The 215,408-nt window shown below is 29.5% G+C and overlaps 4 protein-coding genes across 5 annotated transcripts; all 4 read right to left on the bottom strand.

Moving 5' to 3' along the window:
* Window positions 1-2,761: 2,761 nt before the first annotated feature.
* LOC136980610 (protein ZNRD2-like) lies at window positions 2,762-11,586 on the bottom strand. The gene is made up of 4 exons (XM_067276749.1): window positions 11,481-11,586; window positions 8,405-8,592; window positions 6,308-6,395; window positions 2,762-3,227 (listed from the first exon to the last, which is right to left on the bottom strand). Exons 2-4 carry the CDS (start codon window positions 8,567-8,569, stop codon window positions 2,788-2,790), a joined length of 693 nt encoding a protein of 230 aa, XP_067132850.1. The 5' UTR covers window positions 8,570-8,592; window positions 11,481-11,586; the 3' UTR covers window positions 2,762-2,787.
* A 5,263-nt stretch (window positions 11,587-16,849) lies between these two features.
* Window positions 16,850-18,991, bottom strand: LOC136980608 (uncharacterized). The gene is made up of 3 exons (XM_067276748.1): window positions 18,837-18,991; window positions 17,700-17,953; window positions 16,850-17,621 (listed from the first exon to the last, which is right to left on the bottom strand). Exons 1-3 carry the CDS (start codon window positions 18,936-18,938, stop codon window positions 16,967-16,969), a joined length of 1,011 nt encoding a protein of 336 aa, XP_067132849.1. The 5' UTR covers window positions 18,939-18,991; the 3' UTR covers window positions 16,850-16,966.
* A 15,957-nt stretch (window positions 18,992-34,948) lies between these two features.
* LOC136980699 (heterogeneous nuclear ribonucleoprotein L-like) lies at window positions 34,949-114,267 on the bottom strand. Its single transcript, XM_067276886.1, has 14 exons — window positions 114,108-114,267; window positions 101,971-102,029; window positions 93,089-93,158; window positions 89,798-89,884; window positions 85,150-85,245; window positions 84,237-84,300; window positions 60,239-60,301; window positions 52,176-52,335; window positions 47,323-47,524; window positions 46,301-46,422; window positions 45,010-45,214; window positions 38,935-38,992; window positions 38,608-38,709; window positions 34,949-36,061 (listed from the first exon to the last, which is right to left on the bottom strand). Exons 1-14 carry the CDS (start codon window positions 114,162-114,164, stop codon window positions 36,003-36,005), a joined length of 1,404 nt encoding a protein of 467 aa, XP_067132987.1. The 5' UTR covers window positions 114,165-114,267; the 3' UTR covers window positions 34,949-36,002.
* An 8,126-nt stretch (window positions 114,268-122,393) lies between these two features.
* On the bottom strand, window positions 122,394-188,618 carry LOC136980698 (heterogeneous nuclear ribonucleoprotein L-like). Of its 2 annotated transcripts, XM_067276884.1 has the most exons (14): window positions 188,469-188,618; window positions 184,197-184,261; window positions 175,636-175,705; window positions 172,289-172,374; window positions 170,476-170,572; window positions 166,813-166,876; window positions 146,372-146,434; window positions 143,292-143,445; window positions 138,054-138,264; window positions 137,631-137,752; window positions 136,691-136,895; window positions 132,558-132,615; window positions 128,359-128,454; window positions 122,394-122,737 (listed from the first exon to the last, which is right to left on the bottom strand). In XM_067276884.1, the coding sequence occupies exons 1-14, from the start codon at window positions 188,523-188,525 to the stop codon at window positions 122,679-122,681; spliced, it is 1,407 nt and encodes a 468-aa protein (XP_067132985.1). In that variant the 5' UTR covers window positions 188,526-188,618; the 3' UTR covers window positions 122,394-122,678. The 2 variants fall into 2 exon arrangements, with proteins under 2 accessions (XP_067132985.1, XP_067132986.1); XM_067276885.1 differs by lacking the exon at window positions 146,372-146,434.
* Between the last annotated feature and the right edge of the window lie 26,790 nt (window positions 188,619-215,408).

Genomic DNA, 215,408 nt, shown 5'->3' with positions numbered 1-215,408 from the left:
GAAGATACAGAAAACATGTGACGACGTAGCAAACATATTCAAATAAGCCTCGTAAATTCAGCATTCCAAACCATGGCGGAGAAAAAAGATGAATTCATTGTTCAAAAGTCATTATTATAAAATCAACGTATCTGTTTATTATAAATATTTGTATTGTTGGATTTTTAAAAGTTTTCCTTATTTTGATTGATATAAGAGAAATTAAATCTATAAAACTAACGTAAAACGAGTCACATATATTAGAATGAATTCAGCTTAAAACAAATTATTGGTAGACTTAGCGACAGACAAATGATTGATCACTTTCGGTTTGCTGGAGTGCAGAGTTAAGACTTGTATGATTGGCGGAATATAATTCATGTGTCATATGTAAAAATTTGATTGTAATTGCTTAAGAATTACTCACACTTCCGTACCACACTTTCGTAGTGCAAACGTTCTCAAAATGTTTAAACAAAATTCGCGCAAGTGATATTTTTAATGATGAATAATGATGTAAAAACTGTTATAAAAAGTGATATTTATTACTTTTTAAATGACTTTGTAAATCGTATTACGTCGCCTCACCCTTTGAGGTAGAAGAAGTGTCGAAATTTACGTGTGTTTGCATCCGTTCTACTTCTTTTGTAATTTGCATACACACATTCGATTATCGAGACTCACGACAGAAACTCCCAACCGAGTAAGTTTCAAACATGGTGAACAAAGTCGTGCCCCCACACACCTATACACGTTTAACTCCCTCCGTTATAACAGCCAGGAAAGTAAAATATATAGATTTGTATTTGCTGAGTAATTTATGTTTTAGTAATGTTCCTATTGGTCACAATTCGTTAAAGCTGACAATTTTATTTCAAATCATTAAAATGTAATTTTGTGTGTATTTATTGACTTGTATTTCAAATTCCTGCTAATTTCACTTATCGGGATTTTCGTTAACCTGGATCGCTTCGATCTTACGATTGGATAAAGGCGATTGAGTGTATATGTTACTGTAAATGCTCGAACTATGGTAAATCCTAAGATTTTCCAACTCTTTGTGGTAAAAGTCCGAAATGTTCTGCGAGCATCGTTAATTTCGAACTTTTACCAGCATTCACTCGGTATATCTTAGGTTTTACCTCAGAGACATGGTAAATATTGAAAAAATAGTCCCCACTACCCGCACCGCCGCCTTCTATCGTTTGACACATTAATTCTAATCCTGTTTGAGATTTCGCTCTCTAAAAGTTATTTATGAATCAAGATGAGTGTGAAACGGAGATTTTATGAAATAATGAATGAGCTCGTGGCAAGCAAGAAAGATAACAACATTTATCTCAATAGGGACAAATAGTTGGTTTATGTTGTACTATAATACTGGTAAAGTAAATACAATTTATTCCTTTCCTTTGAAATTCTCTATTTATTAATGCCTTTCTTCCAAGTGTCACATGTTTGATGCATAGTTTGTCAGGGAATTAGCTAAAAAACGTAACTGTGAAAACATTGTCTAACAAGTTTCAAACACAAATTTCTGTAAAATAATGAAATTGAAAATAAATATCTTTTAAATTGATATTCACATACTGCATATAATCCGTTATATTTTCCATTGATCAGGGATATTTAAGAATAGGAAGAATATAAAATATTTGTCCATTTTTCACAGAAGGTACTATCCACTTAATAAAAGTAAAGAAATATATATAAATAGAACAGTTTGGTTCCAGCAGTGATAGGACTTTCTACTAGACCCAGTTTTCACTGTAATTCAATCTCAAAGTCTTGTTTGTCTGCTATCAACTTTAAAAGCTGCTAGCTGGCTATTTAAATTACTGTACTGAAAATAAATAATGATTGAAATGATTAACATTTCAAGTACTGGTTAAGACTGATATAAATAACTGTTATCAATTGCAAGTTATCAACCATATCACAATTGGTGGAGTGAAAAGAGCTTAAACATGCCTACTTTTCTGAAGATGACAACAATAATTTTAATTACAAAATTTTATAATATATTTTAACTTGTACATTTTAGATTTTCTAATTTTATTATTATTAACCAACTAATTATAAGTGGAGTTGACTTGAATTGTTATATCTCAAAGTGTAGATCTACTTCTTTCAATTTGATAACATTTAGGCAAAAATGACAGCTGCTAACATTATAACTGACCTTTTGATTTTAAGTTTGACTGTCTTAAAATCAAAAGGTCATTTGCAAATATTTTTATATAATGAAGAAACTGTGGTCATAATGAGTTTTTTGAAAATAAGTTTCTTAAATAACAAAATTACAGATTTTGTAAAAGGTTCCCCTCTACTATTGTTTACAATTTGTAAAATGTATTTATAGCATATTGTTCTCACCAAAAACAGTTCTGCATTCTATTTTAATTTGTACAAGTTTCTTTGATTTGGAATAAGTTTATTAAATACAATATTTATCACAAATTCTTAATTTACATTATGTTGCAATATATTTATTTTAAAAGAAATAAAACTGTGTATCATAATAAAATTCTTAACAAAATAAAAAAATAATACATATAAACTGTTATTTGCTAATTACAAATTGATTTAATTCCAAAGTTATAACTTTTATTAATAAAATAGTAGATAGTTTCAATAAAAATGATAATACATATGCATATATATGTATTGATTAATAACCAAATTAACAATATTACGGACTAATATAACCACTTTAAAGATTCAAATTATCTTAAAATAAACACATTTTATATAAAGATATAACAATTTACTTTTTAAGGTAGTAAATTTTCTTATATAATTTGTAAATCAAAGACTCTCTTTATTTATAGAATTTTGATTAATTGTATGATTTGTAATAACACATTTTTCAGCTTGCTTTAGAGACAACATAACTTCAGCACATCCCTTTAGTAATGTACAAAGCTGTATACTCCTATTAATATTTTGGCAAGTCTTTAATTGTTCAGTTGCCCACTTCATTTTTTCTCTAACTACCATCAATGAGTCAGCAAAACAAACTTGCAAACTATTGTCACTCAGTTCTGGTAATTTGTCTCCTAGTAAACTTGATATAACATGAGATGATTTTGAAGTAGTTAACAATGGAGAATGTTTAGCTTTAACAGATCTAGTGGACATATTTAAATACGACGACTCACTCGAAGTACTTGGAACTGGATCGTCATTAATTATTAAAGAATAATGTACTTCTTCAGCTTTTTTCCGTGCAGCTTCGTTGCTTAATGCTAAAGAAAAATATACATGTATTATGTTGTATAAATTCTTAGATTTACACACACACACACACAAAAGAATTCTCATTAGATAGTCTGGTATAATTACTGTTCAATGAAAAATTCATAAATATTTCTAAAACACATTGAAAACGTTAAAAGACAAAGTTTCTATTGATTTTTCTTAAATCTAAAAGGAATAACAGAATTAAATCCAACTGTAAGAATTCCAGTTATAATCAAATATATCAATAATGCTGATATGAAGTATAGAGAATGTTAAACAGAGCAAGAAATTGTAAGACCAGTAACTCTTTGTGAAAAAATTTATTTTCATAAAACAAAATTTTATTTAATTAAATATGATATTTTGTTGAATATAATTTTTTTTATATAGTTATGTAATTAAATATTATCCAAACAATACTGAACTTTGAATGTGCCAATTGTTAGTGTTAAAATATTAATTTATTTGTCTTATGCAATTTAATAGTTTCTACAAGAAAACTAAAAAGAGCTTTGATATTACTATTTTAATTACAAAGCAAATTTAACCAGATTAATTTGTTATACGATTCTGTAAATCCCATATACATTATTACATTCATTAGAGGACATAAAAGAAATATGGACAAAGTATAAAACTACAATTTCTTAAAGCAATAATAATACTTTTATCTGAAAATATAAACAAACCAAAAATTAGAATATTTTTGATCTTAAAATTTAAACTTAATAATTGTTTTAACAATAGTTTTTTAAAATTCTAATTAAATTATAAATGAGTTTAGTTAAGTAAAATGCAACATAAAATTTCATTGAAACGTTGCCAATAGAAATTCCAAAACTACAAAGATTGTCCAGAAAGAAATATCCATTTGCTCACAGATGGCATTATGAGCAACAGATGTCAAGCAGTGTTTGTGCAAATTCTGAGGTTCCACTGCTGCTTATGAGATGGTTTGAAGTTATTAACATAGGAATAATGGCATTTTCCACTACTGTTAACAATTTTTATAAACTTTCACAGTTAATGCTTTAAAAATCCATCCAAAACATAATAGTAAACCTAGCAGTGGAGGTAGATGCAAGTATTGCTCTATTACTGTGGAAACTAAACTGGACATTTTAAAAGTAAGTACATTAGATGAAAAAAAACTATGTTTGAAACAACAGCTACTAAACAGCAGCAAGCAGGTAAACAAGCATAATGTATTCTATTGCATACATTGAAGGATAAAACACTAACAATAAGTGGTTATTATGTGTACAAATGTACTTTCCAGGTTAGTTTTTGACTTGCAAACATTTTGACTTATGACAAAACCTTGGGAACCTAACCTGTTCATAAGGGGAGTACAGTCAAACCTGTTTTTATGCGCTCTTTTTATGTGCGATTTTTATTTGTGCGATTTTTTTAATGCGAATTTTTAATTTGTGCGGTATAGTTGGCGACTAGTCTCGTGCGATTCGTCATGTCTTACGTTGACTTATTATAGCTAAATAAACTTATTATAGCATAAATGCACTTATTATAGTAATATTATTGCATGAATATGCGAAAAATGAAATAATTTACTTTTTAAGTCAACAAAACACCACCTGGACAAAAATATGTAAAACAGACGATAGACCAGACGATGCAGTCAAGTGCTGACATCTGTTGTCAATAAATTCTATTTCGTACGGTTTTGAGTTATTTTTTATGTGAGACTTTTTTTATGCGGTCCCTGTTGACCGCATAAAAAAAATATTTTCTAATTGTGTCGCGAAAACTATTATTTACAGCCATTCGTGAAGTTTCGTGAGATTTTTTTTAATGCGTTTTTTTTAATGCGGTCCCTATCCCCTGCATAAAAACAGGTTTGACTGTACTTGTGAAAGAAATCTACATTTTATGTTTATTGACTAAATATAAATTTCAGCTTATGAAACTTTGAACTCAAACTTGCATTGCATTGTAACAGAGTTGAGCTGTACAGTACATATATAATGCAGTTCATTTAAAATTTCTGAATAGTTTTTTATAATCTACACGGCTATTTTGGATTATCCAGGTTTTCTGCTTTTCCATTCACACCTGTTTACTAATTAGCAAGATAATTAGGAGTTTGGTGTAGTTGGTGTAGGTTGGATTTTAGTGTAGTTTGGTGTAATTATTGAATTAGTGTTCAGGTATAACTATACCTGAACACTAATTCAATAATTTCAGCAGTTACGTGAATAATTTTTATGTAATACAAGTTGACCACTAAATTTTCCAACATCTGATAGCCCACCACGTCTTAATCTGACAGAATTATGAGGACACTAAAAATTCTGACAACCACTAGTTTAGTTCAATGAATAAACCCTTATATAGCATTCTGTTTAGCACATGTTCAATTATATCGTAGTCACAGCAATTTATGGTTCCTCTACTTTGTATGACTTCTAGCTCATTCTCTTTAGAAGTCATAGCTACATTAAACGTAAGAAATATTCAAGTATCATACATATGTCCATAATGTTTTAGAAACATGGATGACATAATTAGTGATCAAGGATATACTGTCAAAAATTATTATATGAGCTAAACTCTAGAAATCTGGCAAGGATTTGGGATCTAGTATACTGAGTCATCCTGTTTATCAAATAAAGATTAAAAATGCTTCTTATAGAATATGTGTGAACAAATTAATCACAGAAACCGTTTAATATCTTAACTCAACATGTAAAACACAAGTTTGATTTCTGACATTGCAATACTGGAAAAAAAATTCTAGAGAAATTACAAAAATATAAATTTATTTTTATATAAAAAAAATTAATTTATATTTCTGAATTTGAAAGAATTGTGAATCTAAAAAAATAAATAAATATTGTAGTCAGTTTAACAGCTTTTCATCATATTAAATTTCCATGGATTCAAAAATATTTTTATCCCATAAAACAACTCTAGAAAAAAGTTATTATTTCAATTAGTGTTTTACATTTGTAAAAATATCCGTAATGAAAATTACCATACATTAAATCATCCTATTCTTTACAAGCCTTTTCTTTGCATTAAAATAAAAAATTTAATATATTCAAATAAAAATTGAACAGATTACCTGGATCATCTTTTGTATGCTCTTCTGTATCTACTTCAGAACAAGCCACACAATAATTTGCACCTTGTTTATTTTGCAATAAAATTGTCTAAATTAAATATATATACATTTATTATTAAAGCTTTTAAAATTTTAATTTTTGTAATATTTAAATTTCAGAGCATTTTAAATTAAAAAAAAATTAAAAACAAAATTCTTATTTAACAATTATTTGTGAAAACTGTCTTCAAAGAAAAGAAATAATTTGATTTTTAAATTATATTTGCAAATAAGAAAGAAAATACATTAAAAGTTATTTTACTTACAAATTTATAAATATAATTATATGCATTGTATTTAGTGACCAATATTATTCTCATTTTCAAATTAATCTTTTAATCTTTTTATCTCTAAAAGTTCAAGTAAAATATATTGTAAATAATTTTAGCTTTATCCTAAATGCAATCAACATTAATATTAAATAAAAAAAATAAGAGAACTTTGTTAATTTATCCTACATAGCAAACTAATTGATATTCCAAAAACACTGTAAATAAACAATTTCATTTAAGTATATATGTGATAAAATAAATTTGCTCTGAAATCTTTAGACACAGATCTAATACATAATTATGATTCTCCTGCATTATATTTAAACTTACACTTTAAATGGGTTTAAATGTATACTTTAAATAAATAACATAAATATTCATCAGCAGATTTTCATCAATATGGATTAATAAAACATCAAAGCACTACCAAGAGATAAAGTGGAACAAATTTATATTGTAAAAATCCAGAAAGTTACAATACAATAAATCATCCTACAAAATATGTAATTTTTTCAATATTTTTAGTTTTCTTATTCAAAATAGTCGAGTTTAAATAATTCATATCAATCATACTGCTTAGAAAGATCAAAATCTAGCACATAATAAATAAATTATTGTACTCAAGTTTCAAACATTGTTTAAAACAGAATGCTAACTCCTTTTGCCAATATTATTCAGAATGTCAGATGCAATTCATTTCCAAATTCTCTCTCTTTATTTTTAATTGATTTTCATTTTAAAGAAAACTGTTTTAGTATTAACTTTAAATTTAAACAAAATGAAAACACCACTACACCAATAAAACAATCTGGTATATACAAATTATTAATGACAGACAAATCATAGGAAACAGTAAAAAAGTACAAATAGTAGGCAACATATATTGAATATTAAAAACCCAACTCTGAGCATCAAGCAGGTATGCATATTTACATATAAAAAGCAAAAAAAGAAAAAGTTTCTCATAGACCAAACATACTAACTGTTACTGAATGGATAAAACCACAGAATATTGGTAGTTTTAGTGAAATTCATACCTGACCAACAGGTTGGCCAAGTGGAGTTTTCTGGATTGTCATCATATGTCTAACACCCAAATAGCATCCAGTTTACATAGAAAGACATCCTGAAATTTGACTCCCAGGATAACATCCTTGGTAGATCCTCCTTATTTCATCAATCCAATCCAGAGACCAAGCCATAAAGATATCAAAATTACACGGGAAAAGAAAAAAATAACTGCATCCTTGATAAAAATGCTGCCATTCAGAATGGCCAAAGAGCATTCTATGCACATGGGTGCTGGGCAATATCAAATCAAAAATTCATTAAATTTAATCCATGATGCTTCTAACAAACTCAAACTTTAGGTATTTGAATATTAACATCTTATGATATTTTCACAAGAAAATGACATATATTGAAATGTTACAAATCATATTCCAATCTTCCAGTTTGAACTTGTGTTCCAATTTACATTTAGAGGAATGTTATTTTTGAAAGAATTCTGGACTAGTAGTAGTAGTGTTTGAAACATCAATCAATATGTAATTCTTAATCACTTTAAGTAAATTTGATGCTTAATAAGTTAGACAATTATAAGAAGTCAATAAAATAAACAACTTGCCTACATTTAAGATAAATAGTTATTGTTTGAGATACTTCAGTTTAATGGCATATACAATTTATTGCCAAATTTAAAGGTGAAATTGATAGCACTAAATTAAAGTTTAATTGTATATGTAAATTATATAAACATATAAATATATATATAAAATGATCTTACACCACATATCTCACATAAAGTACTGAGCATTTTATATCCTTTCAGAAGATATTCTCCAGTAATAGAACTTATTTTATCTTGTCTATCTCGTCTTGCCTGAATAATTTTCATTTCTGATTCTGAAGGTGGTTCCCAGGGGCTTTCTAAATCTTCAACAACATCCATATTAATTTCTTCAATGTTTAATTCTGAAATAAAGTATAAAGTTCAATATAAAAAACTTTGTTATTTTTTATATGAGAATAATTATGAAATTAAATTAATTAATTGTAATTAACTATAATTAAAACAAACTGTTTATATAGAAATAATTTATATTTAGTTAGTGTTTAGACTAATTACCTCCATGCTATTTTACTCAAATGTATAAAATTTGATTCTTATTTAACTGATACATAATTCAAGTTAATTCTCCAAATGTTTTAAATCTCCTCTCAACTTTTCTCGAAGATTTCATTTTTGTTTTGAATTATATAAATTATATGTTACTAAACAAAACAATTTATTGATTCAAGTATCAAATACAGACAAGCAGTTGTTTAAAACTAAAAAACATTCAGTGAAGGAAAATCATAATATTGCTTATGATTTCATGATAATATCAGTTTACAGTAGGGTGGTCCATAAAATTTTTTTTTTGATTTTCAGTTTGGCCACTCCGTAAATTTGTACATATTTTGTAAAATATGTACAAAATATGTAATTTTTTCAAAAATTACATATTTTGTAGGATGATTTATTGTATTGTAACTTTCTGGATTTTTACAATATAAATTTGTTCCACTTTATCTCTTGGTAGTGCTTTGATGTATAACATTGTATACTTTTAGTTGGCTAGCTTTAGTGGAAGAGGGCGCTCAATCGAGTGCTGTTTTTGAAATTTTTGTGAAAAATGCTTGATCTTGATTTTTTGTTACAGGTCAGTTTCGTGTGTTAAATTAATCGAATCTACTTTTAAATACAACTGTTAAAGGGTTTTATAGATGAATGTAAAAAACTTTGATAGGCCGCGTTTCTTTATGCAGCGAGAGTGTAGCGAAATGACGTCACGAGCAGTGTTGACCAATTAGAAATCAGTTTCAGTGTGTTCGCTGTAAAGCACTTCTGGAGTGCTGCATAAAGAAACACGGCCATACTTAGAACTGTAATTAATACTATTTTAAGTATTGCTTTATTTATAACATTTTGTGTGTGTTTAAATACTATATTTGAATAAAAAAAACTTACTTTTGATACATACCATATTTTACAGACTATAAGACGCACCTTAATTTTTAAACAATTTAAAAAAAAAAAAAATACCTATAAGACGCTACGAACTATAAGACATAAGACGCACCTGAATTTTGGAGGCAATTTTTCGAAGAAAAAAGTGTCTCTTATAGTCTGTAAAATATGGTAGTTTACATTTTTTACTTAATATCCTGACATTCTTTTTTATGGATTTTTTCATAAAATTCAGATATTTCAAAGTCAATGAGCACCCCCTTGTATATAAGATAGAGGGCTGAAATTTTGAACACATAATAGGAATGGTAGGGGTAATAAAACAAGGGAGTAGCATGACTTCCTCTTGAAAATTTTTTTTTTCACTATTTAAGCATGGACCACCCTGATTTAGTTATCAATTTGTCATAAGTTGAGGAATTAGAGAAAGTTTAATAACACATAATATTCAATGACAAGATGAACATAAAATTTTATTGAAAGTAATTATCATTAAAATTAAGAGAAATCAATATTTTCATATACTATATTAGTACTAGTTATATTTCTACATATAGGAATTCAAAATAACATAAATATCTATACCAATAACATCATATTTTGCAAAATACCTAAATATTTTATACTAAATTTAACTACAATTATTGAGGTAATGAGTTCTCTACTTTTTGTAGCAGCTTGTACTTGAATCCTATTATATCTTTCACTTTCATACATATATATCAAAACAGATATGGACAACTTAGTTTGCTATCAAAAATAGTGAATTCTAATGACAGTAACAAATTTTCAATTGAAAACCATCTGTATGTAGACTAACAAAACAGTTTTTTCCACCAATTTGCACAAGTTGCTTGGAAACATTCATTTTAATAACACTTGCTGCATTAAATTGCATTATCTTCGCCTCTTGCCAGACAATGTGCTGGTGTGTACAGCTGCCATTGCCAAGGCTGCCGTAAAGGTGTGTGGGTTGGAGGAGCTTGACCATCCACCTTACAGCCTGGACCTGGCTTCTAGTGATTATTATCTGTTTCCAAAACTCGAGAAATACCTTTGAAAAGTGACGAAGAGTTGCAGGAGGCAGTTTGAGCATTTTGCAGACAAAACTGCAGACTATTTTTATCAAGGATATTAAAATGCTTATTTCAAGATGTAATATGTGTGTTGAACTGCAAGGAGACTATATTAAAAAGTGGCATCATGGTTTTGTACCTATAACATAGGCCAGAAACTTCTGGCACCTACCCATACGTTAAAGACAGCCGGTAAAGCTACATTAATTAAAACTTCTGCCACACACGTAAAGTGATTGCGGCAATTAATTTCATACATTAATCAACTCCGCATTAAGCAAGGGATACCTTCTTTGTGTTTTATCATTCAAAGAGAGGAACATAAAACTTCCGTCAGGTGTCGAAGAAAATCACGAAATTATGATCAACCTATTATAAATTTTCTTGGGCACGAGGAAAGTTTCATGTTCATGTCTTAAACTTTTTTTGTGCTTTATCATTCATTCTTGAAAATTTCAACTTTTTTGAGTAAAATTTTATTTGTTAATAACTACGTTGTACAATGCAAAATTTTATTTGAGAAAGACGCCATGCACGCACCCAAAATATTGAATCAAAGGATTCTAATTATTTTTCTTGTTCTGATCAAGACGTAATAGGACTTCTTTAATTCATTCATTTTGAACAAATTCATAACTTATATCTCAACATGTACAGTACGCAAACTACGTAAGGAAAACTTGATGTAAGAGAGCGAAGACTTAGAAAATCACTTTAAAAATATTAACCAATACTTAAAATAAACTTGTCGTTTTTTCCGATTTATTACTTACCACAGATTCAAAATTATCAATGACTGAATACTACATAAATTTATTTCTAAAAGCAGAAGACCACATTTCAAACGCGTGGTTCTGATATTTTCCTTCGTACCCGTAGAAAACCAACGCGAGATGGCGCTTTATTAAAACAGAATTAAATAAAAATAATATAAATATGTTTATTTTCGTAAATAATTAAATTTTTAAAACTTAAATATTAATATTTTGTAGAAATTAACCCATTATCGCATACTATTTTCTTAAAATTCTAGAGAATGTGCCATTTCAAGAATCACATGATAAAGTTTTTCAGTAGAGTTCAAAAAGTAGTTTTTTTTATTTTTTTTTTGTTACTCTTTCTGTTTTTCGGGCACTAAGAGCGCCTCTTTTTGCAAGCCCATTATGGGTTCGGCCAGGCCCACAATGGGGCGGCCGGGTGGTGAGGGACGGGGCCCGACATATCCGGTCGGATCACCCCCGAAAAATTCCTGGAGATTTTTCGATCCGTCCGTATTCTATCCCGGGCCCTCCAGAGCGGTAGGTTGCCACCTTGACCGCTCGGCCATCCGGCCGTAGACGGCGGTTAGGTGGTATGGGTCAGGGCCCGACGTATCCAAAATGGACCAACCCGGAAAAATTTCTGTAATTTTTGATTCGTCCGGATTTGTTCCCGGATCCCCGAGAGCGTTGGAAGCGCTTGATACTTCTACAATTGCGACAGATGTTCTACGTCCTACATGAAAGCTTAATTGTCCCACTTTACATTTGTAAACAAAAAAAAACTTTTATGTTCTAAAATTAAGTCATTTTTGTCCGTAATCTTTCGCTTTTCGTAAAATTTACGAAAATCAAAGTAGAACTAATTGTCGCGTGCATATTTTGCATAATTCGTTTAGACACGCTTTAGAAGAATTGTCCATAGATGTTAAAAACGTTTTAAAAATCAATTTTTATTATAGTATGGGATGTCACAGGAAGATCGCCCGTCGAAAGGGTTAAAGTAAGTTATAGGGTGCGTTCTTTTATTCCTGCGCGTGACTCCGCGCGAGCGACATCCGTTTAAAAATTTCTGTGGAACGCGTTCCTAAATTCCGGTCGGAGTGCGCGCCGTCGAACGGCAAAAACGGCCGCTCGTAGCAGTAGTTTACGGTGGAAAGAAACATGGCGTCCTCCATGGCTCAGATAGTTTCGTTTCAGGGTCCATTATATGGTTTTATGTATGAAAATTTATAAGTTGTGAAAGGGCGCAAGTTGGTGTACACGGTGATGTAAGTGTCTTTTCGAATAGTAACAGGAATTCTAATTTTTTTCGTGACTATTTTGAATGCTCTTTCAACAAATAATCCATTTTATGGTTAAATTTTACAATTGGGATCCCTCTTTTGCCTTTAAAAGCTCATATTTTAGAATTATAGATTCCTCCATCACGATACTATCGATAGTGCAGGCGCCGCCATCTTTTTTTCTTTCACTGTCGTTCCTAAATGCCTACAAACAGCAGCACACTCCCGTAGTAGCGGAGACGCAGAGCGACCGCTACTACGAACGCACGCATAACGTCACCACTCGGCCAAGCAACATGGGCATGGCACACTACGGAGCAACTTTACGATCGCATTGTATAGAGTATTTAAGAGTAAATATAATTTTCGTTTTCATTTTCGTCCGATGAATAAATATTTTTTTTTTTTTTTAAACAATTAAAAGACAGTCGTTCCAAAAATTAGACGATCACCATTTTCATTTTCCTTTAGTGTTCCAGAACCAAGAATCAGACAGCCAGACCTTTCTTTGTAGGCTACGTAGCTGCCCCTTCTAAAAAGAGTTCCTTAAAAATACACAGAAAACCAATTAAAATCAAGTAAATTTCTTAAAATCGGAATGGTAGATCTTACGACATCTTGTGATGATTCATCCGTATCTATTCGGGATTTCGACTCCTTTTATCTTATACAATATTTTCGTTTTCATTTTCGTCCGATGAATATATATATATTTTTACAAAGTAAATATAATATTAAATACAGGTACTCCTCACTTTACGACCGAGTTCCGTTCCGACGAGACTACGTCGTTAAGCGAATTCGTCGATAAGCGAGGAGCTTGCGCCGGGAATATAGGATCGTTGTAAAATTATACAAATTATGCAACAAACTTCAAATTTATTCATAAAAAGACTATTATAGTACGCTATTAGCCTATTATAGTACTATAAGATTAATTATAGTACGCTTAGTGCGCATGTCACCATCCGCCACTGACTGACACTCAAGCTGAGAAAGGGGATTCCCCGAATTTCAGGCCGAAACTCGATTGGTCGTAAGTGCGAGTGGTCGTTAGGCAGATAGGTCGTAAAGTGAGGAGTACCTGTACGCAATGGGAGATCACAACCAAAATCAATTTTGTCAATCTTAAATTTTTTATTGAACGAACAATTTATGATTTTATTATCAGTGTAACTTTTTTGTTATTAGTCAATATGAATGTATGTTAAGATTAGTATGGATGTTAATGATATAGTATACTATAGTTACTGACAAGGACGACGCCAGCCAATGGGTAAGGGGGGGCAAGATGATGTAAATTGATAGAGGATATGAATTGTATGTAGGTAAAATAGAAACGATTCATAAAGTTTTAATCATTTACTATGTACCGAAAAAGAAATATTTCAAATAAAACATTTTCTTTAACTTACAAGAAGCCTAAGAAGATTATTTTAATTAAAACTTAGCATTTAAATAACTTTTTCGAATTTCTAGCGGAGGGCAACTGCCCCTCTGCCCCCCCCCCTGGCGACGCTCTTGGTTACTGACACATATTATTGACAGTAATGAAAGACTAGTTTCATAAAAAAAGGGAATTAATAATCGTCAAAATAGTATGCGTTGACGGCATGATGGTCGAGCGGTTAAGGCCCCGGCCTATCGCTAGACTGGAATCAGCATAAACCTGATTTCACTCGAGATATCTATCTTTATCTCCCTTCTCACTTGATTTATAATCTCTAAAATGTATTAGCATTAAGCCCTATGTATAGAAGTATTTCTTCAAAATTTCAAAACTTTTAGTCCCTGATATCTTGAGATATAATGCAAAATAAATGCAGAGACACTAACACATAGACACACGCCAATAGAATTTTTATAAGTTTTTTTTTTTCTTTACATTTTTAGCTCGTCCAGAAATGCAAAATAAAAATAAAAAATAATTGAGGGAGGTCAAAATTTGTCCGATCGTCATCTTTCCCTCTGTTAGGCTTCAAAGACCCTTTCGGTGTGCATGGCTTTGAATACCGTATTTTACGGACTATAAGACGCACTTTTTTCTTCGAAAAATTGCCTCCAAAATTCAGGTGCGTCTTATAGTCCGTAAAATACGGTAAATGTCGCTTTACAGCTGTGCACAAATTTGAAATAAAAAGTATTGAGAGAATATTTACAGCATCTGTTATATTTTGTTGAGTCATTTTTTTTCATTTCCTTTTTTTTTAATCTTTACGCTGTGTCATAGGGAATTTTTTCGTACTTATCACGGATTCGGTTGGGTTTATGCGACCAGACGGCGAGACTGAATCCAACGATATCAGAATCATTTCTGCATCAGTCATCCATTAAACTTTCCGAGATAATGTGGACTCCACTGTGGATTTCCAGAGAAACAGTTTGGTACCTTTACAGTCTTTGTCATCTGTCTATCTTCTCACGATATTGAATAAATGATTTAGTCTTAAAAATAAATATTATGATATTTGTATCAATCTTCCTACACAGTTTACCTGACGCATCATTACATAATATTGCTATTTTTTTTTGTAAGTATATTAATATAAATAAAAATAGAAACAATAGAAAAACAAACAAACAAAAAAAAAGATAACAGAGTTTTACAATAATATGATACAGTAATAGAAATATCACAAAAAATAAATAAATACAAATGATAATTAAAAAGTTTATTCTGCATTTGTTTTCGTAAAGTAACGACCGAATGAATGCCTTTTAACATTTCTAATTTAACACTTAAAAATTAAACTGTTAATTTAATTCGTTCAATTTATTCTCTCCTAAAATGGACTGTACAGTCAAGACTAGCGTTCTCTTATCGCAGAACAGTTAATTTACAGCTATATCTTATCAAAATTGTGCTAGTTGATGCCGGTTTGTTTATTTATAAACTGAAAATTAGTTTTGCTTCCATTTTAGGACAATAGCATAACTACAATTTTGAGGCCTTTGCAAAAATATTTCTGTAGTTCTCATCACTCTAAGAAAAACGAAAACAGTAATTTTTCAATAGTATTTTTACTGTAAATTAGATAATAAAAAAAAACTTTATTTGATAATTATATATGCACTTTTTAAAATATTAAAAATATAAGTTTTTAGTTTCCAAGTATTGTGGAGTCAGCCAAGTCTGTGGAGGTTCTGCCGAGCCTCTATTGCTTTCTAATATTCCCTCAGAGGATACAAATTTATTGCTTCGTTAATCGGGCCTGACAGAAAGGTTTATTCAAGAGAACAGTGTTACAATATGTAAGAATGTGATTAATGAAAAATCAGTATCAAGTATTTTATGAATTTCGGCGTCTATCGTGGTCCCCACATTCATCGATGTAACGCACATCCAGAATTTGTAGGATCATATCAAATCTCGGATTCGTCATCGACACGGCTCTTAATGAATCTAATAAAGCTGAAGGCAAATCTTATCCTCAATGATATTAAATATTTATATTTACTGTATGTTAGGATAAATTGTCGCTGTAATTGCAGCTACTGTATTTTAAAGTGTAGGCCTATATAGTGTTTTATTATATATATTGCATATATAATGATGGTACATCCTCTATAAACATATTAGATATGAAACTTTACCATTAATTTGGTATAGTTAGACATTTTTGAATTTATTTTAATGTACAGGATAGTTTCTAGTATAGCGATTTCATGTTCCAGAGGTTGATGATAGTAGTAGTAGTATGGGGATTGAATCTGCATATTACTATCATTGCAATACGTTCTCTTAGATCTTTATCAATTATTGTTTACGGAAAAAATTTTGGGACTTATATTAATGTTTTTGGTCCAGTTTTGAATCTAAATAAATTAATTTTTTAATCGCATTTCTATTGTTTAAATTTTCAGACAACAGTTAAATATATTAGCTTATGGGCAGATCCAACGAAGAATTACAAGGTCTTAACACTCCCCGTTGACACGAACAGTTAAAATTTATTTGTTCGAACTTCAAAACATTGTTTTTAAAAACATTTACGATAACAAATTATCGGACCATCCGCAATACAACCGTCGTGCACGTGTTAATAAAAGTTACTTATTATAATAATTCAAATATAAGTCTAAAAACTTTTATTCCACAAAATAAAAATAAATCAAATATTTACAGAACACATATAATATTGTATTTTACAAAATACACAGCATATTAAGAATGTTAATACAGTTAAACGTTACAGAGTATAAAACATTAACAAGTTAATCGAATATTTTAATAATATTCCAGAAAATATCACCGAAATTTCTTTTTAACTTTGACTTATTAAGTTTTTTAACAGGATTAGTACCTGGTGAGACCCTTCCGAAATTTCCACGACTAGTAATTGCTCGAGAATTCCGATCAGTCTGAGCGAAACAATTATTATTATTATTATTTACAGTTTCTATCGCATCACGAACGACTATGCTATGAAAACATCTGGCATTTTCACCTAACAAAGAACAATGATTTAACAATAAGCAACATTTACAATCTCGATTAGCCCAAGTCTTTAACGCTTCAATTATAACGGCTCTGGAAGGAATCTGTAGAGTTGATCTGCAAATGATGTCTTTTATTACTTCAACTTCTAAATTGATAAAGTCTTTTCCTTTGATGATGTTTTCGGCATGAATATCGATGATATTCAAGCATTTATTAATGAGTTCGTTTTTAAAATTGTCTGTATTATGGGATCCGTTGGAAAATTTTAATTGGCGATATACGCACAACACGTTGCTTTCGTTTATATTCTGTAGAAGGAACGACAGACATCTTCTGACCACGTCCTGCATAATTAGCTTTTCCGCAGCTTTCAGCATATTTAGAGCGACTGGTACCGACTGAATACGGAGTTCTCGAGTGTCCATGTAGCTAAATTAATTAGAATTGAAAGTTAAAAATAGTTTAATTTGAGTTTTATATGAAAACAACATGCAGCAAATTTACAACCTGAATAAATTCTCGGCGGCATCAACGCTGATATCCGGAATCTGGAAAATGTCGACATTTTTTCCATTTGCCAATTTTAAATCGCGATCCGAAACTTCGGTTAACTTTTCCGCTGTTTCAAGTTTAGATTCTTTCTCAACTGATGTTACAGGTAAATTAGTGGAAGAAATTTCTCCATTCTGGACAGCTTTTTTATCGTTGTTTGGTTTTGATTCCTTTCGTGTCTTGATTTGAATCCTTAATAACATCTCCGTCTATAAAAAGTAGATTAAATTAAAAAAAATAAAGATTTATAAATAGTTCGAGTTTAATATTGCGTCTAAATATTGCAACTTAAGAGATAACCACAAATGATCTAAGAAATATTTAAGTAAACTTAAACAAACAGATAATTGAATTTATCAATCTATTTAGATTTCGAAATTCGTTGAAATATAACCCGCAATAGAATCTGTGAGAAGTGCAAAATGCGGTGAAGCATAAAAGACCCGACCTAATTGAAACGTTTAATTCATTCGATCTTTATCCCATTCATTCTTTTGTTTATTAACAGTTATTATTTTGAACGATAAGAAGTATTCATGAATCTAAAATAGTAATAGATAATAATTCGAAAACAACTAAATTCTATGAATCTCTTATATCGTCTTTAGACTTATTAAGCAATTTCTTTTAATTAATGCTCTATTAAATAAATTCAATTAGGTTTAATTGCTTAACTTCTCGAAAAAAATCTTCCTAGTGGCGACAATTACTTAATATCTAAGTTTTGCACGAAGTTTAGACAATGATTATATAATAACGAACTAAAATAAAGAGCATTAATTATGCAATTTCCGACCCGCAAAATTTAGTTAAGATAATTTTTTCCGTTAAATTTCAAAATTTAGTAAATTTATCTAAAAATAACTTATAAAATTCCTTAAATGGTATTTTCTTCGTTTAACAAACAATTATTTGTCTGTAAATGATATTTTCTACGTCCATAGAAGTATAAATTCAACGCGATGAATCAACGATCAATGAATCAATTATAAAACTAAATTCGGTTTCGAAGGAGATAAACTGTAGTAAATTATATCGTAATGGGAGAAATACTCAAACAGTTCTATTTACATTAATACAAAAATAATTTACCTGTTGTGTGTCGTTTTCTGTAGAAGGTGTGGGAGGAATAACGAACTTTTTCGAGAAGCGAACAATGGTGCCATTTTCCTCCATCTCGTTTTCCATCCGCATTATCGCTACGACAGTCCCAGAATAAACAGAAAATATTCAATTCTACTTTATTTAAGGCGCCAGAAACTACTTAATGGTTTGATAGGGTTGCGAGTACTCGACTAACAACCAATCGCATACAAGTAGGTTATTCTCGTTTTTTTAATCGAAGATGACCTTCGCCGGACGAAGGATAACACTTCCGCAAATTCAAATTGGTCGTTAAAAATATTGTTAGAAAATTTAAATGAGTCCGTTGTAGACATTATTTGTAAATTTAAGTACTATAAACACAATATCATTTTTTCATTTTCTATTTTTACAAGTAAGATGCGATTAGCGAAAGTGTATAGAAATTTAACATCAGTCTGTAAATAACTTTAACGAATATAAATCCGCACAGGCTACATATATAATCTTTTTTTTTATTTAGGAAACTTCTTAACGTTCAAATTGAAACATGTTCTTAATAATTAATGAATTAAAACTTTTCTCAATAATGAGAGTATTGTATAAAAATGTCAAAGTATATTTTGTAGTAGGATGCTTTTAATTAATAATGTTTATGGTGTGAAAATGATATAACTCCTACCGGTTGTCGAGAGACAGATGTTTTATAACGGATTATAAAAGATAAAAAAAAAAAAGAAAGGAAAAACCGGACGTTAAAAGTTTTTCGTTTATGCTTTGTTTAGTCAGTTAACTGATAGCCAAACCTGATAAAAACTTGTTTTAAAAACCGTCGATGATAATATTTTCGTGTGAGGTATCTTTTGTTGTAACGGCTTTTGTCAGTCAAATTGAGTGTTTTCTTATTTATACTTAATTTATATTGCATTTGACTGCAATTAAACAAAAATTGTATTCTTTATTATGAAATTTTCTCTAATTATCTCGTACGAGTGTCTATTATCGGCAATTTGGAGACAGTAATTGATCAAAATGCTGTTATTAATTGACGGACGTAATTATCGTCTGATTTTAATGATAATTGACTTTATGTTCCATTCCCGTACATATTGTTTTAAAGCATTTCGATAAAATCATCCATCAAAAGTAAGCGTAAATTATGAAACGATAAATAATTCACGAGATAAAAAAAACACGTTATAATAATTAAATCAAATGCTGTTTTTGTATATATTCTTATCATTGAAACGGTCAAGAGATGAAGGAAGTTATGATTCATTTCTACACTTATGAAACAAGTTAAATCTTGACGAATATAATTTTACTGTATTTTTTTAATTTAATAGTTTTAAATATGTGATAAACGTGCGGCTGAAGTAAAAATTTTAAACATGCAAGAACAAAACAATTGTTCTGTGTAATGAATTTCAGAATAGTTTATTTTGTAGTGAACTATAATTTGTTACAAATTTATATAAGTATCCCATAGACTATAGTAAAAAGATAAAAGTTTATATTTAGAGTTTCGTACACCGATTGTAAATTTTAAAAAATGCATAAAAATCTCCTTTTAATAGGTCAACGCCTGTATATTGTTTCCGCTCTACGTTCATTAATTAATGAAGCCCCCTTCGCTTTACTACTATAGAATAAATCCAAATTTTAATGTTTAAATCCTATAATTTTTTAAATGGAATTGTCAAAGAATTCCAGCTCTTTCGAGATTAACACGTGTAGATTACCAAAATATTCGTTATATCAAAGTACAGGCGTACGATAGAGAGACTAAATCTCTCTTGCAAGGTCAAAGGTAATTTTGAAAATACGGGCTCTTATTTTGCATAGCAAAACGTGTGAAAGTTTTTGAAAATAAAAGAAATTAGAATATCTAAGAAATATTTAATCACGCTTTTCTAGGGACAGATAGATAGGGCATGTGTCTTATCTCGAGTGGGGTCGGACTTAATGACGATTTTACTCGTTATTAGCATTTACAGTTTTGGTTTTATTAGCATTTACAGGATAGAGATGATTTTATAAAACCTCTATCCTCAAAATTAAACTTTTTTACATTTTACAATAATTAATAATATAAAAAGTTTTTAAAATAAAATGCCATAACACCGGGAAAGTTAACTCGTTTCTGGATTGTTGTCCATCTCGCAATTAAAAAAGCAATAAGCTCAAAGCTAAAAACAATCCAAATTAAAGCAACCGAAATTATATTTCATCTGATCAATTATTTTTATATGACGCGTTTCATAGTATCTGGGATTGCGTTGCTCTCTCTTTCACTATAAAATCTTTTATCACAATTAAATCTCTTAAACCCTACGATATGGGAAAGTCTCGTTAATTCGAACTCGGATAGTTCGAAATTCCGTTAGTTCGTAACTGTACTTTTGTCTCGGCCGGGGAAATTTACACGTTAAGGAATTCGGTTAGTTCGAAATTCGAAGTGTTTTTCTGTCCGTACAGTTAACTTGTTCGTTTAGAGCAGCGTTTTTAAACTTTTCTATTATCTCACGGTACACTCGAACCTATAATTAAATTTCCGCAGAAAAATCATGTGATTTAAAGTTGTGTTTGTAAACATTTATCGCCATGTTACTTGCCACTTCACTTAATTCTTTTTGTCTATGTACTTTGCGAATTAATAAAACATTATTGTCGTTCCTCAAATTAAACAATAGTTACTTAAATTAATCATATTCATTTGCATAAGAAAAGCAATTAGGCTAACATTAAGTCTTAATTTGCATTTAAAAGTGTCACGATAACTGCCTTTAGAAACTTGCCCGATGTTCCGCTATTCCTAAGTTAAATTAATTTGAACTAAACGTGAACAATTGCACATACACTTTCGATTTAAAGAAAATTTCATTTTAAATGAAATAACCCGGTGTTTGGCGCACGTAATTTTGCTTGTGAATAAAAATTTTTACTACATTGTTTATACGTTTATTTTTTTTATAACAATGAAAAACTCGAATAATCAATTTAAAGAGGTTTTAATTTTGACATGTACACTTATTGTTCTTGGGCTTCTTTCGAAAATAAATTATTTAATCATCTTCAAAACTTAGCACCCCTACAATCCTCTCGAGGCACACCAGTTGAAAACCATTGGTTTAAGATCGAAGTGCCTCCATACTATAAGAGAACAAAAGACCAAGAACAGCTCTAATCTTTGTTTTTGCTTTTACAGTCGCTTTGCCCATGGGCTAACCTTTTTTTCACTTATGTAGTAAAATACGGCTGGTTTCGGGATTGCAAGATTGAGCTACGAGTAGCAGATTGAGATATTTGTAGGGCTCTAGGCTAGTATATTTATGCGAATTACTAATTTTTTGGCCAATTTAAAAAGGAATTTAGGCTACATTTAGAAGAATTATGCTTTAATTTTTATTGAGGCGGAGCGTTAGCGAAACCTCTTTTATGTGGCTTACAGAATTGGGTTCGTTCTCAAAATCTGTTCGATCGACTTTGATTAAATTTTGCTGTTTTCCATTAATTGCGACGAGGAATCTAAAAATGTAACGAAAGTCCATTTAAATGTAAAAAATCGGAGTCCCCGACTTCGTTTTCGCTATACAAAGGTGTTAAGTTGACAATGTCCGTGCTCTCTGATGCCTCGGTGCGTGCCTAACGGAATGCATTGCAAAAACACAAAATCAGCATTGCGTGCGCCCAGCGAATATAGGTACGAAAACAAACAAAACACAAGATTTGTTCTTTGATCGCCTTTCCGTGGTGGCATGTGCAAGGATCGCCTCTTCTGTGCTTGAAAAGTGCAGGGATTGTTTCTTTCTTTCCAGCTCTGCCTCAATTCTATCGCGATATGACAAGCCACGCGATGCCCTACTAAACCTTATCTGGTATCTGTGTCTATCTCACAGGGAACCTGCTACTTATCTTCACATTTAAATTATTATTATTTTATTATTTTTATTTAACGAAAATTGTCTTCTGTATGCGTAAACGTATTCCGTTTGCTTAATAAATTACGTCAATTACCTGGTATTTGGCATATTGTACAGAAATACGTAGGTAAATCTCGGATAATTCGAAGTAGAAATTATTTCGTCCTATCAATTTCCAACTAACGAAGATTTCCTGTATAAAGAAAATATCATGTCAATAAGACATTAATGTATTAATCTTTTACAATGGAATTAAACAAACTACAGTAGACTCCGGTATAACGCGCTCCCATAAAACGCGAATTCGTACAACGCGACGAAAAAATTGCGACTAGTTCTCATACAGCGCGATAAACAGTCCCGTATAACGCGTAAGATAAATTTAACATTTTTACATAGTTTCTAATTTTTTGTTTATAAAAGCGAATATATGCACTTACCTGTTGTTTATATATGAATAGTGAAGCTGATAGTTTAAAGAAGTAGCAGTTTATAAAAAAAATAATAATACATACTCATTTAAAGATATAAAAGGAAAATAATTTTATTCAACTTAAAATAAAATTATGCACTTCACTGTTTAACATTTATTCACTATCGGAAGTATCAAAAATAAGTTCCAACGATGCCGTTTTGTTAATATTGGTTGTACAGTACAGATTTATTGACAACCGTTACAATTTACAGACTCCTGAATTTGCATAAATTGATCTGTCTCGTATAACGCGATTTCCTACGACGTGGAACACACCCGCGTTATACGAGAGTCTACTGTATAGTAATAAAAAGTACAGAAAAAAATTAAATAGAAAAATGAATAAATCGATCCAATTTGTTTATAAAGTACCGGATATTCATTCATTTATTTAGTAAGGTACAGTACATTTGTACATATGCTTATGGCATTACCAAGTTAAAGCAGACACAATAGGTTTATAGGAGTTCCCGAGTTTGTAGATTATAAATAAAAGTAAATATGAGAGTAAACATACAAATTTAACTGGAATGATATAATTACTATAAACAAGAAAAAAAAAACACGACAATAAATTCTGCATGAAGATGCAGTGTCTTGCTGCAAACTTGAGCAGAGGCATAACTCAAGCCTCTTTGGTCGGAATATGTTACTAAAATATGTGGCCAGGATATATTCAAAAATTCAATTAGATGTTTTAATTCTATCTCTTGAGGCTTGAGTTATGCCTCTGCTCAAGTTTGCAGCAAGACACTGCATCTTCATGCAGAATTTATTGTCGTGTTTTTTTTTTCTTGTTTATAGTAATTATATCATTCCAGTTAAATTTGTATGTTTACTCTCATATTTACTTTTATTTATAATCTACAAACTCGGGAACTCCTATAAACCTATTGTGTCTGCTTTAACTTGGTAATGCCATAAGCATATGTACAAATGTACTGTACCTTACTAAATAAATGAATGAATATCCGGTACTTTATAAACAAATTGGATCGATTTATTCATTTTTCTATTTAATTTTTTTCTGTACTTTTTATTACTATACAGTAGACTCTCGTATAACGCGGGTGTGTTCCACGTCGTAGGAAATCGCGTTATACGAGACAGATCAATTTATGCAAATTCAGGAGTCTGTAAATTGTAACGGTTGTCAATAAATCTGTACTGTACAACCAATATTAACAAAACGGCATCGTTGGAACTTATTTTTGATACTTCCGATAGTGAATAAATGTTAAACAGTGAAGTGCATAATTTTATTTTAAGTTGAATAAAATTATTTTCCTTTTATATCTTTAAATGAGTATGTATTATTATTTTTTTTATAAACTGCTACTTCTTTAAACTATCAGCTTCACTATTCATATATAAACAACAGGTAAGTGCATATATTCGCTTTTATAAACAAAAAATTAGAAACTATGTAAAAATGTTAAATTTATCTTACGCGTTATACGGGACTGTTTATCGCGCTGTATGAGAACTAGTCGCAATTTTTTCGTCGCGTTGTACGAATTCGCGTTTTATGGGAGCGCGTTATACCGGAGTCTACTGTAGTTTGTTTAATTCCATTGTAAAAGATTAATACATTAATGTCTTATTGACATGATATTTTCTTTATACAGGAAATCTTCGTTAGTTGGAAATTGATAGGACGAAATAATTTCTACTTCGAATTATCCGAGATTTACCTACGTATTTCTGTACAATATGCCAAATACCAGGTAATTGACGTAATTTATTAAGCAAACGGAATACGTTTACGCATACAGAAGACAATTTTCGTTAAATAAAAATAATAAAATAATAATAATTTAAATGTGAAGATAAGTAGCAGGTTCCCTGTGAGATAGACACAGATACCAGATAAGGTTTAGTAGGGCATCGCGTGGCTTGTCATATCGCGATAGAATTGAGGCAGAGCTGGAAAGAAAGAAACAATCCCTGCACTTTTCAAGCACAGAAGAGGCGATCCTTGCACATGCCACCACGGAAAGGCGATCAAAGAACAAATCTTGTGTTTTGTTTGTTTTCGTACCTATATTCGCTGGGCGCACGCAATGCTGATTTTGTGTTTTTGCAATGCATTCCGTTAGGCACGCACCGAGGCATCAGAGAGCACGGACATTGTCAACTTAACACCTTTGTATAGCGAAAACGAAGTCGGGGACTCCGATTTTTTACATTTAAATGGACTTTCGTTACATTTTTAGATTCCTCGTCGCAATTAATGGAAAACAGCAAAATTTAATCAAAGTCGATCGAACAGATTTTGAGAACGAACCCAATTCTGTAAGCCACATAAAAGAGGTTTCGCTAACGCTCCGCCTCAATAAAAATTAAAGCATAATTCTTCTAAATGTAGCCTAAATTCCTTTTTAAATTGGCCAAAAAATTAGTAATTCGCATAAATATACTAGCCTAGAGCCCTACAAATATCTCAATCTGCTACTCGTAGCTCAATCTTGCAATCCCGAAACCAGCCGTATTTTACTACATAAGTGAAAAAAAGGTTAGCCCATGGGCAAAGCGACTGTAAAAGCAAAAACAAAGATTAGAGCTGTTCTTGGTCTTTTGTTCTCTTATAGTATGGAGGCACTTCGATCTTAAACCAATGGTTTTCAACTGGTGTGCCTCGAGAGGATTGTAGGGGTGCTAAGTTTTGAAGATGATTAAATAATTTATTTTCGAAAGAAGCCCAAGAACAATAAGTGTACATGTCAAAATTAAAACCTCTTTAAATTGATTATTCGAGTTTTTCATTGTTATAAAAAAAATAAACGTATAAACAATGTAGTAAAAATTTTTATTCACAAGCAAAATTACGTGCGCCAAACACCGGGTTATTTCATTTAAAATGAAATTTTCTTTAAATCGAAAGTGTATGTGCAATTGTTCACGTTTAGTTCAAATTAATTTAACTTAGGAATAGCGGAACATCGGGCAAGTTTCTAAAGGCAGTTATCGTGACACTTTTAAATGCAAATTAAGACTTAATGTTAGCCTAATTGCTTTTCTTATGCAAATGAATATGATTAATTTAAGTAACTATTGTTTAATTTGAGGAACGACAATAATGTTTTATTAATTCGCAAAGTACATAGACAAAAAGAATTAAGTGAAGTGGCAAGTAACATGGCGATAAATGTTTACAAACACAACTTTAAATCACATGATTTTTCTGCGGAAATTTAATTATAGGTTCGAGTGTACCGTGAGATAATAGAAAAGTTTAAAAACGCTGCTCTAAACGAACAAGTTAACTGTACGGACAGAAAAACACTTCGAATTTCGAACTAACCGAATTCCTTAACGTGTAAATTTCCCCGGCCGAGACAAAAGTACAGTTACGAACTAACGGAATTTCGAACTATCCGAGTTCGAATTAACGAGACTTTCCCATATCGTAGGGTTTAAGAGATTTAATTGTGATAAAAGATTTTATAGTGAAAGAGAGAGCAACGCAATCCCAGATACTATGAAACGCGTCATATAAAAATAATTGATCAGATGAAATATAATTTCGGTTGCTTTAATTTGGATTGTTTTTAGCTTTGAGCTTATTGCTTTTTTAATTGCGAGATGGACAACAATCCAGAAACGAGTTAACTTTCCCGGTGTTATGGCATTTTATTTTAAAAACTTTTTATATTATTAATTATTGTAAAATGTAAAAAAGTTTAATTTTGAGGATAGAGGTTTTATAAAATCATCTCTATCCTGTAAATGCTAATAAAACCAAAACTGTAAATGCTAATAACGAGTAAAATCGTCATTAAGTCCGACCCCACTCGAGATAAGACACATGCCCTATCTATCTGTCCCTAGAAAAGCGTGATTAAATATTTCTTAGATATTCTAATTTCTTTTATTTTCAAAAACTTTCACACGTTTTGCTATGCAAAATAAGAGCCCGTATTTTCAAAATTACCTTTGACCTTGCAAGAGAGATTTAGTCTCTCTATCGTACGCCTGTACTTTGATATAACGAATATTTTGGTAATCTACACGTGTTAATCTCGAAAGAGCTGGAATTCTTTGACAATTCCATTTAAAAAATTATAGGATTTAAACATTAAAATTTGGATTTATTCTATAGTAGTAAAGCGAAGGGGGCTTCATTAATTAATGAACGTAGAGCGGAAACAATATACAGGCGTTGACCTATTAAAAGGAGATTTTTATGCATTTTTTAAAATTTACAATCGGTGTACGAAACTCTAAATATAAACTTTTATCTTTTTACTATAGTCTATGGGATACTTATATAAATTTGTAACAAATTATAGTTCACTACAAAATAAACTATTCTGAAATTCATTACACAGAACAATTGTTTTGTTCTTGCATGTTTAAAATTTTTACTTCAGCCGCACGTTTATCACATATTTAAAACTATTAAATTAAAAAAATACAGTAAAATTATATTCGTCAAGATTTAACTTGTTTCATAAGTGTAGAAATGAATCATAACTTCCTTCATCTCTTGACCGTTTCAATGATAAGAATATACTCGTATATGTTACAGTAAAAACCCGTTTTTAGTGAAAACGCGTTTTAACTAGTTGAAACTAGTTTTTACTGGATGTCATTGTTAAAACTAGAATTTACTGCTAGTCAAAAATGAATTTGAGTTAAAACTAGTTTTAACTAGACAAAACAGGTTTTAACAAAATGGCTTAGTAAAAATTGTTTCGACCAAGGTCATTCAGCTAACACGTTCCTATAGTGCAGGCATGTCAAACACGCGGCCCGTGGGCCGCATGCGGCCCTCCGACACATGGGTTGCGGCCCGCCGAGACTTTTTAAAAATTTTTAAATATCAAGCTTTGACGCTTGAAGTTGGAAAGTTTGAACTTTTTTGAACTGTACGATTCCCGCCCTTTTTGTGTTTGTTCGTTCCGTATTTCGTCCAACCAATTCAAATTGGTCGACGCTACGAAAGACGGTTGGATAACGGCCGCGGCTTTGAATCTACGAACGATGATTGGCCGGCGAACATCGTACGAGAGCGGACGTCGTAAAAGACTGCTACGCGCTGATTGGTCCATCAGCGATTGCTACAATCCGTATAAAAGAAAAGGTTTTGGCGCAAAAGTCAAGTTTTTGCTGGAACTTCAAGGCGGATGTTTGTGTTTCGTCTACTTTTGCCGTGACGAGTGACGGGAGGAGTGTTCCGAGTAACTGTATCCGAACTATACGTCGCAAGGTGTCTTTTCGACGGATCTGTTCAGGAATAGTGACTTTTGGAACTTTGACTGTTTGTGTGAATCTACTTTGTAAACGTTGTAATTTTTGTGATTTGTAAATCTCGTAAACCTTGTAAGTTCATGTAACGTCAAATAGTTGTCATAAACGTTTTGTTTAATTTGAAAAGAGGTATTTTAAATTTGATTAACTTCAAGAACAATGAGTAAGAAAAGGTCAATTGAAGAGGAACATCGTAATTTTCAAGAAAAATGGGAATTGCAATATTTTTGTGTCCAAAACAAGAATAAAATATTGTGCTTGATACGTAAAAACGCTATTTCAGTTCCTAAGGAATATAATCTTAAAAGGCACTATGACAGAAATCATAAAAGAAACTGACCAATACGTTGCAAAACTTCGTGAAGACAAATTGTCGGAATTGAAATCACTCCTTCAAAAACAACAAAGTGTATTCGTTTCGCGGATGCGATGTTAATTTAAAAATAAATGAAGAACTTTTGGAAATCATTCCTACGCATAATACAACCACTGGAGCTGATATTTTTGATGCACTTATGGAAGTTTTGAAGAAGTATAAGTTACCATTGGAAAAGTTGGTTTGTCTCGAAACTGATGGTGCACCTTTTTTTTTTTTTTTTTTTTTTTTAACTCTTTCCGCCCTGTGGGCACTAAGAGGGCCTCTTTTTTTTTAGTAGGCCCATTATGGGTTCGGCCAGGCCCACAATGGGGCGACCGGGTGGTGAGGGACGGGGCCCGACATATCCGAACGGACCACCCCCCGAAAAATTCCTGGGGATTATTCGACCCGTTCGGATTCGATCCCGGGTCCCCCAGAGCGGTAGGCTGCCACCTTTACCGCTCGGCCATCCGGCCGTCACTGATGGTGCACCTACCACGACCGGTATTACTAAAGGAGTTGTTGCAAGATTAAAGGAAACGTGCAAACAGCATGGTAATAATAATTTTGAACATTTTCATTGTATTATTCACCAGCAAGTACTGCGCTCCAAAGTTTTAAATATCGGACATGTTTTAAAAATAGTCACCAAAATTGTAAATTGTATTCAAGCACGTGGACTTAATAATCGTCAATTTGCTTCATTTCTGGAAGATATTGAATGTGAATACACCGATCTACCATATTATACGGAAGTTCGTTGGCTTTCGAGTCATAAAGTGCTAAAACGATTCTTCACATTGCTGGACGAAATCATAATTTTCTTGGAAACAAAAAATTATGAGTGTGCTGAATTAAAAGATGGACAATGGATAAAGGATCTGGCTTTCTCGGTTGATATTACGAGTCATCTTAATCAACTTAATCTTAAGCTTCGAGGCAAAAATCATGTTGTTACAACGCTATTTGATAATATTAACGCCTTCAAACAAAAATGATCACTTTCGCGAAAACAAATAGTAAAAGAAAACTTGTCTCACTTTGAAAGCTGTCAATATCTATTGCCTAAATCACCTAAATTAAAATTTACAGAATATGCTCACCAAATTAAATTGTTAGAAACGGAATTCGATCGAAGATTTTCTGATTTTAAAAGCTGTGAATTACAATTTAGTCTTTTTACTTCGCCTCTATCTATCGATATTGAAACTGTTGATGAAAACTTACAAATGGAATTAATTGAAATCCAATGTGATAATTTGCTGAAGCAAAAATACATGGATGTTGGAATTCCAGATTTTTATACATATTTATCTGTAGATCGGTTTCCTAAAATGTTATCGTTTGTTACCCGTATACTGGCTATGTTCGGAAGCACTTATTTATGCGAGTAACTATTTTCTTTAATGAAAAATAAAAATTCAGAAAGGTCGAGGTTAACCGATCAACATTTATCATCAGTTTTAAAAATTGCATCAGCTCAATATATTCAACCAAATTTTTATGACTCGCTTTGTGGAAAACGTTGTCAAATATCTTCTAAAAAGTAATATTAAACTGTAATTTTGTTTATTTTTTATTATAACTTTTATTTTTGTTTTTTATAAAAAATATAAAATATTTATAGTTTAAGTTTAAAAAATAATATGAAATATAAAATGTCTATGTACAGTACGTATAATATACAATACATTGAGTCTAATAAATACATAATATAATCATTCTAAAAACCGTATTTTATTAATTTTTTGAACATTGAAAACGTGCGGCCCCCGACTTATACAAAATAGATCATGTGGCCCGCAATATCATATGAGTTTGACATGCCTGCTATAGTGTATGATGAATTTCGTATCACTTTAACCCTTTTCCCCCGACATCTTGTTTACGTTTATTTTGCGATCCTCCTAAGACAATATAGGTCAGTCAGGCGATATTATTTTAAAAGTTCACCAAAAATCAAATTATCATTATATGAAAAAAAATCACTTACATTTACTAATATCTTTAGTTTTAAATACGATATTTTTCAACGCATTTTATTAGAAAAATTTATAAGAAAAAAAATAATAATATATATCAGAACTGACACAAACTTGATAATTTGTAACATTTTGTGAAAATTAACATTATCCAGTTACATAGTTGTTTGCTAGCACTGAGCCAGAAAGACGTAGAATATTGTTTTGTACAATTCGATGTAACACTTATGCATGTATGTTTATTCGCTGTGAAATTATCGCACGTTATATCAAACATTTGTTTGAAATCAAAATTTTAGATTGCTATCAACTAATATAATGAATTATTATACTTTATTCGCTTCATATCGAACGAGATTATATCTGTTGTTAATAAATTTTACAAAAATCGATATTTACCAAAGTAACGATGAATCGATACTCTCGAAGTTTTGCTTAAAAAGTCAGGGTACCAATCGATCGGTGCCTTCGGGGACAAAGGGTTAATTAATGTTAATAACACAGATGTGTGACCAATATTTTCAATAAATATCGTATTAAATAATACAAATGTTTTAATCCCAATCATCACTTTATTTATTTCCCCCAAACATATTTCTGTAGCTAAAATTAGTTTTAACTAGACAATACGGGTTATAACAATGACATTCAGTAAAAACTAGTTTCAACTAGTTAAAACGCGTTTTCACTAAAAAACTGGTTTTTACTGTAACATATACAAAAACAGCGTTTGATTTAATTATTATATCGTGTTTTTTTATCTGGTGAACTATTTATGTACAGGAATGGAACATAAAGTCAATTATCATTAAATTCGACGTAATCTCTGTGAAGATTACTTCAAAATACAAGGTTGTTAAAATGAAGTTGTACTTAGAGGTCTCTAGAGCGCGTTCTAAGACACCAAATAAATAGGGTGAAGTTTGAACAGGAAATTCAAACCATGAGAGCTCGGAGTTTATTGAAAAAATAGTATAAAAATTGTCAATAGACGACGCTATAACAATACATATTACAGAACAACGTTACAAATATTCATTGTGTCCTCCATTGTAAACGTTTTGCAAATGGAAAACATTATTGACAATGGAGGACACATTGAACATCGGTACAAATATTGCAATTTGTGGCACTGTAGGCAATTTTTGTACTTTTTCCAATGAACGGCAAGCGCATTGTTTGAAATACCTGTTCAAATTTCATTATACGAGATTTGAAGCCTTAGAACGCGTTCCAGAGCCTTTAAGTAGAGCAACTTTAACTATTCTGATCATCATGACAGCAGTTTACATCAGAATAGTGATCGAACACGTTATTCTACTGTTCACGAATAAATATTTAGGGAAGTCTGTTTCAACAGGATTACGCTATTCCCATACGAACATGCTCTTTAAGTTGTAAATGTGTTATCCTCGCCGGCATGATCAGATCTTTCGCCAATATAGTACGGTACGGATATGCCTGGGACATGTTTGGATGACGGATACAGGCTGATCCACAACCAGCAAGCATTGTCAATCTGACACTTCAAGTGCAGCGGCGTGGAATGCCATCCGAGACTTCAACAATCGAATACATGCACGTGGTATCCAGCGTTCAACATGGTAATGACTACAGCGGGTATTGAAATGGATGACATTCAACTTTCATGCGGTGCTGATTGCGCATTTTGTGTTATACTCGAAACTCTCATCAAAGCAATCAATCATGTAGATTAGGGGTCCCCAACTTGTGTTCCGCGAAACTGTAGGGTTCCGCCAATAAAAACTTGGGGTTCCACAATAAAATTCGTTGAGTCCAATGACGTATGAATATGCAATGCAGATTTGGGATGAGATGTAATTACTCTAGTCACGGATTGAGTCCTTGTATAATGATACGAGGACTCGATCCGAGACTATACACGTGCTCAAGCTATTTAGCTTTATAAACAATATTTTAATAATATCTACGGGATTCCAACATTTTTTTATTAAGGTGAAAAGGGTTCCGTGATAAAAATGTTGGGAATCTCTGAGGAAGATAATTATTATGTGTAATTTTCGTCCATCTAGTATAATTTCTTCTTGGTGTCGTGATTTCTATTTACGGCAGTATACTGTATATTATTAATATATACATATAATTTTATACAATTCCCGCAGCATGCTCGATAATTTTCGTCAAGTGATTTAATTACTGCCATTCGTATCAAATTTCTTCTTCATTCCTAATAAAATGTAGTTTATTGTAACTTCTGATAAACATTTTTCTATTAATTACACATTTTATATCAAAAGTACTAATATATAAAGTTAAAACTTAGCTTACCTTTAAATTCCTATTATTTTATCATAATTAGGATTTCCTTATAACCTTAGGTATGTTTAGGCCAGGCGTTTCCAACCTTTATCATGTATCGATACATCTCTTTTAAGAAAATTTTTCCCCATTAACCTCCTTCATTATTGTATATAAATATATATGCAAGTCTCCTACATAATTTTTAAAAGGCATTTTCCCTGTACCTATTTGAGAGCAAAAAATGTATTATTTTTTATATTTACAGTTTTATCAACCCGTAAGGGATCAAATAGACTCTGTTGAGAAACTCTGGTTTAGACTCTTGCATTTAAAACAATTTTCTCAGTTCGTTCAATTTTTGTCAAGCTTCTTAGTCTCGTGATGGAAAGAGTACGGTTTCCTGGCGGTAATAATAGTGGCCGAATGTAATACTCTAACGAATCGTGACAATTGTCTTCATATTTTCAAGGTTATTCTCTGAATGACACTTAACTTACAGGAAAAGATTTTTCAGAATTGTTTAAAACTTAGGTTCCCAACCTTTTTGACTCGCGGAGCCCTTTTTAGAATCAATTTCTTTGATGGAGCCCCTTACGCCTACGCTGTCTTACAAGTTAATGGTGTTTAGTAGTAGTGTTATGTAGGTCTAGAAGTAGGCCTAAATTGAGACAACATAAGACAACGTATAAACGTTTAATGAGACACTTGTGGTTGCATTTTTTAGTTTTGTTACTTTAGGTTCAACTGATGATAATTGCAGGCGAATGTCTGCTTCTGCATTTAAACGGTTTCTGTAGTTTTTCGGCCAGTTCGAGAAAGGCAGCTAATTTTGCTTTCCCAGACAAGATTTTGAATTCGTCTTGTAAATGCAGTCAAAACTCCGTAGACTCTGGTTTTGAACCGAGATTTTTTCGTTCGCTGACATTACAAATCTACGAGAACCTCGTATTCATATAAGCCCCTATGGGATCAAACGAACTTTTCAGGCGCATGTCAAAGTTTTAAAAGACTTACTTGAACGTTATTTTCCTACAATTAAAGAGAAGATGCTTGATGATTTTAAATGGGTACTGAATGTATTCAGTACCCATTTAAAATCATCAAGCATCTGCGCCTGAAAAGTTCGTTGCATTTCCTCTTGAAAAAAATCAGACGATTTACCTTTCAGTTCGGAATGGTTTCTCTCGAAAGTCGATTAAAATTTAAAGTTTAAACCGATCTTCCACTCGCCATTCTAGACGAAGCGAACGCCATTATCGACCGTATAGAATTGCCAGATGGTGGCGCTCGCCGTCGTTCACGTTTTGAGCTGAATACATGCGCCTCAACCTCTCTAATAATCCACAATGTTATAACTATTGGGAATTCACTATAAAGTGACTCCAAATCGACTAGCAGGCCTCTATTTATATGGAATTAAGTTTCGAGTGGATCCAGGAATTCTCGAAGGGTCGAGAATGAGCGAGTAACTTCTCGAATATGTAGTTCCAAGAAATCACTCGAATATTCAGTTCCAGGGCCATTAAAATGCGGCACGCGAAAGCCCAGCGCTTCCCTCAGTTACAATAATTTTGGAGCTAGTGGGTGGCATCAGAATGACCAAGAGTCATTTGTTAGAGAAGGCGCGAAATTCAACTTGGCAAATTTCCGTTCAAAATGTAATTTATAGTTTTATTTTGATTCTTATTCTTTACTTTCATTCAATTTTCATTTATTTTATTTTCCTTGAGTGGCCGTGAAGCACAGGTTGGGAACCTCCAATTTAAAACATTTGTTGAATAAAATCTTTATAAAGAACAGAAATGATGTTTTTAAAATCTAATGTGTAAATATAGTGAAAGACTAGATAAAGAATGACATTTTATTTAACAATGATCATACATTCCATTTCACTACTGTACAGAGAATAGTCGATGGCTTAAAACAACATAATGTCGAATGGATGAAAATGTAAATAGAAATTGACAGTAAAACAAGATACAAAAGACAGACTGGTTGGCTGTAAGAATGTAGCTTAAATAAAATTAAATGTAAAACTTTAAAAAGTTCCCAATAGAAATATTAGTAATTTGAGTTTATTGGAAAATTTCCTAACAATGAAATTCAATTGATAAACTTTTTAAAAAATGTCCAGTTTATACTTTAATAATAGAAAAACTCTTTGAAATTATGTATTAATGAAATTTAACTGAGAAAGAGCAGCTCCTAATTTGTCTTTGGAGCATCTCACATAATAATTCTCAGTTACATATAAACAAATTTGTAATAAATCAAAAATCCACACAGAAAACAACAATTAATGCTGATCTGATTAAAATAAGTTTTCATCAGTTTTAGATTCGAAATAATGCATGCGTTTTAGTCACAAATGAAAAATTGGCATATTTAAATCAAAATGAATTTTTTTACAATTAAAATTTGTCAACTTCATACAGAATGACTATTCGTTTAATATTTTATATGATTTTATTATACTATGTAATGTGATTAAGTGAAAATTTTCAGAATGACATAAAAATTTCTCTATTGTTAGAGATCTTTATATAAATTCAAGAACCCATTTTTATATAAATTTTTTTTAATTTCTTTATATTAATTTATATTAAAAACTACACTAATACAAAGGTATGTGTTGTCTTAAACATGTTCACAATGCATTTAATGTATCTACAGATCCTGGAAATGTAGATAAATGGTAAATCTTCAAAACTGATCTCATGTAGAAAACACAAATAATTTTCTACAAGTTAAAAGATGAAGACACATTGATAGACATAAAATATTAATATGCACAATAGTGATATATGAAGATCTGAAAATACTTCCTAATTTCTTTAGATCTTTAAAGAAAACACTGGATTCATTTCGTGAACAAAATATTTTAAAATATCTTCCAAATCTTCAAAAACGAGGAGTTGAGAATGAAAAGCATAGCTTCAAAATATATGGGAATTTTCCACCTGAAAGTTACACATTAAGTGAATAACACAATACACCTATATTATCAACAATAAATTAAAATATTAATAAAACTATCTTGCATTACTTCAACAGCTACACTGTTTTCTGAAAATTAAATTTTCCACTCATTGATTTAGCATTTAAAATAAAATTTTATGTTAATCTTTGAACAAAAGTGCTTTTCTGGCAGACAATTTCTTTTAGAATGATATATTTACATTTTAAGATTTATATATGGTATGTTAAATCACAGTTACATATAAATTCAATAAATATTAAATCAATTATGCTCTAATAAAATGGCAATTTTGCTTATTGTGCAAACTAAAGAAAAGCTGTATTCAAAATGTGTTTTGGCAACTCTAACAAATTGTTGAATACAAAATGCATAGCCATGTATTTGTATTCAACAATTTATTAGATTTGTTTATTAGATTTCTTTAGTTTGCACAATAAACAAAATTGCCATTTTATTAGAGCATAATTGATTTAACATTTATTGCATTTATATGTAAGTCCTATTTTTTATAGTTTCTTCTGCATCATTTTTTCTAATTGTCTTTTATAAATAATCAATTTATTTAAATCTCAATATTCTCAAGAATTTAAAATCTCTCCCAATTCTCAAGAAAATTTTTGTTTTACTGATTTCAGAATTTAATTCTTGTGAATTCAAAAGTTCAAGACACAATCTGCAGTAACAATTTATAACTCAAGTGTATACAATACATATTTTATAGTAAAATGCTAATAAATGATGTTAAGATAATTTTACTAAAACTTTTATTTTTAATAATTAAACTATCATATTTAGATAAAAGCAAAAATTTTGCTAACATTACCTCACATGATGGCATGTACAATGCAAAGTTTGAAAAAAGTAATAGTAGTAAAATGAGACTGAATAGGGAAACACATTTAATTGAATAGTAGTAACAGATTAACAAGAAAAAGTGTAAAAATGCTTTCTTTCCCTATTATGTATCCACAATGTGATTTTTAATTTTAATAAAATATTTTAAATCAAAATGGTTTTTGTATTTTTGATAACCAGTACTGAAGAATCTGACAAACATTTCAGGTTAAAGTGACACCCTTCACAAACAGTTGCTGAAAGATTTTGTGAAGCCAAATTTTGCTATGTGATTCTTTATGGGATTATAGTTTAAGAAGCCCTGATTTAGACTCAAATCTTAAAAAGTGGTTTAATAGACATTTTTAATGTAGCTGAAAAATGCTTTTGTACATACAGAGACTTTGAAATTTTTTTAATCTACTGTTTCTCATTGTAGAATGGGAAACATCAAATTTCTAGGTATGGAAAATTTTAAACTTCCCAGAAACAGCAAATCTATAAATACAGATATCCGTTGGACAACACAGTACTTTTACAACATGGTTTGAAAATTGGGATATCCCTGAACATGACTTCCAGTTTCAATCTAACAGAGTTTGGGCAATCCTCCATACAAAATTTCACAATTTTTAAGTGTAAATTCTGTTGTTCAATTTTCTTTTTATTCAAGCAAACATGTGTGTTGTCTCAAATTTGCCCACAAATTTTAGTTTATTAAAATTTTCAATTTGTTTTGCACCTTTCATCAGATTTTCTTTAGTGAAAACTGATAGGACAAGGAAGAAAAAAATTGTACTAACTTTCCTATCAACCAAGTGTTGTCACCATTTCTTTCAGATTTTAGCCTTTAACACCCATTGTGTTTTGTTATTGGGCTGCAATTTGAAAAAATTTTAGATCTATAAATTCCCACTGTTGTCCATCCACTTAATCTCAAGAACAGAGTTAAAAATGAGACTAGATATGGAAACCTTAGGAGCAGGAGGCCCTAATTAACTATATAAGAACTTCTGGTATAGACCAGAAGTAATGTTATTTCAATTAAAAAATTTTTCCCTAAAAGTTTAGATAGGTGATTGATTTTATTGTTCAAAGAAAAGTATGATGTACAGGGGCAAGCCACTACTAATTTGAGGTGGAGAACATATATTTTAAATTAAATAAATTAAAAATATGATTAAAAATTGCAGCCTGGCACTGTGACAATGTTACAATAAATAATTGCTTGTTGTAGATTAATATTTGTATTTAGTAAAGTTTATTTAAACATTTTTAGATATCTGCTATTAAACTTTTTTTTTAACTGTAGGAAAGCAAGCATTCATAAAATGATGAACAAAATATAATGGTATCTTTTAATTTTGATTGTTAGTTAATTATTGATCGAAAATAAATTATCAACTGCTTTAATAAACATATTTCTCTTAGTAACAAAAAAGAATAGTATACTTTTGCTAACTTCTGGAACATAACCCTATGTTTTGTGTTACTCCTTTGTTTCAAATAGCATGGATTCACAAAACACAGCATTTTTTTGAAACACAACTACCATGTTATATGAGAGATACCTGTACTTGAAAATCTTACAACTACATTATTAATTATAAATAATGCATAGTTAAAATAATTTTACAGAAAATTATATAAATGTTTATTTTCAGTGTAGTATACTAATAATATAATGCTTACCCTTACCCTGGTTCGAAATTGGTGTGTGATTACACATCACTAAAGCCTCCAGAGCTTCAGACAGTTTTTCAAATTCAAGTAATCCAGAAGAACTTCTTTCAGCTATAATTTAAATAAGAAATTAAAAAATTAAGAACTTCAGTTTTATTTATAGAAACTTTTTTTATCACAAAATTCCAACAATTAAAAATCCTCTAATATTCTAAAGATTACAAGTTTAACATAAATAAATTTTAAATTAAAAAATACCTTAATGTATTTTCAAAATTTTGAATTTATTAATAAATCATAAGTAACAACTATTATTTCAATTTAATTAAAACTTACTTTTTGATGGAAACATTTTAATTGATACAGGTGGCTTCACTTCAGCCTCTTCAAAAACCTAGAAAAAATTAATGCATTTGGTTAAATATTAACTATATTGATGTTACAAATTCAATAATAAAATTTCAAGATAAAAACCGAATTTTTTTACACCCATCAATATAAATTCTGCTTGAATTTCAAAAAAATTATGATAATACACCACAGGTAGTCCTCAACTTATGATGGAGTTCCATTCTGGGACTTCCATCCTAAGTCAAACATAAAAATAATGGAGATAATGAAGAGTTCCCAATGGTAATATACAATCCTACATAATATTATATATGTATATATATTCTAATCAGTTATTGTGCATATAAGTACATACCATAAAACAATATAAGAATACTTTTTAGGCATATTGCACCTCAAACCAATGTTTTATTTTAACTACCATAATTTATGGCATGTAAGATGCACCATCAATTCAGTACAAAATAATTTTGAAAACAGTATTTGGTGTATTTAAGCTGTCCCATATCTTTGCTAATTGACCCCAAATTGTTGTATGAACTCTAGTTATAAAAAACAATAAAATTAGAGCATGCTTTTATTTATTAGGAAAAAAGAGTTTAAAAAAATCATTTACGTTAAAATATTCTGCACAAATACATGCAGAAGCTGTTAGCCATAGCAAAAATAACATCATGTTTTGAATAGAGATGTTATTGTTAGAGTTGAATCAGGCACACATTACCTGTAGCCTATGTAACTGAAGGTCATTTGGAAAATTCATTAGTCTATGAGAGATTGCAACTTCACATATAAGATAGGAAAATTTTTTTGAGCCTTTTTCAGACAAAAGTTGCATTGTAAATGCACAACTAATAATAATATTTTATTAGCAAACATTCATGGACACATTCAGGTAGTAACCATATTCTACAATAAGAAAAATTTAGAGTATTGAAATTTCATATAAAATTGATTTTAATCTTACTATTAATTTTATTTACTTATTAATTCACATTAGCATTATTAATGAATTGAAATTAAAATAATAATTCAGACTGAAAGTTACATTCATTCATTGAGGTACTAATAATGAAAATCTGAATTATAGTTAAACATAAATTAACCAGTTGTTATTATATAGACTGTTTACATTCCCCTTACAGTATTACATTTACCAATTAATAGTATCATGCCATTAGCATGTGTAACTAATTGTTTGGACTCAATTTTTTTTAATATATTGGTTTTGTTCATTGTACAGGGCTTAAAGCAGTTATGGCAATGAAAAAAGTAAGAAAAGAGAGTTCACACTGAAAAAAAGCTAATAGTGTTAAAGTGAACTAAAACAGGCGTTATTGAAAAAAACAGACACATTTTGTATCAATAACATTGCATATGATATTAGATTGATTATTAAGTGGACTGATAAGATTAAATATGAAAATGGTTAGGCCAAGTTTATACTCCAGAAAAGTGACCAGTAAGACTGCATTAAGCCAGAACAAGTCTGCATTAAGTTTTCATGTGCCCCGTACGGAATTCCCACTGTTACACAGCAAAGCAAATGGAATAGTAACATAACTACCAGAATGTGTTTCCATATAATATGCCAAATTTCAAATGCCATTTATTTCAAGGTACATTTTTTGATTTCTTTATAAAAAAAATGTAATTAAAGAAGAAAAAATAACTTCTGGCAGAATCAGTGGGTTGCATGTTCATTATGTAGCAATACCACTAGTAATTGTGACTCAAACATTTATTTGGTAATTTTATCAATATTTTTTAAATGATTAAAAATAAAATTACAGAATTCATTACTGGTAATACTAGTCTCCAAATCTATTCCCCTGAATACAATAAAACAATTTGTTAGTCATTTGACCCACAACTGACAGAGAAGAGAGTTTACGAAAACAATGTAATTAAATGTTTAGCAGTTTGTTGTCCTTCATAGTAGGGAACTGGCAGAATCTGTTACTTTCATGGGAGAAAATATATAAAGCTTTCTACTACCCTGAAGTTGAAAAATAATACAATCCCAAGAAATTTAACAAATCTGATGTCAATAAGTAAATGATGAAATTATTTATAGAGAGTTGATATTTGATAAGTTTAGTTTTTTGCATTTATAGATCAAATTACAGAAATTATAAATAAAAATCTCATTTTTAAAAAATTAAAACTCATAAAATTTCGCTTACAAATGATTGAGACGCAACGCACACTTTTTATTTTTATAATCGCTTTGTTTTATTATTCCTATATAGATTTATTAATCATAATAAACATACATTATGTATAAAATTACATTAAAATAACACTGTAATTAACGTCTAAAATGAAAAAGTAATTGAATTGAGTCTTGCCTCCATATTAATTAACGTGCCACAGTAATTGATCATGTTGCATAAAATTAAATAATTTATAAAAATTAAAATAATAAATATGTTTATAAAATAATTGGCTATATCTGTTCGCAATGATATTGTAAAACACACAGTTTAGCATTTCTGATAATATTTAATTTATTTTTGAATTTTAAAATATAAGAAAAACAATTTTTTAAATAAAGTTTTACGCATTTATATCTGCAACTTCAGATAATACAAATATATAAGAATCCGCCAAAAGAAGTTAATTAATAATAATTAAAATTGAGAAAAAATATAAAACTTTCGAGGTAAAGATACTTGTAAAAAGTCTGGTATGCGATCACGTGTTGCCCATCTCCCCACTTTTCATAACTAAGTGGTTGAGGTTGAAATAAAAGCCTAAACTCCAGTAGAAGTAAAAACATGAGTTTCTACTGTTAGTATTAAATAAAATCTATTTCTTTCTTTTGTCCACTGCACTTAAATAAATACAAATGCTAAAAATAATGCCGCATAAAAATCATTTTTAACGCCAAAGTAAAAGTGTACTTATGTCTTAATGCAGTGTGATTGTATTGAAGTGCCGCGGAGATCGATATTTCAGAAGAATACAAGCAAGGAGAACCCACATGCAAATTCCTACAGCATGTGCAGAATATCAAGCTTTGGGAAGCTCTTCGTTTTGTTAGTCTATATACATGCACACTACATGTGTATACGACAGTGCCTTATCATGTCATGCACAGTCCATAAGGTGTATGGGTGCGTGCTGGTCACTATTTCTCTCCTGAATGCATTTATGGGAAAAAAAATTCACACGGGAAGTGAAAAAAGCTAAAAAAAGTGAGTTTTTCTCAGAAAAAGCTAAAAAAGAGAGGAGCTATGAAAAAAAAGCTAAAAAAGTGAGTCACTTTAAGCCCTGACTGTATGTACAGATGTTTACTAGTTGGAAACTGAGTATTTATTTTATATATATGTTATAAACAGCCTTTTGTTTTAAACAAAAAGATTTGATATTGGATTGATTGTTTTAATTTAGTGTAATTATTATTGATTTCATTTCTAACAGAATGAAATGTTGCATAGTTTAACACTAGAATAGACATCGTTTCCTCATATCTAGACTAGCTTCAGATAGTCTAAATAGCTTTTAAATTACAGAAAAAGAAAATGGTTAAAATATATAAGAATGATAAAAACAGACCAAATTTAATACAGAGATAAAATATATTTTATTATTTATACTTTAACTTTCATATTTTAACTTTTTTTGGAAGAATATTTATAATAATTAAAACATCATGCAAGTTTTAATGATTTTTTCCATTCTTATAATCTACTAAGATTTTGAACACTATTGTCAAATAAAAAATAAGTATTCTTCTATAATTCTTCATGGAAATGACTAAATGAAATGTTAAAGTTTTTGACAAAAGGTAAATGCAAGTAATTACCTTATATGAATGTTAGTACATGCTATCTTGTAAAGAAAAGAAATATTTGTTTTGATAGTATTCATGATTTGAACATTATCTTCTCTTAGTTCTGCTTTGAAATTGAGATTCTCATTTTGACTGAAGATTTTCTTTCTGTTCAACAGTGGCACAATTTCAAGTAATCTTTAGTCCCTTGTAGGATCTCCTTTGCCCACATACATGCAGTGATATGGTCAAGTACAGGTACCATACACTACAATATTCGAAGTTGACACAGTAGAAGTTCATGTTTCTCCATCACGACATAACTGAAGTTGATTATGCTAGGATGTTAATTAATGGCAGGATAGCTAATTGTTGTGTATGCAAATTTGCCTGGGCTAGTCACCTGCCAGTGAAACAGGAAATGACAGGATTTTGTAGCAAGGCTTCCATCTGTCTCTGAACTGTGGACAATGATGACATTAGTTGTTTAATTTATGCTAGTCTCATGATCAGACAATCATTTCTTCTGGTGGCCTGTCTGAAATGGACAGACATTTATGTCCATGTATCCATAATCCTCAAAACTTCTTAAAATCAGATGAAAATGGCCAGATCACAAGCAAAGCAGTAAAACAAACATCCTGCTTCCTTCTCAAATTCTGTCAGCTGTGCATAATATGAATGCCAGGATTGCATGTATGACACAATCAATGACCTTCAAACAGGTACATTGAACACTAAACATGGTGAGACTCTGCAAGTCCTTTTATAAGATACTGGAGTAGCAATTTTAAAGCACTCTGGTAGCATTGTCTGTCATATAACTGGACTACAACTTATATTCTTGTCTGAGACATACTACAGGCTGAGTTTTGCACATTAATCACATGACACTATCTTGGTGTGTAACCTTAAAATTTAATTTTAATCACACTCTAAATGGTAGTGTTAAAAAATAATTTATATCAAATTTAACTCAGTTTTAGCTGTGTTTGTTTTTAAAAACAAAATAACATTTAGATTGTGATTAAAATGATTGTGGTTATATTTAAGTAATTTAGCTTGCCACTAATCAATTTGAAAGAAAACAATGAACTAATTTATATCACTAACAAAATTATAATACTAAATCCTCCAAAAACTCAAAAACATTATCAGTAAAATTTGACATTATACCTCATAGGCAATATCATGTCCTGAATTTAAAACATAATTTATATATTGGGTTCAATGCAAGAGATCTCGGAGTTAGCCAGGTGGTCCTCCAGTGCCACAACCTAAAGCTGGTTTGATTCCAGAAAAGTAATGATTTCAGTCAGTTTGGTGGGACTGGGAAGGGGTTCTTTATTACAAGCTTTTACCCAACAACCAAACAATTAATTCCAATAAATATTGTCTCCAACTGGATGAACTAAAGGCTGCAGTGCGTCAAAAACATCCAGAACTTGAAGCAAGACCGCACATATCATTAAACAAGTGCCAAAAACTTCTAGACTTTAACTGGAATGTTTTGAGTCACCCTGCATATTTTCTCCAGATATTGCTCCCTCAGACTATCATCTTTTTTGTTCATTGCAGAATAATTTAAATGGCATAAAATTTCAATCTTTAGAAGGTATCAGAAATCACATTGATAATTTGAAGAAATTATTCAGAAACCCACCCAAATTCTACAATGGAATTATGAAACTACCCACCAGGTGGCATAAAGTTATCAAACAGAATGATAAATACATTGTGGATTAAAGGTTATTTATTTCAAAATAGTATATTTTATTTCTTTCTAGAAACCGAACAAACTTTCGATTCAACCCAATAATTCATAATTCAAAATAAACATTCAATAATATGATTTTCAATTAAAGCCAAATAATCTTCCAGATTATATTGGACCAGAATAGGGCTATTATTTTAATATGTAAATCTCAAGTAGTTTTGCCTAGAAGCAAGCATTAGGCACCACTTCTTGATAAATTTAATAAATACACACAAATTAAATAGTTCTAGAGACAAAGATTGGACAGAGATGTGGACAGCAAACTGGCAACACATCTGCACAATAAGCAGGAGATGCAGACTTGTGTCTTGCTCTGGACCAATTTTTTCCCCCCAAGACTTTCTAAATTAAATATTTTATTTATTTATAGTTATAAAATTTATCAGGAGATAGTGCCTAATGTCTACCTTCTAGACAAAATTACTTATGATTTAATTATTAATATATTTATTTATTTATTTATATTTTTTAAGAACTCTTAATAAATATATTTCTGTATATTTACTTTTTTTAGCTCATCTTCTTTTATTCCGTAAGGGGCATTGAAAAAGTGAAGAATTTTTGATGGTGGTTGGATTCTATTCTTGCCAGCTGATTCTGGATTGGTGAAACGATTGTTACGATTTCCCATAAAATCTTTAAAGGATGGAGTTCCATCAGGAAGACTAAATGGTTGCTGAACATCATTCAAGAAAGCTTGCTTAGAATAACTAAAAATATATAAATATTTTATTATAATAAAAACCTGGAAAAATACCATAATTCTTAACCAATTTGAGTTATGATTTTCATTTATTAAAAATTAATAAAATTGCTTTAAAAGGATAGTATGGTAGTCGACAAATCTTAAATATTGGCTTTTTGTCCATTTCTCATCATACATTGATAAAAACAAACATATTTAGTTAAAAATGTTTCTATCTTTGACAAGTACAAGATGACAAGTTGGTAACTGTTTCTGTAGACACAATTCATTTCTACTTCATAAGCAAAAAAACCAAGTTGAAAATCAATATTTACCCACACAAAAATGCTTGAGAGACTATTCTGACTGCCTTTGAAGGACCATCCTAGTCCTATGCAATGTTTTATATGACTTTGCTGTAATTTATAACAAATCTCTATAAAAACAAGTAGAAGTATCCAGTATTGTATTGGAAATGGATATAGAATTTTAAAAGTTTTATCACTTAACAATTAAACTTTAACAGATTGTTTTAAAGAAAAAATTTGAATTTGAATGTGGTTGTCATAGAAATGCATGTTCCACCAATAAAAACTGTCAAGAATAAAGAGTGAAACTTTCAATGGGGTTAATATAAAAATTACAGTATCTAAAATCATTTTACATGTTTTCAGATTTCAAATGTTTTTAATAATATACTCAAAATCCCCTTTTCACTGCATCATTTCATTTTGTGCAAGAAATATATTCTTGGCAAAAACTAATTTGAAATTTAAAATATCATCATCATATTATAATGAATAGAAAGTTACAATAACAACTAAGTTAATGTAATATTTTGCATATTATCCGATTGAATCTGATTATTTGAATATATGACTTTTTAAATTACTAGTGTAACGATCAAGCAAACTATTGTCAAACAAATATTCTGTACAATTATATATTTCTATTTGTGTAGGGCATCATTATTAGCAAACAATAATGTGTTTGCATAAACACGTCATAAAAATGTATCTTAATATTAAAAAAAAATAAAAAAACAACAATAATAATAATTACACCATTTAAAGAACTCATAATAACAAAATAAAAGAATCATAATGCTTACCCCAACTGTATTTTGGATCCAAAAAATGTTACACTGTTCAAATTTGCAATAGTTCTTTCCACAGATAACGGGTCACCCATTTGAATCATTGCACAACCTTCTTTACTTTTCAAGAATTTTACCTATTTAAATATAATATATTGTATTTAAGATTTCTTCAATGAATTATTATATTAATTCTGATCATCATATATTGTAACATTATTTTAATTTCAAAATGTCCCTACTTTTTTAACAACTTTTATCAATAATAAATATATTCATAAAATATAATTTATTTATAAAATATTTAATTTTTGTTGTTTTAATTTTTAAGAAATGAAATATCTTTCAAAACTAAAATTATGAATATTTTAAATTTTAATATTAATCACTTAACATATAAACAAGAATAGATTGAGAAATAGGGTTAATTCAAAATTTACATACAACAAATATTTTGTGTATCTGGTATATTCAAGAAGAAAACAAATAACATTTTTTAATACATCTGCATTATGTTTGATAAAATTTTTTTTACCGATAATTATTCATTGAAATATAATTGTTTAAAAATATATTCAAGATAATATAAACCGAAAATTCCAGAAGTGAGATGCTAAAATACCACAAGCAAAATTGCAAGTGACTTTCAATTTTAACCAAAAATCATCTGTAAAAATTTATAATGACTTTTTGGGTATTAAAGATAGCCAGACAGCACCTACTTAACTGTTTTGGATATTGTGGAATTCAATAAGGATCAAGTTTGGATATCTCAAAATACAAAATATTTTACTATTTTGCAATTTCAGATTCTTCTGGTAATATACATGATATCCATTTTCAATTGTATCATTTCATTTTTCTCTTCAAATATTTCATGTCAGTGAGTGAGACCAATTCAGCTTTATTGTATTAGTAATTGAGTGTTTTTACCTGAAAACTTTACACTTTTATAGAAAAACTAGTCTGTAAAACTTTCTATTTTAAATTTATTAATTAAAATTTACATAAACAATAAATTTTCATGGAATACTTACACGAACAACATTGCCATACAAGCAAAAAAGATTAAAAAGTCTATCAGCATTCATTTTATCAGGAGCTAGACCATAAATCATGACAACAGAACCTTGCTGTGGACCACCTGGTCCTCCAGGAGAAGGACCAGGACCATATAATGGGCCTCGTGCTCCAGGTGGTGGACCTTCGTTACGACCATCATACATGTCACTTTCATATCTATAAATAAATTGTGTGAATATTTTACAAAAATTATTTCACTGAACACATTTTTCTTTTTACATCAACATTTTTGATAAATTTTATGAAATCATTTTTGTGATTCCTACTTTTTTATATTTCAATAATAACAAAATAGATTGATTGTTTGATTGTAGTTTATTTCATTTAAACAATAACTAAACATAAAATTAAATTTTTTTTAAATTTATAATTTAATGCATCTTAGTACAGTAAGAACCCGCTTAACGCTGTTTCGGTATTACGCGGTAGTATTGGAATTCCCCAAGATCGCACGCAGCGTTGGGATCAAGGCATAATATCAAACTTTAAAGCGTATTATCTGCGGCCGACATTCCGACAACTGATTGATAAAACAGATGGAGCAGATAAACAATCCATTAAAGATTTTTGGAAAAACTATAATATCATGGATGCTGTAGACAACATCAATCTTTCCTGGAATGAGGTGGCCTAGAAATGTTTGAAAGAAGGATGGAAGAATGTATGGCTGGAGCTAAGCAAGGATGTTGACACAAGAGAATCCATTGTTGATGTCGACAAAATTGTCAAGCTAGCTAATGAAACAGGGTTGGATAATATAAATGCACAGGATATTGAAGAATTATTGCAAGTTACAACTGGAGAAAGTTTTTCCAATGACGATCTTAAAGAATTAGTAGAACAACAAGTGCATGAAGATGACAAAATTAGCGTTTCTGAAAATGAGGAACAAAAGAAACTTTCAACAAATTTTCTAAAAAAAAGTTTAGCCACTATAACAGAAATAATGGATCAGTTTATACAAAATGATTTCAATTTTGATAGAAGTTCAAAGGCAAGACGAAGTGTCATGGATGCGATGTCTTGCTATCGACAACTGCTTGCTGAACAAAACAGGAAAAGGCAAACGACGTTAGATGACTTCTTCACAAAGAAACAAAAGATGTCAAATGAGGAAGAACATTCCTCATCACAAACATAACTTCTTTACTCAAACTTTTTATTTTCATGAATGTTTTATGAATAAATTACAATATTAGCAATAAATAAGTCTATAATTAATGTAATAAAAAAGTATTTAACAATAAATGTTACAAAATAAAACAAAAAAATATAAATTTTCTTATTCTCTGTTCTGTTTCACGTATCCCCTTTATTTATGTGTTAAGATGACCCCGTTTAACGCTGTTTCATTTAGCGCTCTGCCATCTAGAAACACATCTCCCTGCATTAAGGGGGGTCTTACTGTATATGAAAAATTGAAAGTTTTAAACTCAAAACTATTGTTATCTTTGAAACATTTTCATCAAATGTTTTAGAACTTATCTGTTCCATTTTCAGGTTATTACTATAAAGAACAAGACAAGGTGTAAACAAAATTTAAATAACATTACAGTGCATTCCTAGAGGACTATCCAATGACTTTTTAAAAATTTATATTGAAGATGCTCACTCAACTGTTCTTTATTACACAATATTTTGAAATAATTGACTTGAAAATATTACATAAGAAAGAACGATTGTTCCTAAAGCATAGTGTATTATAAGAAACATAGTCCTGATAAGCAATTTTTAATAATTTTAAAAATCATTTAAATATTTTGAAAGTGCTTTTTAAACAGAAAGTCTCATATGTTAAAGGCTGGACTGACTAGAGATTTTCTAACCCAATTTGATACACATCATTTTGTTGCAAAACATGTTAGAACTTCATTCTTTGAAGTCAATGCAATTATTTTTCAGATCACAATGATATTCCTTAATGCTCCACTGCCCATGAAATTTATATGACTATAAGAAAGATTTCCTAGAGTTCTTTTTCCATCATAACATATCCTAACAAAGTGAAACACACAGCTTGGGGTTGCAGTGTTTTATTCTGATGGTTTTGATAAAATTTAATCAGGTAGGATTTTAGTTATTATTCTAAAAAAAAAACCAGAAAATAGTGAACAAATAATCAAGTTCTATATTACTGACAACTGTTATCAGATTATTGACAGGTGTTAGATATCATTGTACATTTCAGCTTCAAAAGAAGTACCTGCAGTTCGTGAAATAACCAACTGACATATACAAAAGCACATTTCTCATTTTTAGTTAGCAGAATTAGGAAGCTAGAAATAACTGGAATGGTGTTCTACAATTCAACGATAATAATAAAGGATATCTATTTCCAATTTGCATACAGCTTCAAGTATGGAGTGAGCAAAAGATCTAAAAAATCTGATTAGCATTTTGAAAAAATCCTGGGTACACAACAGTTTAAGACATCAATAACCCATTCAGGAGAAAAACAATACACAACATTGCATTTTCTGCATCCATTGAACTTGCTCCCAATTTTGAATTTGCTCTATTCAATTCATATGATGTTGAATGCTCATTTTCCTTTTATAAAATTTTGTTAGACACAAGAAGTGTCAATATAACAGCTGAACATCTGCACCTGCTCAGATTAATGATTAGTAAGGTTCAGAGTTTTGTCACTTTCAACTAAGGAAAAAGGTAGACAAATAAGCTATTAAAATTGTATTTTCAAGTAATAAGATAGGTAAAATAGGTATAAATTTTTATTTAGGTTAACTTTCACAGTACATCACAATAAACTTTCAAATCTATTTTGCCTATCTTATTACTTAAAAGTAAGATTTTAACAGCTTATTTCTCTATCTCTTTCCTTGGTTTGAAAGTGACTAAAAATCTACACCTTACTAAACATTAATCTGTTCAATAATGTGAAATCTTTATAAAAACATAACTATTTACAAGAAATTTCTGCTATGAAATTTCTATTATATACATGATAATGTATACATTACTTATATTAGCTATAATTAAATAAAATTCAAAATCATGAAATTTGCTATTAAGTTGGCAAGAAAAAGCTATTTCAAATTAACACAGATTCAGATTATCAAGACTGCACTATACTTAATTCATTAGCCCGGAAAAATAAAAACTAAACATATTAAATCAAAATTTCAAGTAACAAGGATCTTCAATTAGATTACTTATAACGACAAAACAATTTCATAATTTTTAATTATTTTAAGAAAAGTTTTGTCATTCAATTATGCAAAACAGAAATACGTCAAAATTCAATAAAAGATAAAACGAAACAAATTAATCCTTAGATTATAGAACACATTTCAAGATATACAAAACCTCTATACAGATATTCTACATATTTTAAATGCATATAATACATATGTATAAAATTTAAAAATTATAAACCAAAACTAAATATACAACTGGAATTTCTAGCTGGTTTTATGCTTTCAGCAATGTAATTTAATCTGAAAACAAAGCAAATCCAGTAATGTTAAAATCTTTCATATATTATAATAATTACAATAAATTTTTAATTAATGATCTAAAAATGTCTAGAGAAAAGACTGATTCAGAATAAATTTGAATGCACAACTCCCAAAAACTAAACTTATACCAATCACCATCTGAAATTCAAACTAAATTGCATCTCTAAGCACGTAGGTCAGAAATACCACATATTCATTCAAATATTCTTGTCAAGCCAAGTAAAAAAGTATAATACCCATAGATTCATCATAGCACTTTGGTTGTAACCTCTACACTGATATAATATATTTACAGTCATCCTGTACTTAATATCAGTAATTCATCCCTGAAAATCAGATGTTCTGCAGAAAAACATTAATTGAGAATCCATTTCCCAATATTTTAAAACAGAAAAAGTTATATGATATAATATCAACTCAAAATTCTAAAATGTAACAAAACAGTAGAACATCTATATATAAACAACAAACTCATTTAAAATATATTTTTTTTTAAATCAGACAACAATGTTATCAACTACTGCTTTGTACAGTACATAGTAATATATACAGTCTGTGGTCCATATCATAAATGTTACTTTAACAAGTAGAATACAATACAGCCAATAATATAAAACAATAAAGAAATTTTTTTAAAAAAAAGCAGACAAAGGTTTATTATAACAAGCAAGTAATTTCCTTTAATAAACTGTTATTCACCAAGTAAGACAGAAATTGCATTTTTAAAAGTTTGCTTGTGATTCTATATATGAAATGTATCTTGACTTTTCCTGTATATCATTAAATACAGTACATTGAATTTTTTAAAAAAGTTTAAAATTTTTACTGTTTGAAACATCAGCCAAAAAAATTTTTATTGAGAGATAACACACATTCTTTAAAGTTTGAGTAATAAAAATACACACATTCTACTGGGAAAATGTTAACCAGGAGTACATTCTAATGGATAAGCCTGCATTTGAAATATGGAAATATAAATCAAAATGTCAGTTTTTCTGTTCACTTATTAAATTTTAAGCATAAAAAACAACAAAATATAATTTATCATTTCTAAATGTAATCTTTTCTCTAAAAATTTCTAAATTATTTGGAAATGTTTTGCATTAGGCATATAAACAACTGATGCTAATACATATTCTGAAAAAATAATCATTGTTTATCAACAAATTCTGTCAGTCTTAAATTAGATAATTCCTCCAAATATTTTAAACATTTCTGTATGCAAATCTGATATGTTCAACAGAAAGTTAGTACTGAGATTTCAATAGTAATACATGCAACATAAATTAAATTTGAAAAATTTTTTAGTTATTTATAATTAAATATACCTTCCATATCTATCTGGCAATGGGCCACCATAACGACTCTGTGGTCCAGGTGGAGGACCATAATCCCCATTTCCATATCCATGAGATGGACCACGACCACCATATCCATCATAATCACGGTCTGGGTATGCTGGTGGACCTGGTCTTGGTGCACCATCACCTAGTCAAATTAAAGAACTATTAGTATAACATTTATGCTCTAAATTGTTTATAACTAATACATAATCAAAATAATCCAGTACAATCACAATAAAATGATCAGACAATAGCCACTCATATTTAATTCTAGAATTATTTTTACTGTATGTTCTCATTAGGAGAGTAATCATTCAAAAATGTAGCACAAAAGTCCTGAGTTCAATTAATTAAAATGTTATGATCTAATTGATTTTGACACATTAAACGGTTTTCAACATCAGTTCATCCATTCCAATAATTTTAACATAATTAAGAAAAATAAAAGTGCTTACAAGTTTTCTGCTATTTACATAAAATATTTTTTAAAAACAATTTAAAAACTTTGATAGTATTTTTTTCAAAAATTCTTAAGATAGTTTCAATTTTAAATATCAGTTCTCTGTACCTATTTTTGAATTCCCTAATACAACAAGTATTAAATATTAAAGAATAAAATTACCAAATTTAACCAAAATGAATAAAAAGTCTATTAAATATGACTGTTATTACTATTTTTTCTGAGTAACTATAACTATAATTAAATAAAATAGATACTAATCTGCATGTCTTCAGTATATATGTATATATATTTATAAATGGAAATATAATTTATGTTAATCATAGCATATACATTAAAATGCATTTTATCCAAAAATTATTAATTTAATTATTGGGTTTTTCAGAAAGTAATTTCATCTTTTTACCACCAGTGAGATTAGTTCTATTTTTACCCACCAACTTCATCCTAAATCATATTGTCATTATATATTTTGATATCTGACATTTCAAGGCTTATTTGTAAAAAATTTTGTTTGATTCTTTGTAATTGCAGCATTTTTGGCACATTTTGCTTTTTAATTACTGAAAAGATAAGAATGCTATTCAAGCAAGAAAAAAAATAGTGTGACGTTTGTGTTGACAGAATAACAAAGCCAAAACTAGTTCTCAAAATCTCATTCTGGAAATTTCAATATTGAAAATGCACCACATTCTGGAAGGCCAGTTGAAGTTGAAGATAAAATAAAGGTATTGATTGAAGCAAACCATTGAACAACAACATGAGAAATCTCTAAGAGATTAAATTTGTCGAATTCAACCATTTATGATTACTTGAAACGACTTGGTTTCATTTCAAAGCTCAATAAATGGGTTCCACATGTTCTTAAAGAAACTGATTTGCTCCATAACATTGGCATGTGATTTTATTCTCGAACATCAAGAAAATTACCCATTTTTGAAGTGAACCATAAATGGAGACAAAAAATAGATTGTTTATAACAATGTTGAATGCAAACAATCGTGAAGTAGAAGATATGAGCTGGCTCAAAGCACTTCAAAAGCTGATATTCACTTTTAAAAAAGTATGCTCTCTGTTTGGTGGGATTTTAAGAGAATTGTTTTCTTGAGCTTCTACCAGACAATTTTACAACTGATTCGGAAGTGTACTGCCATTAACTGGACAAATTGAGTGATATGATCAAAACAGAAAAGGCCAGAACTAATCAACAGAAAAGGTGTAGTGTTTCACCATGATAATGCCAGACCTCACACAAGTTTGGTAATTTGGTAACTCGTCAGAAGCTGTTAGAGCTTGGATGGAATGTGTTATCATATTTGCCAGATCTGGCACTCTTGGATTATTACTTGTTCAGTTCTTTACAAAATTTTTTAAACAGTAAAACATTTACTTCAAATGAAAATGTCAAAAATTACTTGAATCAGTTTTTTGTAAGCAAAGATCAGAACTTTTGTGTGTGTGCAATCATGCTACTACAAGAAATATGGCAAAATGGTCAATATATAATTCAGTAAAATATTTATGTATTATAAAAAAAAATTGTTTTTTTTTCCATGAAAAAAATGAAATTACTTTCTGAACAACCCAATAGATTATGAAAAAAATCAAAAATTGCACTTGTTTAGTTTTCAAGTTTTATTTCATCATATCATAATTTTATAATTTTCAGACGCATTCAATGCATAAGATTAATATTGCTGAATATGAAATAATTTAAAGTTCAAAAAAATTTATAATATATATAGTGTAAATTTTATTTCATATTTAGCAATATTAATCTTATGCATTGAATGCATCTGAATATACACACATACCGTATTTACTCGCATATAAGAGGACCTCGAGATGCGACTTTAAAGATCAAAACAAAAAAAATTAGATTTATTAATACAATTCTAATTTTATTTCATTTAATCACAAGTAAAATATCAAATGAATGTAAATGCACACTGTCCTGCAAAAATTACTGGCATTTTAAATTTTAAGAAAAAATCTTGCAAAATCGACAATATAATTTGTTGATGTAAACCTGGGGCTGTATTCTGGTCTCTCGTCTCTCACAAGCCAGTCGCTGATTGGCTAATCATTCGGATTAGCCAATCAGCGACCGATCTGTGAGAGACGAGAGACCAGAGACTGTGACCAGAATACAGCCCTGGACAATCAGGAACCTTCTTTTCTTTTACAAATTCTTAACAGTCGAATCCACTCTATGTCAATTACAATTATGAGTTTCTCCAAATTCTGATTTCTGAATAATCATCTGTTTTCATGTGGGAATGAATTAAAACTTATATCGGGGTCCCGTGTGATTTTGAAATTTCAATCTGGAATTTAATTCAAAAGCTTTGCTTTTCCTATTGCTATTCATCTTTACTCCTGATTATATACAATAATGATTCAAAAAACCCAGATAAAATACTTATGTGACAATGTGCGAAGTGCTCCCTATGCTTTGGCACCACAGGACCAAAGGGTTGACATTGCGTCGGCGAAGACTGCAATGACTAATTCGTCAGGACTGACACCACTGTGTCTTATAGGTAGACACAGAAACCTAAGTGTTGCTAATTTCGTATTTTCTTCGCGCGAGTGGTTGCATTGTAGGCATTTGGATCTGATACAAGGGATGGCACAGATTGAGGAAGTGAAACCAAACACAATTCTAACAATAACAAATTTCATTTATTAAGCTAGTTCTACAAAAAGATTATTATCTCATAGTAAGGGTTACGTCTGTGATATTAACTAGTTTGCGAATTGGAGAGTTCACATATAAGGTTCATAGATACCTGGTAAGGGATCTGAGGCAAATTAAAGAATTGACGGAGTTCACCTTTGGATGGAGGTGTGCACTTTTTCAAGGAGTCACTTTAGAGGAGTTCCCTTATTCACGGTGTTCACTTTATGGAGTTTGTTTAAATGGAGTTCATTGAAAATAACTAAGGATAGAGGGAGGTCACTAAGGTACCCAATTGTTGTGGAAACTTTGACTAGGACAACTTTCGATGGTGGCGGATTCTCGGAAGAACGAACTATCCCCTTTTTCGACAGACGAACTCCTCATCAGACAGACAAACTTCTCTTGTGGACCAAACTGTTGTCATCATCAATCACTGCTTTTTATTGGGGGTCCTCCTTTTTTTCTCCATTGCCCTTTATTGGCAATGTTGCAGCACCTATGTCCATTAACGATTTCTTGTCGCCAAGTTCCTGGTGACACATTTGATGTATCATCTTGAAAGGGAAGTAACTCCACAGAGGAATAAAATAATATCTTTTACAATTTTAACAATTATGGGAAAAATTATAGCAAATTTTTAATTAAATTTTCAGCCGAAAAAATTTTTCTCTCTCTCAAGTCCGATCTCTCACACTTAGTAAGCATCCAGTAAAAAATACAAATACATGGTTCACAAAAATTATTTGCAAAACACAGAATTTTTGCTCACGCATATAGGACAATCTAGGAATTTGAAGCTGTGATAAATGAAGAAAAACCTCGTCTTATATGTTAGTAAATACGGTATATACATACATTCATTGTATTGTTAATATTTTGGAGCTTTAAATTATTTCATATTTAATAATCTTTACATTTTTCTTTTTATCTTTTAATTCACAGAATTTAACTGATATTATCAAATTACATAGTGACTTCTGATTCTGAATCTCACATATGCAATTAATGATATATAGCAGCCCTCAAAGAAAAGCAACATGATTTAATGTAACTTTAAATTTATTTATAAGTAGTGAATATGATATAAATTGATCCAAATTTTTGCTAATGTCACTATTTGATCTTGTTAAATTTTAACATTCAATAACAGACAACAAATACTGTATATAAATACTTGAATATAAAAGAGCCAGACATTATTTTATTCACTGATATATATTTTCAATGATTAATAATTAGAAAAAAAATTAGCAAATTATATGACTCTATTCTATTGGATTTTGGAAATAGTCAAAACTATTAAAAATTTACAAAGATTGGTTATGAATATGTCATCACACATGAATACTTATACAAGTAACAGATAAAACCCACACATGTTTGGAAGCACAAAGAAAGATATTTGAAAGGATTTATCATTTCAAATATTTGGGTTCCTTAAGCTTCCAAACACATGTGGCTTTATCTGTTACTTGCATAAGTATTCATGTGTGATGACATATTCATAACCAATCTTTGTAAATTTTTAATATTTTTGACTATTTCCAAAATCCAATAGAATGGAGTCATATAATTTGCTATTTTTTTTCTAATAAATGTTCAGTTATGCGTAATGAATACTCATGAATACCCATAAATGTTATTTAATTTTAACTTTGATATACACTTGAAGATTGTTCTAAGAGACTGAAAATTGTAAAAGTTTTAATCAAAATAAATCATTTCTTACTGTAAACAATTATTGTGAAATTATTGCTACAGGTAACATATATTCAATAGCAAAGAAATAGTTCAAATTACATGTCTAAGTCACAAGAAATAAGATCATGCATTTTAAGAAATTATGTGAAAATATAATTAAATTCAAAACACTAAATGTTTTTTAAAATCAAAATATATACATATTGAATCCCTTTTTATATTAATATCAAAACACACATTAATGCAATGTATCTTAGTAGTGAGAAATTGAAAGAAATGTAATATAAGCAATTAATTAGGAAAAAAAGTTAACTATTATATTTTATAATTTGTTTTATCATGGGTTCAAAAACATATATTTGAGCACTATTTTTAATACAAAACAGAAAAGTATCTAATTTATCATAAGTTTTAGTGATAACATCTAATAATTCCATTTCTTAAATGTCAAAGATTGTATTTAATATTTAAAAATTACTGTTAAAATCTAAGACTAATGCACATGGATAACAGATCTAGTAAGATACTGAGCAATAAAAATGGCATTAACTAATTTTCCCTACTGAACCCGACAAACCACAACGATGATTGAATAGATTAGTCATTGATGTTCATCTTAGTTTTGCTACTCATGAACATTAGAATTTATATGGGTAGATACTGCTATAATATTAATCATATTGCATATTTCTATTAAACTATCTAATTGCAAATGTTTATGGATAAAACTAAGTTGTAAAGTTAATTGCAAATGTTTATAAATACCAAAAAGTTGCATAATATGCTATTAAACTTTATCATAAACAGAAAAATAGATAAAGAGATAAAAATGATATCCTACTAATTTTCAATTTCATAACTGAAATGTTGATTTCTTAGTTCATAAATTTATATTTATTACATGAAATTTTAATATTTACAATGCTTATGCAATCACCTATTAATAATTTAAAGATTTTATTTAGAATTCAAATATATTTACTTCAAAATCATGACAGCATTACATTATTTTTATCTCTTCATATAAAAACAAATCATTAAAAGTATTAAAACCACTCAAAAAAAGTACTATTTGAGCTAACAGAAAATATGAAAAGAATGAAATAAATAATAGCCATTTGCAAACATATTTTAAATAATGTACTTTTATGCAATTATAAAAGAATTATTAACTGATTTTCATTTCTTTTTTTTATAATATGAATTTAAAACTATTGTATTAAAATCATTTGAAAAGAACAGTGATAAAATTTTAAATCAAAGCCTCTTGTTAGAAATGTAACATTTGTAAAGGACAATAATGAAAAGTATTGAAAGCTAAATTAAGGATTATAAATTTTTTAACTGGAATCTAGTAGGTATATTTTAAGATATATATAATCCTTTCCTTATTCATAAAATTTGAATATTTCCAAAATCATAAAATTATTATTAATAATGTCATAAATTTTAAGTTTCAAATTTATTAAATTTATTTTCAACGATTTTCCATAAATCTTTACAACATTTGATTTAACTCATTTTAATTCAAAATCAAATGTACTGTACAGAAATAAGAAAAATGCCTTTTTTATGCCTCAGAAATACAAATACAATTTGTTCCAATGATGATGACCAAAGAATCTGAATATATAGAAATAAAGATGAAGCAATTATGACAAAAAAGGTTATGAATGAAAGTTGACCATGAGATTTCCATTTCCTTATTTTTTAACCATGATAATAAAGAAAACAATCTGTTGCAGAAGGGTTTTTTCAAAAAGTAATTACATTCATTTGTTATTTAAAATTATTACATTTTATTATAGAACTTTGATAAGAACATATTTTAAAAGCTTTTTAAAAGATAATCATTGAACGTTGATAAATATTTCCAAACTCTGTTCTGATATACATTATTTAACTGTTAATTTTAGAGTAAATTAAATTTCAATTTTTCATTAAAAAAAAAAAAAAAAAAAATAGAAATTTATTAAGTACTTCCCTAATAGTTTGTATCAAACTGAGATCATATAATTACATATTTTTTGTATACTCATTTAATTTTATTAGATGTATTACTGGTTACTTTCCAACATAACAGTGAAAATTCAAGTAAAATAATTACAAGTACATCAATGTTGTCAATGTATTATTATTATTATGAATTAAAAATCTATTAAATACTAAAATAAGATTGAAACTCATTCTTTTTATTAAATATAATCTGAAATATAATAATTCAATATTCAAATATTAACAGAATTTCTTTTTAATTTTATTTGTAAGTGAATCAAAGTTTTGTATTTAGACAGTATGAATTATACACGCATTTAAAATCATAGTTCCTTTGATGAAGAAAAACTAAAAGTAAAATATATGTGAAAATATTATGTTTAATTCTTAGTAAGATAAATCTTATTAAGAACTGAATTAATTTAATTAACTCTTAATTTTTTCTGCACTTTATCTACATACTCTTAAATATATAATATTGATAATTATTTTAAGTTTCTTACACAATCATCTAAAGAAATAACCAAAACCTAATGTCTAAAAACTGAATAAGTTTTGTTTATATCTTTCATATAAAAATTTAAAACTCAAATATAACTAATGAGGTAAAAATAACATGGTGTAGTAATTCCCACTTTTATAAATATGGTAGTTTAATTATCAAATCAAAAGTTAGAAATTAAAATTATATCCTACTTGGTACTCAGTTTTATCAATAAAATGTCAGCAAAAAAAACTATAATTCATAGGTTAAAGTAAAAAAAAAACCTAAAACAAATAAGTACATCTGTTGATAAAATACTTTGCATTATTCAGAAAACTGATATTAAAAACTGTTATGAATATTTTAGTTTCTTATGACAGTATTAAGTAATAATTTACATGCAACTTGTATTTTGGATAACATAAACTTATTTTATAAAATCAGAAAAAGCTAAACAAAATGGTATGTTTGGAGGAAAAAAAATTGTTCTTAAATATAGTTTATATATATTACAGAGGATTTCCATAAACTTTAATATCTTAGGATTTCTGAAATATTAGGAATTTTATAGATATAAAAATTTTTTAATGAATGTGATTCAGATTGGAGTAGAGAGATTAGTGTATTATTTCATTATTAAACTTATATTAATTTTCCAAATTAAATGTGTAATTGTACTGGATTTAATATGAAATCACTAACTATTTTAAACACCCTGTACTTACGATAGGGTGGAGATCCATAGCCTCTTGGTTCTTGTAGCAAAGCAGGTCTGTCACTAATTTTGCCTGTTTAAAATCAATATAAGTAAGTACAACTGAAAGTTGAAGGGTTATATTTCAATACTAAAGAATGTTAATTTAAATATAGTATTTTCAGCACTTCTAGAACTTGATTAGCATAAAGTTTAAAAATAAAAATTAAAAATTTTAAATTAATTTAATATAGAGGGATATCCATAAAATATCAGCAATAGCAAAGTTTAAAAGTTACTATATAATTTAGAATGTGTGAGATAAAAAGCATTCAGAAAGTAAAATTGTTTCTTTCTTTTTTTTTCCATGAAAATTTTTAGAAATCTTTTTGAAATTCCAAAAATATACTTTATTAAAAATTCCAAACTATATAAAACTATACATTTTTATCTACTAATTTATCAAATTAAAATGCATATCTATCTATATATTTCATTCTCAATATTACTTCAAAATAATCTGAATTAAAATATTTTTTTTTTTAATTTAGGTAAAGATCATCAAATAGTTTTAAAGGGCACATTATTTTCTAAAACATTTTCTTATTTAGAGTATAATTTTTTAAAAGCTAATTTATTGAATAAATGCAAATTATTACACACAAATTTTTTTAAAATATTAGATAAAATAACAATTGCACAACACTTATTTAATATTAAATAATGATTTACAGTAAAAATATTGAAATATTTCATAGAAAATACATTAAAAAAGTAAAAATTAGAATTTAAATTATGAATAAATTTCTTTAAACTATTAAAGCATCCATTATACTAAAATATTAAATATAAACAGGAGTCTCATTTTAAAAAAATATCTCAAATCTATAAAAAGTAAGAAAAAAGCTGAGTTTAAACAACAGTTCCTTCAGTAATATAATATTGTTATATCTGACAAATGACTTTTTTCACTTGTGTTTAAACTAAATATAAAGTAGGAATGAATTACTATTGATACTATTATTTTAATTTTTATAGCAGAGGGCAGTTGTATCACAATTATGAAGAAATTTGAAATTTGAAAGAAGAAGTGTAAAAAAAAATAATAATGATTAATTTTAATAATTCCAAAAACTATTTAATAACTTTTTGAAAAGGTGCATTTAAAAATTATGTAGCAAACTATGCTTATAAATAACAACTAAACTGAAGGATGATTCTAAGTTCAATTTCTTAAATAATATTTAACATAAGAATTGTTCAATTTATAGCATTTCTATATTAAAAAATCTATAGACAAGCATTAGATTCAAAATAATTTTGAACTCTAAACACTTTAAATTTGATTCCAATTTCAAAAAAGAAATAATTTTGGAACAATTTTTCATTATATTTTTCATTTGAAGAGAAAGATTTAAAAAAGTAATATATCTAACTGTTCTCAAAAAATATATTGATTTGTTCCAACACACATTTGAATGTTTTCAACTGCTTTATCTGTCTGTTTGTTTGGTTATGGCAATCTGCCTAGGGAGATACCTTCTGGGAAATCTTTTTAAGGGAAACTGGCCCCCATTTAAGTGTTACAGATGTGGAGAAAACCCAGAAAACTCCATGTGGCCAGCCCGTCCAAGCGAGGCACAAACCCACGACCAAACTCCCAGTGTTTAGGGAACGAAGACCACTTGGCCTCCTTTACACCTGTCATGTATTGTATAGTAAAAAAAAAATAACTAATATTAATAATAGATATATAGCCTAAAATAAAGTGTTCATAGAAATCATTTCATCTAACCTAGTAATGTTTATAGAAAAAATTTTATCAAAGAATCTAAGAACTTTCAATAAAAAATAATTTATAAATATTCATAAAACTAATTTTTTAATAAAACCATAAATAATACAGAATAAAAGTGAAGTTACATAAAAGCAAAAACTTCATAACTAACTACAAACTACTACTACTAAAAATTATATTACAAGATTTTCACTAAACATTAAGGAAAAGTTGTACAACAAAAAAATTATTAGTTAAACATTTTCTTCAAATTATGTATAAAAAAATAAAATAGAAAATGATAAAAATAATAAATCTCTATTATTACAGTAGAGTCTCGCAAACTCAACTTAATGAAGACTGAGAAAGTGACAAGTTACCAATATTAAAAAGTTTTGTGGCCTAGTGATAATGCTAGTCTAAATAGCAAATTTTCATAAAGGTATTATATGTGAAAATTCATAAACATATTAATTACATACCAATTGTGACTATTTCTATTTGTAGCTAAATTTTAAGTACAAAAAATATTGGCTATTCAGTAGTTACTGTTCTGTAATTACTGTATAAATACAAGGAGTGCTCAGAAATGATTTACTATTGCAGTGTTGTGTGAATACTGTGCTATCTGTGGGTACATCCTCTCATAGGGCAATAGATTAATGCATAAGTATGATGACTAGTATGCATAAGCTAGATGTTAATTGCCACCAGAGTGCAAAGCAAGAGCACAATGTTTGCTGGTAAGTAGGAAAACAGATAAAATGAAAGGCAACTATCACAGGGAAAGATGGATTGCATGATTTTCATACAAACTGCATCAAAACTGCAGTATGTAGTCAGGAAGATCCTGTACGGAAGACCATGTACAACTGGGTCAAAGGATTTATGCAGCATAAAAACTGCATAAAAAAATGTAACTATTGGTTGTCCATCCTGCAAACTCACTGGAACAATGAAACTGTCTGAAGGGTTCCCCAGAATTGACATAACACAGAAAGATAAAGGTGGAATACTCATCGCTTCTCGAAATGCACAATGATGATCTAGATTTTTTTGAGAAGCTGGTAATTGGTGACAAATCGTGGTGTCACTACCACACATCAGAGAAGAAATTCCAATCCATTCAATAGAAACATTAGGAAATCCCAACTCTAGAAATTTCATGCTGATCTACAAGCAGATGATCTCAATCTTTTGGAACACTTCAGACATACTGCTAATTCACTGGTTCACAAGACAACCATCAACAATGATTGTGTATTGCAAGACCCTTATGTGGCTTAAGCGCAGGATTCAGCAAAAGAAAAGGGAAGTGGTCATGATGAATTTTGCTCCAACATGACAATGCACAGCACCACACCAGCAACACCATGATTGCAAAGTTGGTATCACTGGGGTTCACTGTTGTGTTGCACCAACCATATTCACCAGATCTTGCTCCATATGATTATGCTTTATTTGACAATATGAACTTGCTGCAAGGTCAAAAGTTTGCAAACAAAGAACTGCAGACAGCTGTCCATGAATGGTGCCATAGTACCTCCAAAAAATGGATCTGTAATGCCATTATGAAGTTACCAGAGAGATGACAATGATGCATTGACATTCGTGAGAAGTATACTGAGAGATCCTATATTAAATTATGTTACATAATAAATAAGGAAATAAGGTACAAAAAAAGTACTATTGTAAATTATTTCCAAACACTCCTTGTATCTTTGTAATATTGTGCACAAGTGTGTGTGTATATATATACATATATATACATACATACATATACAAACTTTACTTCAAACTATAAAACTAATACTACTGAGTTTAAAATTTTATAAGTTCTACTGATAGACTTAATCATCTGTTGTGAAAAATTAATATGTTCACTAATAAAATAGTGAAACTTGAAATATAATTTGTAACTAGTGATTTGATTCATTTCATTTGGATATTAAGTTTTATGAGTGTTAAAAATTTATTGAAAATCTTATTTCATCATTAAGACACTAAAGTTTAAAAATGCAGTATGTTTGAAAGAAAGAAAAATACAGACAAAAAAGAACTTTTACCTATCAAAAAATTTTAGATGGAATATAAATAAAAATAATTTTTTTAAATTATACATGTTTCTACATGTTTAAATCTGAGAAAAAGCATAACAAAATGTTAAGTTTCCTTTATTCTTTAGTAATATCTTAGTTCAAATAAATTTTATGAAAAAATCAGAAATCTTTGAAAACCAAAAACAAATTCTTGAAAAACTAATGAGGTAAATAAAAATAGAATTAATATTAAGTATAAATCTTCACACAGACAGGGGGAGGTAGTTCCAAATAAAAACACTTGGTTTTTCCCTTGAAGTAAAAAAACTATTAATTTTTATGAAACAGTTAAAATAGATCTGAAGACAGATCCAAAACACCTCTCTTTTTTAACCAGAAACTTTCAAAACCTCGTTTTTTTTTTTTAATGTTTAAATTAACATCTTTTGTTCAAAAGAATAAAGCTGTTCACATTATATATTTAGTATAAAAATAAAACTTATAACAAAAACTGAAAATTTGATATTTTGGAAGTTAGTCCTAATGAAACATCAGATTTTAACATGAGAATCATATCATAAATATTAATCAGAAACAAAAATCTGTACAAATCACATTCTTCATGCACAATTGCTATTCATCTCTCTGTTTTTTTTTTTTTTAATTATTTTCTAAAGATTTTGTTTTCAGCCGTTAACAGTAAATTCCACTTATTGTAATCATAGATATTAACTTCAATTATATAAAAGAATCTTTAGCCTGTCTCAAAACATGAGCCGAAATTTATTTTTAAAACTTCTCTTATTGTGATCAGAGTTCAGTAATCATCATAATCATAAATAATCGTTTTTGATTTTAAGATCTCTTTTTGGGCTATTGCCCTCAAAATATGTTTAATAACATGCAGTCACTATCAATGTTAATTAACCAGTGCTCTAAATTTAACATTATTTACTCATAGTATAATATAATAGTTTAAATTGCTGACATTTCTTACTTCAATTAAGCCTATATGCTAGCTATTGTTAAAGACTAGCAGATAAATCAATACTAAATGAATTATGCATTAATAATAACAATTAATTAACCTTTAAGTTAAACAGTTTTTTAACTATAAACATGTCCTTTTAATGTCAGAGTCAATAAAACCAGAAATTTCACTAATTGTAATCTTATTTACTTACCTTGTTTAATGTTATTAGTATAAGCAAGTCCCCAGAGTGATTACAATAAGTAAATTCTACTGTATTTTATAAATATAACTTAAAAAATAAATTGAGACATTTCTTAAAACATTAAAATTGAAAATTACATGCTAATTATATTTATATATTTAATATTTTATACATAATTATTTTAATATTACTAAGTTTATAAACTTTTCAGTGATAAGTTTATAAACTTAGTAATATTAAAATAAAGTTAATACTTTATTTTAATACACTGAAAATAAAGTTAATACTATCATTATATAGTTAATGTAATTTTGACTTTTTACAAAATGTTTCAATTTACTTTGAATATTTTCAGAGATAAGAATATTAAATTTTGATCAGTAATCAGGCCCACATTACTTAGGCAACAGTAACAGGTAGTACAGTTTAATAAATGTTTTCTTAAGACTTTTAAAAGTAAATTAGTTGCTGGCTAATAAATACCTAAGTGGATCAAAATTCTTATTTTTTTTATATTTTATATATATAAAAGAAAAGAAAGAATAAAACTTCAAAATACTTATTTACTATTATTCTATTTTAATTTTTATTATTTTAAAGTTTGAAAATATAAATTAATGTAACTAACAAACAACAAAATAATTTACTCAATAATAATGAAAAGTGAGGTTTAACATTTTTCTCTGAAAATATTTAAGACAAAATCTTCATAGAGTGAAAAATATATAATTACTACTATTGTAATTATTTCCTAAAAAGTTCTTACATTAACATTTGTCCTATAACCATACCACTATTAATTAATAAATAAATACATTAAATAAGTATTATAATAAAACAGAAAATATTTTGATAATTTTAATTTTAGAAGAAATAATCTGCTTCTACAACAAAACTCCTGTCAACAAATTTTCATTCAAAAAACTTTCTAAAAAATTCTTGATTAAATGAAATGAATAAGCAAAGTATAGCATTTTAAGTATTAAACATTATTTATCATATTATACAGGAAAAGTTTCTGCCAATAGATCCTCAATGAATACTACAAGCTACTATATGCTAAATATAGCAGCATGGTTCATATAATAATTTTTATTAGTTTATAAGGTGTTATGAAATTTTATACAGAAACTTTACTAATCAAATCAGCTATAAAAATAACTTTCTAGTGCTATGAGATAAAGCAGCAATAAAGTAACATTTCTGACATTCGTGATTATAAAATATGGCAAATAATATATTTTTTAATAATAAAATCAAGAGGAAAAATAATAAAAAATTAAATTTAAACAAAATTTTAAAATACAGTAATATATGACTCCAAGAGAAAGCATTATATCAAATGTAGCATGCAAATAAAAAGTGTAATTTCTTGAATTTATATCAACTTTTATCCAAACCAAAGAGGTTATAATTAGCATTACATAAAATAGTTTTAGAAAAAGTTAATGAAAATATATTTCAGGATCTCTCTCTCTCTCCAATAATTAATTACAATTAACATAACTATTAAAACTATTTCAACTATGCAATATCATTTATTTCAGAATAATCAAGAAAAATGCTTTTGGTTGATATTTACTTTACTTCGGCATAAGGTTCACAATATTTTAAAACTATTACCAAAACTAAAAAATTCTGATGCAAATATCTATATATATAAATCATTGTTGTGTCACGTCTGTAACGGTATCACTAACGACCCTAACCCAATATACACCCTGATTTACACACATCCTCTCCACTGAGTCGGACCCACCACATGGCAAAGGAGGGCAGAAAAAGACGCAAGAAAACTAGATTTTTGAAGTATATTATTTTTATTTATTTCAATTACTTTAAATAAAGAATATCTTCACTTTCTACTATAGAAATCCTGTTTGCTGTTTGTATATTGATTTATTAAGATTAGTTTTTAAGAGAAAGAATTGTATATATTTATGTATATTAAGTGCATCAAACTTTTAAATATTACATGCTTTAAACCTTAAAATAATATGCATCAAACTTTTAAAAATTAAGTGCATTAAACTTTCATATATTAAGTGGATCAAACATGCCTCATGGAAATTTGTAAAGAATGCCCACTAGGGGGCATCCCAGGCTACTAGTATAACATTGTTGTATGATTTGTTATTGTTATAACATTACATGTAAATACAGTAGAATCCACTTATTATATTCACTTTGGAATTCATATTTACTGATAACATTAAGCAGAGCAGATAAATAAGCTCAAAATTTCAGTGGTGACTTGTACAGTACTTCAAGTTTAATTCAGTGGTGCCATTTTGAATTCTGAATCGTTCAAAGTCCAAATCAGTTTTTCCCTTTAAAAAATAATGGAAAGTGAATTAATCCACTCCCAGATCCTAAACGAAAACCCATTTCGATAAAGTTAAATAGCAAATCCACTTAATTTAAGGTAAACATAACACAGTTAAATGCCACAATAATAATAAACTCCATATCTTCGATAGTGCTGTCACAAAATTATTCCTTTTAATTGTTATAGGGCAATACGATAGTTTAGATTTTTATCAACATTGCAGCTTTTTTTATATGGTTTTATATTAAGAACATTTTCCCCATGGTTTATAGTTATGTCCAGGTAACTAAAACATGAAAAAATCTTCCCCTCAGACTTTGTTGCTTCCACACACTTCTGAAATACCACGGTTAATAAGTAAAGCTTATATTAGTTGAACAGAAAGCTTCTGCATATTTTAAATAGCTGTTATTACTTAACATAGATGTGTGATTAATTATAACAGCTATGAAATTTAACACATTATTGCTGATGTGAGATTGTAATCTTTGTTCAGAAGCTTAATTTAAATTCTTTACTTAATATTTTGTTTGAATAAAATCAAGTCAAAATGTCTCGAGATAAAAAGCATGTCAGATGTTTTACACTTTATGAGTTTCAGAAAGGATAAAATGCTGTACAAATAGTAAAAAAAAATTCATAATGTGTATGGGGAAGATGCTCTTAATTTTGAATGTGTCAAATATGATTTAAAAATTTCTCTTCAGAAAATTTTGAACTAAAGGATACAAAACATAGAGTACTCAACAGCTGTTGACAAAGAAAACTTGCATGAAGAAATTGTCAACAATTGACAAATAGCATACAATATATATAACCAAAGACATAACACAATAAAAAGCACTGAAAACATATAAACATAATTCAACAGCAAAAGATGAGTTGGGCATACAGATTACACTTATGCTTTGAGTGCATTGATTCATTGAGTGTGCAGTTCAAACTCCCAAAGCAAATTTTTGTCAAATTTAGCATTCAAAGTATTGTACAAGGTACCACAATTAGAAAGAGAATTTCTGTTTACAAGACAAAATAATTAACAACCTATTGACATTAGTAATATTAGTATTAGTAGTTTTAGAATAAAAATGCATTTGTTTTTACAAGACATAACTCATTCGTTTTTTTAATACACCCTCTAGAGCAGTGTTTCCCAACGTGGGGCCCACGCCCCACAAGGGGGCAATTTGATTCTTAAGGGGGGCAATTCGAAACTCGTCCAGAGTTTAAGTTAACCGTATAGCCGCTGTACGCCATATTTATTGTAAATATTGATTTAAGTTAGTTTTAATTTTCTTTGTTTCCCTTTCCTTCTAGAATTTTCCTTTATAACCCTTTTCCCTTGGGGTGGGATTAACAATTCTAGGAACCACTGAGAACAAAGAGATGAACGAGCCCCTGAAACCGGTGAAAGAGAGAAGAAAGAGAACATTCTTTGCCCAGACCTCAAGGTGGGCAGACGTGAGTTGTGGTGTTCCAGGTTGCGTTTGGCAATGACTGGAAAGTGCAAGAGACTGATGAAAGGATTGGGTTTTATCGTGGTTATGATAAAACAGTGTGGCAATTAAGTGCAAGAAAAAACTTCAACGAACACGACAACGAGAGACCTTCCAAAAGAGTTCAACATATATGTTGGGGGGCATAAGAATTTTAGAAAAGCTTAGGTGGGGCATAGCACAAAAAAGGTTGGGAAACGCTGCTCTAGAGGGATGTATAACACCACTTAAACTGTCATTCTCCAGGATAAACTTGCATGCCAGTTTTTCCATATAGAAATATCTGATTACATGGTCTTTCCCAGATAAACCAGCATGCTGGTCATTCTGCAAAAATGCAGCAGTTATAAAAAAAAAAAATTATTAAAAATGATTAAATAAGCAAGATTTTATTTCTGTAACCCAATAACAACAAAAATCAAAATTGATTATAGAATATAATTAACAATAAGATTAAAATAAGTTTAGAAAAAATATTTTAAAGAAATTTTAAAACAAAATATATGAAATGGTAGTTTAAAAGTTACAAGTTATCCTGTTTTGTTATATATATATTTTAAATTCAACTGCATTGAGATTATGTTCATATAAGATGCATTCAAGTTTTAAAATTAAAATATCAATAAATGATCTTTCTTTTTTTGATTATTCTAAAATGGATGATTTTGTATCTATTGTATGATTTAAACAATATGTTAATCATAATAGATCATAGAGAAAACATGGATCCTGAAACACATCTTAATTATAAAAAAATTATAATTAAGAGTATTAAAAAATTATATTTAATTGTAAATTAAACTAGTTTACCTTCCTTTAATTTGGAAATTATATCTAGTAAAAGACATGACAATAAAGTGCATTTATACAAAATCAAACAAAGTAAATGGAATGACATCCTTGAGGAATCATTCCTACATTATGTTAATGAGTAAAAAAAATAATTTTGAATATATTTTAAAAATATCACTAAATATCATTTTATTTACTTATTATTTCTCAAAGCCACTGCAATGTGACTAAAAGTTGCATTTTCCCTAATGTTTACTACTGCCTTACTTTGAATAATTCATTACATTTTTCTATTTTATTTTCTCTCTTTAATTTAATTGTTTACCAGGTTATTATGTTAAAATATATTTCAAGTGATATTGTTATATGTTAAATTCAGCCTATGTACAGTACATTGGCTGAATTTTTACACATATATTAAAATGAATTTTTTAAATGCTATTTTAACAACAAAACTTGGAGAATTTATTATTATTATTATCCTAGGTATACAAATATGCAAGGAACTAACACAATCATTTTCTAAATTTGATAGGACATTATAAAATTAATACTTCACAAACTAAAAATCCTCAATAAAGTTTGTAATCCTATAAATACTTCACATTTTACAGTGAAGAATTAAATGCATTCAATGATTGAAAATCAATTACGGTTGCTCACTACTCAATTTCAATATTTGAAGATATGCAATTTGAACTTTCCTTCAACTTTAGTTTAATTTATATGAGATGTATTACTTAATGATATATCTTATTTTCAGATCTCTTGAATATCAATCTTCAAAACAATTTTAGCTTAAACCTCATGTCCTATTTTAACAACAAATTACACTGTGCTTGATCAATACAATAAATTATTAAAATATGAAAAGCTTTTTCAAAATTTACATTTACATCTAGAAGAAAATAAAACTAAATTTAAAATTTTAAATTCTATTATTTGATACACTCTATATAATAATAATAATAATAATAAGTTGACAAAACTGCGTCAAACAGCTGGTTAGCTCAGGGATGCCTCTTTGGAGAGACGGAAGGATTCATGATTGCCATACAGGATCAGGTCATAAATACTAAAAACTACAGAAAACACATACTCAAAAATGCAACACTCACAAATGACACATGCAGAAAATGTCATATCGTACCAGAAACTATACAACACATCACTTCTGATCGCAAGCTCTTGGCACAGACAGATTATTTACATAGACACAATCAAGTTGCAAATATAATACACCAAGAGCTTGCAAATAAGCATAAATTATCAGACATCCAGAAACCATACTACAAATACATTCCACAGACAGTATTAAAAAACAACACACTCAAAATGTCTACAACAGAGCCATAATCACAGATAAAACAATTTACCACAACAGACCAGACATTACTCTCATTGACAAACACAATAAAATCACATACATTATAAACATATCCATTCCAAACACTCACAATATATAAAATACATTCACTGGAAAAATTAGCAAGTACACAGAACTCACCCAGGAAATAAGGCATCTGTAGAGGATGGATAAGGTGCTTATTATACCTGTCATTTTCTCCTATACAGGTGTCATTCCACACACACACATGCACACCATACAAAAGCCTGGGAACATTACAACTGAATAGAAATACATACATCACACTACAGAAAGCCACTGTATTGAATACATGCCATATTGTTAGGAAATTCCTGAATACAGACACACACTGACACACTTATTTAATTTTAGTTTTGCTTTGGTTGCTATGCCTTGACTCTGGTCTGGCATAGTACACAGCCACCGATGTCAACCGAGTATAACTCACTAAACCCAACATAATAATAATAATGGGATTATATAAAGTAATTTATTATAATTTATTCCCAAATTAATTAAACTGATTTGAAATAACATAACATAATAATTTATTAACTATTAATTAATGTACAATATTCTTTATGTTTTTTTGACATTTGAGTTGTCTTCTTTGTGCCCACAAGGCAGAAAGAGCAAAACAAAAATATGTTTAACTTGCATTATCCACAGTTTCTACTTTTAAGAAAAAGTAGCTACTGTGTATGTATATATATATATATTTTTTAAAAAATGAAAAAAAAAACTATAAAATTGGAATTTCAATTTAACAATAATCCTTGCTTTATGGATATCACATATTTTCTAAAATTTCTCAAATAAAAAAGCAAAATAATATTTAATGAATAATTTATAGAATTACTTTAAAAAAATTCGTGTACTGTTCAAAATAATATTTTATGATGTTATTACACATTTTAAAAATACAACAAAAAAATTAATTTCTTATAGTATTCAATAGAAAAAGACTTCAAGGATAATTTTGATAAAATTGTTATCATGATTTTAGATGAATAAAAGCATTATGTACTATTACATTTAATCAAATTTACAAAATTTTACTAAATGCAGTTGATCTCTTATTAAATATAGAATATTCACTCAACTTCAATCTGAAGTCAGATAATAAATAAAAATATTTTGAACACATCACAATTTTTTTATTACCTATCTGCAATTACTAAACTTATATATTTTTATTTATATTAAAAATAATTTTAAATTTTTTTTTACTGTAAATATGAAATCATTTTGAATTAAGATTAATTTTTGATTTCAAGTTTTGATAAATATGCATGAAAATTTTTTTTGGTCTAACAACTACACATCTTGACTGATAACATCCAGCATTATGAAAGTAATATTGATCATCTAGTTCATATCCAGAAAATTTATGAATTCTCAAACTAAATTCAATACTTGTATATTAATCTAATTCAAAATTATCTCATTATATATCAAAATCAGATTTATTTATAAATAGTAAGCATTTTCAATTATTTATATACCTATTCATAAAGCAAAGAATTAAAGCTAAAAATATATTAGTTAAATTAAGAATTTCATTTTAAAACATCACAATAATAAATTACATTTAACTAATGAAAATAAAATTATTATTATTAAATCATTTTTATCAATAAATTATTACATTAAAATAAAATATTTAAAACTTTAAACTTAAATTACTCATTTTATTAGCTCAAAACAGACAATCATCTATATCTTAAACTATATTAGATATAATAATGTTATTTCCTCCTTTTAAGTACTTACTCAATCACTAATTAGCTCAGATTTTAGAATATATTTTGCTTTTTCAATACATTTCTTTATTATAAATTTTATAAGTCATTGCATACCAACTTCGTTTCACCAGGCCAACGGCCGCATTCAGGACAGGAATGATGCAGCAGCAAATGCACAGAAATCTTGCACCATATTCTCCGATAGAAACCAGTAGAGATGGCCAACAATATGAAGAGAGTACTTGGATGACCCCCAACGATGACACAGGTGGTCATCTATTCCTCCTAAACACAAGGGTCAGATACAATTAGAAGACAACTGCAGAGGAAAACATAACCTTTGTTGTCTTGTTTATGTATGGTGAGGTGTTTGTATTACAGTACATCTGTACATCCGTTTTCTGCTTTTAGCCATTCTGTTCTGACAGTCATGTGTGTTTCAACTTCATTCATGTTTGTTCTGTTTTTTGTACTATTGGTACAAAATGAAAATAAATTTTCCATTCTTCAATTGAGAAATGTCTTCCATTTGTAACTTCTTGTTATATAAGCCCTATTTTTCACTTTTATGTAGATTTGTTATATAACTTCTTGATAAATAATAGTTAAGAGCCATACTGGTGATGTCATGGTTTGTGAATAAAAGCACAATTCTTGAGTAATTCATCATGGGAAATCTGCTATCATAAATGTATTAGTAAGAGTTCAGTTTATAGGTAAAAATGTATTTCCAATGCATTTCCCTGAACAGAATCAAGATTAAACATTCCCATAAATGATCTGTTATATTTGTGCATGTCTTCTGAAGCTGAGTTCATTCTGAATGCATGTCTTTTCATTAGTATGCTATCCTTCACCACAAATTAATAATTCACAGAGTCTTTTGTGACTGATAATCAGTGTATTTGTACAAATAGTGATTTCTCACACAATGTATAGTTTAGTTAGTTTTCACTGAAAATATATTCTTAGAAGAAACTGTCTTCATCTATAAATATGAAGTGAATATATACAGAGAATATCCATCTTTCACTAAGACCTCATATAAACATTTGTTGATATATAATAGGAATTTCATGGATAAAATGTGCCGAGCATTTAACTTAACAAATAAATTGTTTGGTTTATCTTTAACAATCTTCTGTATATTTGCAGAGACTATTTATATTTCATAGATTATATAAATAATCTTACTGTAATTTATATTGGTATATTTATTATTTACACAATGAACATAAACGATTCTTTAGTTAATTACCATATTTACTTTTCTAATGGCTACACTGTATATATATGATAATAATACTAATATATTTCAATTTTACTTAGAAATTTACCAGACAAATTAAATATATATATATCTGAAAATAATGTAATTTATGAATAAAGTTTCATTTAATTTAATGCTGAAATATTTAAATAATTCTATATTTCTGATCATAAGTATTTATAATAATGCATTTTAAAATATGAAAATAAATAATGAGAATAAAAACAATTTATTTAAAAAGTTTTTGAATAAGTTTTTTTTTTAACTATCAAAACCCAAATATATGATGATATTGAAAATGTTTCTATAATTCATTTTGACTGTTTGATCAAATGCATTAAAATTAAAAACAGAAAAATGGAATCAGATACATACACTTTTTATTATATTAAACTAAATGCAGACAATAATGGAGAAAAATTAAATGAATGAAAATATCTGAATAAAGAGTAAAATGATTTAGATTATTTAAAACTTAAACTGATATTTAGCAAGATAAATTATATTAAAAATTATAAATAACTGAAATGAAAAACAAAAAAAAATAATAGTGTATAGATGTAATTTAAATACTTCTATATTTATAGCTAATACATAAAACTATATTAGCCTCACAGACTTGTGTAAAATGTTTAAATAAAAGCAATTTCTTATCAAAAAAGTATATAATTCAACGGAAAGATAATATCAGTATGTTACCAGAAAAATTCAGAAACTTAAGTTAAATATTTTATGTTCCATGAAGAATTAAAATTTAATATTAGAAGCGTATAAAACAAAATGGCAGCTGAATAAAACATTTTAAGATCTGCCCATTCTGTAAAATAAAATATCTCACTTATTCCTTTAATTTTACTTTCTGGTTTTCATTTCCCTAATTTTTCAATTAGTTTATAACTTTTTACTGTCCATTGGTAATTTTCTAATTCTCTATTTCTCATTTTGCAAACCTTTGCTCTACATAGATTGGTAAACTGTCTTTTCTATAGTACATATTCAACTCCCTAATACCCTGTTTGCACTGAGCATTTCAATCTAGATTGTGATAAGATCGACGACTGTGCCGTGGTGCAACCTCTCTCAACCATTTCAATCTCAGGTTAAATTGCAACCAACAAAAGTTTTAGAAACTAGATCCAGTCATAAGGGCGTTCCCACAATCCCATGCATGCAAGGAGAAACAAGATGGCTGCAGAACACATGTTGGGCTATCAACAGAAATAAAAGAGATATTTGGAGAGACGATAAAATCTGTCTATTATTAGATATATGGCAAGAAAAGGTATTTATTTCTAACCAAAACGTCTACTTTTTTTTTGTTGGTATTCATGACTTATTGGGTACTTATGTCAGTTTTATCATCACATGCATTCTTCTTAAGCAGATTGCCTGTGAGAACAGCTTGATGTTCAACTGGCAATGGTTACAATTGAGATTGTGGGTAAACTGAGATCAAAGTGAGTCATGAATTCTGTGTGAATACGGTATAAGGATATTTATTTTTACATAAGTAAAAATTAAAGATCCATGCAGCTAAGATTAACTTATTCAAGATTTAGCTAAAAAATTCAGAGTCCTTTCCTGTTTTCTATCCTCTCCAATACTGTATCAATCATGCTTATTGGAGACTTTCTAAGAATTTCACATTGAACATTATTATATTCTGTAATATTTCTTTTTTCTTCATTTTCGTTAAGATAATCAATAGAAACAATCCTCATACCGGTACATATGATGTCCATTATACCTTCTTAAGAAGCCTTTTTTCGAATTTCCAATACTAAGTACTAACATTAACGACCACTTAACTAACGTTTTCGATCGCCTCCGCGATCTTCGTCAGGTTTTATTCGACGGTTTTCGAGATAGAATGCAATAGAATTCTTTCAAAGTTCAAACGATCGAACCTCTCACCGCGTGCCATAATTGCGAACGATCCAACTTGTTTTAGATCGTTCGCAATTATGGCACGCGGTGAGAGGTTCGATCGTTTGAACTTTGAAAGAATTCTATTGCATTCTATCTCGAAAACTGTCGAATAAAACCTGACGAAGATCGCGGAGGCGATCGAAAACGTTAGTTAAGTGGTCGTTAATGTTAGTACTTAGTACCGGAAATTCGAAAAAAGGCTTAAGAAGGTATAATGAAGATAATCAATTCTTTGAAATATTAGGATTCTGAATAAAATGTCAATATACTTTATCCAGTTTCTTAGAGTATACAATTAATTGTTGAATTAAAATGTTGAGATTCACAGAGAAAATTAGCTAATTCACATGTTAACTAAGCAAGATATTACTATATCTTCTATACTAATATATAAAGAGGGTAACTAAGTTTGGTTGTAACAGGTAATCTCCGAAACTACTCATCCAATTTCAAAAATTCTTTCACCAATATTTAGAATGGACCTTCAGGGTGGACATAGGCTATATATTATTCCGTTAAACATTCATGTAAATTAAAAGATATCATCTAGGATTAAAGCTTTTATGTCCAACAGATGGCGCTAACTCCGACAACCTAAGTTTGCTTTACTGCGAGGCATTACGCTTTTCTGTGAGAATGGACTAAAGCGAATCATCTTCTATCTATCTATATAAATAAAAATGTAATGTTCGTTTGTTCCTACTGATTCCTTTGAAATTTTGACACAACGTTGCATTCAAATACGCACGTGATTTTATATAATATACGTGTCGAAATTCCCCACCCACCGGGGGAGATTGACGGGATTAAGGCTTACCGTAAAGAACTCGGCTTCTATTATGCTATTTTAGATGCGGTTTTTTTGCGTTTTAATAGGGTACGTCAACAGAATATACACTAAAAAGGTATTTTCCGATATTCCCCCGCAGGGAGAGGGACAGGAATAAGACTTACTATAAAGAACTCTGCTTCTATTTATACTATTTTAGATGCGGTTTTGATTGCGTTTTAATAGGGTTTGTCAAGAGAATGTACACTAAGAAGGGATTTTTTAAAATTCCCCCCACGGAGGAAGTTTTATACATTTATAATAAATACATTTTGAGCCACAACAACGCGTGGCCGGGTCTGCTAGTTTAAAGTAAAGAAATATGATACTTCCACAAAAAATTCCATTACATAAATGTATTTTATTAATTTTTTACAATCTCCTAACGAAAGAAAACCAATAAAAACCAATGAATTTGCATTAATTAAAAAGAAAAGTAAAAATATTTTCTTATGTAGAGTTTTAAAAAATTAGGTAAGTAGAGACATTGCATATTCTCACAAAGCAAACTATTACAATGGTTGAGTTCAATAATCAGAAAAAATTAAAACACAAGTTGATATCAAAGTTTAATTTGATAATGCATGATGCATGACATTCCTGATTACAAATACTCAATATAGCTTTTTTTTTGTTCATTAAATGAACATACCTTGCAAGAATGGTGAGAGGAACAAGCAATAAAAAGAAATAAACAATTCCTTGACAGAACAATAAAAAATGAAATGTGTTATAAATTAAATCAACTGTAAAACAAAAGAAAGTTTCAAGTTATGAAACATCAGTTTCTAAAAAATAAATACATCCATGAACTATCAACCATATACACAATTTTAAAAAGTGATGAAGAAATAAGAATCATCCACATTAATTTTATGGAAAAGCAAATCAGAATCAATTCGAAAGCATGTATACATTTTTTGTAGTTTTTACAAGCAAAAAACTTTTCAAATGTTTCAAATTAAATTTCTTCTTGAATAAAAATACTGAAATTATCTTGATGCATTTTGTTGTAAGAATTAAATAAGTTCAATATTTAATAATCAGTTTCAAACAAACAAACAGAAGTTTCAAAATTGTAAAAAACAAAAAAAAGTCAAATTAAACTTGACAACTTGAGTAAAAAACAAATGCTTTCAAGTTTAAAATCATTAAAAAATGTTTTTATGAATTTTTTTCTTAAGTGAAATTGTTTCTTCTAGAAAAATGCAATTTATAACAAAATATGCAATTTAAAATTAAGAAACTAACCCCCTCTATGTTTAATGGTTTTATTCCAGAAAAAAATAAGATTTGAATGTATCAAGTTTGATTAATTCAATTTCCAATGTTTTCCTTTTCTCAAAATCTAATGACCAGACAGTTTAATTATCATCACCACTCAAACTCTTTCTTTCAATTTGAATACAGCAAGCTCTCATTTCACCTAATTTCATTATAATATTATTGAAAAAAAAGACACATTTGTAATCATGTACAATTATTATTGTTGAATTTTCTTTATAAACAGCAAAACTGGTTCTATCAGGTAGGAAATATATGTTCAAAGTTTACAAACACAATCCAATAAAATTATTATTAACAGACTTTCTTGAAATCCAATTAATATAATTTGCATTTATTGAACTGCAATTTGAAAAAATTGAAAACCTATAAATTCCCACTGTCAGCGGTCTGTCTTTCCTTAATCTCAAGAACAGAGTTAGTTAGATGAAAGCCAAGACCAGATACGGAGATTAGGGGCAGGAAGCCCTGATTAACTATTTACAAACTTCCAGTTCAAACTGGAAGTCATGTTATTTCAATTCAAAAATTTTCCCCCAAAAGGAGTTAGATAGATGACCTGTGGCAAGACACTACTAATTTGAGATAGAGAACATATATTTTAAATTAAAAAGTTATTAAAAATTGCAGCCCAGCATTTTGACAATGTCACAATAAATAATTGCTCATTATGCTTTCACCTTTTTTCAAATAATGTAAACTATCCACATTAACATTAAGACATCGAACAAAAAACGGCCCACTTAAACTGGAACTATGTAATCAACTGACTGATACCTAAATGCAAATTTCAGCACATAATAAACAAAGAAATTTTAATGTTCAAATGTTTTCGGCTGTCTTTTAGAGACTCTCATCAGGTGGTTTTTGTTGTTTTTCTGCATTCATTCCTGAAGACTGCCTCTAAAAGACAGCCAAAAACATTCGAACATTAAAATTTCTTTGTTTATTATGTGCTGGAATTCGCATTTAAGTGTCAGTTAGTTGATGTAAGACATCATTTAGCGTCAAAGCAAACAAATGTGTCCTGTTTGCATTTGCCATTTTAAATTTATAGGTAGGAGGTCCTTACAATTTTTCCTTTGCAAACATTTAATCTTTATTACTCATGTTTACCCAACACCAATGATGAAGATTTAGCTTCCCTCCCCATACCATCTACCATCACTCACCAATACACAAAAAAATGGGGTAAATAATTACATATTAAGCATTTCTGAAGTTCACAATGGTTTTCTGTATTGCATGCATTTGTTGTACATTTGTATATATCATTACAGCTAATTTCTAATGTACAAATAATTTAAATTTTTGTACCAAATTCATAAGATACAAAATGATATACTGAAAAAATTCAATGCAAAAAGAAATCAATTATTTACAAATACTTTACTAATCTGAAAGTAACAAATAAAAAGTTAAGAATTTTATTCTCAAAATTAATTCGAAAATTTTTAAAACTACATACGCATTCTGATGTAAGAAATGAAAGTGGCCATTATTCAAGTAAATATGGTATTTTAAAATTATTTGAATTATATATTTACATTGCAAGTGATTATCAGTTTGATGCAATTAGCATACTTTCAAAATAGATTGAAGAGCACAGAAAATGTCATATATTATTATTTATCCGGAACAATCAATATTTACTGCTATATGAAAATCATGCAAATTTCAAATCATAATTTTTAATAAGAGTGGAAACTGCTTAGTAGAAAAATAAGGTTAAGTTATGATCTATAAGATAAAAGAATAATTCTATTTTTATTTTAGTGATTTTAAATTTTATTTCAATAAAAAGTAATTTAATATTCCAAAATAATATTATTTCAAAACTTTATTAATCTATATAAACAAAACAGCATTAATCCGGTAAAAAAGATTTATGATTCAAATGATTCTATTTTATATATAGGATAAGACCATTTTGAAGAATAAGAAAAACATTTTCAATGCTCTTCAAAATTTTATAAATTCTTCTGCATAGTTATTTCCTTAAAAAGACATACAAATGATGTTTATAATGTTGCAAAACTGTACATTAAAATGAAATGATTTTCTACAATCCATTCCAACGTTCTTGGCTAGTTTATGCATTTAAAAGGAAATGATGAAGAACTAAATGAGTCAAATATATTTTCTTATGGATCACTGCTATTCAGATGAGATGGATATGTGGTTCATTCATTAGTTTATATTTTTAGTGTTGTTTTGTTATTAATGTAAGTGAATAATTTTTGTAATGAAATAGTCCAGCCAAGAACTGTGGGACTGGCCTGCATAAACAGTTTAAATTGTTTTCTTTTATATTTAAAAATTTCAACAATTTAAAATTCTTGTCACTAAAAATACTTCTATTTACAAAGACATATTTGGAGACTGAAGCATTTAATAAATTCTACATAATTTCTGTCTTTGAAATTCTAACTGAATTTAGAATCCTCTCTTATAATTTAAATACAATAACAAAAAAAAATTTCTATAATGGATATACATAAACTGTGCTCAATGATTAATTTTTGAACACATTCTTACTCTTCTCTATTTAAATCATTAAAAATTTTTAAATTTATATGTTAATAAAAAAAAAAATTCAAATGCAAAAATTGTTATAAACACTTAAAATAAGTTCACTTAAATTTATATATGAAAAAATTGAATAATTTTGTATCTACTGATGAAATAATTAATTTAAAACTCATTTATTGCATTTATCTAAAACTGTGCATATTGTTATATAAAATATTCTTTCTTATAATTTTCAGACTAGTGACTTTATCATGTCTCTTTACCAACTACCTGTATTGAACAGACCTCTAATTTTTAGGAGGAGATACTAATGTATTTTTTTTTTAAATCTGTCTGTAGCCTGAAGAGGAATTGAAAAAAGTTATCTCAATCCAAAATACAACATTGCTAAATAAAAGAGTTGATTAGAGTTCTTGGATCTCTGTTCAATACAGATAGTTGAAAATGAGACATGATAAAAAAGTCACTAGTCCTGGGGTTTATAAGAAAGAATATTTTATATAAAATTATACCAGTTCCCATTTTTAAGAATTTTAGCAATATTTCTGAGCATATTATAATTTGCAAATATATAAACTGAGCTTCCTAAATTTTAATGTTTGATTATAATATTGTCAGCATTTTATTTAATACATCAGCTGAATTACTTAGAAAAAAAAAATAATATATCCTCTCAAATATTTATTTCCTGTTTTTATTTGGTTAATTCAATTTTATTTAAAAGTTCTACTTGAAAAAAAATATCTGTGGTCTCAAATAACAAAACAAGTAATTGCATTAATTTCATAAACTGTCATCATAAAAAAATTTTAAATACAGTAACACTAAATGACATTAATTTTTTTTAATTTTGAGACTATTTTGCAAAAGTAAGCTGAATATCATTGAATTATTGTAATTATAATTTATTTAAATTCATTCTCCAATATTAAAACTGATTTTGAGAGTTTCATATACAGGGTGTTTCAAAACTCATGGGCAAAAATTTAAGGGGTGATAGAAAACATCTAAACAAGCAATTTTCACCATACAATGCTTAGGCAGAGAGCAAGCGGTGAATCGCTAGGAGGTATACATTACTGTCACATGAAAGAACAAAACACCAAACGGATAGAGGAGGTACTAAATAATTTTATTGACAACATGTATGGAAAAATTACAGAAACTGCTCAAAAGAGCGACCACCTGCAGTAATGCAGGCGTTACACCTGCGACATAGCAAGCAGCACACTTTTTTCAAACACACCCGGCATGTCTCAAACGGCACCGGCAGCAACAGAAATCCTGGCAACTAGGTCCTCATAGGAGTCGATGAGGCTTTCATACATGAGACTTTTCAAATGGCCCCACAGGAAAAAGTCCAGACAGAAGAGATCGGGTGAGTGTGCCAGCCAAGGTGTGGGCCCACCCAATCCATCACCCTGGGAATTTAGCATCTAAAGTGCTCCACACATCCAAGCTGAAATGGGGTGGTGCTCCGTCGTGCTGGAACCACATACGTGCATGTATGTTGGCTGCAACAGGTTGAAGTAAGTCTGGCAATACTTGTTGTAAAAATGTGAGGTATGTTCTGCCAGACTCACAGAAGGTATGGGCTGATCAAATGGTCACCCACAATTCCAGCCCAAACATTTATGCTGAAACATTTTTGATATGCATGAGGACGTGTGTCGTATAGATTGTTAGATGCCCACACATGAAGATTGTGCATATTAGAAATGCCTTCACGAGTAAAGGTGCATTCATCTGTAACACATGTGCACTAAAATCAGGCTTCACTGCTAGCTGTTGCAAAAATCAACATGCAAACATGACACGTGGCACATAATCTGCAGGTATTAAGGCTTGCATGTTCTGTGCATGGTAGGGGTGTAATCCTTTGTCCCATAGTACTTGCCAAACAATCGAGTGGGGCACATTTATGGCATGGAAAACCCCTCACGTGCTAATATCTGGACAATCTTCCACTCTTTGCAGAATGTCCTCTACAACTTGTGGTATCCGCACACTCCTGCCACACCCTGTATCATGCATGCTGGTGACAAAGGATCCTGTTTCACACAGGTACCAATGCAATTGCTCAAACACTTTTCAGTCTGGCATGTCTTCTCAGGAAACACTGCCTGTACAGTCTTTCAGCTTCCAGAGCATTCCCATTTGCAAGACCATACATAAAATGCATGTCTGCCTGCCTTTCCCTGATCACTGTATGTTGCCATGCCTTCTGAAATCCACAGCAGAAATAACGATGTGTAAGAAAACTTATGCTTTATGCTTTTCATTACAGTGCCATCTAGCAATTCACCGCTTGCTCTCCGCCCATGCATTGCATGGTGAAAATTGCTTGTTTAGATGTTTTCTATCACCCCTTAAATTTTGCCCATGATTTTCAAAACACCCTGTATACAAATTAATGATGTTTAAAATCAAAACAGTTTACATTTTCCATTTATGTTATCTACAAAATTTGCTCTTGTCGTCTCTTTTATAGTTAAACTTTCAGATTCATTTCCTCTTATCAAAATAAATGCAATTTTTTGCTAACCAAATCTCCAAATACATTTATTTGATTTCAAGTTATTAAGTTGAAAAAGCATGTATTTTCCTATAAAATAGCAACTGGAGATCTAATTTTATTTTTGTATGATGGAAAGCATTTATATCAGGCATTGTATTGTATATATAGATATATATTTAAAAAATATCACATGGACATATAGCAAATATATATTTAACAATTTTTTTAATTAAAATAATTATCAATAGGGCATGCAATTCATAAAGTAGTCATATAAAATAAATGTTAGGTAATTTCTATGAGATTTACTAAAATTGGAAATAAGTGAATTATATAGCATATCATATCTACTTGATAAAATGAATTGTGGTCTCTCTTTAATATACATATATTGAAAGTATATAAACATATAATCATAATGTTTAATTTAAATTTACTTGGAAAATTAGAAATATTGTTTTGGTTTACAATTTATAAATAAATGCTTATTAGTAATGTAATGCATGAAATATTGTGATTATTATGTATTTTATTTTTTAATTTAAATTGAAAATTTTATGTAAAAAAATTTTAAATAATCAGTAATTAAAATAATTATTTAATAATAAATTTTTTAAAATATTTAAGAAAAAAGAAAATTTTAATTTTGACCTAAATGAACAATGAAACTTGAAGTTATCATCATCATTTGTATTTATTACAAAATTAATATATAAAATTTACTGGTATTATTAAATTAGTAATTTCAACATTTAATAATCTAGAATAAAATTCTATATATTCCTATATTCAATATAATGTATATTCTGAAACAACACTGAATGTATGTATACAGAAAAATTTTTGAAATAATTAATTATAAAATAATATGTCATATATTCATTCAGGTCAATATGAAAAAAATTTTGTTTCATATCTAATCATCAAAAAGCTTAATTTACTTACCAAGTGAAGGATTTGTGTAGTCCCAACTTTCATTATCATTTTTATGAACATTTAATCTGGTTGGCTGCAATTACAATGTTAAAATATATAAATGAAAAATGTACTTAGTTTTTAGCCATTCCATTATTAACATTTTTTCAATTCATAATATTGCAAATATATAAAGTAAGTTGAATAAAATAAATGAACAAAAGTTTAATGAATCTTTATGAATATATAAATTCAATCTGAAAATTTTAATTTCTTTAGGCCATCTTGAATTTAATCTTCTGTCATAAAAAATAAATTTAATTTTATTATCTACTAGCTAACTTTACTAATACCATGTCTGTAAGCATAATTTTTAGACAATCTTCTATATAAATTATATCTTTTCATTTATGGAATTAGCAAATTTTCCAATGTATAATCTAAATTTGATTCAAATACAATTTTACATTAAAGCAGGTATGGGCAACCTTTTTCTACGTAAAGCCACATTTAATACTTTCAAATTGACATAGACCACAAACAAGAGAAAAAAAAAATGCAGACAAATCATAATTATTTATTCATATATTAATTAATGTAAGTATACTTAATTTGACTTCTGTCACTGATGTAAAAATAATATATCTGAAATATTTGGCTGATGCTAGTTTTAAATTAGTTTTAGTCTGTTAGCTGATTTCTTGCTTTACTTTTTACTAAATTGTGGAAAATAACAGAATTTTTGCAGCATACTTCCTTAAGTCGGGAAATTTATATATTGTTTAATATTTTGGGTGATGCAATCGCACAAAATATTAATGCAGGTTACAGGATGCCCATCTCTGCATTAAAGTATCTTCAAATTTCAGAGATGATAAGAAAATTAATCATAATCCTTAAAAACTGATAATCATTGCCTCAATATTATTAATAAAAAACTTACCTTAGCATATTCTATTTTCAAAGTGCAACATCCAGAATATATATCTGCACCATTTAGGGATTCTTTTGCTCTCTTAGCTGATTCAATGCTATCAAACGTTCAAATTGTTAAGAAATCATAATTTTTATCAGCATTTTAACTGATAAAAAAATTCAAACTAAAAATAAATCAATTTAAAAGAGAATTTTATTCTCATTAAATCTAATTCATTTTTAAGATAAACAAAACACTGAACTAAACTAATACAGTATGTGAAAATCTACAAGTATGATAAATTTAACACCTCAGGAAAGAATTACTAAAATGTAAAAAAATGCAGGTTCAGTACCATCTTCTATCGCAATCTAATAATTTAATAATGTGATAATTTTTGGCTAAATTCATCAATATTTGCAGATGGTTGAAAGGGAAAAAAAAGCATAACTATCAATGTACTGTACCTAAATGGCTTATAGGAAGTATATAGCCTTTAAACGTACAGTAGAGCGTCGTTTATCTGAAAGCCGGTTATCCGAAAGCTTTCTAGTCGAACTGTGTCCTGCTGATCAAACGTTTTTGATACTATATTAACTTCTAAAGTATAATTTTTTTGCTTTTATATTTTTCAATATATTTATTTTGTTTGTACAAAATAAAAAAATAATTTTTAACGATACAATAGCTTCGATTATTATTATAAAAATTTTCGTTGGGCTTAAAATCGATGAAAATTCAACACGAAGCAACACGCAACGGAGAAAAATTTCAACATCAGATAGGTTAATATATTTTTTTATACATAATCGGTTATCCGAAAAATCAGTTATCCGAACAACCCCAGTCCCCAATTGATTCGGATAACGACGCTCTACTGTATTTACTTTATAATTTTAAATGCTTATTTAAAATTATACATTTTTTTAGTTTTAAAGAAATTAGATTTATTCTTATTGGGTCTACTTTACGGGATGGCTCATTAACCGGGTCAAAAATTTAGCATTCTTTTTTAAAAATTTCAACTGTTAAAAGTGCATTAAGTAATTCAGTTCAGTCTACTTGAGCATAGCATTTACTTTTCATTCACTTTTGTTACTGATAGGAGCATAAGTAAAAAAAATCCTCCTCTATTGTTTGTTTATTTAGTTTGTGTTAAAATTATAAAACCTCAGATGTTTTTCAGAAATAATCTGAAGAATTTCTTCAAGAATATTATGGCATTTAATTATTATGCCTTTGTATCCTTTTTAACTCTATTTAAAATTTATTTTGTATACTAGTACTTTCTATATATTAACAAGACTTATTATACTGGAAATTATGGATGCAGATATTTAGTCTTACAGATCAAAAATAATGTTCTTTATTTAGTTCACCTGAACACATACACTTTAAACATGTTTCAGACTTGTTCGTCCCTCCTCAGCAGGCCTTTAAACGACACTTTAATTTCTGTATTTCCGATCTTCTCTACATTTCCACTTAAACTCACGATCCACAGCAACCATACAATTTTACACATTCTTCTTTTTGTTTATTTGTTTCTACTTAATTAACTAGAAACAAATAAACAAATAGAATATACAATTATTTTTTAATTAATTTTTAATAATATATTAATAATAATTTAATTAATTATTAATATATAATTATTTTTAACCGTGTTTTACATATTGAGGCGGAAGAGCAGCCTACAAAAAAAGGTCGACTCCGCCGTAAAGACAGTTATTTCCCGAGTGTGAAAAGGACGTTAAAAGAAGACACAAAGGTTTTGTGATTGCTTCTGTGTATTTAATATTGTATAGTATGAAAATTTTCACTTGTAAATTGAAGTATGTATGCTTCCAGTGTAAGTAGACAAAACAACTTGAAAGAATCTCAGATAAATAGCAGTAGACAAAACACCTTATGGAAAGGAACTTAAAGACAGTGAAGTTTATAAAATTTACATATTGAGCTCTAAAAAACTGCAACCAGAATAGAAAGATCTAAAATTATTGTCACTGATGTTTTAAAGATTGGTGAACAATATCATTAAACAAAGCATCCAAGTAATTGTTAAAAATCTCTCTTGAAAACTAAATAAATTGCTACATTTCAAACAAAAACATATCAAGAGATATCATGGTTATGATATGAATGCCAATTTGCCATAATACTATCTATTAAAAACATCCATTCACATGTTAATGAAGAAAACCACAATTACTACAAAAACACAAAACTGCCATATTAAACTGGGTAAAAAAATACAATGACTGGAACAATGTAGTTTTTTCTGATGAGTAGAATGTCTCAGAATTCAAATTAACAAAGTTTGACTGTATATATTTTTGGCAAAAACTTTAAATTGTAGAAAAAAACTTTTTTTTTAAATTTTCTGATATACTATGAGTTAATAAATTTTACTTTCAATAATTAAAAATGGCATAAAAATTGTATATAACAAATTTAAAATAATAAGAATAAATTACAAATGTAAAAATAAAAAACCTTGTATATGAGGATTGAACCTAAAAACAAAGTACAAGTTTGACACCTTAACTAATCGTACTATATCAGAACTTTGTGAATCAATCTTCTGTATTGGTATTAAAGGTTGTAGAAAAACTTTTCTCAAGAATGCCTGAATAGTGGGTTGTGTGGCTTTGGTAGAGTTTTAATATAAGTAAATACAACACATCCACAAAATTTCATTGAACTTGTGATCACAAACTGCTAAGTTTCCCTTGTAAGTATTAGGAATAAAACACTCTTCTTAAGTCTTAATTTAAGTGGAACATATTTTTTATGTATATGTTTTTAACTTTTTTCCCTACCATCAGAATCTTCATTTTGGAAAAAATTCTATATGTAATTTTTTTTGTTCTTTGACACACAAAATAATTATGAAATTCTTTGAATTTTTTTTACCCTATGTAGTAAACTTCCTTTCATCTTATAATTTTTACACAAACTGTATTACTCATAATCTTTATTTTACTCTTTTTTGAGTCTACTCTGAGAACTCACTATGAATTCCATTGTAAAATGTTATCTTTGGTTTTTTCTACTTTCATCAAATGTTATTTTTATTAATTTTTTATGAAATATACTCATCATTTTCAAGCTGTGGTAAATATTCTATTTTCATTGCTTTGAAACATGGATAATCAACAATCAACTATTTCTAAAGAATATTTTTGTCACATACACACACATAAGAGTTCATTCTATAAACACAAAGAAAATAGACAACTGAATATTTCAGAAAAAGAACCGTAATATTATTTAATTTGAAAATGTGATGAGCATTTCATGGCCCACATGTAGCTTGCAAGGTCCTACTATGCAGTCTCTAGAGCTCTTTCTTGCTAACAATTTTCATGACTAATAGAATCAGATCCAACTTAATCCAACAAATTACAAAAAAGTCTCTCTCTCAAATACAAAACTAATCTAATAGATAACAAATTCAAAATTTTCAATTTTGTAAATTTTTATGATAATCAATTTTAAGTGAGTGACATGCAAATAAATTCAGACAAAAATTTACCTTAAGGATTTTAGACTTTTAACAATTTGTAAAAGAAACATTTTACAAATTGTTAAAAGCATTAGTAGTTGAAATTATAAAAGTAACAATGAAATGTTCATATATTCTCCAAAACACCAATTGCAGTAAAACAGTGATCCTAAAACCTTAAGTTTTTGTTTCAAACAATGACATTCTTAATATGGCATGCAAAAGTAGTGATATCTTGACTTACAAATTTAATTTGTTCCATGACAAAACTCTTAACTCAAATTACTCATATGTCAAATCAATTTTCCCAACTGAAATGAATTAAAATGCCATTAATCTGTTCCAGACCCCCAAAACACTGCAATTTTCTGTTACATGTTTTTAAATAAGAAAAATATACTTATGAATAACAAATATTGTATAAAAACACAATAGAATATACTGCAATAAACTGGTTTTGTGGATGTTGTGGTGTTAGCTGCATAGATAAAGAAAGAAAAGATGGAAAATTTGAGAAATGAGAGACAGTGGAGCCACACACAATATGAAAGTGAACTAATGCCTATGTCACTCAATCACATGTTTTTCTAAAAGCTAACCTGTCAGACATGGGAATTTTGTCATTTTTGTCAAAAAATGACAAAATTACACAGTTTTCCATCTTCTTTTTCTTAATCTATGGTTTGCTGTGGCATTCACTGCTCCAACTAGCAGTGGAATATCTGAAACTGGCTTGTAACATGAATTTTAGCTCTCAACTCAAAGCATAAAATCAACCAAGAGATGGCTCGTATCTCAAAAAATTGTAAGTTGGGGCACCTGTAAGTCGAGGTACCAGTGTATTGCAATTTTTTGAGTCAGATTTACCACAGAAAATGATTAGTAGTGTGTATTAAACAAACATTTACTAATCCATATATTTTTTTAGTTCTCAAATATCACATGAAGTTACTATATATTTCAAATATCTCAAAACATAATTAAGATTTGAAAATTATTTTTCACATTTTAATTAAATAAAATTACTTAATATACTGATACAAGAACATAATTACTATCAGTAAATAATTGAGTGTTCTTTAAAACTGGATTTTATACCATAAATTTTAAATTTAATTTTTGAGTTTAATACAAAATATAAAACAATTAAATTTTTCATAAAGGATATTCAACCATTGCTTGGACTCCATTTTTTTTAAAGATGACAATACGATGAACTTTTCCACTTGGATTGCAAATTGTGTGTATCACATCCTAAAATTAAATAACTCATTTCTAGATCATTGTATATATCAAATATGCAAAATAAAACTTTCGCAAGAAAAGAACTAAAATTAAATTATTATTATTATGTTGGGTTTAATGAGTTATACTCAATGACACCAGTGGCTTATACTATGCCACTGGTCAGTGTCTGTCTGTGTCAGTGTCTGTGTCTGTATTCAGAAATTTCCTAACAATATGGCATGTATTCAATATAGTGGCCTTCTGTACTGTGATGTATGTATTTCTATTCAATTGTAATGTTTCCAGACTTTTGTGTAGTGTGTGTGGTATGACACCTGTAGAGGAGAGAACGACAGGTACAATAAGCACCCTATCTATCCTCTATAGATGCCTTATTTCCTGGGTGAGTTCTGTGTACTTGCTGATATTTTCAGTGCATGTGTTTTGTACATTGTGAGTGTTTGGAATGGATATGTCTATAATGTATGTGATTTTATTGTGTTTGTCAATGAGTGTGATGTCTGGTCTGTTATGGTAAATTGTTTTATCTGTGATTATGGCTCTTTCGTAGTACATTTTGTGCATGTTGTTTTCCAATACTGTCTGTGGAATGTATTTGTAGTATGGTTTGTGGATGTCTAATAATTTGTGTTTTTTTGCAAGCTCTTGGTGTATTATATTTGCAATTTGATTATGTCTGTGTAAATAATCTGTCTGAGCCAAGAGCTTGCAACCAGAAGTGATGTGTTGTATAGTTTCTGGCATGATATGACATTTTCTGCATGTGTCATTTGTGAGTGTTGTATTTTATTATTATTAATACAGTCTACTATTGCTAATCCGACCTTCGATTATCTGGCATACTCTCCAGTGTGATTGTCTATGCACTTCCATTTCTATGAAAATGATAGTCATGTCACACATCCTGTTTTCCCTGTTTATTTGAGTTTCATTTCTGTGTACAGTATTGCATTTTTATCATGCATTATTACTTACCTGGCTGCATCCAGAAAGAATCAGTACCAAAGGGCAACTGGTTACATCATTCATTGTCTTTAGACCTATATGCTTACTGATCTGGCACTTCACCGTACAAGGAATGGCTGGATTAGCAAGTCTACTGTATTTTTAAATTTCTTAACATTTAAAGCAACATATTTAAGATATGACAACAAACACTGATTAGATACAACAGTTAAATTGTTAACAATTTGTCTAGCAAAATTATTTTTCTTTCTTCTTAATTACAGTTATTCAGTAGTAGTTTCATTAAAAAAATCACATCAAAATGACAAATACCTTATATAAATAATGTATTATCAAACATATTCTTGATTATCTGCTTGAGAAGTCATTTCACAGGCTAACGTTTTAATCAGTCGTTATTCTCTTTTAATTACATTCTCAAGCATCTTGTCAATCATTATCAAATAAAATAATTACATTAAAAATGTTGATATATTAATGTTAGCATTGTCAAGACAAGCAAACAGTTACTAATAGCAAAATAATCATATTTATTTATCCAAGTTAACTTTCAAAGCAAACTAAATGATCTGCTATTGAGTAAGTATTAAATAGTGTTATGCGGTTTATACTGCAAAGTAATGTATATCAAGTGTATTTATTATAATGAAAATATTGAAGATATGTTTTTTTTAATGGTTTTACTTTGTGTCATCTAATAATTTAATACAGAGTTAATGTAACAAAATTTTAAGATATTTTTTTATTCAAAATTATGTATGATCAAAGAAATGAGAATTTCAAAAATACAGAAAATTCATTAACTTGTCAGAGATTTTTACTTCCTATTCTCCCTTCTGCTTATGGTTGCAATTTTCCATGTTTTCTAGTAAATTATTTCTGTAATTTGATTAATAAGCAGATAAAATTTAACTCCTTTTAATCCCATATATGTTAACATTTTATTATAGAAACATGTTAACATGTTTCTATAATAAAATGTTAACATATATGTTCTATAATAAATGTTAACATGTAAAATGATTATAAATGTTAACATAGTATGATGATTATAAAGTTTAAAAATTAAAAATATATTTGACTAACATGATGTAATACATTATATTAAGAACACATTTGCATACTAGAGATATGGTATTTACTCTCACACAATCTTTGTTAGAAGAAAAACTGTCACAGATATGACAATCTCAAAATGTACAAACTACATCCTGCTTTTCTGTATATAATGCAATGTCATGCTGCTAAATTAGTAATGTTTTGTTGTCTTGGCAATTATCTAAAACAATTTGTATTGAAAATTCAACTCTACCTTTAGTTTTTTCTGATTTCATACTAGTTACAATCTTATTTGTGATATACAGTATGTTATAAATTTTGCATCTTATATTCAATTTATGTAACTACTTTTCCTACATAACTTATACAATGATAACTATACGAATGACATATTCTACAAAGTAAAATCTTACACAATTGTAACTATTTTTTGACAAAATGTTAAATTCAGCAATGATGAATAAGTCTAGAAAACAAATTATTATTTCTATTTATACAGTAAAACCAGTTTAAAATGAATGCAATGATATGGAACAGAATATTCTGCTTATGCAGGTTTGTTTTATAGCATACCCATTTTAAATAGGTTTATATTGTATATCTAAAATATCTTCTCATATTTTATTCATAAAATTAATTTAATATATTGTCATATTTAATTCTGCATAATATAATGAAAACTTTTTGAAACTTGGACAAATATTAACTATAATTTATATTAATTATGGTTCATATTTTGTATTTATAATTATTAGTTTTATTATTTAAGAAAAATAGTTTAAGTTAAAGAAAACTTTTTTCCATACAGTAGAAATCAAATTACAAGACTAAAAATTTCATATTTTTTTAATGTGAAAATTTTTTGTATAATAAGAAAAAACTGTAAAAATATATTGTTTTGGGAAAAATTGTGTAATTAATTTTTGCAAAGATAAATTTTTATACATTTTGATTCATACAAATAAAATCTTTCATTAACAATAATCAAACTAAAAAATAAATGATAAAAATATATGAAAAGCATTTTCTGCTTTAAGGTCTATTTTAGATATTAAATTATCATAATTAAACTGCAAATAAATGAAGTATCATTGTAATTCTAAGGAATTTTCATTTTTTTTCATTAAACTGGAGTAAAATTAATTATATTTTTAATAATACTATCAACAGAATACTACTACTTACCACTGTAATAGGATATGCTGGATTTTGTATAGTCATTAATAATATATGATTTAATTTCTCTTCTTCAGGGCTAAAAAAAATTTTAGATAAAATATTTTCCTCACTAAATATATTGGTCATATACTTATTATAGTTTAATATATGAAAAAATTCTTAAAAATTGTACAAAATGTTCAAAAGTGTTGTACAGTTGAAAATACTGAACACAAAATAAATAATAATAAAAAAATGATAAAAACAGTATTTGTAATTTTAAGTATATATTTTTCTTTGAGATTTTTTAAATGATCTTTGTTTTAAAAAGAAATTGCTAATTTATAAATTATATAAATTGTGAAGAAAAACTATTATAAACTGATATGTTAAAAATAAAACAAATTTATAATGATAATTTGTGGTTTTAATTTTGTAAGAAAATCATTCAAACTGTTATGTTTAAAACTAAAATGATGATTATCGTCTAAAACTCTTAATTTTCTAACAAACTGAATAATAATTATGATTCAACAACATTTTTATAAATGACTTCTAACTTCAGTGCAATACTCTAGATATTTAGCCAAAAACAAATTTGCTTAACAGTATAAAATTTAAATAAAAAGATACAATGTATTTCAGTGCTATCTGAATTCAGTATTTCAGGACTGCCTCTTCACTCAAATATTCTTTTTAAAGTTAATAACACTATGTAGGCTACTATATTTAAATTATTGTAAGATAGTAATATTTCTTCATTTTTTATCAAATAAGAAAAATTAAAATTTATTTTTTTTAATACAAAATTTTTGAATTATTTTAAATGTTTAATACAATTATCCATAGTGATTCTTACATTTTCTTCTGATAAGATATTTATAATATTGTATTGAACAATTTAAAATTTTAAAAGTAATACATTTTACATTAAATTTATTACTTTTACTGTAATGATAAACATCAAGAAATAAATGTAATAAATTTTTATTTAATTAGTGATATTTTACTATAATTCTGTCTCCAATGTAAAAAATGTAGAATTTACTTTATTATAACAAGACCAAAAAAGTTCTTAAATATACTCTACAGAATTAAATTCTTATACAAAATAAATATTACATAATAAAACTATGACTTTAATTTAAAATAATTCAACATATAAGAGTAAGAAAATGTGATAAACTCCATCTGATAATAAAAACTGAAGCTAAAAATCTATTGACCAATTTTCAATTCAAGCAACAATTTGAAAAAAATGAAATATAGTATTTGCATATTCAGTAATGCCTTGCTTAAAATAATTGAAGTGTGTATACAATTAAAATACAAATCAAATTATTTAATATTAAATAAAATTCTAAAGTAATAAACAAAAAAAAAGTACAATAAACAGTAAAAATAAAAATGTAAAATTCATTTGTTCATTTTTGTCTTGTGAAGCTAACCCCCAGGTACTTGTACCAGTTTAAAACATTTTGTCATTTCAATGTTATATGTTTGTATTGGATTGTTTCATAAAATTTTTCATTTGTACTGTAACAGTGTCTGAAAAACTGAAATTTAATTTAAGGAGATAACTTCCACATAATAATTGAAATTTAAAATGATAAAATTGATTATTCCTTGTTGTACTAAATTCTTTTCTCAAAATTTTCATATTACAATAATCTTTTAGGAATTAGAACCAAAGTAACATTGGCCAGTATTTTGTCAGTTTTCTGTAAACTTTTTTGTCTCAACCAGTTCATGTGTGTTTTCATTTGTATTGCTTTAGACTTAAAAATATCCAAATTAATTTAAAAAATGATCAGTATTGAATTGGTTGGACGCCAAATAATTTTTCCATAAAATTATGCTGACTAGATCATATTGGTTCTATTATTAATAACTATTATTATTATTAATAATTATTTAACTAATAGTATGCTATCACTGTATAGACATTAGTAACATATTAAATTAAGTGGCATGTTAATGTCTGAATTGGTCACGTTAACAATTTGAAAAGTTCTTCACAAATATTATAATAATATTCATTGTTTATTGATTCTATAGACTTACAACTAAAACTTCTGTTTCATATGTTAAAGAAATTAAATATAACTACAGTAGAGCGTCGATAACTGGAACCAATTGAGGACTGGGGTTGTTCCAAGTAGTGATTTTTTTCAATTTCCGATTATGTACGAAAAAATATATTAACCTGTCCGATGTTCAAATTTTTCTTTGTTGCGTATCGCTTCCTGTTGAATTTTTCTCCATTGCGTGTCGCTTCGTGTTGAATTTTTGTCGATTTTAAGCCTAACGAAAATTTTTATAATAATAATCGAGGCTATCGTATCGTTAAAAATTATTTCTTTACTTTGTACAAACAAAATAAATATATTGAAGAATATAAAAAACATGAAAATTATACTTTAGAAGTAAATTTAGTATCAAAAACGTTCGATTCAGCACGACACAGTCCGACTGAAATTCGTTCCAGTTTCCGGCCATTTCAATTACCGACGTTCCAATTTTCGACGCTCTACTGTATTATGGTTTAAGACTATCAAGTAAAAAAAAAACCAGCAACAAGTTGCTCAACTTTCCCGGTAATATTTAAAATTTTGGTGGCAGCATCTGTTAACATATTTTATTTAAAAAAACTTTTTATATTGCTATATTGCATATTGCAAAATTAAGCTTTTTGCCATTTTATAATAGTTTAAAATATAATTTAACTATTATAAAATGGCAAAAAGCTTAATTTTGAAAGTAGAAATGGGTTTTATAAAAAATTGTAAATATAATCACCACAACATTACTGGTATATAATTGAATAAATAAATAATTACCGAAAAACCAGCATTAACTCACTGTAGAACGAACGTTTTCAATGATAGCCGTTGAAAACGTTCGTTCTACAGTGAGTTAATGCTGGTTTTTCGGTAATTATTTATTTAAAAATTGTAAATGCTAAAATTGTCATTAAGTCAAACCCTATAGAGATACACAACTCCCATTATCTCCTCACCCCGACCTTTAACCGTCAAAATTTAATATCATCAATCTCTTAATACATAAACTCCCTGCAAAATTTCAGGAATTTTCAACAAAAAGCACAGGAGTTATTAAATATTAAGCTTCATAGAGGGTAAACAAAATCACAACCCCCACAGACACTACAGACATCCATGTGTACAGAAATTACCTCCAAATTTTTTTTTCATTTTTTGATGTTTCAAGATGTTGTCCTCAGTCCAAAAATATAAAAATCTTGGGAGGGGGTCATTTTTTGACCAATTGCTATACTTTCCCTCTGTTATATATAACAGCTGGAAAAGTAAAAATAACTGTTCAGTTATTAAAATTTGAAAGTACATTTGGTTGGTACAGTAGAGTGGTGAGGATTTTCATATTAGATACAAGCATTTTATTACTCAACTATTTAAATATTATACAAATTTTTTTAAACTGGCATTATTACATATTGTATCAATTATGTATAAAAGCTAGATAATTTTTTTCCACTTAATATTTTTACCGTAACAATTGTTCTTATATTGCTATAAAATGTGATCAAGTTGCTCTCAAGTCTATGGAATATAAAATATCAATTGCATATTATATTTCATATATAAGACACATTTTTTTCCCCCTCTGAGACACTATATATTAAATTATGAAACAATTTTCCAAATGTTACAACAATTAACATATTTTCTTATTAAAAACTTTATTATACTTCATTTAAACATTATTATTATTTATTCTATAGTATAATAATAAAATCAACTCTCAATCCAAACCTTCTATAACAAATTTTTTGATTGCATATTCATAAACATATTAAAAGTTTGCAACATATTAGATCATAAATGAGTTTCTTATTTAGTATACAAATAAATATATTTCATTTTAAATAATTTTAATATAAGTTTTTTATTCATAAATCAAAACACATTAAAAAATTACTATCAAACTGCTTAATACACAGAGAATTCTTACAATTTAGTTCTAAATTTGCATGAACGCAACTGCAAAGACTGGCTTTTAAGAAATGAACAAGAAATAAATAAACAGATCTACAAGCAGAATTCAGCATGCACTCAAAACAGATACAATGCTTCTTTCCACTAGGTCACCTAATTTAAATTCTCTTTATTTTTGGGTCATTTAAACCCATGCCAATTGCAACTGTGATCTATATACAGGGTGAGCCAACGAAAATGAAACAGCAGAGTTATCGTATTCGTCCAAGCAAATCACTCGGACAGGTCGATTTTATTCTCAAGTGGGACATTTTTTGCAATAAAGTTTTTGCGATTCTGAATACAACAAACAACAAAAAATTTTAAAAACTTATTTATTTTTTATTAACTAAACAAACATTTATTTCAAATAAAATAACAAACATAAGAAAAAGTTATTAAGTATTCAATAAATGTTCGAATTGAGCACCACTAGCCTCCATACAATAATACAAATTTTGCTCAAAACAGTTTCTTACACTTCGGAAAGTTACAGGTGTCATTTGACAACACTCGTCTATAATTCTTTGTTGTAATTCTTCAAGAGATCCTGGTTCAGTTGCATAGATCTTAATTTTTAATGTTCCCAAAAAAAAAAAAAAAAAAAAATCAAGAAGACTAAGATCTGGAGATCTAGTCAGCCATTCTAAAGGACCTCTATGTCCGATCCAATGCCCAGAAAAAGTCTAACTGGTCTTACATAATGCGGGAGGCTCCATCTTGTTGGATAGTAAGGCGATCTTCTAAGTATCAGTCGTCATGTTCGACGATATCAACAGGTAATGGATGTACAACATTTTCAAGTAAATCTAAATAATTTTCTCCTGTTTGATTACCATCTAGGAAAATGGGACCAAGTAGTCGATTTCCAAAGATTCTAGCCCACACATTTAGCTTTTGTGGAGTTTGGCTATGAACTTCATGAAATATGCTTAGGTTATTATCTGACCAATATCAACAATTCTGACAATTAACTGTTGAGTTTAAAAAAAACGTGCACTCGTCGAAAAAACAAATGTTAAAAAAGATAATCCAAGTCAACTCTTAACCTTTCTGTCATAATTTCACAAAATTGCTGATGCCGATCAGAATCATCTTCATTTAATTGGTGAACTAAATTAATTTTGTACGGATGAAACTTGTGAGCTTTGAGGATCCAGCAAATAATGTTCTGCTAATGCTAGTCACAGCCTCCAGCTTCCTTGTACTTAAAGTTTGGTCCACAGCAACTTGCCCCAAAATCCCAATCTCTGTCGCTTCGGTTTCTTACTAGACGTTCATGTCTGGGGTCGCGTCTTTTGTTAGCCACAGAAACCGCTAACTGAAACTTTTGAACCAAAAGGTATTTTGTATTACAATGTTTGTTTGGATAGCGTTGATTAAATTAATTTGCACTAAGATGAGCATTCTTGCCATTTCTGAAATGAAGAGTTACTATTTCCACCTTTCAGCAATTGTGTAAACCATAACAATTATGTTGTACAAAATTCACAATAAACAAATAATAATCTTAAATTCTGATTGAATCACTAAGTGGTCAAACTAGTGAACACTACAAAAAAGAACATCTGCAAACAGATAACACATTATCAGCCTTAATTTTATGATCAATTTTTTTTCCTTGCATATGCAGTCTAGCTTAAGAGGGTTTTTTTTTATGTTTGTTAATAGTTTGTGTTACTTTTTTCCAAAATAAATGTTTGTTAGTTAATAAAAAATAAATGAGTTTTTAAAATTTTTTGTTGTCTGTTGTATTCAGAATCACAAAAACTTTATTGCAAAAGGTGTCCCCCTTGAGAATAAAATCGACCTGTCCGAGTGATTTGCTTGGACGAACACGATAACTCTGCCGTTTTATTTTCATTGGCCCACCCTGTATATAAAATTACATGTCCTGACTGACTGATTCATCACCCAGAGCAAACCGCTGAACCTAAAGAGATGAAATTTGGTACAGTTAGGGTATGTTATGAAAATGCACACTAAGAAGGGATTTTTAGAAATTCCCCTTGGGAGGGAGAGGGAGAGGATTAAGGCTTAAAAAGTCTTAACCCCAAAAGGCAGTAACACAAACATGGTTTACAAAGAGGTACTGGGATAACTGAAACTCTATTTTTCTGTAAGTAATTATACTTTTTCAGATAACATCAAAATTAAACTCAGATTTATCGTAACTCGGAATTCCATAATATTTGAAACTTGAATTTAGATGTATTAGCAGTCCATAGTTTGAAACAAACAAAAATCCGTAATTTTACCAAATTAGTAACAACTAATGATTGCGAATCTTAGTGAAATACCAAAGGAGAATTATTTCTATCAAACTGCAAAATCCACGCAGGCAAAGCTGCAGGTTGTTATCCATTTGCCTGATAGTAAAAGCTAGTAAGAGTGAACCTAGTAAAGCTATAAAACAAGTTGAGAATGCATGCATGCTATTAGAAATCAACCTGAAAATTCAGAATAAGGTAAATACATTAAACGTCATTTATCTGAATCAATTGGGGACTGGGGTTGTTCGAATAACTGATTTTTTCAGATAACCGATTATGTACGAAAAAATATATTAACCCATCCAATGTTGAAATTTTTCTCCATTGCGTGCCACTTAGTGTTGAATTTTCGTTGATTTTAAGCCTAACGAAAATTTTTATAATAATAATCGAGGCTATTGTATCGTTAAAAATTATTCCCTATTCTTTAAAACCAATAAAACTCAGTACCATTATAAAAAAAGGAGAAACAATCTGCTTCTTAAGGTAATGAAAACTTGTTTAATTTTCAAAAAACGTTTTTGGCTCTTTTCAAGCCTTCATCGGTTCATACTTACAAGAAAGGCTTTCTGGGGCAGCCTTTTGATCATCAGTACTTTCAAAATCAAATACAGTAAAAAGATATGCCATGAACTTATGAAGGCTCAAGAACCAAAAGCTTTTCTTGGAAATTAAACAAATTTTGATTATCTTAAGCAGTACCTTTTCATAGTTCTTTCTTAATTTTAAAATATTTTGACTCCTCATGTCAGTTTGAGAACATTTCATGACATTTCTATTGAAAGAATTTGATAATGTCAACATGATTAATGTGTTACCAATATCTATATAGTAATAGTACACTGTTAAGCAAATAATTTCAATCAATAATATTACTTATTTCAGCACAACTAAAATACTTGAAGTCAACATAATTTTATGGAAAGTTATGGAGTTCAACTAATTTCAAAACTGGTTATTTCTAAATTAATTTAAATTCTTTTAAAATCTAAAGTAATACAAATAAAAACACACGCTGAAACAATCTGATATAAAGTGTAATCAAGTGACAATAGATTTTCTTTGGTTAAGACATCAAAGTCAGCAGGAAACTGATAAATACAAAGATGAATTTGATTCTAATTGGACTGCAATTTGAAGAAATTGTAGACCTATAAATTCCTACTGTTGTCCATCTGATGTCTGTCCTTCCTTAATCTTGAGTGTTAGATAGATGAAAGTCAAGACCAGATATGGAAAGCTTAGGGGCAGGAGGCCCTGATTAACTAGATATATTCAAACTTCTGGTCTAAACCAGAAGTCACGTGAATTCAATTAAAAAATTTCCCTAAACTGGAGTTACATAGACTGACATGACTCTTGTTATCAGGAAAAGTATGACAACAGGGACAAGACACTACTAATTTGAAGTGGAGAGAATATATTTTAAATTAAATAAATTAAAAATATGATTAAAAATTTCAGCCCAGCTTTGTGATGATGTCACAATAAATAATTGCTCATTCTAGAATTATGGTACAAACAAAACTTTTGACAAAATAATCTAGTAAAAATGAAGAATAATCAAGTTTCATCTTAAATTTAAATTAAATTTTTTACAGTGAATTTTTTAATATATTGAAAATATATATATATAATTAAAATAAATAAATTTTTAATACTTTTTAAAAACTGGTCAAATTAATCAACTGCTTCAAACTAATTCTATAAAAATGGAAACATTATTTATCAACAAACTCTTGCAGCATTCAAATATAGCTATTTTTGAAATATTTTTAAAGTGACTTGCATAAAACCAATGTTAAAATAAAATTTTCATTTATATTCTAATTATAAATATGAATTCACTTGTTAGTCAAAGCACATCAAATTTATGAATCATTAAATCTCTTTTTGATAAACTAGGTGCTCAAAAGCAATATATCTCATGGAATGAAAACTAAATTGAATTTTTCATCAAAAACTTTATTAAAAACTATTAAAAAATAGTATATCGAGCAGTGGTCGCCAACCTTTCTGACTTTACATACTACTAAACTCATAATTTTGAATTCCATGGACCACTATCATGAATTTTTTCTAAATGATACAAACATCTATAAATAATGATCATAAAAGTTTCATTTTACTCTATTAATATAAAATTCACTTGTTTAATTATAACAAATTAGTGTGAAGTTTGTTGCTGCTTGTTTGGTATAAGTTTACAGATTCTTAGCTCTTTTCCATGAAGGATGACAATCAACTCACAACATTGATGATTTATTGGCATTATTTATTTATTTATTTATTTATAACAGTTATTTTGTGTTTGGTTTTGGTTTTAGATGCGAATAAAAAATCCCCAATGATTGAGTAAAAGCAACCAAGCATTTTGCATTTCTTTCGTAATACTTCATGTAACCTGAGTTGATCAATGTCCAAATTTCTCCATGGACCACCAATTGGCGACCACTGATATTGAGTATAATGAAACAAGAAACAAATCTTTTTTTGCATTTTAGTTTTCTAAATTTGGATTTATTGAATTCATATTTTAAAATCTCTCTCTTATCTAAAATTGCTTTCATTCTCTCTCTTAATAAATTATTTTTCAAATTATGTTAAAATAAAATCTCACCCTCTATTTCTATTGTTATATCCACCACCATAAGATTGACCATATTGTCCATAAGGGCCCTGTTATAAAAACAACATATTATTAGAAAAAATAATAAAAATAAAATTAATAAAATATACATTTTTTGTAAAATATACAAAGAAAAATTTTTAACTAAATCCATTTAATAGTTAAGCAGATAATGTTTTATATCATATAAAACAGATTATGTGAAATAATAGTTATTTAATTTTCATGCATCAATTATAAAAATAACTGTCATTTATCAATTATGACTGTACCAAATATTCTTCAATGCTATTTTAATAACTTTGATTATATGTAAAAGTTAGCAAACTTTAAAACAATAAAAAAATACCTATATATTTTCAGCTGTATTTGCTTTTGTTATTTTGCATTACTTTTTTATTGTACTACAACACAAACTATATAGAACAGAAGGTAAATTAAATAAAACAACAATTTTTTAATTGTGAAACTGAGTTGCTGTATCCTTAAAGCCAGTTTAATAAGTCCTATTAATAGATACATACTAGTGGATGAAATAAGACTATACAGAACAGACTGCTTAGCTATCAGAACATTACCTACTGTACATGTGGTTATCATTTATGTACAGTATCTTGTATATATAGTATTATATCATAAAGATTAATATTAAAAATTATAAATTATTATTATTTTCAGAAAATATTTGACAATTATTCAATAATATATTTTTATATTGTCATATAAAATTTTGTATTCAGAGTATTTCTGACTGATGATTAAATCTGGCCAACTATTTTGAACAAACAGATTAATTGCATTGTTATATCTTAGCTTATGTTATGCTACCATGATTTTAACTCAGACCTTGAGGTCTTTACTCATTTTGCATAACCACATGCCGGAAGTTTATCTGCTTTACTTGGAATTTATCTTGGCATCTTTATTGTTACAAACATAAATGCAAATATTCAAAGAATTAGGGATTTTTGTAATAAGTAAGCAACAAATGTATTGCAATTGCAAACAGTTAAAAATCTATATTTATACATTCAACAAATTTACTAAAAATTGTTATATTTTAAGTCATAAAAATTGCTACAATAAATAAACAAAATTTTTCAAGTAAAATTTTTTTTATTTCTTACAGTATATAAGCAATAATAAAAAGAAATAAAGCATAAAGTTTTGTTTTTGGCAGTCAATTATATATAGGATGTTCCAGCTAAAAGTTAGGATTTTAATTCTCAATATCTCCTGAATGTGTCATTTTAAATCTTTGCACTTTTCAAAGCTTAAATGCCATTTATTTTGGTTTCATCATTTGTCTAGGAAAGATATTTGTATTTTGTAAAACATGGTGCTTATGAGAAGTAATACCAAACAACATATCCATATTCTTAAATGGTTCTATGAATATAAAAGCAAAACAAACATGGAGGAGTATGGTCCATACATATAGTATGGGGCCACACATACAGCAAACAAGGCTTTGCAATTTCTTAATACACTAGAAATTCTCACATCAAGCATGACAGAGTATTTTTTATGAGAAAGTAGAGATGGAAGAATTGAGAAGACCTTCAAGTCAAGCTTGACTGTGTGATGCTTTTACCATAGCCATTGTCAAAGCCATTCTTACTTGATGTTGTTCAAGTTGGACTTCAGTGGTCTCAGAGAGAATGATTTCTCATACCCTCCAGAAAAATTCAATATTAGGTACATCTGATCACTAACAAGTTCAGACATTAATTAATTTTTCACAGGACTTCTTACAAAAATGAAATATTCAGATACCACATAGCAAGACTCAAATCTAAGTTTTGCAGCTTATTACACCAAAAATATGCAATTGACAATTGCATCAGAAACTTCAGCATGTGATTAAAAATTAAAATCCTGACTATTAGCTGGAACACCCCATATTTACATAAGCATAATAAAAGAATATAATAAATATATGAACTATTTCAATAATAAATGTAAAAATATGAATGTTGGTTTTATAATTGTCTATCTTATTGGAACAAATTTCACAAATCTTTTTTATTGTAATAAAAATCCATGAAATTCTTTTATTCAAATACTGTAATTTAATCTTTAGATTAAAAATTTTTTTCTACATGATGCTTATAAAAAAATTATAACATTATGCATACTAAATGAAGAAAATATTCAGCAAATATCTATTTGCTTTTACTATCCAACATTCAAAAAAATCAATAAGTTTTTTTAGAATCATCTAGAATTCATAATTCAAATTAGTGATTATGAACAAAAAAGTTCCATTCATTTCATATGCACATGTGCATTTATATATTTATTGATTTCTAGATTATTCAGAATTTCAAATATCAAAATATTAAATACTGTATTTAAACTCCAATAAGAATAATCTTTGCATAAATTTATTCTGGATTACTTCTAATTTCTGTTAAAACATCAGAAATTAGAGGTAATCCAGAATAAATTCATGCAAAGATTATTCTTATTGGAGTTTAAAGTCCCTGATAGTGCTCTAAGACTGGAGTTGAATAGATTCAGACTTACTTCAATGTTTGTAAAGAGATGCGTAAAATTCCTAATGAAGTTAAGGGACAGTGATCAGCTTTCTTTCAGTCTTTTGAGCCAATTATACTACAAATCATTGCAAAAAGATTCGAAAAAGAATTGGGTAAGTCAACTGACTAGTGTGATTAATAGTTTCAGTTTTTCTATGGGATCATTTATATACGTACCAGAGATTAGTGAAATTGTGTAATCAACTAACTCAAAATGTATTGGAGAGTTCATTGACATTCGATATAGAAGATATCCAAGCATGTAATTTGCCAAACTGGTACACCATGATACTGGATTACCCTAATATTAATAATTATATGTTATTTAACCTATCTTTTAATGTTAAGAGATTTTTCATTCAACTTCGATTTAATAACGATGCAATAATGATTGATAATAAGTTTTATGTTTATTCTAATAATGTATGCCTGAGGTGTGTAGAGAATTTTTCAAAATTCCATCTTATTTGTGGATGTGAAAAGGCTACATTCCTAAGACAAAGATTTGGTCTTTATAGTTTAAATAAATGCACTTCAGAAAAAGCAATGTATAATTTTTTCCATGTAGCCAAGATAGAAACTATATATAATTTATATAATTATGTTAAAAAATTTGTTACTACCTAATTGCTTGATTTAATGTTACATATGACCAAAAACTCCCTTTGTAATAGGCCAAGGCCTAGTACAAATAAAGATGATTTAAATTTGAAAAAAATACTGTATATTTTTTTTATATTCTTATTCTTATGTATATTCATGAGAATATTCTTATGTAAGTTAAAACACCACTTAGTAGACTGGAATGATATAATAAACACTTCAATCAAAAGGCTTAAACTGTATTCCAGTAAGGTTTAATTCAAAAAAAAAAAGAAAGGATTTTTGACTATCATTTTCAATCTGAAATTGGAGATCTTCAGTTTGACACCACGTTGCATTCGAATACGCACGTGTTTTTATATAATATACATGTCGAAATTCCCCCCACTGGGGGGGAGATGGACAGGATTATGGATTACCGTGAAGAACTTGGCTTCTATTATACTATTTTAGATGCGGTTTTTTGTGTTTTTAATTGCGTTTTAATAGGTTACGTCAACAGAATATACACTAAAAAGGGATTTTTCGATATTCGCCAGCGGGGAAAGGACGGGATTAAAGCTTACTATGAAGAACTCGGCTTCTATTTATACTATTTTGCATGCGGTTTTTTGCATTTTTAATTGCGTTTTAATAGGTTACGTCAACAGAATATACACTAAAAAGGGATTTTTCGATATTCCCCAGCGGGGAAAGGGACAGGATTAAGGCTTACTGTGAAGAACTCGGCTTCTATTTGCACTATTTTGCATGCGGTTTTTTGCGTTTTTAATTGCGTTTTAATAGGTTACGTCAAGAGAATGTACACTAAGAACGGATTTTTTGAAATTCCCCCCACGGAGGAAGTGTTATACATTTATAATAGATACATTTTGAGCCACAACAACGCGTGGCCAGGTCAGCTAGTATTTTATAAATTTTATTTTATTTAAAATATTAAAGTATTTAAGAAAAATTTTATTCTTCACATTTAAAGAAGAAACATTAATAAACATCTAAAGATTATACAACTATAACAAAGAACTTTTCATTATACTGTCCCTCTTATTTAAACTTTACTGGAATACAATTTAAGTAATTCTTCTGAGACTGCATATTACTCAAAGGATAAACACATACTCAAAAATCTTTAAACAAGCAGCCAAATTTCTCTCTCTCTTTTTTTTTTTCCCCCTCTTTATTTTTCTTTTCTCTATTTTGTGCATATATCATAATATTAGATATTTATTAAGATGATGCAAATAATTTTGCAATGGAATATCGTTCAAAAATGTTCTAAAGCTTTTTCGTTTTTGTATTCATACTAAGTCTTCGAATTTTACAATGTTTTTCTTGAGAAAGGTCTTTTAACAAGACCGAAAACGTTTGAAGTTAATAAATTTGGCTGCACATTTAAAGGTTTTCAAGTATGTGTTTATACAATTTAAGGTTTTTGAGTGAAGTGTTTATGTATATATACAATATGAATCAATGCCTAAAGCAATAGTCAAACATTGTCAGTTTAAAACTTAATCAGTATATATTATATAATCCAAATTAATTCATTTCTAGAAGTAAAGATGAGATGAAAATCTATATAAAATAACTGGTAACAACTGTTCTGTAAGCAGAAGTTACAGCTTCACATTCTCTTATGGACTATTATTTTTTTCAAAATTCTCTAATTTTTTAAAGTTTAAATTCAAAATTATTTTTAGTAATTAATCTTTACACATGACATAGATATAAACTGGAGGAAATTATATTAGTAGTCAAAAATTTACACGTTATTAATTCCAGTAACAAATCTAATAAAATAACATTTTCAACGAAGTTAACTGTTCTTCTTCAGTTAAATTATCAAATATTCTTTCATGTTTCAAACTTTGTTCAGAATGAAAACAAGTACACGATGTCTCATAATTAAAAATAAACCAAACTGAACATTTAGTTTATTCCTAATCTAAGCTTGGTATTGTTAAAGAACATATTTTTTATATATTTAAATGTCTCATAAGTAATTGAGTCAAATTTTTAATTTCATATTTTTATAAAATGTCATTTAGAAAAATATTTTCTTTTTATAATAAATATCACAAAATTGTAAAGAAATCAATCTCAAAATTCATATAAATCTGGAGAATTTGAATTGGATCTATTTAGGATTATGTAAATCCAAATTTACATAATCTTTGTACCATGTTATAATACCTTTATACATATTGTAAAAGTTAAAACTAAGAAAATCTGAAACTGTCAAATGCATTTTGAATCATCTCATTTTTCAAAACTTGGTTTGTTTTTGGCTTGATTGTTTAATTTTTAGATCTGCCTGCTTTACCAGTTGTTTCACAAGTCTCACCATGAAAGAATATAAACTATGCACAACAACATGTTACACAATCTTCCAGTTTAAAATTTGTAATTATTTACATTTTTTTGAAATTGAGATTTAAGCAATTTAAACTGGCAATAAACCATACACTAATTTTAATAACCAAACATATCTAAAAGCCAGATTATTTTCCAATTAGATTTAATTAGCTTAATTAATAATTGATTTTTACAATATGACTTCTCATGCTATTTATTTTGTTAGTTTATTAGTTTGTATGAAATATGATATTCTGCTGTATTTTCTGGATGTTAATATTTCTCTTTTCTAATTTTTTATATTAATTTTATAAGTTACTCCAGTGTAAACTGTGCTATTTATTTGTTTTAGGCTTAATTGTAAAACATTTTTAGCTACTTTTATATACATCTTCAGAATACACATTCAAAACTTCAATTCCAAAATATCAATACAAATATTTATATCAATGTTGTGAAACTTAAGTATACAATATCTAAAATTAAAATCATTCACACTATCTAAGCAAATGGGTTGAATAACTAAACAAATATGCAAAGTTGGTTGTTTGCTATTATTCTAATTGCAAGTATTTCCTTGGAATTAGTACAAGATTGCTGTTGAGAACAAATCATACAAGAGGGAAAAAGTAGGTTTATTGACACAAAAGGAAATGCTTTTTGAGTTTAATGTCCCTCTTCAGTCTTATTATATCAAATACACAGAATGAATCTAAACACTGGTGTTGTCATCAATGACATCTGGCAGCCATTACTAAATAGAAGAGCCCATTTTAAGATTACTTTCTTCCTTCCTCTCCCCCACTCCATTATATACCACTGTGTCATACAACAAACACATCAGGCATTCTGATAATAATACAATGAATACTCTCACACTTTATTTTTTAGCCTGTTGTAGTTGGTTTATGTTTTTGTACTCTACTACTTTTTAACCAAATAACATTTCAAACATTTTATCAGATTATATCGTACTTTACAGACTTCCCTATTAATTTTACATCATTTCATTTCTCAACTAATTACTTAATTTTTATATTTAATATATTTCTGTTTTTATTATTCTAGCCCATGTTTTTATACAGTTTAACCAAATTTCTTTTAGCTCTACTATTTTACTTATTTCACCCATGTTTTACATAACAATTTAGGTTATTCCAGTAGTCACTATACCAATCTTGGGTAATTATATTTACTATGAAAACTTTTGTACACATATGCTAAACATATTTTAATACATTCTGTACATCTTACATAATTTTTTACCAATATATTTGATATAATAGGACTGAAAAAAGGCATTAAGCCCAAAATGCATATCCTTTAGTGTCAATAAACCTACTTTTTCCACTCAAAGTGTTCCTGTATGATTTGTTCTCAACAGCAACCTTGTGCTAATTCCAAAGGAAAGCATACAAATATTTTCAATTTATTTTTTAAACCTGTCTCAGGTTTCAAACTACAAAATTCCAAACTGGAATGTTTCAAACATTTAATGATATTATTCATAAAATTTTCAATTCAATGTAATTTTGTTACCAAAAGATATATTTGAAAATGTAAAGCAGGAAAATAAAATAAAAAACACAAATAAGTAACCACTAAATATGCCTTTTCATGTATAAAAAATCTGTGGGATCATTGTTGTATGCATCTGACTCTTGAATTACTATTGATTATTGAAGAATGACCACCAAGTGCTAGTAGAAATTCTGGGTTCTTATGGTTAATACAACTATTTTTCAATGTGATCTTGAGAATCTTTAATGTTTCAAGCATTTAACACTTAGTCTATATCAAATAGACATATATATATATATATATACAACAGATTTATCACACCAGTGAACATTCACTGGTACAATAAGCCTGTATGTATATATGTGTCTATTTTGATCTAGACTAAGTGTTAAACAATGTTAAGGGCTAAAAGCTATAGATTATTCCATTGAGTTTCAAGCTTTCTTAAGCAATGTACAACAGACACTCATTTTATTATTTATGTTTTGTTTAGATTTGCAGTGTGAATAGTTTTGATTTCAGAAGTTATCTGTTCCAGCTTTGTTATTGGTATTAAGAATTGAACTTTAAAAATTTAGTTTAAACATTTCATAAGCTTGCTATGTGATATTCTTAATTTTAAATTTTGTACTCATGTTTTGGAAAATTGTAGCATATGATTCCTAAATTACCAATTGTATTCTTCTCAGTTTAAATCTGAAAATCTTTTTAAAATAATCAAAAATAATATTTGACTACTTTTAAAAGTTGTAATATTTTGAATTTTAAAAATATAACTAAAAAATAAATTTACAAATAAACAATTTAAATTTACATAAAAGTATTAAAAAAGCAGTTGAAATTCAGTCAGAACATCAAATAACAAAAGATGTATTTGTCATTCTGCTATGATATATATCTATCTTTTAACATTTTTTTAAAGACAAAAAGAATGAAAATTACTTTTCCAACAAACAATATTGTGTTGACCTTTAATTCGAAAAGCCAGTTGAATCTAATGTATCTTGATCAAAATCACAATCAAATTTCTAAATTATAATTTAACTCTAGTATAATTACATTGCAAAATGTGCTGTACAAGGTTATTCATAAGTCAGAACATTTCAGCAAACATGGAATTTTATGCACCAACAGAAATACCACTGTCCAAGTTTAATTTTTTAAAAGCATTGGATAAATTTGGTGTATTTGTTTGCTTGCACAGGTCATTCTTTGGGGAATCAATGACAGGAATGACATATCTAGATATGTTGGAACAGTGGCTAATACCTCAGAGCTCGAAGGAGATAAAAATGTCTTCATTTTCCAGCAGGAAGACACTCCTGCATTTCAAATTTGTTTAGGTTACCTGAACCAGAACTTACAGTTAGCATTAGAGTGGTCAGACATAGCCTTGCTGCAGTGGTGGCTACACTTGCAATTTGACACTTTGCAACTTTTTCTCATAGGGATTCAAGAAGGAGACTGGGTCTTTGTCCCCCACTGCCTATTGACATGACTGACTTTGTGCATGGCTCAAAATTACCACTGCTATTAGACTGAGTGACATTGAAATGTTAGGCCAGACATGGTCTGAACTGGACTATCAGCTTAGTGTGTGTCATCTCCCAAGGCACACTCGTCAAACAATGCTAATGTAGGTAAACAAAACTTGGAGAATCTGTCTTTCCATTAGTGCATAACATATTGTGATGTATTTATAATTGTGGAAAAAATTCCTGAAATGTTGCTCTGACTTATGAATACAGTCCATTTCAAAATTATAAACACACCCAACATTTTTCAATAACAAAAACATTAACTATAGTAATGTATTTATTATATTAGTACGTCGTTTACAACATCAATTTAAACATTTTCTGAAAATTTTAGAACAATCTGACAATTACAAAAAAAAATTCATCACAAATTTTCATTTTTGAGTGTTTCAAAAGTTTAAACACAGATGCATAAAATTAGTATAATAATATTTTTATTAATTATTGGTTCAATTAGTTGTCACCAGAGGGAAGTAGTACTCATTATTAAAAACGTAGCACTAATTTTAAATGGTTTTTGTGATTTAAAACAATGCCTCGTGGTAAAAAACACTAACAGAGTTGGAAATATATGAAATTTATCAACTAAAAGGATCAGGAAAATGTCTAAGACAAATTTTGGCAGCTATAAATTGATCAACATGTGCTGTGAAAAATGTGTTAACTCAGGGTGAAAATTATGGCAGAAATAAGTGATGTGGAGGGCCTAAATTCCTTACACCTGGAAATGAAAAGAAGGTTTTTCAGCTACTGATGATCAACAAGTTGTCTGTCAGAGAAGCAGAATCAACATTGCCAATGAAGTCAGAATGAGCAGACAACAAGATAGAAGATCTGCGATGGTATGGGTAGGATTTGGATGGGGAGGTAAAACAAATATTGTATTTATAGAAGGTAGAATGAATTCAAAAAAGTATCAAGAACTGTTGTATCAAAATTTAACACCTTTGAATCTCTTATTGGGGGAGAAAACTGGCAATTCCAATTGGATAATGCTGCCATTCATACATCAAAGTCAACTAAAAATTGGTTTGCTGGAAAAAAAATTAATGTAATTGATTGGCCTGATATAAACCCAATAGAGAATGTTTGGGGCATTATGAGTTGTCTTGTTTATGGCCAAAACAGACATTACAATAGTGTAAATGAACTGAAATTAGCTATCATGGATTGTTGGGAAAATATTAAATAAGAACAATTTCAAAAACTAGTAAAATGTATGCCTGATAGAGTATTTGAACTAATTAAATCAAATGGTAAACCTACAAAATATTGAATCATCACAAATCATTTTTTTGTGCATATGTGTTTATACTTTTGAAACAATCAAAAATTGAAAATCTGTGATAATTTTTTTTGTAATTGTCAGATTGTTCTAAAAATTTCAGAAAATGTTTAAATTGATGTTGTAAACAATATATTAATATAATAAATACATTATATTGTTAATGTTTTTGTTTTGAAAAATGTTGGGTATGTTTATAATTTTGAAATGGCTAGTTGAGGGACTTAGTGGAAAAACAGTATAGCCCATAAGACTACAAAAAACAATTTATTAACAAACTTTATTTGTGCATCATCAATCCATCTAAGAAACTTTCACAATTCAATTGTATCCATGAGCATGCCCACATTAATAAAACATTGCTTATTAAAATGCTGGTGAATTGAAACACAAATCCTTCTAATGTGTAATACACAATTTTTCCACCAAGCCCCTGAATTATGTGATAATGATATTCAATTATTTGATGAAATAAAAATGTATCCAGAATTTTTTGAACAATGAAATCTATTTGACATGTTTATAATTCTTGCATTGTTTTGTTCTCTAAATAATTAAACCTGTATTAAGCATTAGAAATAATTTCTTCAACTTATTTATCCATTTCAAATATTTCTTTTGTCTTGTTCCTTCAAATGTATAATTTAAGAATTTTTAATTTTATTCAAAACTAATATAAAAATAAACTAAATATAGGCCTACAACTTTAAAAAGTATTTTAAACTTGATTACTCTTCAATTCCTATATATATTGCACTTAATTGCTGATTCTACTTTTTGTTATTAAAAAGTGAAACTACTACTAATAAGAATTTTCCTTTTCTTTAAGTATAATTTCCATGATATCCAAATCACCAAGCTGCTCTGCAATTATGTCATCAGCCAATTGCTCTGGGAGACCCAGGATTAAATCCAGGCAAGCAACTTCAGGAATTTTTTCATGTGCATTTCATTCAGGATGTCAGATTCATACAGGTTCACAAAAAAAAGAAAGAGTGAATTTTGTTTCAGCTGAAGTGGGCCAAAACCAGCCAAAATGCAATGTTAGTGTAATTTGTATTTTTTAACTAGCCAAAACAAAGGATGTTTAATAATGTCAGACATTATACTTAAAAAATTTCTGCGAAGTACATTCATAAAGATAAAATGATGCTAAGATTACCGAAGCTAACAAGAACTTCATAATTAATATTAAAAAAAATGTTTTAATATTAAATTTGAAACTTCAAACACAAATAATAATAAAATATCATAGTAATATAAATAGCAGAATATTGTGTTTAATTCAATGCCTTCATATGCTAACACAAGCCTATCAAAGGAAAAAATATCAATTCGAGGATATTGAAATTATAGTAACATAAATATCTAACATAATTAAATGGTAAGAAATTCTCCTTTGTAGAAGCGTACACATCTTACACAACTGGCAAACAGTAAGTTCAACATCGACAATGGGTGCGTTCGGCAGACTCGATAGTTCTGGAGCCGTCAAGTATTTTTCTGCCAAATGCCCTCTACGGTAGCAGTCTTTCAGAATAAGTCTGGCGTCACATTTGGTAGAGTCTTTCATTTACGCCACCTATCACTACCCAAAACCAACCGACAAAGCTTTTTGTTCCAACGCACACATCACTTGTCATTTGGCAGATCCAGGTTGCTACGTAACAGCTATCAATTTGCTCAGTTACGACTGTTTAGTTTGCCAAACGCAGCCAACGAAATTCAAACGATGACATTTTTTTCATCTATACATTACAAAAACAACAGATGTAGCATTAAGATATGAAATAAGCCTAATCTAATAAGTTTTTGGTATACCAAGTTTTATTTTCTGTTTGTAATCAGTTCTGAAATATAAATTGAGTTTTAAATAGTTTTTTTAATGATAGCAATTGCTTTTTACTGTTTTTCAATTAATAATCCAATTAAGATTTTTAAAAATATATATATACTTTGCTATAAATTTCTATTTCATTTTAAATCGATAAGCATTGGAAATCAACGTGTTTATCATTTATCAATATATAAAATACGGAGTCCAAAAAAATTTCAACAGCCATTACGAAAAAGTGTGCGCTGTTCTAAAAAAAGTCTGAAGGAAGAAATCAAAAACATTACAATGTCTTATTATTATTCGGGCGATTTAATTGAATTTCAGATTAGAACTAAATATAGCATTTCATTGGAAAAAGTTAATAAAAATACAAATGGAAATTTTTTTTAACCACTTGCAAAGACATCAGTTTTACTAATTGAACGTAAGTAAGTACAATTGCTGATACGTACCCTATTATCACCTTCAGTCTTTTGTCGTTTAGCAACGTGACCGTCGTAATTTGCCATTTTAATAAAATTGTTAAAGAATTCTGAAGCTGAGATTAACGAAATTTCTTCGATCGCCTTCTCTTTGTTCTCCGAGAAAGAGTACGAAACGTTGTTGCCAGTTTTCGCTTAATTTTAACTGGCACCACTTCTAAAATTAAAATTTTTTATAAAAAGAAATAATAATATAAATGTAATAAATAAAGCAATTCTAAAGCATTATCTTTATTCATTTTCAAATTGTAATTGTTTTTTAATGCATCAATCGGTAAAATTTGTTTTTTTTTCCTTTCTTTTGTTTTTCTGCAGCTGTATAAATTTGAGATTCATAAGGCTAATTCAAAACCTAATCTTTTATTTTATAGCATTGTAACCAGAGTTTCTCCAACAGAAAACCCTGGTTTTTTAACGCGGAAACGCGGAAAATTCTCATTCCGAGAGATCCCGTCCCGCAAATTTCTTAAAAGTTCACTTTTTTCTTATTTTGTGTTAAAGTTGAGGAAATTTTGTAAACAGAAAGTATAATTAATCCATAAACTGTCAGAATACGTCTGTATTTATTAATTTTAAGCATGCTTATTAGTTTTTTAAATTTTTACTTATTATGGCATGTCACAGATTGTCAATAATCAATATGGCCGCGTTTCTTTATGCAGCGCTCGAGAAGCGCTTTACAGCGAACACACTGAAATTGGTTTCTAATTGGCCAACACTGCTCGTGACGTCATTTCGCTACACTCTCGCTGCATAAAGAAACGCGTCCTATGTGACTGCCGAGTGGTCAAGGTGGCAGCTTGCCACTCTGGGGGACCCGGGTTCAAATCCAAACGGGTCGAAATATCCCCAGGAATTTTTCGGGGGGTGGTCCGTCCGGATATGTCGGGCTTTATTCCTCACCACCCGGCCGAACCCATAATGGGCTTGCTAAAATGAGACCCTCTTAGTACCCACAGGGCGGAGAGTTAAATAATAAAATAATTGATATGTAGCCTATTTGTGACAAAACTGAAAATTCTTTACTTGTCAGAACTTGTAATATCTGGAATAATTGTGCTTATGCTGTCTTAATTTTTAACCATACCCGGTAGCTTCAATAACTGCATTATGCCAGGTTGTGCAAATCGGGCGAGGATACAAACGAGTATGAAGTTTTCCTTCATAAACCTGATTATTAAAGCCAAACGAACTGCCGAATTATCGGGCTTTATGCTTGATGCCGCTATTAAAGCAGCCGAGGGAGACAAATCAAGAATACTAAACAGCAATAAAAATACTGTGATGCATCTCGACAACAAACTAGAAATCTACCAGGCTACAGGTGAAAAAATACATAACATATGTGTTCTCTTAAATGCATTAAAGACGATTGAATCGTCTTTAATGCATTTAATTGAATCGGAAAGGGCATTCCCGATAGCAGGATTTTTCTTTAGTAAAATAAGAACCAGATCGAATGATAGGAGTATTGACCATCTTTACTTTTTAAAATTTTATTGTAAAAATTTACAATAATATTTTGTATTGTTTTATTTAAAAAACGAAAATTACCTTCTAAGTTAGAAGTTTGATATAAGTCATTACTAGCGAGGTTGAGGCCGAAGTTTTAAACGCGAAAACGTGTACGTCGGACGTTCGGCGCCGCTTTCCTGTAAGCCTAGAAGTTTGACGATGGCATTTGGAAAGTCACTGGAATCATGCTCGACATTCCAAACGCCATTGCCAAACTTCTAGGCTTACAGGAAAGCGGCGCCGAACGTCCGACGTACACGTTTTCGCGTTTAAAACTTCGGCCTCAACCTCGCTATTATTATTATTTTTTAACTTTTAATTCAATTCAAAGGCAGTTTTGTTGTAAGCAGTTTCCAACAAACTTTATTAAAGTTTTTCTACTTGTGAAAATTTCTACGTAACTCAAAAGTAATTTTTTATACACATTTTACAGGAGGTTGCAGGTTGTATTAAGTTACTTAAAAATGAAAAATAATTATAAAATAAATCTTAAAATCGAATGATATATCTTAAAAATAATTACCGGTAATTATATCCCGGCATCCTGGAAAACAGTTCACTTTTTCCCCGGAATCCCGGGACAAGCAAAAGACCGGGAAATGAGAAACCCTAATTGTAACGATTGAAATCCGTGTCCACGGAAAATCGAAAAATCTATATTTATATGCCCTGTTCTTTCTGATAATCCAAATAGTGATGCGATAATCTATCCATGGCCACGGATTTGAAGAATCCTGATTTAGATCAGTTTTAAAATTTTATGTTTTCATAACTAATTTCCATTTATTACCTTTCCTATTACATTGAAATCGCGTAATGAACAAAATTAAAATTGGCCATATAATGCTGTTATGCTAGTGTCGTGCATTTTTAAACTATACAATAAATGTATCATATTATATTTAACAAGTAAAACGGCGAAGCCATTCTTGGGACGAGACTGTCTCGGAGAGTGCGAGCAACGCATGCGCAAATCTCGCACTAGCGGCTGTTTGTAGAAACAGTCTCAACATTTTGTATTTCCTATTGACCCGTTTCTCGGTCCCCTGACTACCTACAAGTCTGGTTTATTTTATGTGCGCATAATTTGGACACCAAATACTCTGTGCCAAATTGCAACTCCTGACATGCACTCCTCATACCTCTAAGGTGTGTAGCCGTTGACAGCAGCGCAATTTTAGAGACGAGACATAGTCTTGTCAATTAAATGCAATGATAAATAATGTAGTTAGCCAATAGCTAATGGGATATTATAAATTTTTAGATATTCTGATTAAAACTTTCTTCTATCAAGAGGCATTCTTTGGTGTTCCATACAGAGGCGGAACGATTTTACTTTGGGCCCTGATTCGAAACAATAGTAATCGTCCCTCCTCCTCTCAACCCCACCCTCATCGCAAAGAACAGAACTTACATTTCCCAAAATAACCTTTAGCTCTTCATTGAAAAAAGAACCATTCAACCATTAACCAAAATAATTGCTTTGATCGTGGGACGTGGGTTTTTAGCTTGGCACATTCGGGCTCCTGTTGGCTCCGGGCTCTAGTTCGGCCTAACCACTTTGTACCACTGCAGTTCTGCCACTGGTTCTGTAGGTGGATGAACTGCCGTATCTATATATTGGTTTTATCTTGTTCAATAAAACATTAATGTTTTTGCCCATTAGAGTATTGCAAGGAAAAAGTGATTCGGATAAAGATAATTTTGGCTATAGTCTCCTAGTTTTTTTTTTTTTTTTTTTTTTTTTTTTATATAAAGATATCACTTTCAATAGTTACCTAATTGTTTCAAATTTTTCCTTTCATTTCAAAATCTCCCTGGATAGAGATATGTCGCTGGAGTGGGAAAGCAAAACCTTAGGGATACACTTTCCCCCTAGGAAAAAGTTTGTTAGTTTGGTTTAATAGCACTGCCCGCTAGCTGGTAATATGCAATTAAAAGCTACATTCCCTTTGGGCAATTTGATTTTAAAAAAGTCAATTTTTTCGGTAAGAATTATATATTTTTGTGAATTATTTCAAAGTATTTTAAGAACAACACGCTCATTATATGAGTAATATTAATATTTTAATTACATAAAACTAATAATCAACACACACTATATAATAATTAGAATTGTTATTAAAATCCAAACAAAAACATCTGAGATGTAAAAGAATTACGACGGTCAAATCTTTTCTTAGGAGTTTTTATTTGGTAAAAGATAAGCTTTGAGCTTGGAATCTGTACCCACACGATTTTTACCAGTATTGTTGTTTTCTACATTTTGCCTCCGAGCGCCAATCTTATCTTTACCAAAGAAAAATTTTGACCGTGGTCTAGATTGCCATAAATTTTTACTTGGCCTTTTTTACATTTCGGATGTTTTTGTTTAGACCTAAAATTTACGGTAAGAATAAAAAATGGATATAACGAATTTACCTTGGAAAAGTTTTCGAGTACATAAAGAAACATACTACATCTTAACAGCCAAAAGGTTTCTACTTTTGTTACTAAATTGTCAAAAATTGATTTAAATTCAATCAGTTTAGAGAAAAAAATTAGATACAATAAAACGCAAAAAACAACGAATGGCGTAATAAATTGGTTTGTAAAATTTGACACATCCGGACAGACCACCACCTAAAAAATTCCTGAGACTTTTTCGACCCGTCCAAATTTAATTCCAGGTCCTCAAGAGAGGTAGACTGCCATCTTCATCGCTTGGCCATCCGAATGTCCTTTCCGGCTACTATAAGAATAGTTAATTCCCTGCTGATAATTGGTTAAACTCAAATATAGTAAATTTTAAAATACAGTCGAACCTGTTTTTGTGCGGTCTTTTTCTGTGCGGTATATGAAAATTTCAATCAAATTGGAACATAATTGACTCCTGTAAAATTTTTTAAAATTCTATTGGATGTTTTCTATGACATCAACAGGTTTTTTCATTTTTTATTCAGTAAAATTTTCTCATACGTTTTTTTTCTGTCCCCTCTTATTTTAATAGCATAAAAATCATAAATATTATGTTATACAGTCAAACCTGTTTTTATGCGCTCTTTTTATTTGTGCGATTTTTTTAATGCGAATTTTTAATTTGTGCGGTATAGTTGGCGGCTAGTCTCGTGCGATTCGTCATGTCTCACGTTGACTTATTATAGCTAAATAAACTTATTATAGCATAAATGCACTTATTATAGTAATATTATTGCATGAATATGCGAAAAATGAAATAATTTACTTTTTAAGTCAACAAAACACCACCTGGACAAAAATATGTAAAACAGACGATAGACCAGACGATGCAGTCAAGTGCTGACATCTGTTGTCAATAAATTCTATTTCGTACGGTTTTGAGTTATTTTCTATGTGAGACTTTTTTTATGCGGTCCCTGTTGACCGCATAAAAAAATTATTTTTTTAATTGTGTCGCGAAAACTATTATTTACAGCCATTCGTGAAGTTTCGTGAGATTTTTTTAATGCGGTCCCTATCCCCCGCATAAAAACAGGTTTGACTCTACAGTCAAACCTGTTTTTATGCGCGATTTTTTTTACTTGTGCGATTTGTTTTGTGCGATTTTTTTGTGCGGTATATGAAAATTTCAATCAAATTGGAACATAATTGACTCCTGTAAAATTTTTTATAACTCTATTGGATGTTTTCTATGACATCAGCAGGTTTTTTCATTTTTTATTCTGTAAAATTTTTTCTCATACGTTTTTTCTGTCCCCTCTTATTTTAATAGCATAAAAACCATAAATATTATGTTATATTTGAACAGATGCAGTAAGTTAGCTCCCCTCCAGCTCTAGACTGCAGGTGTGAAATTTCACGCCTTGTTAAATGAAATAACACTTCCTGCAGCTATATTTTTCAAATAAAATCATTATTTAACGATTATTTTTAACTTTTTAATGTTAGATTCGTTTTAAGTGAAAATAATTAATTAATATAAAAATTAAAATTCTTAGAGGATTTTTTCCCCATTAGGTGTTGCAGAAAAAGGTCCAAGGAGTTAAAAAAGCAATTCCTAGTTATTTTGTACGGTTTCGAGTTATTTTCTACGTGAGACTTTTTTTATGCGGTCCCTATTCACCGCATAAAAAAATATTTTTTAAATTGTGTTGCGAAAACTATTTTTTATAGCCACTCGTGAAGTTTCGCGCGATTTTTTTTAATGCGTTTTCTTTTATGCGGTCTCTATCCCCCGCATAAAAACAGGTTTGACTGTATTTGAACAGATGCGGTAAGTTAGCTCCCCTCCAGGTTTACACTGCAAATATGAAATTTCACGCCTTGTTAAATGAAATAACACTTCCTGCAGCTATATTTACCAAATAAAATCATTTTTTAACGATTATTTTTAACTTTTTAATGTTAGATTCGTATTTAAGTGGAAATAATTAATATAAAAAATAAAATTCTTAAGAGGATTTTTTCCCCATTAGGGATTGCAGAAAAAGGCCCGAGCAGTTAAAAAAGCAATTCCTAGTTATTTCGTACGGTTTTGAGTTATTTTCTACGTGAGACTTTTTTTTATGCGGTCCCTATTCACCGCATAAAAAATATATATTTTTAATTGTGTTGCGAAAACTATTTTTTATAGCCACTCGTGAGGTTGCGTGCGATTTTTTTTATGCGTTTTCTTTTGTGTGGTCCCTATCCACCGCACAAAAACAGGTTTGACTGTATTAATTTGGGGGGAAAATCATTTCGCAGTTTTCTCTTCCTCTTTTAGTTTGTTGCAGTTAAATAAAACCAAGATCGGAATCTATTTATTTATTTATTTTGTTGTTGTTTTTCTGTTATGTTATAGAGGAATAACAAAAAGTCATAAATAACTCGCAACCATAGAAAGGCAGTGAAGTTAGTTAGTCAAATTAATCAAAAATCAATTAATATCCAAAGAAAAACATTCGAGATGTAAAAAAAAAATATTGCGTGAAGTAAAACTTATGGCACTCGAAATAATTCAGTCAAATTTTCTCTTGAGAGTTTCTCTTTGATAAAGATAAGCTCGGCGCTTCGAAGCCATACCACAAGCTTTTTTATTATGGGGTATGTACGATTCAAATTTCATCATTTGCGGAGCTAGTATCAGCTTGATGTATATTTAACTTCTGGTAGTGAGTGGAAATGAAAACGACTTTCGGAGTCTTTGTCCACTCCAACTGACTTTAAAGAAGAAAGGAGTTTCCGTATGTCTCCAGACGGGCTTGTGGGCTGCGACTCAGGAGTTGGGTCGGCGAGTTTCACAGTGGGATTCATGGCCTTTGGAACCTCAGTAGCCCTCGACAGGTTTGTTCCTGAGGTTAGTTTTTCTGGCGTTCAGAGCCATTCGGCATCCCTCTTTTCGCCTTCCTTTGTGGTTTATTTCTTGTCAAAGCATTTTCTTTCCACAACCCTACACACCTTGGGCTCGGGCGACGAAACGCCCCCGCAGGGGCAGGGATCGTAGCCCGCAGCCGCCGGCTCAGTTTCGTCCAAATGACCTCTGGATTACCTCTTTCAAAACTCGACAAACTTCGGTTTTGTCGACAGGGGCTTCCTTCCCAACAACTTTTCACGATTTTTTTGGAGGGCAATTCCCTCTCCCACGCTCAGCAGCCTCCACACCACCCTTAAATGACACTTCTCTGTTCCCACACTTCTCGACGTACATTACTCCAGATTGGGGTTTCTAATTCTCAAAACTCGCGATTTTTTTTACCACTGTGGTGGCTCTAAACATCAAAACCATTGATGGGATTCCAGTCCAGATGTCTGGTCCCAGACAGCATCTCTCTTCCGTGGCGTAGATACCTCCATTACTGTATTGGAAATGTGACTATATGAAAGCTGCACATCTTCCAATTATCAAAATTCATTGCTTCACCCGGAAAGGCGGCAAATCCACCCTTCTCAGTGAGACAGTTTATTTTTCTGTCATGGGAAACGACTCTGTAGGAACATGTCTGAATTTACTTTCAATGATACTGGTGCAACTGGTTCCTTCCCCATCCGAGGATGTGTACCTGTTACTTGTCCTTCAAACACTCCCTTAAAACTTGTTGTGGTCACTGCTGATGCCCATTTATTTTACTGCAATTGAGAATATAAAACTTATTTTCTAAATAAAATTTCATAATAGCCAGGAAAGTTATGCAACTTGTTGCTAATTTTTTTCAGAACGTAATCACATTGTAAGTCAAAGAGAAACTGTACTATGAAATTAGAAGGAAATGTATTTATCTGAACACTACAAATTTGCAATTGTTTGTAATAAAGTTGTTTCATAGCTTGCAGAGTTAACAGTAAAAATGCAAGTACTTTATATTGATGACTAAAACAATCAAATTACAAAATCATAAAATAAGGAACTTAATCTAGTCAGTAGAAAAGACCATGTAGTGGGAGTGTTAGTTAAAATTAAACATATTAGTGGCTGCTTGCAACATAAAGTGTAATTAAACCTCAATATATCACCCTCCCATATAATGCCATCCTTGTAAAGCACAAATGAATACTTGTGAATGTAAATAAATATCTCCATAAATATTAAAATAGAGAATCCTTCAGTGTCTGTGAATTACTAAATTATGTGCAATTTTGCATTAAAAATAGCATCAAAATTAAGGAATTCTGCAATTTTCAAACTCATAAGTAGAATTCATTAAACGTATACTATTCTTATTGTTTGAAGTCTTCAGTTTAGTGCAATTTCAAGCATGCTAAATCAAAATTTGACTAATTTTACATAAAATAGAAAAACGAAAATCAGTCAGATAATGAGTATTTTATTTCTGATAATGACATGAACTACAATGCACTGGAATATTCACAGAGGACAATAAATTTGAAATGTTCACAATTTCACATGTGTACAAATACATTCTAAAGTTAAAATATGACAAAATGATTTGATGAACAAAATGATTTAAATTCAAAAATCATGCATTCAGGTTTGTATAGAAAATAAAAATATTCATTTTACATGGAATAAAAATGCCTCCATGCAGTCTTCAAATTAATGCATTTGAAAAAAAAATTACAAATACATCCTCATGATCGAGGTGAAGAAAATGAAAAGCACAGCTTCAAGATATATGGAAATTTTCCTCCTAAAATTAATTAAAAATATATTAATAAATTTATTTATGTGCATTGTTTTTATCTTAATACCAATTCCTAAAAACACACTATATTAGTTTCATCTCAAATATTCATAAAAGAGAAATTGTTATGAGTGATTTAAAGTGTGAAAATTATATAAAAATTTATTAAACAATCAAATAATTTACTGTATATCTCCGCGGATAAGACAACCTTCAGATAAGACAATGTGTAAATTTTCGTGGAAGTTTTATAGTTTTAGCATATATCTGTCCTATAAGACGACCCCCAAACTATCAATGGTTTATGAATTTAGTTTAAATCAGCAATCATTATCTGAATAATAATACTGTATAGCGTATATGGAATTATGTCCTATTTGTAATTTTTCGAATAAACAAATTTTATTTTCTTGCATCTGGCAGTTTTTGCAAACATTTGCACTAATTCGGGCATTCGGGTAATGACCATGACTATTCACAAAAACATTGTATGGGCTATTCTATTTTGTGCACATACCCTACTCTCTTCTAGTAAATAATTACAGTTTGTTTGTCTTCTTATAATGGTTTTAATTTATATAAATTTCAATCTAATTTTTTTGTATCTGTCCTATAAGACAACCCCGGATTTTTGGGGCCATTTTTTATGGTTCAACTATCATCTTATCCGCCAAGATATACGGTAATTAATATACTCTAAAATTAAATTAATTGCTAAATATAATTAAGATTCCGTAAATATAAGAAAATTTAGAAAATTATTTATCATCAGATAACCAAAAAAATTTTTTATCATCTTAGAAAAAACTGCATAAGCATAAACATCATAAAAATAAAACAAAGATATTTTATTTTGGAAAATAAATACCATCACAATAACTTTTTTCCAATGAGAAACAAGTTTATAAATTTCACTCTTATAAAATTTGTCTTCAGAAGCAAAATCCTCACTCAACTTCTAACTCCCCTTGATTTTGAAATTGTTGGTTATGCACACGATTGTAAACTGACAAAAAAGATGAAAACCAGGAGAGGTCTGGTGAATATTGTGGCTGGAGTAAATTTCTCAATAAGGTCTGTTCAGCTTTTCCTGAATCACTGTTAAAGTGGGAGATCTAAGATTTTGCATTAGCTTGAAGAAACACAATACATTTGCAATTAATCGGCACCAGTTGTTTTTGAAAAACACCTCATGTACATATTGCAACTGAGCAAAGTAAACTTCTGTGATTGTTTGGGTTGAGGATAAGAGGTCATAATGAAAAATACCTGTTTTATTCTACCAAACATGTAATAAAATCTTTTGTTGATGAAGTGCAGTTTTGATATGGAAGGTGTAAGTTCCCTAGAAGGTAGCTGACGATAAGATCACTTAGTGTTAGTGCATAATCCACTTTTCTTTGCACATCAGTAGTCTGTCCAAAAACAGCTTGCTCTTATAACAAAGAAAATCTCCAGGATTTATTTTCTGCTGCAAGTCCATGTAGAACCCATTTGCTTAATTTATATAGTTTTTCCAGTCAATGCAAGTATGACTAAGTGGCTAAAACTACTGAACACTAGTAGTTGATTGTGGGTTCATGCCTTGCCAATGGGCTGGCTATGTGGAGTTTTCTGGATTTTCTTCACATTAATGACACCTAAATAGAGGCCAGTTTCTCATAAAAAATCATTCCCCTTGGTAGATCACCCATGTATCATGTTGCTGTAATCAAATAAAACCAATGCAATTAAAACCAAACCAATGCAAATGCAGAAAAATAGTTTCATCAAGTCATACCAAATCTTTCTGCAAGCTGTCCATATGTTTGATTCAATTTGAATTTAGCTCAATAGCATTTACTTTAATTCATTGTTAACAATGACTCTGCCATCTTTTAAAAGGAGTATCTTAAAAAAAGATATCCTCTGATGCAATTTTTTACACTGTTTTTGGGCCAGACAATCTTTTCTGAATGCTGTGCATATCTTTCTGGAAGCTTGTACATCTGTCCAAAGTTTAAATTCAAAGTAAGCATGATCAAATAACTATATTTGAAGCTGACATTTTGACAAACTGTTTTCACATTTATGTAAACAATTACAGGATTAAAACTTTAATAAACTGCTGTGAAATTCTAAATTTCGAATGGTAACAACTGTAACATGCCATCTACAAGCAATACTACATAATTAATGTTCAAACTAGTAACTTTATAAAACCACACAAACTTTTTTAGTCATCTAATAATATAAATTAAAATACTGGTCATTATTTAATCTGTAGGACATAAATAAAAATGAAAGTTTATACAATGTATAAATAAATAACACATTTTCAATATTTCATTAATTAGTTTTTCTTTCTTAAAAAAAAAAACATGAACTACATGTAAGAATTTAACAAATGGTCCAATAATTCTACTTAAATGCCTTTTATATATTTCTTTTAATCTTAAAATTAAATGAATTTATATAAAATAGACTCACAAACTGGATTAACAGTTAAAGCAAAATGATTGCCAAATTATTGAAATGCAATATGGATATATAATTAATTAAAATACTACATAATTTGTCTAAAGGTATATAGTTATGCTGCCATGCCATACTACATTTAGTAATTATATTAAATTTAAATTTAATCTAGAATCTTATAGAATAAAAGAATCAGCCTGGAGTGGGACTTCAACCCACAACTCCCATTTACCCACAATTAATCCACTCCCTTCACAAGGGGGAAGGGAGTGGCTTAATTTCTATATGGTTCAAAAGGTCCCTCCAAAATAATAAACTTTCATACAAGACACTTTTTCAATTTAATATACATTTCAGGAGATATTTGCAATTGACATTATAAATAGACCACCATGTATATATACTACTACTCAATACACAAATTATTAAGGCAAATTAGTAATTACATACAAAGCAATTTAGCTAGAGATAGGTGATTAAGTTGCCATCTCATAATAAATTTAATAAGTCAGCTAAAAGTTATAGTGGGTTGTGAATGCTATGGTGCTGTAAGTGACCAGTATGGTTATATTTTTAATTAATTAACTAGTTAAGTAATGCTGTAACAGTGTGTAGTCGGAACGAAGCTGCTCGCACCTTTATTTTCTAGATTATGAGGGAAAAAAGAAACAAAGAATCATTCGTTCTCAACAATATATTTGATTTTTATTGGATCATTTAAAGGTACAAATATAAGGTCAAAATAAGCCATTAATTAATTGCTATGCCAACGTCTCATAAAATTCTGTCTATCACTATGGGCCTTGAACTTACAGATTGACTCGTAGCGATCTTTATTGTAACTCTTTAAAAATACTTTATTTTTTTCACTCGACTCAATGTAACATAGGTAAGACCGATAGCTGTTTCTTTTTCCCCTATATCTATTTTGATTTTTGGAAGAGTTAATCCCTGTGATTTATGTATAGTCATCGAGTATGCTAAGGTAAGGGGAAACTGTCTACAAGATCGCAACATACTACCATCGTTCAAAGAGCGTGTTACGGGGATTATTGGAAACAGATTACCATAGATGAAAGGTCCCCGATAGCTATCGAATTCCACTAAAATAAACAGAGGAAGAGCTGGAGGGTAAGCATTAGGAGCATATATAATGTAGCGTATAGTTCCTAGTGAACCATTGACGAGACCTCCTTGCACCCATAAGTTGACCTCAGCATGATTCTGGCATTAACTGAGAGATTCATATACTTGGAGAGACCAAGAGCTGAGTCATCTTTGGATGAAGGCAGGGAAATATCTGGAGTGTTTTCAGATGCTACATAAGCAACAGGGTACCCAGTTGACTGCAAGTAGTCTTCGTTGCTTTGTTTAACTTGCTCGTTTGTTGGATATAGCCGTTTGGAACTGATCAAGTTCATCTCTGGATAAATAGGCTTGATTTCTTGTCGTCAGAGTGTTCAGATCTGTATCAGAGAAATCACTCAAAGCTAGATGTTGTAAGACATCTGTGAAGGAACTATCTGCACTATTTTGTCTATGAGAATTACTAAGTTCAATGAACTTCTCAAAAGAATCAAATGTGAATGTAATGTAATGTCCCAACAAGGTAGGAACCTTGTTGGGACATTACATTGTAAAAACATTCGAGGAGAGAGGAGTATCTTTAACAGGAGGAAGCTGACGAAAATCACCAAACAAATATACAAAGAATCCACCAAACGGCTCATCTTTCTCAGGGTTTATCTCCCTCAATCTTCTCTCGATCATGTAAAGCATTCTTGCACCAATCATTGACATTTCATTGATGATGATGAATGAGTGACTTCATCTCAATCTGGAATCTCTGTGCAGCTTTTCCATTTAGAGATCGAAATTTCATACTAACAATAGGAAGATGAAGGAGAGAATGGATCGTAAAGCCATCAATATTGATCGCTGCTGCTCCACGTTTTAAAAAGAAAACTTTTTAAAATTTATTATTCTATATAGATTCTTTATATTTCTTGTTGTGTATCTAGTTAGTGATAACATTTACCTTTCAAAATTACCGTTTTAATGCTTGTCATATTTTCCGACCACTAGACGACGCTTCTACACATGCGTGCAGGAAGCAACTAACACTTGACTTCATGCATTCCTTGTCAACAAAATAACTCTAGAATGAGTTGTCCAATCGTGATGAAATTTCTTACAACGACTCACCAACACTCAAGGATGAACTGATTAAAATTTCAACTCTCAAAAATGATCCATACTGAAGAAAAATCCCCTATCTCCAGTTCTACAAAAACGGATCATTTTTGAAAGTTGAAATTTTAATCAGTTCATCCTTGAGTGATGATGAGTCATCGTAGAAAATTCCATCAAGATTGGACAACTCATTCTAGAGTTATTTTGTTGACAAGGAATGCACAAAGTCAAGTATTAGTCGTCACTACGTTCTGACAATTATTAGCTCTGAAAGCAAAGAATGGCAGAGGTCTAGGTAACATAATTGGCAATGCATCTGCACAATAAGCAGGAGTTATGGGTTCAAGTTGATCTGCTCTGAGCTGATTCTTTTTCCAGAATATTCTAAATTTAAATTAAAAATTAATTAAGACTAATTAATAATTAGAAATAAACATAATAAAATTAAACAATTATTTTTCTGGTTATTAAACTCGATCATTAAATTTTAATAAACAACAGTAACATATGCAGTGTATATGACATTTACATTATATTAATGAAATTATTTTAAAACTATCATTTATTTAAATAAGAAACTTATATGCTATGTAACTTTTAAATTTGTAATCCAGTGAGATTCTCAAATTGTGCAGCATGCCCCCCTAGTGAGGCACAAATAAAAGTTATCATGGTTATGATTAAAATGTACTTATAACAGCATTTCTTTTAACAAAATGTACCTCTGTTCTATTTTACTTTTATCTTAATAAAAATATAATTGTGTGCTATCAAAAAAATTAAGAAAATCTCAGTTTTATTAGAACAACACATTCTAAGAAAACTATAGATCAGTATGCTTTTACAAAAATATAAAGAAACAAATTATTTACAAAGTTAAAAGAACCTTTCTTTAAAAAGTACAAGAACCACTCTTGTAATCATATTGTTATCATCATTATTAGACATGTTAATAATTATAAATAAATGTAATTTACCTTGATTTGAAATTGGTGTGTGATTACACATCACTAGGGCTTCCAAAGAATCAGATAAATTTTCAAATTCTAATAATCCTGAAGAACTTCTTTCAGCTATAAATAATACATAAAGTCCATCCTCAAATTTTAATTTTTAATCTTATTGAAATAAAAATTAATTAAATAATTTTAAAGTATCAATATATAAAAAATAAGAATACATTCCATAAAAACTACTAAAATTTATGACTATTTGGAAAAATCATTACATCAAATTTATCATATCATAATTCTATTAACAAGATTGTTTTAATATGTATAAGTAGATTGTGTGATTGTGATTTACACATTAGTTGCATTTCTGGAGTGAACATATAAATAGGAAATTATACAAATCAAATGCCATAAAAATAAATCCCAAAATTTGGAAAGATGCATTTCAGAAATGCATTGATAGTTCGTGGTGTGGGAATGAAGAAAATATTCTGAAATTTTATATCAGAAAGTGTGAATGTTGTTTTTATCAGATATTTTCCAACTGTGTATCCTTTGTATTGTGCATATTTTCTTCTTCCTCTTTGGTCCAGCTTGCTTCATTTTTGTGTGTGATTGGGTTGAACCAAAGAACAGACCAACAGTCTGAGTCAGTTTTGTTGGCATGCCATTTTGCTGTGATTGTGTGGTGAGTTTGGTATATAATTGTCTGTAGAAAAGTCCTTACTATTTGTGAATAATTTATTTTGTTATTTATGTAACATTCAAGTTTAATATCATTCTAGTCTGTGACTTAGCTGCTATTTTCTGTCTGAAAGATACTGTCTGTGACTTAGCTGCTATTTTCTGTCTTAAAATATTTCTGTATGTGCATATTATGTTGTTTGTACTGTGTAAGTTGTTTTAATCTTCCTAACCTCATTCACTAGGTTTAGTATTATATTTGTTTTTAGTGTATTATGTCAGTCCGCATAGTTGTTGTCTGATATTGTTTATTTGTGTTTCAAGTTTTCTTGCCAGACAGATATAAGATTTGTCTGTCAGTGATGGTGCTGAAATTTGAAAAAATTGTTACATTTAAATTCTCACTGTTATTTGTTTGTCTTTCTTTCTTTAATCTCAAGAACAGAGTTAGATAGATGAAAATTGAGACCAGATATAAAAAGAATAGGGGCAAAAGGCCCCAATTAACTATATATGAACTTCAAATGCAAACTGTGTCATGTTATTTCAATTCAAAAATTTCCCTCTGAAAGGTGTTAGATGACCAGCCCGACTATTTGTTAAAAGGACAGTATGACATACAGGGACAAACCACTACTAATTTGAAGTGGAGAGCATATTTTTAACCTTTTGCATTGTAATAGTAAAATGTGGGCATTTTTGTGTAAATTTGTCATGTCATTTCTCTGTATTGTCATGTCTGTTTCAAGTTTTGTAACGGTATAGCAGATATACAATAAAAAACACACCTTTAACAAGCCAGCAAATGAAATTTACTAAAATAAAACATTTTTAATCATTTTAACCAATCTTCCTCAGTTACCATAAAATAGATGAAAATAGAATGTAAATTTAAAGATAAAATGAAAATGAGAATTCAGAAATAAATACAATTATCAAACCAACAACAAATATACACACAATGAAATATCTTGAAAGATTGGAGATTTTTAAAGAACACAAAAGAACCGGTTGCATCAACCATAGAGATGCACACACATTGGCTACCACATGGCAGTCTTTTTATGAAGATTAATTTTTATTAAGAGACATTTATTTGTTATTTATTTCTGTAATTATTTATTTTATTGTCCACAACTACATTTTTCAGTTATTTATTTCAGAATTCTCATTTTCATTTTATTTTTAAATTTACATTCTATTTTATGGTAACTAAGGAAGATTGGTTAAAACGATCGAAAATGTTCTTATTTTAGTAAATTTTATTTGCTGTATTGTTAAAGGTGTGCTTTTTATCATATTCTATTTATCCAGTACGTACAATATATGAGTATAGCAGATATAGATGAATTTGTACATTCTTGAGTCCATTCACATGTTGGTGTGATTTTTCATTCTTGATGATCAGTGGCTAAATTGACTCTGAAGTACTTTGTCTGGGTTGGTGTGTGTTGTCCATTGTGTGGGTTAGATGGTAAATGTGTTTTTGTTTCTGATCAGTGATATAGTAATGAAGTTCAGTGCTGCATTTGTCACTGGTGTCAGAATTTTCAAACATGAGTCTCTCCTAACCCATGAATGCAATCTTGTTAACTCAGATGATATCCAAGCTGGTATTATTCTGTGAATGTATCACAAACATGTTTCCCCCTCCAAAGGAGTGAGTACGTATGTTATTTATAAATGTCTGAAAATAATACACATAATATACTGTATCTAATAAAATCTAATAAAGCTACATATATATTTAAATATAAAGATAATGTAAATCCAGGATAATCCTGAAATCAGAAAATATTCTGGATCAAAAAAATAAGAAATTATTTAAATATAACATTTGAAATACTATTTCTCTTATTCAAAGTTTGTCACAAAGGATTCATATGTTCTTGATTTTTAAAAAATTTACAGAAAGTAAATGAAATAATTTAAGTATTTTCTGTAACAAAGATAATATTTACTTATTTTTTTAAGTACATTATTATTATTTTTATTATTATGTTCCTATTACTCCTTGTTATAAAAAACAGGCCTTAGTTTCCATAACAAACAGTAATGGAAACATATATTGATAATGGTGCCAAGATTCAAAGACTATATTATTATTGTTTTTGTAGAACAATTTTTATAAATTATACTAAAATCTTCTAAAATTATGCTATTTATTTTTTTTTCTGGTCTGGTTTCACTCAGTAATAATGACAGCATGTGTGATGACAATGCATAATAATGACAGCATAATCTACATAATATGTGAGCCGTTACCCGATGCCTATGTTGCTTAAACACCACTATAATACGTTTGAAAAAAGGGTTACTCGCCACTCTCATTCTTCTGTCAGGATGAAGCAAGAGGATGGAATCATATATCAATGACTATGTAGTGGCAGACTCAGAGACATATACAGATGTACAGAAATAATCATGTTTATTTTAAAAGAAAACTTCTTACAATTATTAGGAGTGACATTTGAAATGGGTAGAAGTCCAGGTGGGAGTTGATGGTTCATGTATAGATGGGGAATCATTCAGCTCTGCACCAATTACCTAATTGTCATGCAAAATGCTTTCCTTGTCTTTCTTTTGTATATTCAAGATAGACATTGCCTGTTTTATGAATCTCAACTTTTTGTCATGATTTCCCCAGCTTAATCTCTCACCATGACATTGTCTCTCCCACTTCAAGTTTGATAAAATACATTAAAAAGTGAGGGGGGGTTTCAGACCTCACAAATATAACTGCAGAGATAAGGTTATTTATTTATTATCTCTTTCTTTAATATAATAAATTAAAACTTATTTATTTTCTGTAATCTGTATTTTAACATTTTATTTTGATTTATTCACTTTATACTAAAATTCTAATTTTTTCCTAATCTTAACTATCCCAGATTTCCATTTCATAATTATGCTGGGATATTTATGTATATAATCTGTCATAATTATGCCATTCCAAAATTATCACAGTTCTACTTAAGTGTATTTTTTCAAAGCTGCTTTGGAGATTCAGGGTAAATATCTGAAAATTACAAGAAAATTTTCAAACCTTGTGACCAATTTCATCATCAGCTGCATGTGAGTTTTTGCCACTTTGGTTGTATAGTGATCTCTTATCAACTCTCACTTCTAAATGATATACAATATTATGTGTCCAGGAGTGTAATTAATAACTTTAAAAGACATCTGAAAAACATCTGCACAGATTAGGATTTGAATCCACAACTCTTGTTAACCCAAAATTGCATTGTCAATTAAAGACTCAAGATTACAGAGAGAGAAACTGATCAGATACAAATTACAAATAAAACACAGCTATATTGGCTTCTGCTTTGAGTATAACAACTTTTGTCTAACTATAATTTTGTCTTCAGATAAAACAAATTTTCATACTGCGGGTAATCCATTTTAATGAAAGTTACACTAAATAAATTTTATTTTTTATAATTTGAATTATTATACACAAAACAAAATATAACTGCAATTAAAAATGTATTACAACTCAATATTCAAATTTCCATTTTGCTTAATCTAATACTTACTTTTTGAAGGAAACATCTTGATTGTTATAGGTGATTTAACTTCAGCATCTTCAAAAACCTTCAAAGTAATATTGTTTTATCAATCATTTTTAAAATTTAAGTTGAAATAAAACAAAAATTATTTTTATAAATAAATTAAAATAATTAAAATCATTCTTTTTATTAATTAAAATCTTTGAATTTTAACTACATAAAAAAATGTAATTATATTTATTTTAAATTATCAGGATTATAAGCTAAAAAACTTTTGCTTGCAATTAAATACAGTAGAGCATCGATTATCCGACTTAATTGCGGACTGGGGTTGGTCGGATAACTGAAAAGTCGGATAACCGAAAAGTATGAAAAAATACATTATTAGTATAGTGTATTAGGCCTGCTTTAAATACTAGCCTCCCTTTCATGGTCGAGCCAGTGCTGCCAGCTAAAACATGCAAAAATTTAACAAAAATAATATTAAAGTAGCCAAGACATAATCAAATATTGTAGCGCCACATCACTAGCGGACATTTGAATTTGCCGACTAGAACGCGGTCGGTTAACCGATAAGTCGGTTATTCGGGGGTCGGATAATCGATGCTCTACTGTATCTTTATCATCAGTGCTATAATTCATTATTTTAAAATGTAAATTGTTTTTCAATAAGAGTAAAAGCATAAGATTTTCTTGTAACAGTTAATATAAATGAGAATGAAGTAGAAATTGTTATATAGAAATATATTTCTATGTTTTGTATATTTTTTATTAAAAGAATTCTTATGATAAAAGGTTCTTTATAAACTTTTTCTGAAAATTTTCCTTTGAAATTTCAGAAAATGTACTTCTGAACATTTATATTACAATTAAAATATTAACTTCTCAATGTAAAAGTATTGGACATTTATTTCATGGAGTCTAATAATTCAAAAACATTTAAAATTCCAAACTGTGCATTAAACTTATAAAAAGTACTTTTTAAATATTAAGAGAAAAATTCTATTATTTGCATCATTTACATATTCTTTGATACTATTTTAATGCAATCAAGTAGTAGAGGGGAAAAAATGTAAGAACTTGTATAAATATAAAATCAATCAATCATAATATAAAAATATTAAGTATAACTAAATAGGGGCAACCAGGTGGCAAGGAATTGAGTCTAATGAAAATTTCTGAACCAATTTTGCCTTCAACCATGATCCAGTAAAGTAGCAGGTTATGCCATTACTGCCTTGGCTAACCAATTATCAAAGCCTTCATTTTAACTTTATATGCAAGAATTCTATCTATTAATGGTTCTGTAGTTCAATTAAATTAGAAAACACTGACCTAGAGCATCTAAATTTTTTGTTTTGAGTGTAAAAATACAGATTAAGTCTTTTTTTATATTTTTGTAAAACAATTGTTGCAGTTAATTGGTTTCACAGCTCTATTAATTATTCTGACTGATGTCAAACATGTTTACTTTATAAACTAACCATTGCTGAGGCTAATAACTGGAATTTCTTAAAAAACTGATGATTGTTAAACACATTGCATTGTACAAGTAAGAATATTTTGATTTTACAAAATTCACATTATTATATATACCTAAACTGATACAATCGTTAAATAAAAAAGCTAACATTTTCAATCATTAAAAAATATTTGATCCATAGAAACTGTATACTGTTTAAATACAGTTAATAAATGTTTAATAGTATACTGTTTAAATTCCAATATTCCATTTCAGCTCATGAAAATCCAAATGTTTTAGCACTTCCAGGTTAGCTTCAATTAGTTCAAGTTTCACTTTGTATATTGTATGTCATGTTATTTGTATGGTACATATAATGTTTAAAGATATGTTTTTATTTCCACTTTTTACATAATTAAGTATGATTGCTTTATATTATGTTACACATTATTACGTATTACTGATCACTGGATGTGTTATAAATCACCCTTACCTGCAAAAATATTCATGAATATTTTTGCAGGTGAACCCAACTAAAATCATCTTTGCAAAATATTAACAAGAAATACATAAATTTATTTATGCTAACAGAGTGAAGTTTGACTAAAAAATTGATGAGAAATGAAAATGGATGCAAAAATAATAAAAAATATTCACTCTTATTTTCAAATTAATTAGAAGCAACTTTTAACTGCAACAAAAAATGTTTAGTAATTTTTCAATCTGTTTCACTTTAAAAGCTTTTAGAAATATTATTTTGATTAACTAAATATTTAATCAATGATATCAAAATTCTCATAAATACTAATTTTTATATGGAGGAAAAACAGAATATAGGATATAATCCATTTTCTTTAATTTAAATAATCAAATCAATAATTAATCATTTTCAGTTCAGTATAATAATTATGAAGTGATTTATGTTCAGTAAGTAAAATATTTGATCAAGTTTAATTTTGCATATTGTCACTGTTGACTGATATTTTGTTTATGTCCATGTTAGGCTCAAAGACCGAAATTGCTCATTGAGCGAAAAAAACGGCCACCACAAATTTCGCATCATGGCTTTTATGATATTTGACCACAACACATTGTGATGATTAAGCCATAATGCGTCCTGAACATTAGTTGATGCAACCATGATACAAAGGATAGGTTGTAACTTGTCAACGGGCGCATTGTAAACACTTGCGGAGTTTGTATTGTGGTCATTCTTGATCAGTGCTGCCATTTCTAGGGTAATTACCCTTTTCTAGAGTAATTTCAAACTTCACAGAGTAATTTTTCAGTCTTATATTTAGGATAAATCTACAGTAAAACTACCCTGTGTTCAGTGGTCTTATTACTCATTGCACCACAAGTTTTGCTGGAAAAAGTTTTAGCCTAAAACCATTCTGTTTTTCCCTATAACTGGAGGGTTTTAGGATAGGACAACGGAAGCTAAAGAAATAATGCAGATTGATGCTAAGTACATAGGTGTACAGTGGTACCTCGGTTTTTGTCAATAATCCGTTTGAAAACAATCAGAGAAAATAACTCTGCAACATTCTCGATTCTCATAAAAATGACTGATTTATTAATAAAAGTTCCCGACAAAGTAATTATTTTTAGTAAATTAGTTGTTAGAAAATGTCGACATCTCAAGCACTGCAACAGATTTTCACGAATGATTAAATGTTGAAAAGTAACAAAGTTACATTTCTGTATGTGATGAATAATTTTGTTACCTACTTATATAAGATGATTGAAGATAAATAAATCATAATGAAAAAAAAAGTTTTATTTTCTCATCATCACCTTGTTATTAGTTATCAAGAACGTGTGGTGGCTTTTAACCATAATAAATCCGTCACACAGTGGTTTTTAACTTTAGCAGCTGATTTTTATTTCATTGTGTATAGTATATCAAGCACCTGCAAGTAGTTAGACCTTTAGCAAAATTACAAATTTGTTTCTTTTGTTTTTTACCAAAACAAAAGAAACAAATGTGTATTTTTCTCCATACATTTTTCTTTCATTTTTTTAAGTATGAAAATTAAATTTCTAGGAAAACTTGTAAAACTAATGTTGTTCGGCATTAAAAGCAGTAAAAAAAATGTTTCGAGGCTAGAATCCATATTTTAAAGTTACAAACCACTGTGCGTTGTATGATCCTCTGTTGTGGTTGCATCAGCTAACGTTCAGAACACATTATGCATTTTCTTAATCACCACAATGTGTTATGGTCAAATATCATGAAAGCCATGACACAAATTTCACTTTGTAGCCATTTTGAATTAGCCACAATGCATTGTGGTCGTTTTTTTTGCTCAATGAGCGATTTCGGTCTTTGAGCCTAACATCCACAATAACATCAAAAACAAAGTAATCACTTTCTTAGAAGAAAGGGATTACTTTGTTTTTGATATAAATAATGCCTTTTCAAATATATGTCTTTAAAATATGCCTTTTCAAAAATATGAATTTAATATTAAACGAGTATCAATCAAATCTTTTATTTTCACTGATAACTACTTGGTATTTTCAAGACTTGTCAGAATGCATTGCTACTTTTATTATTATTTCTGTTTTTATAGCAGCAGTCAAATTTAAAATAACTATATATTTTATCAAAAGATTTTAATAAATACTAGCTATATTAAAAAAATTATATTATTAACATTTATCTTAAATTTAACATTAGAAAACTTTTACTTACTTTTTTCAGTTCCTCTTCCTTTATGCCATATGGGGCATTAAAAAAATGCAATATTTTGGAGGGTGGCTGAATTCTATTTTTACCAGCAGATTCTGGATTTGTAAAACGATTATTGCGATTACCCATAAAATCTTTAAAAGATGGACTACCATCAGGAAGACTAAATGGTTGCTGAACATCATTTAAAAATGCTTGTTTAGAATAGCTAAAATAAATTATTATATATTTTAATAATTAAAAATGTATTTAATAATTCATTAAATTTTATTAATAGCTTATTGCATATATTTAAAATTATTAAACTATTATATCATTTAACGTAGGAAAACTGAAAAATATAACATTAAACAAACAAAACCATATCAATTTTGAAGAAAAAGAAAAAAGCCAATTTAAACATCACATTGCAAATATATAAGAGTAGACTACGGGAAGGATGTTTGAATGCGAGGGATGCTGAGAGCCTGTCGTCGGCGTGGAAATACATGATTAAAAAGTTCACTGAAAACTCATGCTAGAATTAGTTATTGGAAAACTATTAGTTATAATTTTTTTACTTTATCTTTATTTTTATTTATTCTCTTATATATTTTAATTTTATGTTTTATTCCGTTTCTATGGTATATTTTTTAAATTCTTGTTCTAAATTTTGATTTAAATATTTATATTCTATACATGGAACGTTTATGTTCCATTATCGTTTTGTAGATCTGAGGATGACCTGTTAATCAGGTTGAAAACGTTTGTGATTAAAATATATGTTTCTCAGCAAAATTAAGGTGTTCTATTATAGTTGTTTAATTGCTGAGCTCTTTTAATGCTATTATACAGATAATAAATAATCCGATTAATAAAACAAAATTATAAAAAATTACAAAATAACAAATTAATAGACAGAACTATATTAAAGAAAAAAATATTTTAAATTTAAATAACTTACCCCAATTGTATTTTTGAACCAAAAAATTTAACACCATTCAAATTGGCAATAGTTCTTTCTACAGATAATGGATCACCCATTTGTATCATGGCACAGCCTTCTTTACTTTTCAAAAACTTCACCTACAAGTATTTTAAATTAACATAAATTTATAATAAAAATGTTAAATAATAACAACTCTTGCCAGTTACCACCTTGATGTGGTGAGAGAGCTGAGTAATTCTGGTAAACCACAGACCTAAGTCAGTTGGAGCATCTGCTCCTGGTAGGGTCACCCATGTAACATTAATATTGTCCATAGTAATTACTAATGTCCAGATTTATAAGATATTTCGAGATTTGTTAATAATTTATATTTTCTTAAAAATATTAATTTTCCAGAGTATATAAAGAATTTTTAATAATTACTTTGATACTACTTACTCGAACAACATTTCCATAGAGACAAAACAAATTAAAAAGTCTGTCTGCATTAATTTTATCTGGAGCTAGACCATAAATCATTACAACAGACCCTTGTTGAGGTCCACCAGGACCTCCAGGAGCTGGTCCAGGTCCATATAATGGTCCACGGCTTGGTGGTCCAGGTGGTGGAGGACCATCAACTCTACCATCATAAATCTCTCTCTCATACCTATTGTAAAGTACATAATTTTATTTATTAAAAGTTTTAAACAGTATGATAAAACAAAAAACAATGCATAATTTTTAATTATAAAACTGTTTGTATATTTTTTTAAATATTTATAAAATACATACATATAAAAATCATCATTGTTTATTTAACAATTAAAATTAACTTAAATATTTTAATATATTTTAATCATTTAAAAATAAACTGATATTATTCAATCCATCTGATGAAATGATTTCTATTACTTTTTCACAATTTTCTTTGAGAAATTAAACCTTTAATTTTCATCATTTAATTTTTACATAAATGTTTTTGAACTAGCAAAATGGCATGGTTTCCCAAGGGGAGTAATAGAATTATAAATCATATTAAAGTTAGTGAAGAGTAAATAAAAGAAATACAGCTAAAACAGAAAAAAGAATCATCATTAAGGATAAAGCCTTTTCTAATATAATAAAATCAATAGCAAAAGGTTCAAAATATTGCACAGTTAACAGAAAATTCCACAGTTATGGATATAACTGAGAAAGATAAACACTGTAGAACAGTCAAGAGAAACCAGGGATTTATATGGTAGGTCTGAACGTTTGAATCTTCTTTCAGATACAAACACAGCCAACTTTTTATCCGTTCCATATTTAGATTTACAAAAAACAAGAATTAAAAAGCATCTTGAAACTTTTAGAAATCCTAAAACTTATGTTCCTTCTACTATGCTCAAACAATGAAATTTAGAACTAATGTTAAAATAATGGAATAATGCTATGCTGTTAAGAGAAAGAAATAATGAAATTCCACCATTATTAGAATAAGTTTATATAGTGGTGCCTCGTATAACGTATGCCTCGAATAACGGACGCTGCGAACAACGGACTTTCTGTTTGGCAGTTACGTGACTCGAGCAACGAACTGGCTGCAAACAACGGACTTTCCGGCATAATTGGCGACTGCTCCATGGGTGCGTTCTTTAATGCGTCTTCGCTACTACGGGAGTGCACTGCTGTTTGTAGGCATTTAGGAACGACCGTGAAAGAAAGAAAGATGGCGGCGCCCGCAATATCGATAATATCATGATGGAGGAATCTATAATTCTAAACTATGAGCTTTAAAAGGCAAAAGAAGGGTCCCAATTGTAAAATTTAACCATAAAATGGATTATTTGTTGAAAGAGTATTCAAAATAGCCTCGAAAAAAAATTCATAAAGACACTTACGTCACCACGTGCGCTAACTCGCGCTTTCACAATCTCTAAATTTTCATAAAACCACGTAATGGACCCGGAAACGAAACTATCTGAGCCATGGAGGATGCCATGTTGCTTTCCACCGTAAACTACTGCTACGAGCGACCGTTTTTGCCATTCGACGGCGCGCACTCCCACCGGAATTTAAGAACGCATTCCGCAGGAATTTTTAAACGGATGTCGCTCACGTAGAGTTACGCGGAGGAATAAAAGAACGCACCCCATGTTCATTTTTTATGATACAGTACGGTTATTTTATGCTGCGGAACGAATTAGATGTTTTAACATGTATTTCTATGGGAAAATGCGTTTCGTATAACAGACGTTTCACTTAACGGACGTGCACCTGGAACGGATTAAGTACGTTATATGAGGCACCACTGTATTTTAATTTTAAGTAAGTAACGAAGTATTATAAATAAAACTAATGTATGCAGTATGGCACAGACTTTGCATATATTAATCAATAGCAAATACTTTTTTTTCTAGATTATGTTAGAAGTGATTAGATTCATTGAGTAAAGGAGTAGAATAAGAAGAATAAGAGTTGTTTACTTATACTACAAAGTAGTAATACAACAAAATTTTAAAGCCAAACAATTGCTGGATTAAATTGGACTATATTAGTGTTACTATTAATAATTAAATAATATGGTTATATATATATAGCATATATAGCAGAAAGAATGATAGGCATGCCGATCTATCCAGGAAAGACCATGAAATCAGATATTTCTGTATGGTAAAAACTGGCTAGCTGGTTTATCCCAGGAGAATGCCAACATGCCAGTTTAAGTGACATTATAGTCCCTGTCTAGAGGGCACATTAAAAAACAAATGAGTTTTTATTCTAAAACTGAAACTGTCTACATTACATTAAAACCTATGATTATATGTTTAATTTTTTCATTTGTTTTCTTTCTAACGAAGTAAAATACTCATGGGATGACTAAAGTGCATTTTTTTTACTTTTATTTTATTGTAATTCAATATAAAAATGCAAAAATAAGTGTGAAAGTCCAGAGACAAAATAGTTTTATTTTAGTAAGAAATTTTTGTAAAGTATTAAATTGATGTCAATTTCTATCAATTTCATGGGAAAGGGAAGTAAAACTTTCTTTGGAGAGCTGTTATCACACATCTCCAACAAACATCTGTTCAGATGAGTCAGGAAGAATATCCCATCAGATGATTCAAATCCCAAACCCCAACTGGAAGGGAATTTTGAATAAAAAAGAGAGAAATCACGATCTCAGGGCCAACAACGATAGTAAGAAACTGCCATAAAAGAAACAGATGGCCATAGAAATGGACAGCCAGGAAAGAAACTCCACCATAAGGAGAACAAAGTACAGTTCTGGCTCCTTAACTACCTCCAACCCATCTGTTTCCATATCCAAAGGTACTGTACACACTGTATCAATCAGATCAGAGGTATTATTATTTAGATCCCATTGTAAATACTCTCTCTGTATTTTAGAGGTGTACCTAGTTTTTAGATTATTTTCTTTGTAGTTCATATATATATATATATAATCTCCATTAAATTCTTATTGTTACTTGTTAACCAATTTGTCTGTTCATTTGGTTTATACGAACATCAGAAAATGCAATGATCAGAACTTACTCATGGATCTCCCCACTCAAAGCAAAGACCCTCCTGAATGCCATCCACCGACAAAGTGAGTGGGTCTTAACGTCCCGATGACTAGAAGGTATTCTCTCACCCGTATTCTCATATAAGCATATTAAATTTCAGAAATTGGCAGTAAATTATCTGGACTTCTACACCAATTAACATCCCCTTTGTATGAAATTTGAGAGAAAGGTGTTATTTTTAAAATCAGGGTGGATGGTCAGTGTAGCTCATATTGACTAACTTACTACTAATGTCAATAAGCCATTAATTGTTTTATTGCACTGTAAACAAAAACTCTTCCTGATTTTAAGTCAGTCAAATTATAATGTTATTATTTTATTGTAATAAGAAGAATGTTTTTTTTGACATTTAATTAACGACTAATTTTCTTACATCTGATTAATTTTATTTTTTAGTCACAGTTTAATGGCATGCTGGTCTCCTCCACTTTTATGTGGCATGCTAGTCATTCTGCAAAAATACAGTATATATACCTGTGTAAAGCAATAGCCAGCTGACTTCCATGGTGATGATTATAGGCCATGGGCACTGAGTCATCCCCAGTTGGCATGAGTAATTAGTATGGTTATTGGGCTGCAATTTGAAAAAATTAAAGACCTATAAATTCCCACTGTTGTCTGTTCCTTAATCTCAAGAATAAAAAGTTAGATAGATGAAATCCAAGACTGGTAAGGAAACCTTAGGGACAGAAGGCCCCAATTAACTATATATGAACTTCCGATGCAAACCAGAAGTCACGTTATTTCAATTCAAAACTTTTTCCCTGAAAGCAGTTAATACATGATAGGGTGAAGACATTATAGTACTAATTTGAGGTAGAGAGCATATTTTTTAAATTAAATATATTAAAAATATGATTAAAAATTCTGACATTGTCACAATAAATAATTGCTTACATCTAAATTAAATATGTTTGGAAGCAAAGGATTAGACAAAGGAACAAAGGAACTGGCAATGCATCTAGACCAGAGGTCACCAAACTTTTTTACAGTGGGCCAGATAACTGAAAGAATGATGAGTGCAGGCCACATAACCATTTTGTTCAATACAGTATACTGTATACACAAAAACTAAGACATGGCTCTTAACCCCTATCTCTAGGCCAAATTACTCAGTTCTTAATTATTAATAGTAGCAGTAACATTGCCAATTTAATATGATAACCATTGAACTTAGAGATGTTTATATATATGTACAAATTTTAAAAATTCTATTCTAATAATGATAGTTATAGTTTAAATTATCTTGCATTCTTAGAATATTTGGTGTTCTAAAATAAACTGTTCTGATGTAGATATTGACAATGACCTAAAATAATAATAAAATGTTTTATGAACAAACAATAAACAGTTCCTGAAGTAGTAGTAGTAATTATTTAGATGACTGTATAGAAAATTATATAAAATTTTATTTTTACTTTCCCAGCTGTCATGTAATAGAGGTTAAGTACAACAATTGGTTAAAAAATTACCTCTCCAAGATTTTTAATTTTTGGGCTCAGGATACTTTGAAACATTGATAAATGCAAAATAATTTGGGGTTTTTTTCTGTATGTGTGAAGGGGGGAATGATTTTGTTCACCCTCTTTGAAGCTTAATAATTCCTGTTGTTTTTGTTGAAAATTTCTGAATTTTATAGGAGGGTTTATTTAGTAGGGGATTGATGCTATTAAGTTTGTGATTAAAGGTTGTGGGGGTAGGAAGATAAAGGGGGTTGTGTGTATCTCGAGCAGGGTTAGACTTAATGACAATTTTACTTGTTATTAGCATTTACAATTTTTTTATAGAACTCATTCCTACCCTCAAAGTTAAGCTTTATGTCATTTTATAACAGTTAAAACTACAAAAAGTTTTTAAAATAAAATATAACAACAGATGGCACCATCAAATGTTGCTGGGAAAGTTAAGCAACTTGTTGCTTGATTTTTTTGAAATTGTAGATGAATTAATTTTGATATTGCTTTAGAAATTCGTTCATTATGTAGATAAAATAAAGATGAAAATAAGCTCAAATGAAAGAATTTGGTTTTGCATGAATCTAATAGCCTCTTAGCTATTCAGCAGTTTATATATTAAAAATTAAAATAACTAATAAATATGAAAATAATAATTATTTTTTATTTACCTTCCGTATCTATCTGGAAGTGGACTACCATAACGAGTCTGAGGCCTTGGAGGAGGACCATAATCATTTCCATATCCATGCACTGGACGTGAACCATAACTATCATATGGTTCTCTCTCTGGATATGCTGGTGGCCCTCTAGGAGCTCCATCTCCTACATTAAATAAATATTCTGTTAGAAAAAAAAATATTTTTTCTTTGATGATGTTAATTTTTAAGTGATTATAAGATGAAATTTTCTCAATGAAAATAATAAACAGAATTACATTCCATTAAGTTATCAACTGCTCATATAGTATCTTTAAAAATTTCTAATTGATGATTATTAAAATTTATGTAACACCTAACCAATAAAAATTTCTCATTAAATGTAGCATTCTAATAAGAACATTTTAAAATTTCAATGAATCATCAAATTAACAAAGAAAGAATAAACACCATCCAGTGAATACATTGAATAATGTTTAAAGAAAAAATATATCACAAAATTTATTAGAGTACTTTCAACTTTTCAAACACGGAGGCTTCTTCAGTAAATGAAACACAATTTAATAATTTAATGACTTTTTGAAGGTTGTCATATTATAAAATTATTTATAAAGATTTTTTTCCACTACAGTTTTATTAAGAGAAGCAAAAAGTAAAATAACTTTACGGGTACAATGACAAAAAATAATTAGTAACACTACAAAATGTGGACCATTAGAGCTAATTAAAAATATTTTAAAGCAAATATCTGAAATTTTTCAAGATTTCAACAAAATTCTACTTTAAATTTTATTTATCATCATAAGCAAATTCTTACTCAGCATTTACAAACTGTAGGCATATATTTGGAGAGTTTTATAAATATTGTATGATGATTGAATCTACTGAACATAGCAATAATGTTCTCGACATTAATATTCATTTTCACTTCTCAAATAGTCAAATTTATAAATATTCTTTCCAATAATTATATATAAATGTTTATTAAGATTTATTTTATTCTAAATAAATTAATCTTCAAATTACTTATTAAGTCATGAAACCGTATTCGTGAAACCTGATTTCAGCTTGCAACCTTTATTTTTAGAAATCTAAAATCAAACAGTGGCATTCTAAATCTAATGTTAATTGAAATAAAATTGTTACCATTACTTTACAATATCTTATTTTTACTCTATTTTTTTAATGAAATATACTGAAATTTTTTATATATTTAATTTATTCTATAGTTGTTAAATTATAAACAAACTAAATTTTTGAAATTGTTCCAGTTTTACCATTACTAAATAATTCATTATTAAAATTTATGTTAATCTTAACTTTTTACTAAATAATCTGTTTCTTTTTTTATTGATTGAATTTTGTGTTAAACATGCATAAAAAAATGACAAAATATAATCTTCTTCACATTTCTAGTTTATTAATTTATTATTTTAAAAAACCCATTACTACTCAATATGTTTCTAAAATTAAATTATTTTTAACCCTTTCTTCAGTCTTGTTTTATAGTATAGAATTAATGAACGCAATCACATGGCCCACGGACAGCGATGTGCCATAAGTTTGTTTTGATAGACTCAATGCCTTTGGAAAGCTTCCGTGTCAATTTTTTAAGTGAAAGTCTAATACTTCAGATCAGTTGTGTAGTATTTTTTACTCACCAACCTTTCTTTTATATTATTTGTGCCAAATATCCAAAGAAATCCTCAATTGGCCAGTATCGTGGCAATTTGACAAATTATGTTCTTTGGGTACAAAAGGAATGTTTTTGGCTTTGAAGTGCACTCCTTGGTCAAATTTGGATAGTGAGACGAAGCTTTGTCATGCCAAAAGATAAAATAGTCATTTTGATGATGCTTGTTAAGAAAAGGGATTAGAATTATCTTTAGACATTCATTTTGATACATGTCAGCATCAATTAATTGTAAGGGATCCCTGTTTAAAAAATGCCTTTCAAACACCTGCTGATGAAATGACAATGTACAACATGATTTTTGTTTCATATTTCTTCTTAAATTTGTACTTCTCTTCAGGAGGTACTTGATTTTCATTGCTTGCATTTGCTGCTGAAGAGAGAAAAGTACTTCTTATTCAAATTTTGGATACAAAATGAACATTTTGTTTCCAAAATAGTTACCAGCCATCTTCATTGTGTTTCGATTTCACCAATTTTTTCAGCAGTGTACTCTGGCAGCCTTCTCTTCCTTTTCTTTATGCCCATCTTCTTAAGTGTCTTACCTATGTATGTTTGATGACAATTAAACCTCTTAGCTACCTCCACCTCGCTAACTGCATCTTTATTGTCAAACATTTGTCACAATGCTCTTTGGTTTTAGAATTCATAACTATATTATGTACAGTTGAATTGTTATGGTTTTCAGCTAAAAAATGCTCCACCACCAATTCTTTTTTGAGTGGTTTGCTTTATTTTTATACATTTGTACAATGCTCTCTCTTAATATGTCTGCTTTTAAAGCCATTTTCCTGAACTGACTCAAAAATGTTTAAAAACTTTACATGCTATAAAGCATGTAAAGTTTTTAGTAAAAATGTTTAAAAACTTTACATGATGTAATTTTTGGAATAAAGATTTTAAAATCATCTTTTTGAGTTCAAAAGTTATGATGCTTTAAACACAGTCCAGATTTTTGTCTCACCCTGTTAGCTTATCTAAAAACTCTGATTTTCATTAATTAAAATAATTTAGAATCAATATATAAAACATTAACTCTAAAAATCACAATTTTTAGAGTTAATGTGACACTTATTTTTTTTATAAAAGTTATGTCTGAAAAAAGTTGTTGTATAATAATTAATTTGCTATAAAAACATATTAAAGTAAGTATGACTAATATAAAAAAGTTATTAAATTAATTTATTGTTTAAATGCTAGTATAGATTAGCAATAGACATAACAGAATTCAAAAAGTAAAGCTGCTTACTCAATATTCAAAAACGTCTACTGATAAATTTGGTAGATATGTGGAAAAAAAGTATCTTGGATTTTAATACATTTGCAATAAAATAGATAATTCTTAGCCTTTTATAAATAAGAAAGTAATATATTTAGAAAGTTTAACTAAATAACTTACGATAAGGTGGTGACCCATAACCTCTAGGTTCTTGCAATAAAGCAGGTCTATCACTCATTTTACCTATTATATTGAAAAAAGTGAAAAAGTTATACATTTTCCAAATACATAAACAGTATTCAGAACAAAACAGAAAACCTTCAAATATTTTCAAACTTCAATTAAATTAATAAATTATGTTTTCAATTTATCAGAAATGGTAAAAGCAAATCATCAAATCTGTTCAACTAAAATGAATAGTATTTATAGAAAAAGGATAAAGTTTAACAAAAATTATATTTTCAAAATATATAAATTTTATTTTTCAGAAGATTCAGTTAAAAAATTGAATTCAAGCACAAAATTAAAAAAATTTTTTTTTTATATTCAAAAACTATCTAAATACATTTACTCAGAAGCTTTCATTCAAGCTTAATATTTGTAATGAAATCAATATTAATGTAATAAATAATTAACTAAAAATTGACTAAAAAGCCTCTTTTTTAAAAAAAAAATATATATATATATCAAAAGGATAAAATTACTCAAATATAGAATAATATATACTAATAACTGCAATTTAGTAAATATAAATACATTATTGAAATAATAAGTCATTAATTTTTTTATATACAAGAGCTATGTTCTTTTTATTAACTGATTCAATTTTTATTTTTTATATAAAACAGTCATCCTCTTTTGACTTTCTCATTAATTTAGAAGTCCAAAATTACTTCTTGGTTGAAATCTTACATTCAACAGTACACAAGTGTCTAAAGTTTCTCTCAGTTTTAGATCCTCTCCTTATCAAACAATGTGGAAACTGAAATAATTGAATTCAATAAGGTTGAAAAACTATAATTATTTAAAATGGCTTTTCTAGAGCCTTTCCACATTGCTGTTTTATAGGGTATAATGTAGTAATAATTTTGACATATTTTTTTATTATTAATACCTATAAACTATTTATAATTCATCCAGTTTTCTAAATTTATATCATATCTCTTATATTCTTCATAGTATGGTAATATTCATTAAATATCTGTATACAAAATAATTTGCTCTAAAATTCATTATTTTATATTATTTCAATGATATACCATATTGTATATACAGTAAATAAAGGTCTTAATAGAAGCCATATTTTGAAAAAGTTTAAGTCCAGTGGACTTTTAATAGGGACAGTATGATTTAATTGAAACTGAACTATATTATACAGCAGAATTTGCTATTGTAATCATAATCATAGATATCATTAATTATTTAATGTTATCAAACCTAGCATATCTTAAAACATGCAAGTTAAAATACATTTATAAATTTTCACTTATACTAATCAGAATTTCAATTATAATTATCACTAGCTTCAGGTAAATTAGAAGTTTTAGGCTGTTTTACACCACAGTCCTCAACATACAGTTGGTAATCATTATCAGTTACTAGTTATCACTATCAGTCTTAATCAATGTTTTAAGTATTAAATGATTTCTGTACTTGAGCAAATAATGATTAAATTTAATCATCTGCTCACAATATAGTTTGTATCATTTTAATATCAGACTCAATAAAATCAGAATTTCCATTAATTGTAAGACTTATTCAACCTTTTCTTTCTGTCATCAGTCAGTCATTATCAGTATAGATGTCTGAAAGTAAGTACAATAAGCAGATTTTATTTGTAATGAAAAAAATATTGCATTTAAAGAATGCTGAATTTTTGATTCGGTAATTATATCTAATTTCCCTATTCAAATATCAATCCTAAATATTATTAAAGTTTCTTTAAAAAATCAAAATAGTGTTTAAAAAATTTCTCAACAATTCCTAGAATAGTTTTATATGACTGCAAAAACTCTATCACCATCATAGATTTTGATTTTATTTTATTGGTTATATTCATCATCATCATCCCCTTCCTTCTGTTCCAACCTTTTGCAGGATAAGTCATTCTTTTATATCTATCATCATCATTCCAAAGCTGATATTCTTCCATTCTGTCCATCTTTCCAATTTCCTTACATCATTTTTTGACCTATTTTCTCATTTTTTCCTACTCCTATTTCTAACATCATTCTTGGAAAGCTATATTTATTCATTGTTTTTATATGACAATCATTTAATTCTGTACAATATTTTTTTCTATATTTACATTTTTTTAGTTTTTCTTTCATAAAACATTTTTGATTCAGTGTCCTCTTGTTATCCCCAATAAAGTCCTGAAAAATTTTTCACTAGTAACTGAATTTTGCTTTTATTTTTTAATGATTAATATTAGATTTTTAATCCATACATTAGGATTGGAAAAAATAAGGACTGTACAGCAGTTGCTGACATTTAAGCATATTTTTAAAGATTAAAATAATCTACACACGTCCATAAAACACTGCGAAATTCTATAGTTATATTCCATCATTTTCTGCTATTAAAGATTATTTTCTCCCTTCACTTTTAGCTTTAAAATACTTCATAGAAGAAATGTTGTTTCATAATGGATTTCTTCTTAAATGATACATAAGCATACAATATGTATGAAATTCTCAAACTCCAAATCTTCAATTGGAAATTCACATATTCAGTCAAGGAGAAATAGGTTGGTTTTAGGTATTGTAAGGAGCAATCTATAGCTCACAATTTTCCTCAGCTTATTCCCCTAGTAAATAAAAAGTTTTGATTTCAGTTTAGTTTCATTAAAGCAATACATAACAGCCATATAATACAAGATACTAGTCATTTCCTCCAAATTAAAAAAAAATGCTTTTTAGGCTTTTAATTCTTATTTCAATCATATTACTATGTATAGTTCCTAAATATATATAGGATGTTCATTATCAAAAATGAAAAATGTTTTTAATCTTTTTATGCTTTTGACAAGCCTTAGTAATATAAATGAATTAGTCATTCACATCCTATTCAAAATGTAAAATTTAAAGAAAAAAACAAACACAAAGAAGAAATCTTTATTTAATATTCTTAATTCTTTCAGTCTTTTATAATCAGCATTGAGATATATATCACACATTAATTTTTTAAATTGCATTCATTTTCCATTTCAAATTAAATTTATTACATTCAAGCACACATTTCAAAATAAATACCTTTCAATGCAAGAATAAATTTATATAGGAGACTGATATTCACTTGAATTTATTGGGTGCATAAGAAAAATATATGTCATAATTTGGAATTTACATTAAGAATCTTCTGCTTATTTTCATCAGTTACTCTGAATAGTTCTTTCATTTCTGAAACTGTATTCTATTGGGACTAAAGGCACAGTTTTAGTTTCAAATATATTTTCATTACTTTATTTAATATTCATTAACCTATTAACTTTTTCATTTTGACTAAGTTGATTCTCATATTATAAAAACCTCACAAGGAGTGTGTCAGACATTTGGATCTCCAATTCAAACAAAACTTAGTGAGCATGTAGCCCTAAACACAAACAGTTCCTTGTTCAAACAAAACAGGACACTTTTATGTCATTAAATAAAAGTTTAATCTAGAGAAACTTGTTTTCTGCTAAACAGGAAATGATAAGAGATTAAAAAATTTGGTTGTTTTATAAGCTTTAAACATTAATAATAATAATAGTAATAATAATGCTAATGATACAGTAAAATATTAAAATAATTATGTTACACATTACAAAAAACAAACTCCAGTACCTAGAATCTTATCCACTAAGCTATCACTGTTCCACTGCAAAGAAAAACTTTTAAACACTTATAAGCTAAATACTCAATTTTAAAAGGTTCATTTTTCAGAAATGCTTGAGAAGTTGATCCTATTATTTGGACAAGGAGCTGTTTGTGTTTAGGGCTAAATGCTCACCAAGTTTCATTTGAATCAGAGACCCTAACATCTGACCTCTCCTTGTCAATGATGCATGTAAAATAATAGTTTTAGAAAAAAGAAGCAATCGTATTTCTTGACCAAACCTAATTATATTAATAAATTTTATTTCATTTGTTATGTGACAAAACAAATAAAATGAGAAACATGTAACAAAATATTTGAATAAAAATTTTTAACAGAATTTACATTGAATAATTTGATATTATAATTAATTTCATTTGAATTATTTTAAGAAAATTGAATGTAATAAAGTTATATTAACTTTAGACAGACTGACTGACTGATTCATTCATACAAAATATTTCAGTAGAAGTAGACTTCTTACAGAAATGTGAAATACTACATTCAACAGATGCTAAGTTATCAGAAAAGTCTGAAATATTGAAAAAGTCAAATGCCATATTTACTCGGGTATAAGACAATCTTGCATATAGGACGAGGTGTGACTTTAAAGATCAAAATAAAGAAAATTAAATATATTAATAGAATTCTAAGTTTATTTCATTCAATCACAAATAAAATGTTATCAAATGCACATATTGTCCTGCAAAAATTAATAGCATTTTAAACTTTAAGGAAACATCTTGTAAAATCAACAATAGTTCATGTAAAGCTTCACAATCAGAAACCTTTTCTGCCAATTCTTAACAGTCTAATCCACTCTCTGTCAATTACACTTATGATTTTTTCTGAATTCTGGTTTCCAAATAATCATCTGTTTTCATGTGGGAATAGATAAAAACTTATACTGGGCTCCTGTGTGATTTTGGAATTTCATTTGTTTGCTTTGTTAAGTTACGGCAATGCTTGGACGATCAGCCTCGGGTCATGCCTTCCGGGGGGGTCTTTTTAAGGGTAACTGGCCTCTATTTAGGCATTACAGATATGGAGTAAACCCAGAAAACACCACATGGCCAGCCTGTCCTGGTGAGGTGCAATCCCACAACCGAACTCCCGTTGTTCAGGGAACAGACCACTGGTGAGCCGTTTTTGGAATTCCAAATTGAATTCACCTTTTATTCACCTTGAATTGATATTCACCTTTACTCCTGACAATACACAAAAACAATTCAAACGACCCAGATAAAATAGTTTTGTTTTTAAATACCAGAGAGCAAGCATCCAGTAAAAAATGTGAAGACGGTTGACAAAAATTATTGCAAAAACGCAAAGAATCCTTCACTCGTGCATATAGAACGACCTAGGTTTTTGAAGCAGTGAAAAATGAATAAAAAACTTGTCGTATATGCGAGTAAATACAGTATATTCAGCTATTATAAGATATCAAAGACTCTCAATGCCTGAGTTTATCATCCATTAAATGATTGTCACTTGTCTATTTTTATTAAATTTTTAAATTAATAATATAAATAATAATACAGGTATAACAGCATCAGGAAACAGGAAACAATGCATTATGTTGGGGTTAACCAGTAGAAGTGATAAGGAGCAGAACCTCTAGTATTTTATATTGTAAATTTTAAATTGAGTTTTCCTAATAAAACTTCATATGTTATACTGTATATTAAAAATGATTTAACTTTGACAAATGATTTTAAATTTAACAATTCCAATATTTGAAACATTGCAACTTTACTCACTGAATAAAATTTATCTTTTCTATCAATACTTGCATATATAAATATATATTTTAAATTTTTATAGTTTGTTTGGGAAAAAACTGTAAAGAACAAAAGTATAATTTAATAATAAAAATAAATGGAATAATGTAGTTAATATTATGCCTTATTGGAAGTTTAATTGCATATATAAACATCTTGAAGTCAAATATTTTAGTAATATGCCAAAGTTTTATTATTAAATTACATGTTTTGCTTGAAAATCATAAATTATTAAAAATGCATAAGAATTTTAAACAAATAAAGATCCTAAGGTGTATACAATTTTTAATATTTGCATATATGTTTTTTACGAATTAAAGTTATAAAGGAAATATAATAATTTAATACTAATACAAAATTACCTATAAATCAAATGCTTCTACAAACATTTATATTATAGTGATGTTAGCAAAACCATCAAAAATTAATGTTATATTATAAATTAACATATTTAAAGTTTTTTCTGATATAATAATTTAGAAAAATTATATATCTTTCTAAATTAGTTGATTTGTTAAATTATTGATTATTTAATAATAAATTTTATCAAAGAGTAACCTATGTAATAAGTTTAAATTTATGCTATTTACTTTAAACAGAATTCCAATACTTTATACTTCTCCATGAATATTTATTTTCTGAATAAAAATATAATATACATATTATATTTTTATTTCTCAATAGTTTAATCTAAATTTTATAAGACATTGCATACCAATTCGTAATTTGAGCCACATGACAGTCTGGGCAGGAAGATGTAGATGCATTCTCTGAACAGAATTCTTGAACTTTTACTGCCAAAAAAATCTGGTTGGTGAAGCCAATACTGAGATGGCCCTCAACGATGGCACAGATGATTTTATTCCTCCTAAACATAATGTCATATAATTAGAAGACAACTGCAGAGGAAATAGGATGCCTTTGTTGTCTTAATTGTGTAAGGAGAAGTGTTTATATTATTTCTTTTCTTTGTAGTCATTCTGTTCTTATAATCAATGTGTATTTCATCTTATTTCATATTTGTTTTTGTTTACACAGTCAGAAACCTAATCTTTCCATTCTGCATTTTCAATCCACAATTTCTTATGTGTAATCCTACTTAAACAGTATGTAGAATTGCTATAGTAGCTTGATATTAGTGATTACGTATCAATGTTAAATAATTTACTGTGAAATTATTTGTGAGAACTGCATTAATAATAATTTGAGAAAAATAAGATGTTCCAAAACCTTGCATTAAACAAAGCTTGCAAAATATTTATGATTAACTACTGTATTGGTGCATGTCTTCAAATAAAATTTGTTTTATCTTAATCAGTATAAAGCAGTGGTTCTGAACCTTTCTGAGACTGCAGAAAACCATTCTTATACTTTTTATTACATGGAGCATTAGCATCAATATATTCAAAAATTGATCAGCAATTCCATGTTTACTGTTCTCAGGAAACAATGAAGCAATAAACTAATAAACCTTAATATATTGAATAAAATATAAACATGGAATTGTCTACAAATATAGCAATGGAAATAAATTTGAATAAAAACTTTTAAATCTTTTCTTTCGTGGAACACTCGAGGCAGGTTTGCGGAACACCTCTGTTCCACAGAACACTGGTTAAGAACCACTGGCATAAAGTATAAACTGAATTAAATATTTATGAATTATAGTTTCTACATTAGTTTTAATTATTGTTACTATGTAGATTTTAAAATATTTCAAATAATTTTAAAATATATTTTCTGTATAAATATACTAAAATATAAAAATGTTAAATCATGTCTGTGTATATATTGTCTACTTGGACCTTGTTTATTAATAGGACTTATTATACTGGTAAAGTTTCTGATTAGCAAAAAGAGTTCTTATTGAAAATAAAGATATTTTGTTTTGACTTTTGACTAAGTCCTAGTAATAAATAAGGTCCAAATAGACAATACATACACAATAAGAACACAGAGGTAAAAAGAATTAATGTTAGACCATGATTCATTTCTCACAAAATATGTAAATTTAAAAGAACAATTACTTAATATTTAACTTTCTACATTATGAAAAAAATGTTATATAACAATCAGTTTTATTACTTAAATTAATGAAATTACACATTTTTACATTTGCACAATCTATTTAATCCTTTAGATTTCACACTACTTTTTTAAAACAAAAAAGGTTATGAAATTTGGAGTAAATTGAAATTGTTTTAAATTACAAAATATTTGAACACATGAATTTAATTAATTAATTCTGAATAAATATATGTATTTTAAAATTAAAAAATATTAAATTCAATAATAAAATATTGTTCATAGAGTATGTGTTTTAAAAAAGCATTTTATTAAATTAATCAATATTTTATATAATATACTTTAATTAACATTATGTAAATCAGCTGCAATTCTGTTTATATTCTACTAATTCAACGAAACATTTACATAATTTACGTTGGTTACATAAGTTATACAGCTCATAAAATCAAACAAGGTAACCAAATATTAAAATTTAATTCTGCATCATTAGAAATTTAAATAAGCACCAATAATAATAAACAATTTTCCAAGACGTTATGCAGATTAAAAATAATGACATGGTCATTAAGATTTTTTACATTATAAAGTTCAATAGTTATCTAAAATTATAAACAGAATATCAATTGTAAAATTTAAAAAAATTTATAATAATAATAATGATTTAATTCATAATTTAAACTATACTAAAATCATTGATATTTTTAATAAAAAATATTAAATATAGCTTCATCAAAAATGTGATTATACATCAAAACAAGATATTAAAATATATAACTAAATTATACAAATACATTAAAAATAATTTAAAAAGAATGAAATTAATTATATATACTGCATATATTATTTATATACATGTAAGTTATACATGTACAGTACATAATTTTACTTTAAGCATCAACAGTTATAATTTTATAAAAATTCTTACTTTAAAATTACACAAAATTTATTGCTGATATACGAGATCAGTATACAGTAAAAATAGTCATGGAGTATTCAAATATCGACAATATTTTCATGTGTTCATTCATGTATATATTATATTTGACATAGCTATGCAATAGCAACTTTAAAAAGTTTATCATTAATATTAAATACTTTTTAAGTGTTTATATACTAAATTATGATAAAACTTTGTAAAGTCATCATTTAACCAATAAAAAAATTTCAAACTAATGTTTTTAACACTTGAACAAAAATTAACATAATGTTCTTTTATCCTCTTGGAAATTGACCAAATAGTGGAACAATTGTACAATGTAAAATTTCATGCCTATTAATAAATTTAATTATGTAAATTCTAGCTTCATCTAATTTATCTATTTGAATTTTATCTTAGTGTAAGATCTACATAACATTGACATTTCTTTTTACTATAGGTAAAGTTCTTACTCAGAGGTTTCAGGATGCTGGCAATGCTTTTAATAATACAAGTAACTATCAATTGTTTCTACATTGCTGTTATTAGTAAACTGTCTTTTAATATAAGCATTAATTATGCCTTTTATAATAACATTTCTAGGAAAACTATGTCTGTCAGCAAATTTTAAAATCCTATTTAATCCCATATTTCTACCCCTGAATCTAAGCAATAAAGAGTGTGTGACGGTACATATAATTTGATTACAAAAAGCAGATGGTGCAAATTTTTCTAAGCTTTTGACTTAAAGCCTAGTTAATCATTGTTTTACTTGTCATGATTTTCGTAAGTACAGTAGACCCCCCCTATAACACGGTACATACATTCCGTGTTATATGAATTCTGTGTCGTACGAGTCACTTAAATACATGAGCCAATCACAGCCCAGCACATGTGCAGTTTAGGGGCCATGGCTGTTTGAAAGGTTTTCTTCCATAAAATTAATTGATTCTAGACTAATTTGACTCAACATTTCCAAATTACATATAATTTTTTGGGAATAATCCATATAAACTATGCTATAAACAAAAATTGTAGGATTACTTATCGAGTGTGCACCATTAGACGACGCCATTGCTTAAGCTTGTTTTCGTTGCGGAGCGGCTCATCAAATGGCGGGCGCGTGTTTCCTGATAAGTTATTTTTCTGTGAAAAATTCGCTGAACTTTGGAGACATCATTAATATAAATATAATTTTTATGGCCGTTAAATAATAAATGGTTTTTAGTAGGTCCACTGCGCGTTTAAACTCAACGGTTTGTGCAATGTCCACTATTGGTCCAGATTCAACCAATCCTGTCGCGACATGTGTTGGCGATGATGTTTTACTGTGTTATATGAGTCTCTTTTAGTGTGTTATATGAACACAATGACAATTTTTTCACCGTGTTATATGAATCTGTGTTATATGAACCCGTGTTAAATGGGTCTACTGTACATAAATAACTGATCACTTACCGACCATAATAAGTGTAGATATTGTAGTTGTACAGTGACAGGATATTCAGATTGGAAGTTTTGTATTGTATCAGAAGATTAATAAATATGGAGGATGATGTTTGAAATTAATGATAGATGGCATTAATTAAGATTTTCAAAATTTCTGTTTATTTCTGTTGCAATTCGGGCTATGATAAGTTGTTTTTGGGTTATTTGTAATTATTTATATTTGTCGATCTATTAAATTTTGTAAACAGTTAATGAAATCATCCAATCCTGAGATTTTTAAACGAATTTAGTGCATATGTTGAGTCTAACTAAATAAATAGATGAATAATATGCCAAGTGTTTTGAAAAACATCACTCCATTGTGTCAATATAAAACGATAGAAATTAGTAAATAAGATTTTTCAGACATGACTCTGAATGCTTGTTCAATTTCATAACTTATTGTACCATTAGATTCAATGTTAAAACTCCTTTAAAAATAATGGGCTACAGTTTAAAATTTTAAAGTTATAACCAATTTGATTGTTAAAAGTTCAAAGATTCAATTATCAAAAACATTCAAAATGAATTTTTTGATCTATTAATATATGCGAAATTTCAAACTTTCATATCTTTTGGAACCAGAAATACAGGGTGTTTCACAATGTTTTGATGATTTCAAAGTTGAATAACTCACAAACTAATTGCTAAAAAAAGTTGAAAATTTTATACAACGTACAAAATTTATTCAATTTTACTTATGAAATACTACATCGGACAAATGATGACCATTTGTGTCTACACCGAGGTGTTTCACTCAGCTTTTGAACACATTTTTCGTAACTGCTGGAGGAATTCTGGAAATTTCATCTCAAATTTGACCTCTTAATTGTTCTAAGCTTTTTAACTGGACAGAGTACACTCTCGCCTTCAAATAACCCCATAGGTAAAAGTCTTGCGGGGTTATGGAATGACAAGGGCTTTTCTGTAAACTGCTATGCACACATTCGATGTTCTCGGGAGTTCGTACGGTCTTCCTGCAGCCGGTTGACATTTGATTCAATGCACCGGCAGTTTCACAGAAGTTTTTTAATATTCAATATTATTCCATGAGCAGGAATTAGACATCGCGGCTGAATCTTAAAATGTTTACAAAATTCACGTTGAACATGCACAACAGATTCGCTGACATGAAAATAGCACTCTACCACAAATGCATGATGTTGCTTCAACCAGTACGCCATGATACTATGTAGTAACCTATACGAGATAAAAGTCAACAGTCCACACTACTAATAGAGGGTGCCGCCATCGCCGTAACTTGATTTTAACACGAGTTAATCAACTTTGAAATCATCAAAACATTGTGAAACAGCCTGTATAAGCCTGACATGACCTTTCTGGGACACATTCTTATTGCAGAGAAACATTCATAAGAGTGTTTTGCTTATATTCTTTCTTTTATCATTTCCAATATTTTTATTAATTTAATATTTCAAATTTCTATAAATAAATTTAATATAATGAAATTATTAAGAATAACTAAGACAAATTTTGTGTTTCTAAAGGATTAAATATATCATAAAAATTCAATTGTATGATATAAAATTGAACACTGTAGTGATGATATTAAACACACAAAATATGTATATTCCTGATATTTTTAAATCAAAAAATATGTTCATAAAGATAATAATTAATACAAACAATATACTAAGCAACTATTAAATAAGTATGATTACAAAAATGAAATGTAAAATAAGCTTAAAAACTTTAATGAAATATGTGACTTTTTATATGTAATGTATAAACTAACTAATTAGTGTAAATGGAATAAAATACATATAGAGAAATATTGTTTAAAAGCATGTTTTGTTCATTTTTATTCATATTTAATATATTTCATAATTATTTAATGTAATAATTGAAATAATTAATCAAACTTATCAAACTTAAGATAAAATATAATGTATTTTAAGTTTGTGTATTAATTCAAATAAACTAATAATAAGAAATTATATGTTATAGACAAAGTGATTAATACGGGCATTATGAATAATGACTAAAAAGGGCGTGTAGTCTGATAAAATATTGACTAACTTATCAAATTGACCGGTCATTATGAATACTGCTATCACCTAGTCAAGCACACCTAGTCAAGCACACCTAGTCAAGCAAAGTGATAATATGTTGAGGAGTGATCATCCGACATACGCTAACCAATCAGAACTTACATCTTAGTTGCACATGAATATTGCATTTTGTACCAAATTTTAAATTTATGTGAACAGTAGTTAATCTTCCTTCTTTGACAAAAATAATGATCATGGAGGAATCATTAAGTGATATGAATAATCGCTTCAACAACCGGTTAAACGAGTTAATAGCAGAAAAAGATGATAACAATCAAATTTTTACAAAATCAGCATATTTGTCAATGATACAAAAAGTGAGTGTCAAAAATGAAAGTTACTTCTAAGTTACCAGAAGAATATCAGTTAATAGTACTTTGAAATAATTCACAAAAAATAAATATTTCTAAATGAAACTCCACTTATTAGTGGAGTTTTTTTTAATCAAATTTAAAATTTGGTACTAAACACCATACGTACATGCAACTGAGTGCCGATTGGCTAGCATATGCCGGATGATCACTCCTCAACTTATCATCACTTTGCCCGACTAGGTGATAGCAGTATTCATAATGACCAGTCAATTTGATAAGTTAGTCAATATTTATCAGTCTGCATGCCCTTTTTAGTTATTATTCATAATGCCCGATTAATCACTTTGTCCATAACATATATATATATATATTTAAAACTTTCAAATTTAAAAATGAATAAAATACAGTATTATATATGTGATGATTTTTAAACACATGAGATATTTTATATATATTTAATAAAATTTGAAAACATACATTAAAAATACTGATACCGATTTTACTATTATTATTATTTAGCAATATATTAAATACTATATTTAATTCTGTGTTAAGTATTTAATTCCTAACAATACTTCTAAATGTTAATATCTAAAACTTTTATATTTAAAGGGTATTAGTTTCTCACACACACGGAAATTTAGTAATATAATTTATATTAGTGTTATATAAACAAAAAAAAACTAAAAATAATTCATTATGTTTTGTACAGATTAGTTTTATGCAATCTTAATTTATTGCATTTATAAATTTTAATATATTAAATATTAATGAAATTATTTTTAAACATGATTAATTTTGTTATTATTTCTGTAAATATATCATATCTTCTAAAATTAAATTTTACTCTTAACAACAATTAGGTACTTTTGTTGATTGGTCATCTCCACACACCAGGATGAGATATAAATAACACTTATGTTAAACCTGGTAACCGGAGTAGCTGTGTTATAAGATAGCTAACGTTTTCGAGGCCCCTTCTGGGCTCTTCTTCAGGCTTTTTGTGTAAATAATAAACTTTTCAAAAGAAAATATTCAATTCTCAATGTCCAGCTTATTACCGTATTTTACAAACTACAAGATGCACCTTAATTTTTAAGCAATTTTTTAAAAAAACACCTATAAGACGCTATGGACTATAAGACGCACCTGAATTTTGGAGGCAATTTTTCGAAGAAAAAAGTGCGTCTTATAGTCTGTAAAATATGGTACTTGCACAAAAAGCCAGAAGAGCCCAGAAGGGGCCACGAAAACATTAGCTATCCTACAACACAGCCACTCTGATTACCAGGTTTAACGTAAGTGTTATTTATACTTTTGTTGACATATCACTTATTCCATTTTCAAAAATCATCATAAATAAGCTATAACCAACACAAATTGGAAGGGATTGATTTCATACAATCTCTTCCAATTTAAATTAGCAGCTTTCAGAGCCCTTGTTAGAAAAGCATTTATTCACACATCTAGGGCTCAGGAATTAAACTATCTTAAACATTGCAGCTCAATGTGGCTACCATCTCAAGATAATCAAGGGTCTAATCAACTTTTATTTCTCTAATACAAGGGTCTCAAACTCAAATGCAGCAAAGGGCCAGTGAACAGATGTATATCAGACACAAGCAATATTCAATATTATTCAGTAAACCAAAACATACTGTAATTAAAAATAAAGACTCTGACAAAGGATATTTTGTTGCCAGGCCTTTATGATTTATGTAAACAGCTAGATGTTTGAATTTTTTCCATTTTAATCCCCACTATATGTTAGAAACATTGATGCATTGAAAAGTGATCATCAAGGTTGTGGGACAAATATGAAGCCTTAATAAGTTGTATCCAGCCCTTGGGCTGCCAGTTTGCAACACATGCTCTAATACCATCAGTCACAGCAAGAAAGACAGACTGTACAAATCAGTAAGATATAAGCTACATTTGAAGTGAACTTACATGAAAGTAGAGAGTCAACAACATATCCATTGCCTTTAAACATAACCCTGCTATCTATACTATACAGAGGGACTCTAAGGATCATTATGAAGACCTTCTATCAGAAGTTTATACTATTCTGGCAACACACTCAATCAACATTTGGAATACATTGACAGACTCTGCCAACAATTAAAGGAATAGTTTACTTTGATAAATTAAGGGCACAATATCACTGCTTTAGCCCTCTCTACCACAGAATACCAGATCAAGCACAGCTGCATGAGGCCCAACTTCTAAATCCAACCAGAGAGCTTACAACACTCAAAAATGAGTTATTAGACATATGGAAGGCGTGTAAAAAAATATTGCCATCAACTTCAAGGAGAATATTACCTTCTAAGGTTGGAGATCCTTATTTGAGGTCCTTTTACAATTTTCTCAATCATCCTATATCATTAAGCCAATATCCAATCAGACAAAGCCTTCTCAACATTTAAAATTGACATTCAAATTTTGTTCATTTTTCAAATACTATTCTTAACCTGATGTCAATAGGTTATCAAAAACATTTGTTTATGTTTTACATTAAATTCTCATAAATTTTGCATGAGTTTTGGTTTTATTGGTGTTTTGACATGAATATCTGTTATATTTTAAAATATAACTTTAATTAATTTATCTTTAGTTGTAAGAGATGAATTTGTGTTAATTTATACACATATATGAAAAGAATATTTTTACTTTCTTTCAGAATTTTGTATAAATATGTACAATAAAAAATGTTTGTCATAGTTTCTTTCAAAAATATCTAATATTTATATTCTTTTCTCAAAGCTTAAAATTATAACTCTTAGTTTTTTAAAAATATTTAAAGATTGAAAAGAACACTAAAAAATTTTTAATATTTACTCTTCAAATAAAACTTAGTGTTTTTGTTTTATTTTTCCATTAAGAATCATCCTTGATATATATATCCTTTATAAAATTATTACAAAAGCTTATACTAAGTAAAATCATTTAAAATACATATAAATGTTTTATTAAAAAATTTCTGAATGTTATTAATTATAAAATAACAAATAATTCTGAGTAACAATAAAGACATTTAATCAGCAAATCAAGGTGTAGAATCAAATATAAATTGAATAGCTTTTTTCTGTACATTTTAAAAAAAAGTGTTCAAGTTGCATGATATCAATATAAAACATTACGAATACTCTGGTTTAAAAAACTACCTTGCTGTATTTAGATATGTAGTCCAATAACATGTTAACTATGACAGTACAGGCAGCATCTAAATCAGAAACAAAGTTTTTAAATTAAATGGCTTGGGTGCAAAAGGTAATAAACCACACAAGGAAAAATTTAAGAAATATCACATTTAAACCTTTAAACATGTTGATTTCAGGATTTATTTAAAGATTTAAATTCTTAAATTTCTTGAATTCTTTATTGGCTTATCACCTTCTGCACCCAAGCCATTCAATTATATTAATAAAAAATTTTCAAAATAACTACTGATTTTGTTAAAAAATTTGTAACTATAAATTTTCTCTCATATTCAAATCCATTTTTGTTCATTATTATTCTTAGTCTAAGATGTTATAAATGGAAAGTTAAGAAAAAGCACTGGCCAAAGATATGATATATGTTATTTTCAATTATTTCATTATTCATAAAATAATGTTTGAAAATACAAATTTTAATTAAAACTTCATATATTTAAAAAATGTTTATAATAAAAAATTAAAATCTAGTGTCATTTGTAATTATTATAACTTTTTCCAAACTTTAAAGAAACAGACTAGGCAATTTTTTGAATGAAAAAGATTATATGTATTTTAAAATACTAATAAGATATATTCAAAACTAAATTTTATAAATATCAAAATATAGCATCATTTCAGAATCATTTCATTATATCACCTAATATTTGAGGCAAAGCCTCTAATATGGCTTAGAGAATTGTGTTCATTCTCAAAATCTGATTGATTGATTTTGATTAAACTTTGCCATTTTCCATTAATTGTGAAGAGGAATCTGAAAATATAATAAAAAAAATGGGGAGTCCATGACTTTGTTTTCATGATTTAAGGTCATAGTATGAGCTCAAACGACAAAGCAATATTGTATGAATTGCATGATTTTGTTGGGTGATGATGTACAGTCACTACCACATCTTATATGGACTTATAGAATTGAGTTTGTTCTCAAAATTTAATGGGCCAATTTTGATAAAACTTTGCCATTTTCCGTTAATTGCAAGGAGGAATCTAAAAATGTAATAATTGTCCATTTAAATGTGGAAAATGGGGGTCCATGACTTCATTTTCAATATACAGAGGGAATTAAACTGACAGTGTCCATGTTCTCTGATGTGACTGAGTGCACCTAACAGAATTTAGGCCTATATGTCAAAAATAAAAACAGCATTGCATGCACACATTGAAAAGTAAGTGCAAAAAATGAACAAAATGCTTCTTCAAATTGGCAGGTATGAGGATAGACTATTCCATGGTGAGTAGGTACAGTACAAGGATAGCCTCTATTGTGGTGGCAAGTGCAAAGTTTGCCTGTCATTGCTGCAACCATAAAGAACAAGGATCGACTCTTCTGTACCTATCAAGTGCAAGGATTGTTTTTCTTTCCTACTCCAACTCAATTCTATCATGATATAACAAAGACACGTAATGTCCTAGTCAAGCTCAATATCTTACTAATGTTACATTAGGGCAATGCAGAGTTGAAGTAAAACATCAGTTTTCTAAGCATCTATTCCACGAGAGTTAATAAGATAAAAGTTTCAATACTTATGTTGTTATAAAAATATAAATTATATAACAAATATCAAAATATAGATTAAAAATAAACATATTTATTAATACAGTAATACGATTTTACAACACTTTAAAATTTGTATACCTATTAAGCTATTTTAAGTTTTATATTAAGATAATATATTATTAATTTGAGTGGCATTAGCAATGGAAAAAATATGATAAACTAACATAATTCAGTAATGAATATGCAAATGAACAGCACTTTTAGTATTCAAATAAATACCTTCACACAGCAAAAAAAAAACAATTATTATGTTTGAATATTATTTTGTACAGCATTAAAGTTGATTAGTAAATCTAAGTTTAAAAACAATGGAATTTTTGTGTTTCTGTAATTTAGTCAAGAACTATTTCCTTGATGAATTTAAACAAAGAAAAATGAACAAATTCAAATATATTTCTTTCACTCTTTTATTCACATACAGTAAAATCTCATTATTTTGATATCAGAAAATTTGAAGTCAAGTCTAATCCCTGACCAAGAGAACACAATTTTGCATATATTTTAGTTTGGATAATTCAAAATAGGCATACAATGAAATTTGAAGTCATTATCTGGTCCAGTGACCCACAAAAATTTCATTTAATTCAAGATCTCCTATCATTACATGTTTATAAGGAAAGTTTCACACCCAGATGGTATTTTTGATTTCAGTTTTACCAATTATACATTGTTCATTTATTGGATTTCCATCAAGGTTATTCAGACATTGTAGAGCATTGTGAACAATAGAGAATTTTTTTATTTTTATAGAAGAAATTTGTTTGGCATTTAATTATTTTGGACATTTTTTGCAAAAATCTATTGCTTCAATGATTCCAAATTTCATTAGATACACGTGCATATTCATGATAGAAATGCGTATTTATAGCTTTAGCTGTTAATAGAAATTATTTACATCAGATCACATAATTTTTGTAATCTCAAACTCAAAATAGTGAATTTTTCATAGAACTAGCCATTAGTCTTCTAGATGAAAGTCACAGGCAATTCTTATGAAGCACTTAAGCAATCTCGAGCATGGTAAATCATGATAAGGTAAGTTGCATCATTAATGCTTTTTTTACATTTATTTTAATTTATTATGATTAGTAAATAAATGCATGATTTTTGAAGTTCTCCAATATAAATTCAATACAATAATAATAAAATACTATTAGAATACCATTGTGTGTTAGATTGTATTCCCTTTAAAGCAGTTTTTGCTTTTGCTTATAGAAAAATTTTATTTTCTTTAAATTAGAAGAAAGGATTACAAAATGGTTACAAATAGGAAATATGAGCTGACTATTTCAGAAAAGTTAAATATGATTCATCCAACTGATAGTAATTTTAGCTATTTCAGAAAACTAAGTAATAACTAAGGTTTGGGTTTTTGGGTGCATTTTTAGAATGGATTGGGTGCTCATTTGGGTACTTTTTCCCCACGTTTTGAGTGCTAGTTTGGGTGCATTTAAATGCTGTATTATTAAGACAAAATTAACAAGAAATATTATATGTACAAACTACATAGTTGTTTACTGCAATTTACACATAAAGATGAACATTGTAATTTACAACAGTAACCATTTCAATGTTCTTAAAAGTAAAGTTTTGTTGTTAGGAGGATACAATGTCTTTATGTAAGGAAAAAAGATTTTTTTTACATCGACCAAGACTAAGGGGCCATGTTTCATTTTTACTCAGAATTCTAGTTCAGTGCAATGCAAAATATTGTTCAAATCGGGATTTTTTGATAAACTAAATCTGAGTTTGTCCAGGACAAAACCATCCAGTATATCAAGCGCCTGACTTACAACATTCCACTGATCCTGCATTTCAGTTTCACATCTTTCCAGCTCCTTGATTGTATCCACCAAAAACTTGTGTGAATGCACAGAGTAGAGCTCTGTCATCACTACTGGATCAGTTTCTTGACACTGTCGACAGTAGCAGAAACACCAGGAGGAAGTTTGTTGATAAAAGCATTAATTTTCTTGAAGTTCTTGCAGTAGAATACCACACTGTTTATTCAAGACTCCCAACAGGTGACCACTGGACTAAATGGTAATGGCAGTCCAGTTACGTCTTGGTACAAGTGTTCCTGACAGGGCACTTGTGAAGAACCATTTTCATTTTGAAATGAAGTCATTGGCCTTGCTATATTCTACATGAATACATTCACATACTCGGTGTAAGACAAGTCACATGCTTTAGGTTGTAGATGCACTTCAAATTTGGAGAATGCTGAAAACATGTAAGATGCTTGATCTCTAACGACAAGCCAAACCTTTTCATCCTGGATACCATTTGGCCACAACTTGATGTAAACATCATTGAAAGTTTGGGACACTGTAATTGAGTTTGTATTTTCAAGTTGGTACATTTTGAATAACATTAGAATCCAGTCAATGGTGCAACAACAACATTCAGCACGTATCGTTTTGTAGAATCTGTTGTTTCGTCCAGTATAAACACTACAGGATTGTCTCTGACAATGTCCAGGATTTTAGATATTGTTTGATCATACACTGGTTTCTCGTAGTTTTTCTAAGAGTGCTCTCGTTGGGGACAAACTTTCCTGTATATTTCTGGAGAAATGTCTGAAAGCCCAGGTTGTTTACCTTATAAAAGGGTATATTTTCCTGCAGAAGAGCGGTTGTTAAATTTTCATAAAACGTATAATTAGCCTTCTGAGATTCTTCACCTCTTTGAAACAAGGCCCCTATAAATGTCTACTCAAAATTCCTTTTTTTCTGTTTGCCTTGTCTTTGCTTCACCAAACTCAGGTATCACCTGATTTTCATTTCTTGGTGTTTGACATCAACTGAAATTGCAAATGAAACAAGGAAGAAGTTTTTCATTTGTGCATACAACTTCATCTTTAAACTTATTTGCTAAAATATTCAGTTTAGATGTGGACAATTTTGCCATTTTCTAATGTCGCAAACACCAAACAAAGGAAATTGGAACTGTCGCGCTCACAAGTCAGGGTAAGATGACCTCAATACAGAATTTTCTAGATTGTTCTTTTCTTAGAAAAGAAAACATTTGTTGCAGATTTTCAGTGAATCTGTTTATCATCATAATTTTTTTGGAATTGATGTCATGTTTTTTGATGAGTTTCAAAATAATGAGGTTTCACTATACATAGTTATTTCATTAAAAAATTATTTTTCTGCTATTAATAAAACAGTGTTATAAAACTGCTATTGATATTTAAATTTAAGCAGTATAGCCTATTTATAAAAATTTTTAACTTTTCCTTCTTACCAATAATGAATTTTGTATAAATATTCAAATTATAATATATAAAAATCTCATTATATATAATACTGTAAAATTAAAAATATTTTCTGTAATAAACAGTATTTAAACATTAGAATATATATACAAGAAAAAAAAATCTTACCTAAAGAAGGATTTGTATAATCCCAGCTTTCATTGTCATTCTTATGAACATTGAGTCTAGTAGGCTGTAATATATTTTATTTACATTTTTATTACATGTACATTTTAATACTAAATCAAAATTTTCTTAAAATTACTAACTAAATAAGTAAAATCCACTATATTGAAATTATTTATAATCTAAATGACAGCCACTCCACTTTTGCATTTGTATCAGGAAAAAAAAATCTCAAATTCTTTTTCAGAAAGGTTTTTTCTACATTTTTCTGAAATTTGGAAAAAACCTGTCTGAAAAATTTCATATAGAAGTGATATATGCTGGTTATGCAATAGCATCTATATTTTACCCTACCTATTTTTTCTTTTCTAATATGTTACTGACCATTTGTATCAGTCTGCTCAATGCAAAGGATCTGCTTACTATGCTTCTGTGCTTTCTTGGACCAATAGCTCTGTGTTTCACTGTTTAAGTGAAGTATAGTAAGACCCGCTTAACAACCTAGATGACAAAACGCTAAACAAAACAATGTTAAACGAGATCATTTTAACACAGAGTAAATAGGGAAAGGGGAACATGTGACCAAAAATAAACAGATTTTACTTTAATTTTAAGTTATTTTTATATTAATTTGCATAATAATGTATGTTAAATAACAGATAAACATATGCACACAGAAATGTAAAGTTCATTTTTTCTGATGAAAGTCCTGGCTCTTATGAAATTCTTGCTTTTTGCAATAAAGTTGTGTAGTTTCATTTGTTGCTTTCTTTTTCCTTCCTTAAGCAAATTTCAGTAGCGAGAGATCACATCCAAAATACCTTGTCTTGCTTTTGCACTCCTTTCAAAATTTGGATCACTCACTATAATTTGATCAATGAATTCAGTTATCATTACCAAACTTTTACTAAGGAAATCTGTAGAGAAATTCTTTGGATTTTTTGTTTTCAGAATCACTATTTTCCAGTTATACACGAATTCCTTGTTCTGCCAGTTCTTGAAGGTTGTTATTGGTAAGGCTCTCACCAGAAACCTGCAGTTACTCCTTAATATCCTGCTCGTCTATATCTTGTCCTGCTGTATCAATTAGACTGAGAATTTAGTCAACCTAACGATACAATGATAGGCTCTTCTCATTGAGAATTCTTGGATACCTCCAGTCATAACTTCTTCAACACTTCATGCATTTATCAGTTATTTCTTGCCAAGTGAAATCGATATTGCCTATGGTATCCATGATGTTATATTTTTTCCAAAATTGCACTAAACAAACATAGATTTAAGGAAAGTACAGCACTACGACGAACTGCCACCTTTTGCTGATTGGCTTATGTTCGAGAATACAGTAGAGCATTGATCATCCAAATGTCAATCAACCGAAAGCTTTCCAGTCGGCAAATTTAAATTTCCACTAGTGCTGTGGCACTGTAATCTTTGGCTATGTCTTGGGCTACTCCAATATTATTTGTTGGTGTGTGTGTTTTAGATGACAGCACTGGTGTGACCATGAGAGGCCATGCCAGGATTTGAACGAATTTCAACATGGGATAGGTTAATATATTTTTTCGTACATAATCGGTTATCTGAAAAATTGATTTTCCGAACAACCCCAGTCCTCAATTGATTCAGATAATCAATGCTCTACTGTAATTGTATTATATACGAATCAATGAAATGCTGTGATAATTTGAATCAATGTAAATTTTGAGCTTTTTTCGAGCAGACTGTATTACATCGAATCAGTGTTAATCGAGGTAGCATTAAACAGGGTCTTACTGTGTTTTATGATTAACCCTGTGAGTATTCTGTGAAATTGTATGAGGTGCATTGTGTTGTGTGGAGTCCCACAGACACCAGTTTTTACTCAAAATTGTAAAATTATCAGCAATGCATCAGAAATTATTGGGTTGTTCAGAAAGTAATTTTGTTTTTTCCATAGAAAAATAAACACAATATTCTTATAATAAATAAATATTTTATCGAATTATATTTTGACCATTTTGGTCAAATACCTGTTGTCATTGTTTCTGATAGTAGCATGATTTCACATTCATAAAAATTTTGATCGTTGTTTACAAAAAACTGATCCAAGTGATTTTTGACATTTGGTACATTTCAGGTGATTTGGACATTTCAAGTAAATGTCTTACAGTTAAAAAAAATTTGTATAGACCGGAACAAGTAATAATCTGAGTGTGCCCGATCTGACGAATATGGTTGGTGTAATAACACATCCCATCTAAGCTATAACAGTTTCTGACGAGTTACCAAACTTGTGCGAAATTTGGCATCATCATGGTAAAACCCTACACTTTGTTTGTTGATCAATTCTGACCTTTTCTGTTTGATGATATTACTCAATTTGTTTACTCAATGGCCGTACACTTTCGAATCAATTGTTAAATTGTCTGGTAAAAGCTCAAAAAAAAAATTTCTTTAAAATCCAACCATAGAGAGCCACTCTCGTTAATAACATGTGGAATCCATATATTGAGCTATGAAACGAAACCAATTCGTTTTAAGTAATAATAAACGATTCAATTTAACAGATTTAATCTCTTAGTGATTTCACGTGTTGTTATACGGCAGATTGCTTCAATCAGTACCTTTATTTTGTTTTCACTGGCTTCACAAATGGCCATCCAGAATGTGGTGTTTCTTCGATATTAAAATTGCCAGAACACAATTTTGTAAACCAGTTTTGGCACTGTCTTTCTCTCAATACATCTTCTCCAAACATGTACCACAATTTTTTTTTGTTTGAACAGCATTTTGATTTTTTAGTTATAAAAAAGCAAAATATGCCAAAAATAATGCTTTTGATTTTCCATATTTGATGGGTCACTGAAAAAAAACAATTGTACAGAATCAAACAAAATTTTTTACAAATAAGCCTTAAAATGTCAGCTGTTGAAGTATATAATGAAAATGTGGTTTAAAATAAAATTGGCTGGTAAAAATACATCTAATTCCTCTAGTAATAAAAAAACGAAATTACTTTCCGAACAACCCAATACAATTATATCTTATTTCCATATTAAAAACATTTTTATTAATTCATATTTTTTAAATAATAAATAATAATATTAAAAACTAAACAAAAAATTCATACTTTTTTACTTAAGGATGTCAAAACTCATTTTAAGAAACATTTTCAACTGTGTTCAAGTGTTTCTCAAAATAAAAGTTTTTGGCTTCCTTAATTAGCAAAAGTATGAATTTTTCTTTCATTTAAATATGGTGCCAAGTTTATGATATTAAAAAAATGTTTCATTAATATTATCAAAAATACTAAGTCAGTTTTTGAGATTTTTTTGGTTAGAGTTATTTTGGATTTCATTTTTTGTGAAGTATTGGAATTCAACCTACAAAATGTAAGGAATGACTGTTTAGCTATTTTTGTTTTAATTTAGAAAAAAACAACTATAATTATTAACATCAATTATAATATAAAACTAGCTGAAATAAAAGAATTTTGAAAATTTTACATATTTTCTATCAGAACTCAATATTTTATTATAATCTAATTGCTTTTATTAAAAAAGAAATATATAAAAAATTATAGAATTATTATTATGATGAATAATTTAAGTTTTTTAAAATATCATAGTCAAATCTAATATACAGTTTATTTGAAAGGTTAAATTTAATTTAATCATACATTACCTTTGCATATTCAATCTTCAAAGTACAACAACCAGAATATATATCAGCGCCATTTAGTGATTCTTTTGCTCTCTTGGCTGATTCAATGCTATCAAATGTTTAAATTGTCAAGGAAATCTTAAATCACAGAAAATAACATGTATACTTGATAATAGACACTGTCTTCTATTATTAAAAATTCAATCAATATTATAGATCACAAAAACATTGAGCAATTAAATAATTTTGAAACAATAATCCACAGATAAAAAATATATAATAATAGAAATAACTTACAATAATAGAAGCAGATTAAAAAATGGTCAAACAAAGCAGTTTCATATTTCTTTTCATATTAACTTTATAATTTAAACATTTAAGTAATTTATATTTAGATATACATTGGCTACTTTCTCATCATATATTATTAGATCATTTGATCATTATAATTATTATTGAGTAACATCAACTATTAATAATCATAAAAATAATTTATTTGTGAAAAATCTTTATTTAACATATTCATGAAAAGTCCCATATTGTGATTTTTAGCTAAAATAACCAGGATTCTAGACAACAGTTATTTTTTATGGTGTTTTGTCATTATTATTTAATAGTTGATTGTTTAACAGCAATTACAGAATATTTTAATCCAGCAACCAATAATCCAGAATGTTTAGTAATAATCTGGCCAGTATTCCATGAACTGGAATTTATTTGAACACATACATGAGTCCAATTTCAATCCAGAGTTTTCAGTACACCATGTACTGTACATGGTGGGATAAAAATCATAGTAATAAAAATCCACACCTTATATAAATCTCCAGCAAGCAGAATTTGTACAACAAGCATTTTCAGTTTATTTTATAAGGTTTGAAGTTTATAAAATAAACCAAAAACATTTGTTGTACAAATTCTGCTTGCTGGAGATTTATATAAGGTGTGGATTTTATTACTACTAGATAGCATTTCCAGCAGTAATCTTGAAATAAAAACTCTAGACAGAAATATATAGTATATGTCTGGAAAATTATTATTATATACATATGAATTATATGAATCATTGTGAGTGTTGATTGTGCAATAACATTTTCTAACTCCTTCTGAGTTGTTCTTTAGGTTTTCCAATGGTAAATAGAAGAAATGCCCTATTTACCATTGGAAAACCTGAATAACTCTGAAGGAGTTAGAAAACGTTAGTTTTTTGTTGTTTATTTTTATTTTGCACCAGTTATTGCTTTCAGTGCATGTTATTAATTTTCAATCAATCTTAACATATCATCATCAGTAACATCTGTGAACTGAAAAGTACGCGTGTAAACAAATCAGAAGCATACAACAGCCTGCATTGATATAAAATGTATATCAGTATATGGAAGAAAAAGAACTGGTTTTTAGCATTAAATTTATTTACTTAATGAATTAAATACATGCAACTACTTTTAACATTTCAAAATGTCATCATTGGGTGAAGAAAGAATATACAAAATTCAAATAGTGATTTTTAACACTCTTTACACAAAGTGAATTTAAAAATGTGTTTTTAAACCTAAATGCATAGTAAGTGAAATATTACAGTTCTGCAATACTGTATTTATAAGAAATTGTTTGAGTGTAGAAACTGACAAAGCTGTTTATACAAGTTTATTGGTAAGTTTTATTAAATAAAAAAAGTGAATGAAAAATTAAACTAACTTATGTCAATAATATGGCTTAAATTTATTTTGTTTTAGATATCATTCTATATTGTACATATATTAATTTGTAAAAATTCTTACATCATTTTAAAATTTTATTTTATTTATTAAACTTATATTTTAAAAAAGGATATTCAACCATAGCTTGAACTCCGTTCTTCTTAAAAATTACAATACGTTGAACCTTTCCACTTGGACTACAAATAGTCTGAATCACATCCTTAAAATTAAAAAAAAAAAAAAAAATTAAATAAACATACAACAAATGCTACAAAACAATGTAGAAACATAGAAACACAAAAACATTTGGTTATACAAAAGAAATAATCTTTAGTTCAAGATTAAAATTCCATGTTTTGTTTACATCATGTCATTTATGATGCAGTTGTTATTTTTAAAGTATTGTATTATCAGAATGTATTAAATATATAAAATACAGAAAAATCTAAGACATCTTCCTTTTCATCAAATCCAATTGAGAATGTATTAAAACTGCATCATTTACTACAATAAATAGAACTGTACTCACAGAAATCAATATCTTATAAAGTAATTCCCAAAATATGTAAAGAAATAGATTCATTCAATTGTAATATATTTATTTAATCTTCTTCCAATAAATAGGGACACTGAGCAGCTGCTATTGGAAGACTGACATATTTCCTTTGTTTCAAACACATACAGAGTGGCAACATACACCTAATAATTTTAGCAACAATTCTGTCTGATGAAGATAGGCAACACTAGAATTTCAATTTATTTTTAAATTAGTTACTCATTTTTATCATAGAAACTTTTTAATAGATGACAAAATTAAAGTTAAAATAAAAAATATTTGTTACAAATTGAAAATTTGTTCTAGCGGGTCATTTTTGTTTGGGCGAGTGCCAAGCAAACAGTAAATTACTGATTTTCCCCAAACATGCATTCAAATACTGAATTGTTTGAGTTAGGAGCTGTCCAAGTAACAAGGTACCACTGTATATCAATATGCATCAATGGATAATTTTCAAAATGAATATGTAAGAATAGGAATCAATTTAGTTTTTTTTTTTTTTGTAATTGTTTTGTAAAATTTTATTTTTGTGAAAATATTGAAATATTTATATTTATCAAAATACAATAATGTAATATTATTACATTCAAAGTCAGGATGATAATTTAATTTAAAATGTAAGTTAAAAATTGTTTTAATTTCTTTGTGTAAATTTCAAAAATATAATCTGATAAAAAAAATTTTACTATTAAAGATTAAAGTATTTACTTTGAACCATTATTTATTTTTTATACTAATAAATAATACAGTTGTATGTCTTTATTGATCAATGTAATGCAAAGATTTTAGAACATTTCTCACAAACTTGTTATCATAACTATAACAGAAACTTTCTAATTATAAAACTTCAATTACAATATAATAGATAATTTTAAAAAATTACAACAGATAATACTAAACTTCTAGCTCATTGAAACAACCAGGTATAAATATTCAAATGAAAATACTATGACATAATAAAGTTGGATAAAAATAATATAGAAATAAGAATATTTTCATCATCATCATCATCACTTCAAAGTCCTCAGTGTAAACAAGATAAGAGAATAACTTTTTGAATACACCTCAAAATACAAATACAACAAATTTTATTTTGATTTTAAATCTATAATGATTAAGATATTTTTATAAAACACCATTTAAATTCACCAAAAGTTTCTTTTTAAAATATATATATTAAAAATTTTCACAGAATATAAATGCACACAAAATAATTTTTTTTACAGCTTTCACGGTATTCTTCATGTTATGTGACCAAAAATAAAAGCAAGGGGTGTGCAAGTTTAAAAATAATTAACTGTTAAAAAATACAAATTTTCTTTCTAACTGTTCATCCAAGATAAAACTATTTTAAATAATACACACTAAAAATAATTAAATAAAACTTGATTAACTACCTTTTCAAATATACAACAGACAAGGCTTTTGTTAAAGTTTTTAAGGTTATATTCAATACTTATTATACTTTATAGATGTTTAATTAATTAATAGATTTACAAATATTCTTAGTTACATTTTCTATATATTTTTATGGACTTCCCATGAGCATCCCAAGCTTTTATTTTTGGTTGCATAATACCAAGAATTCTGTGATAACTGAAAAAATTACTGTATTTTTTACTTTTTAGTGCATTTAGTAAATTTTGAATGTATAAAAATTTGTAAATTCTCTCTGCAACAATAACATGTGCAACTGTGAATACTATCTCACTTAAATGCATATTGTGCTGTAAAAATTTTCATGCCATCTAATAAATGTTGCAGTGTACTTAATTGTGTTGAGTGACTTCTTTCAACTGAATCCCGTCATTTCCTACTCCATCCTTTTAGTCTCACATACAAGACCACATTATTGCCATACACAAAATGCTCAACTTGAATAGTAAGCATAAGCTTCTTGGTGTCAGGAATTTCTGAGTGAAATCACTTATATTCAGTAAAACCTCACAAGTACATGAGAGGCAGATTTCCTTCAGGTTATCAATCGCTTTAACATCACTAGTTGATAGCTAGATAACTAACCAGTTAATGTGTCAGGCTGCTGCTCTGGGAAACCAATAACAAATCTGGACAAACAATAAATTCCAGAAATTTTTCAAGAAGTGGTCCATCCTAGTATGTCAAGACATCCCTCACTGACAGGCCACTCCATTGTGGTCCTGACCTAACCTATAATGGGTTCAATAAAAGGCCATCCTCTTAGTATCCACAGGCAAAAGGAGTAAAGAAAACAAAATATTAGTAAAAAGTGGTTTATTTTTATAGATTTGAAATTAAGATAAAATGTGTGCTATTGTTTTTTTAGCATTTAAATTTAAAGTGTATTCTGAAAGTTGTTCATTTTAAGTCAAGTAATATTTCAAGTAATAAATTCAAAAGTAAGCTTATTTCTGTTTTTATTCTAAATATAAAGCTCACCATCATCAAAACACCGGGGAGAAATCATCACTTTGTTACAAACCTGTTACTGGTGTGCTTCGTGAAAATAGTTTATCACAAATGCTTTCGAACTTTCGAGTAGTTCTTCTTCAGGCAAAATCTGATGAAACATTTCAAAATGGAATGTGAATATTTAAATAAATCGAACTCCTGTAAGCCGAAATCCGTTATGATGCACATGTGCAATCGTGCATGGATGGCAATTAATGGTCGGTTTCTATGAGGGTTCCACCAGATTTGACCTGAAGAAGAACTACTCAAAAGTTTGAAAGCATTTGTGATAAACTATTTTCACGAAGCACACCAGTAACAGGTTTGTGACAAAGTGATGTTTTTATTCTTTTTTTAATTAACTTATTATCAATATTATGATATTCTCATCATATATTTATACCTAAAACCTTAACAGAAACATGAAAAAAATTACAAAACTTGTGAAATAGTGTGTTTAACAGATTTTAAATATTAAGAAACTTTAAAACTTACCACTGTAATAGGATAAGCAGGATTCTGAATTGTCATTAACAAAATATGATTTACTTTTTCTTCTTCTGACCTGTAAAGTTAAAAAATTTTAAGTAATTTAATATAATGCAACTAATAGTCATTTTTCATTTTCAAAGTTTCATTTCTAAATGATTCCTAAATAATTTGTAAAACTTGAATATTTATTTAATGTTCACGGACAACATGAAATACCAATTAATTAACCATATTACTAGTATAAATAAAAATAAAATCAAAAACTTTTTCAACTTAATAAATTTAAAAATAATAATTAACTGAATTGAAATTAAAAATGAACTAATTTGAAAACATTCTCATTGGGCTACTTCAGCACATAAGGACATTCTATGTAAGTGCTAATTTACTGGCCGAACAGATTGCTTCATATATCTTTGTAGGACCTGAATAGCTCTTGGTATTTCTTATAATACTTTTTATTGTTGTTAAAGTTTGGACTATCTGCAATCATTCTAAGCAGTGGAATACGTATTAACTCTGGTTTAAAGCAGAGCAAGACCTTTTTGCCAGCCTGCGCTGTGATGAACTAAGGATTTCCTGTCTAAATAAACAACAACTAACCCGTTATATATAAAGACCAACAACTGCCGAATTATCGGGCTAGCAAATGGCTATAGTAATAATAATAATTTAAGTTAATTTGGTACTAGAGTTAGGTGTTAGGTGCCATCTCTTGCTAAATTTAATAATTAGAATTTTAATTAAATAATTTAAATAAATTTAGGCCTAACTGGAAGAAAAGAATCGGCTCAAAGCGGGACTCGAACCCGCAACTTCTGCTATCCGTGCAGACACGTTACCAGTTACGCTACCCGAACCTTCGGTCCGATCTCCCCTTCCAGTTGATATAAGATTACCGTACGACCATCGACAGTCGTTACAATGCCGGCTGGGGACACATTAATTGCCCACGTCCTCCCAAAGGCACTCAACCGGCCATCGCAAACCCCGGCAAGGCGTATATATATAAATAAACAACAACTAACCCGTTATATATAAAGACCAACAACTGCCGAATTATCAGGCTAGCAAATGGCTATAGTAATAATAATAATTTAAGTTAATTTGGTACTAGAGTTAGGCGTTAGGCTATAGCCATTTGCTAGCCCGATAATTCGGCAGTTGTTGGATTTCCTGTCTTTTGATAGGAATCTTGTGTTTTAATTGTAGTTATTATTGGCTTTGGTCACTGTCATAAACATCTGTACAAACTGAAACTTTCCTCCTCACTTTCTTGCTGCTTTTATAAATCGACTGAAGAGACTTTTCTGTATTCATTTGTGAGCAGTAGATCTCTGCTCGTCTAGGTTCCACTTTTTTTGAGACCTGATGAAATTTAGAGGTCTGCTGTTTTTTTAGAGACCAGTCTTCGAAGTAATCTCTTGCATTTAGCTTACTGACCCCATTGTACAATAACAATAACATGTCCAGTAATGAAACATGCAAAGTAAGAATGGAGCAAAAAATTGTTTTATCTATGAAGTGTCCTGAGTCAGCAAATTAGATCAGTTGTTTTTTCTGTCACAACTAGGTGCATAGACAGACACACCCCTCTTCTGACAGAAGAGAGGCATACGCCTGAAATGCGTATTGGTCCGCAAGTTATTCCTGAATAAAGAGATGTCAAAAATGCCCAGTGTCTATCTATGCACCTAGTTGTGACAGAAAAAAACAAATAAAAGAAGACACAGTTTCAGTTTCAGTAATAGATCAGTTGTATTAAAAATGATGAAGAAGATAAAAATTGTTATTAATTTTCCATAACTGGTTTTATCATCTAAATATATAAAATTCCTTGTCCTGACTGACTGATTCATCATCACCCAGAGCAAACCACTGAACCTAGAGATAAAATTTGGTACACAGTTAGGATACATCATGAAAACGCACACTAAGAAGGGATTTTTGGAAATTCCCACGTGGGGAGAGGGAGAGGCTTAAGACTTAACCTGAAGAACGGCTTCTACTATACTATTTTAGATGTGATTTTTTGTTTTTAACTACGTTTTAGTAGGGTATGCAATGAGAATGCACACTTAGAAGGGATTTTTGAATTTCCCTGCATGGGAGAGGGAGAAAATTGAGGCTTAACCCGAAGAACGGCTTCTACTGTACTATTTTAGATACAATTTTTTGTTTTCAACTACATTTATCTTCATTGAGTACTTAGGTGTATTAAACTGATAAAATTTCAGACATTGTTATAAATATTTTTATATTTTGATTTTTTAACAAAATGTTCAAACTGTTTTAAATTCAAATTTGTTATTGCATATTGGTTTGATTATAGAATGATTGTAAACATTCCAGAAAATAGATCAAATTGAAAACAATTCATTTGATTCTCAGCAATTCTTATCATTCTCAGTGGTAAGTGTTATATAACAATTACTATAGTTGTTGAAATACTGAATATAAATGGTGTTTGCTTGCAAAATCCACATGGGCAAAGTTGCGGGTAACAGCTAGTTATTATATAAAAAGATAAATAATAAAATTGTAAATTAAGCATGTGATTTTATTTAACTAATCTATATTTAATGTTCAGTCTTAACTTTTAAAAATTTTTGTTCAAAAACTTAAATATTGTCCTATTTAATGTAATTATATTCAAAAATATGTATGTATTTATAATTACAGCTACAACCATTTCTCAAATCAATAGTGCTGACACTAGTTAAGGTGTATGTCTTACACAAAAATAAATCTTTAATTTAACAAATCCCCTATTAACATGATCTAATAAATTGATGGATAGACTTTGATTTATAGTATGTTCATATTTTTGTAATGTGGACATGCTATTCCTTATTTTGTTCTATAATTAGAATATCTTCAGCTTGTAATCTGATGACGAGTTGTTAAATGAGTCAAAGACATTTGTTTAAATAGGCTCGTAATCATTCACTTAAAAGTGAATGAATATATTTAAACAAATTATATTAATGTGAAATAAACAAAAAATAATAATAATCCATACATCTCAAACATTTTTATTGTAATTGTTAAAAACAGAATTAAAAACAGTAAACAACCAAATGTAATGGTGTGTATACAGGTATACCTTGACTTACGTCCGTCTCGAGTTACGTCGTTCCTGATTTTACGTCGTTTGTCAAAAAAGTATATGGAAAAATAAAAATCAAGTTTAAGTCAGTTTATTCGACTTTAAATCCGTCCGCCATAAACATTGAAGTCGTAATATCACTAGAAAAGCGTTGAAAGCACATTTACTGTAAATGTACATATTAAAATATGTACATTTACAGTAAATGTTAATACAATCATCATAAATCCTAGGGAACGAACCATGAAAACATCTGTGTTTCTGTGTTGTCGTCTTATTTAGCAGTCTTTAAGTGCTCATTATTGGCATTTAGTTACGACGTAAGTTGAAACTATGACTTACGTCTTAACTACACAAGTAAATTCGACTTACGTCGCCTCTCCTGGAACCAATTACCAACGTAAGTCGAGATATACCTGTAATATGATTTGTTGAAAACATTAAAACAGCACTCTCATTATTATTAATAAACAAAAAAAAACTTATACACCTGAATTTAATCATACTTTAATGTTTTTTACTTATGACATTGATGATTGTTTTACCAATTGATTCATTGATTTTGAAAGTGGGGCAAGTCCATGTTATGTTATTGCTAGATATTTAACGGTTTGCATTTGAATGGGTTTAAAAATATTCGTAAGCAGTAATAGACTTATTTTATATTTTTTTGGTCTTATTTCATGTAAATTTAATATGCAATAATGGTTATCTATGTTAGATAAAAAAAAAGTCATGGTTTTGGTATGTGCCAATGGACTTGCCTCACTTTCAAAAGAAATGATTTGTTTCAAATTTTTCATAAATTGAAATGCACTTTCTTTTGTTAGACATGTTTAGCATGAACACAGTAAATGTAAAAAACTAGCAAGCCTCTCAGTTTTCAATGAGTTGCTCAACTTTCCTGGCAACATTTAAAATTTTGATAGTGCCATCTATTATCATATCTTATTAAAAAACTTTTTATATTTTTAACTATTATAAAATAGCAAAAAGCTTAATTTTGAGAGTAGGGATGAATTTTATAAAACATTATAAATGCTAATAACAAGTAAAATCATCATTAAGTCCAACCCTACTGGAGATACAACTATGCTATTATCTCCACACCCTTCAACCTTTAATCACCAAAATTTAATAACATCAATCCACCCAATACAAAAAAACTACATGCAAAATTTCAGAAATTTTCAACAAAAAGCACAGGAGTTATTAATTAAGCTTCAAAGAGGGTGAACAAAATCATGCCATGCACTAACATCCATACATACAGAAATTACTTCCAAATTTTTTTTGCATTTCTTGACATTTCAAGGTGTCCTACATCCAAAAATGTAAAAATCTTGGGGAATCATTTTTTGACCAATCACCATACTTTCCCTCTGTTATATATAACAACCAAGAAAGTAAAAATGAGTCACCCAAGATATTCTGATAATTCAGTAGATAGTTCAATTTACAGTTAAACATCAACAAGGAAAATAACTGAGGAGCTCAGATAAATGAATAGTGTTAAATTTGTTTAATTCTTTAACTGAAACAAATTCAGAAGTCTAGTTTGTGTGAATGATATAGTGAAAACAGTAGCAAAGACAACAGGCATATCAGAAAGGAGCATTCACAAAATTCATAAAGAATATTCATCTGCATAATTATAAATATATTTTGTGTAAGTCTTAATAATAAATATTTAATATTAATTTTTGACCAACTATATTTAAACAATGAAAATAATTTAAATGGCTATGTAAAAATGTTAAAGTAGGCTATAATAACTTTTCTAAGTATCATCTCAGTAATTTTTAAATTGTTGTAACCATTCTGACCTACTTTCACACTTGCAGAGAAAGGGACTTAACTGCTCAACTTCTGTCTAGCCACTTCTGTTGTGATTGACTAATGAAAATCTCTGGCGAATCAATACCGACAAAATATTTGTTTACAGTAGGTGCAAACTTATGATAAATAGACTATAGAAAACTATTTTTGGAATATTATTCCATGGAATAAATTGAACTTGAATAACAATGACTAAATTTAACAAAAGTTAGTATTAAATAAAGTAAGAATATAGAAACTAAGACATCTTCCTTTCCATCCTGCCCAATCACCAGAAATAAAAACAGACTTCCTTCAGAAATGATCTGTTTTTAAGGGCTACACCTCTGCAAAATTATGTAAAACAGTTTAAATAGTTCACTGATGATAAACCAAAAAATTTTTAAATGTAAACATAATTTCAATTAAAAAGGTAGACAATATATTCACAATATAAAAAAAATACAGAAGAAACTAAGTCATCTTCCTTTCTGTCCTGTTTTTGTTCCTGGTGAATTTGCAATTTTCATGAACTATAGAGGGCACTGCACTTTTACAAAATGGCTACTTTATCTGGGTTGCTTGTAACTAGTGATGTAAAAGTAATCATATACAGTCAAACCTGTTTTTATGCGGGGGATAGGGACCGCATAAAAGAAAATGCATTAAAAAAAATCGTGCAAAACTTCATGAGTGGCTATAAAAAATAGTTTTCGCAACACAATTAAAAAAATATTTTTTTTATGTGGTGAATAGGGACCGCATAAAAAAAGTCTCACGTAGAAAATAACTCGAAACCATACGAAATAACTAGGAATTGCTTTTTTAACTCCTTGGGCCTTTTTCTGCAACACCTAATGGGGAAAAAATCCTCTAAGAATTTTAATTTTTATATTAATTAATTATTTCCACTTAAATACCAATCTAACATTAAAAAGTTAAAAATAATCGTTAAATAATGATTTTATTTGATAAATATAGCTGCAGGAAGTGTTATTTCATTTAACAAGGAGTGAAATTTCACACCTGCAGTCTAAAGCTGAAGGAGAGCTAACTTACAGCATCTGTTCAAATATAACAATATTTATGGTTTTTATGCTATTAAAATAAGAGAGGACTGAAATAAACATATGAGAAAAAAAATTTTTCTGAATAAAAAATGAAAAAACCTGCTGATGTCATAGAAAACAACCAATAGAGTTTTTAAAAATTTTACAGGAGTCAATTATGTTCCAATTTGATTGAAATTTTCATATACCGCACAAAAAAAAAATCACACAAAACAAATTGCACAAATAAAAAGAGCCTAGAGTTTCAAGGAAATCAAACGTTTGTACAAAAAAGAAAATTAAGTCAAATTTTGTAATAAACTTTATTTTTACAAACCAACAAAAATATCTTTACTTTTAACACTCGTGAACCTTAAAAGTCTAGTAATAACGCCTTTAATAGAAAACAAACATTTTCGACTGTACTCTGGTAGTCGTCAGGTTTTTAAAACCAGTGGGATTTAAAAACCTATACCACGGACAAGCTGACCTCCAAAATGCCAAACTGATCAGACTGTCTCACCGGGTTGAACACCTTCAAAACCTGGAGGCATTGGAAATTTACAAAGCCAGATTAGATTACATGCCAATTGTATTAACTCAAATGATGCCATCAATGGGTCCCACGCATGGAAGTACTGCTATGAAGAAATGAGCAACACCTACACCAGCAGTTAGGAACCACACCCCCTCCTTTTATTTATATATTTACATCAATGTTTTTTGTTACTGCTATTGTTCCATCGCCATGGTAATTCACATGCGTAATGGTTTTCTACATGCGCCCGGAGTGTTCCATATGTTTAAAATCAATTTGTCAGCATGTTGTTCCATATGTTTTTTCAAAAATACTTCGTAATCTTTTGTTCTTTGCATTCACATTTCAAATCCCACTGGTTTTAAAAACCTGAAGAAGACCGGAGTACAGTTGAAAACGTTTGTTTTCTATTAAAGGTGTTATTACTGGACTTTTAAGGTTCATGAGTGTTAATTGTTTGACATTCCAGTTTTTATATAAGAAGTTGTTTAATATACTTTACTTTTTATTTTGTATAGTATTTCATCAACTTTTTTAAGAATTAACATAGTCTTTTTTAAAAAAATTGATAAAATCAATTAAAAAAAAATTTTTAATGGAATGGATATAAAAATTTAATAAATTCTGTTATAAAACAGAAGACTAGTGAAACTTCATGTCTTTTTCTTCCAATATCCATATTAAATCAGAGACATAGTCTCATTTAATTCTTTTCTTTTTATGATTGACTTCTAAAATTATGAAGGGTTAGTAAGGCACCCTACAGAGTTCAGGTTAGGGCCTCAAAATGCTTAAATTTGGCCCTATGTCCCATACAAAATTACTGGCATTCTTTAAGGAAAAATCCTTTAAAACTGACAGCAACTTGTTCATGTAAAGCTAGACAATCAGAACACTTTTGCCAATTCTTAACAGTCTAATCCACTCAGAATTCAGAGGAGCTCATTAATATAATCTACCGATTTCCAAATAATCACCTGTTTTTCATGTGGGAATAGACCAAAACTTATATTGGGCTCCCATTTAGCTTTGAAATTGCAATTTGGAACACAACAGAAAGCTTTACTTTTTCTATTGCTATTCATCTTTACTGCTGATAATATACAAGAATGATTCAAACAACCCAGATAAAATGGGTTTGTTTTTAAACACCAGATGGCAAGCATCCGGTGAAAAATGCAAATAGACAGGATGGAAATAAAGATGACTTAGTTTCTTCTATATTTTTATATTGTGAATATACCATCTGCCTTTTTAATTAAAACTAAATAAAGTTTTTAATATGTATTCTTTGACTTTTCAAGAGAGTAAAAGGAAACAAGAACCTATTATGCTGCTTTCAAATCATTTTCCAAGATATCAGAGCATAAAAACACAACATAAAATTATCGTTAGAAAGTAGTTATACTAACAGAAAACCATCTTTGAGAAAAGAGCATTGCAAAGCACTTTATAGTCACCGGGTAGCAAAATCTCTGTAAAAAAATTAGTCTGAAAAAGAAAAGAAATGATAAATCATTAAAGCATGAGAAACTGGAAAATGTGATAGATAAAATAAAAATTGAACATCTTTTGAAACATTCAGATTGGTGAACTGCATACTTCTTGAAAATAAAGCAGAGGGAAAACCAGAAAGAAAAAAAACTGGAATAGAATACTTGAATGATATTAAGGAAGAGTGATCAAATGGTTGATTTTGGATAGGAAATGTCAGGAAAGTAACATGCTATTCATCAATCCATGAATCATCAATATTATATGAAAGTGACTTAAGTGGATTATTTAGTTTTATATATATATATCTCAATACAAATAAATTTTATGTAAATTAAAAAAAATAGTAAAATTGTGTCTTTCTGAAGTTCTTACTATTGCATTATATTATTATATTAAACTTTATATTATATAATATGTTACATTAAATTTTAGTATTTCAAAATAAATTTCATAAAAGTTTGATTTTTTTGTAATTACAATTACCAATTAAACATTTTTCTCAAATATTTACTATTTTTTTGTGATATTTTATTCAATTTAAATTTACACTTACCCTCTATTTCTATTATTGTAGCCACCACCACCTCCGTAAGAATCCCCAAACTGACCATAAGCACTCTATGAAAATATAAATTAAAATTTTTCATATTCTAAAATAGATTTATGTATAAATATATACTGCCTAAGAAAAACATAAATATTAGAGCAAATTAAAAACAAATTTAAATGACTATATTCAATAACCTTTAATTGAAGTGACAAACTGCTGAAACTTATGAAAGAGCCACATAAAGCTTCATGTCTGTCTATATCAGGGTTGCTTATCCCTGATACAGACATACTGCACTTCCAACATATGCATAATAAAACATAACATGCTAATTAATAAACAACAATATTATACTTCATACTAATTAATTACTGTTACTATTTTTCATAATAATATACTATATTATAATTTATATTTTATTGATCTTATAATCAGAAGTGTATCAGTGATGATTATAAACATTAATTCAACTTATCCTTTAAATAAAAGTTTTTCAAGTTATCATTAAATAAAAAGACAAAAGACTTAATTTTGAGGTTAGAGATAAGTTTTTATTCGGTAAACTAAAACTTTGTAAGAGTAAAAAACTTACAAATTTTTAGTTTACTGAATAAAAACTCATCACTAACCTCAAAATTAAGCCTTACGAAATTTTTTAAATTTCAACACTTAGAAGCTTTTTGAGATATGGCTCCCACTGCTTTAATTGTCATCTCCTGAATCAATGGTCTGATTTTCCTGAAAATTTCTAGAAGCATTTCCCAATATACAAACCTTGCTGTAAAATTTCAGAAATTTTTGAAAAAAGGCACAGGAGTTAAGCTTTAAAGTGAATGGAAAATAAGCAACAATCAAGTTAATAATTTCAAGATTAATATTTCAATGTAGAAGAGAAAAACAGTTATCTATCCTTTAGTCACTTGTTGCTGCGATTTTATCTGGTAGGTTTTAATATAAGAAAGAATGCCCCATACACACACGCACACTAACATCCATATATAGTAAAAACTAACCTTTGTGTTTCTCAATGTTTCCAAGGTCTGAGTCCAAAAATGTAAAAATCTCAGAGGGTCACTAGTTCAATATCTTATAAAAGAAATTGAAACTGGATCAGAATGTAGAAAAATACATTCTGATGGACATGAAATTTTTGTCACACCCTATGGGCATGTGACAGAATCAAGAAAGTTGAAATCTTATGGCTTCTAAAACTATACTCATAGATAGTTGCTTGAAGAAATCAGATACTTTATCTTGTAATGTAAATGTAATTTCTGATATGTCTGAAGATCTATTTGAAGAGTAACAACTTGTAGAACCAACTGAATGTCATAACATCTGAAAGGTTTGATTACATTGAAGCTGATGCAAACCTTTTCATTAGCAAAGATAATCCAGATAATAAAGCTGAAAATGCATCTGATAGTGATGACGATAAGGCAGATGAAGCTGATAATATAGATACCCAACAAGAAAAGAGGCTCTTTTAGCATTAAAAACATTACTAGACTTAGCTGCCTCCTCTGAGCAGTACACTGAAAATATTAGCCATATTCTAGCAGATATGACAACCTTTACACACAAGGAATATGACAGATGATATAACTAAATTTTGATTACTTAATTTAAGTAAAATTTTGAGTATTTATCAATTATCAAATTGCATATTCCAAAAATGTTGGTTCTCTGAATATGCAATTATTGAGGTTTTACTGTATTTACTCACACCTGCAAATTCCTGTTAGTATAGCAAAATTTCCAAAAATTGATAAACACCTTCAAATTTTTATCTAGAATATTAAATTTATAATAGATATATAACAGGCTACTTTATAAAATTTTAAGACTATATAAAACAATTTATTCTTCAGATCTCATGAAAAAATAAACTATCAAACAATTATTTATTGTGAGATCATCACAATGCCAGGCTGCAATTTTTAATCATATTTTTAATTTATTTCATTTAAAATATATGCTCTCCACCTCAAATTAGTAGTGGTTTGACCCTGTACATCATACTTTTCCTTTAACAATAGAGTCATGCCAATCACATATTAACTGCTTTCAGGGGGAAACTTTTGAATTGAAATAACATGACTTCTGACGCAAACCAGTTCATATATAGTCAATCGGGGCCTCCCACCGCTAAGGTTTCCATATCTGGTCTCAGATTTCATCTATCTAATTCAGCTCTCAAAATTAAGGAAAGAGACAGATGCATGACAGTGAAAATTTAGGTCTATAATTATTTTCAAATTGCAGTCCAATAAATTACACATGTTATTTATTAATCAACATTAAGTCTAGCCCAAGTCATTCTCCTCCCTCATTGGGTTATCAACTAGAGACTGCCAAGCTTTGGATAATGTTTCCTTCTCCTTGAAATTAATTGAAAGATTTCAAATGCTTCCAATGATCTTAATTTGTTGACTTCGACTTTTTTAATAATTTAGCCTGGTCCCAACATGCCAACACCCTGGTGATTTGTGAGCAAATGGCTCGCTCACAAATTGGGCAAGCACTATGAATAGACTATTTGTATTATGTATAGACACACTGCTGTAATATTTTGGACACAAAGGAGATACATAATACATAATTTTAATATCCTCTATTTGTATTATGTTCCTTGAGCCTTTGGGTTAATGAACTTTTAGTAGTGCCTATGTATTTTAACTTTCTACCAAATCTATCATCCCACACCAGTATCGTATATGCTCCAGGAGCTGTTCCGATCTATAAAATCTTTACCATTAGCTAGTTAATTAATTATAATTGGATTACACCTATAAGCTATTCTAGCATTCAGGGCTGGCGTGACCAAAAGTGGGGCCTGGTTCAAAAATTTCGCAAGGCCAGAATACACCTTCAAATTCTATACTTAAATTTCACAATAAGGAATTATTTATTATAAGTACAAAGGATATTACATATATTTTTTGTAAGATGAATATTACATAATTTTTCTCACTTTTTTTACCACAAAATCTTTGATTACATCATCAAAACTGATTGAGTTTGCTACTTCGCTTTCTATTGAAAGAAAAGCCAGAGATGTAAATCAGTCTTGGCTTATTGATAAATCGAAGATAATTTTTTATTAGTTTCAACCGCAAGAAACTATGTTCATCTGAAGCTACGGTTACTGGAGTAATTAACATTATTGGTAATGCAATTAATAAATTTGGGTATGTTGACATAAACATTGACAGATGTGCCAACGATGGATGTCAACATTTAATGGCAATGTCTGCAACACGCTACAACAAAATATATCATTGCAAAGACAGGAAAGAAAATCTTGACCTCATGTCAGTGTGCAGCAAGTTGTCATGGATTAGTGGATTATGCAATTGCATTTTCCCCACACACCCAAATATTCAATCTACTATATAGGGGTCCTGCAAAATGTCTGATGAGTTTTCATACACTGCAGGGTCTTTCAAAACTCGGGGCCGGGTTCCGGCAAACGTGCCGAACCTGCCTCTCACCTCCCCTGCTAGCAATCACACGTTTTGCTAGTGTTTTATATGTAGAAGTAAGCCTTGGATCATAGCCCACTGCTAAAAATTTCTGGGATAAAGTTTCTGAACTCTGCCTATCATTACTAAGTTGTGATTTATTAATGCTGTTCTGTATGTTTTTAGCTAATCTAACAATCTAACAAAAAAACATAGGAAATTATTTTGAATTTATGAATAATAATAATAGTAATAATAATATATTAAATCTTTTTGAATCAATAAAATTTTGTAATTGAGAAAATAAAAACTTTTAAATTTAGTTTAATATTAATAATTAAATAAAATAAAAAAGTCATAAAAATACACACATACTTCCATTGTAAATGCTAAAATATAAAAAACTACAACAATATTTGCCTATTGAAAACCTATTGGCGATTTAAACATTGTATTGAGAATCTCTAAATAGATTCTTTTCGTGTTTGTTAAGTGTAAACCAAAGAAAGAATGAATGAATTGGTTTTTCCTTGGTTAACTCTCGAAGTTTTCAGCTTACACTTATGATCAATTACCAATTATTTTATACCAACGATCGAAAAACTATCGATGTATGTTGAAATTGTTTTACTCATAAATAGCGCGTGTAAATATGTAAAAATATAAATAAATATTGCAAACACACATGTTCACAAAGGAATATACACATGTAAGACATGGACATGAGTAAACGTATACCGGCATTTAGTTGAATTCGACCCTAGCTAATACGTGTTATCCTATGCTTATTAGTAATTTACATAACACTTACTCTATTATCGCCATCTGTCTTTTGTCTTTTGGCAACATGACCGTCGTAATTAGCCATTTTCAAGTACTTTTTATGAAAAGAAACAATTATTTTACGTAGTAGAGAAATTACAACGTGAAAAACTTCGTGTACCAATGGCGATTTTGACCACGTTGCCATCCATACTTTAAAATTAAAAAAACAAAAAACATATACAGTGTATATATAAATTTTTTTAAATTATGATTTTTAATGGTAAATTATAAAGCAAATTATTTGGAAATCTTACACTGTTTTTTCTCTTAATAAAATCGCCATAGCAAATAAAAGAAATTGCTGCATTTGAAATTGCAAAATTTTTATCGTTAACTAATTCAAACTAATACGTGGGAATTTTCCAAATTATAAATAAATAAAAACAACTTAAATTAGGAATTAGACTACTTAACAAATTTCAACTTTTTGTTTGCTTTTTTTTCTTTTAAATAAAAGTATAGTACAAGTGGCGTAGCGTATTGGGGGCGGCAGGGGCGGCCCGCCCCGGGCGGCACTTTTAGGGGGACGGCATTTTTTACAATAAATAATAATAATACCTTGTAAAAATTTGAACCATTTCATTTTATCTTTTTGTCGCACTTACGATTCGGACCGACTGAATTGAGCACGGAATTTTTCATTACTTATTCTGTGACGTAAATGGAGAATTCCCCTTCTTTCAATTAACGTATAATAATGACATCTTGCTCATTGTAGCGACTGATAACACCGTCTGTACTGACTTGTAGGGATTCCCCGAATTTTATTTAAGGGGGCGAAATTTTAAGAGGGCGGCGAAATTTTCCTCCGCCCCGGGCGGCTGACACCCACGCTACGCCACTGTATAGTACTGTGTGTCTACTTCATAAATTTTACGGCGCTGAATACGAAAACAATATTCAAAATTCTGGATTGACTCTGGTTTACGAGATGTATTATATATTTCTCTTTTACATATATTGTTGCGTCATAATACTAGGATGGAATGACAATCAGCATGCCTACTTTACACGTCTTTTCGCATGCTACTTGTACTAATCATATGATGACTGTAAGGTCCAACAAAAATCTGCAAACATTGAATCACTCCACTGCTCTTTATATAACAGAAATTTCCAGGTGAAACTTCTCCCCGTACTTATCACTCACGGCACCACAATTTTCAGGGAAGAAATTTATATGCGAGTGCAAAATACAATATGCGAGTACAATATAACGTTTAAGATACATATCTTAAACATTATATTGTAATAGAGTTTGTCATAGAAGCATATCAGTTCTTCCAAAATCATCATAATTGTCTGATTCCAAACGACAGGCACAACAAAACACAAACTTTCTTTCCGTTTATCCACGCACTCGAGAGTCAAGAAACATGTCGTGCAATAGAAACCAAGGCCGGATGGCCGAGCGGTAAAGGTGGCAGCCTACCGCTCTGGGGGACCCGGGATCGAATCCGAACGGGTCGAATAATCCCCAGGAATTTTTCGGGGGGTGGTCCGTTCGGATATGTCGGGCCCCGTCCCTCACCACCCGGTCGCCCCATTGTGGGCCTGGCCGAACCCATAATGGGCCTACTAAAAGAGGCCCTCTTAGTGCCCACAGGGCGGAAAGAGTTAAAAAAAAAAAAAAAAAAAAAAAAAAAAAAAGCAATAGAAACCAAGGCTTACTTGACCCGACAATTATAGTGCAGGAAAAATATATTCTTTTCGCAATTAAAAACAATGGTTATTTCCTCAAACCAAAAATCACTTCCTCACACATACTCATCGATTTAAAAATAAAAACTATGCACCAAGGAGACGTTGGAATCGAATTAAATTTTATTAGTGCGAACTTCGCATTAATAAAATTTAATATGGAATGATTGCTTTTTTGGTACTGTGCAGAGATTATTTAATTTTTTCTCGTCGTCAACAACACGTTGGGACATTTTAATGAAGTGCCTAAAATTATCACTTAAAAGTTTTTCTGATACAAGGTGGTCAACAAAGGCCAGTGCAATAAAGGCGCTGTATTTACAATTACCTGAAGTAATGAAAGGACTGCAAACGATTGCAAACGATTTTTCAAATCCGGAAGCTGTATCTAATGCAAAAAGTTTGATTTTGCAAATTAATTATAAATTTATCTGTACTCTTTCTATATGGAATAAAATTCTACAGTGCATCGATCGAACAAATAAAGCATTACAACAGAAAGATTTATCACTAAATTGCGGAACAAAATTAATTGCTGGACTACGTAATCCAGCAATTAATTTTGTTTACAAGCGCTTCGAGGTTTTAAACAAAATTTCCAGGAAGTACAAAATTTGGCTGAAGAAATGGGTATAGAAAAGGGATTTCTTAATAAACGAAAAAAAAAAAAAAAAATGAGTTAAGATAATGGAAATAGATAAAACACCAGATGAAGTAAGTAACTTGACATTCGAAAGATTATTTAAAATACAAATCTACAGTGTGCTTACAGAGCTAAAGAACCTTTGGAATTGGTCCATAGTTACATATGTGGTCCAATGCCAATAGATAGTATAGGAGGAAAGAGATAACTTCCTTACATTTGTAGATAATTTTTCTAGATTTACTATGGTATATCTAATTGAAAGCAAAGATTAAGTTCTTACAAAACTGAAAGAATTTGTAGCTTCAACTACAAATAAATTTAGAAGAAAAATCAACACACTAAGATCAGATAACGGTGGTGAATACTGTAACAAAAATGTTGAATATTTAACAAAACAAGGAATCACTCATCAAATTACAATACTGTACCTTATTCTCCTGCACAAAATGGTGTTGCAGAAAGAAAGAACAGATGGAAATGACACGAGCTATAAAAATAAATGCAAATTTTGCAAAATCCTTTTGGGACAACTGCAAATTATTTGCAGAACAGATTACCTACTAAAACAATAAATAAAACATCATATGAGTTGTGGAACAAAAGAAAGCCCAATCTAAACCATCTTAAAGTTTTTGGATGTAAAGCATATGTCTACATAAATAAGCATAAAAGAAGAAAATTAGATGAGAAAGCCATTGAAGATACATTTGTATGGTATGATATGAGAAGTAAAGGATACAGGATTTACACAGGTGATAGAAATGTAACAATAAGCACACCAGTAAAATTCCTAGAAATAAATACAGGAAAAGAAAATAAAAGAAAACATGAACTACGAAATACTAAAGATGCCTTCCCATTTTTCATATTAATGAAAGTTTTAAGGACGAGCAAGACTCAGAAGAAGAAACAGAATCTGTAGAAATGCAAACAGAAGAAGAAACAGAATCAGAAATTCTACTAAGGTCTGAAAGATCAAGCAAACCTCCAGAAAAACAGATTCAAAGCTGAAGTTAAAATTCCACATAGTCAAAAGTCATTTGAATATATACCTTCTCCAAAGTCATTTGAATATATACTGGAATTACCAAAGGAAGAAGAGCTAAAATGGGAAAAAGCAATGAGTGAAGAAATTAATTCCCTAAAAGAAAAAGAAACTTAGAAATTAGTTGATTTACCACAAGATAAAAGAGCAATAAGATGTAAGTGGGTTTTCAACACAAAGTATGATGAAAATGGAAGAGAAACAAAATGCAAAGCAAGATTAGTAGCAAAAGGCTATGATCAAAGATTTGGAACTGACTTTGATGAAACATTTGCACCAGTTGTTAAGCATACAACTATTCAGGCCCGCCATAAGCGGGCGTGCAAGGCGTGCACCGCACGCGGGCGGCACTTCCAGGGGGCGGAAAATTGGTATTGCTGGCAAGCTCAGCGTAGGTAGTTGTAGTTAAACAAGGGAGGCATAATCGGTATTGCACACAGGCGCTCAAACAGCTAGCGGCGCTGCTGCAACTATTAAAGCAGTTTAGCTGCAGCTGCATAAATGAAAATACATCATGCTGATGTTAAAACTACATTTTTAAATGGAAAACTAAATGAAGATGTTTACATGACACTGTGAGGACCCGAACGGGGGTCAATGGGAGGTCCGAAAAGGGGATATCAATCAAGAATTTAAAGAGCTCCTTTCCCGACGCGAACGGGAGAGATCAGATGTCTCGATTGAACAATAGATTTTTGTGTAAATTATTCTAAACAATGGAAAGGAATATAGTCAAGAAACAAGCGACGAGAGAGGAATCATATTCAGTCGCGACGTTGACCTCTCCCGCGCCCTCCATCGGGTTTCGAATTGGCACCAGGTGACAATGAGAGTCCAATGGAGAGGCGACTTGGAAGAAAAACATTATAAAACCGTCGTTTTCAAGGACATTTTGGTTCTTGGATGCGTGAGTTTCCTCTCTTGGTCGTGTGTGCTCCCGAAACATTGGAATAAAGGACCCCTTTCGGACCCGGAGGAAGCATCGTAAATTGCGGTCTCCTGGCTATCTCCAGATCGTCGGTTCGCCCGGAGAGAAGCAGCCGAAAGACGTGCTATACGCCCCGGGGCCTACGGATATTTCGCCGTCCACGTTGAACTACAAGTCACGTAGACACGAACATTTGTCGAACTCTTTTTGGACAATTATTCTCGCGCTTTGTGTGGTTCTACCTCGTCAAACAAGAGCAAACTGTAAAGAAATTTCTATGTTTATTAAACGGTTATTAACGGTAAACCTGTCTTGGTGAGTCTTGCTGCGCCCACACGACAGTATTGACCGCTCGGCTGTCAAGACCACTTCTCACTTCAATCGGCAAACCTCACAACACAACCTATAGGATTTGAAGAAAAAGGAAAAGAAGGAAAAGTATGCAGCTGCAAAAGGTTATTTATGGTCTTAAACAAGTTTCCAAAGCATAGAATGAGGCAATAACAACAACTCTAATTAATCAAGGTTTTAAACAAAGCAAAGCTGATACCTGTTTGTTTACCAAGGATGAAAGGAAAAATATTGTATATTGTGTGCTATATGTGGATGATATTTTGATTAGTGCACAAAGTGAAATGAGCATTAGTAAAATAGTAGAAATTCTTAAACAAAACTATGAGATTACAAATCTAGGAGAAGTAAAGTTTTGCTTGGGAATAAAAGTAAAAAAAAAAGAAAGATGGAAGTTTTTTGTTGAGCGAACAAAATAAAATAGAAGAGCTTGTACAGAAGTTTAATTTCAAGATGCAAAGCCAGCTTCTACTACAATGGAAACAGACTATTACATACTACAATGATAAGAAGACCTGCTTCAAAATAACAAAAAATATAGGCAGGTAGTGGGGGCTCTCTTATATATTTTAACTGTTATAAGACCAGATATAGCAGCTTCAACACACATTTTTAGCAGAAGATGTGAAAATCCAAGACAGCGAGATTGGAATGCTGTTAAGAGAATTATATCCTATCTTAAATCGACAAAATATTTGCGACTACAAATTTCATCAACAGAAAACCTGAGCTAAAGATCTACTGTGATGCTGATTGGGCTCAAGACAGACACGACAGAAAATCAACATCAGGAAACGTGATATATCTTGGAGAAAATTGCATATCTTGGAAATCAAGGAAACAAAACTGTGTAGCTGTATCCTCAACAGAAGCCGAATATGTTTCTTTAGCAAGTGCTAAGCAAGAACTTCAGTGGGTTTTTCGTCTGACAGAAGAACTTGAGCTAAAGCAGAATCTGCCAATCAAGATTATAAAATATAATCAAGCAACAATAAAACTTTCACAAAGTGAAAAACACAATTCAAGACTGAAACACATAGACACAAAGTATCATCACATCAGACAGCTTCAAACAAAGTACATAATTGAAGTTGTGTATTGTCCAACACAAGAAATGGTTGCTGACATCTTTACAAAGCTCTGCCAAGACCCCGTTTAGAAATCCATAGATGTGCTCTAAATATGCATTCATCGTGTTCGGAGTTAGTGGGGGATGTTAGATCTCTGTGTTTAACAACTCCTCAACGATAGTGCTCGATAGTGCTCGCCAGAAGAGCGCGAGATCTCGTTCCGTTTTTTAAAATTAAAATCCCTGTTTTTTATAGTTGTGTTCTCTCTCTCTCTCTCTCTCTCTGTGCAGTCTGTAAAGTTTGCAACTGCTTTGTGCTTTGTATAAATAACTTCAATAAAGTTTTTTTTTGAAGACATTGCTGGTATGTATAATTTGTCATCCTATTCTGCACTGTGAACGGACGAATTATCGTTAGCATATCGAAGCTGAAGTTAACGATAAAAGATCTTACCCTAACATTAATAACGAACGAAAAAATTTAATAATCGAAAAATTGCGGATTAAATTTTATTAATGAATTTAATGTTTTATATAGAAAAATAATGTGATAATTCCAGTTTTATGATTGGATTAGAACAGTGGTTCCAAAGTGGGCCTACTGCCCCCTGGGGTTGTGAATAAACATAGGGAGCGACAAGAAGCAAGGAGGATGTGGTTTGTTTGTTTGTTTGTGTGAGGCCGGGACTTCGCCCCCCACGACGGCAAATTGGCTGTCGAGTTAAAGCCGGTGACTTATTTCGTAAACAAGACCGAAGCGGTAAAAGAACGAGGTGTGAGACGATTTAATTGTCGCCTTCCCGGACCAAATTGACGCTCTCGATCGTAGATCATGGAAGGTGGGAGAGAGATCGACCGCCGGGGAGATTTCGACGGTCATCTTATACAGAGTTCAAAGCGGGAATTTGCGGACCCTCTTTCAGAGAAGGATGCAGTTGGGACTGATTGGATCCAGAAAAATATATTAGACCAAAATTTACGGGACCATCACTCGGGGAAGGACGCGACCCGACTTCGGAGGGAAGCGGCCCGGACGGGGGTGTTCGGCGACCCCGCGGCCCGAATCGCGCCCCTGGCAACAGACCAGGAACCAATAGAGTTACAGGGGACCACTGTTAGGACCAACCAAAAAGTGCAATTTCGGGTAAAAATGTTCAAAAGCCAGAGATCCCAAGGACACGGAAGTTGTGGGAAGTTGAGGTCGAGAACCTAAAAGTATTCGAAAGGACTCTCTCTCATCTTCGGACCCTCCATACCGGATCAACGGAGACGGACTTTCTTCGGACCTTATGTACCGGATTGCGTAACTCATCTATTGTATTTGTAAGCATGTTTTACCTAAAATAAACGCGGTAAATTTTATCACCCCAGTCTCTGTGTGAATCTTTTTGTCTCCGGAAAACTGCTACCCCCATATGTCAGAAAACTTCTCGCGTCATCCTGACAGGTCAGGAGAAAAGCGAGAGTTACAATTTTTCACCTAAGACAGACAGACCCTAGGCGAGTGGCATCGGGTCGGCAACTTCACACTGGTGTCAGTTAAGCGGGATTTGAAGTCCCATACAAAAAAAAAAAAAATATTTTTTTTTCTTGCGTAGACACAATACAGTGACAGTTGATTTAAAACACTGGTCAAATTTTCATCCTTTATTCGGTTGGAACGCTTTTTACATTGCGCGTTTCGGGCCGATGCCCCTCTTCAGCCAACTAAACAACAAAAGATGTTTTTTACATAAGAAAAGAGTACAAACAGATACTTAAATTAAACAATACAACAGCATACATGGGAGGTATACGACACAAATATAAACACGACACTCCATAAGACATATCTTAAAATTTTAAGGTACGTCTTATGGAGTGTCGTGTTTATATTTGTGTCGTATACTGCTTGTGCCCTTGTATGCTGTTGTATTGTTTAATTTAAGTATCTGTTTGTACTCTTTTCTTACGTAAAAAACATCTTTTATTGAAGAGGGGCATCGGCCCGAAACGCGCAATGTAAAAAGCGTTCCAACCGAATAAAGGATGAAAATTTGCCCAGTGTTTTAAATCAACTGTCACTGCATTGTGTCTACGCAAGAAAAAAAAACATAAAACACGGTTTCCTCAAGATAAAATTTATTTTTATCAAAAGTTGGTGAGGAATCCGACGTAACTCGCAAAGTCTTTTGAAAAGAAAAGTGGAGCTGGATAATGACGCAAAGACGGACGCACAGTCGGGGATGTTACCGGCTTTTTCCGGAGAGGACGACGTGTAACGGACTTTTCCGGTTAAACGAAATAGCTAGTCTGGCTGGTTGGACTTCTCCGCATTAAACATTGCAAAATGCAAACTCACAGGAGTGGCACGGGATTTTGCGCGACGTTAAAACGAAAGAAGGTAAGCGATTAATGGTTGAACGGTTTGATGAACAACCTTAATCGATCCGCGTGCATGCAAAAACGGGACGAGAGAGTTCGGGAACTTGCAGTTCGGTTACAAGCTGTAGCCAGCGATACGGTTATTGCGCAGGCCGGAGAAAACGAGCGGGAAACTGAGATTATCAAACGATGTCAGCAGAAAGACCTAGACGAAAAGCTTCAGATTCAGTTTTTACATGGTCTCAACGACCGCATAAAGCGGAACATCTTGACCCACAACCCGTGAACATTTTCGGATGCATTAAAAATCGCGTCGCGAGAAGAAACAATCGAACAATTAGTGGGGAAAACGCGAAATTGGGTTGCAGTAACCGACGCGGCTTCTGCAGGCTGGGAGATAGAAAATAGGCAGTCTGAGTCCGAGCTAGAGGCAAAAATAAACCAGATTATCGGATTCGAGCCTTGGTCGACTCAGGGACTGAAAGATATGCCCCCGAGAGAGGGAAATGCGCAAGATAGACAGATGTTGCCGTTTAGAAATAAAGCAAACGAGGCTTCCCCCCTCTCGAAATTATTTTCAGGTTCCGCGTTACCCCACAACTTCTAATTACCCTGCGGCTGCGACCCCATTTTTTAATAATGAGCGGCCAACTTTTGTGAGGCAGACAAAACAAGCGAGTTATGGGCAATCTAGCAGGCTAAATTCCTTTCTTTACGATTCCGGAAACTGGAAGGCACCCATGCAGTGCCTGCCATTTTTCCCAAGTTTGGCCCACCATTTTCCCCAATCCACATATTACACGCAGGCAAGAATGCCAGAATGGCAGGGACCCACGTTTTCCCCATCCTTCGCGCCACGATACTCGTGGGCGGAGGCGGCGCCTTTTTATGAGGCGCGTTAAGGACAGGTATGGTCAGGCGAAAGGTTCGGCAGCGAGCGCTCGTCACCTAACGTAACGGTGACCGAGTATCCCCCACTACCCGCGTCAGAAAGCTCGTTCGAGAGGGCGGTAAACGACTCGCGGGAACAGACGAAAAACGCCAATCAAGACCAGAAATCGAGACTAAATGGAATCGGTGAGCATTAGAGTGCCAGCTTGCTCCTTTGTTTGTTCGGAAAATGAGGCGCAGGAGACTACTCGGATAACGGGTGTAGCTAGAAACGAACGAGAGACAGTGCCTGTACGTATTGTACAGTACTTTGGTCTATGAGATTAACGAAAATCGAGCTCTAGTGTTGGTCGACACGAGCGCGGCGGTTACGTTGATATCAAAGGCATTCCTCCCGGATTGGAATAAGCTACTTCAATTAGCGCTCTTGATTATAATCTAGGTCCTCTAGGACCTTGCTATAAACCTATCTGCGGCCTGAAGAAGTTTATTGTACTTTAATTTTGACCCTCTACCTACTCAGAAGTATGTCTGATCTATACTTATCTATGAATATTTATACATATTTCTAAAAATAAATAATGGAAAATTATTATAAGTTTATTATTAAGGTATGAAAAGAAATATCGTAAAATTTTTATATTTTTGTAAACTTTTCGTAAACAAAGATTTTAAATTTTGCTTTAATTCTTTCAATGGACAAATTGTTTAATATAATATTTAAAACAAAAATAATACATAAAATAATACATACATAAAATATAATATATATATAATAACATCTATATATATAAAAACGAATGTATGTCTGTGTGTGTGAGTGTGTGTGTCTGTGTGTGTGTGTTTGTCCTTCATGCATTACCACACCATTTATCCGATTGCCATGAAACTTTGGGAAGTTGTTTAATACATTCCCGCGAAGGTTTGTGGCATATGTGAAGATCACCATTTCCCCCCTTTCAAAAATATATTTATATATGGATTAAGGCTTTTATGTCCAACAGATGGCGCTAACTTCAGACGACCTAAGTTTGCTTTTCTGTGAGGCATTATGCTTTTCTGTGAGAATGGACCTAAGCAGATCATTTTCTACCTATCTATATAAATAAAATACAACGTTTGTTTGTTCCTACCGATTCCTTTGAAATTTTGACACAACGTTGCATTCGAATATGCACGTGTTTTTATATAATATACATGTCTCCCTACGGGGGGGAGATGGACGGGATTAAGGCTTACCGTGAAGAACTCGGCTTCTATTTATACTATTTTACATGCGGTTTTTTGCGTTTTTAATTGCGTTTTAATAGGTGACGTCAACAGAATATACACTAAAAAGGGATTTTTCGATATTCCCCAGCGGGGAAAGGGACAGGATTAAGGCTTACTGTGAAGAACTCGGCTTCTATTTATACTATTTTACATGCGGTTTTTTGCGTTTTTAATAGGTGACGTCAACAGAATATACACTAAAAAGGGATTTTTCGATATTCCCCAGCGGGAAAAGGGACAGGATTAAGGCTTACTGTGAAGAACTCGGCTTCTATTTATACTATTTTACATGCGGTTTTTTGCGTTTTTAATTGCGTTTTAATAGGTGACGTCAACAGAATATACACTAAAAAGGGATTTTTCGATATTCCCCAGCGGGGAAAGGGACAGGATTAAGGCTTACTGTGAAGAACTCGGCTTCTATTTATACTATTTTACATGCGGTTTTTTGCGTTTTTAATAGGTGACGTCAACAGAATATACACTAAAAAGGGATTTTTCGATATTCCCCAGCGGGGAAAGGGACAGGATTAAGGCTTACCGTGAAGAACTCGGCTTCTATTTATACTATTTTACATGCGGTTTTTTTGCGTTTTTAATTGCGTTTTAATAGGTGACGTCAACAGAATATACACTAAAAAGGGATTTTTCGAAATTCCCCACGGGGGAAGTGTTACACATTTATAATAGATACATTTTGAGCCACAACAACGCGTGGCCGGGTCAGCTAGTTTAAAATAAAAATAATATAATGTAAGGGGACCGAGAGGGGAAGATTTTAAAACGAAAAATAACGATTATATGTAATATCGTTATCGTCTCCATTGCCGTCTGGACTGCCGAGCGGTAATAATCAACGTCATGTGGGAGCGGTTGAATCAGAGATCGATGCCTCGTTTACAAACAACACAATCCCACAACTCGTTTATTAGACAATTTAACTTACAAAAAGTTCATAGTCACAGAAGGTTTAATTAAGTACTTGTATACTTCGGTGCGTAGTCTTCAAAGAAGAAGAAAGTCCAGTGATGAGGATGGTTTCCTATCGCTGACCAAGTGTAATTCTCAAACAGGAAACGATGTCCGGTGAATGCAGATCGAAATGTCCGAAGTTCTATAACTCTCAACGAAGGTCTATAACTTTCGGAGGATACATCGGCAAAGGACAAAGATGGAACCTTGCGGGAAGCATTCCAACGAGGGACATAGCCTCGCCTAAGCTAAAATATCTTTTCGTCGTGCAAATCGTTACTTTATTGGTTATTAATCCATTTTTTTCGGTCCCAGATTGATCTTTCTCTGTTACCAGGTAAAATTGGACCAGATCGGTTCCCGAAAAAGACGATTGTTTACGAATGCAATTCGACACCGTCTTTCGTTAGGTGTTGAACGAACCTTGTACCTTAACTAACATTTTCTTTTTTGTTCGTCTTGTCAAAAAAAATAAAAATAAAAAAAAATAAATTTACTAATTTTTCTCCCTTTTTTCGTATGGTTTTAATAATAAAATATTTTATTTTTTCCCTTTTCCTTTATAATTTAGTTCTCTTAATTTTAATTGATCGTGAAGATCAAGATTCGTTTTTGTTTCGATTTTTGGTTAAAAGAATGTTTTTCATTCCAGATAGGGCTTCACAATAAGATAATACATAAAATATAATATCATGTATCATACAAAGTAAGAGAGCTTTAGCTTAATTTAAATCATAAAGACTTAATAAAATAAAATAATTTTTTTACTGTAATCAAAATAATGTAACTGATTATCTTAGAATTTGTAAGTTATTATCAGCAGTGAAATAATGAAGAGAAGTGTGATTCAACTTCAATTATAAGCAAATTGAGACACTTTTATCACCCTGTTCTTCATAAATATAAGATACAAGTGTACTAATATCTTGCAAAATTTTCTAGCAGTTCATAGGTGCTGTAGTATTTATTTTACTTCTTCAACCCAAATTTCCAGATAATGGTAGTTGACTTCTTTTTGGACTACTAATGTAATCTAGAGACTTCACACTTTCGCTAGAAATCTCCGTATAAATCTAAATCATATTTACATAATACAGTAGTAAATAATTTAAAGTTTACAATTTTATTTCTACAATTTATTGTACAATTTTTATATAAATTTTGTTTACAGTTTATGATTGTTTTCTATTCATTTATCATTTTTTATCTTAAAAAGTATGTAGTTATTATTATATATACGGTATCATTAATGACATAAGATGGAAAAGACGAATTTAATGAAGCAATATCTTACAGATCTTTTAACTCGTTTTCTAAATTATCATTGCAATTAGTAAACGACGCATTCGGTCGGTTGTTTATTTCCGAAAATTTCGTTATCAGAATGTGAAAATAGTCAATTACTTTCTTGACAATTGTCACTGTTTGGACTATAAAACCCATTTATTCATTAAAGTTTATTTTCACGGTCTACGATTGGCTAAAAAGTTTTCTTGCTGCATAATGACCCATCACGTGCCATCCTTTCTGTTCCGTCCGATTAGTATTTACAGATATCGGGTTACTTGAGTTAACGCTTTTAAGATCAGGTTTACGTTTAGTTGATGAAATTCACAATGTAAGTAAACTCTTCTTATTTTTTTTTTTAGAGACGTTACTAAAAGACGTATGGGGGTACCGTGCATACTGTATATAAAATATTCTCAGTTCTATAGTTATTTTGGTATAACGTTATTTTAATTGCCAATTAGGTTGAGCAACGATATAACTAGATAGCAAAATAAGTATATTTTTCCCTTTTGTATTGTGAAGCAACCTAATTGATACGAAATGCTTAAGATTCGACATTATCCTTAAGTCTCTTAATATAAATAAAGTTATATTTAAACATAAAATAATACAGTCTTATGTGATTATGACGTGCAGATTAAAAATAATAACGATTCAAAAATTGTTTTAATAACTAAATAAGACGCTATGTATTATAAACATACACTAGCATCATTTCGGACGGCATATTTGAAATGGAAAACTGCTACATACAAACATTAACTGACGCTAATATCTTTGTTTATCTGCTTTAAGACAATGTATATTATATTTAAAATAATCGTTAACAATCGCAGTAAAAATCGAAAATGAAATATCAATTAGCCTATGTAATCAGACAAGCAGAGATGTGTGCTTTTTTCAAGCACGACGTCGAAATGATGGCAGCGTGTACCGAAAATATATCGTATATTCCTAGTTACAAAATTAAATTTTTAATCTACACATCATCAGTCACTAATCAGTCCTATTATATGCATTTAACTATATTTCTTAAACAGAGGTAAAAAATATAACATATTGGTCGTCCTTAAAACTACACTCGGACCAATACTAATATATTCGTTCAGAAATAAATTAATCTTTAATTTTATATAAAATAATATCAGGATTTTACTTATAAATACTTCTATTTATAAAGTTTTATTTAACATGTTATAAAAATGTATTGCTTTTACCCGATTTTGAGTATTCTTTAAATATTTTAATATTCTGTGTTTGTAAATGTAAATTCCTTAGTACCTTCGTAGACTAGTTTTAAATGGAGTAAATAAAACAAAAGGAAACCCTTTTAGTTTCGATTATTTTAAAAGCTTTTAACACTTCTCAAGGGAATAATGAAATCTGTTTTAGTGTTGAGTGACCGCAGGCACATAATTACCTATTTTGTGTCACAGCTGTTAACAAGATTTTCTTGGAAAAGTTCGGAAAGCAAATAAAGATTAGGAGAAATAAACGAAACTAGAACAGAGGACAAGTAAAGAAAAAAAGAGAAAGAATTATTAGAAATATACATAAAAACCTTTTACCTAATGGTAAATAAATAAAGTTTAAACAATATATTTTTCCAAATATAATTTGCTAGTATTTTACTAAAAACTATTTATTTAATAGTAAAATGTGATGATTTGTAATTATGCCTGATTCGTACATGAGCGTTTTATCTTACTTTTTTTTTTCTTGTTAAAAAAATGCTATAAAGAAATAAATCTTAAGCTACTTCCCACTTTTTCCACTGCTGTAGTTTAATTATTTGAGAACGGAGAAATACAAAACGTGTCACGTGACCTAATTTTGATGTCATTCAGTCACGTGGCTACCTAGAAACGTCACTCAACCAAGTGTCATTTCTGACGTATTTCCTGACAACTTCCTTCTTGCGGAAAACATATAAAAGCAATTTTTGTATATTAAATACATTAATTATTAATGGTTCAGAATTATGAAGTTTGCGCACTAATTTAAAAAATTTCAAAATAATACACGCAATACCGTTATTAAATAATAACAGTAAAATTAAATGCAGAAAAATAGAATTTAGTAAGCTTATGCAAATATTAAAAGTTTAATAATACTTCTATTCTAGAAATGTTCTCTTTTTTTTTGTTCCATGGACGTTAGTGTGTTTGGGGGGGCATGATTTTGTTCACCCTCTTTGAAGATTAATAACTTCTGTGCTTTTTGTCGAACATTTCTGAAATTATGCTGCGAGGTTTGTGTATTTGGGAGATTGATGCTGTTAAATTTTGGTGGTTAAAAGTCAAAGGAATGGGTAGATAGAGGGATTATGTATCATATCTCCAGTGGAATTGAACTTAACGTTAACAAAGATTTTACTCGTTAATCGCATTTACAATTTTGTTTTCATAAAATTCATCTTCAGCTTCAAAATTAATTTTTTTTGCCATTTTATAATAATTAATAATAATAATAATAGTTTTTTTTAAACATAAAATAACATAAGAGATGGGGCACATCGATTTTGAACGTGAAAGTTTCGAAAGTTGTTACTAGATTTTTAAAAAGTAATTTTCTAGAAAAGTTCTGCTATTCCGCTCGAGTAAATTTTAAGATTTTAATGTTTTAATGATTTCTTTGAACGTGTTTAGTGGTAATCAATCTTTCGTTTCAACTGCATCCCGCCAGAAAAAGTTTAATTCGAAGTCTGGCGATTTGTTTTTATGATATTTCTAAAAATTGAACAGCCTTTTTTAGATATCCGGTCGAAAACTTACGAAGCAAACGTTTTCGTTAAATTGAAACATTAAGAATCCAAGCAGAAATCTAAAAGTTGGGTTATTCATTCTTTAATTACATACATTTCAGTTGGCAATTTTTGTTAATTGCTTTACTTCCGATTTCTTTCAATACGGAATTATTTTTACTCCACTTCGTGTTAAACGCTACAGATATTTTAGGCGGAGCATTAGTGAAGCCTCTTTTATGTGGTTTACAGAATTGCGTTCGTTCTCGAAATCTGTTCGATCAATTTTGATAAAACTTTGCCATTTTCCATTAATTACTATAAAGCATCTAAAAATTAAATAAAAAATGGGGGTCCATGACTTCGTTTTCGAGACATCTATCTATATATGTAAAACATTGTGGTGTCACGTCTGTAACGGTATCCACTAACGTCCCTAACCCCATACCACTCTGATTTACACACCTGCTCTCCACCCAGTCGGACCCACCACGTGGCAAAGGGGGAGCAGAAAAAGACGTAAAAAAACTAGAATTTTGAAGTATATTATTTTTATTTATTTCAATTACTTTGAATAAAGAATATTTTCACTAATATAGAAATCCTGTTTGCTGTTTGTGTATTGATTTATTAAGATTAGTTCTTAAGATAAAGAATTGTTTAAGTAAATATAAAATACAAAACATGGCCACGGTAATACATTTAATTGTATAAATAAATATATAAAATACAACGTTTAACAAAATTACTTTGCTTCCGTTATTATCGTTATTATTTATACAATAAAGAATTGTATATATTTATATATATTAAGTGCATCGAACTTTTAAATATTAGGTGCTTTAAACCTTAATTTTTAAAAGTTTGATGCGTATTATTTTAAGTGCATTAAACTTTCATATATTAAGTGGATTAATATAACTAGTAGCCCGGAACGCCCCCTAGTTTGGGCGTTCTTTACAAATTCCCACCAGGCACGTTTAATCGGATTAAACGTGCCTGGTGGGAATTTGTGTATATAAGCCATTGTCGTGTCAGGTCTAACGTACCACTAACGTCACTAACCCGATACACACCCTGATTTAGTATTTACACACCTTTTCTCCACCGAGTCGGACCCACCACATGGCAAAGGGGGACAGAAAAAGACGTAAGGAAACTAGATTTTTGAAGTATATTATTTTTATTTATTTCAATTACTTTCTATATATATAGACAGATTTCAAAGCCTTCCTTTGCTTAAATGATCAGGCCTGGCCAACCCAAATTGTTTCGCGGGCCACTTTGACCAATCGTAACATTACGGTGGGCCACAATTTAGGCAAACATGCTTTTAAAATAGTAAAACAAATACAAAATGAGTAAGATTTTATTGTTATACCAAGAGTTCGTACTCGCACTTGCGCATTATAACAATGACACAGGCAAATTTTCATTTATTTAATTGTTTTGGTATACACATAACGGCAAACAAAAGTTTTAATAAATATATAATATCGCTTAGCGGGCCATACAATTTAATGTGACGGGCCGCGGGTTGGCCAGGCCTGGCTTAAATGATAAGGCCTAATAAATAGTTCTCGTCGCATAGAACAAATAATTTTGTGATAAAACGAAGTTGTAGAAGACTATACTTTGAATGCAAGATGTCTTTTATTTTGAAATTGTACCAGTCGTTTTTTAAATAAGGACTTTTAATTTTCAGATGAATTTCCGTCCTTCATTTAGCCTATTTACATTCATTACATGCAGAAGTAGATGTTTTACAATTTATTGGTTTTCTGATATAACTTATTTAAATTATGTCGACATTCGAACTCTCACCGCTTAAACCGACCTTCGTCCATCCTTCTATTCGTAACAAGAATAAATTTTTTTTTTTTTTTTTCGTTATTTCCTCCCACGTCGTTTTTCGCGAATTAATAATCGACGTTCAGGTTTTGTCGTAATAGAATTTAAAAGCATTAAACATTTGTATATTTTTAAATACCAATTTGTTTACATGATGTTGAGAATAAATACAAATAAAAAGGTTAACAGTGTAGTGTCGAGCTTCTTCCAAACTTTGTTTAAAGTTTGGAAGAAGTAACTTGTTACATAAAAATGAAATCTATAAACTTTACTTTTAAATTCTTCAGTTATTGCTATTTGCGTAAGATGTTAAAAATCTTTATTAAAGTAATGCGAAGCGAATTTAAAAAAGGTTACAACTAGGTAAGTTGAGCTTAAATTAATCTTATCAGCTAGTACCAAACAGTAATACTGTAACAGAGTCGCTAGATATAATGTTCATTCGGTTACTTATACTTATAGTGCTCTAATGCTACGAAACGGGCTTGTGCGACTGGCTTAGCGTATATAGTGAATAGCGTTTGCTCTTTGTTTTGGGATGTCCTCTTACGGACATTTGAGTGTAGCAGTGAATAGTATATTTCAATGGAAAACTAACACTATTAACTGTTTATTATATTGTATATAAAAGATTATAACTCAAATAATATTTAAGTATCAAGTTAAAAAAACAAAATTTCTATTGTCTTAGCTATAAATAATAATGGATAGCTATTATATAACTATTATTACTTAAAAAATTATAAATTGCATTACGAGTGTGAGAGCGTTGAGAAACGCTGGACTTGGCCCAGGATTTAACTGTACATCAAAGCCAGTTTTGATAGGTGTGCAGTGCGTGCATACACGCAGGCGGCCAAAATCCCAGGGCGGCCGATAGTGCACTTAATAATAAATTATCTTTGAATTTTATTTTTTTATTTTAATATTGGAAATTCCCTCGCCAAGCATGACGGACTTTCTATGGGAAAGTAAAAATTGAAGAATTGAGAAGAGTACAATTTTAAGAAATTCAAGATTAGCAGCTAATGTTTCTACAAATTAAGTAGCCTATACTGCCCGTAGAGACAGTTAATTCGCGATAATACATCTATATATCTATATAACCCATTGAACGCGTGTTCCGTCCGTCCGTCGCGTAACGGTATGCCAAAAACGGGCACTAGAGGCGCCCCTATCGTGTGTCATATTTCAAACATTTAAATTAACCAAATAAATAATAAAATTAAATTATTATTATTCACTTGACCAATAAATTATTATTTGGTTAATATATCAATATAAATAATTCAGTATATTTGTAATAGGAATTTATTATTGTCACGGAATGCCTGTAATGTGCACTAGGGGGCGAATAACGATTGTATTGATTAGATCCCTATATGAACATTTATAGAGGGCTCTAGTATTAATCTTAACAGATTAATACAATCGTTATTCGCCCCCTAATAATTTGATTGGTTAAGATGAAGATTTGTTTATTCTTACTCGATTTTTTAAGTATAATAATTCTATTTATTTGAACTATTTTGAATAAAGAATATCTTCGCTTTCTAATATAGAAAACAGCAAACAGTATTTCTATATTGATTTTTTAAGTTTAGTTTTTAAGATGAAGAATTGCGTACATTTATGTATTAAGTTCATGAAACTTAAAATTAAGCATAAAACTTTCATATATTAGGTGCATCAAACGTGCCTCATAGGAATTTCTAATGCTGCTAGAACGCCCACTAGGGAGCGTCCCGGGCTACTAGTTTTAAATAAAGTGGCTAGAAAATATAGTGTCGAAAGCGCTATATCCCTCTATTATAACCGTTCGGTCCTGCGTCGAGGTTAGTGACGTCACAGAAAAGGTGGCGCTGATGTCAATCGTAGCGCTACTTTCGCTTTGTTTACATAGCATCCTTTCATACAACAACATTGAAAGCGATTAAATTTGTGTTTTTAAAGTAAATATATTCATAGGAAATGTTAATCAAATAATGGCTGAACAAGAACCAAACACCCGAAAATCAAAATCAGGTACGTGTTTTGTTCCATTGTGTAAAACAGGGTACCGATCCTGCAAAGAGAAAAAATCTCTTTTCTTGGCACCAAAAGACGACAATCGTCGAAAAGATTGGGAAAAATTAATCAGACGCAGTGACTTAACTTTGGAGCCCTGGCATAGGGTTTGTGAATTACACTTTGAGGAACATTTTATAATCAGAAATTGGAAACATATTGTGAATGGTGAAGAAGTTATTATCCCCCGTGATGTTCCAATACTGTCTGTTGATGCAGTTCCTACTAAGTTTGAAGGTTACCCAAAGTACTATAGTAATGTTTCACTGCCAAGGAAAAGATCAAACAGAAATTTAAGTAATAATACAAACAAGAAGAAGAAGGTCAACCCTCCTCTTCTCTCTTCAGAGGAACTAGATATCCAGCCAGAATTATCCTCAGCATCTTCCTCATTTTCATCCCTTTAGCTTAAAGATTTTGAAAAATTAAAAGTGCCAGATTTCTGGATAAGGTGCCCTTTAAAAAATGAATCTAATTTAATTGTGTATGCAGAAAACAAGCTAAAGTTAGAGGATAATCATGCTAGTCTAAATGCACTGAAGTTAATAACTTTTGCCCAGTATGAAGATGTATTTTCATACAAAGTATATATCAAGGGTGTTCAATTTGAAAATATTTCACCAATTTCTTCTTTGCAGCAAGCTGAGGATATTATTGAAAATACAGATAAGTTGAAAATATGCAATGGTGCTGCAACAGAGACAGAATTAGAATCAAACATTTTGTTTGGCTTTAAAAATATGAAAAATTTATTTGGCTGTATCCACAGTTCAAAATGTTTGGTTATCCACAGTTCAAAATGTATTTCAACAGTTTGTTCAAGTTGTGAAAATTGTTTTAACATATTGCTTGAGTCTGATGTTCCTAACTCTGAAAATGCACTAGCAGAATTTACAAGGAAATTTGATAAAGGTGGTCTATCATATCCCACCAAAGAACTGCAGGTCTTAATGATGAAACTAGAAGATAATTATACTTTTTCATTTAGTGTAAGAGAACTGCACAAGAATTTTGTACAAGATGTTTTGAATGATTTAATTTCAATGAAACATATCAATTTAGTTGGCTGCAGTGAACACAGAGAAATTGTCACTAAATATATTGTAAAATTTTACTTACTTACTAGATTACATTTTCTCATAAAGGGTCTAAATAAATCTAAAGAATACAATAGAAAACAAAAATTCTACCTAAAACAGAGACAAATCACATAGCCTAATTCTGCAGTTGCAGTATGATAGCTAACAATAAATGATTTCATCCAAGTTTCTGACCTAATTTTAATTTCACTGACTTGTGTATTTTTAATTTATAGATTTTACTCCACTGTAATTTTTAATTCCTTTCTTTTTCTTGAAAAGGGTGAGAAATCTACATGCCTATTAATCTGTAAATTTTTTAAGAGAAATTTTTCAAGTTTTTATTCAATGTATGAGTAGTAACATGAATTTTGTACCATTTTGAGAAACAGCTGCACATTAATAAGTTTAGTTTATATGTGTGGATACTTGGCAGTAGGCTAATAATTGTTTATTTGTTACATACATAATTTTGTAATTTTATATTGGAACAATAAAGTAACATTCTGCCTTTATATTTTATATACTGTGTAGAATTTAATTGTAATTTTAATATTGCTTTATACTGTCACATAATACTGTATGAACAGTATACAGTATTATGTAACTGATAGAATAGAACTTATTAGGCAAATGCTAAGCCCTCACAGTGGAACACGTTCACAAAGCCATATAAAAGTTACATTTTATTATTAAAAGTAGGATAAATTCTGTATTTTTTAGTAAATATAAATAAACCTATTTTTACATTACAACTGTTGAGTACTGTACAAACAAGTATTATTTAGAGTACAAGAGTAATCTACTCTTGTTATTACCAACAAGGTTTATTTATATTTACTAAAAAATATAGAATTTATCCTACTTTTAATAATAAAATGTAACTTTTATATGGCTTTGTGAACGTGTTCCACTGTGAGGGCTTAGCATTTGTAATAGTTCTATTTATCGTTAAAAAAATCTTAAAGATTAGATACAATTAATTCTAATTATGTATAAATGTTAATAAAATGATACTATATAATAATTGATTGCTTGTGATATGATTTATTATCGATCTAAATTCTTTTACTACTAAAAATCCAACTTAAAACCAATATAAACATAGGATGATACAGCCAACGTAGCACAACGATTGACAGCAGCGCCTCTAGCGGCAACCTCCAATAGAGGGACAGAAAATAAGCTCGATTTCGACACTATATTTTCTAGCCACTTTATTTTAAATAACAGGCTCGTTAGATCGTTACTTCCGATTGGATAATAGACTGATAACAGCTCGTGTCGCTTCTACAACAATTCTTTTTAAAAATTGTTCTAGAAGCGACACGATGCGGCTATTTTTTTAAAATTAAATTTAACGAAGTTTAAAATACGCCATTTGACAAAATATTTAAAAACACGACTTAAGAAAATTCCTTCATCAAACATGAACTAAATGAGGTCACTGACGTCACTGCAACGTAAGTGCGATCGCCGATCCGAAATTGATAAAACGTTTATTCTAAAGCTAATTAAGTTGCGTATAACTTTCCGTAGGGAAAACGTAAAACGAATATATCCATAATTTCATAAAGATTGGACAAAAATTGCAGGAGTTATAAGGAATTCATAAACACACAGACGACGACTTTTATATTAATACCGTAATTGTCGGCAATGAAATAGATGAATATATGCATGACGACTGATAATATAATCGTACTGTTTGTGGATATAAATTTCTCCGAAGCATACATATTAGGTGTTTTACATTAGAAAACTTAAAAAATGATGGAGATTCAACCTTTAAACCAGGAAAAAATTCATCAGTGGGAATTCCATACATTAGAAAAATAGCGTTTTTAATCATTTAATATTGAACAGTCGGACAAGTTTGTAGACGGAAGTCGAAAGCGACCCTGGTGGTAGTAAATTGAATTACGGCGTTGCCTCATGTTCGTTGCCTTATTTTCGGCCTGTGTGTGAACGAAGACTACGAAAGAATAACGTTAAAGTAAATTTATATTTTGGTAAATTAATTATATCCGTATAATAAGATGATTAATTTTTGCTTATATTGGTTTCGGACACGATTAGAGTCGTTACTTCTGATGAGGGAACGATCCGACTTCTGACGACACGAGTTTACGTGGGGATGACAGTTTGTACAGTATTTCAATTTTCTGACGTTTACGAACAACGGCTCTTCAACAGATGAGAATTGAGTGAATGAAGGTAATCTTTTCTTACTTGTTTAAATATAAGTTTATCGACTTTTAAGAAATCTAATAGAAAATTTGGGTTAAACAGTGTTTTTGTAGTGCGGCAATACAAAATTTCGTAATTATACAGTTTAATGGAATAGAGTATTTTTTTAAAAGAAGGTCTATTTAATAGACATTCAGAAAACGCGTAACATTTTCCCGGACGATCCATATATAAAATGCTATAAACAAAAATATCATAGGACTAACCGATTGTGCCCCATTTGAGACGCCATTAAGCTAGTTTTCGTCGCGGGGCGGCACAATGGACGGCAGACGGGTGCGAAACGTGTCACGTGGCATTTCTCGATGCCATACGGTCACGTAACTACTCTGACTTATTCATTATTTATTATCATCAGGAACAACTATATGAAACAACAAAGGTTAAACAGCTCGCTAACGACAATAATTTTATCATGATAAATATTAGTCGGATGCAAGATAAGATGTCTATTGTCTTGATGTAAATACAGTAGAGCAGTGATTCTCAAAGTGGGGGTCGCGACCCCCAAGGGGGTCGTGAAAAATATTTGGGGGTCGCTGAAAAATTGATTCTAGATCAATTTTTTTCAAATATTTTATAAATTTACTATGGATTCATGTTTAGAAATAACTATATATAAAAATATATTTACTTATTTTTATTTCTAAATAAATTGCACATATAAATAATAAAGAATATAAATATTTAAATACAAGCCTAACCCCCTCCCTCCGGGATGTTTTTCGACACATACTCATTCTTCGGGGGTCCTTTGAAATTTCATAAGTGCAGAAGGGGGGTCGCGGTCCAAAAAGTTTGAGAAACACTGCAGTAGAGCGTCGTTTATCCGAATCAATTGGGGACTGGGGTTGTTCGGATAACCGATTATGTACGAAAAAATATACACTTAAATCACGTTTTCATATTAAATTAATTAATATAGCTTTTATTAAAATTCAATAAAAGCTGTTCAAGAGTAATTGTGTGAAACCATTAAACTAAATTATTGAAAGTTCTATTTGCCATTCGGTCTGTTCAAAAATATTACCATTGTCGCTTGGTGTTTGGATTTTTGGTTTTTAAAAGCAATGATCACTTTTTTCAGTTGACAAGATTTGCAAAGATATGAATTGAATTAACCAGAACAGGTTAAATATCGGTGCAATGCTTGTATTTTTGTGATGACTTCTGTGATTTGTTCTCTAGAATGTAGATTCATCGAATCGCATCTGTGTTCATAGTTACCGTATTAGTTCTAGGTTTTAATATGGAAATGGGTGTGCCTATCCTGGATTTATGCAGGTGAGAACACGAACGTATTGAGGATGTCACGTGATACTCGTTTGTTTGGTGACGATGTTCACTGAACGAGTTCCAGATGTGACATTCAACATGCTGGTGTTACTATTCGTGCGACTGGAGACAAGGAATCCAAGATTAATTTTTTAACCTTACACATTTTAGTTTCAATAAACGTATATTGCTATCACTATAACATAAATTTTAAAAAAATATTATAAAGAACATTCGCATTTCCGTTTCCCAGAATTATAGGATGAGTAAACAGTGTCTATTTTAGAATCAGTTCGTCCTTAGGAAATGTTTTAGTGCCCTTTGTATGTTTTAATTCGTCTGTGTTAAGCGAACACTCCTTAATTTCAGAAACCCACGGCTCTGTGTTCACGCGATAACTAAAGAATTACACAACCAAAATTTATGAAATTTTGAGAGTAACTTATTTGTATGTATTAGATGATCTGTATGGTTTTTGGTAGAAATCGATCAAGTGGTTAAGTAGTCTATAATAAAGACTTGGTTCTTAAACCTGTAAATTGCAATTTTTACGATTGCACATATTATTTAAGATGAAAAAGCTTGCGTAAATAGTCTGTTTCCGTTTCCTTTACATGTGCTTTTATTTGTTAGTCCACATTCTCGGAAAATTCTTTAGTAAATTATTTTTGCGGCATTAAGTATATACTGTATATATGTATATAATTTTTTTGTGAATTCCTTTTCCTGGATTTTGGTTTCAATGTGTTTATTTATCTCCATACTCTATGGGAACAGTTTATATCAAAGAGTCAATTTGGTCTATATGGTAAATTGTTTAATACTATTACGTTTGTTTAATTATTGTTTTTGCTTTGTTTTTTTAAAAAAACAAAGATGTCAGAATGAAAAGCTCTGCTAAGGCAAGAGCCATTGAAGTGAAAGAGGCTGATTTTGCGCTAGAATGTGAAAAGCAGTTACTGGAAAAAAGCGCACTAATTAAGTCCGTAGTAAAATTGGTAAGCAAAACCCTAGGGAACGATAGCTTCAAAGTACTTGTCCCACTCAGGTGCTGCAGTCGGAGTTCCGAAGCGATTGTCCGACTAATTATTTAAAACAAGGAATTGGAATTCTTAGAAAACTGAATTGTTTCCCTATTTACTTTGATGGCTGCAGCACCTGGTGGGACAAGGTGCTGCAGCCATCAAAGTAAATAGGGAAACAATTCAGTTTTCTAAGAATTCCAATTCCTTGTTTTAAATAATTAGTCGGACAATCGCTTCGGAACTCCGCACAGACCTAGAAGATCAGGGAATAAGATTTTTAGCAGGGAAAATCAGGGAATCTGCAAATACCACGAAATCCGTCTCCTTTTTTACCTGAATACGCCTTTAAACTCTGTTCGGTGTACGAAAACTGGAGCGACCAAAAGAATGGCAAGGTTTGTCCCGCTTATCTCTCGTAAACTATAAATGATAATGTAACGATTAAAATTTTGTTGGATAGAGGTTTATGTTCGTGTTTAAAATGATGGGTAGTGGAGTGTGCAGTTGTCAGAAGGGTTTATGGTTGCGCGTTAACACTGAAAACGGCGAGGCCGCACGGCGTTTGGGCAGTATAACTTGGAGATAGGACGTCGAAATTGATGTCGATCTGTACAGAATGACAGGATCTACAATATTGTTTAGCAATAATAGCGTTAAAATAGAATTACGTTTATAGAATTTAGATTTATTACGTTAATAGAATTAGCGTTAAAATAAAATATGTATACTTAATTTAGCTTCTGGAACTGATGTAAACGTAATATATCGGAGATATTCGTCACTGCTAGTTTTAAATTAGTTTCGATGTGTCAGTTACTGGTTTCTTGTTTTAATTTTTACTAAATTCATCGCGGAAAAACTATTCACATACATAAGTTGTAGAAGAAATTGTATTTGTATGAAGAAAAAAGTATGCAGAATTTTTTCTGCATACTTCCTTAAGCTGGGAAATTGATATATTTATTCATATTTTATGCGACGCGGGCGGCAAAAAATATTAATACGGCCCGGAGGTCGCCGGTTGCCCATCCCTGACGTAGATTATTTAAAGTACACTGGATGACGTGTGCCATTTTATACAAAAGACTTGAGAATCCGCTGGTTTCGCAGAACCAATCCTCCGCAGTTACCGAGAGACGACTGTACTATATATTCAAATTATATTCACTTAATAATCGTATATAGCACTTCATCTTATCGCTTAGAAGTATTTTATAGAAGTCGGATTTGAAGTCTACGTTTATTTCTGATGTATAGTTAATTGAAAATTTATGAAACATTTAAAATGTTTTTGTAATCATACTTGTATAAGAAAAAAAACATGAATATAAAATTCAACAGTTAATTTTGTTTCGTAGGTGTTGTCGCTTGCTCTTGCAATTACCCGTAGTAACCGGATGTTAAAAATGCAGCGTGACTTCAAAATTAATTTCTCCGTCTTGGTAGGAGAATTGGTAACGATATTTTTTGTATTCGGTAAGTATATTTTTAAACTTCCAATAATAAAGTTTAAATTAATTTATTGTAGATAAAAATTCGGTAGTTTAAAGCGTTTTCTTTTCATAAGATTAATTGAAAATTGTTTATTCAGTTCTATTCACTTTATTTTTAAGCTTTATAATTATTTTGTTTTTAATGAAAATAAGTATTTTTGAAGCGCCCAAGACAAAGTAATGCTATTTAATGAAATGAAATGATGCGATGCCGTGAAGTGAAATTTAGAGAAAAACAGCCCGGTAAATTTAGTTCCCGATTCTCTTTATAGATAGTATCGCAGTATATTGCAAAATTTATGAACTTTACAATAAAATATAAATTTTTTTTTAGTATATAATGTTTTATAATTTCTTTTTCTTACATTTAAATTTTTTTTAGATATCACCATACAACAAGATACAGAAATCTGTAGCCGAAATGTGAAATTACTGCTTTTAATGGAAATGTTCGATGTCAATTTGATTTCATTCTTGAAAAACATATCACGAAAGGAAGGGGGGGGGGAAACAAAAAGGTAATTTAAAATTTTTACTTAGAAGAAAAATAATAGTGACAATTTCTGATTGACATAATAAATTCGTTTTTGTTTGTAAATATTAATTTTATTATT

This window comes from Centruroides vittatus, unplaced genomic scaffold (genome assembly GCF_030686945.1).
Source record: "Centruroides vittatus isolate TY-2023 unplaced genomic scaffold, ASM3068694v2 contig_717, whole genome shotgun sequence".
NCBI lineage: Eukaryota > Metazoa > Arthropoda > Arachnida > Scorpiones > Buthidae > Centruroides > Centruroides vittatus.
The sequence above is the reverse complement of the archived record's forward strand: the minus strand, read 5'-3'. Positions and strand labels throughout refer to the sequence as shown.

What these genes read in the sequence shown, in the direction of transcription:
- LOC136980610 (XM_067276749.1), bottom strand. Translation starts at nt 8,569, where the DNA reads ATGGATGTTGTTGAAGATTTAGAAAGCCCCTGGGAACCACCTTCAGAA. An exon ending in CTTTATGTGAGATATGTGGT is followed by an intron (nt 6,396 to 8,404) that starts GTAAGATCATTT and finishes TATTTAATTTAG; the next exon opens with ACAATTTTATTGCAAAATAA. An exon ending in GCATACAAAAGATGATCCAG is followed by an intron (nt 3,228 to 6,307) that starts GTAATCTGTTCA and finishes ATTTTTCTTTAG; the next exon opens with CATTAAGCAACGAAGCTGCA.
- LOC136980608 (XM_067276748.1), bottom strand. Translation starts at nt 18,938, where the DNA reads ATGCGGATGGAAAACGAGATGGAGGAAAATGGCACCATTGTTCGCTTC. An exon ending in CAGAAAACGACACACAACAG is followed by an intron (nt 17,954 to 18,836) that starts GTAAATTATTTT and finishes TACTTTTTATAG; the next exon opens with ACGGAGATGTTATTAAGGAT. An exon ending in GCCGCCGAGAATTTATTCAG is followed by an intron (nt 17,622 to 17,699) that starts GTTGTAAATTTG and finishes TAATTAATTTAG; the next exon opens with CTACATGGACACTCGAGAAC.
- LOC136980699 (XM_067276886.1), bottom strand. Translation starts at nt 114,164, where the DNA reads ATGGCAAATTACGACGGTCACGTTGCTAAACGACAAAAGACTGAAGGT. An exon ending in CAGCATATCCTATTACAGTG is followed by an intron (nt 89,885 to 93,088) that starts GTAAGTAGTAGT and finishes ATTTAATTTTAG; the next exon opens with GATGTGATACACACAATTTG. An exon ending in TGAAAATAGAATATGCTAAG is followed by an intron (nt 84,301 to 85,149) that starts GTAAGTTTTTTA and finishes TTGTAATTGCAG; the next exon opens with CCAACCAGATTAAATGTTCA.
- LOC136980698 (XM_067276884.1), bottom strand. Translation starts at nt 188,525, where the DNA reads ATGGCTAATTACGACGGTCATGTTGCCAAAAGACAAAAGACAGATGGC. An exon ending in GGTTCAAAAATACAATTGGG is followed by an intron (nt 136,896 to 137,630) that starts GTAAGTTATTTA and finishes AATTTATTTTAG; the next exon opens with CTATTCTAAACAAGCATTTT. An exon ending in AGGAAGAGGAACTGAAAAAA is followed by an intron (nt 132,616 to 136,690) that starts GTAAGTAAAAGT and finishes ATTACTTTGAAG; the next exon opens with GTTTTTGAAGATGCTGAAGT.